This window comes from Oreochromis niloticus, linkage group LG23, assembly GCF_001858045.2.
Source record: "Oreochromis niloticus isolate F11D_XX linkage group LG23, O_niloticus_UMD_NMBU, whole genome shotgun sequence".
Taxonomy (NCBI): Eukaryota; Metazoa; Chordata; class Actinopteri; order Cichliformes; family Cichlidae; genus Oreochromis; species Oreochromis niloticus.
The window spans coordinates 11107623-11335589 of NC_031986.2; the positions used below are offsets into that span (position 1 = coordinate 11107623).

Sequence of the window (227967 nt, forward strand, 5' to 3'; positions counted from 1 at the left end):
ACGAGGGCTAATGCATATTTCTGTGGAATGAGTTAATGTTTTGCGTGTTGCAGCATTGCATTGCTTCCTGTATGGTAAACTGGTTAGTTGGCAGTACCATATAGAGAAGATTATAGTGATGCTTAAGGTGGACTGCTACAGAGCTGGCTATCATGTTCATGGTCCAGGTTAGGTTATATTCAGGTAGCAGAGTTTTATTTAATATGATGATGCTTAATTCTAACTTTAAACTAGCTTTAGACTAGCTTTATAATGTCCAGGGGTTGAAGATCAGCCATATAACTCTCATGAAACTGAAAATCGCATCTCATCTGCTTGTTGAATTCAACTGGCTAAATCCACAAAGAGCAGTGAATATAGAGTAGCAGCCCAGGTCAGCTGTACACAAAGAAAAAATCTACTGGAACTAACAGAACAAATTATTATTTGACTTATTTTTAAGTAATTATTTTCTCCAAGCACTGATGCACCACATCGGTAAGCATGCCTCGGTCCCAGTATTTATGAATCATATTCCTGGCATCAAATTCAAAATGAGCATTTATTTTACAATAAATAATTATATCTCTCAGATTCATTATTTTTTTTGTTTTCTTTCAATACTATTTACTCAATAAAATATAGGATTTTGGTGAATTTGTTTATTTTTTAACTTCTGACATCATTTCAAGCTACATTGTTAACTTTCCTACACTGCATCTGGCTTAAGTGGACAAATGCCCATCTGGATCACCAGTTAATGTTGTCTAAGGTGAAAAATTTCACACCTCACGTTTTTCCTTTGCAGAAAGGAAAAAGGTGAAATCATTTGTCTCTCGTTTCTATTGAACATTTATCATCTCATAAACTTTCTGCGTTGCATAATCAGCACCCTAAAGCACAGACACCATTCTCTACGCAGTACTTTCATATTGGTTTATGTGGGAAGGCTGCCCCCACGCGTTCGGCAGCTCATCCCATTTCTGATGCAAGAGCACCACCTATCGGCCACGGTTATGGTTGCTCTATGGGGTCGTGGAAAATTTCTCCAACTGCCTGGAGACATTCCTAAACAATTACCTGCCATCTACTGGAAGTAGCCGAAGTTACAGTTATTCTTTTTTTCGAACCTGTTGCTTTTAAGGTGGAATTCCACAATCTGTCCATTCACACTCATCACTGATGCTTCTATAAGTCAACAGTAAAAACAAACACAAAAAAATAGATACAGAGAGAGAATAAGCAATGTAGGAGCTATCAAACTTGGTCCAAAAAAATTAATTCAATAATTTCACACGTGTCTTTAAAGTCGTAACATTGCTCTAACCTTAACACATATAAGGGTAATATCAGTATGTTTGCCTTTAAAAACTGCATAATTATTTTGATGATTTCTTTAAAAAAAAAAATGATGTGGGGTATGGGGGGTGTTTTCATTCATTTCTGACGTGTCTTGCAAGCACTGTAGATAACAGGAACCCTGCTTTGCCAGTTACTTTTTAATGAAACTCCAGCGTAAACTCTTCCTGTGTCTAAGAGGAGAACAGCAGTCGGTACGGGCGGGGGAAGGAACCCGAGGGCTGGGGCTGTGCCTGCCGCGGCTGTAGTGCAGAAACAGCCCAGTGGAGGAACCGCTCCACCTTAAGACCTCTGCGGCCCCTCTCTGCTCCCTCTCCCCGGGGAGCAGAGCGGTGGAACCTGGCCACGGCGCACCACAGCCGGCTTGGCACAGAGAAGGTGAGTACGGCTTCTGGAGCCCAGGCCAGCACGATATTGTTCCCATTCCCCAGCTTCCCTTCTTCAGCTGCAGTGACACTTACAATACTGCTCCACATGAACGTTATATATCTCTGAGAAAGTAGAACACCGCCTCTATAACAAAGCTTTATCAGGTATACACTAAAAGGGGCCTTAAGACATTTCCAGTGAAATTCCTCAAAAGTCTCTATTATAAGGTGAATGCTAATATAACCCAAATACAGCAATGATACCGTGAGGGGCTTTAAGAGTAACTGTTGTGACAGATAAGCACGGACCAAAGAAGAAAAGTTCCTCTGCCAAGAGCTCCCTCTCTCCTCCACAATGATTGATTATCATGGCAACGCTCCAGGTCGCTGGTGCGTTTTCGTTGCGCACGGGATTCGGCCCCACTCAGATCAAAGGGCCCTCAGGAAAGGGGTGGTCCCGGGATACATGGATAAATAGGAGGGACCGGCTCAGTTCTGACAGAAGACAGAACAGAGCAGCCTGTCCTGCAGAGCAAAGACTTGCCTCTGACCTGACAGCTAGATTTAGATACGGAGACATCTCAGTTTTGGAGAAAGAGATAGAGATAGAGGCGACCTGTTGGATTTTACTGCTACAACACTTATTGTCGTTTAATGAACGGACTTCTTTGCAACAGTTCAAATCTGCACATAACTTTTAAATGAGTTTTGCACTGGATTTGATTTTTTCTTAGTTATTTGTTTAGATTTATATACGTGTGCGTAATATTGGGTTTGGGTTTTTTTGTGAGTTCAAAGACCTTTTTTTAGTTCATGGTGGATTTTTAAAGGATTTACTTCTTCATTGTAAAGACTTAACTCTCAGTTTATCTTTCCACTTGTTGGATTCCAGAGTTCCATGATGTCGTTTTTATGCATTTCCATCAGTTTAATTGCCGCTCTGTGCGTCGGCGCAGCGCACGGTGCTTGGGAGCAGGGCACCGTTGTGCCGGTCAGGTTAGACCCGACGGCCCGGTCGGAGAGCGAAACCGAAGCGTGGCGGACTCTTTCCGCGGAGGAGAGCGAGAAGGAGGCGGAAATGAGGGTGTACCGGTTGGACGTATTTGGCATGCAGCTGGTTTTGCGTCTAGAGCCTGACCAGACCTTTTTGGCGCCAGGTTTTGTCTTCCACATCGTGGGGACTCCCGTGTCCGAACCGACACCGAAACCCAATAGCGGAGCCGAGCCGGGTTGCTTCTACTCAGGCACGGTGAACGGGGATGAGCGCTCCGCCGCCGCGCTCAACCTGTGCCATGGACTCAGGGGCGGATTCTACTTCAAGGGCGAAGAGTACTTTATTCAGCCCCTTAACTCCACTGACTTCTTGGGCACTGACGAGGATGTGCATACGATTCGCCGGAGAGGCCGGGCAGCTTCGGCTGAGGAGAGCAGTTCCAAGTGCGGGGTCAACGAGGACGAGGAGAGGGTGCCAAAGAATCTGGGAAAAGCGGCCAGTCACGGAGCCCCTAACGCAGACCAGACAGGTAATGCTGAGCGCATTTTACACGCTGTTACTCATTTTTATGACGGACTAAGCTGAAATGCGGAGAGCAGCACCATAAAAAAAGCAAAGGAAACCCAACAACATTATTTATTTATTTAAAAAAACGAAGAGTATTCAGCTTGTCTGCAGCTTTATATATTAAAAAAGAGAGCAAAGATTAGATTTTATGTTAAACGTGTAAATGTAGCAAAAGTTAATGTGTCAGGGTTGCACAGCGTGCGCGATGCACTCGGCTACCTTTTGACAGCTCTGTCAGCGAGGAAGGGAGGGGAGGAAAGGTGGGGGTGGTGGGTGTGCGTGTCGGGGGGGGGGGGGGCGGTTAAACTACTTTAAGAGGAAAGAAGAGGAGGAGTGTGGGTGAAGGGGGTTGGGGCCAGTCAGAGCCCGGTAGCGCTGAGGCGTGTAAACTCGCCTCCTGGTACAACTCTCACCGGCAGACACTCTTCCCCCCACCCCACCCCCAGAAAGGATTTTCTCCCTTCGCTCTTTCTCTCTCTGGCATAATTTTCCACCAGAGAAGGTCAGTTTAAGAATGCGTGGACCCCGAGGAGGAGGAGCTGTTGGTGGTGTGACGCTGAGTCATGGCAGCCAGGCTGCTCCAGGCACATCCGGAGCTCTCCTGGGAGCCTCTATCCCTCTGAGAAGAAAAAAAAAATAACGGGTCTCTGTAGCTGCTATTTAGGACACTGCTGCTGAGTTCTGCAGTGTGCAAGTTGCCCCAGATAAACTGAATGACTTCAATTATAAGAAATGCTAGAGGGCAGTTAAACTTAGGACTAACATAATAAATGCTCATAAAACCTCTGCTCTCAGCTCACCACAGGGCCAGGCGTTTTGTTTCCACCCCTCGTTACCTGGAGATCATGCTGGTGGCTGACCAGTCTATGGTCGAGTTCCACCGCACGGAGCTCAAACCTTACCTCCTGACCATCATGGCAGTGGCGTCCCGCCTTTACCGCCACCCTAGCATCCACAACTCAATCAGCCTGGCGGTGGTGAAGCTGCTCGTGGTGTCCGAGGAGGAGCGAGGTCCTCAGGTGTCATCCAACGCTGCCATGACTCTCCGCAACTTCTGCAAGTGGCAGCGACAGCACAATCCTCCAAGCGACCGCCACCCGGAGCACTACGACACGGCCGTGCTCTTTACCAGGACGGTAAGTCAGAGTGTTTGTTTTGTGGTAGAGCATATAATAGAACACGTGTGGAGAAATGGGGAGTACTCATGATCTTGCTCTCCACTTTCTGCTTTGTTAGGACCTTTGCGGTGCCCACTCGTGTGACACTTTGGGCATGGCAGATGTTGGCACGGCGTGTGACCCGGACAGGAGCTGCTCGATTATTGAGGACGATGGACTCCAAGCAGCATTTACAGTGGCACACGAACTGGGTAAGTAAAAAAAACATGTTTGGCCATGATGTAAAATATTTTTAATCACATGCATCACTTATTAAATAACTTATTTCATCTCCTCCTCCAGGCCACGTGTTTAACATGCCTCATGATGATGCGCAGCTGTGTTCTGGCATCAACGGTCCCCACTGGGGTTCCCACATGATGGCCTCTACCCTGTCTAACCTGGACCAGCAGGTGCCTTGGTCTCCTTGCTCCGCCCTCATGGTCACCACCTTCCTGGACAACGGCCATGGTCAGTGTCTGCTGGATAAGCCTGTTAAGCCCGAGCCACTGCCCCAGCCCCTGCCCGGGGCAAAGTATGATGCTGACCATCAGTGTCGCCTGACCTTTCACGAAGACTCCCAGCACTGCCCTGACCTGAGCACCACTTGTGCAGCTCTGTGGTGCACTGTGACTACATCCAATGGTTTGCTCGTGTGCCAAACCAAGAACTTCCCATGGGCTGATGGGACACCCTGCGGGCATGACAGCTACTGCTTGGCTGGGCTCTGTCTCACTAAGAGCCAGGCCGCTAAACACCAGGTATGACCCAGACCTGATTTAAGCACGTTTTTTTCTACATGCTGTTAGTCTGCTGGACCAATTAAGCTATAATTTTTAAATTGCACTGATTTCAGACTCCTGTTAATGGTGGATGGGGTCCCTGGGGTCCCTGGGGCGACTGCTCTCGAACCTGTGGCGGAGGAGTGCAGTATTCCTTCCGTTCCTGTGATAACCCTGTGCCTAAGAATGGGGGGAAATACTGCGAGGGAAAGAGGATCCAGTACCGCTCATGCAACACAGAAGTGTGCCCAGACACCAATGGTAAGAAATTTTGGCGATTAAATAGAAATAATTCACTTCCCACTCGTTACCTGGGTGTGAATGCTGCCCTGTGGTTATAGACTAGCACTAAAGCTGACTTATCCTTGTCTCTTTGTCAGGCCTGTCTTTCCGTGAGGAGCAGTGCTTGGCCCACAATGACATGTCAGCTCAAGTGTCACTGGGTTCAGGCGAAGGCGTCGAGTGGGTCCCCAAGTACGCTGGAGTTTCACCCAAAGACCGCTGCAAGCTGGTGTGCAGGGCCAAGGGGACCGGATACTTCTTTGTCCTCAAGTCTAAGGTGAGAGTTTCTAAAGGCTACAAAAAACAATATTTATAGTGCACAAGTTTGTTATTACCCTCAACAGTCCTTTTAGTCATCCAGACATCCAAGTGAAAGGACTAGTCATTGCACTTTTTTCCCCACCCTCTGGGTTTCAGTCTCAGCATGGAAAAGTCACCTTTTACCTTTTGAATCTTACAAAGCAAAACTTTAATGTCCCATTTGTGCTTCTCTGCTGACCCCAGGTGGCTGACGGCACACCATGCAGCCCTGATTCCACCTCAGTCTGCGTCCAGGGCCAGTGTGTGAAGGCTGGATGTGATCGTATCATCGGCTCCAACCGGCGCTTCGATAAGTGTGGCGTGTGTGGCGGAGATGGTTCGACCTGCAAGAAGGTGTCAGGCTCTATGGAGCGTGCCAGGTAGACATCTGACCTTAAAATATTCATCACTCTTGTATCAGATTTTTTTTAATATATATGTTGCTAAATTTATCCTCCATCTGTGTCTGTTTCAGGCCTGGTTACCAGGATGTTGTAACTATCCCTGCTGGTGCCACACACCTCGACATCAAGCAGCGTGCTCCACCCAGTAGTCGTCACGATAACAGCTACTTGGCAGTGCGGCGCCAGGATGGAACCTATTTACTTAATGGCGATTACAAGCTGATGACCATGGAGACGGACATTCCCCTCCCAGGGGCACTCTTGCGCTACAGCGGCTCCTCAGCCACTCTGGAGCGCATCAGGAGCTTCGCCCCGCTCCCTGAGGCCCTGACAATCCAGGTGCTTTCCGTAGGGGAATACCCGAGGCCCAGGGTTAAGTACAGCTACTTTGCCCCTCGTCCCAATCACGCTGCTTCATCCTCCAACAACAACAACATTGGAGGCCGTCGGAAGTCTATCAATGCCATCCAAGAGGTGGGAGGAGCCGAGTGGACTCTGAGGGAGTGGGGTCCCTGTTCCCAGACCTGCGGAGGTGTGCAACAGAGAGAGGTCGTGTGTCTGGACTCCCAGGGACGTCCCTCTGGAGACTGCCCAGAGGAGCTTCGCCCTTTGGCGTCACGGTCCTGCGCCCCCCATTCCTGCCCCTCCTGGCTCCTTGGCGAATGGTCACCGTGCTCTAAGACCTGCGGCCAAGGTTATCGTAAACGTGAGTTGCACTGCATCGACCACGACGGGCGTACGCTAACCAAGGACAGCTGTGACCCCAAAGACCGTCCGCGACCCCTGCTGGAGCTGTGCAATCAGAGTGCCTGCTGAGGACTGCATATGCAATCTAACCTTCTGTTACACCAGCACTCGGAAAGACAGCAGATTAAAAACTCTGATCTTTTCTGCCCACAGAGGCTAATGAATGTTTACATCCAGAGTGAGAGTGCTGCAGAATTCAGTGTGTCCACAATTGTCACTGTAACTATCAATATTTAGCCATTCCCTCCATCAATCCGGGGGTTAAATGTTGAACAGTAGGACTGAACATAGCTTGCTGCCTGTCTGTCCTCCTTGTAAAGCAGTGGCACATTTCATTTGCGTCCCATTGACGGGAAGAACGCATGGACATTCCTGATTTCCCTTAAAGAGGATGCTGCTTATCATGCCAATGTCACACCTGTGTGTGTGTGTGTGTGTGTGTTTGTGCGAGACAGTGTGCGTGTGTCATAATTTTAATGCATGTATATAATGTTTGTCCAAGCTGGGCTGGACAGATAAATAATGGTTGGAATAGGGGAGGAGCTTAATCGCACAGTGTATAAAGAGACAAAAGGAAGAGAATAGCTCATAATCTAACTGCTCACCCCATCAGGTATGGAAAATAAGATAGCTCATAGTCATGTCCAAACTTCAGTCTGCATTTATTTATCATAAACCTGAAGCACTTCATCTTCTTTTCTATTCTTTTTTCTTAGCCAGCGGCACATTGTAACACCCAGTTTCTCTGAATGCCTCAGTACAGTGTTTTTTAGCCATATCTTGCCCTCGTCTACACAGACTTCCAAGAGGGAATTCCTCAAAGACCAAAGAGGAGTGTGTGTGTGTGTGTGTGTGTGTGTGTGTGTGTGTGAACATGCGCGTGCGTGGAGACCTAAAGAGGGACATGTCTCCTACTACTACTTCATAAGTAAGTCTCTCCTGCCTTCTGTGAAGGCACCATGTTTTGTTTTTCTTCCTTTGTATAGAATATCCAAACTTTATTTATTTTTGTACAGCCTGTTAAATATAACCATGAGGCTTTTTTAAAAAATATTATTTTTTATTTGTTATTGAGGTCAAAGAAGGAAGTAGAATATATAGAGTATTTATACAGTGTTTTATATATATAAATGGTCCTAGGTTCATGAATAAAACATCGCATTAACTTGTGCAATTTATGTGTCCCGAGTTGTTTGTCTGACTCAAAGTTATGCATTATTAGCAGAGCCCAACGTTTATCAGCCGATATTAGCTATTTGCTGAGATCTCAGTACTGGAATTTATGATGGAGTAAAGAATAAACAAGAGAAACATCCTTTAGCCATTTTGTAAGTGTTGATATTGTTTTAATTTGACAATCGACTATTGTGCTGGCAACTTCCCAACCAGCTCATACAAGTAGAGTCAGGCACAGCATAAGCAAGTAATTCACAACTACATTATTTTTAAACTGCATAGCCGTATTATCTCAATAAGGACTCACAAATAACTAAACTTAACAAATGTTAGGGAAATTCCTCTATGTCTGAAAGAAAAAATATCAGCTAATATATATCAACTGTTTAAATCAATAAATATTGGTTGGTATCAGTATTGGTCTTAAAATCAGGCTCTAACAAATTGTAACAGCAGGCTGTAGCTGCCAGCTGTTTGCCAGGCTTCATCTCCACTAATTTGACAGGACCTCTCAAGTGTTTATGGTGTCTGTGGCCCTATGAGCATTTTTAATGCATTTTGTATGACAAACAACATTCCTCAGTGTGGGAAAGTCTGTCCAAGACATCTATGCAACAGTTGTGGTCAGTGAAAGCATGTTACCTTGGTAATCCTGTCTATTAGGGTCAGCTGATGCACTCCAATACACACACACACCTTAAAAAATATATAACTTTAAAATGAGACTTCACAGAACCGATGTTGCTACATTCATCTGTTCCATACAGCCTATGAGCGCAGTTTGACAACTTCTTCTTCTTTATTATTTATTGATGGTTGGCAAACAGCAAAATGGAGTTTGACGACTTACGCCAAATGTGATTTTTGTGTGTGTGTAATTCAGAGTTCATCCACTAGATGGGACTACATCAATTTTTTTCTCCTTCACTATGACTGCAGTCTGTAAACCGCTATATTCCATAACTAACCATTTAGAGGTCTGGGAAGGGAAGGGCTTTAGTCATTTGGGTGAACTGGCCCCTTTAAATAATGGGGTAACTGGATTGAAGAGAAGACTACAAAACAATCAATTCATTAGCTGTTATCAGCCCAAATCTGTTGTTTGAGCTGCTCACAAAACCTTTTTATATGCTCATCATTATCAGAATCAGGGTACTTTATTATTCTGTGAGGAAATTATATAATCACAGTTGCTTCCCAAGCTTCGAAAAAGCAGGGTGAAATATTTTTTCTCTGAAAAATTTAAATCAATGCCAGAGAAGCTTAAAATAATTATAGGAAAAAGTGAATTCCACAACAACTGCAGGAATGAAATTTTAATAGTAAGACAGCAGGAATAAATAACAAACAGGAGAAATATATACAAAACAAGAAAAAGGCACACGTTAGAACAGGTCACATGACATCATATCATTTTCTCTGCATTTTCTACTTATAGTTTGAACTGAATAACAAAAAACATGTATTTTAAAGTCACAGACAATGAAAACTAACAGAAATCAGGGTGTAAAATGTACTTTTTTTAATTGATGTTAGCTTGAAGTGCTGAATTAGTTATGTTGTAAGTTCAATTCACTTCAATCTGTACAGTGCCAAATAGAATGACATGATGGCTCTCTCAAGGTGCTTCACTCTGTAAGGTAAGGTAACAACTAGAGATGGCACGATACCACTTTTTTATGTCCGATACCAATACCGATATCATAAATTTGGATATCTGCCGATACCGATATGAATCCGATATAGTGTGTTTTTTAATCAATAAAACTGTTTTTTAATATCTTGCTGCATTTTGTAGAAGTTCATACTCAAGTTTAAATAAACAACAACACTAAAGCTATTCTGTTATACCTGTATGTAAAAAAAAACACTGCACCCAAAATATTTCATAGTTCAGCAACACTGATCAATCTAATAAACTTAAACCTACTCCATCCTCCCTATTCTGGTATTTTAAAGAGTACTTAGCAGAAATATTAAGCAACCTAACTAATAGGGTTGCAAACTCCCAGCAAAAAAAAAAAAAAAGGGAACCACCCCCCACCCTCCACCTCATGATGCTTAATCGATGTAATCAACTTTAATTTGATGCAGGGTGGAAAAAAAATGCACAGAAATAAATTATTTTTCAAGAATAATTAAATAGATTCAACATCTTTCTTCAACAGAATTGCAGAATTCGCAGATGGTACCTTCTCAAAAGAAAAAGTACTATAGCTTACTAGGGTATATTAGACTTAACAGTTACTATATACAGTAATGGAATTCTATACATTTTACATCAGATTAAAACTTTGGGTGTAAGATTCAGATAATTATTTATTAAAAGCTAGACATTTTAAATGAGAATAAGAAAGAAAAGTATGTCTTTGTGCCCCCTTTTCCCTGTTCATGCCCTATCGGCCCCCCTGGCTACACTTTGCTAGATCCGCCCCTGCACAGTTACCAGCCGTCAGCTACGTAGAAAAGGATCCTGGTCTAGAAAGTAATATTAAATAAATCCTAACAACAGCTTATCAAGTTTAAACGTGCTGCTGTTGTTCAGCTGCTGGTTTCCTCTTTCTGGTGCAAAGTGGCCAAAAACAAAGAAGAGAGACGGACTCACGACAGAAAAGCCGATCAGCTGATCATTGATCAGTTTCATGATTGAAGTAGCGGCAGGAGAGGGAGAGAGAGAGAAGAGGCACTCGCTCCATATATCGGTTGTTAAGCTTAACATTGGAATGCTTTACAAACATTCAGAGATGAACTTACACACTTGCTTTACTTCTCTCTGGGATAACTTCCTCGGAGATGAAATGCTGGTTTGGCAGCGAGGCTACAAATACACACAACCGCTCTATCACGTGATGCACACTGCTCCGATGTGCTACGGTTATGAGCCGAGTTAAGCCGCGCCGCAAGTTTTGTGAGGTGCTTTTTTGATATTTAATGGATCGGATTACATTTTTTATTTCTCGCCGATATCCGATCCAGGAATTTAGGTCAGTATCGTACCGATACCGATACGTAATATCGGATCGGTCCATCTCTAGTAACAACCTTACAGTATTAAAGAGTAAACCCCAACAGACAAACCCCTTTGAGCCAAGCACTAGGCCACAGTGGGGAGGAAGAAACCTATGTATGTAGAAGGGGCGCTACATATCACATTCTAGCAGCACACAAAGCTTCGCCACAGGTCGTAGGAGAATGTTTTTGCTGGTTTTTACCTTGGCCTGACGAACCCGACCTTCGGCATCCTCAATTGTCTGAATCACTCGACCCATCACCCATGAATTTCTTGGAGCGGAATCATCCACGATGAGGACAATATCACCTTGACTGATATTTTTTTGTGGCTGGGCCCACTTTTGTCTCCTTTGCAAGTCTGGCAGATACTCCTTAATCCACCGTTCTCCAAAACAAATCCGCCAAGTACTGGACTTGACGCCATCTACGTCTCGAGTACATGTCGCTCCTGCTGAATACTCCGGGAGGTAGCGGAGTTTTGGCTTTCATCAGAAGCAAATGGTTTAGCGTCAAGGCCTCCAGGTCATTCGGATCGGTAGAGACTCTTGAGATAGGGCGGCTATTGAGAATTGCCTCTACCTCACACAGCAGCGTGTGCAGACCCTCCTCATCAAGGATCTGTTGCTTCACAACAGAGCTGAGCACTTTGCATATTGACCGTATCTGCCGTTCCCAAACTCCTCTAAACTGCGAGGCAGCTGGGGGGTTGAATATCCATGTGATGCCTTTAACTAACAAGGCTTCTTGAATCTTTGCATTATCAAAAGCACGCACTGCTTCCCGCAGCTCCTAGACTTGTAGTCAAGACCGCCTAATCCGAGACCAAGACAAGACCAAGACCAGAGGGTTTCGAGACCAAGACAAGACCAAGACCAAGACAAAGTTGAGACGAGACCAAGACCAAGACCGAGACAAAAAAAGTCTTTAAACTGCAGCCAGATGCTGCTTCGTTTACGGGTGTCAGGCATATTTATGTGTTTTTGCGATGCACTCGCACAGCCCTCCTCACCGCTGTCTACTGTCTCACTCACTTACTGAGAGGACAGACTCACGCTCCATTGACTGTCGCGTCTCTCACCCTCTCTGTTTTTCACATAATGATATTATCCTATATCCTTGCATGTGATTGGCCACAATATGGAGGGATTGGAGCATAGCTGAGCCACTGTGTGAGAGCTGAGCAGCGAAAGGAAATTAAGTGAGGGTAGAAATGACTGAAAGATTAATAGGCTCTGTTTTGAGTTTTGTTCAATAAAGAATGACTTCATATAGGAAAATAAATATCACATATGCAGGACACCTTAAACTAGTTTTTAATTAAGCAGCAAGGCAGAACAAAGTCTGGGCTGTATCAAGACACCAGTTCAACCAATTCAACCAGACCCAGAACTGATCCGGAATTAAAACAGGACTACAACAGTTCAAAATCAGGACTACTTAGGACTTAACCAAGACAGAACCAGAATCAAAACTACATGATACTAGCACTAAAAATCATCATAGACCTGCATTACACTTATTTTTTAATTCTACCAAAGTACACTATTTAGATTCAGAAAAGTTTATATAATTATTTAGCCTTCATAAGCCTGCATAACTTAATAAATATAGAATTTGAAAAGTAACAAATGGTATCTAAAAAGTTACACTAGGCACTAGATACATGTTCTGATGAGTTTTGGTAAACAACCATTTGACTAACATGTGTGTCTCACCTGCTCTTGTTCCATCTCTGTTCTGTCCTCATTCTCTCTCTCCCTCTCTGTTCCTCTCTCTCCCTCTCTCTCCCTCTCTGTTCCTCTCTCTCCCTCTCTGTTCCTCTCTCTCCCTCTCTCTCCCTCTCTGTTCCTCTTTCTCCCTCTTCGTGCTGACAATCAAGCCAAACACCAACATCATCAAATATACAGTGGAAACCAGATATTTACATACTCTTCAGATAAAAACACAAACACTTTTTTAATTGTAACATCAAATCAGACTAAATGTTTATTTTTTTTAGATTGATAAATATAAAAAACATATTTGTTAACTTTTGTATTTTGTATTCAAAACTGAGCCACACTTATAGAGCTCCACGATTCTTTTCCTGGTGTTTTGGTTGACATCTCTTGATTTTCACATGTCACAGAAACAGGCTCTGTGTTTTGCCTTATATGCATCCACAGGTGTGCCACCAATTTACTCACATGGGGCGTTTATCAATATGCGTACTTGTGCGTACTTGCGTTCTCGTGTACTCGTGATACGTCATCAGTCGGAGACCAAGTACTGTTCCAATTCGAAGTACGCATCACGCCGAGAACGCGAAAAAGTCCCGGATGTGTTCTCGATCCGCCCGTTTTATCGAGCATGCATCGGTGTAGACTTGGGACAGCTATATATCCCAGAATGCATTTCGTCCAAAACTCAACAGCGGACTCCCGGCACATCGTCCCCCCCCTCCCCTCCCCTCCCCGCCCCGCTCGCGGTCTTCTCACTACTCAGGTTAAAGAAACCCCAGCAGCTGTCTATAGTATTGAGTGTCCACTAGAATAGAAATAAAAGCGTTCTAACATCTCACCTGCTTGTTTTTATTAAGGTATGTACACGTATGTACATGTACACTATTTTTATTAATAGAGGTTTCACTACTGAGGTTAAAAATGATATATAAGTCACTTAGATCACTTCTAAATGTTAATGTTTGGTTTATTTCAGTGTTTTATTTGTTCCTGAGTAAACCGGTTTGGCTGTGATTACAGTTAAGCTTCATAACATGTTACTCACAGTTAAATTAGGAGGGGACGGCAGTAAAAACTCCGGACCTGTGACATCATCACGTACGCTGGTACAAATCACGAGTCCGTGCTCGCGTACTTGAGAATTGAGAGACGGCCCACGAGTCCGTGCTCGCGTACTTGGGCATTGATAAACGGCCATGGACTCTACTAACCTATCAGAAGCTTCTTCAGCTCAGAATGGAATCGTCTGGAGTTTTCTTATTAATTAACAATAAACTTAGTGTATATGTACTCCTAAATTTGATGAAAGTGATTAAAATAGACAGCTCTGTCTCTCTTTATTCTGACATTTAACTAATTCAAAAGATATTTCAACATTTATCTAAAACAAAACAAGTTTACTCTAAATTGATGTTTAACAGTAAAAAAAAAAGTTTGTTTTCTCCCTAAAGTGTATGTAAATATCTGGTTTCAGCTGTGAATATACTGCTGTGTATTGAAATTCCTCTTGTTTTGCATAGATATACTGAACAACATACAAAGCATAATATATAAAATAACATCTACCTGAGTTTTTTCTTTAAAAGAAGCTCCTTATGTCCATTGTTGTTTACATCAGTACACAATTGAAACCGATTTAGAGAGTTTGTTTAGCCGTGGAGGGTAAGAACTGAAAATATGAAATGTAGGCTAAGACTCTCTAAAAAATCAGCATTGCCGTTCGGCTTTTTATTTATCCATTTGTTGATTCACTCGAAGAGCAAGTAACGCAACCAAGTGATCAGTTTGATATCAATCTTTTGTGATACACCGCCACATTTACATTATTTGTACAGTACGAATGATTTGTTTTGGTACCTGGTCAAACTTAAGCTCTCCTGCCAGCAGCAAACTCGCAGGGAGCAGCTTCTCCCCCCTCGCTCACATGGGTGCTGTGCTCAGTCGCCTAGTGCCTGAGCTCGGACCATACCGAAATTAGGGGGAATTTACAACGGTGCGCTCTGTGCTTCGTGTGTTGTTTTTGTTTTATACAGTTGTCAGTCAGGCATCTAACTAACAAATTACACTCCAAGGCTACGTCCACACGTACCCGGGTATTTTTGAAAACGCAGATTTTTCTATGCGTTTGCACCTTTCGTCCACACGTAAACGGCGTTTTCGGTCACTGAAAACAGAGATTTTTAAAAACGCCTGCCAGGGTGGATATTTTCGAAAACTCCGTTTTTGCATTTACTTGTGGACGAGGAAAACGGAGAAAACGCAGCGTCAAAGGTGTGCGCCTTTTTTGACGTCACACTGTGCGCCACGTTATTGTTTCGGTGAAATGAATTTCTACAATACTGTTACTGTTAATTGTACTCTCTGCAGTGTTTAAATGCTTACATATACACACACAGTTACTGTCCCTCCACACATACCACTCGGTTCTGCTTCTATGCCCCATCTTTGTTTGCTATTTCCTATTTCCTAGACTTCTGATTGGCCAACATTTCTACACGGTTAGGAATATATCGCCACCTGTTGCTTTGGCATGTTCTTAGCAGCGTTTTCCTTCATTTCTGCGTTTACGTGTGGACGGGATTATTTTTTTTAAACGAAAACGGAAAATCTCCGTTTTCAAAAATGTGTGTGGACGTAGTGCAAAAGACCCCATGCTTCTGAAAAAATGACCCGGGCTTAAGCCCAGTAAGCCACCCCTCGCTCCGCTGATGGTTGACTCCAAATCTCCCGAACACTATGTCGATTTGAGAACGCAAGACCGAGACCAAGACCGAGACCAAAGTCAGTCGAGACCAAGACAAGACCAAGACCACGTAAAAGTGGTCTCGAGACCAAGACCGGTCTTGAGACATCCAACTCTAGCAGCTCCCTCTCTGCACTTACAAAGTTTGTTCCATTGTCAGAACGCATCAACTGAACCTGTCCCCTCCTAGCAATGAACCTCCACAATGCACGAACACAAGAGTCTGTGTCCAATGAATTTGCCAGCTCAATATGCACAGCCCTCACTGTCAAGCAGGTAAAAACTACGCCATACCTTTTGATCATGGACCTACCCCTTCTAACTTTGAGTGGACCGAAATAGTCCACACCGACACTTGTGAACGGTAGCTCATCAGGCGTGAGCCTTTCAGTAGGAAGATCTGCCATGATCTGACTTGCCGCTTTCCCATGATGCCGTCTGCAGGCGACGCACTGGGACAAAATCTTCCGGACAGCAACGTGGGATCTTAGTATCCAGTACTTCTGTGGCAGGAATCATGTCCTATCAAAGGTGCAGCAATGTCCAAGATCCTCGTGAGTAGATCTGAGAATGAGAGTGGCAATATGCTGATCCTTAGCCAAGATTGCAGGGTGTTTTATCTCCTCTTGCATGCTTGATCTGCTCAATCTGCCGCCCACTCTCAGAATGCCATCTTGTACAACTGGCGACAACTGACAAAGAGGGCTATCCTTTGACACTGTCTTTCCTTGTTGCAGCTTGGCAATCTCTTCGCCAAACCGCTGCCCTTGACTGAAGCGCACGATCTCCACTTCCGCCTCAGCCATGTCACTCACAAAAAGGGGCAAGATGGGAAGGTTAGCTTTGAAGTGTCTCATTTGCTTCTCCTGCTCCAGCCTTTGACTTCCTACATCCAACCGTCCATCATTGAGATTTTTTTTTTTTTTTTTTGCCTGTCCCGTTTGGCTCTTTTGCCATCAGAATTATTGTCTAAAGGCGAAGAAAGATGCCCAACGGATTTACTTTACCAAATGGACCATCCCAGCCTTGCCATAATGGTCTATTTGATTCACCTTTTATTGTTTATTTTATTTTCACTTGCTGAATACGGGACAGACTTGACTGGGGGAAAGAAAGGGGAGAAAGAAAGAGGGAAAGAAAAACAGCTGAGAAGAGGGACAGGGATAAAGGGCAAAAAACAAAAACCAACAGAATAAGCAGACAAAAAATACATATATCGATCACCTGGATCACCTGTTGAGAAAGAAAAAAGAAAACAAGCAGAAGAAAACGAGAGTGATAGAATAAACAACATCACGATGATCTATGGGAATATGACAGTAAATACTAAATATTAAACATTATTGTGCAGCACGTAAGATCGACAGCGCACAGTGTGCTTTAAGGTAGGAGCCAAAAAGGGTGTAGTTTGTGTGTGTGATCACCCGTGTGTACACCTGTGAGCATGGACGTGCTTGTTTTTAAAAGGTTCCTTCATGTAATGATCTGCTAGAGGGTGTGGGGGGCCACTGCCCCGTCCTCCAGGGCATGAAGCAGGTATGGAGGAGATCAAAACTCCAGACATCCAGAGGCCCCCAGAACACAAGAGACCAAGGAAGACCAACAGAGGGGCAGCCGCGCCACTATCCCAGAAAGAGCTGAGGAGAGTCCCAGATGAGGGGTCACTCAGCAGCCGCGGAGCAGAAGCCAGGGGGGGTTGCAGTGACGTGCCCGTGAGCTCCGCCGGCAGCCAGCTGTGCCTGAGTGACCGAGCTCCAGGCCGAGAGGCCGAGAGCACCCCACCCCCGAAGTGGCCCGAGCGAGCCCCAGGCTCCAGGCCCCGATAAGCAGCCACCAAGGAGTGAGCCGGTGTGTACCTGGACGCCCATCCCCGGACACAAAGAACCACCAACGCACCGATGTCTGAGGGCGTCTGCCACCGGCAGGGGAAGTGGTGGGGGGAGATAGGCCTCCAAACCTTGGAGGGCCTGAGATGTCCCCAGAGAGGTGGCGTCTGATACCCAACCTGACATATAGACACAGACATACAGGCACACACAGATACAAACATCCATTCCCACCCTCATGCTCTCATATACAATTACTCCACACTCAACCAACGTGGAGACAGACATAAAGAGACACTGTACACACAATCACACTCCCCAAGCGTACTCTAAGAACCGGGTCTAGGTACCCTTGCCCCTGGAGGGGGAAACTGCACCCAGACCCAAGTGGTGTTACCCTTTTCCCTGCGGTGGGGAGAAGCAGACCACCCCGACTCCGCAGCAGCAGGGAGGCCCCACATTCCAGACCCCAGTCGGACGGCCAACTCCTCCTAGCCCCCCCACTCCAGCAGGCCGCAGAGAACGGGGGTGTGAGAAGACTCCAAACCTCCCTCCACCCGCTCATATGTAGTGTTGATGTATGTGTGTTCTAAGGTGCATTTAAAACCCAGGAGGGTTAAAACTGAGAGGTGGGCAACGACACCAGGGGTGAGGTGTACACCCTGATGGTAATTTGGAGTCCGTGTTGCGTGCCCACCCCCAAGGTCCTATATGTATGTGTTATGACAGTGTGAGTAATGTGAATGTGTAAGTTGTGAGATAAAATTGAGGCACAGGCAGCCAGAAGGGGACGGGGGGGGGATGCCTCCTCTGCACCCTGGTGACACACCCTTACCCCAAGGCCCTGCATGTGTGGGTGATTGTGGTGGAGTGGGAAGAGGGAGTCAGCTGGAGATGGGGAGGGAAGGAAGGGAGGTCACTTGCCCCTCCCTTCCTTCCCTCCCCATCTCCAGGCAAGTGATCCCTCCCTGGGGCCAGCTCCCCCGCTGACCCCAGTAGGCACACCCATGCTCTGCAACCCGCCAGGGAAAGGGGGCCCAGGCCCATCCGGACCGGGGCCCAGTGCAGCAGCGCCGCCCGGCCCCACAGAGCCCAGGACAGCCCACCCGACCCCACCACAGAGAAAACTGCACCCACCCCATCATCCACTCATCTTCCAGACTACACAAGACAATAGACGCCCAGGCTGAGATCTTCCTCCACCTCTCCTGTATCTCCCCCTCCTGCAGAGAGAGTTCCTGAAGAGAGGAAAGCTCCTGCAAGATGTGACAACCTCCCCCACCAGTTGAAGAGACCCCCAGGTGGCTCAATGCACAGGCGGCACCCTGCGCCAGGGCTGGGCCCCCATACACCCACCCGCCCACAACCCCGGCAACACACCAACCAGGACCCAAGCCCCTGAGGCCCGGCCAGGGCCCCAGCCCAGAGACGGAGCGCCCCCAGAACCTCACGCCCGTCCCAGACCCACCCAGGGGCAGCCAGGCTACCAGGTCAGTAACCCACGTCCGTCAGCACAGACCCTCCCCTAGCCCCGCTGCACGCAGCCACGAGGAAACCGTCACCTAAGAGCCAACAGAGCCCTTAATTGGCCATGACCGCTACCCCGGGTTGAGCCCCCCCAAGGAAGTTGCTCCTGGGGAACCCCCCGACACCCTAAGCCTGTCCCTACCCCCACACCAATCACAACAGTGAAGGTGGGACCAAACTATGACCCCCCACCCACACTAGGTGATGGAGCTGCTGCTAGTGTGCTGCTTCAATAAAAATTGCAAACAGTGAAGGGGAGAGTGGGCATCCCTGCCTGGTGCCCCTCAGGAGACAGAAGCTGGAGGATGTCTGGTCATTTGTTCTGACACAAGCTGTTGGGGAATTATATAATATTTGTAACCAGTTAATGAAAGAGGATCCAAAACCAAATTTGTGTAAAGTTACAAATAGAAATTTCCAGTTAACTCTGTCAAACGCTTTTTCTGCATCTAAAGAAAATATTGTAGTTTCAAGGTTTTTACTGTATGAGTAGTCTATCAAATTAAGTAATCTACGTGTATTTGTTGATGAGTGCCTACCTTTTATGAAACCAGTTTGGTCAGGATGAATTAAGAGGGGGGTTATTTTCTCTAGTCTCTTCGAGAGAGCTTTGCAGATTATTTTAAGGTCTACATTTATAAGGGATATTGGACGATAGCTTGAGGGATATACAGGGTCTTTGCCTGGTTTTAGCAGGAGATTCATGTTTGCAGAATTCATATTTGATGGAAGTCTGCCATTTTCTTTGATTTCCAACAACGTTCTGTAAAAATTGGTGCTAGAATCGTCCAGAATTCTTTGTAGAATTCTGCAGGAAAGCCGTCTGGACCTGGAGCCTTATTTTTGGGCATACTTATCAGGGCTTCCTGGAGTTCACCTGATGTCAGTGGCGAATCCAGTGCCATTGCTTGAGAGTCTAATAATTTTGGGAGAGTTATGTTGTCTAAAAACTGATCAATTTCCTTTTTAGATGGGTTTATTTGTGGTGAATACAACGTTTTATAGAATCCCTGAAAATGTTGTTTATTTGTTTCAGGTCATATATTGTGTTCCCAGATGAATCTTGAACAGCACATATAGTTGTTTTTTCATAATTTATTTTTAGCTGGTTTGCTAGAAATTGACCGGATTTATTACTATGTTCATAATTTTGTAAGCGTAGTCTTTGTACTAAGAATTTTGTTTTTTTCATCAATTATCTCATTTAATTCTAGTTTTGTTTTGCGTATTTTGTTCAATGTTTCCTGATCTTGGTGGGACGCGTAGGCTTCTTCTAGTGATTTGATGGTTTTTTCTAATTCCTGAATATTTTTGTTTTTTTTCTTTTTATGTGATGAGAAAGAAATTATTTTACATCTCATCACAGCTTTCCTGCTTCCCATAGAACAGAAGCTGATGTTCCGGGAGTGTCATTAAAGTCTAAATATGAAGTCCACTCTTTTTTAAAATATTTAATAAAGTCTTCATCTTTAAGCAGTGATGTATTAAATCTCCAGTTTTTACTTGGCGTAGTATTATTCTTGTGCATTAGTGCTAAAGATACAGGAGCATGATCGCTGACAGCTATAGGGTGAATCTCAGTGTCTGAAATGTCACTCAGCAGTGAGCTGCTGACCAAAAAATAATCCAGACGAGAGTAGGAGTGATGAACATGTGAGAAAAAAGTATATTCCTTACTGGTGGGGTGAAGGGGGAGCGCCATGCATCGCAAAGACCAAAGTCGCTCATATACTGTTTGATTATATTTATGGACTGCCAATTACACTGAGTTCCTGCTGTTTTGAGCCTATCCATTTCTTCATTTAGTCCTAGGTTGACATTGCCTCCAAGAACAAGTGTGCCATCTAAGTGTTCAGAAAGTGCACTGAAAAAACCGTGAAAGAATGAGGGATCATCAACATTTGGACCATATACACTTACAATACATAGCTTTTTATCACGTATAGATAGTTTAATGATTAAGAATCTGCCCTCTGGATCTATAACTGTATTGAGTACTATGAAATTAATATTTTTATGGATTAAAACTGCTACTCCCCTTTGTCTACAGGGAGTGCAGAATTATTAGGCGAGTTGTATTTTTGAGGAATAATTTTATTATTGAACAACAACCATGTTCTCAATGAACCCAAAAAACTCATTAATATCAAAGCTGAATGTTTTTGGAAGTAGTTTTTTAGTTTGTTTTAGTTATTTTAGGGGGATATCTGTGTGTGCAGGTGACTACTACTGTGCATAATTATTAGGCAACTTAACAAAAAAACAAATATATTGTCACGGCGAGTGAGATGAGCCGTGTGGGAATTAAACAAACAACCAAGGAGCAGAAGAGTCCAGAACACAGGAAAACACATCAAGAAATGAAACCAAACTAAAGCTCCACAAGAGTCCACAAACAGTTCAGGGGGGTCGACCCGGAGGTCGGCCATACAGGAGCCAAAACAGGTCAGGGGGCCGGCCATGCACACGGCAACGGCGGCGACGGGCAAACGGTTCTGGAGGCCGACCGTGCACACGGCAGCGGCGGCGACGGGCAAACGGTTCTGGAGGCCGACCGTGCACACGGCAGCGGCGGCGATGCAGACAAAGCCAATCAGGAGGCCAGCCACTTGGAAGGCAGTGGCGGCCACTGAGCAGATCCGGAGGTCGGCTGCAATGCCAACGGTGGCGACGAACTCTATCTGGAGGCCGTCCTCGACGACCATGATGCCAACTTAGAAGCCGTGAAAGCGGCCGGCAGAGGCGAGGCGGAACAGAAGCTGGACCAGGCGGAGGCGGAGCAGAAGCTGGACCTGACGGCAGCGGGACGGCTGCGGAACCTGACGGCAGCGAGACGGCTGCGGAACCTGACGGCAGCGAGACGGCTGCAGGCGTGGATGAAGCTGCGGCTGCAGGCGTGGATGAAGCTGCGGCTGCAGGCGTGGATGAAGCTGCGGCTGCAGGCGTGGATGAAGCTGCAGCTGGCTGGACGGGCTCCTCGGGCCCTCCAGCTGACGAGGCCGGAAACTGGCTAGGTTCTCCTGAACCTCCAGCTGACGAGTCATAGGGCTGGACGGGCTCCTTGGGCCCTCCAGCCGATGACACCTGAGGCTGGCTGGGTTCTCTTGAACCCCCAGCAGACGAAACTTGAGGCCGGACGGGCGACTCGGACCCTCCAGCTGACGTGACTTGAGGCCGGACGGGTGACTCGGGCCCTCCAGCTGACGACACCTGAGGCTGGCTGGGTTCACCTGAACCCCCAGCAGACGACACTTGAGGCTGGCTGGGCTCCTCAGGCCCTCCAGCCGACGAGGCAGGATGCTGTCTGGGTTCACCTGAACCCCCAGCTAACGAAACTTCAGGCTGGACGGGCTCCTCGGGCCCTCCAGCTGACGAAACCTGAGGCTGGACGGGCTCCTCAGGCCCTCCAGCCGACGTGGCTTGAGGCTGGACGGGCGACTCGGGCCCTCCAGCAGACGTGGGTTGAGGCTGGACGGGCGACTCGGGCCCTCCAGCAGACGTGGCTTGAGGCTGGACGGGCTCCTCGGAACCTCCAGCAGACGTGGCTTGAGGCTGGACGGGCGACTCTGGCCCTCCAGCTGACGACACTTGAAGGTGGCTGGGTTCTCCCGAACCCCCAGCTGATGAAACTTCAGGCTGGCTGGGCTCCTCGGGCCCTCCAGCCGACGTGGCTTGAGACTGGACGGGCTCCTCGGGCCCTCCAGTGGAAACAGACACTGAAGCAGCAGGTACGCAGACCTCTGTCAGTGTGGACACTGGCTGGGACTGAGCAGCACAGTGGCTAAACTCAGGCAGCAACAGTGGGATGCAGTCCTCAGAGGGCTGAAAGTGTTCCCCAATACACTCAGCAGAGGACGGAGGCAGACGGGTGAACTCACTTGAATTCTCAGGGGGTGCTGAGAGCCGAGACTGTTCTAGTGAGTTCTCCGGGGGAGCTGCTGGCGCTGGCGTCTTGACCTCTAGGGGTCCAGAGTTGGCTGGTGAGCGACACCCAGCCTCTGGGGAGGCCCTAGAGGGAGTAACTGTCTCTGAGGTGACCAGCTTAAGAGAACCAGCAGGTGTTGTGGTGAAGTGTGTTCCCTGCTCGGAATGAAACAGTGAGGATGGCGGCTGAATGAATGAGTGGGCAGACAGCTGAGCTAGCGGCCACTGGACAGCAGGTAGCGAGGCTAAGGATTGACCTACAGGGGATGGAGATGATCGGAGTGGAGGCGTAACAGGTGATGGAATGGCTAACTGAACTGCGGGCAGCTGGGCTGCTGACTGAACTGCGGGCAGCTGGGCTGCTGACTGAACTGCGGGCAGCTGGGCTGCTGACTGAACTGCGGGCAGTGTTACAGGCCGGGCATTTAACTGGGATGGAAGTGAGGATGGGACAATGGAGCGGACACGGTCATAAACTCGGAACGAGGGTTCAGAACAGGCAGTCTTAGAAACTGCGGCCATAGGTGAGATTGAGGAATCATTGTTATCCTCAGTCGAAACACAAAAATTGCCCCAGAAACAACAGTCACAGTTTTTGTGCACTTTATGTTTAATATATGTATTTTGTTGTGCCTGAAATGAACAAAAAAAAAAGAAAAAAAAAAAAAAGAGTGTGACGCAGCAGAAAAAGTGTCCCTTTTACTCACCACATCCGGCTGTGGGGTGCCGCGCCGCCGGCGTGAACGTCGCTTCCTCTGTGGAGACGGCTCCGACGGGCCGGGTAACTCCTCATCCGGCGGTACGGACGGCACGTCCTCCGTTGAAGCGAGCGGGCGAGCAGTGACGGCGGGGGGGTGAAGGTGTAGTTCGTGGAGAATGAAGTTTTGAACGAGCGGGTGGAGTGAGTCCAATAGCCAGGGGTGACCGGAAATAAGGTGCTGTAGCTTAGCCTCCACAGAGCTGAGAAATCCCTTTCCCTCATGCTCCAGCCATAGGTTAAGTAACCTCGAGGCTGCGTCAATTATTGCCTCCTGGAGCTCCTTGGGAGGGGCGAATGCCGCTGGATCCATTTGTGGCTGGTCCGTACTGTCACGGCGAGTGAGATGAGCCGTGTGGGAATTAAAGGAGGATCCAAACGCAGGCACTTGTAAAGGTGTGAGGGTGGTTTATTAAACACAACAAAAGAGATGGACAAAATGGTAAACGGAGAACTAAACTATACTGGGATAACTAAACTACTGACCCTGAACAAGAACACAAACCTGAACACGAATAGCAGCGAGCAGAAAACAGATGACGGTTGGCAGCAGGGAAACACACGGATGAGACATGGTGGATACACAGACGGACCAGCAACTACAATGACTAAAGATGTGACTTAAATACACAGAGAAACACAGGGAGATTGCACACAGGTGGTGGACACAGTTGGAAGTAATCAATGAGACGAGACAAGAGGTAAAACTGAACACACTTACAAGAGACGAAGACCTTCACAATAAAACAGGAACAAGAAACCAGGAACAAGAAACCACCACACTAAAATGCAGACTCGACACTGAGAGACAGACAGAAAATGACACATGGAACTTGAACTACACCTGCAATAAACATGAGAACACAAACCCTAAATATAAATAAACAGAAACTAGTAATCATCATCATCATCATCATCATCATCATCACCACCACCATAATCAGCACAACAAGAGAATAAGAAAACAATCCATCATTCAAAAAATAAACCGAAACATAATAACCTCAAAATACTGGGTCCGATGGACCCAGAACCGTGACATATATACCCATTTCAATTATTTATTTTTACCAGTGAAACCAATATAACATCTCCACATTCACAAATATACATTTCTGACATTCAAAAACAAAACAAAAACAAATCAGCGACCAATATAGCCACCTTTCTTTGCAAGAACACTCAAAAGCCTGCCATCCATGGATTCTGTCAGTCTTTTGATCTGTTCACCATCAACATTGCATGCAGCAGCAACCACAGCCTCCCAGACACTGTTCAGAGAGGTGTACTGTTTTCCCTCCTTGTAAATCTCACATTTGATGATGGACCACAGGTTCTCAATGGGGTTCAGATCAGGTGAACAAGGAGGCCATGTCATTAGTTTTTCTTCTTTTATACCCTTTCTTGCCAGCCACGCTGTGGAGTACTTGGACGCGTGTGATGGAGCATTGTCCTGCATGAAAATCATGTTTTTCTTGAAGGATGCAGACTTCTTCCTGTACCACTGCTTGAAGAAGGTGTCTTCCAGAAACTGGCAGTAGGACTGGGAGTTGAGCTTGACTCCATCCTCAACCCGAAAAGGCCCCACAAGCTCATCTTTGATGATACCAGCCCAAACCAGTACTCCACCTCCACCTTGCTGGCGTCTGAGTCGGACTGGAGCTCTCTGCCCTTTACCAATCCAGCCACGGGCCCATCCATCTGGCCCATCAAGACTCACTCTCATTTCATCAGTCCATAAAACCTTAGAAAAATCAGTCTTGAGATATTTCTTGGCCCAGTCTTGACGTTTCAGCTTGTGTGTCTTGTTCAGTGGTGGTCGTCTTTCAGCCTTTCTTACCTTGGCCATGTCTCTGAGTATTGCACACCTTGTGCTTTTGGGCACTCCAGTGATGTTGCAGCTCTGAAATATGGCCAAACTGGTGGCAAGTGGCATCTTGGCAGCTGCACGCTTGACTTTTCTCAGTTCATGGGCAGTTATTTTGCGCCTTGGTTTTTCCACACGCTTCTTGCGACCCTGTTGACTATTTTGAATGAAACGCTTGATTGTTCGATGATCACGCTTCAGAAGCTTTGCAATTTTAAGACTGCTGCATCCCTCTGCAAGATATCTCACTATTTTTGACTTTTCTGAGCCTGTCAAGTCCTTCTTTTGACCCATTTTGCCAAAGGAAAGGAAGTTGCCTAATAATTATGCACACCTGATATAGGGTGTTGATGTCATTAGACCACACCCCTTCTCATTACAGAGATGCACATCACCTAATATGCTTAATTGGTAGTAGGCTTTCGAGCCTATACAGCTTGGAGTAAGACAACATGCATGAAGAGGATGATGTGGACAAAATACTCATTTGCCTAATAATTCTGCACTCCCTGTATACTGAATTATGACATGGATGTAAACCACACCTTAACTGTTTGGCTGAGGCAAAACAGCCACAAGGCAGTGATTCTAACTTAAAGGTACTCTGGATATTATTAAATGTGAACATATCGTTAAATATTACATTTTTTGTTAGTCAGGTGTCCTGTTTGAATAAAGCACTTTGGAGCCATTTGAATTAATGTATATAAACACATTTACATGAGGGAAAATTTCAAGGAAATAAAAATGCTCAAATTTGAAAGTTTGTGAGTTATTTTGTTCATGTATTAGCTGTTTAGTCACTTTATGATGAGATGGGTGCTGTCATTATACTTTAGTATAGTTTTTAAGTTGAGGAGAATAAAAGAATATTTAACTTTAATTGTACCAATGTTGTTGTGTTCTAAGCACAGATTAATTTAAAAACTTTTAATTTACGAATTTTTGAGCAACCGGTGTATCAGGTTGCATTTGTATAGAAATGTACGTTTAAGGATATAAAGAAGTACATTTAAAGAGTTACAGTGAAAAGAAGTGCCTGTAAATGGCAATATTAACAGAGCTTTCAATTTTTCTATTAATGTAAAATATTAGTTAATGATACAGGAAATATACTGTGAAGAAATAGAATTTTACGTTTTATAGCTGAAGGAAATGCCTGTAAATAGTACAGAGAATATACTGTAAATCTACAGAATTTTCTGTTCTATCAATTACGGAAAAGTCCGTCAACTTCTGTAATAAAAAACAGAAAATGTACTGGCAGAAAATTACCAGGACATTTTTTTGTTTTTCTATGGAATTCTTTTTTACAGTGTAGCTGTCTAGCTTGTCTTTGACTGGTCGTACTTCTGCCTCGAAGACACAAAACTCAGTCTATGTTGGCGTTCTGTACATGACCACAGTCAACATGGTTGTATGCACTGAGTGACTTGTGTGCCTGTAATTTCTCTCTGGTGTATACACTGGGTTTCCCCACCAAATACGTGTATATATCTGCCCACTGGATATTTTGCCATCTACTAATGTCTTCCACTCAATCTGTAATATCACAAGGATCCAGAAGTCATTTACTGGTCATCAGAGTTTATTTGCTCAGGTAGTTTTCACCATTTTTTTGTGGATAATCGGTTGATTATCTATCTGCCTATTACACTCCACCATACTTCAGTTTCCAAATTACACATGCATCCATACCTACGTCATTAAATGTTAGTAAACCAATTTGCGTGCTTACAGTTGAGGCCAAAATGATCAGCCCTCCATGAATTACGGAACATTTTCCTACACTTCTTCCTAATTTTTGCAGGATTGATGAAACTTGATATAATCAAACATTCACCAGTGCTATTTAGTAGCTTTTGGTACATTTTGTCATATAAAATACACTTTTAGGTTTGCTTTATTTCAAATATAGTAAAAAATGGGGTGTTCAAAAATATTAGCCCCATGTGAATGTTTGCTTTTAAAACACACCTACAGTCATTAACCAATCAGCTTTGAACCACACCTGTGCAGTCATTTGGCCTCCTAACAACACCTGCAGTCAATTGGCTTCCTAACAACATTCATTTAGCATTAAAGACTCCAAGGAACAGGCCACTTGAACACATGAGAGGGACTACTGTTACTTACCATGCCAAAGACAAAGGAAATCAGTCTGGAGCTCAGAAAGAAGATAGTAGAGCCTCATGATAAGGGGCAAGGCTATGCTGCCATTTCCAAGCAATTCACAGTGTCTAGAACTGCTGTACGTTGCATCATTGCCAAGTACAAGAAGACAAATTCTATAAGAAACAAACCTGGCCGTGGTCGTAAGTTCAAGATTTCAAGAACTCTGGAGAGGAAAATGGTCAAGAGATGTCAGCAAGGAACCCCGGACATCTGCCAAGATGATTGTTGCTGACCTGGCCTCTTCTGGAGTTGATATTTCAAGAAACACAGTTGTGAGGGCTTTTAACTGTGGTGGGCTTCAGAGGCATCGTCCCAGAAGAACCCCTTTACTCAAAGAGTGGCACATCGTAGCCCGACTGGGGTTTGCCCATGAACTTTTGAAATGTAAAGATGAGTTTTGGAAGTTTGTACTTTGGTCTGATGAGACTAAACTGGAACTTTTTGGGCACATAGATGTTGGTTATGTTTGGTGAAGAAAGGGAGAGGCCTTCAACCCTAGTAACACTGTTCCTACAGTTAAACATGGTGGTGGGAGCATCATGCTGTGGGGCTGTTTTGCAGCCTCGGGCACAGGGAGCTTTGTTCAGGTGCATGGCATCATCACGTCGCTGAGTCTTCCAACAAGACAATGACCCAAAGCATACATCGAAATTAGTCCAACAGTTCCTCAAGGATACTAAAACCAGGATCCTGGAGTGGCACACACAAGGCGCAGACCTCAATACTATTGAGAATCAAAGTGATCAAAGTGAATGTCCATCTTTGAAAACCATGTAATTTGGACCAGCTAGAACAATTTCCAATGGAGGAATGGGCCAAAATCCCTCAGGAGACCTGTGCCAGCCTAGTAAAGACCTATCCTAAGCAATTGCTGTCAGTTGTGGCTCAGAAAGGGTACAGTATTGACTATTAATGGCCATGGGGTTAATAATTTTGGATGGCCCATTTTTCCCCTTTCTTGTTTCAACTTGGTGCATCAATAAATATCCTAATTAAACTTAGTGGACATTGTTACTTTGGAAACAGATACACTTTAAAAAACAAACACTTGTTGTTAATGGTCATTTTCATATTGAAACAAAGAGTGTTGTCTAATTTCATAAGGAGGGCTAATAATTTTGGCCTCAACTGTATATGAAATATCCTCCTCCCTCCTTTTGCGCCTTGAGAAAGGACCTCCCCAGAATACAACATATGTAACAGTAGTGATGGGAAAATGAAGCTCGTATTGAGAAACGGTTCATTACTCAAAGCTTTTCAACACCATCATCTTTGGTGACATCTGGTTGGCAGTAATATGAAGAGCGGCTTGAATCTACTACTTACAAGGAACTGCTTTATTATGATTGCCCGTTCTACAGAGCTGAATTGACAGCTTCTTTTTGATATCATGTGACAGCTCTGTGTGATATCTGGTTGATATGGGGCTTTGAACATGTTTTTTGGGGGGGATGAAAAAATTCCGTGATGTCTATTTTTTTAATAAATCATTTTGATTAATGAACCTTCCTTGGTTAAACATCTGCCATGGGGTGTTCTCCTTTTGTTTGTGACTTCCTAATGTTTTATATTAATAAAAAAAAATACACTATATGTAACAATGTACAACACGACCATATAATAGGTGGGGAGTATGCTTGTGCTGTGAGGTACCTGCATCCACGTGATTATGTAAGTAACCAGTGGACGGGTACATTTATATATAATATACTATAACTTCTATAATTAAAACTATATGTATAGTGTATTTCTTATGTCCATTTTAGAGTTGGGAGCAGAATTGCTGATGAACTGGTTTTTATTTTGGAATAGGCAGAGCATCCTCTCTTCCTGGCTCCATGTCTCTAATCGTGTCGCACACTGGTTCGCTATCTCTCACACTAAATCACCACCAAAACACAGCACAAATCCTGCCAATGATCCAATTTTTTTTTTTTTTTTAAATTTTAAAACTGCAGCAAAACCACCATAAGTCCTTGGCGAAAAAGGTGAAAAATAGGGCTTTAGGATTAAGGGTGTAACTACTGCACCTATTGTAACTATTAAATATTGTGTACTTGTGCTTTAGATGGAGAAGTTGTACAGCGAGATATCAACAAGCAGGAATGATTTCCTGTGTCATTCAGTGGAGTATTTGGGTAATCTCAGTCTATCGCTGTGCTCCTGGGACTGGCCAGTATGTCATGGAGTGGATGGGGTGTATTCTCCAGCACTGCCATTAACTTGCCGGTTCAGGTTATTGTTTAGTTTCTCATCTCTGTTCGCCTGTGTTTTTGTTTTGTGGTATTTATCAGCCTAAATAAACGGTTCTTTTGTCTCACGTGCGTTCTGCTTATGGGTCCCCTCCTCAAACACACCAGCCATTCCAGCAATGACAACCTCTTAATTTCAAATTAATGAAACCAATTAAACCATATCCATACTTTATTTATTTTGTACAGCCTGTATAATTATTTGACTTTATAAAATGTTATTTTTACATTTTGTTATTAAAGTCAAAGAAGGAAGTGAAACGCAAAGAGTATTTCTGCTGTGTTTTATATCTATTTGACCCTTAGTGACATAAACAATCAGTGGCTTCTAACTGTAACCATCAGATCTAAATGACAGTTGTACAGGGGGTTGGTACAGACTCAGTTATCCATTATTAGTAGAGCCCAGCTTATATCAGTCAGTGTTAGCTATTTGCCAATATATCAGAACTGCCATTTATTATGAAAAGAAAATTTAAGAAGCAAAGGAGAAGCAGCAGAAATACCCCTCAACCATGTTGTGAGTAGAGATGGACCGATCCGATATTACGTATCGGTATCGGTCCGATACTGACCTAAATTACTGGATCGGATATCGGCGAGAAATAAAAAATGTAATCCGATCCATTAAATATCAAAAAAACACCTCACAAAACTTGCGACACGGCGTAACTCGGCTCATAACCGTAGCACGTCGGAGCAGTATGCACCACGTGATTGAGCGGCTGTGTGTATTTGTAGCCTCACTACCAAACCAGCATTTCATCTCGAGGAAGTTATCCCAGAGAGAAGTAAAGCAAGTGTGTAAGTTCATCTCTGAATGTTTGTAAAGCGTACCTGCGTTAAGCTTAACAACCGATATATGGAGCAACTGACTCTCTCTCTCCCTCACCTTCCTGCGGCTACTTCAATCATGAAACTGCTTAATGATCAGCTGATCGGCTTTTCTGTCGTGAGTCCGTCTCTCTTCTTTGTTTTTGGCCCACTTTGCACCAGAAAGAGGAAACCAGCGGCTGAACAACAGCAGCACGTTTAAGCTTGATAAGCTGTTGTTAGAATTTATTTAATATTACTTTCTACACCAGGATCCTTTTCTACGTAGCTGACTGGTAACTGTGCAGGGGCGGATCTAGCAAAGTGTAGCCAGGGGGGCCGATAGGGCATTAACAGGGAAAAGGGGGCACAAAGACATACTTTTCTTTCTTATTCTCATTTAAAATGCCTAGCTTTTAATAAATAATTATCTGAATCTTACACCCAAAGTTTTAATCTGATGTAAAATGTATAGAAGTCCATTACTGTATATAGCAGAGGTGTGGACTCGAGTCACATGACTTGGACTCGAGTCAGACTCGAGTCATTAATTTTATGACTTTAGACTTGACTTGAAAAAAGGTTGTAAGACTTGTGACTTGACTTGGACTTTTACACCAGTGACTTGGGACTTGAATTGGACTTGAACCTGTTTACTTGAAAAGACTTGATATTTTACCCAAATCTAAAATTTAACATACATATTATATAAAAAGTGCGGACCATTAATTCACTTTATTCATTCATTCATTCTTACCACACTCCGTATGTATGTGAGCATGGGCTGTAGCACAGCCAATCAAATTAACCAGATTTGAAAAAAACAAGAACAAAAACGCTCGAGCCAAAAATGCTCCCAAGAGTAATTTCTTTCGGGTACATAAACTACGAAGTAGTCAACAAAAAACGAAATGCAATATGCAAAACATGCAAGAAGAGAATCACAGACGGAGATGGAACAACTTCCAACTTTGTCCGACATTTGAAGTTGCATAAAGAACGGTAGGTGGTGCTTTTTTTTTTTTTTTTTGCTACGATGAGACAGCTGACTTAGCTAACTTCATCTTATTAGCAAATGTTCTTCGGGCTACGTTGATGATACTGTTTGGCTTTAACAGGTATGATATGTTTGTCATGCTATTTTAAATCCGGTCCTGCAAGCGCATCCAAGAATAACATGCAACAGAATTGTCGGTGAATGGTGAGCAGGGTCCGTTTCAGAAAGTGGGTTCTGTAGCTGTACTCAGTCTCTCTCCGTCTCCTCCCCATCATTAACCCCGTAGATTTAACCCAGTTTAGACTGACAAATATTTATTTTACCATCACATCACAATTAAAAATCATTGTGTTTAATTTGCAATTAGTGTATGGTCGTGTTTAACTTTTGCATGTCTGAGCCAGGGAAAATTTTTTTTTTTGGTTAGAAAATCTGGCCCACCTTAGTGTGTAATTGGGTAGTCTTGCTATACATGGCCTTTTTCTTCTGTCATTTATGTCAATACATCAAATAAAATACTTTGATCTTATATTATTAGCTGTTGTTTATTTGCAAAGGTTATTCTCAACAGGGATGCTAGACAAAAACGGCGTTTTCTACAGACAGCCTAGCATACGCTCTCCACTTGCGAGTGAAAAAAGAAAAAGAAAAAACACCCCTTCCCTATTGGTGTTAGAGTTTACCATGTCAGCCAATCAAAAAAATGATAAGGCAACATGTGACATTTGGTTGTTTAGGGAGAAGGGGAAGTTTTTAGGAGTGACACCCGCGACGGAAAGCGGGCGAGCGAAAGAAAGAGAGAGAGAGAGTTTTCATATGTGAGACATTAGTGACGTTTAGCGTGTTTGGAGGCTATAGTTAGTTTGTTGTGTAGTTATTGTTTTGTATTGTGTGTCGGTTAGACTGCTGAATTTCATATTTGATCTAAAAAAGCTGTCAAAGGCAGATTCCAGTGTAAACGCTGTCTCCACATAGAAAACTGGACTGTTGCACCTCCAGTTGTCAGACCTGCAGGGTTTAGGCCTGTGGTGTTCTCCTCTGTCTTAAACTGAACACAAACTACATTTTTTGGACTGGCACAAATAATTTGTGTGCCTTCTTATTTGATGCAGCACACCTGATTGTTCTGTAAATAGATTTAAATGGTTATATAAAAAATGCCTGAGGCCTTGGCTGCATTTTTAGGTAAATAGTACCATATAACTTTGTTGTTTGCAAAACTTGCGCATAATTTTTAGAAATGTACAATTTCTATTTGCATTTCAAGTTATGAAAATGATTCGTTAAACATGTAAAAAAATATAACTTTTTTCTACTCGGATTCTGAATTTTTTGTCTGAATTTAGATCAACTGTGCTAATATAGTATACCAAAATGAAAAAAATAGCTCAAATTTCAGATATTTGAGGTTGTGCTGTAAATAATGATACCAAACAAGGCAAGAAAAACATATTTTAAAAGTGAAATATAGATGTAAAATCAAAAGTAGTCAAGAACGGCCAATTATACCCGGGACCCCAGAGGGTTAAAAAAAAGACTTGAAAGGACTTGAAATTCAAAGTTTCGGACTTGGGACTTGACTTGAAAGTTGTCTGTCTTGACTTGCGACTTGACTCTGACTTGCTTGACTTTACTTGAGACTTGACTTGTGACTTGAGGATAAAGACTTGGGACTTACTTGAGACTTGCAAAACAATGACTTGGTCCCACCTCTGGTATATAGTAACTGTTAAGTCTATATACCCTAGTAAGCTATAGTACTTTTTTCTTTGAGAAGGTACCATCTGTGAATTCTGCAATTCTGTTGAAGAAAGATGTTGAATCTATTTAATTATTCTTGAAAAATAATTTATTTCTGTGCATTTTTTTTTCACCCTGCATCAAATTAAAGTTGATTACATCGATTAAGCATCATGAGGTGGAGGGTGGGGGGTGGTTCCCTATTTTTTTTTGCTGGGAGTTTGCAACCCTATTAGTTAGGTTGCTTAATATTTCTGCTAAGTACTCTTTAAAATACCAGAATAGGGAGGATGGAGCAGGTTTAAGTTTATTAGATTGATCAGTGTTGCTGAACTATGAAATATTTTGGGTGCAGTGTATTTTTTACATACAGGTATAACAGAATAGCTTTAGTGTTGTTGTTTATTTAAACTTGAGTATGAACTTATACAAAATGCAGCAAGATATTAAAAAAACAGTTTTATTGATTAAAAAACACACTATATCGGATTCATATCGGTATCGGCAGATATCCAAATTTATGATATCGGTATCGGACATAAAAAAGTGGTATCGTGCCATCTCTAGTTGTGAGTACTGATTTTGGATCATTCGTCCATCATCTATTGTGTTGGCAACTTGATCCAAGTTGATCCAAGTAGAGTCGGGCAGAGCATAAGTGAGTAATCCACAACCTGATTATATTTAAAACTGCATTTCCATATTATTTTAGTAAGGGCTCACATGTATCTAGACTTAACAAACATTAGGGAAATTGTTTTATGTTTCATGTGTCAGAAAGAAAAAATATTGGTTAATATATTGGATTTTAAAAATAATGAAATATTGGTATCGGTATCTGTCTTGAAAAAATTAGCTTTAGTTATTAGAGTTGCAGGCGCATTTTATAGTTAAAACATTTTGGCAACACCTAGGCCTGGTTGAATTTCTCTCTCTCACACACACACACACACATGCACACACACATCAGTAGGTGAATTATCTAGATTGGAAAAGTAAGTTGCAGTACACGAGTGAAAAGAACTCCTTGTTTGTGAGTAAGGTAAGGATGGGTCTGACATTATTATGTTATTATTCCCATATATATCTGTTCAATTTCATACTTAGATGTAATATAACAAATGTTGTGCTGAGTACATTGACGTCACTCTGAATAAGCCGAGCTGTTGAGCAACTACCTTACTTCCTCCTCTAAAATTGGTCTAATCAAAGCGAGGCGCTACTTCAGATCCGGCTTAAAAGCAGTCATTGTCATGTTGAGCTACAGTGCAGAAAGTGGAAAATACACTGTCCTTACTTTACAGTCCGGCATAACAGGAAATAACTTTTAGGAAGCCACTGACGTCTTTTTTGCCTCAATGAAAATTTTGATTGTCACCTCGTGTCTCCTGAACTAGAAGCTGGAGCACATGTGGCACTTCCTGTTTGGCCCCGAGGAAGATGATTTCCCGCCCTGTCGGCTCCAGTACAGCACAAAGGAAATGATTATCCCCTAATTATAGATGGTTGAGAAGAAGATTGGCTGTCTCTGTAATCTTGATAATAGCATAATGTGTCACCAGCCCAAACAACTGGTCACGGTGATAACACTTTATGCTTTGCCTTTTTTTTTCCCTCTCAAATTACAGCTGATAGAAAATCACACAGTTATGGGGGAGATGTCACCTTCAGTGTGAATGTCTAAAATGAAACCGATGTCTACTTTCTTCTTCTTCTTTTTCTTCTTTTTTTACCTGCTTGTTTTTACATGTCTTACCGTCACATCATTACAGCTTAAAAGAAACATCTGGAAGGCATTATGAATCATCGCTGCTCGATGTGGGTGGCATTTCCGAGAACTAAATTACCTTCATCCTCTTGCCACCCTTGGTTGCTTGTAAAAGTTTGTTTAAATTATGGCAAATTTGATCCAGTTTTCCCAACTGCAGAAGAAACTGCATTCATATTTTGAGGATCTAAACCCATTATGGCCAAAAGAGGACTTCAGTAGGTACGTGCAGTAAGTGCAATATGAGTGTGCAAGCACAGACATGAAAATGTTCATAGTCCTCTAGATAAATTCATGCATTTACCAATAAACTCTACAGTTTAAGTCAAATTGCTACAGTATACTTCTGAAATCAGGACTGGAGTTTGCACATTTTTTCTTTGGCATGTAGTGATATGTTTCCATCCACGTTGTTTTGTTGTGACTTAATATATCAACACTAAAAATGTCTGGAGTCTCTTGAATATATAATATGAAACTATTTTATTTCTACTCTCTACATCCACTAACCAAAAAAAGCATGCTTGGGGGTGGGGGTGTATTAGTGTTCACATCCTGTCACGCCACTGCTAGCATCTGGCCACATCTCTTCGCACTGCTGCAGAGTGATGTGGATGGTGCGTAGTTTGGTGGAAAGGAAAACTGGATCATATGTATTTTTAACACATATGACTAGTGCCATTTAGCTCCATTGTATTCAAGTGTAGGGCAGCACGGTAGACCATCACCTCACACTGGTACGCTGGTTTCTGTGGTAAACTGGTCACCTGGCCAGGGTGTACCCCACCTTTTGTCCTAAGACATCAAAGATAACACTCTACTCCCCAAAGTCTTCGGCCTTGAACTGGATAAGCAAGAGTGGATGGATGGACATGTATGTATGTGCCAATACAGCCAATATCTCCAAAAAATGGGGAACTCCTATCCAAACATTTTAGATCAGGGGTTTCAAATGCAAGATTTGGCCCAGCGCTACAATCTGGCTCACTGAGGAGCTCTGGAAAACTTGATTTGGGACTTCTTTTTTTTTTTTTTCTACTGATAAAGACCTCCCCAATGGCCATTCATACTACATCAAAGTGAGTTCAGGATTTCTTTAGAAAGCTGAGATGTGCAGTTGAAGTTGCACGTCTTTTTCTTATCTTAAGATTTCTGAAGTAGGTTTCACTGGTCCGGCCCACTTAAGATCAAACCGGGCTGTATGCGGCCCACGATTTAAAATGAGTTTGACATCCCTGATCTATATATAGCACTACATATACCAAAGGAAAATGCTCTTTTTTGGGGGGGGGATACTTACCGTCCCTTTAAATAATCAGCTTTGATGTGGTGAAGTCAGCAGAAAAGGACAACTGTTATGTCTGACCAAATTTCCCAGCACAGTGGGGGGTGCATGGGGGTGGCGGCCTTACCCTTTTGGCTGAAGGTGCCATAATGGCCCTCCCCTCCCCTACATATACTGCCTTTATTCTGTCATGTGATCAGATATATATAATCCCCTAAATAATGGTTTCTGCTGTCATGGTCATAATTTTTCCTGCATATATAGATTCGATCAATACCCTCTTATCCATGCTTGGGATCTCATGAGTGAAAATAAGAGCCTCTGCTATTTAAAGCAGATTACTCAGAAGGCAGAGGCCTTGAAACACAGACCAGATTTAATGACTCCCCCTACCCCTGAGTTTGAGGGGCTGTGCAACTTTTTGTGTTCCCCTGTCCCTGACACTGATCTAAGCGTGTGTGATTCGTGTTGTTTCGCTTGCTGGAAAAAAATCCCGAGTGTTGTCAGGCAGGTGTGAAGCGGTGTATCGTGCCGCCGTGGGTCATTATCCTCTTTCATCTCAATAGAAGTCGTGATGTGACGGCAGCACGAGAAGCTGCGGCCTGAGATGAATGGAGGACAAGCGTGTGCGCGAGCACGTCAAAACACGTGCACTTTTCTCTCTCCGCACCAGGCTGACGGTCACAACGAAGATAAAACAGGAACTCAGACAGTGCCTTCAAAGTAAAAGCACCAATGGCTGTAAAATTCATTATATACCAATATCGCTAACTACATCTCATTCCTAATCAACTGTTACCACAGCGTGAACACCTGAGTTGCTATAATTACCAGACATAGCAACCAGACTACCAGACTACTAAAATTCAGTAGTGAGGATTTGTATGGATACGTGCTATAAAGTCAAAACAAGTCTTAAAGTGCGTAGGTTGACAGTATAGGCCTACACTTTATTAGTGGCATGTGACTAGCACAGGGTTGGACCCTGTTTTGTCTTTAGAACTGCCTTAATTGTTCATGAATCAAGTCTCCAGTCTCCAAATCCCAAATGTGCCCGGTTGACTTGATACTTGGTGACTGCGGAGATCATTTGAGTACAGTGAACTCATTGGTCTCTTTTAGACCATTCTCTGTAAACCCTAGAGAGGGTTGCATGGGAAAATCCCACCAGATCAGCAGTTTTTTAAAATATCATACCAAACATGCAAATACCAACAACCCTGTCATGTTCAGAGTCACCTTTCTCAGTTTGAGCTTCAGCAGGTCATCTTTGCAAAGTGAAAATTGCAGAAAATGTTGTTAATTATGACAATATTTTTAATAAAATGCATTGCTATTCCTGGTTTGGTGATGCTAGCCTTAGACAGAATTAACTGAAAACGAAAGTAATTATTAGAGGCATGTGAAATGATCCACTGATAGTATTGATACCAATGCTGGTATTGGTATTGGATCGATATTAGCGTGATAGGATCGATACTTTGTTTCTATCCTCTCAGTTCAGTATGAAGCGCAATGAATTGTGTTAAAATAATAATTTTTTGTTGGAACATCCATCTTTTATTTATAGCCTATAGCACATTTAAATAACAGTGCGGACCCGAAGTGCTTCCGGGACAAGCGCGTTTTAATTCCAGCTCTTCAAAAAACTCAGTTTCAAAATACAAAAAAAAGCTGAAAGTTGTGTTTTATTGTTGTAACTAATTATCGTGGAAAATAATCATCTCATAAATCATGACAAACTGCTCTCCCCTACGTAAGCTGCCTTTATAAGTTAAAACTATGGGTGTCGCTATTCATATCTGGAATACCGGCCTTGTATTGATTTGGTAACTAATTATAGAGCTAGAAAAAAAGCTTGTATCATGAAGACAACTACAAAACTCAAAGGCTTTGAGCCTTTATTCTGAAATCTTAAAAAAAAAAATTTATATGACAGCACACTCAATGCATATGGAAAAACTAAGATATATTTCTTTTTGAAATGTATTTTTCTTAAGACCTCTCGAGCTAATTAATACTTTTGCGTGAAACATTTTTAAATGATAAAAATCGGAATTTAATATTAACTACCACTTTCTGTTGTCTGGCAGAAGTGAGATAAAAGGGTGTCTTCCACTTGGGCTTATGGTTTTAGCTTGATTTTTTATATATATAGTTCGGGTGAAAATAAATAAATAAATAAACAAATAAATAAACAAACAAACAAACAAATAAAAATAAAACCCATCCATTAATTTTATTTTGAAAGTGTCGACCAGAAGCTTTTATATATAGCCCGTATCCCTCTGCGTGTGTGTGTGTGTGTCTCTCTCTCTGGTGTAAACTCAACAGGGTAATTTGAGAGAAGGGGGATGGCAGGGGGAGGGCAGGACAATAAAAAAAAAAAAACCTTGGCGATCAGTCGGAGGTGTGAGAACGAGACCCAGCAGGGCAGGAAAAGACGCTCACACGTGGAGGAGCAAACCGAACGCTTAAACAAGTACCCTACCCAACTAACTGCTGTCTGTTTCGGGGGGAGCGAAGGGATAAGGCAATGCTACTGGGAGAGCCGTATAGGTGAGGAGACCAGGCAGTGTAAATGAGCGCTTTTTGTTATATTCTGTGATTGAGAAAGTAAGAGCAGAGAGGGGGGGAAAGTGGGCACACGGTGAGAGAAGATTATGGAAACCCTCTGGAGGAGGAGGACGCAGGCGGTGAGATGGAAGTGGAACTCGCTGCTACTCTGTTTATTCACCGGTGAGTTTCTACTTTAATCGTTTAAAACACTTTCATCTCCCAGTCACCTTTAAGGTGGCTTTAGTGGCTCTTCCAGCCGTACAAATAAGCCCCTGGACGAGCGCAATGAAACGTTTGGAAAGGAAGGAAACTGTTTAATATATAAGCACATTTGGGGGGAGGATTGTTTTGGGGGGTTTTTTGTTTGTTTTTTGTTGTTGTTGTTTTGGGGTTTTTTGTAGAGATTTTCAAAATCCGAGAACAGTCAAGACCTGAAAACTGCTAGAAACTTTTCATCTTGAGTTAAAGTGTGCCTTACAGGGCTGCTGTGGTTGGGGGCAGGGGAGAGGACTGGCTGGAGGGGTTGGTGTATGTATTTGAGAGAAGGAGCAAGAAAGAAAAGGGGTGGGGGGGTGAAGGACATGGTCCCATTGTCTCCCAGCGTGTGGAGAGACAGGAGCCAGGACCTCAAGAGGGACCACCCAGACTGAGCACACCAGAGGTCTGCAAAAAAAACAAAAATGGGACCGCCTATTGATTTGACATGGAAGTATTTGATTCAGGGAGGTAGTGTGTAATTAAAAGGATGTGTCACCACTGCAAAGACAGCATCTATTAAACTAAGATAAATAAATAAATAAAGGCTTAACTGATTTGGAAATCCACACTTTCGCTGCACACGCCCCTGCCACCCCGCCCTACCCAATTTTCATATTACGTTTTTTTATGACATACCTCCATCTGTAGTAATGTAAAACCATCCCTCTCTCATCTACTTTCTCTGCCTCCGTTTGAACCCATGTGTGGAAATATGTGCGCATATTCCCCTTGGGCAAACACAGTCTGAGTGTGAGTGATTGCTGAGAGAAAGCAGAGCCGGGTGTACACACATGCTTGTTTTTTCTTCCTTTCTTTTCCTTTTTTTTCTGCAGCGTCCTTCATCTGAATCGCGTCCCCGGTGCGCTCTTGGTTGTGAAAGGCTCCCGACCTTCTGCGCGAAAAAGCTGCAAATATCACAGAGAGCCTTCGGGATGAAAAGGGCTGGTGTCGTGGCAGCAGGTTGAGACGAGTACACAGAGAGGCACAGCTGTGTGCACAATGCTTTTTAGCTGAGCCCTGGGGTGGGGAGGTGGGACGGTTAATAAAGCACATTAGTCAAACACACACACTAAAGAGATCCTGCCAATGTCACTCACTCAAATGGGTGTTAAATTCTCGTTGTGGATCATGAATTGCGTCGGTGCAGAAGGAGAAAAGCTCTGAAATCATCTTAATTTGATCCATCACGCATACACAAACACTTGTACTGTATCTTATTCTAATGGTCTCCCACTCAAGGAGTAATTAATTCAGCCGGTGGATTGCTGAGGCTCACGATCGTATGCTAATTAGAGAGCCACAGTTATGAGTGCTCTTAGGAGCTTGGAGAGGAAAAAAAGGGTGACTGGACCTCCCATCCAAGAGGCTTCCTCAGTTCTAAAAACAAAAAGGTGGAGAGACCCGCGTATTTAAACCCTTGTGGAGGTTGTCCCCTTTGGTCACCCACTATTGATCATCACATCACAAGACTGCCATGAGCTGGATGACTGAGAGCCTAAACAGATCTTGAGGACTCTTAAAGTTTGCCTGAACTCCAGCAATGTGGCTTTTCCCAAAGCTGAGGGGCTTGTAGGAAATAGGTACTTCAGGGAATAGCTAAAAAACAAATTTTTGAGGTTGAAACGTCTTCGGTCAACTCCCCAAAACACCGGAGTCTGGTCTTATTATAGGCAGCCTAATCTTTATGCTTCATTTGTACCAAATGCATTTTTCCAGCGATTTGCAGTCTCTGAGTCAGAGCCTGATGGTCCGCAGAGATTTCAGTTTTCTTCTTGCTTTTTCATCAGTTTTGGTAAAGGCTCAGTTTTATCTCCTGGAGTCTGAATACAGTGGAAAAACAGCTGAGTTGGAAAAAAAGGTTTGCGAGGGACTCAAGTGTGTAAAAGATCTACTTCTATCTGGTCGAAGTCATGGCAGCCTTGACAGAAGGGACTGCTAAGCTATGGGCGTGCTATTATTACTGATAAACTGCATTGTTTGGTGCTTATTGTCAAGTCTCTTGTTCAAGTGCAGAGCCAGTTCTGCATGAGTTCCTTTTAAAAACCATCCCACATATGATCACTTCTGAGAACTGAGCCTTGTGTCCCTAGTGGTTGCCTAGTGCCGCGTTGCCTGGGTGTTGCATACCTGTACACAGGCTACACAATGGAACGCAGCATTAGAAGAAGTTTGTGTAATTTTGGTGGGAAGAAACCGAGAGAGGACTGAATATGGATCTGTGAAATCAGCTGTGAGCTCTCAAACAGAAACTCACAACAGCGGTTTCATCTTTTTTTTTTATGTTGCACAATATAGGTGATTAATACAAAATATTGCCTCACACAGTTCTGGGACAACAACTTTGTGGTGGTGCCGGTTGCAGATTAGGCACCAGATTACACCCAGAGTCAGTGGAAAAGAGGTGCTGGTGTCCATCGTGTCCAAATGCCTCACCAAGATTTAATACCAGACACTCTCCATGATGCAGCTCTTCCCATTTATCCAGGCTTGGGACTGGTGATGTACCAAAAAGGATTGCCTGTATTTAAACAGTTGTTAATGACTTGTTGGTTTATAATATGTCAAACATAGCTGTCATGAAGGATATCAAGTCATTTTAAGCTAGTCAAGAGATTCTTGTCATTAGGTAGAAGCTGCAGAAACCACTGGATTGATTTTAATGTAGGTACAGTAACGCAGCGTCATAAAAAAACTTACAAAATAGGTCATTTCTTTATTTCACATGTAGTTTATTAACCAGTGGCTGGGTTATATTCAAGCCCATGGAATAAACTTTAAAAACCTTAACCTTAAGACAAGGAAGGTTCTGGTATCCTAACACGATCTAAATTTAATATTACAGGTACGTCATCATATGAAAAGTGTTATGTTTTTTTGCTGTGTCACAGATTTGTCTGTCATCCTACATCAGCCTACAGTGTTTGATTCAGCCGGTGGGACACGTGGGCTGTTTTGCCACCTCGGTCCAGCCTGCGTGTGGGAAAATAAACCGTGCACATGTAGTTTTCAATGGTGAAACCCTGAACGGCACGTGGCCTTCCTGTTTTATGCCATCAGGAGGTTCTTCTTTCATAGGCAATTGTGATATTTCTCTTTGTAGTCGAAGACTGAATTAAAATGTTTTTTGTCCCTGCTGGCTGATATTAAGAAACATTATTGTGATGGAGGCAAGCAGGGTTGGCTGAGTGCACTGAAACAAAACCCTAATGTGTGTGTTTCTCTTTTTCTTTTTCCCTGAATGCTCCGCAGGTGCATTTAACACAGGCAGTGCCTTTAAATCAGTCTTGAAATATAAATAGAAGCTGCCAGTTGGAGGTTGTGTGCTTAGGGGTTAGTTCATAAGAGGTTTCATTATAGTGTTGAAGTTTTTTTTTGTTTTTTTTTTGTTTTTTCATGATGGGAAAGGATCAAAAAGTGTTGGCAAGACCTGAATGAAGAAGTTTTTGAAGTGTACACTGGCAGCTTAACACCTTGACAATGCTCTGTGAGATTTTGTTTCCACTATTTCATCGAAGGGACTCTCTCTCAGGCTTCATCTTTTTGTCCACTCACACTTCTTTTGCTCCACAAACCTATGACATCCTGCATTAGCAGTCTGTAACCAGTGTGTGGTTGCTTTTGTGTGTGTTACAGGTGGCAGCGAGGCCCAGTGTGAGGGCTGCGTAGAGTACTGCTGCGATGGGTCGCCGCCTTTCTGCTGTTCCTACTACGCCTATGTGGGAGACGTCCTCTCGTAAGTAGAGGTGGGGGATTAATCCAAATATCGATAGTATCGATACCAACGGTGCTAATGGTATTGGTACTGGATCGATACTAGCGCAGCAGGATCGATACTTTGTATTTACTTGGTATCGGGTCGATACCACAATTTACAGTATCAAGTCACCCCACATACACCGGAAGCAATACAAAGATATCAAAGACAGTGTTTTTGTTGGAGTTCTCTCAAGTTTTAAGGTCCTGATTTCTGTAAAGGCAAAAATATCTAGCAGTGGTGTTAAGACTGCCATCACCCTTTCCCTTTTTTGTGTCTAAATATAGCTGATAACAAAATACAGGTGTAGCCGCTGGCAAATCTGTTTTTCAGACACTTTCATCAGGATAAATTAAGGACTGACTCAAGGTCCCGGTGTAGCTGTCCGGCCTTTAACAGCCTTGGTTGCCAGGAAGCCGCAATTATCTCCCATCAGTTCACGGTCACATTACATGTATTGTGTCGGATCCTACTGGAAATAAGAGAACGCATTATCCGATGTCTGTGTTTACTGTTTTGTTGTTTTAGTTTGTTTTTTCTTTTTCTTTTTCTACCACCATAAAACAAAGAGTGGAAGGAAGAGCTTGACGTGCTTAGGTAGTTTGGTGCTAAAAGCGTAGAAAAGAGGTCAATGTTTTAATCTGCTGATTAGCGAGAGAGTCAGTAAATGCTGGCTAAGAAAGCCCCCAGTATTTGAGTCTCTGACTGGAATCTACACCTCCTTCTCAGCCTGCGTTTAAAGTGTGGAGGTTATTTAAAGGAGAGAGAGCTCATTCAGGTGGGTGCTATTCAGAAGACATTCAGTCGATCTGCACAGCACAGCTGCTTTAGCGCATACAAGGGGACCTGGGGGCTTTTCCTATATTTTTATGGCCGGTTTTAAATCATGTCACTGCATGTGCAAATAGTCCCTGCAAGTCAAGGGCTCAGGCTTCAGACTGGTCTAAAAAAAATAATTGGCAGTTTTAAAAAAATATTTGGCTCCATGTAATGTCAGTGAGAGCAGATATCCCTAATATGGTCAGCCCAGTTCAGATCTTTTGTTTATGAGGGGCAGCCGATCAGAAGTACATTGGCTTAAAGTGAGGGTTTAACATGTCCCCTTTAGCCCTGCAATAGACTGGTGGCCTGCTAAGGCTGTACCCAAGCTCTCATTAGGCTCCAGCCCCCCGACAACCAATGGAGGATGGATGTAGGTCTCCTTTAACATATCTTCCAGACCTTTAAAGTCTTAGCATGCTTTTTGTCCTGTCTTTCTCCCCTCACCTCCAACTCGTCACGACAGATGGCTGTCCATCCCTGAGCCTAGCTCTGTTGCAGGTTCCTGTTAAAATGGAGTTTTTCTTTCCTGCTGTCACCAAGTGCTTGCACATAGGGGATTGTCTGATTTTTGTGGTTATTCTAGTTTTTTTTAATCTTACAAGATAAAGTGCCTTGAGGCAACTGTTGTTCTTATTTGGTGCTATATAAATAAAACTGAATTGAAATTAAACTGAATTGATGGTAATTGTAAGAAAGTAACTGTATCCTTATTTTTTTCCCTCCATCTTATGTGTATATTTGTTCTAATTCTATCTGATAACCTTTTAACGCTTGATTATATTCATAATTTGCAAAGCAGCCTTGGCTGACATGTTGACTCATGCTGACCACGAAGATGTAACAAACCTGTCAGCGATGAGTCCTTTTTCTATTTTCCAGTGCCAGTTCACAAGATCTTCCGCAGTCACATGGTCACAGGCACACGCATATCACACACAGCTGAGTTACATCAGATGCTGCAGTTTATCTCCATGGCAGCACCTTAGAAATATTGGGTAGCATGTCTGTTGGAGACAGCTGCCTCCTTTCTCACGTGTGTGTGTTTGTTTTTGTTTTTCCAGGGGCACTGCCATCTCTGGTATTGTTTTTGGTGTGGTGTTTTTGATGGGGGCCGTGGCAGCCTTATTCCTGTGCGTGTGCATGTGCATGAAGAACGGGCGTGGTGCACGGGTCGGCGTGTTCAGCACCTCCTATAACATCAGCACTGTGACCCAGGGCTATCCAGGTGGGACAGTACACACAACCACACAACTTGATGTGTCCTATACTATTATTACTGCATTATATATATTTTAAAATACATCAAGTTAATTGGATTTTAACTGCATACAAGGGGCAAGAGAATTAGATATTTACTCTTTAAGACAGAAAGATTTATCAATAGGTCAATATTGTCATCTATCATCATTTTCATCAAATAGCTAATATGATGAAGCTATCTGATGATCTGTTGGCAGTGAATGAATGAAAAAGTAAAGAAGAGAGGAGAAACACCTTTCAACTATGTCACAAGTGTTGCCCTCAGGAGTGCCCTCCATTTGTGTATACCGGGAAAACAAACAGGCATTCGCTTAGGTAAATTTCAATTTGTGTCTGCACCGTCAGACTTGATATGAAGGATCATAATATTGTTTTATCAACTGAGAAGTAGTCCTCTTCACCAAAGAAGTGAAAACGTAAAGGAAAGGGACATGTTATTAAAATCTCATCTTCTTCCTTCTCGCCTAAAGCCTCAGCTCCAGAACTGAAATCAGTGCTCTAACACACAGAAACGTGCATAAACGTGCTTATTTATTCCAGATATTGTCACAATTACTTACTGTCAGCAGATTAGACATGTGACCCTCCCTTCTCCAGACAGCTGACCACGAGCCAGTGTTGTGCCACTGCGGTACAATTTCTGACAGGGGTAATTACAACACCAGCTAATAACAGCTAAAAGTGCAAGATTTACTGACAAAAAAGTTTAGGATATCCTCAACAACTCACTTAGGTGTCACTGTCATCTTCACAAGTGAGCTTCACTGACTCAGCAACCTGTATTGAACTCCTTTCACAAAGTTTCAAAGCCTCATCCAGAGTAGACGTGGACACTTTACTCTGGCATATCAACAGCTGAGATAAACAATGTACTGATGGTCTACCCACACAGCACGAGACTCCGGGGCAGATCCAGTCTGAGTCAGGCTGAGGCTTTTGTTGTCTTAGTACACCCAATACAGATGAACAGTGATCAGACTTTGAGGTAAAAACGTAAAATACCGCAAAATATTTAATTGATCACATCTGTTTTGAAGTCATTGCTAAGTGTTGATATTATTTAAATAATTTGTACAAACAGTATTAGAAACATGCTGGCTGTCTGTGGCCATTATGGGGGATCTAAATTTAGTGTGTTTGTAGTATAGCGGCCACCATAACTAGTATTATCTGCCTGTATTGGTAGGGGTAAGAAAACAGAACTTAGTTGACTGCAATCTGCACTCTACTGACATCTAGTGGTGAGATTTAACACACTCTAGAATTAAATCATTAAATATTGGTATCGGTCTTAAAAATCCTATATCGATCAGGCTCTACTATTGTTGAACACTGATAGCTGTAACTATTATTTTTTTTAAACTAAAATGTATATTAATGTTAATGATGGGGTCGGGGTTTCAAGCTAGTTAGTTTTGATCCTATTCTGGTACATGTGCTGTAGACAGTGCTGAAAGCATATTGGAGTTGGAGCCTCTCTTCTGGACAAACTATTGCCTTTTTTATACCAAAATGGTCCTGGTACTGGACCAGTTCTGAGTTTGCTCCATATCAGAACTGGTCTGCTTTTCAGTGTGAATGGCACGCAGCATTTGCAGCCAAAATTGGGATATTTCCCATAAGAACAACATTGGGACACACATTTTGTGGGCTGCATCTGCTGGTTCTAGATTGGGCACCAGAACAATACTATATACTGGAGCATATGTGCACTATTACTGTTATAACTGTTAAAGGGCAATATTGAACAGTAATAAAAGTGGTACAACGAAATTAATCAAACATTTTAAGGATATTTATTAGTTAATGCTGCTCAGTTGTTTGTAACAAATCTGTCATATGTGAATATATTATTAGTATTAGAACTTTATTTATACTATAGTTTATCAGGAAGCAGTCTAAGTAATTGATTTGGGTCTACATGATGACTTACACACAAATGAGGCTGCTACACTGATTTCGGTATGGTGAAACCTTATCTACTGGCCTCAGGCGACACCTGAAAATAAAACTGAAAAAGAAAAATGAAGGGGCGTATTATGTTACAAGCTCCACCGGGACCACAAACAAATTTACCATGGCCACTATTCAATCATTATAGACAAATAAGTACTTTTCTTTAAATAGCTTTCATTACCTGCTAGATTCTATGCTTGTTTTTTCTCACTGCTCTCAGAGCTCCACATCTGATACACTCTGTTCCTGCTTAAGAGGGAGAAAATGGCAACAATGTTTCCACCTTGTTCTCACAAGGTACATTGTCTGCGCATCATAGTCTGTGTTCTATGATACTCTCCAGCCTAAGGAATGCTACTGTTTTGTTTGTTTTTTTCCTTCTGGGGCTCATTACTTATTATGTTTCATTCTTCTCTGCGTATCACCTTCATGTTACACTGGCCGAGAGCTCGCCACACTGCCCTGCAGCTCTGATCATGTTTCATGAATACAGCACAGTGCAATGTCAGTACATGTACTGTATGATGAACGTACACTTGTTTCTCCACTGGGTGTGAGGAGTAGTTGCTGCTATTATTTGCTTACTCCAAGCCCATAAGTGAGTCACTTTCGATTGATATTAATTTTTTATTTATTTTCCCTATCAGCGCTAGTCATTTTAAAATAAAGTCCTTACTCACCACTATGTGACTGTTAGCAAGCTCTAACCTCTTAACCCCCTTTCTGTTATATCTGCAGCTTTGTTGTTCTTGTGAATAATGCAAGTTCCCTCAGTGAAATTGATAGACGGGGTCAACTAAAGTGCCTTTTTACAGTATTTCCATTTCTTCCTTCGTTCAGCATGGGCACCAAAGAATGTGGTTTCTCTATGTAACCACTAGAGGGTGCAACTGTCGTGTCAAACCTGCAGTAAAATTGGGGCAGGCATCCTGAGCTTCAGTGGGCCTCATTCATATTGAATATGGAAGAAATGTGAAGCCTGTAATTATTACAGAATAACTGAGTTGATTTTTTGTTGTTGTTGTTTTTTTTTTTTTACCAGCCTGCTTACTGTCAATTTTGTTCTCACACACAGGTCCACCGCCTCCATACACCTACGACTGTGAGATGTACCCTCCATCCCTTCATCCCCCGCCCTACACCCCAACACAGCCTAGGTCAGCTAACTACTCCCCGCCGCCTCCTTACCCTGGATACACCCGAAAGTGAATCCCTGCTGCGCTAAACATGCTGCCACGGCCCAGATTCGCAGAGACGGCTGTGCACCTCCGAACTCCGAAGCAGCGAGCTGGTGTTGCAATTTGGGTGTGACCACCAAAAATTTCCACACTGAAACACAAATCTAACTGGCAGGCCAGAGCACTCGGTTCAGCTTTCCCGTATTTCTGCTGCTCTGTAGTTGAGGACGTGGTGGGGAAGTAATCATTTGACAAATGTGGGTCAAGCTGGCCAAAGAGCCTCAACTCATCTGATGATAGACTTAACAGTTAGCAGCCCTGCTGGCCGGCAGCTGGTACTTTTTTGCCTGCTAATAACCAATATCCCTTATCCGTCCCCCACACCTGTGCACATTAAAGGCAGTGCACCATTCAAATGATCACTTTTGTCAGCACAGAGGGGGAAAAGCTCGTATCACTTGAGGCAAAGAGTCTTTCCTGGACACAGACACAGTGTAGACTTACAGAAAGTTATCAAGCCCTCATGGGTTTTTTTTTTTGTTTTAATCTTGAGTTATGTCAGTGTCTGAAGAGTACATTGATGATTAAGTCTGTTTTTAAATGCAGGTCTGGACCTGTCACATAAAGACTTGAATATAATTCATAATAATGCCCATCTTTATGGCGTGGATGGCTTGTAAGGATTAATGAACGTTTTTTTGTTTTGTTGTTATTGTCTTACTTGAAAAAACATGTTATGAACTGTGGTCACACTGAAACAGAAACATGTCTTTCTGTTGTGTTTTATGAAATTGTTGAACTGCCACAGTAACAGATTCATGGTGGAATTACAGCTGAAGGCTGATTTAAAGATTTTAATCTAGAGTGACCTCAGCCATAGCACAATGAGGTCGCTTTCCCAGGCTGACTGTGAATGATGGAAAGGATTTAAACCATGTAATAAATATAGTGAGGTAAATAAAGTGCTTTGTTACTGTTTCCAATAACTGTTGTAAATAAAATGTTTTTAAAGTGTTAACTCCAGTATTCCTTTACACTATGATTAATAATACAACTTGTTTTATTGAGTTTTTTTGTGTTTAATATGTTTTCCTAATAACAAAAACTCATAACAGGAATACAAATAACATTCACAATATAATCCAGTGACTCATAATAGCAGCATTACAATTGCTCAATACAGTGAAGTAAGCTAGAAAGGCTAACATTAAAATAATAATCATAATGACTAATACTGGGAGATTTATTTTTCTCAGTTAAAAGAAACGGAATTCTTGGGGGCTGTTTTTGCTCTAAAATAAAAAAAAAGGGAACATGCGCACGCAAGTAGGCTATGTGCGCGTGTGAGTTAGCTCAACAAGAGATTTAAACAAACGTGTGCGCGCCGGGAATATAGCGCGTGAGTGTGTGTGTTAATCCCACTCTGCCGTGGTCAGGTGATCCGGCGCTGAGCAGCTGTACAGCCTCGGTATCGCTCACCATCAGACAACGGGAGACACCGGCGCTGAGCACACTCGTTTTCTCGCCTGACGCAAAGCTTTAGAAAACGGTGCGGTGTAACGCTAGCCTGTAGGAGCGTTGTTTTAGCGAAAAGGCATGGGGGACCGAGTAGCTTTACTGCTGCTGGTTGTAGCGGCTTCGGCTCTGGCTGTCGAGGTAAGAGAAAAGCTTCATTTTTTCCCCTATGTGCGAGAATTTGTAGCATTTACCCCCCTCCACCATATTGTTGATGTCGGCTGAGTCAAGTGAGCTAGAGGTAGCTAAAAGGAGACCGGAAGTTGAACTGTTCTTCCTTCAAAAGTAAAGCTTAGACTAGATTTGTTTAATATTTAAAAAAAACGAAGGAATTGAATCGTTGTAGATAAATTTATTGTGTCTACCGATCCATCAACAGCAAGCTGTCATTTCTGTCCTATAAAACTGCTCCTAACACGGTGTGTTTGAATATAAATGCGCAGTTTGTTTTGTGTTGAAGGTTGTAACCGGAAGTTTAATGTAAAACAATCAAGCTAACTTGAATGCTAAACATGAATTCTTTTGGATTCCTAAATCAGAGTCGACGTGAATATTTAGTACAATTTCGCGTATCCACTGGGCTATTTCATTACTATTCTTCACTGTCTGTTGTTAACAAGTACAATTTGAAGCAAATGATGTATTCACATAGTTTAATTTAAATACCCTCGCTTTAAGTGTAATTTAATTTCATTTACTGAGTCTTTGTGACAAAGGAGACAAGCTCCGAATCCTTTGACTTAAACCTGTGGCCGATGTGTTTCCCTTTTTCCCCTCATGTTGCGTTAAAACTGAGAAACTGCTCGTTTTGTTGTGATTTACAACGTTACAAACCGGTCAGGTTTGCCAGCGAACCTTTTCCAGCCAGTGACACTGCGCAGATGGTTACGGAATCTGTTCCTGTCCAGTGGTCATCTGCGCTAATTCAATCTCGTTATGCTAATCACGGTGAATAAACGTAAAAGCGTATTGTCTCATTTTCTATATCCCCGGGCTAATTTATTGGCAGTGGGCGTGTTTTTTTTTGTTTTTTGTTTTTTTTGTTGTTGTTTGGGTGTTTTTTTTTTTGTAAGTGTAAGTAAAAACGTAATTCTCTCTCGTTAATAATAATAAAGGCTTGGGATGACGGGGCTTTAAATACAATAAAAATGTAAAAATAAAATAGCGACTATGCGAGTTTCTGCGGGAAAACAAAACGCCACAAACGCCCTCCACGTATTACATGGGCGAGAATAGAGAAGTAAGATGGCGGCGGTGCACTGCAGCATTTATCGAGGGGAAACTGGGAAGCCAACAGGAGCTTTGACTGGCATTGTTGCCTTTCATTGCTCCTTTTTTTTTTTTTTTTTTTTTTTTTTTTTTTTTAAAGCCATATAGGAGAGTTTAACATGCGAGCAGTAACACTGGTTATGTATTATCACGGAGCTCTACATAATCGCTGCTTATGGATTTTTTTTTTTAAATAGGGTCTTTGCCAGGAACAGCGCTTTGTGACTGTCCACTGCGAAAATGCCTATTTTTACACGCCGTCTACTCAATCCTGTGCTGATGCCTGTCTGATTTCAGACATGTTCAGTGGCCTACGCGTTTATAAAAATAAATAAATAAATAATAAATCATCATTGTCGTCATCATTGTCTATTGTGGCTCTGTCATGACAGAATTACTCATTTCCTTTTCTCAAAAAAAAAAAAAAAAAAAAATCCCTTCCCTAACTGTGAAATATTCAGTTATTTTAATCAGTAATTTTCATGAAAATGTGTTAAAATCTTGCTTTTCATGATTTGCGCTGTGGCTTTGTTGTGAGAGAAATGACACATTCCCTTAGCCACACCACACCACATTGAATGTCCAATTGTGGAAGAGGAGGGATTGTTGGTTTTTAATAATCGGAGCTCTTAAACATGATAAATCGACTAATGGTGCCAGCAAACTGTTAGCCTGGGTCCTTCTGTGCATTAAGGATCAGTGTTTGAGGTGAAATTAGGCAGCTGATCTTTGTTGTTTCATGTAAGCATCCGCTGCAATCAGTGGACTTGGAATGGGGAGTTTGGACTTCTTTTTAAGCAAACCCTTGGCTTTGTTGATAATCCAAAGCTGAGGTCGGTCCAGACAATCCCTGGCCTTTGAGTCCTGTGTTTACATCAGAAACAAAGACACGAGCATGAATAGAGCAAATTTACCCAAGATGAGATAAACGAGATGTTGTAAGTTTTTTGATCTTGTTATGGCTTGCTTTTTCTCGGCCCTTGATGACTGGCACATACAAACGCTGCTAAACACTTAGCCCGAGGAAGCAGCTTTTCCTGACAGACCCGCCCTGTACACGCTGGCCGCGGTGTGGAGCGTGGGAGTTAGATGCCAGCCTTTGTGTATTTCCAAATCCTTGGGAAATGGCTCTTGGATGGGTGCTGGCAGCCTGTTTGTGTGCACACTGCAGTGTTTCAGCCCGGGGGTGGACCAGCCCTCTCCCTTTATTAGCGAACCTTAATGCCATTATGCCTGTTGGCAGTGCCAGTGCTTCGCTCTCTGGCATGCTCTCTGCTGCTCACACTGCAGTTTGAGGTCTTTGAAGGAGAAATCCACTTGACACTAATGTGTCCTCTCTCGTTTTCCATTTTCTTATTTTCCGCTTTCTTGAGCTCAATTTCACCTGCATCGCATCCACTTCTGTTCCAGTTTGAAGTTGATATTTTGCAGAAGGCCTTTTTGACAGCCCTCACAGAAGGGGGGGTCGTTTTGTGTTTAACCCGGTGTCTCCAGAATATTTGTAGACTGAAAAGCAATTGCAAGTGAGTGAGTTTTAACTGTAAGAAATGTGCGTGATTGTCGACTGTTGAATTGGTCTGGGACTGACACCGAAAAACCTGTTGTAGTTGTTTGGTTTTTTTTGTTTGTTTTTTTTTTTTCTTTGTATGTTAATCTAGAGCTGAGACAATTAGTCCATTAATTGATCAGTCATTCCATGGAAAGCATCAACTATTTGTAATTAATTAAAATCCTCTGTATACAGCCTGTTTTACAATGAATTGTATTGATTTCTCATAAAGCTGTTATTTGTATACGAACCGGGATTACTCGATTTAATGAATAACCCTTCAAATTAATTACTCAGTACAGACATGTACTCAAATCAGTGGTTTGGATGTTTTTGGAAACAAATACTTGAACTCTTAAGTGATACATTGGCTCATTGCTAAGTGTAGTGACCAAAATAATCAGTTTTGATTTTTCAATTCTTTTTAATTATCAAAAATTATTTAAGTGAACTGCCAAGCAATGAAAATAATGCTAGGCTGTCGGGCTGTAACTCTTTTCCTGGATATTGTCATATGCCCTTCTTTTATCTGGCTTTAATCCCGCCTCTCCTACCAGCTGTGATAATATTTGGTTATGAAAAATACTGGTGCAAACAGCACATTGTCCATCCTGGTTGTGTCAACAACGACGACGTTGATACCGCAGCACTCCCAGTTAATGCCTCTCCCCTCTCCGTCTGACCAAGAGAAAAGAATTCCTGACCTTTTGTTTCTGTTGTGGTAAACTGGGATGACACCTATCTGGTTGTTGTCTTTTGGAGCTTTGTGTCTGCCTCCACCTAACAAAACCTGAGACAGCTCATAGGGTGTTTTTTTTTTTTTTTTTTTTTTTTTTTTTTTTTTCTCCAAGTAATGAGCTGTCCAAAACAGCAAACTCTTAAGAAAGGATAGTGTTCATTTCCCATTGTATCAGAAATGGGTGCAGTTCACCAATCACTCCCTCAAAACATGGTCCTCATTGAATATAAGTGAATAGAGCTAAATGGCCAAGGCAATTACAGCTGAATGTAGACAAAGAAGCCCAGATTTTAGTAAATTAAGATGTGAAAGGAAAGCCAAACATGCCCAAAAGACACCAGCACAATAAACCTTTAGATGAGTTGACTCAAAGCTGAAAGTTAGACACGCATGCTATCAGGTGGCTTGTGGTGCTGTGAAATACCTAATACTTAAAGAGAAGTCTCTTACTGTGATCAGTTTTGCTACTAATAAAGAAGACGCTGTGAGACACTGTGAAACTGTAAGTTTAAGTATAGGAGCTTCTGTTTAGAAATGGTCTGCCTCAACCTTATTCTAGTGTTTTCCTCTCTAGACTCCCTCCTTTTCAAAGTATGGTAGGAATCCGGTAGTGCAGAGGCCAGTAGCGAGGTCAAAGGCTTGCTTTGTGTACTTCAGCCTGCTCTCTGAATGAAATATTGTGGACAACCACAAGAAGGTTTGAATAAATCCATCAAGTATCTGATGGTTGGGCTTCCTTTGAAGTCTGCAAAGTATATCTCTGCAGGTGCATTTGTACTAGTAGTCTCTGGGTTTTTCCATCTAGTTTTAAGTTTAGGATTGAGTCAAGAACCTGCTACACTGACTGTAATGGAGAGTAGTACCAGGCATAAATTGCCAAGTTGTAGAGGAGAGCTTTCCTTGGTTTACTTTTTAGTTAAAGTGCGGTTGTGTTAACCTGACAGTTTTTGATGACTCTGTTACACCACGGCCCCTTCATTTTCAAGACATTGTGTCTCACTAATGCGATTCTGCAAGTCAGTCCTCCAGAAAAAGCCTTCGCCTCGTCTTCCTCCGCCTCTTTGTGTCTGGCTTATAATTAGCTCTAATAGGTCAACATGTACTTTATTCTCAGGTTGTCTTCAGGGAACATTCTTCCTCCTCCCTTTTTTCTTCCCCCCTTCATTTCAGAGTGAATCTCCCACTACACGGCAGCACCATTCATCACTATTCCACTGTTATTTCCATCTGTAAATATCAACGCGCCATGAAGACAAACTCTTCATTTCTCTGCTGCTGAGTAAGCAGCTGTTTGGTACAAAATCTGAATAATAAGCTGAGAAACAAGTCGCCCTGACCTGCACAATCATTCAGCAGCTGCACAGAGTACATCCAGCACAGTAGTCACGCCACATCTGAAAGTGCGTCCCTGCCATTTCCCATCAATGCGTCAAAGCTCCATCACGAGTGCAGCATCTGTTTGGCTGTGATTTGTTGTATGGAACTGGCTTTCCACTGAGATATGACCTGCAGTGTGATGATCTGACCAATGACAATCAAATTTTAATCATGTTTTTTTGGGGGGGGGCTGGTTTTTTTTGTTTGTTTGTTTTTAACCACACAAATGCAAATTATCAGAGCAGGATGCATGACTCTGCATGATAACTGAGTGTAGAGTTTCACAGTGGTGTAACACATGGTGCTGCAGTCATTATGTTACTATATATGAAGCCCTTCATCATCATCACGACTATCGTGACTCAGACAGGACTCAATGTGTTTGACTTAATTCAACAGACTGCCTTGCTTGGAGGTTTGTAATGAACCAGAGAGGATCTTCTAAGCTAACCTCAATACTCTGAGGTGACGGCGGTCCAGCTCCCATTTTTGTGCTGGCAAGGTCTGACATTTGCTAAAGGGTCTTGACATATATACGGCAGCTCTGTAAACTCAGGTTCATGAAACTAGAGTGCCAGTTTAATAGTACTTGTCTTTTCTACCCCACTATGAAGGATGGTGGGGTAGAAAACATCTGTCGCCAGAGACATTTTAAAAAAGATAATTCTGCAAAAGGAAGGTAGGTGGTGGAATAAAACATACTGCACTATCACAAATTTGACACATCATGATTACATTTCAACTTGAAAAGTAAATGTTCTTTAATTGTGAACTTGCAGGGCACAGTCCAGAAACGGCATTATGCTTGTGATCCTAATAGTTTTCTCCTTGCTGATGCTAACTAGCAGACGTGTGCCAGATGCTGTTGACAAAAAAGGTCAGAAAGCTGTCGAACGCACAAATTAACAATCAAAAATTCAGGTTGCAGTGATTAAATATGTCCTTTGATAATTGTGGATTAAAGATTTGATTTTTGGCATATGAACTGAATTTTAAATCATAGTAAAATATGCGTGCATCTTATTTTAGCTCCTGACAAGGTATGTACAAGCAAACTCTAATAAACAGCAGAGGCTGAATCTTTAAAAGTAACCGTTCAAATGTTTCCCAGAGCCACAGTGCGGCTGGAGATGGAGTTTCCATCATTCTCTTATGCAGCTTCTTTTTTTTTTTTTTTTTCCATTAAATGAATGTAGACTAAGAAAGTGCTTTGCCTCAGTATGTGTCTGATTACTGCAGAGGTTGTAGGCTTTTTCTAAGATGGGTGAATCTTCTAGGGAAAGTTCCTTCCTAATGAAGGGGGGGTTTTTTTCTTTTGTTTTTGTTTTTTTGTTTTTGGTTTCACCATCTCTGTCAACGCATAAAAAGCCACAAGGGTCCTTGTTTTTAAAGCTTATATTTCATCACTTACAGAAATGATCTCATCCTCTCCTGTCTCGCTTCCCCCTTTGTCGTCTTGGGTGTTCATGGTTGCCATAGCAGTATGGCCTTCCCCCAGGTGCCTGGTATAATTAGGCTTTTCCGTGTTATTCCTGCTGTTCTTCTTACCCGCGTCTAGATTTTCATCACAAGAATTTGTCACTTTTGCTTTTATTCTGAAAAACCCGTGCTATCCATGTGTTACTGTGTTACTGGTGTGCTTGTACATGGAATGGGATGGAGATGCACAGATCAGAGGGTTTATGAATCTAGTACCTCTTCAAGTCAGGCGGCACGCCATCAATTGTAGATGACAAGTGCTCTCGGAGTCCAACTGTGAAATTGGAACACTTGTTTCAAATGCCAAGCTTGTGTGTGTGTGTGTGTGTGTGTGTGTGTGTGTGTGTCAGCATGATTTGTGCTGTGTGCAAGCACAGCGGAGATTTGCACCAAAGAGCGGACGGGAATTCTTGACGGCGTTGTGCTATTTCTGGATCCCTTTCCTGTTTGGACTCCATGATAGAAGCGGGCTTCCTGCATTTGTGCAGTAAACCGGACCGATGCAGAACAAGCCAGGTGTGTTTGTGTGTTTTTGTGTGGATGGTGGGAAACCACTCATTACAAAATCCAAATTGTTTGAAATGACAATGACAAACCCTGAATTATTTTAAGCAGTGTCCTCTAAAATTGATGCTAATGAATACATTACGAAATGTTTTTTCAATGGGTGGCACAGTGGTAGCGGCTTTGTCTGCATTGTCGTCTCACATCAGGAAGGTCCTGGTTCAAATCCTGGCTCTACCCTGGCCTCGGCATTTCTATGTGGTGTTTGCTTGTCCTCTAAGTGCTGCCGGCGTCCTCCCACAGTCCAAAGACATGCATGTTAAGTTGATCCATAAATCTAAATTGGCTGTAGGTAGTTCAAGTCCTGAAAGTGTGTACATTGACTCTTTTTGGTTAAAAGTGCACAAGTTTTAGTGTAATGTTCTTTGAGACTAAAAACCCCCAGCAATATTTAAATGCCCGTCTATTTCCATGCCCATCGGTTATAATTGGAAATTCTGTTTTTCCTTTGGTCCATTTGTTACCACAGGGCTATAACTGACTAAGTGTTGTGGGTTGGTTGGTTTTGTAACTCTGGCCACTGACAAAAAAGCTGACATGGTGATAAAAGTCAATAACATTCAGAAATGTTTGCCCACATAATTAAACATTTTAATTACAAGAAGCTGTAAAAAAAAAAAAAAAAATCCCCACCGCAATCCTGCAAAGAAGCGTTTGACAGAAATATTTCAGATATTTGTGCATATTTCTGTTGAAGCAAAAGCGGTTTTGGTAATCTCTGATCTAAGTTTATAAATTAATCACCGTGTTTGCGTGTCTGTGGGCATCAGCGATCAGAGGTCCATCTGTTTATGTTGGCATGTCGCTGCAAAGTGACTCCCGCCTCAGTACCGTTGAGGTCAGGGCCAGTTTACCAGGCCGGTACAATGGCTTAACGTTTAACACACACAAACGCATGCACACGCAGTGATGTGCAAGTTACACATCAACCAACCCACTTCCTTTCAAAGCTAAGTAACCAGATGATGAAATTCCTGCTCCCCGGCGACTTGGATAATGGTGTTGCCTCAGGTTGCCGCAGCCAGAGGGAGGTTATAACAAGCCGTTCCCCGGGGTTGAGACCAGCCTCTGTGTCCATGGTGATTATAACTAAGGAAACCAAAAGTCCTTCCATCACCTCTAGACAAATTAAATGGGCAGAAGTCAGATCTGTGTTTCTTACACACTTCTTAATCAGATTTTAAACAGATTTGTCTGAGATGCTAATTCCAGGGGAACCCCCCGAGACAAAGCTTAATCGCACTGAATATGAATGAAGATAATTCTTCAAACAAACTTAAATTCTCCTCTCAGACTATATGCAAACTTTTTAAGATGAGGACTGTGGGATAAGCAGAGAGTAAGAAAAAAAAAAATATGGCACGCACATGAAGAGAACATATCAAGAACACCAGTTAGGGTGTCGTTGTGAAGGTCATCAACACAGACAGACGCGCTTAAAAGGAATTAGCCGTCAGTCTTGATCTGAGGAAACATTTGATTGTGTCAGTTTGTTCTTTAAGCAGAAATCAGTAAGGAAATCTGTATTTATCCCATTGATTTTTAAGCAATGCCTGAATGAACATGATGCACTGTTGTTGAGGTGCTTGGGTTTCATTAAAACCTGATTTAGCTCCATATGCCCCACCTGAAGCTACTGGAGAATGAGCTAAGCAATCATCCTGCTCCCAGATTTTTTTTTTTTCCTGTTATATATTTAGACCAGAGCTTCTGACCTGAATAACCTAAAAATGTTTGATGACAATGATGTTTATTTAGTTTTTAGATCTACTCTGTAATTGGATTTCTAGTCGACAGGGAGGGTGAGGGTGAGGGGAGGGGAAGCAGGCCTGACTGCCCTGTAATTAGTGAAACACTATCCACTAGATGTGCTTCCCAAACATCAGGCACTGGTAATGTTATATACACACCAGTATGATGGGATGCCATTCTACACACACTTTAGGGCAGGTCGGAGGTGATCTGAGGGTTTGGGTAACATCAGGGCCGGCTCGTCGGGGCGATGCAGACTCGCACATACTGCAGCACTTCCGTTACCTTGCCGGTCTTATTTATTCCAGCCATTGCAAGTAAACGAAATCCCACAGCGATGTATCTTGTAAACAAGCCACAGACAGCCGGGCTTCTGCTCGATTCCACCGCAGCTGATTGATTAATGACTGGAAGGAAAGCCATCTAAGTTTGCAGTGTATCACACGGCATCTAATCTGAATCTCAAATGCTGAAAGCTTCTGAGGTTAACGCAGCAAAGTCATTATTTGCATTGTGTTAAGCTGCCATTTCTCGTGTATCTAAGTAATTGTTAGGCATCTCTAAACACTCACCACTCAGCTGACGTTATCATTTGTCTGTGGAACGTTATGTACCAGCTTGGACAATAATGCCTTGTTTTGTTAGCTGCTAGCCTGGACATACAAAACCAAAGATGCCTGTAAAAGATGCGTCCCAGAGAGAGAGGGTGTATGTGTGTGTGACTCCTGCAACACATTGTGCACTCCAGGGAGTCTACCCCTGGAGGGAGAGCTGATCTAAGACACCCGCTTATCCCCCCTTCCACCATCCCCACCACCACCTTCACCCAACTCCCCATGGCAGGCCTGGGCCACACAGATAAGACTGCACAATTAATAGCGCTTCAGGACCAGCGCCCATGGGGGAACACTTCAAAGATTGCGTTTGTGTGTGTCTTTGGGTGCGATGGAATACATTAAACTATTTCCGTGCTTCTCTGTGACTGAGCCGCGTGCGTGAGAAAATGGATTTATTTGCATTTCGTATACATGTGATGTAATATTTCTTTCTCTGACACCAAAGGGGTAATAAACTTGTCCCTGCTTTTCTCTGCTATTAATGCAGATAATCACATCAGTGAATGCAGCAGTCACAGGCGTGCTCTGAGACGGGAACGGTTAGGCAGTTTACCATAAAGCGGAAGAAGATTTATGTCTTTATGGGTCCCACGTGTGGAGTGGCGTGCAGTGGTATAGATCGTTGGGCATGTTCGGTCCTCTGAGAGTCGAGGAGTAGATAGTAGAGTTTACACCGAATTTGTGTTTTTTCTGTCAAGGTAGAACTAATTATTTCAAAAAGACTTTTTTTTTTTTTTTTTTTTTTAAAGTAGGTTAAAAAAACATTTTTGACAGCATTTATGGTAAATTTGTTGTAGAAAATATTCAGGAAATTTGGGGACATTTTCAAGGCTGTGAATGGTATTTTAAAATGGCTTTATTACCATTTTCTTTTTTTTCTTTTTTCTTTTTTTTTAAGACTTTGAGTAGCCCTTAGGGAAGTGAATACACTTATGCTTTACTGTATAGGTAATATATAAGTGTGTGTTTTCTTATTTTACAGATATCAGCATTTCCCTGTTAATTAAAAATGTCTGTTATGCTTTAATGAATAAAAATCCAATAAATAACCAGGGGCTTTTACCCAGATGTCTATCACATAATTTAAAAACTGTGCCTTTTGTAGGGAAGTAGCGTTATTTTCAAATAAAGTTTAACACTGGATCTTTTTAAAATTCAGATGTTTTACACTCATCATCCAACTAAATTATTTTATGTTACAATAAATCATATATTGATCATTTCAGACAGAATGAGGAAGGAAAATGCTGGAATAAGACAGGGTTATGATGCAGATATTTACAGCATACTTTTTACACGGATACAACAATTAGATAAAGAATGATTCAAAAGCTTTTAAAGTATCACTGACATCTGGAAAGTTATATTCACTGGAGCAAAGAGCAGAATGTAATCTCTGACTGTTTGAGACACGTGATGAGACGTGTGGAGCCAAGATGATAATGAGGAATGAAACTGATAACGGCTGCTTCACGGTTTAACATATTGTGCATTTAAGCCCCCTTTCCATTAGTACCTACTCAGATCAACTTGGCATGGTTTTGAGGGTTTTCCATTAGGTCTCAGTACCTGGTACCAGGTACTAAAATAGTACCTTCTCAGCCGGGGTTCCAAGCGATCTGATCAGGTACTAAAATGTGACGTTGTCAGACTGCATGCCACAGATTGGCTGATCAGTGGCGTCACTTGATGAGTCATGAGAGCGTCTCGTGCAGGAAAAGCAAAACTGCCATTTTTGAAACCCAACAACGAGGGAAATGGCTACAAAAAACAACGTCTTGGTCCCAGCAGGTATATTGTTTCCTCGATGTCCACCTTTGTTGCAGCGTTCATGTTGCATGCTAATTACACGATGGGACGCTCGGTAGCGTTGCTGTGATGACAACCATGAATATCCTGGTCATACTGGATTGTAATGGAAAACCAGTCGAGTCGAGTTGTGGCGAGTCGATCCGAGTAGGTACTAGTGGAAAAGGGGCTTTAGAGATGCTCTTCTGCAGACCTTGGTTGTACCTGTTGCCTTCCCATCGACACCTGTCTAGCCATTCTTCACTTTCTGTGGGTGAAGAGGTCTTGGATATTTTCTCTCTCTTTTAGGGTCATTCATGGTTGTGCATGAAAATCTCAGCAGATCAGCATTGTATGAAGTACTCAGACAACCAAGGCACATTCAAAATGACTTAAATCACCTTCCTTCCCCATTCTGATGCTCAGTTTGAACTTGAGCGAGTCATCTTAACCAAGTCTACATACCTAAAGGCATTGAGTTGCTGTCATGTGATTGGCTATTTAGATATTTGTGTTAATGAGTAGTTGAACAGCTGCACCTATTGTAGTGGTCAGTATCAGGGTTTTAATAGTTTTGCAATTTTCATTAGTTTTTATTTTTATTTCATTTTGACTTCAGATTTTCAATTTTATGTTAGTTTTAATTAGTTTTTACCAATTGTTTGCTAGTTTAGTTTAGTTTTTATTTTTTTGAAAATCCTTAGTTTCAGTTATAGTTTTAGTTGTGTTTGCAATAAAGTGTAACAAAATCCCAGTTTCATCATATCAGTCATTCTCTTCTGCTTATCCTTGGGTATGTTGCTATTCCAGCTACCATACCCTGCACCCTGGACAGGTCGCCTGTCTGTCGCAGGGCTAACACGCAGAGACAGACAACTCACATTCCCACCTATGGGTTCTTTAAATAAATAAAGGCAGATGAACAACCACTGATACCAGGCAACTATAAAATGTATATCTTGGCCCCAATGAGACTATTAACTCTTGCAGCACCGGGTGTTTGTAATTTTCGTTCAAGTGAATTGATAAACCTTTTGAAGGCAATTGACTCACACAGTTATGTAGATATCCCAGTCCTGTTGTCTCGGGATGCATCACGCTGCCTTGCCTGGGGTTAGCTTCTGTTTCTGGGGATGAGGGTTGGGCGTGCTCCCTTACCTTCTCAAGGTAAGCTAGGTTAGCCTTCTTGTGTGAGCTTTTCAAGTGCACTTTAAGGTTTGCGGGATTTTTTTTTTCCCTTTAGAAATGGCCCTCATAATTTGTCTCTTTCCACTACAAGACACTTGCTTTATCCAAAACACAGTCATATTCAAAGTAATCCCAAATTGGACTCTGGCGCTTTCTCCAGACTTTTCCTGACATGATTCTGCGCGTGGACGGAGCAGCAACACAGACGACTCGACTAACGTACTGCCACCTGCTGGCATAATGAGACACAGCAAGAAAAATACCTGGAAACTAAACTTCATTTTCACCCTTGACTATTGTATGACACGCACACATCAACGAAAACTAAACGCATTTTTGCTATAAATTCAGTTAATTTTAGTTAGTTTTGTGAACGCTCATTACAGTTTTAGTTAGTTTTCCTTTTTTTGTTTTTATTTTTATTTCCGTTAACGAAAATGTTTTTTCACTTCTAGTTTTCGTTATTTCGTTAGTTTTCGTTAACGATAATAACCTTGGTCAGTATAGACATACATTTGCGATAGACGTATGTAAGCGTGACAGTTTTGTAGTGAGGTTCTCATTTGTTTTTAGTCTATAAAGAAGGTTTATATTAAGTTTTCATTCTGGTTTTTTTTTTTTTTAATTCTCTTTTTCTAAACTGTGTGTGCTACTTTGAATTTATGTAATAAATGAGGAGAAATAAGCAAGTCTTCCCAACTAAGAACCTGTAACTTTAATGTCTATTTCTGTTGGGGGGGGAAAAGGCTCAATCAGTTTAACAAAAAAAAAAAAAAAAAGAATGTGGCAGGTTTCTGTTGATTTAATAAAATGACTCCTCAGTAAAATTAGTTTTAGCACTAATCTAACTACTGAACTTTAAATCAAAAGTTTAAAGTTCAGTAGTTAGTTAGTTCACCATTTAAATCAAAAGTGGATGAACCAAAAAAAAAGACCAACCAAATCAATTATTCCTTAAAGCAAAACATTTGACAGTCACACGATGACGACGACGATGATGATGATAAAGCAAAGATCACGTTGCGTGAGTCTAAGATTTGTCAGATGTGATGGAAATGCATCCATCTGTGATTTTTTTTTTTTTTTTTTTTTTTTTTTTTTTTTTTTTTTTTTAAATCATACCGTGACAAAAATGTGGGCCACTCTCATCAGAACCCTCCGTGGGGTAGCACACCACTCTAGAAAATTGCAGCAGGAAATAATCTCACTTTAATCGCCAAACTAATATAAACTTGTATGTTATTGCATTACATTATTGGATGTTTTTTTTGTTTTTGAGGATTTCTTTCTACTGGAGGGTTAACGATGTCCTTTTTATACTTAGATTATCATGGTGCTGTGCTTTTTAGGGCTCAATAACGAGCTGTAACAACCCGAACAAAAGACTACACACAACTTAATGTTGCTGCGACCGCACCCGGTAACTCAGCTTTATATTTTCTCTACTCAGTTGCAGTAATTTTGCAGTTTTTTTGCTGAGAAAAGGCACATGAGAAGAATTCGTCTTCTTTTTTTCTGGTATTTGTTTGACCTCCTAAACTGGAGCTCTCGAATTTCTTGCTCTTTTTGATCAAACAATAGGCTCCTTTCATCAGTTAATCTGATTAATAAAAGCAGCCTGAAGCTGAAAGCTGCTTTTTTTTTCTCTTTTTTTTCTTTTCTTTTTTTCTTTTTTGGATCACTGCTTTAGTTGCATCACTTTTCAGGGAGAACTAGCATACCAAGCAGTATGTGACTGGATTTTCTGCTGACTTTAATTGAACTATCTTCACAGGGTCAATCTCATATAGCATCACCCTCCTTTCCCCTAGTTTATTCCCTGTTCTTGCCGTGATGGCTATCATGCCAGATTGAGACCAAAGGGGGATATTTCTCCTGGCCGTGCTGGCGTTCTAATCCTCAGTGCCCAGATTACTGCTCCCTCCCCTCCGTGCCAGTCTGACCAGCTGGCAGACTGGAAGGACTGTGAACCGAAGCCGAGTTGGGATAAAGACAGAGCGAATGAAGGAGATGAGGGAAGCCTGGTGTCTCCTCGTATAATGTGCGACACTTTGTTGCTGACGTGTGTCACCATTTGTCAGACTGCCTTTTATTGAGTCCATCTGTTGCCTGCTCGGGGTAGATTCTAGCTCACAAGGTTGGCTCTGAAACCAGAAGACGACAACAAAATAAAAAAGAATGGCCTTTTTTATTCAGCCCATCTTTCATTTAGAGAGGATTTGTAAACTGGAAAATGTGTGCAGGTCATTATTTATGTAGTTACTAGAAGATTCAGCATGAGAAATTCAGTGGTTATTTCTGAAGAACTGATGTAATCGACTACGAACTTCTTTTCATCTTCTAAGCTTTTTCTGACACCACAGCTTCACATCTTGTCATCTGTCTTCGGCTCTTCATTCTCTCTTCATTCTCACATCCTTTCAGTTTTACTAAGAGCCTGACCTGCTCGAGCCTGAAGGCTTATTGTCCAATTCATCTGCCCTCCCATTTCTCCCTGTCTCTCGGTATTGTGGTTATTGTTCTTTCTTGCACTTGGTTCTCTCTCGATCATCCAGTGATTCTGATTTATAAGCTTGCTGCGAAACCTTGGCCAACAACCCACTTCCCCTCCTCCTCCATCAACAGAAGACGGAGCGGTCGAGATATAGCAGCAGCGAATGAGAAGGAAGAGAGCATGATTAGCTGGGGTACGATTTGCCAACCAAAACAGTTCTACACACAGAATTTAAATGCCAGGAAGCAGTCAGCAGTAATTTCCTTACCTATGCCCCAAAGCAGAGAGGAAGTTGGGTTTTTTTTTCCTTTTCCAGTAAGCGGTAGAGTAAGGCCACAGGGTGGAGAGATACGGTCAAAATTGAATTGGGCACCCAGAGAGTTTTAATTAAAAGATAGTCTATATGAACTACTTTTTAAAGAAAAGTTTCCATTCTTACTTTGCCCTGGGATTTTACTATTAGTGAACAGGGTGGACTGTGATCTGTGTCTGATGGCTCACAGATGGCATTGTGGGAATCGAGCAGCAGACCCTTAAATAACCCTGGGTGGTGCAGATGGCTTAGTGTCAAGACCAATGGCCACCAGTGTTAAGTGTCATTTGTGGGAGCTGAGGAGGGCTGCAGCTAATGGGGGACTTTACACCCTACTTTGTGTGTGGAGATGGGGATTTACTGACTTTGGCGCTACTACATGCTGCCACTTATGTTGATGAGTGGGGGATGTGAACTTTTAAAGGTGTGCATATTTGACCCATGTCAGTGTAACCCGAATCGTGTGTGTGTGTGTGTGTGCTGTGGTTTCATTTCAAACACATTATTACACTGTTTTTATTAATTTGCTTTCTTTTTTATTGTGATGATAAAATGATGTTACTGTTAAGTTAAATGCCTCAAAACAAACGACATTGGACATGAGCCCATTGGTCTAAAATGCTAAAGCTTCAGTGGGTTTGACAACCAGAGGAGGCCATATTTGGACCGTAGACAGTATAAAACATGGATTAAGCCAATCTAGAAGTGCGTTAAAGCTGCATTCTGTCTCAAGGCCACCAGATGGCGATAGTTGTGGTTTCAAAAAGACTTGTGGTCCAATAGACACCTATTTGAAAACCATTAAATTTTAGTAAAGCCCTTGCACCTCGGGTGGAGTTGCTCTCTTTGCGTGCCCTTGTAGTTTTCAATGTTTTTATGTGTAAAAACAGTTGACAAGAATGGTATGCTACAGATAAAATGCATTGGTTAGCCACATCTCACCTCTGTTTGTAAGCAGCAAATAGTAACTTATAAACGCTCATAATTTAAGATTGTTAATCATAAATTACAATGTGTAAGTGTGATGTTGCAGAAATGCTTCGTTTTTGATCACGATTATAAATTTCTACTTAATCCTGCTTTTTTTTTTTTCACAGTAATTGCATTTACTGAAATAAAAGGGCTGCAGATAAATAGGGGTAAAAATCTAATTAGTTTTTCTCAATGAATGCACTCTTTGAATGCCCCTTTAATGGTTTCAAGTCTATAATTGAGAACTACCAAGATATGTGATCGCCCTCATATGAATCTGATTAGTGTAAAGCAAAACACTTGGTTTATACTATTTGACAGATGGATTTACTACTGCTAGCACCTGTGTATATAACAGTTTTCTTTTAATGGTACAATTTTTGTTTTGCTTTTTTAAAAGAGCCAATTGAATACATTTCAGCTCGATGTGTTTCAAATGTTCATTTCCCAGCTTCACAGCAGTAGTCCTCAGCTGCATTAGAGCTTACAGGTTGATTTTTTTTTTTTTTTTTTTTATTGCGTTTGTGTACCTGGCAAGCTTTCTTTTCCGCTTTGCTTGGCTTTTCTGAGCGCCATCAGGTGAAAATAGAAAATGAAGTAACGGGTTCAGAGAGTGCTGCCATCTTCTCCTCCTGCCAAGTGTGTAAATACAATATGTGTGTAAATGGGACATAATGAAAGCTGATATAGTTCATCTCTGTGCCGATAAACCAGATACTCACTCGCTAAATTGATCCAAAGGTTTGAGTTTTCAGCTTTAAATTGAATCCAAATTGATGGGCCCCACCAGCCATTCTCATATTGGAAGAGGACTTTATGCCCCTGGCTGCTTGGAGAGAATCAAGTCTGGAGGGGGGAAAAATATGCTATCCATCTCACAAAACAACATTTGTTTGCCTGCCAGTCCCTTCAAAACCATTAACAAGATTAGGGGAGCACACAATGGCAACAGCCCCCTCTCTCCTCTCTCTCTGTCTCCTTCCCCACCCTCCTGTATTCCCTCCCATTTTGTTCTAGCTCATTTGCCAGTACAATGCAGACATTCAGAGGTTTGTCTGCACCTCCTCTCCTAGGGGAGCTCCAGCACAAAACCTCCTTATGCGGGCAAGGCAGCAGTGGCACACGCATAAGAGGAGGCACGAATCGACACACACCCAGGAGCGTAAATTACCACAAAAATTAATACATTCATGCCAAAGGCAGGCCTTCTCTCTTCCATACACGAACGCACACGGACACACACACTCCCCGTGCCTGCAGCCAGCTTGTTCCCAGAGAAATGAGCCAAAAACAAATCAACAGAGGGTTATATAAACACTATACTGTCCTGGAAAAAAGGCAAAAACATGAGCAGAGATATACCTGTGAATAGGGTATAGCACAGGGCAGTTGAGTGGGTGTATGTGCGCTTGTGGCTGAGCATCATAGACAACAGAGGGTGTATTGGATTGCCCCAGGCCTGTTGTCTGAGGTAATTTATTCTTGTAAAGATATTGATTTTTTTTTTTTTTCCCGCCCCCAAGTCCATCACTTTTGTTTCACTTATTTAGATCTGTTATTTTCATCGTTTCTGTTCAGCAGGATCTTTCTGAACAGTGAGCAATACTGCACCAATAAGTGTTTGATTGCACTGTTAAGGGCTTTATGGCCATAAACCTAAATTTTTGATGAAATCTGACGGGGGTGCGAAAAAAAACTTGCTCCAGCGCTCCCTTCACAAACATCTTATCTTCGGCTTTCCTCATCTTCCCCTCATTTCCCACTTCTCATCTTAAACCAGCTCGTCTCATCTTACTTTTCATCTAACACACTAATCTCCTCTCCTCTCCCGACCCTCCTCTATCTGAGTAATAAAATTTAATTGCATCCGTCTTGCATTTTTCAGCGCGAGTGCTCAAGGAGTTTAACGTGAGTTGTATATCTCATTAAATCTCTCTCTCTCTCCCGCTCTCTGTTTTCCCCCTTCACCCCTGCCCCGCCCACCCGCAGGTGCCTACAGATGTTTCGATGGGCCTGTTGGCAGAGCCCCAGGTGGCCATGTTTTGTGGTAAACTCAACATGCACATCAACGTCCAGAGTGGCAAGTGGGAGCCGGACCCCTCGGGCACAAAGAGCTGCATCGGTACCAAGGAGGGCATCCTGCAATACTGCCAGGAGGTAAAGTGTGTGTTTTTGTGGGGCGGAGGTGTCCTATTAATCAACTGATATAAATCTTTATTGTTTTAATTGTAATAAAAAGGCCCAAAGGGGATACTATAGACAGGGGGATACACACTGTGAATGTCAGGATAGTGTGATAGAGGGGAAAACTTCAACAGCTATGTGGTTATTTTGTTTTGAGTGAGGAATGAGTCTAGATGATAACTTGGGAGGTGGTGACGTGAGCGATTTTTAGTAGATTTTAACCATTAGACTGACCCTCTGAGAGCACTGTGTGTAACCTCTGTAGGGTCCAGATATCACCTCATGCTACCAGTAGTGACGCTGACCCAAGCCAAATGCAAAACTAGTGAACAAACAGTCAGGAAAAGATGAGGAGGGAGAACATGTTAGTAGCCTGCACCAGTAAAACCATTCCCGTTTTAGTGGTTGTCTCATTGTTGCCCCTCTAGTGGACCTGTTAGTTTCATTAACATTAACACCAAAGCAGATGAAACTGATGAACAAACCCCTTCTGCTACTTAACTGACCTGATCAATATCCCACAAGTTTAACTGCCTTGATGCTGTAGAAGTGTAATGTTAAACACTCACACAGAAGGAACAGCAAAATGGACGTTAAGAGGCGAAGATACTTGTCATTGCTGGTGCACAGAGAAGTCTGTCACGAGTGGGCTACACAGTCGGCAAGCAGATTTGTTTTTAGTCACCAAAATCCCCAGTTTGGCAGGATGACATGATGCCAAAACTCTGCTCAGTAAACAAGCTGCTTAAGTCCATGTGACTTGGCTTGTAATTGGGCAGCTTGAAAGTGAACTAACCAAAAGTTTAACGTGAGACGGTGAACTCTTTTTGTTGCCGTTTGACCCAAGAAAACTGAGCACAGCCTTCTGACTGAGGCTGTTACATTTCACTCTGACTTTTCTGCAAACACAAAACAGGAGCTTTTCATCTGGATAATTACAGCAGTCTCACTTATCAGTGTGTAAATAATCTACGATAAAAGCAATTCATCTGATAAGAGGAGGTGAGCAGTCGCTGGGAGGAAAAAATTACAGCAAAGGAAAATAAATTCACCCTCCCATTGTTAACACTGATAACAAATCTAGTGATAAGAAACAAATGCTTGCCAAATCCCAGCTTTTTACGCAGTTTGAACTGCTGATATTAAAAATAAAAAAAGGCAATAGATTGAGGACCTTCCTCTTATAAGCTGAACAGAGGAAAAAAACGACTTGTCTACAGTGACAAGGAACCAAGAAGGTTATGGAAAGACTATTTTTTCCCCATCGCTTTTGTGAGAGGCGTGAAGGCAGAGAAAATAGAAGAGGAGGTGTCATGAAAAAGAACGAAGGGAGAGGGATGACATGCCAACTCAGAATATTGCGTAGAGGCAGATGTCACGCATGGCTGAGAATATAGAGGTAAACACAGCAGTCCTGGTAAGCAGGAACAGCATTGAGGAGCACTGCAGAGCTGTGAAGATTGTATCTCGGGGGATGGAGAAAAAGAAACTATTCTGAAGGAAAGGTGTGGTGGATTCTTTTTTCTTTTTTTAAAGGCAATTAAAAAGGGAAGGATTGATAATCTTTAAAATAGATTAGCAAACGCTTAATGGCTGTAACTATGTGGCTAAGAAGGCATGACTAAAGATGACCTCAGCATCAGTTTGAGCTCACTGTGGCCAAAAGTGTGACAAGCTCATGATTAACAGTCATTCAAGCTAATGTTAGAAAAGCAGGTGACACGTCATCCCCTGCTCAGTAGATATAGTGTCCCATTGTAAGACTTAATGTTGTGTGTACAGGTTTACCCTGAACTCCAGATTACCAACGTGGTGGAGGCCAATCAACCAGTCAGCATCCAGAACTGGTGCAAGAAGGAGCGCAAGCAGTGTCGCAGTCACATGCACATCGTGGTGCCCTACCGCTGCCTAGGTGAGTCCACAAAGCATTCCACTCAGTTTTCACACCATCTGCCAGATTTACTTAACACAAGCAACATGGTGTGGTTAGTTACTTCTAAACCCAAATTCACTGTAATCTTCACCATTTTCCTTGGGTAGGATATAAGATTTGATGCATGCAGATTGCATGGTGATGATGACTACATCAGGAGTCAGCTGCCACGAATCATCTTGATTTTTATATTTTTCCACATAACGTCATTTCTGCTTTCCTATTGGCTGGTCATGGCAGAAGTCGGATTGTGAAATTCTGACACACTCAGAAATTTAGGCTCTATCTTTGGTGCAGTGGCCAACTTTAAACCTCCTACTTTAATGGTTTTGAAGCTATGGCAGAAGAATTCCCCACTTTTTGTTTGATGTTGGTCCTCTATTGTCTTATAGAGGCCAAAAATCCCTCTGTTTATATGAAGCTCTGATTTTACTCAAGAGAGCCTTTTATGAGATGAATCGGTGTTTGTTGAAATTTGTCTGCGGCCAGTCGGACACAAGATTTAGATTATGTGTTAAATCTAAATGTGTGTATGTTTTTTGCTGCAGTGGGAGAATTTGTGAGCGACGCTCTGCTTGTTCCTGATAAGTGCAAGTTCCTGCACCAGGAGCGCATGGATCAGTGTGAGAGCCACCTGCACTGGCACACTGTAGCCAAAGAGGTGAGTACACACTTGCACACACAACACACCCTTAGACTCCTTTAATGACTTACATGAGCATGTACTGATCCGTTTTGTCTCGTCTCAGTCCTGCGGAGACCGCACCATGAACCTCCACGACTATGGGATGCTGCTGCCGTGCGGCATCGACCGCTTCCGTGGAGTGGAGTTCGTGTGCTGCCCCGCTGAGGCGGAGCGTGACGCCGATAGTGCTGAGCAGGATCCTGATGATTCTGATGTCTGGTGGGGCGGAGCGGAGACCGACTACTCTGACAACAGGTACGCACTCGCACAAATAAATGAGGCCAAGGCAGCAAAGAGCAGAGTGATGCGTCAGTGTTCCGGTGATCGGAGGCGATGCCGATTTAATTTGTAGCTTTTCCACATGGGCACAATTTCTCTTCTTGAAGGGAAGCTGCAAAATGGTTATATCATAGTCTCCGTTCTTTTGCCTCCCTCTTCATCCTTCTCATCTACCTCCTCCTTCATTCTTTATCTCCTTTCCCCCACCCCACTTTTTTTTTCCACCATATGTCTCTTGACTCCCTCCTGCTTCACCATTTCCCCTTTTTCTTCTCTCCTTTCCTCCCAGTATGGTGCGTGAGCCAGAGCCAGTGGAGCAGCAAGAGGAAACAAAGCCATCTGTGGTAGACGAGGATGAGGACGAGGAGGAAGAGGTGGCAGAGGAAGAGGAAGAAGAGGAAGAGGATGAAGAAGAGGACGTGCTGGACAATGACCAGGACGGAGACGGAGAGGAAGACGAGGAGCTGGTGGACGACGAGGACGAGGAGGAAGACGACGACAATGACGACGACATCCTCGACTCGCTCATCGACGGCGAGCCGACTACCAACGTTGCCATGACGACAACCACCACCACCACCACCGAGTCCGTGGAGGAAGTTGTCAGGGGTGAGGATCATCAAGTGTTTTTGTTATTCCAGCCTTTTATTTACCAGACTATGTGAAACGTGCTTAATAGAGCCGTCAGGTGACTTGGAGATTTTGTTTTTAGATTAATGTGGAACAGTCGCACAACATGCTAAACATGTTTTTATTTTTTGTTTTTTATTACCCTGTAATTTTTTTATGCTTCGCTAAACACAATTGAACCTCGTGTTCTTCACCTATTAATTTCCTGCTGTCATTTTTCTCAGCGTGTTCATTTGTCATCTCACAGCTTTCATTAGCCACGTTTCACTAGAGTCAGAATTGGTTGTACAGCACTGTTTCTACATTAGCGTTAAATTGGTCTAAAGATTCAATCCCAGGCAGCATCAATAATGCGTAAACTTGACTTTTTTTTTTTTTCCAGATGGTGTATTTATTTCTGTGTGTCCTTAAATTTAAATCTTTTTTTTTTTCCTTTGCAAAGACATCAATCAACGATGACACTCCAGCATGATTAACTACAGAGGTTTTCTGGGAATTTGTGGTTGATAAGTGTGTGTACGTGTGTGTGTGTCCTCCAAGATGTGTGCTGGGCCAGTGCAGAGACAGGTCCATGCCGGGCGATGCTGCCCCGCTGGTACTTTGACCGCGAGGAGGGCCGCTGTGTTCAGTTTATCTACGGCGGCTGTGGAGGCAACAGGAATAACTTTGAGTCAGAGGCGTACTGCCTGTCTGTCTGCAGCAGCGTCAGTAAGTCCAGCCTAAGGCAGCGTCTCGCTGGCTCAATTGCCAGTTGTTTTGTCCACAACTCCTCACTTTTTTTACTCACCCGGTCTATCCCAGCTGTCTACTAGCCGCAAAACAAGTTTCCAAAGTTTCTCGCTCGCTGTGCCTCTCCTCTGCCTAACCTTTTCCTCACACTCTCCCTGTGTGTGTGTTTGTCCGTCAGGTAAATAAATATGTTTGCACCAAAAAGTGACTCTACCTCTCCCGCACTTCTTTTAAAAACACCTGCCTGACTGCCTGCACACTCACTCTTGCCTTTACTTTCACCCCCACCGATGTCAGTGAGCAGGTTGGGTCCTTCTGGCGTGTCATGCCGAGCGTTTTGTGTGGGTGCACCTGTGCTTTAAAGCATTTCTATTTTCCAGTACATTTAACTTTGGAACAGGTTGAACTTAGTTTTGTTTTGAAAGCTGTTAAGAGCTGGACATGCCTTTTTAATTTTTTTATTTTAGCAGACAGCGCTGGAGCAAGGTGCCAACGCCTAAATGCGCCAGTAACTGGTTAGATACACAGGGCCCATTTTCATGGACCGTTTGCTCCATAAACTAAATGGCATGCTTTATATTGCAAGAGCTGCACTGCTCTCCCCCTATGAAGCCTGTAGGATAACCAGTATAATTTCTATAATTACAGCTATTTCATGGCCATCATCTTATATATGACACTGCAGCATGAATACGATGCATAAAATCATCCAGGCACAAATTATTTTTGCAATAATCCTCACTTCGCTGCTTGTTACGCCCTCGCATCCCTGACGTGGTGTGGGCTTGCTTACATTATTTCGTCCTCATCGCTGAGGAAAAAAGTTCAAGTTAATTCAGTCAATTCACTGAAATCAGATGTCAAATTACCCTTGTGCAATTTTCCAGAATGTGACACATTCCCCAGGTAGAGGTAAGGGGAAAAACTCATCAATGCAACATTACACGCTCACAGAGCATACCTGCCTCCCATCTCCACATTGTGATGATTGATTATCAGTGGTATCGCTGAAAATGGGGATGATTGCTCAATTATTAATTCTATATTTTGCTCCCACCTTGATGATACGTCGAATCGTCAGAGGTTTTTAATGGAAACTTGAAACTTGGGGGAGGAAAATTATTTATTTTCTAATTTATTTATTTTTCAGCGCCTCTGTGTTTGGTTAGACGTGATCGCTGAGTCACAAACTGATTGGATTTCAAATGGTAACTCAGCCCTGGATTGCCAAATTACTTCTCCCTTGTTGTTGTTTACAGGTGTGCGTTTGTGTGTGTGACAGCGTGACATTGATTTCACTTTTTCACTGTGTAAGGTTCAATGACCTTGCTCAATATGTGTGTTGGTGGTTGTGTGCATGTGTGCCCTGCAGCATTCTCTCTATCTCCCCATATTGTGACTTAATATAAGCAATCATGCGTGTGTGTGTGAGTTCAGGATTTCTGCTCTGCTGAGCATGGTTTAGGTAAGAAAATGATGCACTGTAACCTTTGCCCTGAAGTCACACACATACACAGGCTCTCCACTTGGATGTTTTCTCAATGAATTCATTCACATGCAGACTCGGTGAGGCTGACATCATGAGTTCTCTGCAGAGGACTGCAGGAAACAATCACACCACCACTACTGCACTGTTAAAATGTGACAGATCAATTTTTAGCGGGGCATATAAATCCTAGCGTGCATGTTCCTGACATCTTTGCTCTATTTTGTCATTTCCTTTGGTACAATGCTTGGGTAACAATGCTTATAGTCCTGTCTACAAAAGAGCCTATTGTATAGTGAGAAGTGGGTATTTTTGAAATAGCTCATATTGAAATTGGTTAGTTTCCCATCTTTTTTTTTCTTCTTCTTCTTATCAGCCCTTTAGTGCAGTGCATTGATTTATTACTTGTCCAGGTAATGGACAAGTAGCTATTGTAAGAGGCTTTATTTGGAAAGCACTTCATATTTTTGTTCAACTATAAGATCAGTTAGCAAGAAAAACAAGGATAGAAATCAGAACTTAGCAGTTGAGTTTATAATGAGCAGTAAATCGATGCCATTATTAACAGTGTTGCGTAACTGTAATTTATACCCCGCAGTAGCCTTTACAGCACAGGAAAAGGCCACACCAATAAAGTGGAGCAAACGAAGACTAATTAAAGGGAAAAGATCACATTGTTATGATTACCGCAAAAAAAACAAAGAATGCTGTAGAATCACTGCAGTCGTGGATTATATCAAAAGAGGGAATTACTGGATCGCCACCCTGAATAACGTCAAGGAACATTGAAGGGACATTTCATCCTGCATTCACACACAAATACATTAAAATGATGATTTAAACTGAATCAGTGGGGAACTCCTTGACAGGGACGTCCCCAAGCCTCTAATCCTGACATTTGGCCATCATAACAAACCCTCACCTCTACTTTAATTTAAAATTCAACCTTAAAACCAAGATTTAATTCTTAAAACAGGTCTTAGAGAAGCTAAAAGCTGGTCAAAAAGTGCAAACCTTCACAACATTACATCACTATGATGCTCCAAAGCTCTTACAAATATAGCTGGATAAGTACAAGGGTATGTGACAAATGACTTCACTCCCTCCCTCGTTTTGAGTAGGCACAATAGCACCCAGGTGCATTCACAGAGTGTCCCTAAAGCTGTTGTCTGTTCAGAGCGGCACGTTTGCTTGTATGTGATGCATTTAGTGGAGATCTGTAGCTGTAATAAAAAATAACCTTGGCTATACTCTCGCTGAATGGACTTCATTCTACTGTGTTTAAAGGCAGGAGAGAAAAATGCTTTTTGTAATTTGGGTGAACCGGTCCTTTAAAGGATTTGCGAGACCAGAGGCTAAGAAAACGCTCTGCTCAGGGTCAGACTGAATAACGTCTCCCTGTTGTGTTTTGCAGTCATGCGCTCGCCTCAGACGTAACCAGTTTCACATGATGCGCGACCTTCACGCGATCACACAGTCTCGTGCACTCAGATTCTCACACAAACCAACAACCGCTCTCGATGGCGCGTTTGTGAGAGATAATCAACTTTCCACTGATTAAATCCAGGTTTCACGCAATAACTGATCCAATTTATTTTCTTGCTGGTAAGACTATCACAATTTAGTGCGCGCCTCTGAGCCCACAGGATAAATTCCAGTGTCTGTGGTTTGGCAGGAGAGCTCCATCACGCTCTGAATGAAGTTATATAAATGAGAGGGGTTTTGTTTCTCTTCTAGAAAGCACTGCGGGTCATCTGAGGGACTCGCTCTTTCCCTTTCGAAGGGGGCTGGCTTCCAGCTACAGCTACTATCTTATATTCTTTCTCTCTCAATCTCTCACTAACCCTATTAACCCATTTTGAACTTGAGTGTTTGTGTGTGCTGAGACAGCTCTGCCAAATGAAAGTGTGCAGCAGCAGCGAGAAGCGTCGATTAAAGTCTTTTTTTCCTTTATCTCAACTTCCACGCAGTTCCCACAGCAACGCCCAGCTCCTCCGATGCAGTGGACCACTACCTGGAGACGCCCGCTGACGAGAATGAACATGCACACTTCCAGAAGGCCAAAGAGAGTCTGGAGGCCAAGCACCGTGAGAGAATGTCCCAGGTACTCTGAGACTGGAATTTATTTATTTTCCTCATTAGACATTCATTTTAGTAAACGTGACGGGAACTGTGCAGGGAAAACAGGACAAAGATTTCACTGAATAGAAAATGGCGAGAGAAGAGAAGGTATGTCAAGTAAAACAAGTAGGTGCGTTTGTTAATCCCTCCTGAGTGAGCCGACTGTGCCATTTCAACTTTGTTTTCTTTAATCAACCGGCGGAGAGCCAGATGGCCCGCCGCGATGCGACAGCTTCCAGAGTTCCAGACGAGAGAGGCATCGTTTCATATATGCTCACACTTTCGTTGGTAAAGGGCTGAACAGGATTGGATAATCCCCCAAATAAGTCGGAGAGGGCAAAACAGATGTAGGATTTGCAATAATCATTCTGGAGGGGATGTAACTGACCAAAAAAGGGGAAACAGAAACTGTTTTTCATCCTCATCACACTGGTCTTTAAGCAAGCATCCACACCCTGTGATTTTTATCAGGGGAACTCCTTCCTGCTGATATTCTGAGCACAGATATCACACGTTTTGTTTTTTGTTTTTTCTTTGACACCTGTCAGAACTAAAACCTCACTTGCATGTCAGCCATGTGAAGGATAAAAAGATAACAGTAGATTGACAGTTTTGTTTTTTTAATTTTGCTTCATCTTTCCCTCCTTTGTTTGCCTTCAGGTGATGAAGGAGTGGGAAGAGGCCGAGCGGGAAGCCAAGACTCTTCCACGTGCTGAAAAGAAGGCCGTGATTCAGGTAAGGCGAGCATATTCTGGCTGTGTGCTGTGTCATTCCCCCCCCCCCCCCCTCCTCTGATGCACACTTGGTAATTTCCTTTTTGTGTTTATAGCGTTTCCAAGAGAAGGTAGAAGCACTGGAGCAAGAGGCAGCCAGCGAGCGCCAGCAGCTGGTGGAGACTCACATGGCCCGGGTGGAGGCTCTGCTGAACGACCGCCGCCGCCTGGCTCTGGAGAGCTACCTGACTGCATTGCAGCAGGATCCACCCCGGGTAAGCGGCACGCACAGCTCAGCAGTGCTCTCCTGCTCGTATTAAAGCCACTTTGTAATAAACGGTGTGTCTTGTGGAAAAATGAACCATCTCCATGTTGCTTTTTAACACTCCCAGCTCTTCATCTCCACATCTCTCATTCTGTTTTCTTTTGAACTACGGCTCCCTTTAATCTGACCTGCTGCATAAATAAATTCCCTCGCATGTTTTCTGTTTTGCTAGACATTGTGTTTTATTACCGTGCAACTGCGCATTGCCAGTTTTTATGGAGGCTTTCAAAATTAGGTTTCTAAAAACAGAATCAAAATGAAATTTTTAAAAGGCGAAGTTTGAAGTGACTGATTTCATTCTGCTTCCTCTGCTCTTAACCAGCTGTCTTGTTTCCGCTGTCTCTTGCAGCCCCGTCATGTTTTCAGCCTGCTGAAGAAGTACGTGCGTGCTGAGCAGAAGGACAGGCAACACACCCTCAAACACTTCGAGCATGTCCGCATGGTGGATCCCAAGAAGGCCGCCCAGATTAGACCTCAGGTAGCATCAAACGCACGCTGAAAAATGATTGGACTTCTTTATTGTTTTTAGTGTAAAGCATGTTGCTTTTGTGCTTCCTGCTCTTTCAGTTGAATGTTTTTCTCTAGAAAACGTAAGCTAGTAGTTTAAAAAAAGCATCCTATTTGATATGTGTAAAAGGTGCTGACCCACCTGCGCGTTATTGAGGAGCGCATGAACCAATCTCTCGGACTCCTCTACAAAGTGCCCGGCGTGGCTGACGATATCCAGGACCAAGTCGGTGAGTTCCTCCACTGAAGACTCACTGAACTTCTACTATCAGCCATTTAAAATCAGCACAAGAAAACACAATGCAGACCAGGCAAATGTGATGGAACTACAGGGAGTGATGCTGAAGTACATTTAACCGAGACTCATTAACAGTGGAGATGACCTCTGGGTGGGAGAAAGGCAGGGGAAGACGCACTGGTCTGATTACATGTAATGGAGATTGAATGCTCTAAATTCCAGCTTGCAAAACGCTTTTATTTTTTTTATTTTTTCCCTCTCTCTGATGAGGGCATTGGAGCCATTTGGCCTAATTCTTCTGTTAGGAGTCAAATGAAACTGTTCGCTGGGAAGATAAATCCCCCTCCTCCCCTCCCCCTCCTCCTCGCCTCTGCATTTGCTAGGTTTCTGTGGGTTTTTGGGTTTATTGGAGTTGTGTGCGTCATGTGGCCATCTGTGTCTCTATCTTGGAGACGCAGTCTGTCACAGTCTGTACTGCCCGGCAAAAAAACACACACACACAAAAAACCGGGAACAAACACACAGAAGAAAAACCCTCACTCAGCTTTTGCTAAGTGTCAGGTCTGTTAAAGGAAGATTTCTCCTTCTGAGGCGGTCTCTCCCTTCTGACACAGAAACATTTGCGTAGGTAGACAGTGTGGGATTTCATATTTAAAGAATCATTTAGCAAACAAATTTGTCTCCTCTTTAATTCTAACTGGCATCGGAAATATTCTCAGCATATTGTGTTGAAACAACAATAGAGTCACATGACAAGTGAATGAATGATACCGCTTCCTTTCTTGTTTCCACTTCCTGTTTCTCTCCCCTCTTGACTCCTGACCTCTATCCTTCCTCCCTCCCTTCCTTCCTTCCTTCCTGTCTGCCTGCCTCCTGGTTGTGTTCACACAGAGCTCCTGCAGAGGGAGCAGGCAGAGATGGCTCAGCAGCTGGCTAACCTGCAGACGGACGTGAGGGTGAGCTATGGAAATGACGCCCTGATGCCCGACCAGGAGCTGGGAGATGTCCAGACTGACCTGTTGCCGCAGGAAGACACTCTGGGACTGGCTGGAGTCGGCTTCATCCACCCTGAGAGCTTCAACCAGCCCAATACCGACAACCAGGGTACTTTCTGAAGCACAGCCTTGTCATAACGAGTGGTAGCTCTAGTAGCTAACAAATTAGCCCCCAAAATGCATCACAATGATATTCTAGCTCCTTTTTTTTAGGTTGGACAACGACTGAAAAGTCAAATCTCTCTCTTCTTTCCCCTTTTAGTTGAGCCAGTAGACTCCCGCCCCAATCTCGACAGAGGCATTCCAACACGACCAGGTTGGTGCTTTTGTTTAACAATGACCAGTAGTGACCAGTAGTGATGTGTTCAGATGACAGATCAAGAGTCATTTTAGGTGGAAGCCGACAGCAACGTGTCAACAGTGTGTTAGGGAAAATCTAGCTATCCTCTGTCCCTTCTAGTGTAAAGGTAGCATAAGGTGTAAACAGCTGATTCAATTACAAATGTGCAGTATGGTCTTTAAAGACCATGGAGGACTAGTAATGTTACCAATTTATAATAACTCATACAGGCTTATTGTAGCTCATCATTTCAACTACTTTGATGCTTTTTTAACTTTCTGAATCAGTGATGCCAAACTCATTTTACATCGTGAGCCACATGCAGCCCACTTTGATCTTCAGTGAGCCGGACCAGCAAAATTCCTCTTTCTGTCAGTGTGAAGGAATTTAGCTGCACAGCAGACAGTCTTCTGCTGCTGACGCCCCAGCTCTAAATGATGTGTTGTAACTAAAATGGTAACCTTTGATAACATTAGTGAATATTTTTAGGTATGACTAATTTACAGTGTGTGTTAGAAAGGGATGTGAGCATGTGTAGTTTGATATTAATGTTATTCAGTACATAATGATTGCCTAGGGCCTGTAAGCCATTTCCAGCTCAGGTATAAATGATAAAGTGCTTTAGGTCATGTGATTTGGTGCATGCGAGTGCTGAGCTGAAGTGGTTTTGAGGCTAGCAGAAAATATTTGCTCAGGCTCAGGTTATACAAGATTCTGAGATTGTTTTGAAGTACACTGTAGAAGTAAAGGCACCACAGCATGATTCCCTCCGTCTCTCCTCCTCAGAGTCAATATTTGCACACAGCCGGCTCCACTTGACCTCCATTAAGGCGCAGGTGTGGTTGTTAAGAGATTGGTGGTGCAGCTGCACGCGGTCTATGCATCCTGCGTATGCCGTGCTCTTTTCTATTCGTACTGATGGTGCAGTCAGCTCTCCGCTATCCAGTGTGCTTCAGTCAGTGCTTTTTATTTCAGCAGGAGAACGAGAGAGTGGCTTAATGTCACCATCTATAATAGATTGTACTTTTTCTTCCCTCGCCAGTGACTGGAATGAAGATGGAAGCTATTCCTGAGATGCGGATGGAGACGGAGGACAGACAGAGCACCGAGTACGAAGTTCGCCACCAGAAACTGGTGAGCAAATGCAGAGCCATGCAGATATGCAGACTCATTTGGAATTCGCTGATCTGAATATTCAGGCTGCTTAATAAGCCCACAGAAATAGACGCAGGCATGCGCACACACATAAAGATGCATATTACTCATACATGCGGGTTTTGCACTCTGCCCCCTTCTCCTCCACGCACATACACACATGCTCCACTTTGTCCTCCTGGTAAACTTCCCAAGGTTGTCACCATGGAGACAGGTGCCCATGGAGACATCCGTGGTAATTCGTGCGTCACACTCAATGTGCTCCTCTCTGAAAAATAAATAAATGAATCCTGTGCCCTCTGATCAGGGAAGTTTGATGCTGTTAATATCGCTAAGTTCTGCACGCAGTCATTAATCTCATCCAGTGTTGTAATCCCAGCACAAAAAAACCCCCTCAATCCATCCTCAGTCAAATCCAAATCCACGTACCTTATTCCTCTCACCTAAAGGCTTCAAATCCCTTAATCCCTACATTTTATTACATATCACATTTCTGGCATTCACAGTGAGCAGTCAGTGTGTCAGGTTGCCTCTTTAACTCGTCTCCTTAATTTGATATTCACAGTAGCCAAATTTTGTGCCAGTTGAGGAGGTTTCTGTCCCGTTATCCCTGCTGAAGATATCAGGAGGTGTTTTTCTTTTTTTTTTCTTTCCCATTCAGAACACAATGGTTCTATTTATCATTGTAAAATGTGAAAAATGAGTCCCACAGAGCACCCGTTATTCTGTGACAGATGTGCTGAAGCTCTCATTTCGTTTGGTTATTTATTTATTTTTTTAAATAGTTTTGTGTTGGAGCTGAGTCATTGTGCATCAGTGATGCTCTCTGCTGTGCTCTGCTTTCAGCCCATTATTACTTTTCTATCCATTTGCTTGCTTTGCTTATAAACAACCAAAGTAATGTGAGTGTTAAAAATCTCAAATTGGAAGTTAATGACCTTAAACCAAAGACTGCTTATAAAAGATGGCACAAGTAACACGATGGGAATCCCTGTTTTGGAGCGACCAGGGTGCAAAATTACCTGCTGTTTTTAATAAGAGGTTTGGTTAGAAATCTGCATCCTTAAACTGTACAGGTCCATCACAAAGGCACAGATATATGCCAGTTTGTGCTGGAGAACTATGAGGGGACTGTTAGTTCAGGTGACTGTACAGAAATTATTTATGTGATAAATCCAAAAGGCACCAACACCACAAATGTGGTCAGAACGTTCTGTTCAGTGACTCGCAAGCAGTTATGCTGCAGCTACTTGTCAAAGTGGACACACCTCTAATAATGGGTGACTTTTAAATCTAGTGCGTTAGGGAAAATCTAGTTGTCCCTGGAGGGCACTCTGTAAATTTCACCACAGGGCACTCTGTAAATTTCTTGATGGCTGCATGTGTTTGAAATGCCAAAAACAACAACAACCAGCTAATCTAAGGAGACCACATATGAGTAATCCATGACCAGTTGTGACAGTAGAATAAGATTATATTTAAAATGGACTGACGTGCTATCTCAGTAAGGAACCATAAATAACTACACATAACACATCATGTTTTTTGTGGCTTAAAGCAAAGAAATATCGGCCAGTATATCAGATTTTTAAATCACCATGCATCAGCATTGGTCCCATAATAGATTGGCTCTATCGCTACTAATCATTTTAACACAGTAGTTTACTGTGATATACTCACTCTTTAGTCAGCCTCGAGTGACCATTCAAAGAATTGCATGTTTCCATAAATCTCCAAATTCTCTGACAGAAGTTACAGCTTTCGTGTGTGTGTGCGCGCGCGCGTCTGTGTGTGTATTTTTAAGTGTGTTCTGTTGTTGCTGCGTCATTGCATTGATGCTTTTTTTATGCTGTGCTATTCTTTCTGTAAATCACTCGACATCTGCAAGAAGAAAATATTTCCATCCAAAAAAAAGCTGCCCTCATCAAGGGCGTGTTATGTGTTATGTCTTTGTTCCCCAGCAGCTATTCTTAAGCTAAATTCGACTCCGTAATGACAAAAATGACAAGAATTGGTAGGAGATGTAATTAAACTCAGCAAGCACAGCAAAAGATGTGAGGAAACGAAGGAGTGCTGACCTCGAGATTGTTGCTTAAATTCACACAATCTGTTGTGTGTTGTGCCACTGACTGATCACCTGACCGCTCGACACCCACAGGTCTTCTTCGCAGAGGATGTGGGCTCCAACAAGGGCGCCATCATCGGCCTGATGGTCGGAGGCGTCGTCATAGCAACCGTGATCGTCATCACCCTGGTGATGCTGAGAAAGAAGCAGTACACCTCCATCCACCACGGAGTCATCGAGGTGAGAAACAGCTGACCCGCGCGTTCGTCGGTGCGCACGCAAGCTGCTCCGTGCAGCAGTCGGTGTGGCGTGCGAGGAGGATGCTGTGCAAGCACCGGCGCTTTTAAGCCGTTTGTGCAGAGCCGCGTAGACACAAAGTATCCGGATATTTGTGTCGCTGAAGTCTGATAAAGGCTTTAAAATGTGCTGCACGGATGCTACGCTGTGCAAAAAAATTAGTTTTAATTATATCTGCTTGGTAAATATAATTGGATTAAAGCCTGTTACCGATTAATTTCCTGCTTTTCTTTTTTTTTAATTATCTGTGTTTATCATTTCAGAACTTTCATTAGATGTTTAATTAAAAAAAATACGATAGCCAGCGCAGCCTGGTTACTCTTAATGTTTTCCCAGAAGCAGTAAAAAGGTCTTAAAATGTAAATTGTGTTTACATTACGCCACAGGACCTATTCTGCTTGTAACCTCCCTCCCCTTCTGTCTCCCCCACCCCTTGGCTCTCCTCCAGGTGGATGCTGCCGTCACCCCTGAGGAGCGCCACCTGTCAAAGATGCAGCAGAACGGTTACGAGAACCCAACCTACAAGTTCTTCGAGCAGATGCAGAACTGAGGAGGATGTCACATGTACACATACATAAATACACACAAAAAAACCAACAAATGCACACAAACCATTCTCATCCCACACATCGTCACCTCCCCTCCCCTTACCTTCCCTCCTCTTCCCTTCCCCAGCCCTCCCTTCAACCAAAAGACGGATCTTTAAGTGACTGAAATAGTCAGTTACGAGCACAAGGAGCGACTGTAGCCAGGGTTTTTCTTTTTTTCTTTTTTTTTCTAACACTGCGGCCAAGCCACTCTGCACCAAGTTTGTTCACTTTACTGGAGCAAGACGCCTTTTTAATTAAAGGAAGGAGTTTTTATACGTTGCTCCGTCAGGGCCTGCTGATGTTTGGAGGGGAAAGAAAAACCTTAAAACAAGCAAAGCCCCTGCCCGGTGCATGGAAACAAACCCGTTCTCTTGGGGAAGACGAGCACGCGCTCGCTCTCTCTCAACACTGATTCAGGGCCAGTGTGTAGTTGGGTTTATTATGTTTATTTTTAGGCTCGGGTCGCTTCTAGGCGTGGACTTTGTGTAAGCAGATCCGACCGCTGATCAGTAGGGTGTTTAGACGCATGCTGGCCTCGGCCTCCGTTATTAAAATAATTAATTTAAAAAATTGTTGCATGCAGAATCATCAGAATCGAGCAGTTTCCTCTGAATCGTTTTCGCTTTTGCGTCTTTATAATGATTATATGATTTTGGAAATATAGCAGCGCCATGATTTTTACGAGGCCCAGTGTTTTCCTCGCCTACTGCACCACTACTGCACACTCTCTACAGTCTACACTGGAGTATAAATGAGCCTCCTCTCCCTCCCTACTCCTTGGATCCTTCCCTTCCTCCCTCCCTTCATCCTCTCCCTTTATTTTTTTTGTTTTGTTTTGTGCATTCATACAACAGCTGGGCTGTGTTAAGTCACACAAGGCTCTTAAGGATATCTGAAGATGCTGATTCTGATGATGATGATGGTGAATATGTTGATGATTATGACGACAGTAGTAATCATGTATTCTGAATGAGCTGTTTTTATTTTAGTTGGGGTTTTTTTTCTCTCTTTATCGTTTTCCAGTTTTGTTTTTCAAAAAAGACCGAAAACGGAGGAAAAAAAAAGATGTAAAGTCCTTTTTTTAAATTACGTGTAATGTTACAGAAGTAATGCTGAAGTCTTAGCTGTTCCTATGTAGTGCATGACAACAATGACAACAGGATTTGGAAGTTTCAAGAAAATAAAAGGGGGGGAAAAAAACAAAACAAAACACCACCACACGGAGATCTTACAGCTGCTCTCTCTCGAGATCATTTCTCACTTATAGATTGTCATTCTAGCAAGATTGTACATTTAGTATGTTCTCGTGATCACGTGACTTTAAAAACAATGATGAAAAATATATATAAATCTAGATGAACGGGCTCTGCTTTGATATCATGTAAAGAAAAAAACACATTTAAAAGATATGTTTTTGTTTTTTTGGGTTTTTTTTTCCTTCTTCTTCTTTTGCTGTTTAAGTGTGATCTTCATATATATATATATATATATTTTTTAATCCTGCTACTTTCCAGAAGCTGCAGGAGAGGGAGCCGGCTTCATCTCTGTATATTATTCTCGTTCACTTAAGTATATTGTGTTAAATCCTTCGGAAATCACTCCTCTTGGTTTCTTGATCATTTCATGTTAGGTTTTTTTTTTTTTTTAAATAAGGGCATCGTATGTGAGTTAGTGTGTGTTGTTTGGGGAAGGTGGGGGCGGGGTGAAGGTGGGGAAAGACAAGTGAGGAGTCTGTTATGGGGGTTAAGATCAGCTCGGTGTGTACGTGTTTTTGTTTTTAGTCTGGTGGTTCATCCAGTTGTAAGCCGACGCCGTCTCTTTTGTTTGGTTTGCTTATTGGTTTTTTGTTTGGTTTTGTTTTTTCTTCTGCGGATAGAACAGGTGGAGTTCTGAGAAGAGGAGGTGGTGGAGGTAGAGAGGAAATGACTTGCAGTTCCAGATGGATAGCCAGCCAGCCAGCCAGGCAGTCTGTGTGTGTGTATATATAATGGATTTTCACCCCCCCCCACCCCGGCACCTCCCTCCTCTTTCGACTTCCTTTTCCTTCAGGCATGCTGCTCACCTCTCTGCCATCATCTCACACTTGACTCCTGAAAGGCAGCGTGTATAATGATGATGATGGGATGGGCGTTCACCATCAAGAGCTGACGGCGAATCCGGGGGCTTGGGGTGGGGTCAAAGCAGCGATCCAATGTTGGTCAGAGGTAGGCAAGAAGCCCCTGTTCAGCGTCATTAGGGTGGTCACCGTGTTAACACTGTGTGGAAGGAGACGCACCGTGGCCTCTCGCTGAGATCCGTGAGGAAATGGCGAGTAGAACATGTAGATATGGGGGCTGCAGAGGGGTGAGTGTGTGTGCTTTTCGGAGGGTGCTCATTAGAAGCCCAACAGAGGGCAGTAGAGTAGAAGAGGAAGCAGGATTATCTTTCTTTTGCTTTTTTTTTCCTGTGGGTTATCTTATTGGTTTTGTTTTCCACTGTGTAATATTGTGCAGGCCATTTGCATTGACTGGGAAAATGCTTTCTACACTGTATTCCATAATAAAGTTTTGAATGTACATATAAATGCTGTGTCTCTGTGCATTAATAGAAACATCACAAAAACAGGCATAAGCATCCAGTTTAATTCTAATAATTCACATTTGTCTGTTTTTAAATATCAAAAAAAGTGTCCCCACTACAAGGACATTTTTTTCTTATCTTGGGTAAGGAGGTCAAAGGTCATTCTCAGACAGAAAACGGCAGAGTGGAGCTGACAGCGCGCTGCTCCGGCATGGGTCTTAACTTCCAGATGCAGCTGAACCCAGGTGATCTTGTTAAAGGTTAACTGGAACACAGGAGGTGTTTGAGCAGGACCTGATCCTGACTGTGAGAAGGCAACAATTAAACTGCATATCTATGAGTTTTATTTTGGCTACTTTGTGACTTTCTGGCAAATGTAACTCTGTAAATGAGCTGAGTCAAAACTAAACACTAAAAAGTCAGGGAAAACAAGTTTTTAAAATAAAATGGCCAACTTGGCAATTCATTTGGCAATGTGACGAGCCAAAATGTCACAGTGAGTGATAGACTATACACAGTACTGGGCCAAAGTCTGGAGTCATCCATCATTTCTTTATATTTTGCTTCCAAGGAGGCAGACCTTCTAATTTTAACTCTTCCATTTAAAAGTCATTCATTATGTTTACTGACCACTTTCACCATTTTTTTTCCCTTTATGTTTAGTGAACACATTCAACTCTTCACTCACTTTTCACTTTCATGCTTTTGTTGAGCTATTTCAAATGTTACTGCGTACTTTGAGCAAAGCATTTAAATTAAAACCAAGGTATGAACCAGTTTTGTGTTGACACATAAAAGACAACTTCGCAAAAAAACAATTTTAAATTGGATCTTGACACACTTTGCCAGCAGCCTTTTACAAAAGCAAATCAACGCTTCCCTTTTCTTTAGTTAAATCCATGAAAAACGTTGATGATAACAGCCTAACAGGCATAAAATTATATTTTTTGACCAACAATGTGATTCCCAAAGAGTTATTAACCAGAAATGTGGGCTATGTCAGCATGGTGTGCAATGTGTCCTTAAAAAAAATCTGAGGAAACTGGACAAGTGGAGGACAAAAGAAGAAGCAGCAGGCCTCAATAAATTATCTACAGCAGGTGAGCTGTATCAGAAATGGGAATAAATATCTGAGGGATGCATTTGGCCTTTCATTTGGTCCACCTAATGTTCACTGAAGCCTTATCAGAATTTTTTTACTGGAACAGTGGCTGCCAGGAAGCTATTCTTAAAAGGCTGAGGTATGCTAAATTAGTGAAGAACTGGACAGTGGCAACAAGTCTGAAGGGGTGACTAATCCAAAATGTGTGTTTTTGGCTCAAATTGTTGTCGGTGTGTACAGTGGAGGTCAGTGTGTCCAACCACCGTGGAGGCTTTGTCATGGTTTGGTGCTGAATTCAATCAGTGCATTGGAGAGCTTGTCAATATTGACAGAACAGATTTTCATCCATTATGCTACCATTTGAAAAGTGTATGATTGACAGCGGCTTCATTTTACAGCAAGACAGTGATCCTAAACACACTGCCAATGCAATGAAAACAGACCTAAAAAGACAAGACGCACAATGAACACTATTAGTCATGGTCAGAGCTCAACATTATTGAAGCATTGTGGGATCATCTTGACCACGAACAGAACAAAGTGCAAGAATATCCAAAGAAAAGCTTTGAATGTCCTCCATGAAGCCTGGAGAACTATTCCTGAAGCCTACTTAAAGACATGAAAAGAAAGATGCCAGAGAGAGCTCAGACTGTGATGAAGAATAAAACCGATTATAACTATTTCCAGTTTTTACAGCAAGATTTGAAGACATTAGACATTAAGACTTTTCCTCCATAAACACGTGCTAATTTACATTCGTGAAGGTGGAATTCGGCGAGAAGTAAACTAACAAGAAAAATGCATTAATGTGATCACGTTAATGCGAGCAGTGAATAAAATCTCAGCTATAAAATGAACATCTTTCCACGGCCCAAACTGCAAATTTAGAAGGCCATAATAGAGATTTTCAATAGAAAGAGTCATTTACAACCAGGTCACTTTAATTTAGCTACAAAAAATGCTTCTGTTAGTCATTTTAAGTCAAACTTCGTTCACCTTTTTCGACTGTAATTTGAGGTCAAACTGAGCGTGCGCAGTCCTGCGCATACAGAGTTAATGCTTGACGTTCGCGAACGTCTCCTGTCAACAACGAACTCCCACAATTCACCGCGGTCCTTCACGTTTGGCTCTGTTGCTCTGGGTGTCAAATCCAAGGTGAGTACGGTGTCTTAAAAAGAAAAGCTATCAAACATTTAACTTCACCTTTTCTGTCACGACGCTCTGCGTACACAGATACGTGCACGGTGGTGTGTTTGGTGAGAGCGGTGGTGTAACACACCGCGGCACATCAAACCGTATAAAAATGTCCGAACGCTCCCTAGTGTCAGCTAAAGCTAGCCTAGCATGTTAGCATAAGCCGCTGTTTTGTCATTTGAATGAAGGAAACGTCCAGTGTTGACCAGCAAGCAGCAACTCAGTAAAGCCGATCTAACGTCTTGTAGTTATAGTAACTATGTTTCTATAGGCTGGGTGTTTGGGTTAGCTGCAAACTGAATGTGCTAGTTAGCTATGCTCTGCCTTTGACTTGAACTAGCTAATGCTAAAGGCAGCTAGTGGTACTGATTGATAGGGAATTGGTAAAAGATGGCAAACATATCCACGAGAAAGAGGAATTAAAGACTTAAACACTTAAATAAAATGCGTTTATGACTTATTGAGGGGTGTAATTTCAAGCCCTCAGAGTACTTTGTACCAGCACATTTCGTCCAAAATTAGTTTAAATGTCACCCAAACTCGACGCTTTGGCTCCTTCAGATGGCCCTGCACCGGTTATTCCAGCTGTCCTCCGTGCTGCGCTCTGCCGTGAGCCTGACCCTGCGCAGGAACATCGGCATCTCTGCTGTCCTCTTCCAGCGGGCCAAGGAGCTCGACCCCGTCCAGAAACTGTTCCTGGACAAGATCCGTGACTACAACAGCAAGGCCAAGTAAGTTGGTGATAACTCCAGACACTGACAGACAAGTTTGAATAAAGTTTACCAAATAGACTTCCAGCTCAGAGGTCAGCCGTTGGCAAAACATTAACTTTAAATGTCCTTTGGGAGCGCTCTGGCATGCGCTTCACGAACATCTGTTCAAACAGCATCTCCTCCTCCTGCCATCATGCTCATAATATTGAACTTTTTTTTTTATGCCTTTGCTCTCCCAGGACTGCTGGTGGTATTGTGGACGCAGGTCCGGCTTATCAGAAGAACCTGGGTGAAGAAGTAACCAAACTGCAGAGACTATATGGAGGAGGAGACCTCAACAAGTTCCCTGAATTCAAATTCACAGGTCAGTTTGGGCTCATTTTCAGCTCAGTGAGTGCAGTTTGCTGGATAGTCTTTAATATTGTAGTTATAGTTTAGTGAGAAATATTTTTACTTAAAGGTTCCCTTGCCACAAGGGGTCGCCACAGTGGGTAGGTCCCACAGCATTTCATTTCAAAGGGGATTTGTGTCTCTGGAGTTGAACCAGCGACCTTTCGCTTGCCACTACAGCACTGGAGGCACTAGGCCTGTAAAAATGTTTTGGTTTTTTTCTTTCCAGTTGTTTAAATTAATCTTTGGGTTACTGACATAAGGCAGTCGTTCTTGTTTTGTGTAATTTAAGCAAATACCTAAAACGTGTTATTTTATGGTCAAAACTGTGCCTTTTGTTACTGATTATCGATAAGGCGCAGGACTACAGTGACAATGGCATGTGCTTATTATGCCACACTTGTTCCCTTCATAAATATTTATTCCTTTGCTACAAAGGAGGCAGTCTGTGATTTGAGTCTTAGGTCTATAAATAGCATAGATGTTGTCATCAAACACAGCCAGATGACTTGAGTTTGAAATTGGGTCAGAAAGCTCTTATTTTTTAACTTCAATGTGTTTTTGATGAAGCTAATAGTAGCCAGTTTTTGTATATTTCTATACCTTTATTTTTGTTTTAGATGTCAGAATAATCACTAATATTGCAGTGCAGGAGGAAATCATTCATATGTTTTTCCATCTTGTCTCTTTTTTTGCAGAGCCGAAGTTTGACGAAGGCGCCAAGTGAATGATCTCCATGTTGTGTATCTCCTACCTGTCACAAAATATGTTGTATTTAATAAAAAAGATAGTGGACTGAACCACGAGATCTTTCTGACTCTATAAATCTGTTGTGATTGAGGCTGTGCAGTAAAATCTGGACCTAAAAATCAGAATGATTAATTTCCAGACACTCACCCTCAAAGCATGAATTTGTGCCAGGAAATGAGGGCTGCTTAAGAACTTGTATAACTAGGCCTGCATATTTTCTGCATATCTATAAATCTGTCCCCGGGCTATTATTAAAAGACTAAAGATGTCAATATTATTTACTTTTTCCTTTGGAGCTGAAAAATGTTTAATAGCAGTTTCCCTCAAATAACCGTTTGTCGGATTGGACAAATGCAAACATGCTCAGAACTCGAAGGAGGTTTGATTAAAAATACTGAAAGACATCCAGCTGCAGTGACACTCCCAGAACATATGGTGAGGCACAGTTAATTTAATTTTTTAATTTATATGTAGATATCCAAAAAGCAGCAAGCCAAATGTTGGCTGACCTAGATGCAAACTGGCTGTCAATCTGCACCGTTCTTGAGCGTTCCCCGTTATGACAAGGTCAGCGATGCATTTAAGCCTCTCCATGATGAATGTTTTGAAACCCCAAAATAGCATCAGAAAGGGCAAGTTTCTGTCTGACCTGGTGCCTAAATTTTTTAGACTGTGCAGCCAGCCTTTAAAGCTGAGCTCAGAAAATGTACCAACGTCTACCGCTGTGATTTCAAGCAGTGTACGGCTGCATTAAACATACGCTGAAAAGAAACAGAAGTGCATGTAGTCATGGCTGTGGGTTAAAAATGTTGCTGTTTATTCTGTTAGAGGGGGAGAAAAGCAACTCTGGAAATATTTAGTTAACCTGTCTGGGAGGGAACAGGTCTGCTGGGAGATTATCACTTGAAAGATTAATGTAAAGTCTTGCCGACCGCTGCACTTCACTGTAGCCATCTATGGGAATACAGCAGAGACTGTGAGCATTATGAGAGATGATGCAATTAGTTTCACGAATAAAGCAATAATGCAACAACCTGAACAACTACCAGTTTTCCACATTGTCTGATAAATCTGCAGTCCACTTAATTAGATTTACACATTCTTGTCACTTTAAGTAGAAGTCATGAATAATTCCTCTTGTCAGGTTGATGCTTGTGCTAACTGCAGCGGTGGGAGAAGTGCTGTTACTCTGAAAACTACTCAAACACATCCATATCTATATTAATGTAACACCTGAGTGTTGCAGCTGGTAAAGGCAGGCAGGGATACTTGTGATAAAAACATAAGCGAATGTAAAGATGGTGAAAAAGCGAGTGACGTTTGGTTCTGATCAAACATGGATATAAAAAGTGGCAGCAAATGCTGAAGGACTTTGAAATGATGCTTTAGTAGGTAGCTGGTTACTGCAGTGTACAAACATGGGGTTTGCATCAGTAACTGGCTTTGGAAGTGCAAGTTAATGGTTGTTTACAGGATTTCATAGGCAGCGCAGAAAATCAATACAGCGTAGCATCACAATATTTTGCCTGATGGTATCGTATCGGTAAAGGAACACCAAATATTGGTCTTTTATTAAGTCAATTAAAATGCAAACAAGAGGGCTCATCTCATGCACCACTATAAAGTTATAACATTAGCTGAGCAAACTGTTAAACCATCCACCACTGGATGCACTTAGCTCGACAAAGCTACCTGCTACTTCTGAGCTAGCTAGCAGCTCAGTCACAGGAATAAAACCAGGACAGCAACCTCCTTACATCTACTAAAAAGAAGAAAAACATGGTTGCTTCTGTTGTTTACTCATGCCCACTTGTGATTGCAAAGTGTGGAGAACGGGACGTGTACTGAGCACAAATGTGAAAGTTAAAGGTGAATTTCTGTCCATGTAGACGCCACCAGATGTGTAATTTCACAGGTAGTTGCTGTACCATCAGAAACAGATTGCATGTAATTGCAAACTTCCCCCCATTCAGTCTCAGACTGATAGCAGACTGCCTTACAGGCAGGTTTTAGTGACAGTGTTATGCTTGAAAATCTCATTTTGTTGCCAAACCCCCAACATGTGAGATAATTTGATGTAATTTGTGGTTTTAAAGAGCGATAAATCGCAGCATGCCACCTCTACTGTATATGCAGCTACTTCTCGTGTTGCATTCTTTCCACCATTGGAAACACAGTAATAACAAACATGGGCTTGAGTAGAAAAAACTTTATTACTGATACACTATTCAAATAAAACTCTGAAGTCATTCACACAGCCTAAAAACAGACACTCCTTTTGATAATCAGTGGCACAGAAATATAAAGACATATAAAGAAAAAAGTAAGGCAAATTCTTTACAAAAAAAGAAGTGTGATCCATAGATAAATATGACAGACAGACAAATTAAAAAGGCACAAGGTATATAGTATATATGTATATTTATAAAAAAGACCATGCAGGCACATCAGGATGGAATGGGGTTGTCCTCAGCGTTATTGGAAAGTGGCTTCTTGTTCTTACTAAGATCACGAGTGGTCCCAGTGTCGAAGACGAAATACTGACTGAGGTAAGCTGTAGTTTTATTGAAAACAACTGAGATGCTTCCCTTATGGCTTTAAGGAGAATTCCCTGTGATGATTCAATTTTTTAAAGACAAGAAATCTCTCAAATTAAACATCAGTCTTTGGTAACAAAAAAAAAAAAAAAAAAAAAAAAAATTGAGTAATTAAAGCAGTTAGCCTTAGAAATTTATACTGAGAAAAAAAAGATCAATTGCAAATTCAACATCTGACCACCAGGGGGGAGCAGAGTACCATGAAACTGTATTTAATCCCATAATAGCAGGAGACATCAATGTAAGAGGCGAATACACAGCAAAGCCAGAGAGTAAAGAAGCCTTGCAGATTTGCTTGACATCAACCATCCGGAAGGATTGGCGGAGGAATAAAGATTGAAATTAGCACGCATCGGAAGATCAAGAGCTCGTTCTGAGTCCGAAACAAAATCAGAATCCAGTGTTGGCACCTTATCACCTTTTTTTTCTCTTTGTTTTGTTTTTGGAGAGGAAGACCAGCTTCTCAGAGCATGAACGACTGTGTGTGTTTAAAATCCTGGGGCTGAGAAGAGGGACACAAAACAAGTATTAATGTTTGCTAAATAAACTTATGATTTAAATTAAAAAGCACACACACACACACATCAAACATCCGGTAAGTGTGAACTGCTACATTTAGGCAAAGTGAGAGGGAAAGAGGCAAACCTGAAAACAAACACTTACTTCTTGGGGTGGAGGGATGTAGTTGACATTGGACCTGGAAGACAGAAACATGGTAAGAACACCTGACAGCTCTAACCTGAGTCATATCTCGCCTGTATTAATAATGCACGTGGCAAACACAGGTAGGAAGGACAGTCAGAGCGAGCTCGTCATTAGGCAGCACTGGAACAAACTGGAGAGTAAAGTGTAAGGAAAGTGCTGCAGTTTGTCGCAGGAGGGCTTGTGGATGCATTTGGAGAATGACAGACCTTTTTAAATCAATCAAGCTGTGCAGACTTTAAGTGTTCTAACAATAATTTGTTAATTATTTAGGAGTTACAGCCATGTTTATAGACTGCTGTGGTATACAGGGGCAGGATTATAAAAACCGTGGTGATGATCGGAGCTTTAAATGTGCCTGTAAGCAGATAAGATTCGGAGAGAGTCGGGCTAATGCTTTTCTCATTTCCGATCTTTACACCAAGCTAACATCTCCTGTTTGAATAAACAGCTATGAGAGTGGTACTGATCTCCTTTCAACATGACACGCAGGATGTTAAAAAACAGCTCCCTGAATTTCTTTCTTTCACATTTACAGTCATTTTAAATAGTGCAAAAGAGCAATTTGCACATTGAAAAGTTGCAATTTAAAAAAAAAAGTTAAAAATATATAATATATGTATAAAAATTAATCCTGTGGAGCTTTAACGGAGTGTTTATCCAAATGTCTGACAATTAAAAAAAATAAACAACTTGCATGTATGAGTTTTAATTATATTGGCTACATCGACATTTAATGCTCAAAATTCTATCGTGCAATTTACTTTACCTTGGAGATCTTAAAAACTCGTGTATCAAATATGACACACTCGGTGTTACAGGGTTAAGCAATCAAGGCTGAATGATGGTCAGAGTGCAGAGTGTTTTCACCATTCAAAACAAAAAAGTTCACATAGTCAACTTTGATTTGTACGGTACATTTGACATACTCATTTTCTTTAACTGTACATAACGTGGAATTGATCAGAGATGCTGTAAAACGCCGTTAATGAACACTGGAATCATTCATCGTGAACTGTTTGTATCTGCAGAGATGTGCAAAGGTCCTTTTGTTCAGCAGCAGTCTTGTGTTGCAGCGGCACGTGGTGTTAAAAGTCTAAGTGATCGTGTTAGCGGAGCTGTGAACTGTTGTGTAATGCATTTGGCTTGCTGAGTGTCTGGCACATCAACCTCTGTGGCTTTAATTATAGTCTCGAAATCACCTCCAAAAATAAGTCCTTTGAAAGTGATCCTCTTCTAAGAAATTAAAACTATTTCATGAGGAAAAAGTAAAGTTTTCATACAACACTGTGTAGTTGGCGCTTTAAAAACCAGCACTGTGGCTCTTACAGGTACATTTAATGACGCTGTCTGCTGAGGTCCTGTGAGGGATCCATTTCTCAAGTGAGCGACTGACAAATGGTCACTTATGGACTAATGTGCACTACCTCTCTTTCTAGTTTGACTGGAGTACTGTGGAGGGAGTAGTGCACACTATTGTACTGCTTATGTGGCCAATTTTTAACCCACAAACACTGATACTCTTTACACTCAACTAGAAACGTGTAAGCAGCAGCACCGGTCCAGCTAAAATGAAGATTTTCCATTACATTTAGTAGCACAGTGCCCCATCAAAACATGCTGAAAACTAATATCTGCACTGTATATATCTACACTGACAACATTTCTGATCAATTAAGTATTAATCCATCTATTAACTTCTATGCATCCAATTCAGGGTCACAGTTGGGCTGCAGTCTATCCCAGCTGTCACTAGGCGAGAGGAGGGGTACACCAGCCTTTCACGGGGATAATCAGTGGGCTAAGTCTTATTTTAAATAAAACAAATGTGCTTTTCTCCCAAAATTCTGCGCAGGACTATAAGTTAGGCGAAAAAGATCAATAACCCATAAATTAGCCAGTAAATTTAAAGTTGCAGCCAGAAAGATGTTCAGCTTTAAATGAAGACAGGAAACAAGTAGCTTGGCTCTCTGTGAGCAAAAGAAATCTTCTTACCGGCACCTCTAAAGCTCAGTAATTAACACGTTATCTCGTTTGTTTAATCCAAACACAAACAGCCAAAACAACATATGGTTTTAATGGTGGGTCAGGTTCTGCGGTTCCTCCAAAGTCTCGCTGTCTGCGAAGCAGTTACGTCTGTATATTTTATTTCCTAATGTGCCACACTCACATGTCCTCAGCTCTGTGCAGGGTTTGGCTGCTGATGTGGGCTGCACCATGACACTGGGAGATCCAAAATGACCTGCGGGGGGGTCAGGGCATGGGCTTTAACAAGAAGCATGTCCTTGTGGACCCGTACTGCACACCATGCTTTGGAGTGTGAGTATTAGTGTGAAGTCATCCGTAAAGATGTGCAGCTTAACTGTTGGTTTGGAAAGCTTGAACATTTGTAACCTAAATCCTAAATCCACATTTGATTTCTATTCCATGCATTTAGCTCTCTGTGCATCTGTGATTGTGCATTCAGATTTATACCTGGAAAGCCAAAAGATATCAATATTAACATGCACAGGCGCCCAACCAATTATGTCTCTGGAACTGCTGGTTGGACAACAATGATATTCACTCATATCCTTAGGTTTAGTCAGGCATGTTGAACAATAGTGAATTCTGTCATTATGCAACAAAACAAGCAAAAAAATGACCCTGACCAGTGTTTTATAGCCATTTGTGTGTAGTTCTTAGCAATGCCAGACCTCTAACTCTCATCTTTGGAATAATATTACTAATAGTAGAAGTCCTAATAGTCCATCTAATATTTGAGCAATGACCTGAATTCCAACAGATGTTGGAAACCCAAATGAAAAAGTAAGAATCAAAATAGGCAGAACTAATATGTTCAAGCCCACTTTTAAATTACATAGAGAAGTAAACCAAGATGTTCAAGCTTATTTGAGCACACTTTATGAATGACATTTCATAAACCAGCAAGCATGCAGCCAATCACATGCAGCAATCCAACACCCCAGTATTAAAAAGTTCAAACTGTGTGACTGCCTTTTGTTTGAGCAATGCATTTAATAACTGGAGTTACCCAAGGCTCCAGTTTAGGCCTCTTTAAAGGTACAGTGTGTAATATCTCACCACTAGATGTCAGTAGAGTGCAGATTACAGGAAACTGATTTCTGTTTTCTTACCCTCCTAGCATTAGCTGGCGTAATGTTAGCAGTCACATATCTAATAAGCTGAGAGCAAGTAATTGTGACAATATCGGGGATAAATAAGCCTGTTTATGAAGTGCCAGTTAACTCTTTCCTTCACGTTTTCATTTCTTTGGTGTGGGAGATGATTAAACATAGGTACGATCATTCGTATTTAAGTCTGAAGTTGCACACATGAATTAAAATTTAAATCAAGTTAAAATTTGAATTGAATTGATTTAATAACAAACTACTGCTAAATGCAGCAATGTTTATTGCAGAAAAAAGCTGGTCTTGCTATAATGGTGGACTAACTAAAAACACAATGAATCAAAAACACAAGCAAAGCTTGCGGCATGTGAATGCCCATGAGTTCTCTTCTCCATCATTAGCGGACTACACATGTGGTCAGGCTCCGGCCGCATATGTAAAACACAGTTTGGTGGAACAGCAATGTCCATTTCAGCCACTGTATTCAGGATGGAGGAGAACATGGTGGCTTCCACAAACTGTGCTCAGTGCTTTCTATCAAACACTAAAACACTGACGACTGCAGCTGAGAGCAACTTGGGGTTCAGTATCATGCCCAAGGATATTTAGGATCGAACCACCAACCTTCCGATCAGTTCCTGCTCTACCTCCTTAACTCCACAAACTAAACACCAAAGAATGATGCATATTTATGTGTACAGCTGACTGTACCTTTAAAGACTTCTACTATATCTACAGTGGCTTGCAAAAGTAAGATCCGAAAACTGCTGTTCAAACGCTGTCCATCTAATCTGACTGAGCTGGAGCTGTTTTGCAAAGAAGAATGAGCAAGGATTTCAGTCTCTAGATGTGCAAAGCTGGTAGAGACATACCCTAAAAGACTGGCAGCTGTAACTGCAGCAAAAGGTGGTTCTACAAAGTATTGACTCAGGGGGCTGAATAATTACACACACCCCACTTTTCAGTTATTTATTTGTAAAAAATGTTTGGAATCATGTATGATTTTCGTTCCACTTCTCACGTGTGCACCACTTTGTATTGGTCTTTCACGTGGAATTCCAATAAAATTGATTTATGTTTGTGGCTGTAATGTGACAAAATGTGGAAAAGTTCAAGGGGGCCGTATAATTTTGCAAGCCACTGTAGTTCCTTACTACAACCTATCATTTCAAGTATTCATCATACACTGTAAAATCACTAGTGCCTCATTTGAAATAAAAGAAATAAACTGTTTCCTTCTTCTTTGGCTAATATTTTCCAACAAGATCTTAAGTGAGCAACTACATGCTAAACAAGCCGGATGCTTTTTAGTATCCTAAAAAAAAGCCAGAACAGTTCGAACTGTGCTTCATTCAACCAACATTCATCTACGACGACTGAAAACACATCCGCTGTCAGTCCTCAGCATGAAATAACATTCATCCATCTAACCAGGTGCCCGAGGGACCATTTTTCTCTTAGATGCCACATCCTAGATCTGCATCGCCGCTCAGTAAATTTGTACCCACTATCGGTGCATCAGAAATCATGTCGCATTGTCTTTGATTCTTTGTGAAGAAGCCTGTTCTATAAATAGGAAGTTGACACTGACAACTCCAGTTAGCTCAGCAGGATAAGCATCAGACTTTAACCCAGACAAAGAGCTTTCGCATCAGCTTTAAGGAGAGCTCAACGCTGACTCCCCATCAAACTCTAAGCAGTAACAAGCCAGTAATCAAATAACATAAAGTCAGGCGAGTCAGACCTGGGATACGAGGCCATGCATTTATGTCTCTGTGTCTTCTGGAACCTCTTTACACCCACTCTGGTGTGTTTGGAGGGCAGTGTCTGTAAGACGGGTGTAAGCGCCTTCAGCTATGCCACACTCTCATTCTTCAATATCCAAATAATCCTTTTCAAATTACCCGTCCAATCAGTTTAATTGCCTATAATTCCTTCTACTGCCAATATTTTCCTTCTTGCTGATTAACAGCCTGTAATTATTCCATAATTATGTTGCACTGATTGTTTCCCCCACAGCCCTGTTTTGAGGAGGGAGGAGGCGGGTGGAGTGGTCATCTGTCTGGCTGTATTTTGACATGAATTCAACATTAGTACATCTGCCTGGAAGTGGAAATCAATTCTAAAAAAAAAAAAAAATCAATCAAAACAATAGCAAAAAAATGTTTTCCCAGGGTTTTACATCTGTTGCCGCCAATCAAATGACCCAGCGAGTTGAAAAGCAGGCACTGCTGCATCTCAAATAAAAAAAACACACAGCCACAGCTGTCACTCCATACAGTCCTGACTCAGCACACAGATGCAGACAGGCCGGCTAAGTGCAACAACAATCCACCCCTCCCCACCGCCTCCCCTCCTCCTTCAGCGTGTAAGATATTAGCTTGTGTTTGTTCACATCAATGTTAATTTAATCACAAAGCTCTTACCTTCCTCTGTGTCCTGCTGATGAATGAGCCGGGACCGTGGAAGAGAAAACAGAGTCAATGTCATTCTTTTTTGGCGGGAATTGAAAACAGTTTCTATATTAATTGGTGCACTGTGGAGTGGTTTTCGGACTGCCAAGACAGCCACACAAACTCACGGCTGAAGAAGCCGTTCCTCTGTAACAGGAAACCGCCGCATCCACAGATGAGCACGGCCAGGAAGACCCCTAACACTGCTGCCACTATCGCTGTGACGTTGACGTCCTCTGGAAGTGCGAATGAAGACTGAGTTATGAGCTGTTTACTCGCTAATTTATTGAAGCAGCGAGACACAAGATAAATCAAGAAGCAGCAAATAAAGCAAAATAATCTCCTAAAGTGGGTAGCTGTACTTCAGCATTCCTATAATTTAATAAAGTCCACTTAATATGCTTTTCTTTTTGTCATATATATACAGTTACAATGATGAATGCTCATCTTAAACATAACCAAATGTATAAGTAATGCCTGTGAGCCACAAGCTCAGGTCACAGACTGCTGTAAATGCTCTGTTTTAGACAGGCTTTTCCCCTCGTGGCTCTGTGTGATGTCACTGAGAGCAGCAACCCCTAATATGGCCATCTGCGATTGCAAAAGCTCCACCCACCTGCTGTTAAAGCGTTAATGAGCCAATGGGAAGGGAGTGGGAGGAGCTAGTTTCAGACAGATGGACTGTACCAGGCTCAGTGTAAAATAAACTACTTTTTAAAATCAAGCACAGCTGCTCCAGCACATTCCAGGAATAAAAAATATGGAGCTGAAAATTAGCATAACAGGTCTACTTTAGGTGCTTAAATGGTAGTGTGCATTAACGTAGAGCACATTACATGATTTATTAACAAGCCCAGCACTTATTTTCATCAACAGCACCATTTTAAATTTTGTAATTTGGCCCACACTGGCTACAGGATCTCTTCAAACTGTAGGCTAGGCTATAAATGTGTCCAGACATTAGAAGCAGGGTGGAATGAACTTAGTGGGCTTTTCCTCTCCACTGCATCCTTGATTTTGTCTGGTGCTGAAAGGTGTGGGGGATGAGGCAGGATTTAGTGTGGAAACGCACACACACACACACACCTATCGTCATATGCTTGGCCTCGCACATCTTGGGTAGTCCCACTCCGTTGGATGCCAGGCAACTGTATCGGCCGGTGTCCTCTTTGGCTACAGATTTAAACTCCTGTGGAAGAGAAAAAACAACCAACAAACCTCTATTATTAGAAAGAGCACGCTTTAAAGTGAAGTGTCTTCTGTCCTGATGGGTCCTTGAGGAAGAATCAGGAATGCTACCTTGTATTAAACCGAAGAGCGACTCAGCAGAAGCATCTTTATGCTGAGGGTGTTAATCACCCACACGATACTACAGTGTGCAACATTTCCCTGTTTTCTTTATCTGCATGCACACACACTTATTTGTCTCACCAGAACTCCTGTGCGCGAGTTGATTAGATAGGTTGCGTTGGCAAGACGGGGCGGGTTCATTGGCTGGTTGTCCTTGTACCATGAGTAAGTGGCAGGTGGGATGCTGTGCTGGTCCCTGCAGCTCAGCTGTACCACTGAGCCAGTCACTGCTGAGCTGGGGATTTCACAGAGTGGGGTTTGAGGCGGCACTAAAAAAAAACGGGCAGAAAAATCACAGCAATGTAAGCAAAAAAACATTCCCATCTTTAATATAGTTTGAATGTTCTTTTTACAGCAGATTCTCATCTCAGTCAGTGGTACCTAGGACTTTAAGCGTTACATTGGTCTCGCCCAGGGTGACAGAGTCTTTAGGAGCACTGATCTCACAGCGGTACTCTCCAGCGTCCTCCTGGGTCACTTTTTTCAGCGTCACTGTCGCTCCTTCAATGGTCGCCCGGCCCTCAAAGGGACCTGAGAGAAAGAATAGAAGGTCAGAAGTGGAAATGTCTTCCATGGCTGTGGGCTACAGCCACTGCATGTTATAATCTACGGTCTGCAATACTGCCACCCAAAATTTAATAACCAGTAGCAACTGAACAACTGCAGTATGAGTAAAATAATCTACAATTAAATGTTTTCTTTTTTTTAACCACTGCTATAATTTGGAGACATTTTGAGTCGCCGTAAACCCAACACTGAGGATTTCTTATACTGTCATGCAGCTACTGGATGTGACACACGTGCACTGAACCCTGGACTTTTGTAGACATCACCCAATGGAGGCGTATGTGAAAACACAAATGTCCAAGTCTGATCAGACAGCCACCTAGTACATGTTTGTGTGTGGGTAATAATCTGGTACAGCTATCGAGTGTACACTCTACTTCATCGTCAGGAGTTTGTGTGTATCACTGGTAAAGGTGGGCGGATCGATCTAAATATTGATACCGACACTACCGATATTTTGGTTGGATGGTCTTAGAGCAGGGGTGTCCGACTCCAGGCCTCGAGGGCCGGTGTCCTGCAGGTTTTAGATGTGTCCTTGATCCAACACAGCTTATTTAAATGGCTAAATGACATCATCAACATGTCTTGAAGTTCTCCAGAGGCCTGGTAATGAACTAATGATTTGATTCAGGTGTGTTGACCCAGGGTGAGATCTAAAACCTGCAGGACACCGGCCCTCGAGGCCTGGAGTTCGACACCCCTGTCTTAGAGACATACTAGCATGATAAGATTGATGCTTTGTTTCTATCTGCTAGGTTCAGTATGTTAAATTTATATATGTATATTTATTTTATGAAAGACAATGTACCTCATACCTTTTTGTGTTTGACTGTCACATCTATTTTATTTATAGCCTGTAGCACATTTAAACAACAGAAGTGGACCCAAAGTGCTTTAGAGACAGACACGGTTACATTTCCGGTCTCCAAAAAAAAAAGGTTTCAAAGTACATGAAAAGCTGAAATTAGCTGGAAAGTAAAAATCACAATGATTTAGTAGTTATTTAAATTTACTGCAAAAAATAACATTAAAATGTATTAAAAGAACTTGCAAATTGATGAGGATTCATCTCATAAATGATCAAACACTGCTCTTCCCTACATAAGCTGCTTTCAAGCATTGGTATCGTAATACTGGTCCTATATTTACTTGGTATTCGCACTGCACTAATAAATGGCTTTAGTTACAGGGATTTCATCAGATTAGGTTTGTAGCCAAGACAAGAAATCATTCTGTATTCACTATGAAACTTACACAAATCAACTTTTAAGAATTTAGAAAACTATTATGCATTTTCTCCAATGATGTAGCGCTGTGCAAGTGTTGAGTAACCCTTCATTTCTTTACATTTTGCTTCCATGGAGCCACATGTTCTTGTAAGCCTTTAAAGTGGTCTTGAACAGTATATCTTCAGGCTTTCTAAAGGTCTTTCAAAGTTTTTATTTGGCTGCTTTTTCACTCATTTTCAGCCCAGTGCTTGCACCTGACCATTCTCAGAAGAAAAGAAGGATTTGTGTGTGTGTGTGTGTGTGTGTGTGTGTGTGTGTGTGTGTGTGTGTGTGTGTGTGTGTGTGTGTGTGTGTGTGAACACACTTAACGCCAACTTATTAAATAGTGAAAAAAGCACCTAACTTGAGGGATGAACGAGTGTTGTGTCTACACATAACAGCAATTTTAGCAATTTTAAATGGTATCTTTGGGTGCTTTGTTACTAGCAGCCTCATTTGTTCCCATTTCTTTAGTTTAATCTATGAAAAATTCTATTTGATTCGATATTTGGTTTAAATCATTGTCAGTATATACAGAGGAGGTCAGGGGAAAGGTATGACAGTGTCTACAGCCATCTGGTTTGTGGCTGCATGTCAGCCAGTGGTGCTCGGGATCTTGTAAAAAATGATTGAATTATGAATGGAGGAAAGCACCATCAGTTTTTGATCCATGATGCAATATCATCTGGAAAGCATCTTATTGGCAACAGCTTCATTTTTCAGCTTGACAATTATCCCAAACATACGTCAATGCAGTAAAAGCGTATCTGGATAGAAAAACACACAGTGGAGCACTATGAGTCATGGACTGGCCTCCCTAGAGCTCAGACCACAACATTATTGAAGCAGTGTGGAAGCATGTTGACAGAGAACAGAACAAAAGGCAGAAACATCCAAAGAAGAGCTTTGGATGTCCTTCAAGAAGCCTGGAGAACTATTCCTGAAGACTACTTAAAGACATGACAAGAACGCTGCCAAAGAGTGTGATGGAGAATAAAAGTGGCCATACCAAATATTGACCAAATATTAGTTTGTTGTCTCCCTAAGAAACTGCTTCCCAACAACCCTTTTGTGACCTTTGGTGTTCAAATGTATCCAGTATTTACTTTTAATATTATTCATACATACCTTTTAGCTACTACACCTAAACATTACCAGTGGTTAGCTAAACATTTCAACTGTTTATCCATACTTTAAGTTACTAGCTTAACAGTTAATCAATACGGTTAGCCAACATTTTAAAAGCTAGGAATACTTTTTAGCTAGCCACTGTTTTACGTGTTTATCTATTATGTTAAGCTAATTTGTTTATTAGTAATATTAGATAATACTTTCATATAGTAGCCATACTTTTAGTAATGTATTTGAACTTCCTCTTGCTTTTTGGACCATTATATATCTATCTATCTATCTATATATATATATATTTATTTATTTATTTTTTTAATCCTTCCTGGGTTCTTTTTGGTGTTTTTTCCCCCAATTTGTTAACTTTACTACCACTTGGTTGTTCAATTGTAACAGTTAAACTGACACTTCCACATATATGTCCCGGCTACATCAAGTACTCCTGGTTGGGGAATCCCCTCTACCTAAGTGGTTGGGGAATTTTTCTTAAAACAGTAAACTATAACATGATATCTCAGCTGAAATTAAAATAATAGATTTTACAATCCGCAGTCATGCAGTTTACATAACTCCATATCAAAAAGCTGTTATCTCAGAGAGATAACAGCTTGAAAGGACGACTTCCATGGCAAGGCTTGTCATGAATTCACAAGATATAGCAGCAATTTCTAAGAAGCAGCCTCACATTATGAACACAGTAACTATTCATAGCACCTTTAAAACTAACTTCAGCCGTAAAGCAGCCAATGAAGAGGCAGCGATGGGTCAAAGGCATTTCAAAGCCTTGACATATTTGAGAAAACTGTCAGGCTAACTGCACCGCCTTTAAAAACGACTGGCCCGGGTGAAAGCTGCTGCAATTCATTATTTATTTCGCCCATTAAATTCAAATCCTAAAACATAAAGATGAGAGATCAAGGACAAGAGACACATAGACTGAAATATCTCACCCGTACCCAAGTGTTTTGTTTTTGGGTTTTTTTTTGTGTGGCACACCCTATCCAGCTGGTACTGCAAGCTGATTACAACAAATGTCCTGTTTGTTCACCGAGAGGATGGAGAGCGACGGGATGCTTTCTCACCTCGAAACTTTCCCTCATAGAACATAAAGGAGACGTCTTTCCCCTTCTTCTTCCATTCGATGCGTGGTTGCTGGTCAGTCTCTGTATAGAATATGCAGGACAGCACTGCATCTAAAGAGGGAGTGTGACCAATGAGATATTTATTCCACAGCAGCGAAGGATCAGTGGCATTTTTAACTGCTTGGTCTATTTATAGCCTTATGATTTATTTTGACAGAGAGAATCAGATAGAAGCTTGGTTAGAAAAAACAAACAAACCAAAAAAAGACCAAAACGTGGAAGCGGCCCACAGAAGGGCTGCTTTATTTTTTTTTCCCGCCTCACCTTTGTGCTCCTCTACCTCCACTTTATGTCTGTTGGTCGTCACTGTGACAGGAACGGAGGGGGAACCTGGTGGAGGTGAAAGAGGAGGAGAGGGGAGGGAGAGAGGGAGATAAAAAGAGAGGTGAGAGCAGTTCAGAATGCAATATCACTCATCATCCATTAGGGGGCAAGGTGAATTGGGTAAAGTGCTCCACATTGCCCGCTAACTGCAAGAGGAGAATACTTAATGGCCGTCTCTGGTGTCTCGCTCCACTGTCCGAGGTAAAGACGTCAGTCGTCTTTCTCCAGGATATCTGGAGTTAAGGACGGGATTACTCCCTCCGTCGATTTAATCCCGCGGGGTTAAGGAGCAGCCTGCTGTATGTTTAGATAGGAAGAGTCATCAGTCATTACATTGAGGGGGGACTGGGTCAGATTAACCTGATGTATGGTAGGCATTAGCTTCCACCTATGTTTGGGTTTCCCTGATATCTGTGTGTCTTTGACACAGGAAGAGGAAGCAGCAGCTGCTGCTGCTTTTCCTGCGTGCTGATTGGTTTAAGGGGAGGATTAACGTCTGGTCGTCCTGTGATTAATTAGAGGTTAAGGATGAGTGAAGGACGTATGACGGAGAAGCAGGTCGGAATCGTGAAGGCAGGAACAGGAAAAGCAGTAAAACACACAGAGAGTCTAACTTCAGCCTGAAAAAGGTTTTCAGACTGAAGGCTGCGCAGCTGGGAAATTACAGAATAAATGTTGAATGGGCCTCTGGGGGTACTGGGGAACATTATGGCCTTCAAAACTTCTAAAAACTTATAATTTGGGTAAAAGAGGATTTCTTCTTCATACGTTCTTGAAAGCTCATTAACTTCCCTCGCCTTTGCAAGCACGCACACACACACACTTTCCTGCTATTGTCCCTGGAAACAGCACAACTCAAATCTCATGGTTGTAACTTTAAACATAAGTATGACAAAATATATTGTCACATCTCCACTTTCCTGTGCAGGGCCCATTGTCACCAGATTACAGTGAGTAAGAGAAGGTTTCGCTGTGGCAGGAGGGGTGAGGTGGAAGGGTGCTGGCCAAGCTGAGACAAAAGACAGGAAGTGTGAACTACAACATGGAGATGGCCAGTCAAACTGACTGTTCAGCTCTATGTGCGCTTAAGGTCTCTCACACAAATTTGCACAATGGCAGCTATTTTTATAAGTAACTTTTTTACATAAGCACCACCCTAATGTCATTTTCCGAATGCAGCATCAAGCACACTCGAGGTTTTTTCTTTTCGTTTTAAAGCTTTCCGTGACGTTTGCATAGTTTACACCAGCTTCACTTGGTCAAACTTTGACCTAGGTGAATTAAAAGTGCACGCTCTGCCTCCAGACGCTCCTCCTCGCTCGCCTTCACGTTGCTGTGTGTTGACTTGCAACAGTGTAACAGGATTATCATCGTAGCTTTGGCTCGTGTATCGCGACGCCCTCAGAGGAGCCATTGTCTCACTTGAGGGTGAACAAGACGAGGGAGGGAGATACAATGAGATTAAAAAAAGGACAAGAATGAACGGAGGAGAGATGAGCGGCCCTAAGAATAGAATACAAATGGAGTGGAGGAGAGTGAGGCGACCGGGGGGAGGTCGGTTAGGGCGGGGGGGGGGACAAGAGACCCGCAGAAGCATGAATAAAAGAGAGAGTGGGATTGAAGGCGAAGGAGATCCTTTCAGACAGTAGGACTGTGAGAGGAAGAAGCTCTTGTCACATAGTGTGAGACCAGGCCTGCCGCCACCTTGAAGGGTGTCTCTTTGAGAAAGAAGAAATGTAACAGGGCTGACAACGTGCCCACACTGAGTGCGCTTTTGTGTGCATGACACATACACATAAAAGCGCACACTTAAAGAAAAGAGCAGAGAGGCTCTGCAAGTGAGGTCCCGCTGCCTCTGTCATGCTTTTCTGTGCTCTGCTGCTACGAACGCTGTCAGCTCCACTGTCCTCAATTAACTACAAAGGCGTCGAGGCAGACAATGAACACATGGCCCGCTCGGATCATTTCAAAACTGCGTGGTGGCTAATGTTAACATGGTGTAGCTTTTACAGGCTGCTGTGTAAGTCAAGTAAATAACAAATGTTATTCAAGCTCACAGACGACTGCCAGCAAGCAAAAGTTGACCCACTGACCCCTGGATGCCACTTTGATGTTGTGTCATCTGTTGCTGCTCGTGTGGGTGAATTTAAAGCAGACCTATTGTGGTTTTTTCCATACATATATATATATATATATATATATATATATATATATTTATATATGGTGAACCACATTGCTCTAAATTCTGTTTAGACAATCAGGAGAAAAAAGCTGTCTTAAGGTAGCGACGTCTTAAAGGTACAGTTAGTTATTTTTTTTGTTTATTTAATATCAAACTGATGCATTCTCATAAACTTTAAGTTAATCAATTAATCAAACACACAGGAGCGCTGGCTTATGGAAACTGCCATCTTGCCTCGCCATCTTGAATACAGTTGGCAAAATGGACATCGCCGACAAGAGCAGGCTAAACAACAACAACAGCTGGCTTTAAGCTGATATTATACCAGCCAATGTTAGGCTCAAGTTTCGAAAAATCACAATTTCCACCTGATAAACTGTTTGATTTCATTGCCACAATGTGTGAGACTTTATTTTCTAAGTGTCAGAGTCAGACAGTGTTAGATCCAGTTCAAAGAAAGTTTCGCTAACAGCAGCTAACAATAGCTAACAGCGGCAAAAACAGCAGCGCTTACTGACAAAAAAGTTCAGGATGTCCTCAACAATTCACTTCGGTATCGCTGTCATCGGACAGAAGTGAGCTTTCTTGGCTCACTGACTCGTATTGAACTTGTTTCACAAAGTTTTGCAGACTCCCTCATAATAAATAGATGTGGACATCTGGCATATTTCTGAGGTAAACAATGGACTGACAGTTTACACTCACTACAGATGAATGGCTGCCAGAGTTCTTTGTCCTGCAGTGGCCATCAAAGCTAGGATTTTGCAGATGAGTCAGGAAAGGTACAAAAACAGAATTGAACCTGCAATCTGCGATCTAGTGACATCTAGTGGTGAGATTTTTTACACTCTACCTTTAATCGGAGAAAAGCTAAAACTCAGCTAGTATTTTGGCTTCCAATATGTTTTATATGGGGGGTTTTCTTGTAGAAATGACCAGGTTTGCAGCAGTGTATGGAGTTATCTGCCAACATTAGCAAACCTGGTTAGGAGGCAGTACACATAAATTCCATAAATAGTGCCAAGAGATGAAGAGCCAAGGACTGCACGAAAACCATATGATTTATCATACAATTCAATTAAATATTCTAAAAGGCAACAACAGCACCAACATGGTGGAGTGGTCCAGTTCCTTAACATATAAAGCCCCATGAGGTGACTGCTCTTCTGAAGTAGTGCTGTATGAATAAAACTGAATAGAGCTGAACTCTAATAAGCAGAGGTGAGGTCTAGCTGGCCTGTCAGCTACAGCTGCCTGTTTTGGGATGTTGGTCAACGTGCCATTGTCCTACTTCCAGTAGGAAGTAGAAAACAAAATACACTTTAAACCCTTCCCTAGAGTTGTTTGATGACGGAGCGTCTGATTAATCTGATCAGCCTCTGAACTCTTAAACAAAACTTAGTACTGCTAGGTTTTATTTAACACTTTATTTTTTATTTTAAATGTTTTGTGGGAGTTTTTAATCATTCGTGTTTTATATACACAACAGCTCTATGGGACAGACTTTTGCTCATCTAGATGTTATGTTAATTTTTGAGTCCTGGCAGCTGCTGTTTGTGCTACAGCAAGGCTAAATAAGGATCATCTTGAATTGTGATCCATGCAAAGCCAGTGCAGTAGAGTCCAAGAATAAAAGTTAAAGAGCTGGGACTTAATTAGGTCTGCTTTAAACAATGACTGGCATTTGCATCCAAACGGACAGCGTAATCTTATAAGACATACAAAACATCTCCAAATTGTTCCGTTAGTCAGCGGAGGTTCTCAGAGTGCACCACATGTTTTCATTTGGCTGATTTTTACACCGCCTTTCCTGACCGAGTCACAAAGAGATTTGTATCGCCTTCCAGGATTGACCTTGATTGTTGGCCAAAAACTGGAACATCCATAGGAGCTAATGCACGCAGCCCTGATAGATGAGTACAAAACAATCATCAGACAGAGCAGACTGATTTGGGTTAACATCATTTCCAGTTAGCAGGACTATTACCGGCACCGAGTGCTGAGTATCCTAACTACTCAGTGTCGTCATACATAGTTACACAGTACATAAGTATGGACCACTAGGGGTTGAAAATCAACTCCATTTTACACTTTTTCCACCAATCCAGGTGGACTTCAACTACTTTGGTCAAGTGAACAGCAAAATGGCCTAATGAGGGGCTGCAGCGTTGCACTAGATTTGCCAGATGAAAAAGATTATTATAATAAGTACCACAGCAGCAGGTCTCTGGTGATTCTCCAATATAGCATCGGATTTGGCCACAGCGGTAATTAAAATGCTGCTTCTGTGGGCCTGTGGTGGTTCTGAAGCACGGGAAAGACTAACAATAGCACCAACACAGGAAGGAAAAAGACTAAAACACACACAGACACACACACGGATGTCGTGCATGGCATTAACATCAATCAAACAGTGCTACTGCTTAAACTCACAGGAGGGACAGCCACCCTCTTCCCTGAGCAAAAAATAGAAGGATGGCACGCTCACTCCTTGGCACTCAGCTTTACTCTCATTACGCGGTCCGTTCTGAGTATTACAGAGACTGAGGCGGGTGTTGCCAGGGCTGTGCCGAGGTCAAAAGCATGGCGCAGTAATAATTAAGGCACTTATTCAAATTAACAGAGAACAAATGAAAGAGGGAGGGAGATGGACCCATAGGAAATATCCTGTCTGCCTGCGTGATGTAGATAACATGAACGTGGAGGGCAAACACATTTCAAGGCTGTGGAGGGGGAGTGCGCAGGAAAACAGGATGACGACTGACTGTGCGGGCATGTGTGTGTGTGTGTGTGTGTGTGTGTGTGTGTTCTCCATTTGAACAAAGCCAGTCTGTGTATGACTGTAAGACTGTGAGCAACAGCTGTCTCAGACAGACACAGCATGAGAGAGTGTGTGTGTCTGAGAGAGAGAGGTTGATATGAGGGAGTTGATGTGTGGATATATGTGTGCGAGAGGGTGAGGTTGGGGGTATTACTTAAACTGTTTGTGAGTGTGTGTGTGTGTGTGTGTGTGAGAGAGAGGGAGATAGAGATAGAGTGAGAGAGAGAAGAGGTGATATGGAAGCTTCGGGATCACTTGCCAGAGACCCACCCAAAACATTTCCTCTTCTACTTCTTTTGTTTCTTTTTTCCTTTTTAAACAATGCACTGTACAAGTAGCAGTGGAGCTGAGGGGGGAGGGGGATCTCAATGGTGCTCTTCTCACCTGCTGACATCCATCAATTGAGCCACATGACGAGTGATTTCTATCACAGCGGGACTGAAAACACACAGCTCTGTGAACTCTGACCCGGTGTCCTGACAGGTGGCGAAATGTGAGTAAAATGTGAGTGACTCACTCTTACTGTCTCATCACATCCATCTCACGCTCAAGCCCCAAACAGCACTCTTCCTTCCTGCGTCTCCGTGCAGGATAATCAGCCCACTTGAGATGTTTTCTTGTTATTTTCGCCTTAAAATACATTTAAAAGTGTAACTTTTTGTGTTCCCAATTTCTTCCCTCCCACCGCCCCTGAAGAAACAAACAAACTCCGTGTCACGGTGAAAACCAGCTTGAAGTTTCTGGTAGAAATCCAAACGCTGACCTCACGCGCAGATCTGTGGCTTATTCTGCCAAAAATGGGTACCCACCCGCCACCAACATAACACCCACACCCTTAAGTGGCACCAGGCCAATACAACTTTGGGGCCAGCTTGTAGGAACCCAGCCTGGCTGCACCGTCACCACGGCCCACTCTATCGGAGGGGGTTCAACTAAACCGGGGGGGCGCTTGCAAATCAACAATTACGTGAATCCAAAAAAGAAAAAACGTGAAATGAAAAATTCCTCCATATATTCATCTTCCAAATCATGTTTATAGAAAACAGACCAACGCTGTATTATGACTTCAGTGAAAATCAGTAGAATTTCCCCACAAGATAAACATCTAGGCTTTCAAGCACCTTTTAAAGAATCGGTTTTCTTAATGATTCGTAATGGTTTCTCCCTCGTCCTGAAAAGTAAATAAAAGGGAACACTGTAAGAGCAACTTCTTCGAATGAACACTTTCCATTTTCCACTTACATTGCATCAGTAAAATCACAACAGGAAGATACAGGGACGTCCACATCATTATCGTCCCCAACTCTGGCTGGAGTCTCGTCTTCGGAGGACGGAGCGAGGAGGCAGATCCCGAGCCTCGGCTTTGTTGTTCACTTGTTCGCAACTCCCGGATAATTCACCCAGCATCCAGGGAATAAACTGATCTCCGGGGAGGGTGTCTGTGCGCGCGTGTGCGTGTGTGTCAAGCAACCGGACCGACCCGGCGCTCAGCTCCTGGCACGAGAAACAGACGAGCGTGAAGTCGCAACTTCTGCGCGGAGCAGTCAGCGAGATCGACGTCCCGGCTGAAAAGTGCGGTGAGCAATGGCGAGCAGCCTCTGTCACTGTCAGAGAGACGCGAATGGATGCTCTCTGTTCTCGCTGGGCGGCTGGTTGAGATTGAGGTGGAGGGAGAGAGGGAGGGAGGGCGGAGTGAGCTCTGATGAGCAGAGCGGCGGAGCGCCGAGAGCGCAGCGCCGTGTCCAAGACGCGCACTGCACTGCCAAGTGGCCACATAGCATAGCGGTGGGGTGGCAGCAAAGGTGTGGCCCCCTTAATACAGAACCCCGAGGGAGACCCGCGAGTTATGCTGAACTTTGAGGCCCACTCCACGTAGAAACACACATATTACAGTTTCTTTCTTCGATGTTGCAGTCAAGTTTGTTAGAAACAGTCAGAATCATTACGGAGTATTTAAACAGTTTTGATGAAAAATCTCTTTGGTTTCAGTAATCATGAAACAGGCGATTTGTTGGAACAGAGGACAAACACTGAGATGCAACACTAAGAATTAAGAGTTAAAAGAACTGTAAAGACCTGAAATCGTTTGCGTTTTTGAGAAAGGGGGGGTGCCGAACATAAGGCCCGGGAGCCAGAATAGGCCCAGCAAAGACTCCAATTTGGCCCACCTGACAAACATTGCGTGTAGATTTTGAACTGTAGACTTTACAGCTAGCTTTTCTTAATGATTATCACCATACTACACCGTATGTCCACAGTACAAAAACAAAAACAAACCCCAATATTTTCTGTAAATTGATTAAAACTTTATATTCTGACCTACAAGAACTTTTTTTTCTCCAATTTTACACATTTATCATGTAGTTTCACTGGTCCGGTCCACTTAAATTCAGAGTGGCATTTATCTTGTAAACATGAGCTCTTAGTATTGTGACTAATTTGGGTTTAAAGAGCAGAAGGGTGGCGTCATTAAAACTGTGCCGGGCACCTTCAAGGTTGAAAAACAGTAAATGTATTTCAGCTTTTCCACCATAACAGAAAACATGTGAGTTGTTGGGCAAAGAATTTTCTTTCAAGTTATTCATTCGTCAACTCTGAAAATCCTCCCTTATGTTTTGTGAGAATGAGCTCATGATTTCACTTGGATTTCATATGAGGTCTCGTTGTAAGCGGTTCTGAAAGTGATCCTGCCCGATTACGCTTTCGCTCAAGATCTTTTTAAGAACAATTTTGTAATTTTGTATAGGATGGATTTAAAGAATAACGAGTGTTTAACAGGGAAAAAAAAGCACTGACATTTAAAGTATGGTGCAATCAAAAGCTTATTTAAGCAAAGTAATTCTCATTAAACCTGAAATGCATGACAATAGTTTTTTTCCTCTATAGAAAGCTGAATGCTGATTATATCCAGAGAAAGACGGGTTATTACTGTTCATCAGCAGAGCATTGATTCCTCAACAATTACTCAAGAGATTCAGCGAGGCACGCAGATTGCATTAGAGACCTTTTGAACAAATGGAGAACAGAAGGACATAAATTCATTTGTCAGAATGCATCATTCCACAGTATTTTTGTAGTTATTCAATTTTAATCATCTGAGCAGCACCAGTTCCTAAACACCTCTAAAGTGCTGCAGGAAAGGGGAATTCAGGGCATCAGGGCACCGAGTCAAACATCTCAACTGGGACTGAGTCTGAGGCATGTGTGTTTGGGTGTGTCTCACACACTGTCAGGGTGTTTTTGGGTGGGGGGGTGGGGGAGAAGCAGCAGGATGCTTGAGATGGGACAACAGCTGCATAGTTTGGAGCTTTTCTGGCCAGAGACTTTGCGCAATCTTACATTGTTTCCTGGATCCAATTTGGGAAAAGTTCAATGTTACTGAGAAACAAACATAATAATTTGACCAGAAATGGGCGTTTTTTCTGTTTTATGGTTCCTGGCATTCACTTTTAATCTCAAATGATCTAAAGACACCCAAAGAAGGGATCAATTTTCCTTGTCACTGGAAGCCATTAAACATAAGACATACTTTATGTATCCCAAATATGGGAACTTTACCAGAACGAATCAATAAACAGATGTTAAACAAGATTGTGTACACTGTAAAAAAACACAAACAAACCAAAACAACCCCCCCACCCTCCAGCCACCTACAGTAATAGTGCAGCATCTGGTGTGCCAGAAAAACACAGTGAAATAACGGAGCTTTACGATCACGGAAAAATAAAGACATTTTAATTAAACATGGAAATTTTCTCGTTTTGGAAACTAGTTCTGTAGCTTTAAGTTTACACAGTATTTTTTTAAAATTGCATTTAAATGTGCAAAAATGATAAACAAATATCTAATAATACGATAAAATACTGCTACAATAAAATCAACCAAGCTTAAAATTGCTACAGTTACCAGTCAGGTTTATTATGTAGTAAGAAGACAATTTTAGAAGGTTGCCACGCCCACAGTGCTTTTCATTTACATCTGGTTCAATCTATAAACCGTCCATTTTCCACCCATTAAAATTTTCCATGTTGCTGGCTATCTGTTTGAACTTTTTCCACACTGTCCCCTTGTAAGTGTCCCTCTGTGTAAAGTCCGTCAAGCATCCTTCAGATTTGACAGTTATTGATCTGCAAGTGCCCGCCCCTTACACCTTGTTTCTAATCAAAACTAAAACAAAAGAATCTGATTGGTTGCATCACTTTCCTGATTTAACCTATTTTTACGTTACAAAAAATGAAATTATTACAAAAATACTGTTTGTTTGGTCTTACATGACTAGACTATTCTGTTTATGGAAGAGTTTAGTAGTTTTGTAAAATTATATTGAATGATCCAAGTCTGTAATTTCACAGCCAATTAACATTTATTGTTCAATCTCATTAAACTTATGCATGCCTTAAGAATAAATCTTTACAGAATTTTTATTATTCCTTCTCCATAACGTCACAGTTTTATGGTTTATTTTAAAATAAACAGCACAATTATAAAATACACAGTCTGTGAAATTACACTAATTATAATTGTTAACTGTGTTTTGACAGCTTACTAATATTTGCAGTTTACGTTATAAACACCAAACTTTCTGTGAAAAATGTCAATTTTGTTTATTCAGTTTTTTTCCCCTATTTTGCAATTTTATTGATAATTTATTTACAGCTATGTGTAGCAAATTTAACAGACAGAATGTTTCATTGCAGATTCTTTTAATTTTAAAGCATATAAAGGAATGTTTTTACTTTAAAGTATCGAAGACCCTAGATTTCAGGCTACAATTGCAACTTCTCAAAAAACGATGATGTAGCTCTTGCATAAATCTCAGTGTTGTTGTCGACCGTGTCAATTTACCACGAATCAAGGAAGAAGAAGAAAAAAAAGGGAAACGATGCTGCCTCATGACTCAAATCCTCAGGCTTGCTCACACATGCCAAACGCACTCAGAGGATTGAGAGCCACCTGTTTGCCAAGTGATAGACGCAACAGATGCACTGTTGCCTGACCTCTGGCCAATTTACACATGTACACATGCACGCACACGGCTTTTGTTGTTAAGCAAAACTCCTGATACAAGAACAAACGCACCCACAATCATGACTGTTAATCACGCCGAATACAAAGGCTGCTGCATTTTGCGCAACAATACTGCCATTTGTTTCAATTTGCAGCAATATTGAATAAGAAAATAAATAGATGCAAGAGATTTCTCACATATTTTTATACATTTATTGAACAAATGATCAAATCAGTTAAAGTGTTTACGTGGAGGGTTACAGAGGTGGTTAGTGGCTGGCTGGAAGTTGAGGTGAGTTGGGAGGAGATGGTGGAGCTGCTACTTCAGGACCCGGCACATCCACCTGTGTAGAAAACAAAAATGTGAAAACAGAGAGAAGAGAAACTAAAATTGATCTACTTCCAAGACCGTTGCATCCCCTCTCCATCCTACTTTCATTAGAAATAGGCTAAAATATCTTTTTGCATATATTTTAAAAAAGAAAGCTTCTGTAGTGGTGGTAGTGGGTTGTGGGGGCATGATGCCCACCGTGGGGGGAAATTTGGAAGAATCTCTTTGCAGTGTGGGCGGTGGTGTTTTGGAGCGCCAGCTGGAGGCAGACAGGGGACAGGCCTCCCTACTGCCTGCAGCCGGCTCACAAAACGCATCCGCCCACGTCTCGCTGTTTTTATAAACCTGTTCCTGGAGAGTCTGTAGGCTGGCACATACTGGGGGTGGACCAAATAACACTAATCTTTCAACTTAATGATGTAACAAATTACGCCCGTCAAAAAGGCCAGACAATTTGACATCAGTGCAAGATTCAGAGGCTTTATGAGCCTTCTGAGGCAATCTTTAGAAGAGCTAGAAGCATGGATGCAACACATAAATAACCAAAAAGTATGTGTTTTAAAAGAAAAACATTCGGGTAATCCCAGCGAATGAACCTCAACAAGTCCATTTAGATAACCGAAGTCTCTCTCTCTCTGTTGTCTAGCTGTACAGCGGGTTTTAGTATTGAACATGTCACCTATTTTCTAAGTAAATATATTTCTAAAGGTGCAATCCACACACACAAAGAAATCAAACCACAGAAGTCCAAAGGCACTGCATGTCACCCCAAAAGCACCACGCCAACAGTGAAGTTTGAAGGTGGGGACATCATGGTGCAGGGCTGCTTTTCAGCATATGGCACTTCCTTCATATAATTAGAGCAAGGATGAATGGACAAATTAAAATCTGCTTCCATCTACCAGGATGATGAAGATGAAACGAGGGTGGACATTACAGGGAGAAGATGCTCCCAAACGCAGCCAAGGAAACTCTCAGAGAAAGAAAATAAAACTGTTAGAAAGGCCGGGCCAATCATCGGACCCGAATCCAGCTGACGAGAAGGGACCCCATGTAAGCCTGTTTGTGTGGAAGAATGGGCCAAAATCACCCCTGAACAATGCATGCAGCAGGTTTCTCCATACAGGAGGCTTCACGAAGCTGTCATCACCAACAAAGGCTGCAGTACTAAGTAATAAATAACTCTCAGAAAGTGTGTTCAATACTATTTCCCTTTGTCACTTAATTTATGGACATCTATCGTTGATTTCTTTGTGTGTGTGGATTGGGCAGGTTGTTGCCGACATCTGGTGAGAATTTCATGTCAACAGCACTCTAGAAATATATTTACTTAGAAAATTGGTGACGTGTTCAATATTTATTTTACCAGCTGCATGTCTATCAATCAGAGAGAGAGAGAATTGTTGCAATTCCAAGTTCCCCCACTTCATACCAGCATTATAATTTGCAAAACGGTGCAGAAGAATCAACTAAAGCAAAAGGACGCCGCGGGTCATTTTAAAGACATACTGCCATGTTGAGCAAACACAACATCTGTAACCCTCAAACGCTGCAATTTAAACTGCACTCGATCATCACAGTAAATGTTGTAATTTAGAAAATTGTTTTGGTAGTATGACATCATCTGATGAAATGCTGCTTTGACTTAAAACAGCTGAACAGTGAACACGAGTCACAAACAGGGTGACTTTCACTGTAAAGACCAATCAACACTTCACAATATGATGTCAGGCAACAGCCATCACCAGAATGGTGACGATGCTAACAAAGTTACTGCTATCCATTCCTTTAACCTACCAGAGTCATAATAATTGATCATTAATAATCACACTTAAAGGCACAGGCTGAAATAAAAACACACGCACCTGGATTTCAAGCATTGTAGTGAATCCAGCCATTGTTTAACTGTTTAATACTGAAGGTTGTTTCTCAGCAGTTTTTCCACATTAAGGAAAGACAGATTTATTTCAAAGAGCTGAGCATGACAAGAACAGCCAGCCAGCCTCGGGCTGCTTAACAAAAGGAATGAAAAACATTCATGTGGTCTTAAAATGACATCTGTTTGCCACTGCAGGCTGCGAAAGAGAAGGAGAGGAGGTGCATTTGGCATGTCTGCCTACATATGCTTTCTTATGATGTAACGTGGTTGTCCTTCAGAGATCTTCTAGACCTCTTTCACTTTATAGCTCTTCCACTGATTAGCGGTAGCGACGTTCTGATAACTCGGGACAAACGGGACAGGGCGGCTGCCCTTCGTACACCTCGTGTGCACGACAAACACGGCATGCATTAGAAGGTTGGCTGATAATATATAACAGTGACCTCCAAGACTATAAAACTGATGTGCAGCCTCTCCTGGAGGAGGTCTGCATGCTAATCCTGCGCTCTTAAAAACTCCACAAATATATGATCCAAATATTTCACAATTTTAATATCAATCCAACTCAGGTCTTCAGACTTTTGTTCTTAAAAGTGCCATTTTCAATTCCCCGAGTATCCAATCTCTGTGTAGAAAATGTAGGCCATGGAGCACAGTATATCATCAGTTGCCAAATTAAGTGCGTCTATTAATGAGTACATCTTTTTTTTTATTATTACGCCATCAGTGATGCGCCGAGGATGCCAGAAAGGCTGCAGCGAAATCTATTTCGCCTAGATGGCTCCATCCAAAATTAACTCATAACCTAGTTTGAATTTGCAGAATTGATGCGTCTATCTTTCAGCGCTCCAGTCAACCTCGGTTATGCAGACGGAGCGGATTCACCTTTCGCATCAATCCAGACGTCTAGAAGTAGAGCCTTGAACATGCAGAGATTTAAAAATATTTTTCCCTCGGATCTTCACTCGGCGTTTGTGTTTTTGATGTCGACTTCAGAAAGCAGCCTTTGTCCTTCATGAGGAGGATGAGACCTGCCTTTTCCTTGAGATTACAGCCCGCGATACTTCTCCTGTCTCGGTTTTTGCCAACATAATAATGCACGGTAATAAAAACAGAGTGCTAAATCCTAACCTCTGGCTACTGGACAAATACTCAACACCGTCCAGACATTAAGAGTTCTCTCTGGGCTGGTTTCAGTTCTTCAGAGCTAAAAAACGGAGACATTTGCTGTTCTTTTCTCAAACATATTTTTATTAGATTGAAGCACATTTGCTGTTCTTACCAGTTTCTCTGCCCGTTGCCTCAGTTTCCTCCAGACTGTGTGGTGAGCCTGCAGAGAGAGGAAAACGTGACTTGGAGGCACATGTAGACACAATAAAGTGCTTTTTATACATCACACACTTCTTGGCAATTGTGCATGACAAACTGTTGTAACAGATGGACAATCAAGTGCCATTTGATTAGCTTTTGTTCCACTGCTGCAACGCTTTTAAGGATATTAAAAGAGAAAAACACGAACAATAAAGCCTTTATTTAATGTGGGCTGGACTGCTTTACATCACTTTTACAGTCCTAACAATCAAAGCACTAAAACGTGCATGAAGTTTACAATCATATGACACTCAACCTGCCAGTATCCTTAGTATGTGCAAAGACACTGGAATAAATTTTGCAATTAAAAGAATAGATAACTGGTTCCTATATATACAGCTTATACTAAACACACTTTCTCACCTGAAGCTGCAGAGGCAGGGAGAGGCCCTGTGCTCGACGATGGAGGCCCCAGGATCCCTGCCCCAGGCTGTGGAGGGCCGTCACCTCATACTGGGAGCACAAGCCTGTTCTGGCCACCAGGGGGCCCCCACTCAGGAGTACATGGTCGCCGCATCTACCAAAACGGGTACATGGTTGGTTGAGTTTAGGCGAGTGCAGGAATAATGAAAGATTCTACTCTGCCTGTCATGCAGTGCAATAAGGAAAGTTTCAGTCTACTGGTGTTTGCTCAGTGTCCAAATACTGTTACACATATTTGTTAAATGCAGAAGCACAGCCTGCAAAGTCAAAGGAGACGCAAATTCATAAACTCTAGCTAAAGTTAGGATACCTGTCTCGAGTTTAGTACCAAGTGACTGCTCTTAAAGAAGGTCCTGCTCTTGATATGTTACTGCGTATGAGATATGACGATATCTGGATGTTGTGTTTTCTTTCTTGCACTGTGCGTCAGTTGTATTTGTTCATTTATTTGAGCATGCATTGGTTGCGGTGTGTGCTGCTCTCTTGGCCAGGTCTCTCTTTTTGTACTCTGTTTATGTAAAAATGCAGTGTCACCTGTAGAGCATCACTGTGCCTTTGGGATTTTGAGATGCTTTCTGTTCCACTTCTTCCTGCTTACACCTGCCAGAGTAGGAGAAAATACAACAAATAAAGCATTTAAAACTAAATGAGTCGTGAAAGGAGGTACATGGAAGTGTGAGCTGTCTACACAGCTGAGGAGCACTCAGATGCCAGTCTACCTGCTGTGTGAGAAAGCCTCCAGTGCTACAGAGGGCGCCACTTCCAGAGGCTCCCAGGCCAGGTCTTGGTGGATGAGCTGCTGGGCCCCTCTGGTCAAAGAGCGTAACGACTCCTGAAAAGAAACGGACGTTTTGCTTGACAAACAGATCACCAGATAGTAAAACATCAACTGACAAACAGCAGGAGTCGTTCCTGCCCTCCAGCTTCTGGGCAGGATCGACTCCATTAGGAATGAGCAGGGATGGCAACATTACAACCAAAATAAGGCCGAATGATGGCTGAGTTTGTGGGATGATGAGGTCTCGTCACTGCGATCTAAGAATCACATAATTTCAAACAGCTGATTTTTGAATGGAAAATCTCATTAAAGAGAAACTTAACATTGGCCAGATGTCACTACTTCTTACAGTAAAAACTACAACCTGCCTAAACAGTTGTAGTTTTTACTAGAGTCGCAGGGCTTTTTCCAGTCGGGCTACGAAAATCTAACTCAGCTCTGCCCATCGGGCTATCATAGGAAGGAAAAATATATGGCAATGCTTTTGCATTCTTTCGCAAATGTAGCTGTGTAATTATGTCATTGGCATCGATGAGCCTCTGTCAATATGTCACATATTGAAATCGAGTTTGAATTTGCGCTTGTTTTTTGCTTTCACTGTGCGATCGCGCGAACTGTGTATAGAGAGCGGCAGCACTGATTGGTAAGTCACAGATTAATTGTGTACCAGTTCCTCTGAGGTCGTCTTATCACTCATTAGCTTCCTATTCAAACATGACAAGTGAAATCTCTCGCAGCAAGCTTGAACATGCGATAGAGGCTGATTGCGCAGAGAATCGCTGACCGTTAAATGCATTATTGCTCAGTCTGCAGTATCTTTCCCAGAACAAACACCAATTGCAAAAACATACTATAAATAAACCAAGCACAACAAGAACTCCTGAAAAATCTGTTTAGAACAGTGTACTATGTTGCAAAGAGTGAACTACCACTGGCAAAATTTAGCCGTCTTTGCAAACTTCAAAAAGCAAATGTCCTAGATGTTGGTTCCACTCACCTCTTACCCCTGACTTCAGTGGAAATTTGAGATTCAGGATCTGACACAGACTGATTCATCTTCTACAAAGTTCTTACAAGTTCATAGAAATTTCTGTCCAATTAGAACCAAGTATTTAAGTTGATGATTGTAATTTTTATACAATTGTTGTAATTTGTGTTTTAACAATTTTTTGATTGACGTTTTGTTTCCTTTGCAATATTATACATTTAAGTATAATATCTCTTTTTTGGGGGGCTTCTTAAATTTATTTTGGGCTACCAAAAACTGAAGAGTGCCTGCCCGAAGGGCTACCAGGGATTTCGAAATTTTGCGAGCCCTGAGTTGTATTTAAGAGGCCATGAGCACCTGCCGCTGCAGTAAAACAGATGGATATTCACCATCTAGGTAAACAGAAATGATGTCGGCAGCGACTGCAGTGGCGTAATAGAGCTTTGGACCATACACGCACCTCAGAGGGAGTCCATGAGTCGAGGTGGGGGTCGAGCACCACGTCACAGCAGAAGGCCCCAGAGAGGACTGCAGGGAAATACAAAGTCAGCACAGCAGAAGCAGAAATGTCAAAGCAACATTTTCACTTAAAAAAATGCTTAAATATCAAACATCAAGACATGTAACATATGTCAGTAACTAAACACAACCTTGGTTTTTTTTAATTATTTAACATCAGTCAACAAAGACCAGATAATACATCAAAACACTCGAGGTCAAACTTCTGAAGACACATACTCAGGGTCAGGGTAAACAGTGGTTTTCTACCTGGCACTTCAGGTGTGCGGAGCAGCTCCACAGTGTAATCATCCTTGAAGGCTGTCTCCAGCACCTGACCCAGCAGGGCAGCGCAGGAACGCCAGTACGCCTGAGCACAAGACAAGAGGACAGGACTAACACTCAAATATTCACTTATTCTACAAACTGGCTTCCACATCTTTACTGGCCTTGCAGCTCTGATGCTCTGATGTCAACAATATTTTCTTTTCCCAAATAAAAGGTGTGATCCTTTAGCAGCAAGCTGAACTTATGAGAGAACGTTTGTCTGTCAAAGTACCTCATTGACCAGTGTGGGGTCGTTGTCTTTAAACGTGAGCAGAGTGAGCGAGCAGGAGTGGGTGAGGGGCTGGTGGAGAGGCCATGGTTCTCCGTCCACAAGAGCCAGAGCTGAGTTTGTCACATGATGCTCCGTCAGATCTGAGAGTGACAGAGCGTTTGTTTGGAGTGAAACATGTAACAACACGTTATTAACACGTGCAACTGAAGCTTACGGTGGAGAATTTATAATCGGTTTGTTCTTTTCACTCACGTCTAGCGCAGCTCAGCGGGGTGGACATTCCTTTGTTCATGACGAGCAGCGCACCGTCCAGCCCGGGGCCCTGCATGGACACCTCGATCTTCTCGATGCGGGGGTACAGAGCTCTCTGCCTGGCCTGCTCTCTGGAGAAGACGGCGTTACGCTGACTGCGTACCTCAGCCAGAGATGGACGCTGAGCTGCCGCAGCGGACGCAAAGCCTGTGGATATATATTTAGTCTGTTAACTGTTTTTTTTTAAAACTATATTTTATAAATATTTTGCTCTTTACTTTTTTTTTTTTAAACTGTATTATACTGGTGAGTGACTGTCTTCTGCTCGTCAAATACATTTCATTGCAATGTTGACCCTGTGCTAACTTCCATATGACAAATAAAACTGAAACTTTTATGCAAATATTTATTGTACAATTATTTAAGGGGAAAAAAGCTAAGAAGTCGACTTTTTTCATCATCATCATTATTATTACTTCGTCTGCTGTACCCAACCGTGACTCTAAAACAGAGTTTTAGAAAGAGCCATGATTTTGTACCGTTATACACCTGCGCACTTACAAGGCGCTTTATTAGGTACGCCTACTGTCACTGAGCTGGACCTCCGTTCACCTGAAAAACTACTATGTATTTAACCTGTGCCTTCCTGTTATTGATTCAATAAGGTGCCGGAAACATTCATCGGAGATTTTGCTCCACATTGACATGACAGCATCATACAGTCGCTGCAGATTTGTCGGCTGCACATCCATGATGGGAATCTCCTGTTCCAACACATCCCAAAGCTGCTCTCACATTTCTTGCGGTGACCCTCCTGTTGCCAGTACTTTCTCTTTACAATATATAACCGTAAAAAATATATCATATTTTATTGTATTATTTATTTCTATGACAATTAAATCCAGCTTTAAAGGAGCATTACTGCAGCTTACAGCTGTCACAAGCCTGACCAGCTACATATGCTAGTGCTACACGGATAACAACTGGTACTCACGTCGCTGGAAAATTCGACACACGGTCCTGCTCGCCATTTTCACGACTGTTCCTACAGCCACGCAAAAAAATACCTCAAACAGATACAACAGAGCAAACAGATAAATGTCTATTACAAACGTCTATGGCTGAAGGACGCCATGCCTGACTCGTGTGCAGCGCATATTTAAGTCCGTAGAGGAACTGATGTTTTCAGAAGCTAAAGTTCCACGTGTAAAACGACACGCTGTTTTAGCTTAAGACAGCAGGTGTCGCTGCTGGCAGTAGTTTCAAAGAAGCTGGTGTAATTTTGTATTAAGCCAGTCAATAAAATATATCGTTTACTTCTGTGATATTTTTACAGGCACTGTTCCTAACATATGGTGTCTAAGATGTATTTCAGCATCACCTCAGCTTCCATACCTTCCTAAGTGCTGAAAGACTTTTCCTCTTATTCTGATTGGAGGGAACCCAAACTTATGATCTTGAATCTGGAGTCTCACACACCCCTCTAGTTCCATCCTTCTAATGGACTCTAATGGCACTCCAAATTTGACAAATGCCCGCTGGATTTTTCAGGACCAGAATCTGCAGTAGGCGTTGGCACTAATGGCAACCGGCAGGGGCAGTAGCACAAGGACGACCAGCCAGGGGAACGCAGACGCAGGACCAAAACATCATAAATCATCTCGACGCAGGCCAAGGCAGTGCCAGATTACTGCTAAAGAGCAAAGCTGAAAGGCGGCTATATTTTCTCAATGAGTGCAAATCTTATGACCTCTGGAGGTTAACATGAAAGGAGAGCGGTAACTTCAAAGACTGGGGAGGAAAAAAAACAAAAAAACACAAAGGCATTTTTTGATGACACAAAAAAGATGATCCAACAAAAAACACACACGACACACTTGTGCATAAAGATTTATTATTTTGTTGAAAATAAGTGTTTCTGACATTGAACCACTAACATATCCGATGTGACTAAAGATAGATGAGCTACACACTGACACTGATGTTCACTTCATACATTGTAACAAGGCATTTGTATCATCTGTAAGGTGTCTGCAGAGTGTTGGTACATTTTATCGACTGACTGACTGATTGATTACCGTCTCTTTGGGTGCGATTGATTGTACTCACTTGCGAGTGTGACAGTACAACTTCGTGCACACGTCATCCACAGTTATTATCTGTGACATGAATGGGACATGAATCCCCCCCTAAAGGTGCGGCCTTTTTTTTGTTTGTTTGTTTGTTTTAAACACATTCGTTCATCCTGTCATTCATTCATTGTTAAGGTGGGCCCTGCTTCCAAATGCCTTCCAGTAACGACTCCTTCACAGTGGTGTTAACTTATCTTTCCGGGTACCCGGTGAATGGCCGTTGCACTGGCAAAAAACAAAAAAAGTGCAAAAAAGAACAACAAGCAGAAGAAAAACAGGACAGATAGAACTGCTGAGCACGCCGAGCCGTCCTCCCATGGACCTATGGCTGCTTTCCCAAAAGCATTTAGCACTGTGGTCCTCTTTGTTGATGGCTTTTAAGATGGTTTTTGGCACCGCACTGCCTTTGGGAAAACCCCGGGAATTCACTCTGGAATAATCAGCAAAAACCATGATAGTAGCAGGAAGGTCGTGTGTTTGTTTTTGTTTTTTGTTTTATTTTAAGAGGGAAAAAAAATCCCCTCTGTGTTGGAGAAGTAGTGAATGTCAAAACTGAATTCCCCTTAACCTGCTTTCTCTGGAACTTCCTACATTTCCCAGAATCCTTTAGGAAGCAGCTAAGAATAGTGACACCAAAAGTGGGGGTTTGCTTCCTTTAACTCTGCCCCGTCTCCAATCTTCAAGTTTGTCTAACATGAATACATTTGGACTCTAATTTCTACTCCTCTCCAATCCATCCACCAATCACTCCTGCTCCACCTCACTTCTGACATTTAGCTACTGTATGCTACAGGCGGGGCAGCAGGCCTCTCTCCGGTCCGGCAGAGGGCAGAAGTCCATCTGCCTGACGATCTCCGCGAAAAGCTCATCCACCATGGTCTTGCTCTTGGCTGACGTCTCCATGAAGGGGCAGCCCCAATCCTCAGCCAGCGCCTGGCCCTCGCTGGGAGACACCTCCCTCTCATCCTCCAGGTCCACCTTGTTGCCCACCAGCACCACCGGTACCTGCTGGTACCTGCAAATTAAGAGAGAAAGTGACATCAGTGAAACTGTGCTGCCTTCACCACCCCGCTGGGTGTCTTTTGGTACCGACTACAGGAACTTCGTGATTCCTAAGGGACAAAGAAAGAGAAGGAAAGAGCCATAAATGCGTCTGCTTGTGTGTCTGTGTGTGCATTGTTGGCCTACATACTGTATTTGCTCAATGCTGAAACAATAAGGGGTTTGAAACAATGCACAATAGAGCGAGAGGAGAGGAATGAACCCAGCTACGCTCAGCTCCAGCTTCCCAGGAGGCTCCTGCTGCTCAGCGGGCGTCCGGTACCAACAGGAGGTCCTTTCAGAAAACCGCCATCATGAAAAAACCCAACTGATGGTCCATTTATTGCTGAATACATTACATATGTGTTTGCATGGTGCGCAAGCTGCATATTTTAATGGATTCCAATTCTTGTTTAAAAATCGTTAGCTCTGCACTTTGCACTTGCACCATTTCCATCGTGCACTGAACACGTCTTAAGGATCAAAAGCCTTCTCCCCCAACGCGCGGGGCTGACAAGCCCAGTCCTCTTCCCCTCTGAGCCATCGATACGAGGAAACCAGGCTGGGGAGAGTAATGGAATAAGTTATTGAATAATTGAATAAAGCTAATGTGCTGCTCTCACATGGGAGAGACATGAACACTGGGGCACTGGAAACAACTATTTTCTACTTCATATTCATCTTTGGCTATATTTGATGCTTGTTACTGCTGTAAAAACTCCAAGGCTTAGCATTAATTTATAAAGAGCCGTGTACATTACTTCTGGTTTTGAGAAGAGGCTGACATCTGTAATTTGGTAAGTAACTCCTTAAAGGTGCACTTTAGTCAAATCACACACACACACTTCTTCAAAACAGCACTGCCTTCATTCAGTGGGGACAGACAGACAGTGGGTCTATAATCAATATTTCATACTTTGTGAAATGGCCCGTGAAGAGGCCGAAGGAGAGCTCAAAGGAGAATGAACATTGGACTAATATTCATCAGCATGAAGCAGAACTGCCAACAAACGCTCATTTTGCTGTGTAACTGTTGCTGGATCTCTAAAAAGCAACTACACTCACTGGCCATTTTATTAGGTATGCCTATTAGCTGCTTTTTAATGCAAATGTCTACACAGACAATCGCATGGCAGAAACTTGATGCGTTTAGGCACATAGACTTCGTCAAGACTACCCGAGCATCAGGATGGCAAAGAAAGGTGATTTAAATGAGACTGGTGGTGACAGACCATCTGGTCAGAGTATTCCAGAAACTGCTGATCTGCTGGGATTTTCCTACAGGATGGTCTGAAAAAAGAGAAAATATCCAGCGAGCAGCAGTTTTCTGGGCGAAAATGTTTTGTTGATGTCAGAGGTCGGAAGAAAATGGCCAGACTGCTTTGAATCGATAGGACGGCGACAGTGACTCAAATAACCAGTCACTGCAACCAAGGTATGCAGAAGAGCATGAGTTACAGCAGCAGAAGGCCACACTAGGTGGTCTTCTGGTGGTCTTGGCACACTTTGGGCCCTTTAGTACCTTGTTTATTCTGTACCACAGAGAATTAAAACAATTCTTTAGGTAAAAGGGAGTCCAACTCAGTAATAGCAGGGTCTACAGAGCATTTGCTAATTGGCTTGCAATAATTAATGGTTGCAGTTCCTCAAATGGCCACTTGAAGATTCCTAGGTGCACTGCCACTTCACTGAATCACACCTCTGTGCTGTTTTCCTGAATGCAATCATATATCATCCCGTCCACAGTGTATGGACGCAGCTTGCTAGAGTTAATACTTCAATACCAGACTTCCCAAACCACTGGGTAATGTCAAAGTGGCCATCTTTTATATACAGTGACTTGTCGCAGTTTTCCAACTGTGGCAAACTGTTAGCACACTAGTTGCTACTTCACAAACAGACACTTATATTATACTTAAATGAAGCGGGACCCCACTTTATTCAAGCAAAAGATATTGCATTTCAGTTAGATGCCCTTCATGTCTCCTGCGATTAAATAACTACACAATATCAATTAAAGCGGGTGTATATTCTCACAACAGGTAATAGCATAGACTACCTAATAGCCTTGGCCATCAGTCATTCCTAAGTGCTCTCCCAGCCTGCCTTATTGATCTGCTGGCGCTATTGAGAAATAGGCTCTTATCTACAAATTGGTGGCCCGCTGCCACGCTGCTCAGCTGGGAGAAGAGCTGAGGCGTGGAAAAGAGCTGGCAAACGTTTCAGCGAGCTAACAGGGGCCAGAGAGCTGCAGGAAATGAATGCAGGCAGCAGGGCGGAGGACACTTATGGACCTGCTCGAGTGTCATTCAGCAAACCGGTGATTTTAAAGGGTTCTGAGCTCGACCTGTATCTGCACCTCGTTTTGGATCTCCAAAGCTTCTCCAAAGAGCATTTCTTTTGTCTTAATTGCCTATAAAGACACTTCAAACTGTCAGGCAGACGAAACTCATTCCACACAGCCGAAGACTTCCTTCCCTGCAGCCTGACATTTTCCCTAACAACAGCTGCACTGTACAACACAAACGCACGCACACACACGCAAAACAACAGCTGACCTCAGCAGGACAACCATCTCGCATGGCCCGTGTGTTTGGAAAGCTGGAATCTAAAGGGTGTGAAGTGTGAACAAGGAGAGTACCGTGGAGACAAACACAATCTGACAGCCTTGCAGGAGAAACTCTATATATATCTACAAAGACACAGGGAGAGCCAGATTCTCCGGGGTGGGGCGGGGAGTTTGCACGGCGACTGTTTATTGCAGCATCGAACTACAAGCCCCTCCTCATCGGATGAGGGGGGAGCAGCTCAGCGCACCGTGGAGAAAAGTTGTCCCACAGGGATCTATAGGCTGCTATCACTCCTTATTGAATAATATCTCAGGAGGTGCTGGAGTGAGAAGCTTAATGTCTTTATCTCAAGCATGACTCTTCACTATAGCTATGTGCTAACTGTGCTTGCTTTACTGAAGTGTTCATTTGCTTTTTTAGTTGATTGATATGACATAAAACAATGAATGTCTCTGTTTCCACGTGATGCAGTGTAACTCGGTCATAGGTCCTTCTACCTTTGGGGAAGACCTGACTTAATTTAATCTACAAGTACTACTAAATCCTTTAGATCAGGATTTGGATGGATTAATAACAGGTAGAACAACTCTCTTTGACGACTGCTAGAGTATAACCCTAATTTCTCTTTTCTGAACTTTGTCATTCTGGCTGCTTACAGAACAAAATGATTGGGTGCGTGTCAGACGTTAGTGAAGGTGATCGGCTTACTGGGGTTATATACCGAGGTTATATACTGATATATACTGAGGTGACAAAAAACAACATTAAGGGTACAGCCGAGGTCGTCAAATGTCGTTTTTATGGGGGGAAAAAGGTTAAATACTGTTTTTAAAATACATATTTTGTGCTTTTATTTTGAAATTTTATTTTGAAATCTTTTGAAAGCAGCTATAAAAACCCGTCCTTTAGCCTTTTTCAGTTCACTGTAATGACCCAAAACCCCCATATAAGTATAAAAGACCAGTTTCCCAGTTAAAGGCAACTGTTCTTTTTTTTTTTAAAGTGGAATTCTTATATGGATTTTTTTTTTAAAAATTCTGTACATATTTGCAAATTTAATTGAAATGTATCTTATTATGTTTACTTGGATGCATAACTTTGCACTAGTTTAAGGTTTAATATGTCGAGAACATCAGTTTGGATTGTTTTGTATAATGCCGTGTGTTTATACACAGCAGCACTTTGAGCTAAAAAGTGAAAGTCCGTCTATATCTCTGACGATCTGCATACTATCAGTTTTGAATCCAGTCCGGGGCCTTTTTGCATGTTCTGCGAGGGTCCTCTCCATGTACAGTGGCTTCCTCCAGCAGTCCAAAGACAAGCACAGTGTGGTTAACTGGTGATTCTAAATTGTCTGTATGTGTGAAAGTGAGTGTGAATGGTCATCTGCCTCCATGTGATAGCCCAGAGACAGACCTGTCCGGGTAGTACCCCGATGGCATTGATAGGGTCCAGCCCCCCCACCACCACCACAACCCCGTATTGGATAAGCAGAAGAACATGGATGCATGGGTCTGTGACAGTTATTCCAGTTATCATGATACAGAATGTCCTCGTGACTATTGGAGCCTTAACGGTATGTTTACCAGTGTTACGTTCTTCCTGAAGTGTTATTTTCCCGGCTGTATAAATATAAATCAGGAGAAACTAACAAACGCTTCTGACTCGTTCCTTTTACAGCACTTGGAAACCACCTAGTATGGGGATTATCTGCACAGTTGGAATGTGTTGGGATTGCTTGGCTGAACCATACAGTTGTATAAATATGCAGATTTTAGATTTAAAAACGGAGCGTGAGAAACAATGCTAGAAATATAAAGTGGCTTAAGATAGCTTAAAAAACTATATCGATTTATTTTTTTTATTTTAAGTCTGTATTGATATCTAAAATATTGCAGCATCCCTATGATGCATGTATAAGCCTGAAATAAAAGTTAGACACAAACGACTTAATGCCATTCACCTCTGCAGGCTGTTATTTCAGCTGCTGGCAAAGAGGCAAACACAAAACCAACCCACCCACCCACACAGAGAATCAGCGTTTATTCCTCACATAAAAAAGATGGCCTCCACATTTTCCATTTAGCCTCGGGGTACAACAGACTTGTTAAGGCTACCTGCTGTGCTAAATAGCTTCAGTGACCTCACTTACCTGTTTTTTTTCTTTTGTTTTGTTTTTTTACAGGGCCCACAGCAAAAAACACTCATACAAATTACAAAAGAACAGTCAGACATCGCCTACATGAAGCCCTCCAACCCTGCAGCCACCTCTTTGCTCTCTGGATCTGCTGTTAATTACCAGTTGTAGCAGCAGCAGCAGCGCTGTGTGACAGCCAGCCATGTATCTGCATGTAGAACTGGATAGAGAAATCACACAGCCTATAGTGCCCACACTATGTGAACTCCCAAAGGGTGTGTTACTGCTGGAGAACAAAGCTTTGGTAGCTAATGTTTCTGTAATGCCTCGGTATCATGGAGGAAAAATCAAGGAAGCGAAATAACAAACCACAAACATTCCCGTGATACACAGGCAAAGAGAGGGGTCTGCACAGCAGATGGAGAAGGTGTTTTTTTAAAGATGAAACCCCAAGCTTCATTTCCACCTTTAATGCTGCAACCCAGCTCCCCTGACAATCTTCTTCTCTGTTCAGATAGAAAGACATTAAAAGAGGATGTGAGTTCACATGGCCAGTGCTGCTTTGAGCTATGATACCTGCTGTTCTGTGCACCTAAATGACAACAAGACTCCCAAAGAGAGATATAAGCTACTGTTAATAAAGCTATTATTAAAATATTCCAGTTTCTTCCTTCATTGTGAGTGTTGAGCCTGAAAGAAGTATCTCAGTCAAGCAGCCAAAAAGAAGCCAACTGGAAAAGACTGATCTGCACTTCCTCTTCTGGTCACATGAGGCTGATCCAAAAATAAGTCCCCAAAGACCTCGATGTTCCTCCACAAACATGGAGCAGTGGACTGAAATGTTTCTGAGTGGAGCTGTGATTAGTAAGAAGTTAATTTAATTGGCAGTTTTATATATAATGCAATAAAGACTCTTTGCAGGTTCTCGGTCATCTAGGTCATGGTAGTTTTAAGAAGGACTTCAACTCAGTTTTGGTTTCTTACCCCTCCCAAGTGCATAACCTGAGGCTGTCTTTCTGCTATTTACCTTAGCAATATGCTGGGTGTCCGTGTCTGTTTACTCTAGAGGAGGCTGTGAAACTTTGTGCAAGGATTCAGAAAGGAGTTGCTGAATCGGTAAAGCTCACTTCTGTCCGATGACAGCTATATCGAGGTGTCGAGTTGTTGAGGGACTTTTCTGCCAGTAAGCATTATTGCTGCAGTAGGCTCTTTGAGCTGCTGTTAGCCCCTGTTAGCTGCTGTTTTGTCACTGTTACCTGTGACCTACCTACTTAGTGAAACTTCTTTGAATTGGATTGAACACTGTTGGACATTTGCAAATAAACTTTCATACAATGTATACGATGTTTATGACTATAATGCCTATCAGAGAGAATGTCTGATTTTTAAGAGACTTGAGCCTAACATTACCTGGCATGATGTTAGCTTAGAACCAGCTGCTGTTGTCGCATGGCTAAAGTAATTGCAACAATATATAAATATTAAATACACATATTTAAGCATGTTTTCATGTGTTAAAGCTCTGACTTCAGTTCAGGATATGAGACAGAATGGCAATAGCATGACCTGTCACCTGATATGTGTATTACAAAAGGCACAAAAAGCAACAAAACAGGCCTCCTCTTATTCACAACCCTGTTCAATAGCACTCCTAGTGGTCTAATAACACTACAGGATGTCTTTAACATTAGCTGTGCTCATGCTATTTGTACAAGTCAATTTAATACATGTTGAATGGCTGCATTAAACCATCAATGCTACAAAGCTCTGACTGTTTTTCCTACTTGGGAAGCTGGCATCAATATGTGCAACATTAGAATGATTTAAAACACTTCAATGACTGCAATATAAGAATGCAAACTGATATAATCCATCCATCCATCCATCCATCCATCCATCCAATTCTATTATCCAGTTGAGTGCCAATGCAAGTTGGACTATCTATAAACAGAGATTTGCTTGAGCTGTAGGTGAGGAACTAGAAGTTTTTGGTACCAGAAGGTTTCTGGATTATATTTACAGCCTGAATAATATTGACCAATCACAAGCTTCATGAACAAAGATTGGTGCACACGACAGGGAGCTTCAGCCTGGATACCAGCTGGCTCCATGGGAAGCCCTGTATCACTGGGTGCTATCCCAAGAGATCGTGTCATCACATGATGCTTTCCTTCAGTGACACCGAAATGCATATGCCTTGCAGACTTTGTTTTTTTCACTCTGTAAACATTCCCTTAGGAAGTAGAATCACCATCACTGTTTATCGGGTTCATAGCTGTGGCTGAAGTGATAGTCATCTAAACATAGGAAGGTCCAGATAAACATCAAGGCAAAGAATCTTTTGTAACCCTGAGGGATTAAAAGATAAACCGGAATGAATGCGAGATGATTCACAAGCAAGGAATTGTAATTGCACAAATGGTGTTCACTTTAGACTTTCCTAATGATGTTTGCTTTTTTTTATTGTACTACACTCACCTCTGGGCAAACTGGGCTTCACTTTAAAGGCTGGGAATGACCATTGTGATTCATATTAAATTGGACTGGATCAAGGTAGAACCATGTGTTTTCAGATCCCCTGAATGAGATAAATGGTGGCACATGATGAAAACACTTAAGCAAGCATAGTGCAGCAAATATGTTAAGTCTATAAGTCCAAGCACTTTACTGGTGGCTATCCTCAGAGAGCTGGCTACTTAAACATTTCTCTCCTCACTTATGGGCGATGCTAAAAGCCTAAGGAAAAAAAGTGGCTTTGTCCCTACACCAAAGTGCCCCCTGGGATACGTAGTTTTGGTCTCTCCACCCTATTCCCACTCAGTGGTGCGTGCTGCTCACCTCCTGCTATTAGACACAGCATCAGTGCAGCGTGAAAACGCAGCTCCAACACTTTGAACGTGCTTCCTCCTCCTGTGCCGATTAAACTATAAACCTTAACGTGCAAGCGAGGAGATCATTAGATTGCGAGGAGGGCTACGCCCAGATGTTGTTATCACAGATAGCGACTTAAACGGGGGTTTGTGTGGTTAGACTAAGACCGTGCTGGAGCGTTCAGGGGGGTAAAGCTTATCTGGCGTAGTGTTTGTTAACCTAAATACGCACAGAAAATTGTCCACATATGTGAAGAAAAGCTGCTATATATCAAGTGTCTTTGTATTTAATGTATTTCCTGCTTCTCTTCACCTCTTCTTTAAGTCAACACTGTAATGTTGATGTATATGTGGCGCCAAAGTCGTGTCAGATGGTGACCACATGTCAACTTCAAATGTGCTCATCTGAACACATTTAAACGGATTTTACCATTTATAGTGTGGTTCACAAACTAAATTAGCTGTTTACCCCTAACTGTTAGCATTTCTGTTCACCGCTTTTAGCTAACCTTACATTTAATAGCAGTTCATCATGTTTAGTGACCACTTTCTTCATTGTGTTTAGCAAACAAACTATTTAGACTGCATACTTTTAGCAAAGCTTTAAAAGTGTAATCCACACTTTAAGCTATAATTTGAGCTTCTAGCTCATGATTTTAGCTAGCTATTTTGATGTGTTAAGCTAACAGTTTCAACTGTTAAGCCATCCATCCATCCATTCGCTTCCGCTTATCCTTTTCAGGGTCGCGGGGGGCGCTGGAGCCTATCCCAGCTGTCATAGGGCGAGAGGCGGGGTACGCCCTGGACAGGTCGCCAGTCTGTTGCAGGGCTAACACACAGGGACAGACAACCATTCGCACTCACATTCACTTGCACATTTACACCTAGTGGCAATTTGGATTATCCAATTAACCTATCCCCACAAGCTGCTAAGTTTGTGGGGATAGGTTAAGCCATCCTTTTAATTTTAATACTTTTGACATTTTACCATAGGTTGTTTCCAGCAGCCAGACGTTCTTATAATATTTTAAAAGCAATATTTCTCCAGTCTTTCTAAAGATATATTTTCTTTGAGCTATGGTAGCTTTTTCACTAGTTTTCAGTCCATCCGTGTACCTGACTGCTTTTGTTAAGCCACTTCACATTGACCTATGAATCATTCATGCATTAAAAAGGCACCTAATTTTTCTCCATTTCTTTAGTGGCATCTACAAAAAATGCTAAATATAACACAGATGGAGAGACAGAAAATAACATTTTTATATCAATACAGTGGAACCCCGGCTTACGAGGACCCCATTTAAAGAAAAATTCAAGTTATGAAGGCACTTAACGGCAATATTTCTGCCCGTGGTACGGCAAAATGCCTGCGTAATGAAATCCGCTGGCTCTGATTGGCTGAGCCCAGAATGCCCACAATGCCTTCCGAATCATGTGATAACATCTTGGCTTTTGTGCTTGTGTTTCGCCGTTCCACGTGAAAGAAGTATTGTTGCTGCAGTTAGCAATTAGCCTATCGTTCATTCATAATGGGGCCGAAAAAACGGCGAGGCAGCGAGTTCCGATCAAAAGGCGGCTGAAGAATACGTATGCTTTTCTTCAGTCTCCACCACCTCCTCCTCCACCAAGAACTTCGTCTTCAGCCAGCATCGCCTCACTCAAAAGGCGATGGAAAAAGGTGCTTCGACTTACGAAAATTTTGACTTACGAAAGACCCTCTGGAACGAATTAATTTCGTAAGTCGGGGTTCCACAGTAAGGTGATTCCCAAAGAGCTATTAACTGAAAATAGTTGGCATATTTCAGTATGCTGTTCAGTGTGCCCTTAAAAAATGTGAGGAAACTGGGTAAGTGGAGAAGAAAAGAAGCAGCAGGCCTAAAAAAAAATTCTCCACTGACGCCTGATCAGAAATGGTTTCAGTGGAAGGATGTATGTCTAGAAGCCATTCTTACGGAGGGGAAACGGGGAGAAAATGCTGATTCATCCTCTTCCGCTTATCCTTGTCAGGGTCGTGGGGGGCTGCAGCCTATCCCAGCTGTCTTAGGGCGAGAGGCAGGGTACACCCTGGACAGGTCACCAGTCTGTCCCAGGGCTAACACACAGAGACAGACAACCATTCGCACTCACATTCACACCTATGGACAATTTAGAGTTACCAATTAACCTAATCCAAATTACACAAGAACTGGAATGAAAATCAGTGGCAGTTTGAAAACTCAAAAAGTTTGCATTCAAATCAGTGTCAACATATACCGTGATTATCAAGAGAGAGATACAACATTGAGTGTGTACAGCTATTTGTAAAACACGGGGGGCTTTGTCATGGTTTGCGTTGCATTCAGCCAGTGGTGTTAGAGATATTGTCTGAACAGAGAAAAGAATAGAGCAAAATGCAGCCAACTTCCAAAGAAAGAGCTTTGAATGTCCTTCAAGAAGCCTGGAGAACTATTCCTGAAGAATTCTAGAGACTCGGTTTTTGCCTGATATACTATGCTTCCATGTATATTAGCATGTTTCAGTAAGTTGCTGCACCTATTTCCTATTTTCTACCAAAATATAGAGAAATGAGGGGTGGCTTAAGACTTTTGCGTAGTACTATATTCAAAATGTTAGTATTTCAACCTCTAGCTAGCCACACTTTTAGCTAATCAAGTTTCACTTAACAGAATTTACAAGTTTTTTTAAATTATACTTTTAGCTAACTATTTCAGAATATTAGGCTAACAGTTTTAGCTGCTTAAGCAGGATTTTGGCAAGAAATTCTGCAACAGAGGTCATAATATTAGCTCACAATTTTAGCTATTAGCCACTTTTTAGTTTAGTGAGATATTTTTTAATGGTTACCCGTGTGTTACCCATTAATTTTAGTAAACTGTTAACTATGACATTACATTCGGGTTTTCTTTAGGTTGGGTAGCTGATCTGTCATACAACGAGCGGACTATGAGACTATGGATTCACGCCTCCTTAACCAAACAGCATATCTCACTTCTTGTCCATGCTTGGCACATGGAAAGCCTTGCATAAGCATTCTGGTTTATATGACTGCCTAATGGAGGCCTGATGTCTTCTTGGCTTTCAACCCAACACAATCCCATTAAGTTCTGGTGAGTGGGCACATACTATATCTCTGTGTGAGGCTCGTTGTTACTGCTGCTGGCTCAGCAACAAGTTTGGGAGGAGGGAGGCTGTTTTTCTAAAGACAGCTAATGGAGAGCAGGAGCCGATTGTGACGGACACCTTAACGAGATCAAGTAACTAACCGAGTAGATCTTGCTAGTACTTCTACTTTTGTCACAGACTGTGACAGACCACCGTTTCTAGCCTCACTGACCACTCAAGTTCACACAGCATCCACACCTAAGACCAGTTTTAAGCAGCTAATTAGAATCATGCATGTCATTAAGAGTGTGAGAGGAAGCCAGGTACAGCGAGTCACAGGGAGAACATGCAAACACTTAATTTCTGTGTAATAATGTCTCTGCACAAACCTCAACAACAATATTATGTTTTCAAGTCTACTTAAGGGTGTTTTACTTATCTGCAGCTTTGCACATACAGTAACAAGCCCCACTTCAAAGCCAGAGCAGTGTGAAATACAAGCATGAAATATTTATAGGTATACACTTGAGGACGGCGATGGCTGCTGCAGTGTGGGCAGCCGCTTTGGGTGCTGGGGCACTTTTTTATCCATCATTACTATTAAATTAATTTTAAAGGAGTCCCCCCGCCCCACCCCCACGCATTCGCCATCACTGTGCATCGTCAGCTGTGACGCTCTCGAGCTTCCACTCGGCCTGTGACGTCCACACCACAAGAGAAGCACCGAGTTCACTCCTGGGAGGCAGATGGAAAGCGCCGCAGCAATACTCTACTGGTGAAATGATAAATGTCACAATACTGTATGAAACGAGCATGCCACCACACTCGTGTTCAACACGCAGAAAATGGGGGCAATATAAGTGTAATCATAAAAAATTAGAGGTGTGCAATCACAAGATTTTTGTCTTTTCTTTTCTGATGATAATGAAGTGCACCCCCCCCCCCTCCCCCTTCCCCAATGATGATGCTCATGTAAGACTACTGCATGAGTCAGAGCTCCTATCTCACTTTATCTTTGGTTTCCTTCTGCATGTCTTCTTCGCTGATTTAAAGTGGGGCACTTTTAGTGGGGATTTTTGTTGCCTTAATATTACCACACCTAACACTCCCCCATCTTCACTGAACAGCCATGAAAAGTAGCATCAATCGCTCATCTATCGGCTGCTGGCATCAAAACAACAACAGCTATAAAAAAAAATTCTATTGAAGAAGTCATAATGATGCGCTTTTGTTGGGAATAAAACAAAGAAAAATACGTTTCACTCCAGTTGCACCCTGGAGTCACAGGCTCACACAATTACACAAGACTCTGAGCCAAAAAAAAAAAAAATTCCAATGTGTCACTACCGAAAAGGATAGACCACAGCCTTTCTCCCACTCTCGCTCACTCCCAGGCTGTGAGATGAGCTCAGGGGATGTGTTGAGTAATGGACTGAGCTGATCAAAGCCGTGCAGAGTTAGTCATGTGTGAGAGACGCAGAGAATATCAAACCCTGGGAGAGTTCAGCGGGTTGATGTGTGACAGGTGAGCCGCAGCTGGGCTCTTATGAAGAACATATGAGCGGGATGCAGCTTCTCACGAAGGACTGGAGGAGAGCGTGGGGGAGAGAGGAAGAGGAAGAGGAGGGAAGACGTGAAGAGGATGGCAATTTTGGGATGTTTCTCAGCCTTAGTTTAAAATGAAAAAAACAAAACAAAACACTGATTTGTATGTGTGTGTGTGGGGGGGTTCATTTCATTTATAGAGGCCCTGGAGGGGCTCCATGGGGTACTCCAAACATGTTTACTGTTATATGTGACTGTTTTATTTATTTGAATCAAGGTGTAAATATTTATTATCATATCCTTAACATTCCTTCACCGACACAGACAACTTCCGGGGTCCTTATTGCCCCAATATGGCTATTTAAGGCCCCTAAGACGTGTTTTGCTCGCCTTTTGTCTGTGGCATCAGAGCATTTATTTAGAATTACAGTGAATTACAGCAAACTGGAAAGCGTCTCACCTTTTCACCCTGATGATCTGATCTCTCATGGGTTTGATGTCCTGAAAACTTTGCTGGTTGACCAGGCTGTAGACCAGGATGAAGCCCTGGCCGTTTCTGATGTAAAGGTCTCTCATTGAGGCGAACTGCTCGGTGCCGGCCGTGTCGAGGATCTCCAGCACCGACGGAGAGGAGTCCACCTCGATCTCCTTCCTGTAGAAATCTTCAATGGTCGGGTCGTACTTTTCTATAAATGTCCCGGTGACAAACTGGACCGTCAGCGCGGACTTCCCCACCCCGCCGCTGCCGAGCACCACCACCTTATACTCCCGCATAGCGCTCCCGTGGAGTTAAATCCGGCATGCAGAGAATAAAGTGATCTGCAGCGGATCAAAGAAACGCATGCCCGTGCACAGCAGCCCAGACTCACGCTACAGGCATGACACAGCCTCCGGTAAACGAGATGCTCTTGCAGTTATAGGCGGCCGAATGGAGATGATGCTGGAGCATTTAGCCCTGAGATGCACAGCCACACTGCCTTCTACTGAAATATTCCCACGCTATCTTGAAGGGACACCATTCCGGAGGCATCCATAATGCAATAAGGCGTCGGTGCGGTTAAAATAAGATCGGCTATTATTAGAAACAACTAGACGGCGCATCTTTTTATGTGCCGACAAAATAAAAGGCTAACACTACATTTCCCCTGCACAGTGGGGTACAGTGGAGTTAAAGGCGAAGAGCACTCTTTGCCTTATAGAAGACAACAGTGCTGGGAATCCACGCCTCTGGTGTGCTTCATCCACTGGATGCTACTATTTCCTGGAAGATATGGAGGGAGATTAGTGCCACATGGCAACAGGGAGCAGAGCACAGATGTGATGGAAAAGAAATAAGAGAGGCTGCTGTGACATAATTGTTTTTGACCTCGTTTTAAACGGAAATATAAGCTAATCTGTGAGGAATGCTGTCAGCAGCCAATGGGAGGCTAGCCTGCACAAGACAAAGCCAGAGGCTTGGACTTGGTTTCCAGCACATTATAATGTCTCAAGACAGTGTCAACATGTGATGCTCGACTCTGAGCTCTACTGAGGGATGTTAACTGAAGCCTCAGTCAAACTACATAAGTCCCACTCTTCAATTACAGTTTAGTTTTATTTCTATTGCACCAAATCACAACAACAGTCGCCTCATGGTGCTTTATATTGTAAGGTAAAGGCACTAACGGAGAGAAAACCCCAACAATCAGGTGACCCCCTGTCAGCAAACACTTGACAACAGTGGGAAAGAAAAACTCCCCATTATGTTTTTAGGAAGAAACCTCCAACAGAACCAGTGTATAAACACATAGTAAGTCTTTTTAAAGGGTTTGCATTTAAACTGCATCTTAGATGGCCAGATGAACCAGAAGTGGACAGTGCTAAGCACAAATGTGTAGGTTCTGCATGATGCACTGTGATTGAGCACTTAAACAATTTTCCTACACATTTAATCCTTTACAGGGTTCTGAACCATGCCAGAAAATCAATTTTCTAAAAAATGTAGTTTCTGCTGAACCTTTTAACAATTAAAAAAGTAATTAGAAATATTAGTTTGCATATATGAGTTTTAATTTGTCTCATACTTGGTACATCTGGCATTTTTTATTTTAATTTATTGTTTAAAATGTATCATACAATTAATTTAGGTTTTTATTGGAAAACTAATAAATCTCAAAAACTCATGTATCAGATATAATACACTCAGAATTAATGGTTTAACCACTTATGGTTAAGTGTGCCCAGGGAAATATGAGTGGTGCAGGGCGTGGAGGCTATTTTTTTGTCTTGTATTGCAGGAAAGCACTTTGGCCTGCCAGTCTCAGGAGCCACAGTAGCCCATATCTGTGTATTACTTTGTGTTTTGGATTTGCTACAACCTGCTGCTGGACTGTCAACCAAGCATCAGATATCAATGGGTGTAATAACTGTGTAAAGACGTGGTGCGAGACAGAAACAAATAATCTGGACAAAGGCCTCGTCACTGGAATTCAAACATAATTTTGGGGGCATTTGCTGATGATTCTTTTTACTTTCTTTACAGTTAATCTTTGTCACCATGTTTCTGCAATAACCTGTGTTTTTTAATTTATTATAGTTTGTGTTAGCCACACCCTCTGTGATTACTTTGTTCTAGTTGTGGTGTAAATATCAAGAGCACTAGAGAAGGGAGGCTGCGTTCACGTCATTTGTTCAACAAGGAGGATTGCAGCTCATCGTAATGAATTTAAGAAGGTTATTATCTAATTAGTGACACATGATAAGTGCAGCTGCTGAGAGGCCCGTCCACTGCTGTCATCAAACGGCGATTTACTACACATTACCATTGTGGTACTAATGACCCCTCATAGCTGCTTTCCCCCCCTCAGAAAAGCACTACTCCACTGCAGTAACGGGAAATGGCAGAAAATAAATAATGGAAAAAGCGCTTACTTGTCCCGCTCTTGGGTCCTTCTCATTATGTTTTATCAACTCTGGCAAAAACTTCATGCTGCAACTCTCAGATCTGTTTTAATGCACGCAGCTTTAAAATCTCTTTTCATGAGAGCTGATGTTTATTTGCTTTTAAGGCAGTGAGCTTTAGGGACCACCAGGGGCCCTTGAGAGGGCCTCTAATAAAAACTCTGGGTAAAGCAGGATGTTCGGCACTGCAGTAGACACAGCTACAGTACTGTTACTACTTAGAGCAAACATCTCTGTGGGTTACTGAAGAGAGAGTTTGTGACACAAATGAGATCCAAAGCAAAAATCATTACTTTGATTTTCTTTATTTCTTTCTTTCAATAGATTTTACACTATCTTGCTGGAACCAAAGAAACATTTGACTATAGAAACATAAAGTAGCACAAAATATATGCAAAAAAAAAAAACACTTAAAAATGATTACACTGAAACTAGAAATCTGACGTGGGTCTTCTTGTCAATTGGTTTTCATGTCTTGACTTTGTTGGTGAGGCACACTGCAACAATGATGACACAGGCAGTCACACTTCTTAACCTGCAGTCTCCGTTGTAGTGTCCTCTGCTGGCTAAAGCTGTGAATTGCATGTTCCATTGTAAGGCAATGGGACCCAAAAGATTTCACTCACAGATTTGGGAGACAGGAAGTAAAGATCGGTGACTGTTTGCTCTGCTGCAGTCTCCTCCCACTTTTGGCCTTGTGACGCATACGTTAGAACCTTAAAAAAAATGATTTTCGATATAAAGATTCATAGTTCAAATGAAACTCTGAAGGGATTTGAGAAGAGAAAGACAGAGACCCACTTAGGTCTCTTTAATAAATTTCATAAGAGCTCTTTAAAACATAAAACCTTAAGTACGATGGACTCAAGATAAGGCAAAGTGTTTGGAAAAGCTGAGTCTGCTCAGTCGGCCAACTGCTCAGAAAGTGCTTTTACCATCAGTCAATCATTGCCAACACATTAAAAAAAACATTTCAAGAGAAAGTCCATACACAGGGGGCACCAAATAAGGACATTTTGTGTACAGACATTTTTTTTTTATTCACTAGAAACATTCAGTACGTTATAATTTAGTAAGAAAAGAAAAGATTGTTTTCTCTCATGCAACGTGTTGAATTGAAGTCATTTACTGGTAATATCTGCCATTCACTGATGAACAGATTTACCCTTGAAGGAAGTGAAAAACAGAACAGATCAATAAACAATATGAAAGTGCAATCCTAAAGACTAGTGATACATAAGCCTCGAATAAAATGTATCCGTGTGGAACCTAAAGGTCCTTTGTCAGGGGGAAAGTTGAACATCTTATTAATTTATAGATTATTTAGTTCTTATATTTATATATATATATATTTTATATATATTTATATGTAATCTATGTAACATTGATGAATTTTATATCTCTAAGTGTTACAGTCACAGCACTATAGAGGCTGTTACTTACTAATGAAAATATTAGGTCATTGTCATAATCTCAGAGAAGAATAACAAATGTTCATATCTTCTTTACAATCTACCTTGTACAGTGTTCTAGCAAAGAAAAAAAAGAAACAAAAACCAACTTAACAATGTCATTTACAAAAATACCCAACTTTAGTAATTGCAACATCTGGTTGCCACTGCAACAACTTATGTTATGAAATACTATTATACTAGAGTGAAAAGTACATCTTTTTTGAATTTTTCTTTGCTTTTTTTGGTAAAATGTCATCTATACAATAAACATTTTTTTTCCCAACAACACAAGCAACTCTATAACTATGCTCATTACTGCAACACCGTGATCGTTTCTATGGATGAGAAGGCAAGAAAGGTCCAGTAGCTTTCCATCGAGGGGGGGGTGAGGGCGGGTCGACATTTAAACCCCTCCCACTCAAGACGTGCGCAACTTCTCATTCGCCGGCCCCCTACGGGTTAGACCTTGAAATGACCAACCGTGCAGAACGTAGCACAGCTCAATAAATTACATTCATTTCAAAATAGAATAGTTTACAACATTGTGTTTTCTTTTTCTGACTAAAATTTTGACCAAGAGTAACATAAGATAAATTACAACAAAATAGAACTTTTTTTTCACCACCTTCCACAAATATTACACACAGATCAGAACGTGTGTGAGGACATTCAAAGTGAATGAAACTCAAAAAAAAGCATGATTGTGGATTGTCGATGTTAATCAAGCACCATGAAATTACATCCGAATTTTGAAGAATGTCAAATAAAATTTAGTATTATGAGTTAAAATACACTGCTAGTCGACAAAATACAAAAAAAAAGAAAACGAAAAAAAGGGTGTAAAATGACAAAATAACATTTTATGCTCTAAAAAAATAAAAACAAACGATTGTTCCAGGAGGTGGAGGGGTTTTTTTAGAGAGGGGGGGAGGTTCAAACATACTTTGATAGTAGACACAACACAAACTCTTAAATAACTTTGAATACATTTCTAGAACCATGAATATAAACTCTCAAAATAAGAGACACTTTACATACATTACACAGTTTACAATACATGTTTGTCTCACTCACGTTCCTCATGTAAACTACTCAGAACCATGGTAAGAAACAATGGTACACTGTGAAAGTCACCAAACATTCTACAAAGCTATTTTTGATTTGTCGTTTCTTACGTTTCTTTTTCAGTAAAGTCACTTGTGATGTTAATGAGCGCTTAGCTGGAAATCTCCTTCCAGGGACGCCAAAAAGTGTGATGTCTTTTCCCCAAAGAGTCTGTGTAGCTCCCAACAGCCCAGTGTGTTGTGTCTGTGACTTTTTAGTGATACACTCTGGATGCACGTGTTGTTGATGAGTAATTTTTTTAGGCACTTCTACAGTTTTCTAAAATGGAACAGGATTATCGGTGATAGTAGGGTTGGACAGAACAACCGACGGTCACAGATAGCCCTCCAGTCGAAGTTCAAGTCATCTGTTTGCTTGACGAGTGTCGTCGAATGCACTGTTTTTTTTTGTTTGTTTTTTTATTTTTAAGTCTTAGCACTTAAATCCTTCACCCTCCTCCAGGTAAAAAGCTCTCCTACCAGGCTTGGTGTCACCATCATGTGCCAGATTCCACTTTAAGTCCCAGTCTGCCGGCAGACCATCAGTATCTAACACTCACACACACATGCACACGCACGCACACACACGCACAAGGCTTGGCATGTCTGGAACAAACCCTCGCGCTTTGCTGAGCCCTTGGCACACACCCCAGCCTTCAGGCTTTTTCGGTAATGGCCACGACTATCTTCCGACTTCTCCTGTCACGACTGCATGCACAATCTATCAAAGATCTGAACCCAGCAACGCAACTAAAAAAGATGGCGAGTAGGTCCTATTTGCAGTGTGGGCAATGGCAAAAGAAAAAAAAAAGTGACCTCTTCCAAGCCTCAACTTTGGCAAGATGTTTCCAGAGATGAAAAGTTGGCAGAGGGAAGGGAGGGACGAGCTTCATCATGGCATCTTAACAGCATCGGGTGGCAGATGAGGGTCGCGGAGGAGCCCTCGCAGGGACAATCACACGAAGAGCTCATGAGCCTGGCTGCCCCGAGGACATTCAACTTTTGCAGAGAGAAAAGCAACGACCGCAAGACGAAAAACCCTCGTGAAAGCATCGCGTGCGTAGGTGTGTTGTGCATGGGGTTTCTGTGACTCTTCCTTGTCTTCAACATTAAACACTATACTTTCATATAGTGCAAATCAAACATCTGTGTTTTTCTTGACTAACCAAAGGGATGAATATTGTGCAGGTTGGTTTTTAGAATAAATATGCAAGAAGAGGAGATCCACGGTATTCTGAGAGAACAGTTGTTAAAATGACCTCTATAGTGTGTTTGCTATGTATGTACTATACATAAGAATATTTTTTTGACGTTTTATTGTTAATAGTTTTTTTCTAGCAATACATACAGTATATATCTTTTTATTTTTTTCCTGTGTGTGTGTGTGTGTGTGTTACACCGGTACTGCAGTTCTTATGGTTAAATTGAAGTGTTACACTCTTAGCATGCAGGTTGCTGGACCTCTATGGGAGAGGTTAGGTAGTATTTACAGAGGGGATGTTTTGGGCTTCCTAGTGCAGCTTCTTGACACTCCGTTCCCTTCCTGACACTTACTTCAGGATAATCTGCAAGACAGAGACAGAGAAAGCAACGACAAAGAAAAAAAGAGAGAGAGCATTTTAGTTTACTTATAAGACAGAAATACAACTTTATCTGCACACACTATTGTGTTTAAAAGTTTTGGAAATTCTTTATAAATCAAAATATTAGCACCACAGCTAAAAAAAATGCGGCCATGTTATTGGAAGAAAATCACCTTTGTTTATTTCTAAGATTACATAAAATTGATCAGAAATATTGTAAAACACAGTCTTCCTCCTCTCACCCCCAACCTGTCAGACAGCTGACCTGCTCTGAGCCTGTTTCTGCCAGAGGTTTCTTCCTGTTAAAATTGAGTTTTTCTTTCCCACTGTCGCCAAGTGTTTGCTTATAGGGGTTGTTTGATTGTTAGGGTTTTCTCCCTATTACTGTATAAATACACAGAGGCCCATATCCAGCTACAAGCAACCCTGTATTCAAGTGGAGCATTTTGCTATCTAATGCAAACTGTGCCGAGAAAAGAAGCAATAAATCTGAGCATCACCCTCTGTGGCTCTCTAGCATTCCTAACAACAAACCTAATAAGACACTTAAATCCCCGTCACCTAGTCAGACATTTTAAAGAAGCTAACAAAGAAAAAGTGGTTACAGCTAAATCTGTTCAGTTACGAGGTCGCCACAAGCCAGCAGCCTCGGTATGAGCAAAGGATCAAAGCAGTTAAGTGGAAAAATATGAAGATGAGTGATAAACAGAAAAGTGTCGATGTCCTGTTACTTAGCAGCTTTTAACACACTGAAAAATGAAGTACCTGACCTTTATTTTGTTCGATAATTCTGCTGCACCTGCTTTTGTTTTCGTATAAATATCGTATATCAGGTAAATGTGCATGTAGAACTCATTTTCAGCGTTTTCTCCCTTCCAGGAGAACAGCACTGCATTTTCATTAGTTTCACACAGAGAAGACTATTTAATTGTAAAGTCTAACAACTACTTTATTATGAAAATAATATTCTGCATTGAAGTGAAGTTGATTTTTGTTTGAATGTGTTGTCATTGACGTTGTTGGAATCAGTAAAAAAACAGCAATTGGTGCATCTCTAATCATTTTATGTTTGTTCTAATAAATGACAGCTGTTCGAGCTGAAGATTTCATACAGCCCCTGGTGCCTGCGGGCTCTGGCTGTTACCACAATAGAAAGAAAAGGTCCTCAACTGGCATCTTTATTAAATGGTACCTGCTACATCCAGATTATTCAGCTTTCTAAAAGGAGATCTACATTCTCTTGCATTAGAATATCAAATTTGTTATTGGCATATCTTTATTGAGCTTCAGAAAAAAAGCTCATTTTTTAAAGGAGATTTGGAGACTATAGACAAAACCTGCAAAGTCTCAGCTGTGCTTGCATGATACAGTAGTATTTTAATATGATAAACGTGGATGATGTCACATTATGGATCTTTGTTATCTCTGCAAAATTCAGACCTACTAGAAATATGATTCCATTACCCATTAAATGCATTTTATATTTTAACATTTCTGATCAACTTAATGTCAGATCAAATATAAATGATATAGAGAAATATAAATGATGTTTGCTGTGTTTGTTGTTCCCTGAAGATCTGCATCAAATCTTTTGTCTGATTAAACAAAGTCCTTGTTAGTCTGACAGTTTCTAAAGCCTCTTTTACAATAATGTAATAATTAAAACAATATATATGTTTTTTAAATTTTAAAAGATAGCCAGGTGTGGAGGTGTTGACGTAGGAACAACTCAAACTTGTCTCAGGGTGTTGTTTGCACTGTTTCAAATCATTAGCTGAGCCGGTTAGTGTTAAATTAGTACAGCTGCTTTACAGCTCCTCATATGTGCTCAAGAGGAGGCTGTGACGAACTATAAAACTTTCCCTTTTAGATTCAGTCCATGTGGCATATTGTGCATAATCATTTCTCTGAAGCAGACTGGCACCAAAGCAAAAAGGTAGGAGGTGTTTACCACAACAACAATGTGTGAGAAAGGTCAGATGAGCACAGATAAGTATTTGCCAGTGAATAATACATATCTGTCTTACTGATGAGCTGTGGCAACACCACCAGCCTGGTGTTTCATGCAGATAAGAACCAAACTTCTAACTATTTGCAAATAGCATTTGACCCTAGTCTGGTAACCTCTGTTTGTATTCTCTCTTTAAGAGATAAAGCCTAATCCGCCACACAACAAAGAGAAAGAGAGACAGTGTGAGATTGTCTATAAGGGGGGGCTGACAGGTAGGAGAGCTGCTGGCTGCCATCGTGTGGGCGCCACTGGCAGCAAGCCAATGCAGAACAAAGCCACACGACGCTTGTTAATAGACAATGGACGGCCAGCAAAGGACAGAAGCCGCTGGTCACACCACACATCACAGGAGGTCACCACAGTGGGAGAGAGCGTGTGATGTGCACAGGTCGAGAGAGAAGTCAGTGCAGTGTGGAAATTAGGGGAAAAATTTGGGCTGCCAGATGGGTGGGATTTAACAGATAGGACGCTACAAACTAATGCCAAGAACTGTTTGCAGGTCCTGTTTGCCTTTGATTTGGTGCAGTGATACCAGCAGCGTGTTTCAGCCCAGAACGAGTCAGAGAGACAGCAGACGAAGATGACGTGCTGCAAAATCACAGCGGACATTTAAACTGCTGTACCTCCTTTTTTACGCCTTAATATCAGCTAATTATAAGAACTGCACCGTATCACAGTGACCTAGTTTGCAAATTTCATAAGATGAAATATTAATTAAGTGATAAGAATTAAAGCAGGTTCCCTCTACAGCAAGGTGAAGGATCCAACTCTTGTGCTCCAGCTGAAGAGCTCCTCGACATAACAATGTGTAATTCTACTTGAGCATAATCTTCCCATCGGTCCAGCAGCCAAAGTGATCCCCTCCAGGCTGCAAGTCTGAATAGATTGCAGCACAGCGACAGCAGAGGGTGCTGCAACTTCACAATCTCCAGTAATATGTAGCACTTCACAACTGGAGACCCCGCCAGCATTAGGACATGCTTAATATGTGCAAGGACATGCAACGATGTGCGTCGCATGAATAGTTCAGAAGGTCATGAATCGACCAGACTCCTGACGCCTTAACGAGTGTCAGCATCCTGGCCTGACATGGGTGTGTAATACCCTTTAGACACAGATTTCCTCGGCTGAACACGACGCCCAATTAATTATCGAGTTCGGCTCAAACTGTCTCGGCCCGGGATTTATGTTAAAGAACCAACATAATAATCGAAGCTAAAAAGCTGACGGCAGGCCGCTAGTATCGGGACAAATGCACCACTGTTTAGGACAGAGTGACGTCGGCAGCCCCGTGCCCTCAGAAAATGCCTGGGTGTGTATTCGGAAAAGCCATATGATTTTTATGACTGCACTGAATGCAGCACAGCTGGTGATTACAAGGGCTAACTGTGTCCGAGGCCCTGCTCATACCTGGCATTTGCTGGAGGGATCTTTATATGGGCTGGAGAGGAGGTGAGAGAAAGAGTCGGGTAGGGGGTGGAGCGGGGGGGGGGACAGACGGAGACAGACAGCAAAGGCTGACGTCAGTGTTTCTCCGGCTCCTTGTCCCACATGCATCTTTAAAGAGCAGCTCTGCTTCCTGCTGCTACTGCTGCTGCATGCCAATTACAGGAAGAGTCAGTGACTCACAGGAAGTGCACACGCTGCTGGCCTATGAGGGGCAATAAAGCGCACAAGTGGTGGGACCAGACCCATGGTTAATGATGGAAGGGGGATCTTGGAGAAAGGATTTATTTTCCTTTTTTTAATTTGAAATGGGAGCAGTCATTTCTTACAATGAGAGCTCTAATCTTGATTTTAGATAGCACTTTTATAGGCAGCATGAAAATGTTTAACTTCAAAGAAATGTAAGGGGTTTTTTTTTACATTGAGGCAGTAAGACAAAAGTAAAAAAAAGAAAAATATGGAGGAGCAGAGTCTGAAAAAAGAGGTGGGGAAGGATTATATTGGTTCTTGCTATAGTAGTAGACACTGCTATTACAATAATTGAGATAATTTTACGCATCTATTTGCGTCTTTCGTCGTGTTGTCATGTTGAATGTTTTCCTCAATTCAATTAAGACACACATGCCGTGTGGTGGAAATATTTTTCATGTGCTCGCCCGTGTGTCCTCAGCGTACCTCGATACAGAACTACCAGTAAATGATTGCCAGCTGCGTGAGGCCGGTGTGCCAGCATTGTGCTGAAATTTCCAGGTTTAAAATGGGGCACACATGCGTCACTCTGGCATTCAAAAACCTGGCCTTGCTTCCCTGGCTCTTGCTTGACACGTGGCAACAGGAGAGCCGCCGATCAGGGGCCATTTTTAGACAGCTTCTGTGATCTTCTTTTTTTATTTTCCTGCGTCTCTCACCCTGACAAGTGTAGCCTAGAACTGTTTCCTCACATGATTTATTCTCTTTTTATCCTGCAACCAGGAAAAGGTAAAAAGGTGAAGCCGAGAGGAGTGGAAAACAGGAATAGATCCAACATAGCTGCTGTTACGAACCGGCTGTTAGGTGCTGCGGAAATTGTCTGTGTGTATTTGCTTGAACGTGTGTGTTTGCAGAGCACACAAGCAGTACAGATGAGGCCCCTACTGCAGATGGAGAGGCTTATTTGACGACAACAACAAGAAAAGTGGAAAATAAAACGAATTTAAAAAAACAAACAAAAAGCAAACAAACAAAAAAGAAACAGAACATGCAAAAAACAAAAATCAGGAAGTAGTGCAACACAACACAACTACTACTTGCAAATGTGGGAGCTCTGAAGAAGTGCTTGTCGGGTTTGCCTAATGGGGGCTGTGTTTTATAAGAGGTACAATGCTCAGGTAGCTCTTTTTGCTTTAAATTGTCTAGAAAACACCCACTCACAGGCTTTCATGCCAGTGTGAGCGTGCTCTGTGCAGGTGCACCGATGGACAGATGGGGATGGGCTAGGTGTGGGTTAAGGTTATCGCAGCCCACTATTAGAAGGGAGTACTTATTCAGAGCTCCGGGGACTGATGAAAGAAAGCTTTAAAAGGAGCAAACCTGATTGGCTGGTGCTGTTGCTGCGTAGGGGACACTTGTGGCAGGAGTTGTTGCTGCAGAGACAGTAGCAGGCGTAGCACTGTACATCATTGGGACTTTGTTTTGAGGGTAGGAAAGGGGAGAGGGGAGGAGGAGGAGGAATGGGGGGAAGAGGGAAGGAGGTGGTAGCAATGGACAGGTAGGTGGAGGATTATGGTAGTTGTGGTAACAGTTGTGGTGCGTGCGTGCGTGCGTGCGTGGGTGGGTGCGTGCGTGCGTGCATGTTGAAGGGGTTGTTGTTTATTTTTTGTTGTTGGTGTTGATGGTGGCGGATGTTACAGAGAGCCAGCAAGCCATCGTTAGGGTTACACCGGCAGATGGCATGCAACCATTCACAATGCAAAGCAAAGGAGGTCAGAAAGAAAGAAAGAAAGGAAAAGAGAGCATGGGAGAAAAAAAAAAACAAGAGGAGAGAAGCTGATTACAATCACAAGTAAGGAAATTTATGTGGAAAATCAGTTTGCTGTTTTTCCCAGAGAAGTTAAAGGGCACAAGACACCAATTATGATGAATCGATGGCATGGGGATGGGAACTTTTCAATTCGCGTGGGCTGACGAGTCAAACAGCAGAGATGAGAGATCTTAAAAACCCAAGTGGCTGTTAGGGCTTCTTTAAAATCGTTATTTCTAGTCATCGGTTTACCTTGTTGCTAATGTTGGACCTGCTGATGTTATCACCTGAATTTTTGGTAATTCCCATCCCCTGTTGTGCAGCGACAAATACTCCGGTTTGTGTGTAATTTCTCTGGGAAACTGATTTAAATTTCCTGATCAACACAGCACAGCAAACAGACAAAACTATCCTACAGCTTAAGAACAGATCAGTCTGCAGCGTCCACGCTAACACTTTAAACATTAGCAAGAGAGTCAGTCAGCGGGGAGACGAGCGCTGAAAAGCCACAGCTCTTCCAGGTGAAACAAAACGGGCAGCTTGATAAAAACTCACAAGTGTTCGAATCATGTCCTTTTGTCTCACCTGCAAGGGGGGCTGCAGATAGTGCCCACTCATACCCCCACCCCCACCCTTCCATCCCCCAAAACTCCCACCTAAATCAGACAGTGTGTGTGAGAGAGAGCAAAGAGAAGGTCAGAACCTACCAAGACTGCTAGCGGGAGTCATGCACAAGACTGACCCTGTTGTGTTCATGCAGAGAAAGATAAAGAGAGAAAGGGGGGAGACAGAGAGGGAGAGAGAGAGAGGGAGAGAGAGAGGAGGAAATAAATGGGTTAATCGAGAGGAAGGAGAACAACAAGGTTAGACAAGACACACAGAAAAAAAAACCCCAAAAGGCTTGAGGACTTCACTCAGCTCAGTTGCTATTGTTACCGGAGCGATGTTGGCTGATTACGAAAGCAAGCAGAGATGTATTAAGTTGTTGAGTTATTTATTAGTTAGAATACTGTTTATATGCAGCTGCAGCAAAGTTTAACATAAAGCAAACTTAGGTACGGAAAAATCTGGACGAGTTTAGCAAAGTGCAAATGTACCTAATGTAAGTCTGGAAAATGCAAGTTTCTCCATTTTTCAGGGAGTTTTTCCTGAGGTCAGAGGATATTCATTTTTGGTCACATATTGTATAAATTTTTAATTTCAGGCTGCACAATATTTAAAAAAAGACTTGAGCCTGCTCGTATCATATGTTAGGCTTTTTACAACAACATGCTGTTCTGCATGTTTCTTGTTTTGTAATTTCTTTGGCATCTGAATGGCTGCACATGATTAAACGATCATATCAAAAAATAAACAGACAAAGAAATCGCACTGTTTGGTCAAAAAAAAAAGAGGCAAGAATAAAACTGAAGAGATGTGCCAGACAGCAGCATCATGCAGTGTCAGTACAATGATGTGCACAGGCTTCTATCTAGATCAGATGATACGTGGGGTTTTTACTGTACTCAGGTAAGCCTCCATCACATACATATTACAGTCAAACACCTCCTGAGACTTTTCTTTTTATCTAAACTTTGAAGAAACCCCACCTATCTGAAATTTAACAGGTTAGTAAAAAAATGCAACTGTGAGCCAGGCTACGCCCCACACACAGATACACACAGAGGAAGGGATGGATGAAGCACCATTAGGAATCCCGTACCAAGCGAAACAAAAAGAGCAGGCAGGTAGTGAGAAGAGCGAGGGATAGGAGTCTTATCCTCATGAGTCATGAGTGTGGCTACAGGCTACCATATTAGCTGCAGTTAACTCATTTAGCAAGTGACTCAAGGGCCCTTCAGGTACTGCTATTTTCTGTGCGAGGAGCAGACAGAGTGTTTATTTGCGGGTAAAAAACACTGAATAAATTTGGTAAAACTGGAACAAAATTATCGCCAAAATAACAATAATCACCATATTTTGTATATTCTAGTATTGCACTTGTGCTGAAACAGTTGGGCTTGTTTTGCTCCCTTGTATGCTTGGGGATTAGACTGGCAGGTGTATCACATTGAGGTGGTAATATATGATAGCTTTCATTGCTCTGATCAAAGCGCGCACTGCCCTTCCACCTGGCAGCAATTATGTGTTTATATTTGCAGGCACTAGATCAAAGTTTTAGGGATGGCGCAGTGAATAGTGAAAACACACCATCACAGCGAAGGCCTTTATGAGCGTCACTCAAATTCATCCGTGCCAAAAGATGAAAATTAGGCTAAACAGATGTAAACGGTCATGTGAGAATCCCCTCTTTTGTGCGTGTGAAGCTCCAAAACAACAACACGTTTGGAGGATAGCTGTGCGTCTGTGTGTGCGTGCGTGCTCCGCATACCTATGAGTGCTTCGCTTCTATCTGCATCTGCGTGCTGCGTGTGTATCTTACCTGTGGGAAAGAAAGCGGGCTGCTGGAGCTGTGCATTGGCCAGCGCCTGCTGGTAGTGCAAAACACTGGGGTTGAACAGGGAGCTCGCTCCATTGCTCTTCTCAAGTGCTGGTCTCTTTGGTAGGGGCTGGAGGACGCCGTGGGGGAACGCCTAGCCACCGACAACACACACACACACACAACAGGAGCACAGCAGATTTGAACTGTATACTCACACAAGTCGACACTAACATTTCCTAAATCTGGTATTTGTCTATGCACAGCACAAGAAGGCAAAAATGGAAACTTGCTGTAACTATCACAAGGACAATGAGAAACTACACCGTAGCAGGGCAATCGTCAACAACACATTAAAGAAAGTGTGATAGCTGGAGTTATTTTAACATTACGTTGTAGTTGTTCAGTTAACAAATGTACAGTACAATCTAGAGTTACCACTGGTGATCATAAATGATACGTATTTATATCATTAAAGTCTTTTACAGGGTTTCACAAAAAACAAAAGAGCCAAATTAAATTTTGTGAGTGGCTACAGTACAATTAAAGAAGCTACATGCAAAGCAAAAGGTGAAAGGTCAAAGTACCAGGTCTACAGTTGCCTCGAGGGGTCGCTTCATTGCTTTGGCAGTCGACTGAGTCTTTAATTAGCAGGCAGCGAGCACATGATGGCAGTGGGCCAATGGGATTCAAGCGTATTAACATACAGGTAACAGCAAGCAGAGGTGCGTCATGGGGGACAGCATTGCATTGTGGATAGGTGAGAAGGAAAAAAACAAAAACAAAAATAATCTGAATGCAAGTATACCACATACAAAACAATAGGCATGCACATAAACAAAAATTTGTTTTGTTTCGTTTACTTTAAAGAAACATTGCTACTTTTGAATTAGTACAAAAGCCAAAAAAAGCATCTACAATTAAACTTTGGTTAAAAAAAGATAAGCAAGATTCTACAATGTACTCCAAAGCTACTGGGAAAGCATTTAGTAACTACTTCTGAACAGCAAGAACAGAAAAGTAGTACGCTAAACACGACTGGCTCAGACTAGGAATATTGATCTGACACTTGATGTGAGATCTGCGCTGAAGTTCTCGGCAGTGTTCAAAGTAAGACACTACAGACCTACGCACATAACCATTAAGGCGCTCCTGGAGAAAGCTAACCTATTTGATGACGTGAGGTGGTTCGAGGCTGACAAACGTTAAAATGTACACAGCAGACTCGAATGTGAGTGAGGTAAAAAACCAGCAGCAAGAACTGGATACCTTTGTGAAGGCAAATTTAAAAAAACAAAACAAAACAAAAAACTACAAATTAGTACAGTTACTAGCAAAGGCTAACAAAAATAGTTTAACAATCACATCCTTCTCTGTAGCGTCAATTCAACTACAGACACATCCTCAAACTAAATCTGCGTTGTGAGGGTGTGTGGCGTTGTTAGGTGTGATCAATGAACTCGGGAAGGTGAGGCAACGTTACAGTTTAATAACATAATGTGGAGCTCTGTTTATTAAAATTCATCTAATCTAACAAAGTAAAAATAAGTCATTTTATATCGTTTTTGTGCTAACTTATTAAAAAATATCCTGGTATTTGATGCCACTGCTGAGAGGAAAAAAAAAGAAAAAAGATGACACGGGTGTGATGAACACAGCACTTAAGGGTCCATGCACAAGCCTATGCTTCATGTATGTGGGTATTTTAATAGTATGTATGTATGTCCAATTAAACAGCAACAATGCATTGCTGATGCACTGCAGAGTTAAACATTGCGGTTAGTTAAAATGAAAGATGCTCTATTAAAGTGACATGAAAAGCAAAGATGACTGCATTCGCCTTTGTAATGAGGAAGAAGATCACAGCATGGCAAGCAACACGTAATGTGGCACAGTAAAACAACATAATCTCAGTGAGAGGACCTTTTTACTGTAACTGCATCAGTTAATGTGTAACCTTATCTACTGTGCGCTTTATCCTATTTGCTTTAGATTTTAAAAAGTGAATTATGGATAATGGTATTACCTATTCACAGCAGTGCAGCAAAACAGGTTTTATGGGTCTCTGCTTCAATAAAAGGACTAAAAGAAAATTGGATTAAAGGTGCTGACTAAACAACTCGTTGTCCTAAGGTTAGCCCTCCTCACCTCTAGTGCAGAATCTGACTGCACAAGGTAATTTGGGAATTGGGTCATAAAGTTGATAAACTGGGGAGGAAGACGGGAGGAGTATGAGCAAAGGATTGTGAAGAGGATGCACCGGCAACATAAACTCGTGGTACCTTTAAGAAAACAGCGCAGTCAGGTCAACATCAGGTTACAGCGCCTTCGGGTCTCAGGGCCTTTTTTCTTATTTATGGATGCTTCAGTTTGTTGTTGCTTGAATGCAGCTGCTAATATGTGCACACGCTAACCTGCCTTATCATCCACACTGTGGATCACTCATGAAGGAAGAAGAAGGAGAGCAAGCAGCAATGGAGCCAGCCAATGAGAGGTGTGTGCGACGCACAAAGCATGCCCATGCCATGGAGGAAAAAAAGTCAGTGAGCACACTGGCGCAGTGCAAAGTGTGCGAGTGCAGTTAGCCACAGGATCATTCAAAAGAAGCCGCTCAGAGGCCGGGGAAAGGCGGGGCACAGCCAAGACATAATGCCAAACTCTTCTCACTGTCTCTCTGCCTGACTTGAATTCTGTCTGCTCCTCACATCGTTGGGGAATTTTTATTTATTTATTTATTTTTGGTCAAAATAAAGGCAGAGGTAGGATGCTACATCCTCATCCATCCCAAATTCAATTTGTACTGATCTGCAGAGAACCGCACTTATCATTGAGAGCAGTGGGGTTGGATGAGGGGGTGAGCCAGGATATTGTCTTTGTACGAAACAAGGGCATTGGAAAATAAAAGAGGACTGCAGAGAGATAATAACAGATTGTTCTTGCGGAGTTACACTGATTTGTTTAGGTCTCGCTAAACCCTTTTTATTCTATACAAAGGCCACTCTTTGGGATGACTATTGTTGGTGAATTGTGCACTGGAGTCCACTAGAATAAACCCGGCAGAGGTGGGTAGGTTTTGTGCAGTAATAAAGCAGTGCTCCACATTTTATGTTACTGTAGGTGACACGGTCAGCAACATGTGCTTAGGTATCGTGTACGTCAAGATGATTTGGATTAATGTTTTGCCTTCAGAGGGCCTATGTGTTATGTTTTCTAACTAATATAAACTTTACTCAGAAGGGTCTCGTGATCTGAAACATTATGTAATTTGTATAGAGGCAGGTAGCACCAGGCACAGCAGTTTTATTACCACCTCCCCTCTGCTATAATAAATTTGATTTCACTGTGATATACTGTATATATTATGTTGCACTTCCTATGTCATAAAACTTCCAATCATCATTTACAAATAATATAAAAAATGCATAAAAGTTTTCCACAGCCTCAACTCTTAGAAAGTTCCAGCTATGCTGTATATAAGAGCTATAAAACAGCCCATCTAAATGTTACAAGCTCTTCCACTATAAACACTAAACAAGCAGAAACCTTGTGAAACTCGTATGTTTGTATCTTTCCTGCTCTACTGCTGTGAAGCCACGAGACACAGAAGGTGGGCTGTGCTCTCACCATGGCTGCAGCTGTGGCAGCAGCTTGCGCAGCCACAGCTGTCTGGTTGGCCTGGTGTTGGGCGGCCTTAATCTTGGCCTGCAGGTGGGCGGGGGGGTGGAAGTACTTGCACTTCTCGCGAGAGCAGCGACTCTTGATGTAGTCCATGCACACGGTGACCGTGTTGTCGCTGGTATCGATCATGGGGCTGTCGCTTGGGTGGGCGAAACGGCAGTCTGTCTCGCCGCGAGCGCAGTTGCCCCGTTGGAACTCGCGGCAAACCTGGAAGCGGGACAGTCACACACACACACGGACACACACGCACACGGACAGACACACAACGACACGTGCACACAGAGGAAACAAACACACGGAGAAGACAAAACAGTGAATGCTTTGGCTTTCAGTACATGTCAGGAAACAAAACAAGGCTGCTCTCATTGCATTAGCTGGCAGCGGCTCCTTTTATTTCTTGTCATCTTGAAGCAAGGTGACTCAAGCAGACATCAAAATCTTGATAAGATTATTAGATTTATCTTTAAGGATTTGAAATTTTGGCATCTGACTGTTTTAACTATGACAAGCCTGAAACATCAGGGATTTTCCAGTCGAGAAAAGCTTCTGACACACCCAAAAGATGTCAAAGGCAAATCACCATCATTTTTTTAACCAGTATGTTAATTCTGGGCATCATTTACTCAAATATTACCTACATTTCTGTTGATCAGATGATCAAAAACAACAGAATGCATGCATTTTTGTTCAATAAGATATTGCTCTTTTTACATTGCTCTCACTGATAATGCTTACAAGCATAATCATCCTGTTTAATACTGCGTAATAGAGCAAAAATACTTTTTTTCACACAACGCCTATATGATAAGAACAATAACAATTACCAACACATAATGAATTATGGCTGCATTGGTTCATGTGAGTGTAAGGAGTGTGAGAAGCAGCACAGCGGGTTAATAAATAATATATCACATATATGGGAGAATATTAAAGCACACTGTGAGATACTGTATAAACATTTGCCATATAGATTTATTCATAGTGATGCGCTTCTCTCCAAAAAGAAGATAACTGCAATAACACTCTTCTCTCAGCGTCTCCCAAAATAAAACATATATGCATATATATGTGATACACATAATATTAAAAAACATAACTTTGTGTTTTTTGTTTAAAAAAAAAAATAAGACTATTAATTAGTTTTGGACACAGTGTGAAAAGGGCTCAACAAAATGTAACAAAACCTAAGTGTGTGTGTTCAACTGTTCAGAGGCTTGGGCGTAATCACAGGAGAGATCTGCTTTTGACTTGCACTCTGGGACTGAAACACACACACATATACAGGCACACAGACATATACACACACGTGTGCACACGCGATGGCTTTGTGGGGGAGTATGTAAGTGTCTCAGAGGGATACTGTTTCATTAGAGGCTGCTTCATTCAGTTGCTAAGTGATAGCACTCTGCAGAAAAACACATACAGGCACACACCTACACATCACCCCTAGGTCTTAGGGAGATTATTGTTTATCTTTATAAATATAGCGGGGTAAAAAAACAAAAAAAAAAACTCCACTGCCTCGCAATCACAGAGCTATTCTCATTCAGCGTTGTTTGCCAGGGGGGCAGATGGAGATGGCTGAAGTTGCTGAAAGCGTCCCAGCCGAACTGCGTCTGTCTAGCAAGTAGCAGTTTATCTTGAAAAAATTCCAATTACAAAATCTTCAATAACACCATCTTATTTATTACTTCTATAAGGCATAAAAAAATCATACCCCTTAAGTTGTGTTCAAGGACATAGCTGATGTAAAGATCTATGAGGAGAGGAGTGTAATACTGATGTTTCCATGAAAAATGATCCCCCCCTGAAAGACAAAGCCTGGATATGTGCTGGTTATAAAACAGCTACCGCAGTTACAAATCTTGCAGGCTCTTTTTTTTAAATAAAAGAAACATGATTTGAGATTTAATTGTTTTGCTCCCACTTGAATTTTCAGAGCCTGAATTGTTTATTTGGGCTCATTCCAAGGCAACTTCAAAGTGTATTTATTCACGTCATTTACAAGTTGCTTATAAAACAGAATGCTAAAAACTTGCTTACCCTTTCAGGTCATTATCTAAGGCAAATTATACTACAAGTAGCCGCATTTAAAAAAACTAATTCAAAGTGGAGAGTTTCTATATGGCTGTATTTTCTTCGCTGCAAACTCTTGTGGTAATTAAAGGAAGTAGTTTGCATTTTTTACCAGTATAAAGAAAATCTTTGGAGAGTGTAGACATGTTTTTGGAACTACTGCATCACAGAGGGTCCTGTAAAAGCTCCTGAACTATAAAGGATACTCATTTATAATCACAGTAAGATGCTACACTAATCACACTTCACAGCCTCAAAGAGTGCATTCACTATGATAAAGTGCCATGCAGGAGAATTCTGATTGGGTGGGTCACCTCCAGCTTGTCAGTACGCAGAAGTTTCTGGTTGGAGGAAGAGCCAGCGGTCACGGAGACGGGCGGGCTGCCGGGGACGATAACCGGAGTGCTGGGCAGGATGTCTGTTGGCACCAGACCCATGCTGTGGGACATGGGAGTCAGGTAGGGTGTGTAGCTTAAACCTGCGCTGGACCCCAGCCCCTGGCTGACTGGAAACGTCTGCTGCAGATGGAGAGAAACGACAAGTTTATGACTGCTCTTTCAGTAGTTATTTTTCGCATCCTTAATTAAAATGGTAGAGATAGATAAAAAAAAAAAGCAGAACTGAAAGATGATGGATGTAGGCAGGGACAGTGGGAAGTGGAGGGTGAAAGGCAGTAAGAGGGTATGGAGATGAGAAAGAAAGAGAGAAGTAAGGGGGAAAGAGACACCAAAGGCAAATGAACAGAGGGTGCAGCTGGGGAGAGAATGTGGCAGGTGGAGAGAGAGAGAGTGGGAAAGGGATCGGCTTGAGAAAAAAAGAGAGCGAGGAGTGTGAGAGTAGAAACAAGAGGAGGTTCAGTTTTTTTTGTTTTTTTTAACCGTTATGTATCCCAGGAAGATTTTGCTGAGCATGCACGTTCTTTTTCGGTTACACCTAGCACTACACTGATGCAGTTAAACAAAGTCACACCTGGCAGCTACCCAGTGCAACCACAGTCTAGGGCTGGCTGCTGAGCAACTCCCTGAGGACAGCTGGGGACTTTTTGTACGTTGCACAAGGGCATTACAAAAGCGAAGAAAAAAATTCTGATCTTCCAAGCCTGGCACGTAATCTAAAAACAGTCAAATCTGAGAGTTTAGATAACAATAAAGTACCTTACCAAAGACTGGATAAAGGTGTGTTGTAAGGCATATTTTTTCAGTAAATCGCATTGCTTGACACCAAACTTTTTAATGCTAATCACGACAATGGAATTCACTGCTAGTTTCTCAGAGAGACAATCAATTCCCACAGTAGCGAGTTCACACTAACCACAGGTTGCATGGTGGTGCCGGGGATCATAAACTGCATTTGTTGAGCCAACATGGCGGCAGCTGTCTTCTGCTGGATCAGGTTATTTCGCCCGTTGATCTCCAGCTGGGTCTTCAGGTGAGCAGGTGGGTGGAGGTATTTGCAGTTCTCTCGTGTGCAGCGACCCTGAGCACAAGTAAACAAATGTGATGGGGGAGAGGAAGGCGAGAGGGCGAGGGAGAAAAAACAAGTCGTTAATGGTCCGAAAACTTCAACTCTCTCATCAACAGCATGAACTGAAAAAGAGCCAGTTTTTTGTTGATAAAGCTGAGTGTGACTAGGCTGTGGGCCTGCCTGAGGATGTGGCAGATACGTGGGCACTGACTCCAAAACATCAGGTGCTTGAAGGCAGCATACATATTCATACAGAATGTGAAACAGAAATTCATGGGGACGGTTTGTGCTTTTGAGTAGAAACAATGTTATGGAAGATGATTACCATTTGATCTACTAGGTTTTTAACTGGCAGGTTAAAAGGTCACGTTTGCAACATGGACACACTGTCTAGCTAGTATTCATGGCAGATGGGGGGGGTTAGGCTTGCAGAGGCCATGGTGGATAAAGGCAATTACACTGTCAACCCAGAGGCTAACGGCAAACACAATAATCCAATATGGATCCAGGCTGCTGTGCTTACTGCAACGAGAGTGGGTGGAAGAGAGAGGGGAGAGGAGAGGTCAGGGGGGAGCGACAAAGTGAATGGTAGCAGGAAAAAGGACTCTGGAGATGTGTGGAAGATGGTACGTAAAGGTGAGGAGAGAAGAGGAAAAGATGTGGGCAGAACAGACTGTCAGGAATTAGCAGAGAGGACAAAGATCAAGGAGACAATAGGAGAGATGACACATCTGGCATGACACGACAAGTCTTGGTGAATGTGATCGAGAGAAGAGGTAACCGAGCTAAGCTTAGCGCAGTCTCGCACAAACGACTCTGCTGCTTTGTCCGAATGTCCCTTTAACTCCATGACACAGATGAGCATCACCACAGTGGCCTGATTAGCATTATCATACTCATCACTCCTCTGATTTCCTCTTATATGAAAGTATGACAGGTCTGCCTAGCTTCCACGCAGTGATCGGTTATGACTGAGTTTAATTACTCAAGCCCTGCTCTCAAACACTACATCCAGTCCATACCCAGACAGACAAAATGACAACAAACCACCAGGCAAAGCTACACACAGGATGTGTCTCATGTACTGTGGCGGTCTGGCGTGTGCAATGATGTGTATTATATTTGACAGGGTAGGGGGACTCCAGCTGAGTAGTGCAGTGAATTGTGAAAATGCCAATGACAGAAAAAAAAGGAAACAGCCAGCTTCAAGTTAAGTGGGGAATGTATTAATATTATATCAGTCTCCTGATATGATTATCATTATAATGATCGTTGTGATTATTAGTACATGATCTATACATATTATATATGCGTGACTGAAACCAATGTGCAAATTGTTGCTGCTAAGCAACTTAAGGGTTCATTGTTATCTTAAAGGAGGCCTATTATGCGGTCTTACGTATACTGTTACAGTAGTAGAGGTGATGTCTGTGTATGTACAAGCAATTGATATAAAGTAGTAACTCAGTTTCAGACTTAAGGTTAAGAAAGTTTTTTCTACTCTTGGATCTGTTTGATATCAAACTGAGTGGAGAACCTTTAAAATGGTCATCTCAGGGAGACTATAACTGTGAGCATCGAAGGGTTTCACCCACCTGCTGCTTAAAATTTTACAAGGGGGTGCCAGTCAGAAGAAAAGTGAGGGGGAAAGGAGCTAAACTACTTTGTTTCAGACTTGTTTTTTGTGTTGGAATATCTGAGGTTTAAATCACCAAATGTATCTGTATCGGTTTTAAAAATCCTATATGCATGATAAAATATACATGGATGATTATTAACTATGATTCATGCAAAGCTGCTCTAGTAGAGTTGAAGAATTAAAAATATGGACCTTTTTAGCATTATGTGCTAATAATAATACATTACATACACAAAATAATACACTATTCTAAAACACATAACTGGAACAGATCCCATGGGGTGTAATGCAAATGCACGAATGCATGGTATGGATTGTTTCTAGCACTTCTGCTTTAAAGCTCAAACTGTCGGAGACTTGTTCGAGTTTATACAACTACAATGAGATGATCTTGTACGTTAGGTGGGCAGGCAAACAGATGAACATTTAATCAAACATGCCTCAAAGTATAAGCCTGGCTCTCAGAGCAAATAAAAAAATAGTCTCCTCAAGTCTCATCAAAGCAAAAACCAACTATAACTATCCCGCTACTCTGTTCTTCGTGGCAGATATTAAAAGGCACTCCCAAACACACTGTTAGTGTTGTTCCAATTACAAGTGATTGGAAGTGCAAGAGAGCAAAGCCACAAAGGATATTAAGACTGTAAACACTATAGGCTCCTTTGCAATCACTTTTTCACATGAGTAATAAGATACATACAAACAAAGCTGATCCCAGGTTCAAAACTTTCAGAGACCTGTGTGCAGAACCATGAGTCAAAAGAGACTGACCTCTAAAACCTGGTGTCAGAGCTGCAGTGAGCCGGCTCTGGTGTCAGAGCTGGCTCACTGCAGCCACTACCTCCCTCCTCCTTCATGGCTCACACGCACAAAATCACACCTGCCCACACATACGCATACTAAATCACTCAATCGCAACAAGCATCACCCACACACACGCATACACACACCGGCATAGGGATGCAGGCTAACGGATATACACACTGTTGTACTCAGTTCCATTCAGGCCTGTCCAGATCAGAGGAATAATGTTAGTGCTGGACCAAAAACCTCAGAGGTGTCCAAACTAATTGAAGCCTTATGCACCGCCACCACAGTCAAAAGTGACAAAAGGTGTGTGTGTGTCGGTGCTCTATCTGTGTTTTGTGTCTCTGTGTCCACGAGAGAGGATGCGTAGGCAGGTGTAACTGTGCATGTGTGTGTGTGTGTGTGTGCGTGCAGGAGAAAACGTGTGGGCGGCTGTAACTCTGTGTGTGTGAGAAAGGGAGCTGGTGCTGAAGCTGAGCTCTGGACAGCATCCCAAACCGAGTCTGCGGGGAAGCGCAGCATCAATATCGCGCCCCGCAGAGATCACAGACACAGACGGACACAAATAAAGAGACACGCAAAAAAACACACACACCACAGACCCTCACTGCACACTATGTCGCTCAGTTCAGTCCAGACTGCACTCTGGAGCCATTACCTCACCTCCTGCTCCATATTCGGTTCATCTACAGCCAGTGAATGACATATGCTTTCTGCAAATGCTCGTCATTAGTCCTCACTTAAAGCAATGAGGTAAATGGTGGCAAAGCTCGTTGTTTTGTGGTTCTTACTCAATGCAGGCCTTGGAATTGTAGAACTTTCTCCTTTTATCTTGTCAAACTTTATTTAAGAGCATTTTCTTACTGATCTATTCACGATCTCTCACAGCATTGTGCTTGGTCTTTGCATAAATTTGTTTTAATTTATCCCAGTTTTCGTCTAGTCTGTAGGTGGAAGAAGAAGCAATAAAAATAAGTAGTTTCACAAGGGCTGCCATGGCAATAGAAGACCGAGTACTATTAAACACAGTGAAAGAATTCAGTGCTCGAATTTATTATATAAACATCCATTATTTGCAGGAGATTGCAGGATACAGTTTGTGTAAGCTTATCGATCTCCGCCTATATTTACAGTGGTGTTTAAAGCAGAATAATCAATGTTCAGTAATTTCCCCGGCAAGAAATTTTTGTTTGTTAGCAGGATTACTCAAAAATGTATCGACGGATCTGCATGATATTTGTTTTTACCAGCGGTGGAGATTGGCCCATCTTAGAAGCGCCTTGTATAATTGATCCAGATCTGGATCTATGAATTTTTGGAATTATTATTTACTATTTCCAGTCAGGACCAAAAATAATTGATAAAAGACATTTGGTGCCACCGTTTTTAAAACAAATCATCCTGATATTCGCAAGAAAATATCACAAACTAATCTGCAGATATTTTGCAGTTTATGCATATCAGACTGTTTTTTCTTCTTTTTGTTGTTAGTTATAGTGTCAAATCTCAAAAGATATTAAAAGTTTATAGTGACACAAAAGTCATACAACTGATGTAGATCAGTGAGAGTGGGACTGAAGTAGTTAAAAACTCAAAGGTTAGCAGATGTTAAAACGTGTTTCAGCATAAGTGTGGGTGTGTTGGGGACTAAGGCCCCTAGGCAGTTAGCTACCTTTAATAGAAGTCAAAGTTTACTTAATAAATCCCGGTTTCTAATGTGAAATGGGATCCATGAAGACCAGTTTGAGTAATAGGGTCTCACATCAGATACTCATACCAATTTGGCTGATATTGATACCAATATTTTTACAGTCTTTTCATTTTGTTTTTGTTCTTATTTATTCACCTTTTTGTTTTACGGTAATAAATTAATCTTAAAATAATTTACTGACCTGTTTAAAAGTCTTCAAGCTCTTCAGCACACAATTTTTTGACCACAGCTTGAATAAAACTGATTTGACAGCCAACAGGACCAATACTGGGTGATACCGACATGAAGCCAATATATTGATGCATCCCAACTGCACATTGGCTTTTATTGCTATGAACCTTGTCTTGATTATTGTGTATGAGTACGCATGAAAGTCTGCAATCTTTTAGATTGATTACCAAAGCTGGTGTGAACACAGCCTTACCTTTAACGTGTCAAAGTGTTTTTCTGTTATTGAGTTAAGAAGCTTAACCTTCTCTTTGGATAATCACAAGGGGAATATGAATTGGCTATAAATATGTTTAACTGAGCCTCAAAACGGCTTGTAAAACATTAGGTTTCACACAGAAGAAGAAATGAGGTCATTTAAAAGAATTTCAGCTGTGTTCAGACTAGATATATAATGTCAGTGAATCTAAGACTATTACAGGCTAAATCTAGACATAGAGACATAATAGTTAATGCTGAAAAGTTCAAAGCAAAGAGAATGTTAATAAAAACGTACACCCCAAGACATAGAATATTCATTACACTCATCCAGGTGGTAATTTCAGGATATTGGACACAGCAGCAAATAGGGATGAAGATCTAACATATGCTTAATTGCAGACATGATAATAATAATTCTTGCTTAAATAAAATATGGCAAGGCAAATTGCAGTTACGATGTAGTGATGGCTACACATATCAATTTGGGAGTGTGATAATGATGATCATGAATGAAGGGTCCAGGCTGCAGTTTGAAATGCCACACTTGATGATTCAAAGCACATAAGATGAGGTAAGCTTTGTGGAAAGGCGCCGCTGCATCGCACATAAAAACGAAGCGTGTTTATGGCTTATGGTTTAAGCAGTGAGCTGGTTCACCAACGCATCGATGACGGTGCTAAAAAGCTGTGGCTGATGACGGTGCTGTGCCATCATCTGGTTTTAAGCCTTCATCCTTTGAGAGGGTGGCAGACACATGCAAATACACACACTCCCACACAGAAAGACACACACACACACACAGGCCAAGTGCACTATGCCTTCTGTCTAAGCCACCCACTCAGAGCGGAGCAGAAATCCATTCATCGTGGGCATTGCCTTCGAGCAGCTGTCTATGAAAAGGATCTTTGAAAGCACCATGGCACCTCTGTGATTCGCACGCCGGCCGCTGGTGTGTAGCCATAGCTACACTGCAAAATTATACCTTTCTCCAGGATCGCTCACATGGCAATTTCTTATTGCAGGCTGCAGGGTTGCCCTTGTATGGATGAATGCTGTGATCCATGCTTTGGGATACACTAATAACTGCTTTGATTCAGATTGGATAATTATTTGCATCGCAGTGAGAAACAAACGACAATGACGGTGAGATCAAAGATAAATTAGTGGTTGCTTTCACCTGACATAAAGCCTCAGTTCGAGAGCTGATAAAACAACATATTACTCGCAGTTATGTCCTTCAAATCCCCACAGCCATTGCCAACAAAACAAAACAGCACTTACTGTTTGCCAAGTTTTCATATACAATTATTGCCCATACAAATGGGTTCCACGTTAGGGCTGTTGCGAGGGGGAAGGGGATAAAGAGACCTAATTTCATAAACAGATTAGGATTACACTCACTTCACCCACTGCGGCTCCTTCAGTTGTTCATGGAAATCAAACAACAATTTTAAAAGCTTTTTTTCTTTGTATTATATTAACTGCTACTATGCCACATTCCCCATATTCTCATTTTACTTAATGAGGACAAGTCTGAAGATCTCAGACATTGTCTGGCATTTGTCTCGAGTGACTAAACAATGTGTGCCTTACTTTAAACATATATCTACAGACTGATCTATAATAAAAAAGTGTGTTATTTGCAGACCTAAACTGTTGTCTTGTTGTCATTCATGGCACTGAAAAAGAAGGATAACTAATTTTTCTCAGCAATCCGCTGATCACGCTCCCAATCTGTCACGGCCACACAGTTGACAAACCTTTAGCAAAAGGCAAAGTGGGAGAGGAAAACACAAGGCAAACATTTACTGCAGCAAACACGCTGGTATGAGAACACAAAACACACACACACACACACACACACACACACACACACACACACACACACACACACACACACACACACAAACCTTTTTACACAGTGACAAAGTGCTGAGGAGGGTACAACAGTGCTTCTACACAAACATGACAGAGCTATCACACTGCAACACTCACAGATACACAGAGGCAGGGCTAAACCTACAGAAAACATCCTCTGACCGTGTGATGCACATTTTAAACTGCCAGTGCTGAACTACTTTGTTGTGATTTTTGTCATTTTGTATTTTTTTTTCAGGGTCAGCTTTGGATGTCTGGATGCAGTTCCACAGTGAAAAGACAAATGTTTAGGTACACCACAGCGAAGTCTAATTATCTTCTGAGTCAGCTGTGGCTGCTAAGCACCTGATTCAGAGCCACACTTAAATTAATTTGCTACTATTGTCACTTAAAGCAATAAAAAAAATCGAACAAAAGGCAAATTAAAACTATTTTTTACAATTTTTTTTACACAGGATAATTACTACTACAATTACAAAGCCATAATTACACTACAGCCACTTCTGGAGGTTGCACACATTAGTGAAGTGTAAAATAAATTCACAGGGAACACTGGCCCAAACGGCCCATGTATAACCGGGACTGGCATCCCATTCACCCTGGCATCTTCATCAGTGGCAGAAACCCCTTCCACGACCCCACCCCGCCTCCTTCATCAGCTCCGGCTGAATGGTCAGAGTGATGACTGTTGTGTGTCTGTGGGTGGCACAGACACAGAGGGCCAGTCTTCCACCCCCTCCACAGAATAGCGCTTCACTTGTGGGCCCCTCCGTTCACCACTGTAACATTTGCATTTTGCCCTCAATGGGCGCTCTATGCTCAGCACTGCTGGAGACAGAGAGGAGCTGCCTATAGGCCGACAGAAGAGCTGAAAATGCCAGTGCAAAGATGTCTGGCAACCCGCCTTTATGCTACACTCCTGTGGTTCCAATCAGCCTTAATGGGTAAACTGGTGCTTATCCCAGATTGATACGCTCAAAATGAAGCATTGCTTTTCTTTCGCACATCAACACTTCAAACCGAGAAAACAAACAAACAATATTGATCAATTAGGTAGTGTTGAATCTTAGGGGTCCTGAGATGTGAGTGTGCATGCATTTCTCCATTAAGCCCCCCCTGTTTTCGCCAGCAGCACAGAGAAGCTGGGTACATATCCAAGCCCTCGTGATGTCTTTCTGATGTGAGAGCAGCTCTCAGTGACATGATCGATGACAGTGTGATTGGCAATATTGGCAGACTGCAATCCTGAAGAAACAATGAGGGAGGAAAATCATGGGAAAAAGAGCTTAAACACATGCATGGTCAGCACAAACCAGGCACTGGCTACATGATGGTTGAAGACTTTAGAGGTGAAAGGTCAGAGAGATGGGACTCTAACTGATAATGTTTAAACTCCAACATACCTAGCTGACTCTGGTGAACCACAGATGTACAACAAAAACGACATTAAAATGCTCACAAAGGCAGCTTCTGCAGACATTGCTTAAAAAAAAGCTTGTGCCTTTTTTCCAACAGGACGTCAATCAGAGAAGCTGTAACAATGTCTTCTTCCCCACATTCATCCGATTGTCCTTCTCAGCGTGAAAGCAGGAGGGCTGCTGTGAGAAACTGACTCAAATTATTCTGACGTGCAGCCTGTGATATGTGTAATCCTTTTACAGCATAGCCAAAGAACCTGTTGTACCCCAACTGACCAGCAAGAAGGGGGTGGAAAGGCACTCGCTCTCTCTTGTCTCTCAGCATTCCCACATATCTCCTTCTTTTCTCTCTCCTTCATTGCCTTGTCTCAGCAGTGTGCCATTTATATCCAGCCTTTTAATGCTAAGTCATTTACATTGTTGAGAAATGACTTGTGGTCTTCCTTTCGTTGGGTGTTTTGTTTACAGGTATTTGCACTTGCGGCTATAAATATCCAAATGAGAACATTTCATGGCTTGCAACACTTACAGTACTGAAAGCTTAGCTTAGTTTGAACCCTCAACGTTCAACACATTTTAAGTTTTTCTAGGGCATCCATGAAAGAAAAAAACAGTTGCTCTTGTTCATAATGTCCTTTCTCTCCTCTCTTAGTTTACTTCAATAGTGTCTTGTTCCAAGGACCCTAACAGCTGGTTATGGGTCAGCCTGTAACAGTTAGAGGAAAGCACTTTGGTGAAAGCCCCCAGCTATGAGACACCAACAGGACAGGCACTCTGGTGCTTGGAAGACTGGAAAAAAAAAAAAGTAGTACCCAGTGATCCCAGCAGCCGGTAAAGTACTGAGGCGCTAGATGCACATGGACAGGGCTTCCCTTTATCCTTGAACCCACAGAATGCTCCCTCTTAAGGATCTTGTTTTGTTTTTAGGCTCTAATGGATCTGTTTGGGCTAATGGGTCTGTTTGAAGCGGTGAGGCCCCGGGACAGCAGGAAACACTGAAAATCCATTATGAAATGATAGCCAGAGGCTTTTTGTTTACATTTAGCCTGGTAATGGAGAACAGGAATCAATGGTGAAAAGTGGGGGAAAACTAGTCATTTAAACTTAAAACCTGTGGCAACTCCAAACTTCTTTTCAGGTCTGATTGTACTCTGTTCAGCTCTATTTAGCATAACATATACAGAAAAGAAAACACCACTGTAGAGCACAGATTTGGTATTTTAGAAGCGTCTGCTTTCTTCACCTTCTCCTAAGACACACATAAGACATGTGTTAGCTCAGCAGTAATTAAGTGCCTTTGTTTCATGAGCTGTAATCCCTCAGATGAACGAGTGGTAGTGTTGCTGACACGCCTGAGATTACCCAAGAAGAGGGAGGGGAAGGACAGAGAGTGGGAGAGTGGGATTAAGGTGATATAAAGTGTGTTGTTTCTTCCTTTTTTGTTTGTCCTGGGATGCCTGGATATCATGAATCTTTCTCCCCCAGGCCATAAATCTAAACACTCCCACCTCCATCTGAGGAGTGTAATAAAGCCTGTCCTTGCTGATCAAGTGTCTTCAGCAACTGGATGTGTTCATTTTTCTTGTTTGGACTAAACGAGAACAAAGAACACATCGAAATTTCATCACACTGTGTCCTTATAAGTCTGTGTGGTAACATCTCTGAACAGTTGCAGCACGTTGTGCATCAGCTAAAAATCACATGCCCATGATCTCACGACACAGAAATGCACTGGGAGTCTTCAGTTAGTTAAATCCATAAAACTCAATAAAATCAAAGTGCCTTTAAAATGCGTTATTTCTAATGACCAGCAGATAACGAGGAAGATATGGCAGAATTTGCTTTACCATGTGACTGACAAGCTGCAAGCACACAAGCATGCAGTGTCCCAGTGATCATTACATCTGGTTTCAAAACAATGAGATGACAACGGCCAAAATGCTCAGCCTTCGAAGAAATTCACTAATCAATGGAAGAAGTCAAGGGTTATAGACAGTCTGACTCACACCCCAGATCAGGCAGCTCAAGAAAATGTTGGAGTTGTTTGTCTAAATTCCTACTTATAATTACAAATAAACGCTACACTAAAGATGTTTCGGTAGTCAATATGTGCCTGACTGCATGAGAGAGAAAAGAAAAACAGTTCTTATTATGCGTATTCTTAATCAATACAGAGGGTCTTCATTAATTTTCTGCGCTACTGTGCCTAAATAGTCTGCAGGGTATAAACAATTTTGCATCAGGAGCTGTGATATATATACTTGTTGCAGGTTGTGAAAACAACCTATAGTTTAACCATCTAGGGTATGGATCGAGGATCATAACAAAGGAGCTTTCGTGCAGTCGTGGAGCAGCAAAAAAAATGAAGCCTATCAGCATTCAGCTGATGGCTATAGTAACTAACTATGCTGGATACAAGTGTGAGTATTGTAACCGTCTTTTGAGGAGGCAATGTTCAAAGTGCGGCTGCAGTGGCACCGTTGCGAGGCGCCTGCAAAGCCCCGGTCCCCGCTGCTAATCCAGCTGGAGGCTGAAGCCTTGCTTCAGTTAATCTGATCATCTGTGACCTGCTGAGACATGAAACCCACCCTGCAGAGCTCATTTACTCTGTACGCACAAAAACGTAAACAAGTATCAATGCAACACATAGAGGGAGATTGGCGAGGAAGCTGACATAGACACTTGCGTACAATCATACAGCGTGTTTGAAGTGAAGCAGCTGTCTCACTTTCCCATACACGTCTAAAACTATATACCCTAAAGAAAGGCTCAGCTATGACATTGCCACCTCTCAGTCTGTTGATAAGTGAGTCACAGCTAAAAGACGGAGGCATTAACCTGCTTTCAACAAGCTGTCATTTCCCTATACTCATCCTGTCAGCTCTGCAATGATATGAGGGCAGTCCTACAGCTAACTTCAACTAGCCATATCGGTGAAAGACATCATAGAAATAGGTTATATGATGTTGATGGCCTAGTTTTAAAAGAACTGTGCCACATCCCCAAGAGGAAATAGCAGAAAGCCGGTAGGCTCTTTTTTAAATTTCCTAATTTTACATTTGTTGACAGATACAATTTCAATCATTCTCTAGCCATCAAAGGCAAAACTACTCCACAGTGGTGCAAAAATAGCACAAATCAGCTACAACTGCTAACGAGATAAATAAAATAATGTGGGAAAGTGAAAAAAAAGGATAGCCTACATCTTCTTTCTCTGCTGACACTATCGACCACATGTCAGAACATGTTGAGGAGTTGTGTAAATCCATAAAACAGATAAAGGAGGATAATGAGATGGAGGGGAGAGAGGAGATCTATTCATCAAAGCCTCTTTCTAACACACTCAGCAGATAGGGGCAGAAACGCTGGATGGCTGCTTACTCTCCTGTTTGGAGATTAAAGCTTTGGTTGCTGACAAAAAAAAGTTGCGAAGTGCAGGTTTATGATTCAACCTACAAAGAAACTAGACAGTTTCTTTTACTCAAGAATGAATTTTACAATCACACTAATAATTCAGTTATTGAGTATAATCTTGTATCTTTGATCAAACTCTATATGTCGAAAAGTTATTTATGTTTAATAAATACATGGTAAGCAAGAAAAAAAACCTCTGTGTTTCGGACTAAATTAAACGCTGCGCGATGATAAATCAAGAGATAACATTATAAAAGGGCGTTAGATAGAAACAGTATCTGTTCATGCAAGCATTTTAATACACTTTCTGGATCCATTTATATGCATAAAAAAACACAACACAATAGTGCTCATGTACACTGGGCGTTTATGTGCTCACGTAAAAGCCATTGCTTTTTAATAATTCTTCAGAAGAAGAACCAGAAGGGCAAATAGTAAAACCAGAGTTTTTTTTGGCTAGGTCGATGATGAAACTGATGCTCTTAATGAAAAGAACACATGGTAAAGGGTGGCGATACCAGCAGAAAACATAGCTTGGGAGTGGCTGCGAAACAAAAAGGCCCGCATATTAGAGCGGCACTGGAAGCATTATCTATTGCCAGAAGTCTCGCCTGCACCGCAGGCAAAAAGTACTCACTACGCACCACTGACTTTGTTTTAAATGAAAATGCCTCCTTGTCAATTCTGTTTTTCAGACAGAATTCAGAAAGCTGTAGTTGTTTGCAAGTGCCTCAGTTAACACAGTACCTTGCTAAAACAGCAAATTAGATCCTGGGCACTAGAGCACTCATTTGATGTAGTAAAGTCTAAGATTTTTAACCAGCTAAATGATTGTTTTTAGTCTTTTTTATGGCTCAGTAGCATATTGTTTTCCACTCCACTGGGAAAAGTTTCTAGTGTATGACATCTTGTACACTATTTCTGTTGCAATGCAATAGAAGTACCCACAGAAAAATGTTGAAATAAATTGTGCAAATAAACAACTAACTTGGATATCTGTGTCATGCTTTCCAAAAGTCTGATTTTATATATTTACTACTGTGGATTCTAGATGTACATGTAGTGATAATTTAATGCTTGAAAATAGAAACATATTAGCATGTAGTTACATCAAATAAACAGGGCAGGGTCTAAAACTGAGACATCAAATGTACAAAAATGTCCACAGTCTTCAAATGCAAGTTGTTTTTGTGTTTTTGTTCTATACGCAACCAAAGGTGAATAAGAGCAACATCACTTGGATCGGCATGTTGTTTGTTGGCCCTGGTGATGAGGCCACTGAGGCCTCTTCTCTCTCCTGTGGTCTGTGGAGGCTCTAATCCCATATGGAGATGATACAAACAGTCCTCATAAGTTTGAGAACGCTGAGGAAGAGAGAGTAGAAGAAGTGCTCATACCTGGTTAAAGTAATAGCTGCCCTTTGGTCAAAGAAATAAGATCAATAAACCACGGTACAGTGACTCAGCCTTTGAGCTGCAGGGCGTGTTTTATCTTAAAATCGTCCGAACGAGGCAAACACATTGATCACGCTATTCACTTATGTCATCACCTTGCCCTTTTCCTGTTTTCTCCAAGGGAAGTCAAAGCTTCCTTTGGAGAAAACAGGTCCAAAAGAAAGTGAAAGCAAACTGAATTCAGTGGGACTATGGAAATGCAAACAGAGCCGGATTAGAGAGCGGCAACATCTGTTTATTTATCAAATGCAAAATGTGCTTTTTTTGGTAAGATGGAAACAGGCATGAATCACAGGCGGTGTGCACCTGAGCCGTGCGGCCGTCAAACCTGACACTCTTCCTACCTTGCGTGTTTCGACAATTTGCGGTGCCAATTTATGCTCACCACTGTCACCACTACTCTTTTGCTCTCACCCTCCTCTGTCCCCACCTTCATTCCCTCACCCACCGTGGGTTGAGCCAACTCTGCGAGGGTGCGCTCTGCCAATTAGTGTCTCCCACCTGTCGCCGTGGGTCACTGGAGCAGGCATCTGCTGGGTGTGAAATTGGCCATCTCACTTTCGTCCATGAACTTTTCAAGCCCCCCCCACAACTCCTTGTTGGCCCAAACACACAACCACCCACCCACAGGAACAGAAATGCTGCTATGACCTAAAGTTGACCTTTATGGTATGGCCACCCTCTGTGGTAGGGGAAAGGAGGCAAAGGAGTGATACAAATACAAATAATACCTCTAGCTTGGGTTTTAAATAGAACAGAAGGATGCGTGCTGCCAAATATGTTTTAGTGCATCAAAGGAAACACAAAAGTTGCCATTCCTATTCTGCGTAGTGATATTGCACCATTCCCACAGGTCAAACTGAACACTCTGTGTGTACTTTGTGCTTTGAGTGCCGTTAGGAATGATATCCAAAACTACATAAATAGGACACAGGTGGAAGTAAACACGGCTTATCCTTTATTAACAAACATCAGTTTATTGTTGCTGTGGGAGTTCATAGCCAAGAAAAGAAGCGTCGACAAAGCATCATTTGAGAACCAGTACTGGATCTGAATAAGCTGAGTATGACAATGTTTCCTTAGCTTTCCTTCTAATTACAAAGCTATAAAGAGGACCTACTGTGCTTTTCCTATTATTCTGCAATATTTTACAATGATGGAGATTCAGGAAATGACTTTTCATATGTACAGGTAACACCTGTGAGCCAAAAGCTCAGGCTTCAGACAGGATCTGTGTGTGAGGGGCAGCCAATCAGAAGAAAGCTGGCTTAAAGGGAGGTTGTTTAGACAGTGACTGAACTAAGGAGCCCGTAAAAGATACATAAGGATGATTATGAACCGTGAACCATGCAAAGCTACTGTATTAGAGCCCAGCAATTAAAAACGTGGAGCGTAACAGGCTCAGCTTAAGCCTTTCATTCACTAATACCGGAGCCATTTACACTGACGCCAAGACTTTCATCTAGACAGGCTCTATCAAATTACTCCAACATAGAGCTGCTTTAGCCTGGCCTATTAAGCTTGATGCTCGAGACAAAAACTAGACTGGCTTTGAATTAATAGTCTGCTCAACCTTGTGCCACTGACTGCAACAGCATACTGGTTTGGGTGATCAGCCATTTCAGACAAAGGCACAACCCCGCATGATCTCATCAGCCTAATTCAGTCCATATGCTAACTCAAAATAGGACAAGTGACTGTCTCTTTATTATGTGTGCCAGTACAAAGCACCAACTTTTTAAGTGCCATTTCTCAAAATGGGGGTCTCCATTTAGCTCATCAGTATCTGCAGTGCAGCAGCGAGCATAGGAAGGCTTCGACAAGTAATTATGGCAGATTCCACTTTTACTGCGCAGTCCGTCACTGCCACTCAATGAGCCTGAATAGGATATGAGTCAGAACACTTCTAAAATGGAGTTCACACAGGGCACACTCCATTGTCACTTCTCTTTTTCATATGCAAGCCGAGCGTCAATCACTGTCAGTGTAGCTTTTGGTGCTTACTTTATTAGCAAAAAGACTTTTTTACAGTGACGTACCGACATGTAGGCTTTTGAAGTTCGCAGCACTGACAAGTCTCCACAAGGGATTGGGATGTCATGGTAGGACTGGTTTACAACTGCCTCTGACACAGCCCAACAGTTATTTAAACCAAAAAAAAAGAAAAAAAGAAGAGGGCCCCTAAAGATTGCCTTTATGTTGCCTCATTAGATGGAGCCAATTAAGAAGATCTTTGTCTCATTATAAAGGCTGGCCCCTAGGAGACAGCTGGGCCTGCCTGTCTAACTGTTTGCAGCTCCCAAGGTGTGTGTGCCTACAAACTGAGGGTGGTTGGGTGGAAACATCTTGAACTCTGTGCCTCCGTAAGCTTGTCCATTTCCTAATCACCAGAGAATTAAAGAACCCCGAGGAAGCAGTCAACACATTCCCTGTGAAACAATTAATTTCAGTGTTTAAAATGGGCTACAGCCAACGCCATATGCTTCAGTACACTGGCAATACAGTGAACATACTGTGGCTACCACTAGGCATCGCTTGCCCTTCCAAAGGGGGGGAAAAAAACACAGAAGGCTGAAGATAATGATTTTTTTTTCAAGCATGATTTACAGTGCATTTTTAATCTAAGGTTAGGTTCCAGTGAATAAAGCAGGTAAATATGTGCTACTCTTAGAAAACCCGAGTCTGTCTCTCAGTGATGATGAAACTACGTATCAATAATTAATGGGGCTGATACTAAAGGTCAACTGCACAGCATGCCTCCTGCCTCACTCTGGCATAGATCTGCCTTCTGCTTTACTGCAGAGGTGCTCACAACAGCAACAACTACTGCAGCAGTAAGGGAGTTTGAGTCCAGCTGGCTTTGAAATCATCAAATGTGAGGACGGCATTGATTCTGCAGCACTGATTTAAGTTACCATTTTTTTTCCACAGGCAGAAAAAAAAATAATGCAGAAAATGGAGTACTTTATCAGCACTGTGGGCAGCCGAGAGAGATGGAAAAAGAGGATGACTCAGAGGTAGTGGGTGGACTGAGACCAGGTGAGACACTGGTACAGCAGATGGGCAGATTTTCAGTGCTCAGTCTTTCCATCATGTTGCAGGCAGCTCATTGGATGAAGAACACCTACTATTCAATCTGACATTAAACAACATTAATGCCATACATCTTTTTTTCCTTTTTTTAAAGAGAAGACATAATAGAGTTCAAGATCAAAACTACAACTCCATTAGGTAAAATAACAAAGGCTGCACATTAGCAGAATGGGAAGCAGACAGTGCTGCATACTGGACATGTTTATCAGGCCTCATTATAGCACTGATTGGAGCGATGTAAAGCAGAACCACCTTGGTGTATTTTTGATAAAATAACACCGTTTTTCCTGACATTTACTTTAACAAAAGTAAATACTGCTTATTCTCATCTGTCTGACGTCTGAAAACCCATAATTTCCACACAAAATTGCATGAAATATTGTCCGATGATTTTCATTTGGCTCCTTGTTTTATTTTTAGGTTGGCTGCCCACATGGAAAGGAAACATTTTCACCAAAAAATCCTGTTGCTACAGCACAAGATTTGCAACCAACAGCACCAACAGTATCCCAGCAATAGAGCTCTGATTTCTCAGAGCAGCAAACGAGAAATGTGGAGCTGATATTGTGGAGTTTTTCAGCTACAAATGAGGAAAAAAATGTGGGGATCATGGTAGACTCACACAAACAACAACGTTAAGGCACACTGACCAACACAAATGTGGGTCAAAGCGGTGGCCCAGTTAAAATATCGGCGTGTACTCTTATGTGTTGACTTTGCTGATCAATAGCAGTAGTGCAAAGTTTTAACCTCAAATTTAATTTCAGCTAAAAAAAACATGAAACATGTCAGAATAACATGAAATTTAAAAGACATGGAAGCATTTTGGCTGCTCCAGATGTTTTTATTGCTATGCCATGCTCCTTTATAATACTAATTATAAAAGCGTCTTGATCAGACTATCTTAGTCAGCACAAACCTTTTGTAACACAACAAGTAGAGATTGGCCACAGATATCAGTACATGTCATGTTGTTATGCTGATATCAGGTAACAACGCCGATAACAACTAATACTGACTGTTTAACATCAATGGATCCCCATGCAACATAATAATATAACACAGAAGACAACATTTGAACTTCTACAGGATGTAAACTATAAACCAAATTATAACACACAGTCTCAATGATCAACATATGACCTATAAATGTGATGAGACTCAAGAAATAAAAATCACCAGATGTAAAACACAATTTTCTACACTGCTCAAGGACTCCTTACAAATCCCACTATAACAGTGATCTATCACTGGGGTTTAATGGTGGGTAATATGCTTTCACATGCATAAACAAATGTTTTTGTGGTTCTTCTTTTAAACATTTCCAGCACACAGAGTGACCAGACTGACTAACTAGACCTGAGTAGGAAATAGTGATCTGATCAGACTTCCCTCTCCCTGACTCTTATTTCTATACCTTTGTAGATGTTTTCAGATAGACTGGGGCTGTGGAGGGGGTGAAATCACATGGATCAAATGAAATTTGGCATGGTTTGCACTGGCAAGACAGTGCGTGTGCATACATTTGTCTGCCTACGAGGAGGCCTGTTTAAGGAACGGTAGCAGTGTGGGGTCTCCTAGGGGCTCATCAAAAGCATGCCGCATCCACTGCAGCCCCACATTAGGCTCAAGTCAGTGCCTCATTGTGTTTGGGTGAATGACCCTGGGGGACACCAACTCCTGCTGCGTGGCGTACATTCCCCTCCACATGTTTGCTCTGCCCAGGGTGTGGCCCAGTTCGGGAGGATTACACTGAGGAATGTAGCCGAGCCCATCTTTTAAAACAAGAGAGGAGAAGCAAGCTGAGGCCACGGGCAGAAAGTTCATGTTCACTGACGCTTCCCACAAAAATTCAAATGTACTGAGCTCAGAGGGGGGAAGCTATGGTTAAGTTACAGATCCATTAAACTTAAAAAGAGGTCTTTGGGATGTATTAGTGTTTTATGTTTCAATGTCTGCCTTCTGTCTTGACAGGTTTATCTGGAGTAAGAAATTAAATCAAGGTAGTAGGCACACTTCTCTTGAATCCTAATAAGAGTTTTTGATAACTGGCTTAAAAGTTTTTGTTCTACTTCCCTACCTGGTGAGATCTGTCGCTTGCAGACAGGAAACAACCTTATAGTCCCACCTTCACAGTTTTACTCTTGTATTTTTATTCTCTTAACCGTTCAAATATGAACACCTTCCCTTCTTCCCATGTTCCCTCGCTTCTTTATTTACTGGTTTCAGCCGTCCCACGCCCTCCGATAACACACTTACAGTGGAGCATGCTCTTTTAAAGCACAGTCCGGATTAAGATGTTCTTACTAAGTGAGGGAAACCAGGGCGCTTCATCCCCATGGGGACTGTGGCGAGCTTGTGATACAAATGAGAAAACACTGCACACCTGAAAGTAGTAGCTCCTATTGTTTGTCCTGCTTCACTGCTTTCTTTTTGACGACTGCAACTTGACGAAACATGATCGCGCTCAGATGCAGCAGGCTACCCCCCCGCCCCCAGCCCCAACTCTCAGACTACGGAAGCTCATTCAGGCGTGGTGGTCACCTGGTAAAATGTTACTGGTGCAAAAAAGTGTGGGGGAGGAAATCTAAACAGACCGTGCTGTCGGGCATTCAGTCTGTTTTGTAAAGGCTTCAAGGTCTGCAAAGACACCAGAGAAACTCTCTAAAATGGCTGTTAATTTTCTGCAGCATTGGAAACATAGCTGATTATTATACATATGTGTCTTATGCTTTAACTGAAAATGAAAAAAAAAAACATCCAGGCATGTCAAATATAACCACTGACGAAAGGCTGATGTCTAATGGTTGCACAGTCAATGTGACATCATCACATGACCGGCATGATTGCATTTACTCCATTAAGGTAGGTATTCTCACTCATTTACTACCCAAGCCCTCTCTTCCACTCATCTCTACCACCACCACCACCACTCTATGATGGTTTCCATGGTCACGGTGCAACAATTATCAAAGAGCTTAAAGGAAATGGCTTCGACCACAACACATCTCTGAAACTACTGGAGACACAGAGCTGCCTCTCTCGGTTTTCTATCACGTTTAGCTCGAATGATGTCAAAGTTACAACGGAAGAAATTATGTAAACAGATTAAGACAAATCAAGGTTCAGCTGACAGGACAGACTTAAAGTTCTTGTTTTGACTTACTGATAGAACTATATCTCCGTATTTATTTAGTTTAAAATAAGCCATCTGTATGGAGGTAATTTGATGCTGACATACAACAATTTGTATTCATATATGACATTTAAATGTCATGTTCTGTCTGGCAGCCACCAAACCTGTCTGAACTTGTTTCATTTGAATGTCATTTTCCTAATTCAGAAGATAAAACACAGACAAGATTGTTAACACCCCTAACGTATAGAATAGCCCTTTATTCTCATTCTACATATACAACGAAATTCTGACTATCACAAAGCAAGAGATTAAACATACTAAAACTATGAATTTGGACAGTTATGGGAGCAGAGCTGGGCTATAATGGGCTCCATAGCCATGTTGGAAATCTGATACATGGTTGAAAAAACAGTTGACATATCTGAAAAGCTCCCACTGCGAGGTCACCACTCCCAAACGTTCCTGTCAGGTCTCAATTGAAACGAATGATACTTTATAACCCCTCTCATGCACCCCGACTAAATGTTAGTTCAGCTTTAGCTGGACAGGGATGAAGAAGCTTCTCCTATTTTGAGAGATGACAAATGTAGCATAGAAGGGCTGTTTCTAAAACCCACAGAGTAAAGCAGGGGACAAAAATAATCCCCTAGAAATTACACCATAGAAATGCTGAGAGCAGCACCGTGTGAGGGTGCTGCAAGCGTTATGATCGAGAAAGCAGGAAGTAAACGAGAAAGGAGTGATCCCTCATCATTATTTAACCCATGCAAAACTCTCTAACAGAAAATGCAAAACCAGATATTTCAGATAAAAGAAACATGCACGAGCGACTGTTTGGCTACACCACGAAAGATCCCCTCTAACTTAGACGTGCATTTGCCGTAAAACCCATGATCTGGTGACTTCACTGCTTGCTGGAGTTTCTTATTATCGGAAATCTAAAAAGCCATGCTGTTCCTCGGGTCTCTTGGGTAAAGACGGATGCCCACACAACAGCAATAACTCAATTATGCTTTCAAATGCAATTTATATCCAGCAGAAATACAACGCCTTTTTTTTTTTGTTCGCCAATTCCTGCGAGGTATAACAGGAGTCTTTCCCCCTTCTTTAAGCAGTCCTGCTACATCATGTTTTAATTGAATTGCACCCTTGAGAAGCTGCATTACGAAAAAAAAAAGACTGAAACAAGTCAGAGATACCTGCAATTTACATATCACCATGCCACAAGTCATTAGATTAAAAAAAATGCTGTGCTGCCCAAAGTAAAATATGAGTAAGAAAATTAGGGCATAAGCATTCATCCAAAATAAGATAAAAAGCAAATGCTTTTATTTTGGCAGAGGGCTTAAAAGTTTAAGCTAAAACTATATGATGGTGCAACAAGGAGCTGCTGTGGTCACAGAAGTGTTTTTAGAAACTGAAAGCAACGACCATTCCTTGGAATGTTTGCCTACTGCTGCTTGACAAGCGCAGCAGCAGTGCTACACCTCCTTCTCTGCTCCTTTCTCAACCACTACCATTTACGTGTTTATGAGAAAGACCGTTCTGATCGTTGGCCAAGTCATGCCTCGCAGCACCCAACCCTGGCATGATAACCCTATCGGATGAGAAGACCCAGGAAGATGATACGGGCGTAATGGGGGTGAAAATCAGCCTGCCATGGACTGAAACACACTTCCTAATGCATAATAAAGCATTCATTCTCTTGTCACGAGGAAAGTCTTTGCAAGAGTGGGGGTGAGTTGGAGTTAAAAAGTACAGAGAATCCTGTATTCTCCTTCTGTCAGTGGGCTGGATGGGGAAATTAGGGTTAGGGGTGAAATTGTGTCTTTGTCTATACATTTAGCTTTTTAGTTGCATTAGGAGTTAAGCTGGGTTAAGGAGGCAGTCTTCAATGACAGTAGAAGATCGTAGATTAACAGGCTGCCAGACAAGTCCGGACAGTAAATGTAAGAAATGCTGCTGTTTTGCTAGAATACTGCAGTATAATGCAAGCCAATTATGGAAGGGAAAAAAGCCCATGTAGGGGAGAGATACCACCAAAAAACTCTTATCCTGTGTCATGACCCTTAAATTTAAAAAAAATAAATAAATTTTAAATTAAGAAACTCCCCAAGCAGTAAACAAGCACTGATATGGATCAGGATGGTGTAATAGCTGGCAACAAATACAACAACATCAACGGTGTGGGAGCAGACTTATCTGTTTGTTATACTACCTGTCTATGGTTGTGAAGCTGTAGGTAGGCGTGCTTTTTCTGATCTAACCATATACAAAACACAAATTTGCATGGCATGAGGTAGAGATGAGCCATTAATGGTGCCACAATGAAGCTGTACACTTGCGTAATAAAGTATACCATGCAGAAAAAAGAAAACATTTCACCTTATCTGGGGCAAATTGACCAAACTTTTCAATTTTTTTTAACCTGATTTTATGCATGCAATCCTTAGGACCCATTCACTACTGACGTAAAAGTAATGGATATCTCCCCATATATTTAGGTAGGAGCTTCAGAAAAAACTGCCCCAGTAACTGTCAGGAGGTTTTGCTGTTAAGGAAAAAAAGGCTTACTTGTAGATGGCCTTTGGTCAGACCACAAAAAAAAAAGAAGAAGAAGTCTGGTCGCTGTGGTCAAGAATCCCTTAAGGAAACAAATGGGAATCAATCGAGGATGCTTGTAGTCCGTACCTGAAAGTGTTCTGGGTAGAAATTACCATCAAGACTGTGTATTATAACATAAGTGATAATATAAAGGCATTTTTAAAGTATGTCAATAATGATAACTGACAACAGGGTTTACAGCATAACTTGAGGCTCTGATATCCAGAAATCCTGAGTGCACATTGTACGCATAGACTTTTCTTTTATTCTACAGATTAAGCCACAGCTGAAGAATGAATTGCCAGATGACTGCCTCAAAGCCAGTGTTTACACAGAAAATGTCACCGAGCACAGTCTAAACTAAACATAGTTTGTAACACTAGTATGAGGTTGACTTCTCGGGTCATTTTAGTTCCCCTTCAGCCAAGAATGCCAACTTGGAGTTATTCAGGAAATCATACCGATTGCAGAGATTCCATATTAGGCTTAACCTTACTTGGTGCAACAACAAATCAGTTCTGATTAGAGTCAGCTGTTTGCTCATTAAACAATCACGGCATAAGAGCTCAGAAGATCTGGCAGCTGGGAAAGAATGTCACTTAGCGGCTGACTGTTAGCAATAACTTAGCCAAGGAAGGAGCTTGTAGCAACATAAAAGCAGCTTGTTTCATTACAGTATCAAATAAATAAAGACCACGAGCAACTTTGGAATGAAACTGACTTTTTACACGTTTTGCAACGTGTTTCATGAAGGTTGCGATCGAGATTCAAAAATGTCCTCTACCATTATTTCACATTTTTAACATTCAGAGAAATGTACCAATCTAGTAGAACCGCTTTTGGCACGGGCCTCATATAAAGCCTTAAAAAATGTGAAACCACACATTGCGCTGTTCTAAATGTGAAATGCAGCTACAGTTTATACCTAAAACAAAGACAAACTCCTTACAGTTCTAGTGTTCTGCTCTAGTTTCTTTGGCTATTTATCATTGTCACATCTGTTTTTCAGTTCTTTTTTCCCCTGCACAGCCTGAAAATAATAAGGGTGCTCTCGGATCTTATTTGCAGCATGAGGGGGGCATGTGTGAATCGACCTTGTTACGACTGGGTTGGCTTTAAAGTGTCTGGTGTTGAGCTAATTTAAGTGATGTTTTACCACTATGAAACTGTGCAATAAAATGTGCTTCAAACGTACAAATTACAACAATTTAACTTTTGATAAGGGGGAGGGAGCAAACAAATAAACTACAAGCCTTATTAAAGGGATAAACACTTCAACGTGGCTTTGAAGCTTCTAGTGGATTTTCCCTGAACAAAACGTGGTACAATGTAATGCCGCACATATTCAATCCATGTATTCAGGCTGACAAAAGCAGATTATCCGCATTTTGAAGATGTAATGCCTCTTCTTGGATCTGTGTGAACCAATATGACAAAACAAGCACTGACTGGTGTTTGTTGGTTGCATGTGACAGCTGACATGCATCCAGGAATAGAAGCCCTGGAGTGACTCAAGGCGATCAGATGTTCACCCACAAGTACTCATGATGGACAAGGCACGGTAATATTAGAAGAGCTTCCCATGAAACGAATTGCACACACATGACAAAAACTCTGTGGCCTTTTCACTTCACAGGTCAGACTGGTCGGCTAACAGCAGCACAGCATGGGGACATGACATGACGCGCTGAGCGCACAACCTACAACACGCTGACCATTTGAGAGCACAAAGCTGTAACATTTTGTGTCAGGTGTTATACTGCTTCTGCAGAGATGTAATCCGAGTACACAAATGTGTTTTACATCACACAGCAGATATAAACTAACAGTAATCACTTCTGTATGCCTGGGATTGAGAGACAACAAATCAAGCAGCTCAAATTCTAGACGTCATGAACAGAAAACTGCAGTCCTTACCTTTAACGAGTCAAAGCAGGCGATCACTCTCCCATTCTCCACCTGGCAGCTTTTGGGTGGGTGGGCAAATTTGCATTCTTCATCGCTGCGTGAACAAGTCCCACGTTGAAACTGCCGGCACACTTCCAGGGTCAGCCATTTTGTGTCCCGTATGGAGGCAATGTTTAGAGCCATGTCAACAGCGCTGGCTGTAGAGCCGGGTTGCAGCAGAGCCGGGTTGCAGCAGAGCCACTAGGTGTAATGTGGAGGTTATCCTCTGAAGAGGAGCACTCCAGTTAAAAAAACCCAAACAAAAACAAAAAAATCCCCAAAAAACAAAAGAACTAAGAAGCGGTAGAACGTGTAGCTATAAATGATCTGCTTTAGGTCAGTGGATCAGGCTTGTCCTTGCAGACAGGAACGTGGAGGTAATGGACTGGCAAAGTCTCTGTGACCTGAGCATGGGACTGCACTATTGCGCTATTGTGGAGTTTCTCAGTCAAACAGCTAGTTGTTTATCAATCAGTAAGTCTCAGGTGCGAACGTCTGGAAAGGCAGAGGGGGCATGCTCAGAGAAAAGCTTTAGTCAATGTACCCGTGTCCCCAAAATGTCCTCTGCGTGAGTGATGATATCTTTGCAAGGGGTGGATATCAGGGTTATTTTGAGGTACAATGGCACAGTTCAGGATAATACAAAGTTTGTGGCTTTTTATTGTTACTCTCTCTGAGCTTTGGCACGTTGGCCAGCTATGCAGCAGCTCCAGCAGCTCTTTACTTTTCCTTCACACAGATCACAGGTAAGGACAAATCAAGGGTCAGCGATCCTCACAGCCAAGCCGTGTGCCGTCACGATCGCAGGGGGGGAAAAAAAAAATCTGGAGCTCTTCGGAAACACTCAGCGATCTTCAAGTAGGGATGCTGTCTCACAAGGCACTTTCTGTCAGTGATCTAAAAGGGAGAAGTGAAAGGAAGAAAAGTAGAGACAAGAGACAAACAGAGTGAGGCTATTTTCACATTGAGAAAATGGCTTGCTAAATATGATGGGAAACAATTTATCTAACAGGCTTCAGCAGGCGTTAACGGTGTTTGTTTTATGCGTGTCAATCTGAATTTGTGTGTGTACTGCCCCAGAGGAGTGCTAGCTCCAAAGGGGACAGGCCTGATAAACCAGAAAAAAAGGCAGTTAAAAGGTTATTCAGAAGCCATTTGAGTCTGTCCCACAGTTGCTGCTGTCCGCCTTTGTACGGGGTGACTACAAGCCCAGTGGCTTTCCAACATATTGCATACAAAGTGGTGAATGGCAAAAGCCTCTGTGCTATGAGACAGTGGACAAGAACGCAGAGTCAGAGCAGAGATAGAAAAAAGCCCCGGGGTCCAACCCGCCCTGTAGAGCCATGCACGGAGGGACGAGTTCAGCCAATAGAAAACCGCGCAGAGCAGCACTATTCCGGGCAGTCGTCCAGCAGCCGGAGAGGGACCGAGACAGATGCATATGCCAGTGCCAGACACGATTATGACGCTGCCCAGTGTCCGGCAATATTCACTGGTCTCCCACCATCCAAATTAGGTACCGGCTCATTGACGGCAGCCTGTCAATTTACATTCATTGGGGGGAGACGTGCGTCTGTGCGTGTGTGCTGCCTGTCTCGTCCTGTAAAGACACTGGTCCCTGTGTTTGGCTGTTGTCTAGGGACTGAGGAGGGACAATTGGTAGAGCAACAATATGAGGAAGCGACCTTTAGTTTGAGCGTATGAAATCCATTACGGAGCTACTGCGCAAGGAGCTCTTTCCTTGGCACATCTGGAAATATTTTTCTGCTAAATGCAGGCGGGAAAGGGGCTGAGGACACAGACTGAGGGAGGAGAAAGAGGACTGTAAAAATATAGAGTTCTGGTTAACAGATTACCCCACTGGAAAACATCTTGACCAATCTCACATGGCATATGAAAGGCTCCACTTGTTAATGAAGGTTTGTCGGGAATTGTACACCCGTGTTTGCACGGTTTACTGAACGAGAAATCCTTAAAAAGTGTCCCTGACAGGGAAGCAGCTGTCATACAGGTGTATGCTACTGACAGATTCAGCACAGTATTTTTGTTCTCTTGTCCACAAGACAGAGGTCTGAAGTAAGATGCGCTTATCCTTTCTGCCGGGAATCTTCTAAATTCTTCATTTTGACATCCAAAATAAAAATAAAATCTAAAAGTCCAAATGGAGAAGCCCATTTTTCTATAAGATAACTGATTTCTTGTTGTTTATTTCAGACATATAGGAAGGCAGATTTTTTTTATGCTTCCCTCGAAATTACCCACCAACCTTTGTCTAGCTAATCTAATTGTCCCACTTCAGAGCTGATCATGTGAAATGAGATCAGAAGCTTCCTCGCCTGATCGTACTGACGCCCAGGCTCCACTCTCCAAGGCTGGATTTAATTTCACATCATCACCCCAGGGAAAGAGCCAATCGCTGCAAAAGAGACAGTCAGGTAAGAATCATGTCAGATCTGACCTTTAACAATTAATCCCTTCTTATTTTTAGGAGCCATAAGAAGTGTGTGATCAAGCTAACCTACTTTGTCAGAGAGTGTAAAGGGATGATAGTGCCATTTCTCTGAGAAATGACTTACTTTGAAAGGTGCAGCAAGTTGTGCTGAAATAGTAGGGGAACACAGCCACCAGTCATTTTTCTATTTTTCTATTTAAAGCAGGGGTTTACAGCAATCAAAGTTTGGATGAAAAGAAACAGCCTAACAGAGTGGATAATGCTTGGCCAGGGTCATCTGAACACTCCAAGGTGTCTCAACAGGCAACATTCAAACAATGTTTGCCAAGAAAGATATTCAAAACAAATGGTGAGGACTAGACATCAAAAGGAGACTTAGGTGGGTGGTAATAAGACTAAAACGAAGGAAAAACAGAACATAAAGAAACACAAAGAAAAATCTGTTCTGATATTGTATAGAACTGTATGTTTATGTAGTATTACTGCTGTCAAAAAAACAAAACAAAAAAACAGAATAGAAAAAGTAAAGTAAATATCTTAATGATATATAGTGACAGGATGCTCAACATCCTGACTAAAGAGCATTTGGTAACGACAAACACATGCAGGTTCCACCCTGCTTCCAAAGAGCCAATGAACAGCCAAACCACAAAAGATATTGTGTTGTTGCATTGACATATGCACAGATTAGACTGTTTACGATAGTTGTGGCAGATATATCTACGTGCTATATTGGTAAAAATTTAGGTAAGAGTACTTGGCTCATCTACAAATAGAAATTTAATCGGGTCTTCCATCAAGATTAAGCTCATAACAAGAGCACTCAGAGAACTCCGTCCTCAACGGTGTGACCTTGACCTTGACCCGATTTTCAAACTAAATTAAATCAGCTCAAGCTGTTATTGGTATATACCATCACACAAAATTAGAACATGATATCTTGAACACTGTGGACACTGAACTGATTACATATTCCCTCCCTTTGGGGGAGGCTTGTGCGAATTAGAGTCAGTGGGGCCAATATATCTGTCGATATCAGTTATTTAACAGTATTATAACGGTATCTGCATTTATAACAGACAATAAATGAAAATTTGAAAAGTAAAGAAGAGATAGCGGAAACACCCTTCAACCATGTTTCAAATTATCAATTTGCATAATTTGTCCACAAGAGGGCAGTCTGCTACATCCCTGATGGCACCACACATAATTACCTACACATAACAAATGTTAGGGAAAAACAGTTTATGTTTCTTGTTTCTGAAAGAAAAAAACACATCAACCATTTAGATTGGATTTTTACATCACCAAATATTAGTATTGCTCTTAAAAATCCTATATTGGTCAGGCTCTAGACAGAAACAGCAAAATAACTGCCTCCTATCTGGAGGGGTTGCTAAGATGGCAGCAAATTGCTGAGTTGCACTTACCGAGGTTTAGTCATTCATTTATATGCCAAAAGTTTAGTAGACAAATAAAAATTAATAATATATAACTTAATAAAGGAAATAATCAATAAAAGTAGCCCTAGTAGTATTTTTAAACAGACGCTACATGTGCTTCGTTAATGTAACCTTTTAAGAGATGGGATATCTAACTGTAAAGTGATGTAGCCATAAATGCTAGCTAGACACTCTTTAGCGGTGGCAACTGAGAACACTCTTATATCCCTAAAACATACCAAAGCCCCTGCTAGGAAGTAAACTGTCATCATGGGGGGTGAACCTCTTATCTGTGTCATATAATTACACCCGATCCTAAGAGCATGAGAAACTCAAGCACAGCAGAAATAAATTGCTTTGGAATAACTACTATTGAAAACTGTAGCCGAAGTCAGAGGCGGTGCACACAGTGTAAATTTAGGCTACTTTGACGATCCTTAACAATGTGACTCTGACATATTTAAAACTGCCTTAGCTTCTGCTCATGCATTACATCAACATGCAGCATGACTTAGTTTACACTGAGCTCAGTAGTCACGCTTTGAGGACAATGCCAATAATATGAAAGGACGGAAGGGCAGATGGTCAGCAGGTAGGAAGAGCCACACAGCATGTTCTGACTACTGCTTTCCTGCATAGGATCACTACTAAACACTAAATCCTTTTAATACCATTTCAAGGTAAAATTTGAATTAGAAATGAGCCTTTCTGCAGACCCTCATGGCTGAACCAGGCATTGCTTCTGCAGATCTGTGGCCTTTCTGGGGCAGAAAATTGCACCACGGCTTTTGTTCTGCAGAAATGAAGCCTCTCTGTGAAGGACTAGTATAATAACGTGGCTCCAACAACACAGAAATATATTCTATTTCAATGTTACTGTAATGAAATCGATTAGCCATTATTTTTACAGCTGATGCTTGGTGGCTAAAGTCCACTGTCCTGTTCCAGAAAGGCAGCATTTTAAATGACATTTAAATGAAACTAATAAACTCATACACATGCACATTAGTGTATATGTTAGGAATTTTTTGTTCTGTAATTTTTTGTTCCGTAATTTTTTTTGCGATGTTGAAAGAAGATTTTGTCTCCTCTTTGTCCTGTACAAACAGTGGTCAGACAGGGTGACCTGATAAAGCAGGATAGAGATGTAAAGAAAAGCACCACAGTACTAGACTTTATGGATTACTGATGCTTACCAAGGCCAGCTGGCTGAGGCATTATCTTGGTCAGTCTGCTTAATTGAACGAGTCAGAGGGACTGGGGTGTCTCGAGTGAAAGTCATGGGCTTGACCTCTGATTACCACGTATGTAACCCATTATTCTGGTATCTGTGCACACTGGCTGTGCTGGGCAATTTATCTTTAACCGCATGTATTTGTTTAGGGGAGATGATAAGCTACCTGGTTCCGACTGGTCATAAGCTTTGTGGAAACGTTTTCCATGGCATCAGCCAGGTGTTGCTACCAAAATAAAGTCAAAATACAAATGGCTGTGACAGATGAGCGCATGAGCAGGGAGCCTGAGTGGCTGAATTTCCATTTATTACCATTTTGTGCTGGCAAACTGCAATTGTATGGCCATTTGCATGGCCAAGAGGAACAAGTGGTCAATGTTTTTCAAGGCTGTGTAGAGAGGGCCTCATTGTAGAGGGGAAATAGGAAAATGTTCAGTTTCCAGTGAGTAATGGAAAACGAGTGAGGCTTTTAGTTAAGGCTTTATCAAAATGTTCTCTATTCCTAAAAAACCAAACCGAGACGTCAAGTATGACATCACCGTCACGTTCCTTTTTGCAAAATCTTCCTTTGCATCTTCCAGTGGGGATCAAGAGCAGGGCTAGACCCTGTAGCCTAATTCGTATTTAATACCCTGGAGGCTCTGATGCTTATGAAATTGTCTTTGGCATAAGCTATGGATCCTTCAGTTCAATATCATCAAATGCCATTAGCAATAAGGATGGGCTCAGCAGAGGCTATACCAGGACTAAGCTACTGTTCGGGGGCAACGCAAGAAGCATTTCACAGAGTCAGCAGATAGGTGTGTCCCATATCATAATAGCCTTAGCTAAACCAGAATGACCCGAATAGCCCTGCTCATGGTATGGGACTGGCCAGTGATCCAGTTATCCGTGATCCCTTTCATAACTGGAAGTATTTTCTATGTTTTTATAACCACTTAATTGAAAACAGACAGGAGAAAGTTTCAGTAGATTTGATTGATCTTGACCCCTGCACTCAGTAAATGGATTTGTTTTCGTGTTGAAGTGAACTTGTCCTCTACCTAGTTAGCTACAGGGACTCAGGCAAGTCAACTAATTATAGTGCAGCTGGCAGCCGGAGATGAATACTGCTGTTGAGATAAATATGATGATTAACAGGACGCCCAGTCCTACTCCATTTAGTGAAACCAACACAAAGTGCACCTACTGCAAATGGAGCCAAGTTAAAATCTTACTTGAGCACTTGAAAACATAAGAGCTCAATGATTCAGCAAACTCGCCCTTGTATCACAGATCAGTTGGAAAAGCTCTGTTATGCAGAGGATGTTTGTAAAATCTACCAAGCACTAAATCCTTTTAATATTAGCTCGAGGTACAATTTACATTAGTGTCAGAGAACGGGGATTTCTAGCTGACAAAGTCTTGCAGTAAGGACATGTCTGAGATTAAGACCCCATTATTTTCTCATCAGGAAGGGCTGGACTGATGTTCCAGTTTAGAAAACACCCACTTCCCCTTGATCTACAGCCAGACGCATGACACCACTCTAGCCTTTTCCATGCAGGCAGTAATGTCCACTGCTTGGCTGCCACCGGCCGAGCGTCTATTGCAAGGCTAAATGTAGACAGACAGCGGTAAGCTGAAGACACGTCAACCGTGCCCCATCTCACTCAGAGGTTAATTATGATCTGTGCCTTATTAGAACTGTGAACTTCCAGCTCATTTGAGCCATCGGCTATTTGTGTCCACAACACCGGCCCGTGCTCTTAACAAACAACCTTTGCCTTGGGAAATTTGCGCAAGAGTCACGAGGAAAAACTTACACAAAGTGAACAGCGACAGGACAGATGCCACACAACAGGAAAGTTTTTCTCAAGGCAGTGAAAAATATGTAGCCCATGTGGCAAAAAAGGAGCTCTTGACATTTGTACTGAGGAAGGGGCAAGTCAACCGCTGTGATAATGCCTCTCCCGCAGGAGCTGAAAAAGAGAAAGTCCATTAACGGGGCTGGAAACTGCAATGAGGACAGTTGCTGCGTGGCTGCAAGCTCCCAGTGCTCCTACGCATTTATCCCACTCTGTCTGCATTTTCTTCCCTTTTCCTTGTTTTTAAGCATTACACTCTTGTCTCTCACACAGATAAAACATTCCCTCTGGTCCCTCCCCACCCAGACTGGTATGCAGCGCACTGCAGCAAAACTCCTGAAAAGAAAAAGGAAAAAAGCCAGCCAATCTGACGGCTCTTTCCCACCTCCTTTCACCGGGGGTCCCGTAGCTCTGTGTCTGTCTGTCTGTCTGCTGTCCCAAACGCAGGACGCTCCCGGTGCTTCTGTGACGCGGAGCTACAGCGCAGCTCTCCCCTCAGCCTCAGCGACAGGAGTTAATGACCATGTGTTCTGCTGTCATTCCTCGCGAGCTCTCGACTGCTTCTGCCGGAGGTCCATGCCTAGACAGGGATTTTTCTATCAGTATCTCTCTCTCTCTCTCTCTCTCTTTTCCAAGCTGCCGAGCAAGCGAGTGAGGCAGGCAGGCAGGCAGGCAAGCAGGCAGGCAGGAAGCAAAGAGTGTCTACTCCAACTATCTGGCTGAAACACTTCCAGCCAACCCCTCCAACACCCCTAAAGCCAGCCCCTTCCTGCCCACCAGCCTGTGGCAAAGACCTGCCCCTTACCATGTTCAGCCAATGAAACAGCAGCTACTGCAAATCTGTGTCTCTCCATTGGAAGAGCGCAGACTAAGTGATGGGGTGAAAACTGCTTTATAGTATAACAACCCCTGAATGCTGATCTTAAAAGGTATTTCCCCAATTTCACGCCCTGCTTAACCAACTATCACATTATTTATTTCTTGTCTATTCTGGTGATAATATTTAAAATCAAATCATTATTAACTGAACTGCATTTAATAGAATATAGATAAATATACATGTTTGATGTATTTGAAATACAAAACAGCAGTAATTAAAGTGTAGCTGCAGATCCATGCTGAATATCACGTCCATCACCATCATCACCCCAGGTAACAGGATCACTACATTTCTTCCCTCTCCCCCTCTCTCCTCTACCTCCCATCAGCATCTGTCCTCTGAACTCATTTGCGACATCAACCAGACAGTCAGACAACTCTCTCCTCCTCTGCTCTTAATCACCTAATTCTATCCGCCACCCCACCTTGTCTCTTTATCCCTACCTGCATGTTTTTCTACATTTCTATAAGCTATCTTTCAAGCTCTATTTCAATCCAATTCCTGAGTTCGCTGGACTGGAAAATTACACAGTAGTGAACATTTCTGTTATTGTTATTGCATCAGAATTAGCTTCGAGAAAAGGGAAAGGGGAAAAATAACATAACGGCGGCTGGTATTGGAAGGTCCCCTCCACCCAGCTGATGACATGCTGGCTGGCATCATATGAGCCGTGAAACTGGAGCGTCACAGAACTGATGAGTCAGAGATCCAGCTTCATGACTTTTCGATCCAGATTCAATAGAACAGCTGTACTGTCTGTCTCTCCCTCTCTCTCTCGCTCTCTCTCTCTCTCGCTTGCCATCCATCCGTCTCTCCCTCTCTCTCTCTCCCTCTCTCTGTCACATACAAAGGTTGTGGATGACGCGGCAGCCTGGGTGTTTCGTTGACATCAATGAGGATAAAAATGCTTTACAGTTCCACAAGAAACAAACCTATTAGCTGTGTGATTAGGCTTTGACAGCTGATGCTCCACAAGCGAAACATTTGTCAAAATGTTGTGAGCAGATAGAGGCTCGGGGTGATTAATCCCATTCGGCATGAAAAAGTGTCTACTTCAGCAAATGATGCCGAACACTGACGTCATCTTAGGGATCAGGGCACCTGTAGGTAAATGACACAGACAAGCGCTCTGCTGCTGCATGAGGCACGGGCTGGGAGGCGGGGCAATATCACCCTTTGTTGAAAGAAAAAGTGCCACCTTACACTATCAGTGAAAGTAGTCTCACTACTACCGTGTACACAATACCCAGCGATCATTTTAATGATCCTAGACAGTGAACATTAGTTATGACCTGAATATTGAATGTAAAAAGCAAAAAGCAACTTCCACTGATGAATGAAGCTTATCAATCTCTAATTTGCCTGCAGCCAACTTCTCAATAACCCTCACTGAATAACTGTCAATAACTGCATAACAAGCCATGCTCACTGCTAATTTCCACTGGCAGACCTCAGATAGCCTACCTCCTAAATAGATTTGTCCGACAGGAAAACAAACAAAAGCCTGGCAGCCAAACAAGCCGAGCTACTTCCTTCCCGCATGGTATCCCCACCCCACTTATTATCCCTGTCCTGTTTGACCCCAAACGGCTTGGCTCACTCACACACAACCAGATTTAGGATTCTGCGGCCCAAAGCAGCTTCATATTCAAATATAAAAGGAGAATAATCTGAAACAATGGCTAATAACAGAAAATGAAAATAGTGATGGGTTAAGGCTGTGTTTGAAATATTCTCCCTCAGCACTGTCTGTGTTTTTTCTGTTAGTTACATGCGACAGAGAGAGAGAGAGAAAAAGGGCTCAGAAATAGGGCAGTGAAGACAGATCAATGAAAAGGCAGCTGTCCTTTTCTATTATTAGCTGTAATCAAATATCAAGCAGGAAAGAGTTGTGCTTCCTTCCATTTGAAGCCCATTCCGATAAGTCTGTCAAATGCAGAGTCTGCATTAAAATATAGAAGAGCTTAATGGATACAAGGGGCAACCAGGGCTTTTTTAAAAATAAAATACACACCAACAAAGCCATTCAAGTATATTTCATTCTCACTGAACTCATACTTTCTGGAAGCTAATCTACCACTTGTTTTATCCTTTTCAACATTATTGAGCAAATGTTACATTCCTTATTATACAAAGCTCATTTTCCACCAATTACACTGTGCTGTTGAATGTCATGTCTTACTTGAGCTTTAATAACCACGACATATTCCATCCAAATGGCAAACCAAGGTCTGGTTTCCATATGAAAATAAAGACACTGGTGCAGTGCTCTTCTGTGCTGCTGCTTTGCATGTTCACAGGGATTAATCATTGTAAATAACCTAATAGCTAGCCTGATCAGAAGGTATTAACCTTAAATGTGTAAAGGCTCTAATTTGAAAAAGCTGCAATGGCTAAAAGTTTGCCTCCACTCATGCCTCATCAGAGGTCCTTTACTTTTCCTTTAAAACCAAGAATCCATTAATCCAAGTAGCAGCTAATTTATCTCAAAATGCAGAAGTTCATTGAATACTGAAAAAAACGCACCGTTAATGACAGCTCAACAAACTCACCTGCAGAATTAATAATAAATGAGTTGTTATTAAATCTATTCACAGTAGGCTTCGTTAGGTCATTTCCCACTTCATAACGCAACATAAAGCACTGGATTGAACACTTTTCGGATATACAGGGAGCACGAAGGTGCAGCATCTGTGGATTTGAGTTATGTCATATTATATTTTACTTACGAGCTTTCAGCTGTTTTTATTAGCTATTTGGGCACAGATTGGCGGCTAGCCCTACAAAACAGCCTTCCGCGAATTATTTTTATGATGGTGGAGTAACATTAGCCACCTCTGCTGTTCCAAGAAGTCACTACATTTACCATAACGCCACACCGTGTGAAGTAGCATTAGAGTCGAGGTGTGCTAACACTACCTGCTAAGCTAACTACCTGACGCTTACCTGATGACGAACCTGTCACATCCAGCTGCACTTCAGCCGCTACCAACGGTTTCTCGAGAGCGCTGTTTCGGTTGGTATGGGACTCACGGTTCGGCACAGGACGGCAGAAACGTTCTTCGACTAACACTTGCCTCTATTTGCGTTCGGCAGCAAACTTTTTCGCTTTCAAAACAGATGTCAGTGAAAGTAAGCTATCAGTCGCTACACGCTAGCTCGCTAACTACTTTTAAGGCTAGGGCAGGAAGCAACAAGCGATTTTGACAGTTCGAGGAAATGTTGAGTGTGCTTCCCTCAGGGGGGGTTACTACTACGGTGTAAACGTTAATAGAGCATTTATTATCAAATGTTTGAGCCACTGTAGATGCTACTGGAAGAAAAACACTTTTCGGTTAGAGTGAAATGTTACATGTAGTCCGTTTTACCATTAAATTCTACTTCTATTCGATAGAGAAGATAGCCCCCTCACCCTAACAGTAAATATGGTACAGTCCAGAGTGAGCAAGGGTAGGGGTGGGGGTGGCTGTTACCTAGGAAACAACAGTGAATCTCCCTCGGGTAAAAAATGTGGCCACTGATTTATGAACCAGTGCCTGTCTGTCTGTCAAAGTAGCCTCCAATCGACAGGATAAAAACATTGAAGGCATTTGATAAAGCATATTACACTTTATCCTTCAAGATGCTCTGGTTAATCCAGGTAAGTTCTAACACTTTTTGACTCCAATAACCAATCATTTCTCAGATAAATATCATTTTTATTAGTAGTATTTTAGGGGGTATTTGTGCAAGAGTGATTTCAGAAACATTAACCTGAATAACCTTTTTTGTCTCAAGTAATATTTAGATTATAGATATATATGCTGTATGGTGGTGTATTAATTTATTATAGGCTAATGTTGTTGACGTTTCGGATCAGCTGAGAGAAATTATCCTGCAAAAATGATCATAAATCAGCCCGTCGTCACCACTTCATGTGCAGCAGAGCCTGCGCATTTTGCAGCGTAATTGCATACAGCTGGCTGGATTTAGCACTTTGTGACACACAGGGACCCGTTGTCAGCAAGGAGCGCAACGAGTCAACAAGAAGCAAGTCACAAATATCCCCGGAATGAGCAGAGAGGCACAAATTTAGCCCCACTGACTGCTGCCCACGCCATGTGCTGCCTATTGAGCACATGAACAATGAACATAGCCAGATCGCAGACTGCCATGTCAGGGCCGAGGCCTGCTTCAGTGGAATGCTACTTTGGATAAAGCCATCACAGTTTGTCAGGAGGCAGCAGCGTGATTAGATGAAGATTTTGTTGGTGGGCTGTGGTTTGATGACAACTGTAATAGTCAGAAACTCAAACAGTTGAGTGTTGAGTGTCTATAATTATGGGATCAAGTTAATATTTGTTATAATAATCTGACCAGGGTCAGACTGGTAACTGCACATACTTTTGGATTGGATTACCTCGTGTCAGATATTGGTCACAACACAGTTCAGCATGTGACATTTAATACCCATCACACTGCTGGCATCTTCATATTTACAAAACATGATCTCAGAAGGGCAGCAGTAAAGGTCTCAAACAACACCAGGAGATTTCTCCCTGCTCCTGTTCTTGTCAGCTTTTTATCAAGAAAATAAACCATCACCATGATCTTGCATGCTCATGTAGCATGTTATAACAAGCAGAAAAGTAAACTACATCAAATCACAGCACCACAATGGCGAGAATCTAATGATTATGAAAAACCGCTCACATAGGTCAAGCTCAACCCCATCACCCCCCCCCCCCCCCCCCCCCCGAAGACCTAGCATATCGATCCCAATGCAGAGGAGGCATTTGTAAAAAGAATTTAAAAAATCCTGCTGCCGGCATACTTTTCTAAAAGTCCCTGAACGCCCACACACTTCAAACACACTCACTGGGGCTCGCACTCATAAAAACGCACGAGTAAATACAGAACAGGCAGCAAAAATATCAGTTTAACAAGATGCTTTCTTTATTTGACATGTTTGAAATGAAGTTGGAGGTTGAAAATGATGGAGGCGTAGCATTGATGCGCTTCTGTCATTTTCTCCTGCGTTATCCAAGACAGAGTCATTTAAAGTCTGCACACTTGTATGAGCGTGAACAGCATTTTGGGTATAATTTGTGAAAAAAGAAAAGAAGAAGAATCTGCTCGGGAAACAGGTGGCTCCTTGTCGCCGGAGACACGGATTCATCAGAATTCAAAATAAATTAATTTCCTATGAGTCACAAATAAAGAGCTGAATGCGCTCATATGTATGCATTCAAGAACATAATGTATTTGAAATATACACGTATACACACACACGCATGCGAGCAAAACAAAAAACAAAACAAAAATGACCCAAAGCAGATGCCTGTGTGTGTGTTTGTGTGTGTGTGTGTGTGTGTGTGTGTGTGTGTGTGTGTGTGTGTGTGTGTGTGTGTGTGTGTGTGCTGGGCTCATTAATGGGTTTTGACTCTACATTTGTTGCAGTAGCAGTCTGTAGAGTGGACCTTGGGATCAACTGAGGAGGCGTCAGGCAGAAAAACAACCGCAGTATCTACAGGACGCCACTGATAGTTTCTCTCACACAGAGAATAAAGAGAACGCTGTAGAAAACAGTTTGCCCCCGCAGACAGGAATCAGTAAACAGACACTCACACGGGGAGAATACATGCAACATACATGCACATCACCGCCAAAGCTCCTAACTCTGAGGCACACATACACCTACACGCGGTGGGCAAAGCTCCACGTCAAGGACAGTATTGATCTCTTTAAATGAGAACGCACCTGATTATGAAAGCTTTTAACCCAAATGCCTAATGCAGCGCAGGTTTAATGGAAAGAGCTTAAAGCTGATACAATACTCAGGAGAGAGGGCGCGTGCGTGCACTCTTGCGTGCCTGGCGAGCGTGCGCGTGCACTCTCCACTGAGGTGCAGTCAATTTGATTGATTGTTGAGAGATCACCTGGGCATTTTACTCCCGCCATGACGAGGATTTTACTGATCAAAGAGGCTTAAGTAATGATGGATTGAAGATGGTCCCGCTGTCATTAAAAAAACAACAACAACAACAAAATAAAAAACCCTGATCCAAAAAGTAGTGCACAGCACACCAGGCAAGACTATTCAAAATGCTGAGAGGGAACCATTTCGAGGCAGGCTCATTTGTTCACTGAGAAATGACCACTTATGCATCATCATAAATCATCTGCTGCAGCTGTTTGTTCATATTGCTTCATCCATTCCTCCAGGATCCCTTTCAGCATAAAGGCAGATGCTGCATAATCCATAATGAATCAGATTTTATGAAATTCACGAGGAATTGAAATGTTTGACTCATCAGTTTATTATGCACCAGATATTTAACAATTAACTGTTTACGTCAGATTATGAAATGTATTTCCAGTAAACAGTGAAAGCTAACAAGTGCATTGTTTGTTGAGGTTTTGTTGAACTTGAAAGTCAATATTTGGTATGACCACCTTTATTCTTCATCCTAGTTTGAATTCCCTGAGGCAGCTTTCTTGTCATTTTTTTATTAAGTAGTCTTCAGGAATAGTTCTCCAGGCTTCTTAAAGGACATTCAAAGCTCTTCTTTGGATGTTTCTGCTTTTTCTACTGTTCCCTGTCAAGACGATCCCACACTGCTTCAATAATGTTGATGTCCAGGCTCTAGGGAGGCTAATCCATCGATTGTGTGTTTTTCTATCCAGGTATGCTTTTGCTGCATTGGCAATGTGTATGGACTCATAGTCATACTGAAAAATGAAGCAGTTGCTGACCAGATGCTTTCCCAAGGGTATTTCATGGTGGATCAAAATACTTGGTGGATCTTACCATACTTTTCTGATTTCATAATTCCTTGAATTTTGACAAGATCCTCAGCTACACTGGCTGAAATGCAGCCAGTACAGCTAAAAACAGGGAGGAAAGCTAACAAATGCATTGTTTGTTGGGGTTTTGTTGAACTTGAAAGCCAATATTTGCTTCCAGTGATGCTTCCAAACAGGAAGTCCAAGGTTTGGCAGAGTGACAGAGACTCCACCAAGTTTTACACATGGCTGTTATGCATCCTGGCCTCCTCCACTCATTTTTTAATCCAGTTCTTGTGTCATTTTTAATGCCTCAGCCTTTTCTCCTGTTTCCCTTCCTTAAGAATGTCTTTATCACAGGGATCCTTGGACTGAGACCATTTCTGATGAGGCTTCAGTTGAACAGCAGTAGATGATCAACTAAAGGGCCAGATGCATCTCTCAGCTCCTGTGTCAGGTTTTCTGACATTTTTCCTATTTCTTAAGGACATACATTTTTGATACTGCTGTAGATAGCTTTTTAGTCCACTTGTCTAGTTTCCTCAGATTTTGTAAAGGACACACTGCACACCATGCAGACATGTTTTCGACTGATAGCTCTTTGGGAATCACCTTGTTGGTGCAAAAATACTTTTTTGAGCCTGACAAACTGTTATCTTTGCAATTGTTTGTAGAATCAATTCTATAGAAATGGGATAAATTGAGTTCTTCTGACAGGCTGCCACTAACAAAGTGCCAAAAGATATCATTTAAAACTTATTCTTTGTTGAAAACCTATGAAAATGGTCAGGTACAAGGACTGGACTGATGAGTGAAAATGCAGGCAGTTTATGGAGAAAGACTGTGAAAGCAGTCAGAATGCTGCAGGACTGTTGCTCGATAAAGCCTGGCTCCTTGGAAGTAAAGTATAAAGAAATAAAAGGGTGGCTCAAGAAATAGACAGAGAGGGTTTGGAAGCGTTAATGTAGCACAGAAGGCGCCATTCTTACAAAAACAAACCCTAAAATTTAAATGCTAAAACTGATGCTTCCAAACAGAAAGTCCAAGAACAAATGGGGGATGTCATGGTGGCTACTTCCATCTTTTATATACAGACCATTGTTGTTGTTGTTTTTCTGCTAGGCATTTTATCTTAGCACAGCCGATATCTTGGTTCCACTAAGTGTGCCACTAAGCAATGTTATATTTTCACAGAAGAAGGACCTGTCTTAAATTAAGTTCAGCCATCATTAACACACCCGCGCTTTCCTATTGTCACAAATCTGCAGTGAAAAGGACTGTTGATTGAAAGAGTGGCCCATATTTAAAACAGACGATTGGTGATCTGTTTGAATAAATTGAATGAATTTTCGAATTTTTTAAAGAGACACCTCACAGCCACAAAATCACACGAATAATGGGAGAAATTTAAGGTTGTATCCAACGGCTTCATCATTATTGAACCCAAAAGCATCACAATTTGCAGTAACTTTCCACCATAGCTGCCTTATATTTGAGGTGTTTTACAGTTGTAGGATCTCATCTCAGGAGAGAGTAAATCCAATAACGAAGGGTGGCCTTTCAGAAAAGAAAACATACTGGCAAGAGTAATTGTGAGAGATGAAAATCTTGGAAATGTCAGGAGAAATGGCATATTACCATGACAACCCAGCTATTGTCTCATCAAGGTTGCAGTGCGTGGAGTGTGGCAACAAAAACGAGACCGTGACTGTTGTTCACCATCAGGAGTGATTGCAATAAATCGGCTGTTTTCTACGAGCCATTGTTCAACACTAAAATTGAATTGACTCATTCCCTGAAATTGCTCAGCCGAAAATCAATCTGGTATCATCAGCCTCCCCCCACTAGAGTCCAAAGTGCTTCCAAATACAGTAAAGGAATTTATATTATTCATGAGCTCAAGGTTCACACAAGGCCACCAGCGAGGCCCAGACTCCTTAATGGCTTAACCGCCCTTCATCACAGCCAAGCTGGCCCTGTCATCCTGATTTGGAAGTCACTTAGCCCAAAGGACTAAGGCTCCTCTGAAAAACACTGTTGAAAAAATCAACTAATCTTTTACATAAAATGTAAAAAAACGTAAAAATACGGTTGTAAAACTACTAAGTGTTTATAATTACAACCCACAATTTACTGTTCATTTTTAATTATATCAGTGTAATGGGGTTTTATGTGTAACGTGCATGTTTAATAGATCTTTATTGTTAAAAAGGCTTAAGCACTATAAATTTAATCGATTTAAAAAAAGGTCCAGAAAATGTAATTGATAATATTGTTAACCACGACTGTCATATGTGTTTAACATTTATTGTTCCAACTTCTTACATTTCTGAATACTATTATTTTTCTGTAATTTTTCTAATTTCAGTCAATAAATTTAAAAGATACATAACTACTCTAAAATTACAGTCTGTGAAACTGCAGTAATTGTAGCCAGTTTTAATTACAATATTTTGTAGATTTATATATGTGATTTATGTTATGATATATATCCTATTTTTTTTTAAAAACTATTAACAAAAAACAAACAATTAATTAACAATTAAAAACAGTTAACAAACAATTAAAAGTACAGATAATGTACTTCTTTTCACTCATTGCGTCAACTTTTTAGGCATGTATTTACAGTATTACAGTAGATCTTAACATTTTTTATGCTTAACAAAATCGCTCATTTTTTTAAAAAAAAGATTAAATGTTATGTTTATTCTTGGTTAAAGTTTTTTTTAAATGTTATTTTTACACTATAAATGTTAATTCACAGTCTGGTTTTTGTAAATTTATTGACATTTCATGTATTTAACAATAACAGGGAAATTCTGTAAAAAAATTCTCTTAAATCCCAGTATTTTTTACAGTGTATTTAAGAATAAATTAAAGATCACAGACAGAAGTCAGCTAATTATGTTCACACTGTGTTTCTCCCTTACGCAAGCACTCATAAACACCAAAGCAAATTGTGGAGGTAGTAATTAAGTATTTTGCTCTCTGATAAGCTGTAATGATGTAGGAAGTTTTGTGAATGAAAAATGAATGGGTGCGTGGGGATGACCTGTTATTCCGTCTTCCAGTGTCTGTGTCAAGACTGGTTGATGTGACAGCAGGAAAAAATGTTTGCGTATATGTGTTCCCCTCAGTGTAAGAGACAATAATAACCTATCTCAAGGCGACCCATCAAGTTGAAATATTGATGCGTCTGCTGCAAAGCTGCTGCAGGAGGTTACAGGGCCACCTCCATTGCCTCACTCTCAAAGAGATGCTGACCTCCAAGATCGTGTAATAAACAGTGGATATCCCCACATGGCTTATGCTGGTTCTATCGCTCGGACTGTGTAATAGGAATTTTCTATTTTTGCACTACAATTTTTATCAGTTTAAATATTCCGCTATGATTTTCCGAATTATAGCGTGTTTGGGTGTTCTTCATTTATACTGTGAACAACATACAACTATCACTTGGCTTCATGATGCTGCTGCTGTAAAGTTCAACCTCCTTGACATAAGAAAAAAATTGCATTGAACTGTTTAGCCGTCAGCAACTGATTGCAAGTAATTACAGCAACCAACTGGGTACTTAAAGGCTGAGCGGGCGACACCCTTAACCTCTGGCCAACCACTTTTGATCATAAGACAATAGTACAGGTTGCCGCGTACAGTGGGAAGCAACTTGTCTCCAAATAATTCTGATTTGACTTTCTGGTTATATTCCTACATAAAGCAGGGTTGCTGGGAGCCTATTTCGTGGAAGAACTGAATTTATGTTCTGGTTGGACTCTGAATGTAAATAGTTTTTGTAAATGTCTGTTTTAATAGGAATTTAAGTGCATGTAGATGGCAACTGATTTGAAACACACATCAACGGATTTTGATTTATATTAATATAAAAGTGTTAATCACAAACAGATTGACTCTATTTAATTACAAACTATTAGCAGACTGACTTCACTTTAATGCTGTTAACTCCCATCTCGATGTATCAAGGACCTGGTCCCCATGTTATAAACAGCTATTTCAAAGGCAACCACACAAAGCCAACTAGAAAGACTGGGAAAACATATTTAGATAACTAGACTGGACAACAGTTTGTTTGTTTTTTGCCAAATCAGTCAAGTCTGAAAGAAAACCCTTTACCAGGATGGAAACAGCACTGATTATGCTTTGTTTGTGTGTTTGTCATACTGTGACCAAAACCTCTGGCCTGTATTCCAATCCCACATTTCCAGAAAGGAAAACCAGACAGGTTAAATGTAAGGATGATGTTGTTTGTAACACATTTAAACCACACATAAAATTCATAGATCTTTTCGACTGGTTTTTTACTGCTATTTCTTCTCATTTTTTTAAATTTCCTCTCTATTTTTAAGCACTATTTCTCAGGAGCACCTCTGCAGGCGGCGTTTGCTCCTGAGGACACCTGACCTGCAAAAGGCTTGCAGCGTCCTCTAGGCCTGTGGGCAGCCTAAGGCAAGAGAGTGGAGGAAAGAAGGCATAAAAGTAAAATTAAGGACTAAATATGCCGTATAACCTTCGCCTTCCTTTTCCCTGGGGCCCTGTCTCATTTTTTCCTCCCCTCTCTCTCCCTCCCTGTTACCTTTTTCCTCATTTCGATCAGGCGCCCCACATCCCAACACACAATTCCCAAACCACCCAAACAGACAGTAGCACAGATAAAGCCATGCAAATCCACAACACGTCCTTTTACTGTAACAAGCGATAACGTCTATGAAACAGAGCTTCGTCTGAGTGACATAAAAGTCCTGTGACTGCTCATGCAGAGCTCGCATTACAAGTGAATGAATGAATAAACAAACAAACAAACAAAGAAATATGAGACCTGATTTAGGGCTCCGTACGGCACGGACAAAAACAGATGAGTCATATATAAGATAAAGAAAAATCAGCTTGGGTCACTCTGAATGTCAGCTTCTTTCTGCTGTCCCTAACTAACTTAAAAGCTCTGCAGGTTCAAGTTAACCTTTCTCGTGTCCTTAACATTGGACAGGCCAAAGTTAAACAGAGATCACTGTAAGATTTATCCATTATATAACAAAAGATATGACAATCAGGACCTCACTGCTCTATATGTGATTCTGTTAAATGGTCATAATGCAGGTATGGCTTTAATCCACCAGCCATTTACATTTACAGCGTGCTTTTGTATTGTGCACAAAACCTAAATTACCACAAACTAATCACCACGTTAATGGTAAACTCGGGGCCTTAAAGCCTGCCCGAGGGCTTGAATTACCCAGCTATTAGTCCAGATATGGAAAGAGTTTTACACTGAACCCAAATAAGATCCTGAACTGAAGAATTCAGAAATATTCAGTGATATGATATTAAATTTTAGTCAAGCTTTCGACCAGGTCTATCCTAAAAAGTCATGATACACAGACACAGAGCAAACAGAAATGTCCACTATCCAATGGTCACAATGTATCCTTAATCTTCTCACTCCGTTTTCTGCACCACATCCTGCTCAGTGGGTCAAACAGACGTTCAAACATCCACTTTGCCGCTAAATGAATCCAGCATTGCAATACTTTCACTGTAATTATCGATTTCTAAGTGGCCTTACAAGCAGCATCAGTCAAAATCTCCTTCAAATACAACAATTATTATATTACAGTAACCATGGTGATTTATTTGCTGTATGATTTGCAGTGGAAATGTATTTATGGATGGGAGTAGGCGGAGGATCAGCCAGTGTGTATGTGTGAGTGCGTTTGTGCCAAGGGCTAAATCAATTAAATACCTTGCCAACACACACTCTCGGTCTCTCTCTCTCTCACACACACACACACACACACACACACACACACACACACACACACACACACACACACACACACACACAACCCCTTTGACCTCTGAGCTATAAGCACAGATTTATATGAGAACAAGATGCTTAAAAAGTCTTCCGCATTTATTAGTAATAATAATAATATTGTTGCTATTTGCAGACATTTAATTGGAAATAAAGGTTAAGTTGATTCGCTGCTAATAAAACAATAAAATATTCATATAGATGAGCAGGCAGATATTAAAAATGCTCTCACTTAATTATTCTTCATGCACGTCTGTTTATTTTGAAACATTTTTCATCAGTGGTACAAAAGCTGTTAACCACTGAAGTTCTTCAACCGCAACAATGGGTGAATTGCTCCATCTAGTGGACATAAATGGCATAAAAAGATTGAAAGCTGTTCTATAATGCACAGGCTAAAAGCCCCATGCACTGCATAGATCCAGCGCGTTCAGATTGAATATACTGAGTGGACTGGTGCTTTTAGACTGAAAGGTACACTTCCTGCCATGATTTCCCTCTGTGTCCCCATCCATAAATAAATAAATCAATGAATAAAATAAAAATCTTTTCAACTGATAACCACATTTCACTTGTTTATTCTTATACAGAGTCATTTTTTCTTGTCTTGTATATACTATACACTATATTTATTCTATTTATTTATTTATTTTATCTTAAATTGCGCTCTCTTTACTTGCACTGAACAGGTTTGCACACAATTTTGTTGTTCTTAAAAGCACAATGACAATAAAGATTCTGATTCTGATCTGAAAAAGTGTTGGTTAAGAAAACCTCCCATCGAACAATGTTATATCTATCCATTCTCACAGCGGGTTATATTTACATTATAAACATTAGCTTATTATCGAGACACCATATGCAATAAAGAATCACATACACATGTCATAGCAAAAACAACAATGGACTAGAAGCCCAATAATCAACAACATTCTTATGACATGACTACCAGCTGCTTTGGTATACCTTCTCCAGTCACCCCTTACCTAACATGTGGATTACAAACAACCCTGTAAGCTAAACAAAAATGACACTGGTTAGACCCAGATACACAAATCTGCAAAATACTACAATTTTACTACAAAATACTTTAATGACGTTTAAGCTGCTGGATGACTTTCTCTCTATATATACTTAACTAGTAATTAAACCTTTAAAATAAATGACATGGAGTACAAAGTTCTGAGTAAAAATACTCAGAGGTTCTTTCAGATTGTTCTTTACCAAAGTAATGTACCCGTTAGTGTTAATATTCCTCTATGGTCCAGCACTGAAGGCTTTCCAGGGAGTTTTTTTTTTAAAACAACCTGATAATAATAAAATACAAAAGTCCAGCCTAGAAGTAATAAATGCATGAACTAGTTTTTCACCATCACTCTGAGACAGCCTGTAATAGTAATTTCCCCCCAGCAGCTCTTTATCCCAGTGGGTCATATATCAAGATGGAGGTAGCCATCATGATGTTTACTTTGTGAATTCTGGATTTAGAAGCGTCATCATTGTGTGATGGAGCAGCCGTGCTCCTGCACGAAACGATCGATGCTAACCTGACCGTGATTCACAAGCCAGAAGTTACAGGTCGCGATTCTGTAAAACATTTTGCAGAGGCAAGTCATTTATTGACTCTGTGCACTTAAAGTCCAAAAGCCTGCCATGCTGTTCATCTCTGTAAATGGACCAGGAGGTGGATCCAGGATGTGGGTAAAAAGAGGGCCAGTTTCTGGCACTTCTGCACTGGCTTTAATTTTCAGCTCTGGAGGTTGATTCACCGAGTTTTGGCAAGATCTATTCTAGTTAAATATTGCTACAACACCTAGCTGCATCTATCTTCATTGTAAACTGTAACCATGTTTCAGATCAGTTAGCCAGTGTGACCCTTGGCTTACTACATCCAAGCCAGCACGGCTCTGTCCTACATGAGTGCAAATATCCTCTGGAAAACAGGCAGCCACCAATCAGAACCATTTAACCAGGATCTGCTGACATTTTTTGAGTTAATGCGCAACTAATGATATTTGCCTCGACAACCTTCTGCTTATGAGTTTTTCAGCTGTGAATACTCGGCATTACAAAGTGTTATAGTGGATCTACAACCAGATCCACTATAACATTTCAGATGTTTCAAAAGCAAATCAAACATACTTGACAGATGTAGTATTTCCAGCCCTCACTAACATGTCTCACAAACTACCAAAGGCTTCATTTTTATTCTACCCAATACTTCCAATCATTTTCCCTGATCATGATCTGTGCTGAACACTATTCTGTTGGAAACCCCCCCAAAAGAACAGCTTCAGCTTAAATTGTATTGTGCAAATTATAGATCTTTAGGGATAATAGCCTGAATTTGCTGTAATTTTGTTCAGTAGTGCCAACTACCCTGAGCCTAGCTCTGCCAAAGCTTTATTCATGTCTGGTCTTTACCTTACAAAGTGCCTTGATATAGCTGTTGTTGTGAACTGACCACTGAACTGGTCATTAAAAGGCCGGCCTCTATACAAAACGGCACAAATCGTGCACTTCTCCCTTCTTGTTCTGACCTTGTCAACACTGCCAACATAAACACACAACATTTATGTCATAATTTTAAAGGATTTAAAATGAAACTACCATAAAAAGAAACTGCACAATGTCAACACTGGTTATCCTATAATGTGCCACTACCCTGGTCTGCCACTGGAGTGCAGCACATCAAAAAAAATGTCACAGAAAAAGCAACAAATAGGTTTAACTATATGTTACATATTGAAGTATTTATTCGGATGGTCTTAGAAGATAATCTTTGAGCACAAATAGCACAGTTTTGAAAACAGCAAAGTAACTGGCAAGTGAAAATGTTCAACTAGGGGCACTGACAGTCTTACTCTGTTCATTTATTACTGTGATAGAGTCACTATGTGACCTGTAAAACTGCAGAACTGACATTAAAATATGACCATCTAACAGAGCATTCATGTATTTGAAATCTGCTCTAAGCAAGTAACATTTAAAAAAAATCAAATATCTGTATCTGTGTTTGATTGATCACGTCTGATGTTGAGGCAGGCTGGTTGCTTCAGCTGCAGGTGGCAATGTTGCTCTGTGATAGAGGGCCCTGTTTTTTTGAGCTCCTCTGCCTTTTTTGTTATTGTTCTGATGAATGGGTAAAAAATTCTGTGTGGAATAGAGACTTCACGGAGGCACACATCATTAAAGGTAGAACAGATTATTCTTGACAAATTGGATTCGGCCTGCGCAGACAACAAATCATAGCAAGAGCGGCAAGCGGAGATGCAGGAATTTCTTATTTTGCATTATTTTAAAGTGATGCATCCGGAGTTTTGGTAATCAATGAAACGTTGATTTTAAAGGCTCTGGAAGAACATGAAAAACAAAAAAACAATATAGATCAAGCAGGTTTTTGAGTCTGGACTGCAGATTAATCTGTGGTCCCCTATCCTCAGCAGCCACAGGTGTCAAAACAGGAAAAAACTGTACATGGGTGTGATATAGGAAGCTAGTGGTGGAGAAGCAAGTAATGGCTAATATATCTTACAAACAGGTTTAAAGGCTGACAATGTGGAAAATCCTGTTTTCTTTGTTCCTAACCTGGAAATTGTGCTGCCGATTTATCAGCCGTTGAAAGATATAGGCCCAGTGCAGCAGATAAGCAGGAAAGAGGGATCATATATGGATGGTGTGGCGGGATACATACGTCTCACGCACATGGAGGGAAATGACTCTCCGGGGAATGAAAACCAGGAGGATGGGTTGGAGAGAAAAACAGGATTCTGCCTCTGTATGAGGCAAAACCAAAACAGAGGTGCTGACGGCTTCCTCCATCCAGACCCGGTGGGAGCGCTTATCCAGTTTTGCGTTGTGAGATAAGAAGGGGATTTATTTATTCAGGTTGATAGCTCTGGCACACTTTGAATGATAAAGGGTGTGTGTGCGTATGTGTGTGTTTGGGTGCTGTGTGTTCATCCACTTTCAGCGTGCCAGTCAGGATTAAAGGTCATGGTCTATAGGACAAATGTGTGTATATTAGAATCCATAAATGAGGGGTGTGAGTTTCTTCATTTTCTTATCCCTTTGTCTGGAGACTTGTTCCTGTTTCGTGCACCTGAGAGCAGCGATCAAACATAGTTCGGCACATTTCCATTTAAGCACATGAAAAACACGAGAACAGGGGGAGTGGGTGGGTGGGTGGGGGAGCTCAGATCAAACGCGAAGGCCAGAATATTTTCATCCATTGTCTTCCAAAGAAAACCACATCTAAAGTGGGAATAAACGGAAAGGGAGCCCTTTGTTGTGGTTATCCTCCTGGTGGTTAAAAGGAAGGTGTTGGGTTCACTGTGCAATGGATCTGATGTTATTTCAGTCAGAAAAGACATCTGTTCAACTGTAAGTCACGTCCGTGCTAACTTCCCTGGTGCAGATGCTTCCCCGCGCGGTGATTTATTTGTCTCACATGGCGGGTGTTTTGGGCCGGAGAGGTTCTGAGCGGTTCTGTTGGCGCAGCTGACGCGGAGCCACGGGGAGAGCTGGCCTTCGGGAAATACTTTCTTTTGGTTTTAGGAGATGTTGCGTTTGGCTCGTGCACCACATCTACATACGGTTAAGAGGAGAGCTGCTTTTGAACCACAGAACTGCAAGCCTGAGAAAAGTTTTCAGTGAGTTAATTCTTCCTCTGCGCTCCCTCTTTCGCAATCTTTAGTTCTGAATTGGCTGTCCAGATGTGGAGCTTTACTCAACACTGACATCCCAAAATTTGCAGTTGGCTGAGATTTGTTCCACTACCGCATGCAGACACAGGCTGTCCCTATTTTTATTCTGAACATTACTTCACATGGTCCCCCCCCCGCACCTGCAGTATATGAAGAATTGGAGTAAACGGCCAAGATCTGGGTAAAAGCCACGAGTGTTTTCCGGATAATAATCGTCCTTGGTTGTTTATAACTTGCCCAACAATAGGCCAGATCTCAAGGTCTTCATTAGATATTTGACTTCAATGATTTTAAAAGCAATCAAATGGACCTTCAGGCAATACTTTTGGGTCAGGATACTATTTGTGAGACTGATCGCAAATTGGGCAACATCACGGGAAACATAGACAAGCGCAAGTCTAAACAAGGGGCTTTATTTTTAATCTAACACTGGTAGATGCTTGGTATCCAAATCCTGCATGCTCTCCCGGTACTCCGGCTTCCTCCCACAGTCCAAAGACATGCAATGTTGGGCTAATTGGTGATGCTGAATTGGCTGTAGGCGTCAATATGAGTGATGTCTCTCCTTCTCTGTAAGCTTTGCAAAAGACAAGTAACCTATCCAGGGTGTACCCAGCCTCTTGTACTATAACAGCTGAGAAGGGCTCCAGCACAATCCTTAACTGGGTAAGCAGAAAATGATGGATGGATGGATTTGCAAGAATAATTTGAATGTGAATTTTTCTAAATTAATTCAATGAGAAATGTAATTCATTTGGCCCAACAACAAAAAATCAAGCCATTTAAGAAGATGCTGCAGTTCCTCAAATGACCACTTGAGGCTGGCTCCAAAAATTAGTCAAATAATGAACGCTCCGGTGTTTTCTCCCTTTATGACAAATGCAACTGGTGGGTCAATGTTTAGATAAATTACCTGCTTAGGTCTAAAAGCCTTTGCAAGAAAAAAAAAAGACATGTAATCAAATGAAATGAAAACATTTGCAAAACTTTTTAAGCATCCGGTGAGTAAAGTTAGGTATAATTACAGGTTTGGCTGTTTTAAGTGACAGCCCAGCAAACATGGTTGAGACCCAGACATTATATCTCTGGTCAAACTGGTTGAAAAATTGAACCGATCTGGACAGATGTAAACGTTTGTATGTAGACTAGATGTCTAGTAGGATCGTCTCTTACCAAGTGACAAGGTACTGCAAGGGATTTAAATGCATCTGTCATTGATTTCTTTTAACAACGACTAATCTGGTTACTACACGGCTGTGAACAGCTGTGAATAGAGACAGACTCGTATTTCCAGATTTGCATCTAGAATTATGCCTCATTTGTTTGAATGGTGAACTTGACATGTGAGACTGCTACAAATTTGACTCCTCTGTCCGCAGTGTCAGCATCATAACCACAGGGAATGGACTGGTTAAGTTTGAAGTCAATTAGTTCAGTAGGCTGAAAAAGAACAGGGCTTGAAAGTGTGAGATCTCAAGTTAGTGTCGCCATCGAGCACAAACAATTCTTTAGGACAAATCTTCTCTCGCAGTAAAGTCTAACAAGGACATCTAGGCAATACCAAGATGTACCTCGAATTGACATCTTGGTATGTCCTCAGCGTTTATGGGCAGAGGTAGGAAACTCCAGGCTGGGAACCACATAAAGGTCTGTCTGCCAGCGCCATAGGTGGCCCCACGAGACCCTTAGAGCCTGAATGACAAAACAAATCTCACAATAGCATCAAGTGGAAAAAAAGAGATCAGAGAGAGCGTGGCAGCCTCCATCAGGGATGTCTGGGGATACACTATGGGGGGGGGGGAGTAAAGGTGTGGCACTGCAGGTCAAGCCACTACTTCCCTCTTTCCTCCTCTGGGAGAGACCCCAGTGTCTCTTACAACAGGAAGAGACTGAAGGTCAAAGCACAGACCCATTGTCTTCCTGCCTGTGGGACAGACGTCTGTCTATTTTGCTTTATTATCTCTGCCTCAAACACGCTTAAACAGACACCTTTGCATATGAGGTAACAAAGAACCATGTATTTTATACATGAAGAACATGAAAACCTCTAAGTGCTCAGCAACTATGAGCTTTAATGGCAACAAGTGGCTGCAGTTACGTAGAGTACATTCAAAGGGTTTTTTTAAATTTCAACTTTTTATGTTTAACTTCCTGTGAGCTGAAAAGCCTTATCAGCTTTGTTGCAATTTTAAATACAGGCTGTGATGCCCAATATTAATCTGTACTTGTGCTAATATATCAAACATTTGATGAGATATGTGTGGCTGTGTGGACATAAGAAATATGCTAGGCACCCACTCTAGGAGGATGTCCTGCTGGGGATGTAAAATCTGCCCTGTATAGCACAATTCTGACAGCTGATAAGCCTCCAATGTATTGATAAATGGACTGGTTCTTATATAGCACTTTTATACTCTAATAGAGTGCTCAAAACACTTTATTCAACATGCCTCATTCACCCATTCATAGAAGTACTTTTTAACCACAAACACATACTCGGGGTTCAGTATCCTGCCCAGTGCTAGCATGCAGATTGGAGTAGCCGGGGACTAAACCACCAACCTTTCGATTAGTAGATGTCCTGCTGCAGTACGTCTTGAACCACAGCTTCTCCAGTGGACATATTACTCAGACTGTTCCTGTGGTTCATGTTCTGTTTACTTACCCATCCAAAGCTAGCTATGGTGGCTGCTGAAGGACAAACCACTTTAGCATTGCTCATCTGTTGTGTGTGTTCTGTTACTCTGCTGTTTTTCACAGAAATATGCCAGGTTTCCACGTCTATTTATTCAGGAGGAATCTGTAAACTGTGTCAGTTCAATACAAGTCAATGTTTTTTGCCGCCATAGGTTGCAGTTAGCCTCTGTCAGCTGGTATTAGCCTCTGTTAGCTGGTATTAGCTTTTGCTAACTGCTCTTAGCTAGCGTTAGTGAAACTTTCTTTAAAAAGGATCTAACACTGTTGCACTTGGTGAATAAACTATTATAATGAGAGAATATAATCAAAATGTTTATCACAGCTGTTTTTTTTTTTTTTAGCCGACTCATTGTCAGCTGTCTGGAGACAGGAGGTTGCATATCTGTCTGTCATGTCTGCTGACGGTAAATAATTGCTACAGTATTGGGACTGGTTAGGCATATCTATCTATCTATCTACATGCCACACATATATATGTGTGTGTGTGTGTGTGTGTGTGTGTGTGTGTGTGTACAATAAAATAAAAATCAGATAAAATGGACAAACTGCAGACAATGACAGACCAGCAGTTTTACAGGCAGGCAGGAACTTATTGGACTGAAAGGCAGCAGGGGCTGGTGGCATGCAGTCTGACAAGTAGACAGATCTACACCCCTCCAGCCACCATCACTCCTCAGTCTATTATCTTGCCTCCATAATGCCCTCAGCTAACTTCATAGGCATTTCCTCAGTGTGAAAGACACACGTGGCCTCTTTGATAAGATAAACGGCAGAAAATAAAGACACGGCAAACCGAAAACCCTTTTTGCTTCTCCAGCCAAACAATCCAAATGTCTATTTCAGCAGATAAGGTCACGCAGACAGACCGCCACACCCCTGAAACCTCAGAGACACACACTTGTCCCTTTGTGCCCCGATAAAGGAGTCCGGTGGATGCATGTAATCAGCATATTATTGATAGTCTTAATAAGAAAGGCTCTGAGTCACTGAAGCCATTAGCCTGGATAAAAGAGGCTTAATTGTTTTGTGTGTGTGCACGCCGGTGCTTGTGTATGTGTGTCTTAGGGTGTGCACATGTTCCTGGGCTAAGATCAGGCTAATTAAATCCATTTCCTTCGTTTGGAAGTTTTTTTCACTCTTAATTAAGAGGGTTAATCATGGGTCTGGACAGAGGTGGCGTGCATGTTTGTGTGCACGCGCGCTCTCCACACCATGGCTGGCTGTAAACGGTGCAATCTGTATGAGAGGCATATAATAACACAATGAGTATTCATGGATTAAATTAAACAGCCTTTGATATTTATCTGCATTCAAAAAAAGGAGCGAATATTTTAGGTCAGATAGGATCTAGTAAATGATAGAGTCGTCTGCCTTGAATTTCAAAAGCTCAGTGTAATAACACATCACAATCTCTTTGATAATGGTCCCCTGTGTCTGTCTTTGTTAAATGAAAAAAAAAAGGGAAAAAAACAACACCATCACAGCTCCAGTTGAAAATAACAGCAGTTTTCTTGTCTCAAGGAGGAATCAGCACGCTGTGGTTTCTTGTCAAAAACATCAACCAACAGGTCTGGTGTTAATACCAACTTCTGTCATCACCACCAATGTGTGCTATGAGAGGACGTCTGCAGCATACCAATGGTGTGGAACAATATTCCCCAGCACGCTCCATCTACAGCAATAATATCGTTATGGCTGCCAGACATGAGAGGACTCTCCCTGCCTGCCACTGGACACACACCATTACTTTTGATGGCCCGCGTGTATGTGTGTGTACATGAGAGTAAAAGTGGCCGTGTGCTCCGAGTGTGTGTGTGAGTGGGTGTGTGTGCACTTGTGCCCTTAGGGTCACACATCCTGTTGGGGAAAAAACGGCTGATTCAGGACTCTCAACCATTGTGCTTGTCAACTTGAGTCCGTGCCTCTATAACCGTTAGACATCTGTGGGTGGGCAACCATCTTCAGTATGATGATGATGATGATGATGATCTGCTGTGGCCATAACAACACATTAACACGTTTTACACTCTGTTGACTCCTCCAAAAGCTGCAGGCTTGTTTTTCTGGGGTGGGTTTGTAAAAAACACACTTGTCTTTTCAGCCTGCATGTGGAATTTAGATTGTAATGGAGAAAAGAGTCCCATGCCGGCTAAATGAAACGTGGTAGATGTGCACGATTTACCAGAATGAAATAAAGCATCAAATAACTTCAGTTTATATTAGAAGCGTGGACGTAGCTAGAGTTCAGTTTTATTTGCCACCTGCGAACGTGAAGCTCGGCTCCACCTGTTACTCTGCAGTCCCGTTTCCAAAAAAGTTGGCATGGTGTGTTGACTTTAACTTTATTTTAACTTTAGATTAAATTAAAAATAGTACAAAGATAACATTAAAATCACAATCCAGCGTCTGTGAAGCTGCACACACTCGTTCACACACACGTTAGGCACTAACTAACCATTAATATGTGATCAGCCAATCACACGGCACCAGCTCAATGCATTTAGGTATGCAGACATAGTCATGGCGATCTTCTGAAGTTTGAACTGAACATCAAATTGGGGAAGAAAGAGGAAAGAAATAATTTCCTGGTCTGATGAGTCTGGAGTTCTGCTTCTGGTAGAGACAGAATTTGGCATAAACACCCTGAATCCATCCTGCCTCGTATAAATGGATCAGGCTGGTGGTGGTATAATGGTGTGGGGGATACATTTAATCACCACAGCCTACCTGAGAACTGTTGCTGACCATGTCCATTCCCTTTATGACCACAGAGTGCCCATCTAATGATAGCAACAGGCTAACACACCATGTCACAAAGGTCACATCATCTCAAACTGGTTTCTTGAGCATGACAATGAGTTGGCTGTACTTAACTGGCCTCCACAGTCACCAGATCTCAATCCAATAGAGCACCTCTGGGCTGTGGTGGAACGAGAGATTCTCATCATCGATATGAAGCCAACCAATCTGTAGCAGCTGTGTGATGCTATCTTGGTGATGTGGACCCAAATCTCTGAAAAATGTTTCCATCACCTTGCTCAGTCTATACCACAAATGAATTAAGACAATTCTGATTTGCATTCTCTGACTAATAAGGTGTACCTAATAAGGTGGCTGGTGATTGCAATGCCTTGCTTTTTGAGACCATTCCACATGTATCACACCAGTAAGGCTCGATACAGGCTTTGATTACATTTCACATACATCCCAAATCTATGCCTGTACCTGAGACTTTAAGTAGAGACAAACCCAACTCTACAAAGTGTTTTAGCTTATTTCAGCTCCCGTGGTTTACCTAAGTTTAGTCTAGCTCTAAATGGACTAAACAACAGAATGCAATCAGCATTTATGAGTTAAAGAAGAGTATTTTTCTCTCACGCTGGCAGAGACCAAAAAGTAGAGTGAATATTAAAATAAAGCTAATGTGTCTTCTGGATGCGAGCTGCTAATAAAATGTCAATCTCACTTTTCACATTCCTTCCAAATGGGAAAAAGTATTATTTGTTGTTCCCATTATAAAACAGGGAAATGTGTTTACCAGTGAATGCAAAGCCAATTGTGCGTCCTCAGACTGCAAAAGTAAGCCATTCTGTCAGCACATGTGGCCACTGGTTTCCTGTTCTCGCCTCTTTGTTCTCTACCTTTTTGCAGAAAGAGGTTCGTGTCTAGTGGGTTAGTGTCCATCACTGTGCCTCAGAGTGTGCATGCTTGTCGCTGTCATGCGCCCTGCTGGTGCATCATTAGGTATGGCTTTTTATTAGCCTCTGGTGTGGTGGAGATGGGGAGGGTGGGAGGGTGGGGGCGGTCAGCATCGCTCTGGCAGTAAACTAGCACAGCCGTCAGCCCTGCACACAGGAACAAACACCCCATTAAACCAAGGCCTTCACATATTACTGTAATAAAAGCCCCTGCTCTCGCCTTTATGGGCTTTTTAATTATGTCTATTCGTCTTCCCGGGCTTGTGAGCAACAGTTCATGATGAGCCCCATTTCATGAATACTCCACCACTGGCAGAAAGCTGGAGGGGGGTGAATTAAAGGGGAGAAAAAACACACAAAACAAAAAACATGAAAATGGCCCGAGTCTGAAAAAATGACTATTGTTCCTGGAATGGTACTTTATATTTTACCTCGCAGTGTGTTGTCAGTGCGGCTACTTTTACCATTTTTTCCCCCTCCAGAGTTATCTTTGTTTTAGATGTGGATTATTACAAAGATGGAAAAATCTCATGCAGCTCAAGTGAATTGCATGGCAGCTTGGTAGTAATGGCGTGTATTAAATTAGCTCCCAGAGAACAGGGCAGAGGCTGGACAAGCTGGGAAAAAAAAAAAAAAAAAAAAAAAAAAAAAAAAAAAAAAAAAAAAAATATGAACCAAGCAAATCATCCATGCATGAATTTAGCAAAAAGAGTCTGCACCCAGGCTCATTTTATACCTCGAGTACTTTTCCTTTGGTGCGTTTTTACATTCTAGTTTGTTCAAAATTATATTGGATTTACAATAAAGGTCAGGCAGTGGCCACACCCGCCCTGCACCATATGAAAAATCTGGATCATATACAGTAATGTATTCACACCTTGAAGCAGGCTCAATGTAAGACCCTGCCTGGTATTAAAGGATACTGATTGATAGAGCAATATAAAACACGTTGTGTTAACAGTGTACATTTTATGGCCAAGTCATTTTCTCGCAAGGCTGGCCACTCCGGCTCAACCCCTTAACCCCAAGAGTACCTAAGCATGCAAGCATCACTGTGGATGCCACCAAGCAGAAGCGAAAGCAGAAAAGGTTTAGCTGTGAAGAACCTTGATTACCCCCCATGTTCGAATTTGGAATTTATGTCCATTGCATAATGAACTTTGGTTAAATAGACTTCTGGTCCTTGATCTATACTCAAAGGGAGGAAAACAGAAGAAATAAAGGTCGAGGCATGGGTATGAATGCTTTATTTTCTTCTTACTCAGGTGCAAATAGAGTATCCGGTGGGTTTGCGAAGTCTGCTGCAAATCACAGTGCTGGTGAAAACTAACACCACAGCAAGCACCATCCAGACTCCACACAGCAGGGCTACTGCTGAAAACAAGGCTGAAAAAGGGAGGATGAGGACACAGAAGACAAATATTACCACTTCTATTAGCAGTTGAGAGAAAACTCAAGGGAGTGGGAAGAAAGTCAAGTCAGAGAGGTTTTTTTTTTTTTTTTTTTTTTTTTAACCCCCTTGAGTTGCTTTGTGGGTGTCTTACCAGCTCGAGTGACTTCTTGTGTCTGCTGCAGAGAAACTGGTTCTGGAGGAAGCTCAAGCGGCTCAGTCGACCCCTCTTCCAGAACGTTCTCCTCCAGCAGGATGGGGCCCAGAGCAACCGTCCCCTCCCACCGCAGAGCTGCATAAAAATAAGCAAATCCAATATGGGTTGGAAGGGAAACAACAATCTTCTTAGTGCATTTAGCCAGCTGAGTAAACCATTCCCGACACGACTGATTGGTTGGACAATTAAAGGGATTAACTCAAAATCAATCCACCACATAAATGGCATGTGTGCCAAATGAGCGCAAGCAAGCTCGTCTAAACACGGGTGGAGCCTCTGCTTGTGTAGGTTTGTGGCTGATTGTATTATACTCCAAATGAATGCATTTAAACTAAATTTAAAAAAGAAAAAGTATTTCTAAAATATGCATGTTTGCTACTTTTATGACATTTTAGACAGCCTCGTATCAGCTAGGCACAGCCCCTTAAAAAACACCTTTTTAAAATAATGTTTGCAGAAATTAAATCAACAGATTCTGCATATGCAAATGCTTTTCATAATGAAAGTGGTTAGAATAGCATAATTTCCCCCCCACTGGGCCGGCATCACATGTTCAGGACCTATCCCAGGTTGTCATGTAGAGTCGCTTCTGCAAACTGTACCATCATTTGCTGCAAGGCTTCTTTTCCATCTCTGCGTGCTGCAGCTGGTCTCACAGCAGCTACACACCTTATTGTCTCCACCTGATGCCACCCATCTGTCCAGAGCCGAAAACGCATTGTTAGGAGGAAGCGCAGCAAAGCTTTGCATTAGCATTAGAGCCATGGCAACGAATCTGAAGGCAAACACCTGTACAGTAGAGCCATCTTTGTGTAAACTGACCTCTTAGCTTCAGACAGGAATGAGCAGGCTTTGTGCTCCGAGTCGACGGGTGCAGAGACTGGCGTTGCTTTCAGGTGACATGTGATGTAGAGCTATGAGAAAGTTAAACGACATGGAAATGTATTAATGTTCAGAATGGATGTGCTATATGATAAACTGCATCAGGAGTCCTGACAGGTATGGAGAGCCAAAACTGCCATAATTTAAAAAACTATTTGACTCAAAACAAATATGCCATTAAATGGACAAAAAAAACCCCAAAAAACCCCAAAAAACCAAAAACTCGTTATTACACAATTTGTGATTTATTTGCTTCAGTATTCGTGGGCAATATACATTCCTACCTTCACTTATGATAACGGGATCTGGGTATAACCAAAAGAAGGAGACTATGGATACAAATTGCAGAAATACACTTGTTCTAAAAGGTGGTCAGGTCTCTCCTTTAGAGATTTGATGAGGAGCTTTGTCATTCAGGAGGAGATTAGGGTAGAGTTCATACTCCTCCATATCAAAAAGGACCTAGTTCAAAAAAAGTTCAGGCATCTGGAAACCTCCCAGATGAGGTGTTTTGAGTTTGTAACCCTGGGATCAGGCCCCGTGGCAGACCCAGGACCTGCTGGACAGATTATATCTCTAGACTTACTTGGGAATACCTCATCGTTCCCCCAGAACAGCTGGAGGAGTTTGCCCAGAAGAGCAAGTTTGGGCCCGTGTATACAGAAGCACAGGAGAAATGTAGAAGGAAGAAATGTAGGAAACGAGAATTCTAAAATAAACCTTCAAAACAATTAAATATAATATAATTATAATTAGTTCTTATTGCATTTCCTGTCAAACAAAATAAAACAGTAATTATTTAAATATAAATGGAAAATTCTAAAGAAAATAAAATGAAAAGTACATTTAAAAATGCATAAAATTAAAGCAAATACACATAAATATGAAACTTAATTCATATAAGCTTTCCTAAAATTCCTTTGGACGTCACTGTGGCGCATTTCATGCCGAATAATTTTTTTATAACCTTTTAATTTTGGCACTCTTTGTCCTCCACAGCCCGGTGTTCTCACAAACAACGTTAGCCCATTTCACATTAGCACATCAATAGCAAAGTTTTTAGGCTCTTATGGATTCAAAGTGGCTTGCTGCATTTGGGAGGTAACGGTTTCTAAATGGCAAACTGATCAAAGTTAATGTAATGTTACGATCCAACGCTGACGTAAAAGGCACACAAGAAAAGGTTTTGTGGAGTTGATACTGGTTCATATTTATGGCAGGGATCCTAAACCTATAAAATGGTTATCAATGGTTACCACAAAGGGCATTCATTTCCTCCATTTCCACACAAAGCTTCTGAGGATACTGTAGCCCCGAAACAACACTTTCAAACACATATATTAGGTGTCGGCTTGCTATATATAAAAACTAACAGAAGGCAAGAAGAAAAAAGTAAAGTGGTTAAACTAACACCTCAGGTGCTGCAAATCGCACCTCTCTATAGTAGCTTTAGGATACGTGATCAGTAGTTTCAAAACTGCATAAACACATCTTTATACTACTTACAGCCTTCCTGTCATCTCGGTGGAACCTGAAGGCCTTCAGCTGGAAGTGAAGTTTATCCTCGTGGCTCCTCGGCATGAAGTAAGACTTGGATCCCGTCAGCTTAGTGTCAGTTAAACATCTCATGATTGAAGAAAAAGAAAAAGAAAAAAAAAAAAAAAAAAAAAAAAAAAAAAAAACGGGCGTGAGTTTTACATGCAAAAATCTGCTGATTATATGCACCATTTGTTACACAACTGTGACCCAAACAGTAAATCTTGATTATTATGTCTAGCTGACCCTTTGAAACAAATACAGCCAGTGACTGTTCGTATTTAGTGTCACTTTAAGGTACAGTATTCCACAGACGATCCACAGCTTCTCACCCGTGGTTGTTAATGAGGCTGTATCTGGGTTGAGAGTATGGATCTGGGTTCGCAGTGGCCACGCAGCCGTCCACGTAGACCCTCAGAGGTATGTGGTTACCCCTGAGGACCGCCGCCTCAATGTGCATCACGTCATTCAGGAAATAAACGCTGGAAGGCCTCTGCGACTGCCAGTCCTCTAATCAAATACAGAGGAAAAAGGTATGAGTGTAATGCTGGGGCCATCAATCCGATTAGATGAAACTAAAATGATGCCCGTGGGAGAGAGTGTGGCACTGTTTCAGCAGACAGTAGGATATCGGTACTGGAACAGTAAGAGAAAAATACTTTAAAGAGGACAATAAATGAATCATTAACCTGAGTAGGAAACGCAAATGAGGTCTGTGCCTTTAAAAACTAGTTTAAAACTTTCATAATTTCCTTCATAACTGCATCCAGTCCAGACAGGTTTATAGTAAGTAAATCAGAGCTGGAGGACGGTTCTGCTCATATGATGACGATGATGAACACCAGTCTGGTGCGGTGCCTGTCTGCAGCGCATAGCTTAGAATTAATTAGAAAACACACAATCAGCAGTATATTGATCACTCCATTGTGCGAGTGACCCTGTCGGGTCAGCTGCAGCCTACGAGGCATGTAATTTCAGCTCATCACCATGCAAAAGTTTCACTCCTGTTTATCAAGTCGGTGTTTAGCATCTTTAACAGTCGCGACGAAGCCCGCGAGGCCTCGAGTGATTGCAATTACGCCTGTCGCCGGGGAAATTAGCCAGACCGGCTGGTGCACATCAAAAGTTTTTCCTTCCCCTCAGAACATAAGCGCCAAGTTTGTCATTTTTGACCTGCCCCCACCTGTCATGAGATGCAGGGAGAAGTGCAGCCACTGTTCCACTTGCATGAGGGAGGCCAACGGCTTCGAGGTGGGTCTCAAGGCATCGCTGTTTACGTAATGCCTCCTGTGAAGACAATTACAGGAAGGAGGGGCGTTTCACTCGAGAGAGCCCCATCAAGGATGAAGAATATTCACGCCACTGACAGAAAGATACAAGAGTTAAACATCTACAGGTAAACATAACTATAAAAGGGTTTGTGCATGGCTCACCAAGGTAAGTTCAGGACTTTGGGGGCATTTTTAGTACTATATACTGTAGGATGCACTTTAAACCAGTTTAAGCTACAGTTCTCTGTTACTGGTGTGAGACATCATGCATTCTGACTGCTATAGATAGTAATACCGACAGGGTGCTACAGATTCATAAGCCCTGCAGATAACTCTGTATAACCTGTGCTATCAGCTAGATTTGTATACTCTAGGAAATTTGGACGACCATCAGACTCAGGGAAGTGAAAGTAATAAGAAAAGAGGGTGAATTCCTTTTGGTACGAAAAGTCAAATGATTGTATAAATATATCATTTTTTTCCACTAACATCATGTGGAAATATAATATGATTCCTGCCTCTTTCCCCTCACCCCGAACTGGTTGCAACAGATGGCTGCCCTTCCTTAAAGCTAGTACTTCTGGAGGTTACTTCCTGGTAAAAGGGAGTTTTTCCTTCCCACTGTAGCCAAGTGCTTGCTCATAGAGGGTTGCCTAATTGTTGAGGTTTTCTCTCCATTACTGTAGGGTCTTTATCTGACAATATAAAGCATCTTGGTGTTGTCATTTGCTGCTATATAAATAAAAATGAATTAAACTGAATATTTAGAGGGAAAAAAAAAGGCACTTGGGCATAGCTGCCTTACGTTTGGTCTCTCCTATCCATACATCCCCTCCAGCAACAGAGAGAAGGCAAAACGCTAAACTCATAGCTTCAAAGACTCATAGCTTCTGACATCACAGTGATTACATTTATCCTTTTACAGACATTTAGAATGAATCTCTAACGAACATGGGGGGTAAACCACAAGGCGTTACCTTTTATAGTGGCACTGAATTACCGCTTCAACAGGGTTGGTCTTTAAAATGAAGGTGTTGCTAATCGGAGTCGGAGAGTACATCAGAGTAAATGTGTAGATGATGGCTTCTTCAGTCATCTGAAGAAAGTATTAAACAGTTAAGAGTGAAGTGAAATGCACGACAGTAAATAGGCCTGAGAAAACAGAGCCACACACCGTCACTGTGCTGCCGCAGCCCTCCGGCTCCGTTTGAAACCCCAGGACGAGTCCCTCAGTGTCTACCGCAGCGCAGTCTCCTAAGGTCAGATCACTCGGACGGATCAACTGACCGTTTCCTAAGAACAAAGCGGAGAAGGCGCTGCTTAAATCGAGACCATTACCTGAGGCCATTTTATCCTTCTCCAGTCAATAACACTCACGAGGAGTGGAGGTTCAGCCACAGGACAAACAGAAAAGTTTCTTAATGCACTGCTGTAAAGTCAGCATTCGAGCACCCGACAGACAAGCCGAATGCCCCTTCACAGAGTGAAGAAATAAGAGGAAACGTAATATTGATCACCGAGACCATTGTCTGTGCCATTTGCAGTAATCAGCACTGAGTCTCCCATCTTCACTGTTCCATTCAATTTTCCAATTTGGGCCTCTAATCTAAACCTTTCCTTTTTAGACATCAGAGCAGAAGGTATGTTAAGTGGACCTGTGCCGGTGCCACTGCAGATAAAAAACCCCTGCAAATTCGATCAATTTAAACAAATAATGGGCAGCCATTACCTAGGAAGTTCCGCTTGACCTCGACGGTGACCTTTACTTCGCCACAGTCCACCACCACACTGTCAGCTGGCACAGGAACCCGCTCCTCAAACTTCACTGGCACCTGGAATAACATCCGAATGGATTATATAGTGCAGAGAATTCAATAAATGCTGTGCAGCTGTCTAAAAATAATAATAATAATTTTTCTATACTACCTTTGATTTCTGCTTGACTGCTAGGTTTAGATCTGGATCTTGTTCCTGCAGTTGTGCCAACTCTTGAGTTTGGACGGTCTCCCCCTGCTCCAGCTGGGAAGGTTTCTGCTTCCTGAGCTGGTGGCTCCTGACCCGGTAGCTGACAGGAAAGCCGGCCGGATCCTTTTGTTCCATCTGGTGACGTCCGGCTGTCTGCAGTGATCTTGGCAGCTGCGAGCTTGTTGTCACTTCTTCTTTTGGGATTTGGCTAAAAGTGTCATTGGTGCTGACGTTTAACCAATTTTGTGTAGTGAAGCAGAAGTTTCCAGCTAAGAAGAAAAGCACAAAGCCGAACACAAACCCCAGCTCCATTAGAAGTTTTCACAAAACAAGACAGCACTGCTGTGTTTGTCTCTTCACCAGAAATCAGGTATAGGAACTTGGCACTGGCTCCACCTACTCCTAATGACTTGATTGGATTCCAGCCTGGAGTATTTCAGTATTGATTGCTGCGCTCCCCATTATACAGCACCAAATCACAACAGCAGCACCTCAAGGCGCTTTACTGTAAGAAAAAGATCCTACAGTAAAACAAAGAACACTCCAACAATCAGATAACTCTCTATAAACAAGCAGTTGGTGAAAGTGGGAAGGAAAAACTCCCTATTAACAGGAAGTAACGTCTGGCAGAACCATCTGCCATGACAGGTTGGGGTGGGGGGGGATGGACAGCACAATAATCTCAAAAACTGCTTCTTTAAAACTAATTATGCGTATATTTGTATTGTGGGAAAAAAGGCGGGGTTTGTGTTCATCTTTTTGCTTTTCTACTTCTGCTGCGCTACACAAAATTGTTTAAACGTCAGCACCAGTGACACTTTTAGCCAAATCCCAAAAGGGCAAATGCTGCCATCTGCTAAATGTCCAGCAATCATGTTGGTAATGAACAAAGACTTTTATAAACAGAAACAAGCCTGACCCCCGAACAGTAAGTGGCTTTCACGGCCCTCGTGAGGCAAATCAATCTACGCTCTCAGGGAGTTGCCCCCCCTGCCCTCCCTTGAGTTTTGATGCTGCGTGATCTTGAATGTCAAGGCGATGCGGTCAGCAGTTAGCAGAGTTCAGCAGAGACGCTCATAAAACTGAGATTTATGATCATCCACTGAGAGATTTCACAAATGTCACCACCGCCGCTACCAAATGTGTGAGTGTGTGTGCTGGTCAGCGGTGTGTATGACGCGTAACAGGAAGCAGGGGGTGTGTCTTGAGGCTGCGCCAGCAGGCATGTCAGTCTTGCAGATGGTCTATGGTCTGTTTAAGATCTAAAGTATGGTTGATAGATAGATAGATAGGCAAGTGGGTGCCTCACATCACTCACAATATTATTTGCCTTGCTCCATATATGGTGTCTTAAAATCTTTCTAAACTTGGTAATGCAATGCAATCCCAACAACTTGTTACTCTTTCTAATTGCCTTTTCTGTGCCTCAGAGGCATTTCCAAACCAACAAATAATATAAAGTCAAAACATTTTCAATAACAACACAACAGAAAATTTGGAATACACCTTGAAGGATAAAAGTTTCCTCAGAAAAATATGTTTTTTGCTGTGCCTTGGTGCCCAGGCAGTCAGTCCATGAGTGTATTTCAGTCTATGCACACCTCCAAGATGCTTGTATTTGTTCACAGAGTGGATCAGTTCTCTGGTAATGAAAGTGGGCTGGGCTGATGGTTTCCTCCTAAAATCATCTGACATTTCCTTTGTCTTTGCGGTGTTGAGGATGAGATTTGCACTCTCACACCATTTAATAAAATGTTCAGTGGCGCATGTCCTTCCTCTCCATCATATAAGAGGCTTGCTAAAGCTGGATCATCTGCATGCTTAATAAATGTCTGTTAGGAAAAGTACTTTTACAAGAGTTGGTATACAAAATAAACAAAAACGGAGATAAAACACAATCCTGAGGGCAATCAGCAGCAGCTCCATGGAGTAGTGGTTTCAACATTCGCCTTACGTATGTGAGATCTCTGGGTCAAGAGTGGGCAGAGACACGAACCCAGCCTCAGGGAGTCACAAGCTAGTGTACTGCTAGTGCTGATCCCACGCACTGGGCAGTACACTATCACCTGGTGTGAAAAAACTGTGCCAAATCAAGCATGTGGATCTGCTGTGGTGACTACCTTTAGTGGGGTTACACAGTGGTGCAGTGGTTGGCACTATCAAGAAAGTTCTGGGCTCTTTCTGGGTGGAGTCTGGATGTGTGTTTCCAACTGTCCAAGTGAATGGGAGTTTGACAGTTGGTCTTAGGCTCCAGTCGCTTCAGGAAGAATTTGTTTTGTGAGAAGAAGGGATAAAATTGGACATTTTGTATGACATCAACACAAATATATATCTGACTGAATTAAGGAAAACTAGGAGCTATCACCTTGATGTTCTAGCATAGCCTATTCCAGATTGGGATGTTGGGAATTTTCTGCCTTTGAGTAAATGGATGGATGGAATTTAATGCTACTAAAGTTCCAATACCATCCCATATGTTGGACAGATAATGTGAATGCATACAGTACATATTAAATGTACTGTATGTACTACTAAATCTTTATTTTACTTCAGAAAATGTTGGCTAACTTCATTTATTGGGTATTAATGTTAGTGGTAGATTAACATGTACATGTAATATATCCTGGCCCGCAAACTTGCACAGGGTATCTACCACAGTGCTAAAAGTGAGCTAGGTGCTCTTTTCATCCAAGGTGTTCCTTTTTCAGTCCAAATACAATTTCACTTGTTTCCAAAAACAGGTCTGCTTTAACCAGATGTTTTTTGCCCACTAAACCTTTCCGCAGCTTTTCTGCCGTCGTCTGGGTTTTTTTGCTTTGCCCTTCTGGCCAGCAGATGTGCAGCTCTTTCAGATCTTGTTTTGAGTTCCAGAGTTCTCCATAACTGACCTTTCCTAATGTAGTTTCAGACAGAAGCAAGCTGAAGACAGTGTAATATGTTGCTCTGTTGGCACGGATTTCATTTTCAGATCCTCACTCGGTTTGAGGAAGGGGTTGGGATCGTCGCCGTTTGACCAAAACACTAATATTTAACCTTTCGAATTATTTCAGGCTAAAGAAGTCAGTAAACGTCTTCTACAGAGTGCTGTAGGAGAGAGTGCACATGTCACATTAGTTGTTTTGGGTTTTTTTGGCTTTTTAAAGCGTATGGCATAAAAAGCAACCACCGACACCTGTAATTTCAATATATCTGAGGAAATAAACTCTATTTATGCAAAACTATAACATTACCTCAAACAAAAACCATAATAAGATCTTCTTGGGGGGAAAAATCCTGTTTTAAAAGCTAAATGAGCTTAAATAGCTCCCCCTTGATACAGACACACTAATCCTTGCTGACCTACAGGAATACATTATAGCTCTTTTTCTCTCTCAGGATCTCCCTGCAGACTACCCAACAGAGAGGCTGCTATTGTCAGGAACTGGCTTTTATCTTTTGCTGATCACTGGCAAAACAAAGAGAGGTGTGTGTATGTGTGTGCTAGTTTGGGGGGGGGAGTGAAATCAGTCCATCCCTGCCAGTCAGACCCCCTCTGCCGCCGATCTCTAACTTGGTTAGCTCCCTCTAATTTGGCCCCCGGAGGGCCCTAATGTGGTTCCCTGTGGGGGTTTGTGAAAGGGCCTGGCAGCTTCTACCCCTAAACACACACACACACATCCACAGCTGCCACTCCCATCAGCTTCTGTTTCCAATATTCCTGATGCATTTTTGAAACAACAAGGACAGGATGATGCAGGTAAAACAGGCCGATCCTCTACTAAGACAATAAACATACACACACACGCGCGTTCTCCCACTCACTTCTACCAGATGGAAAATCGTCAAACGTGATGGCACACCGACAACACAGATGCTCAGAGAGAGCAACGCGCGCACACACACACGCACACACACGCAGGAAAACACACGTGTCCCCTGTCACATTTTGCTGACAGCACAAAGTCATGGAAACAGCTCGATTTGGCCCTCGCTGCACTGCGCCATACGGATTACGGTTATGGAGGCTCATTAAAAACATGTAGTGGGAGATGGATTAGTTATAGCCTGCTGTTGTGGTGGGCGAACAGCGCTTCAAGATCAGCGGATTTCTGCGCGTTTTGTCAGCGCTCATGTGGCGGTGAATAGGTTTTGCGTGGGATAGGGGAGATATTTCTGAGGGATATTTTGCCTTCCAACACGTACTGCCATGTGCTTTTAAGGCGCTGGCATTATTTATGGGGCCACTGCTTCAAACTATCTTGGTAGATTGTCAGACTTTTTTATTTATATATATATATATATGTATATATATATATATATATATATATATATATATGTATATATGTATATATATATATATATATATATATATATATATATATATATATATATATATATATATATATATATTTAGAAGGAAGCAAATTTGTGGATTCCTTGATAGGTTGAAAAGGTTGAAACTGAAGCACGCGAGGGGAAAAGAGCCAAGGAAGTAAGTGTGAGAGTAAGAAGAGAAAGTGAGAAAGGCCTGGGAGTAGAAAGACCGGGGGGAAGGGAGGGAGAAAGTCAAAACAAAAGGAGGGAGAGGAGAAAAATGTGGCTGGGGTCAGTGAACCTTGGGGTTAGGGATAACAGACAAGCAGCTCTGTGGGTCCCGGTGGGCGCAACATGAAATAACAGCACGCCAGGCTCTGATTCACGGCCCATCAGCGGCCATATCCAACACATCTCCACACAAGGACGCACATTCTGCTTTCACACAGTCTTGGATACAAACATGCACATAGGGTTTGTGCACAGGCACACACACACGCATGCAGGGAGCTAATGGACTGTTATTAAAGACATGCATCACACTGCGTCACCTACTGACCACACGCAAAGCCCTCCACACATCTGCACATTGCTGCCACGCACACACACACACCAGTGGGATAACAATCTCCTAGCACAGCAATAACAGCTGATGTATCATTCAGCAGAGAGCTGGAAGTGACACGGCGAGGTGACAGTGACACAGACACACTCCACACAACCTAACCTCGTATTTTAAACACAACATCCGTGACATTTCTCATGAAGCCGCCAGCGTCTCCCTCAATGGCCTGCGAGCGGCCTTTGTCACGCTGTAAAGGTCTTCGGCGCTGGCTGATTGACAGGTGTCATCACCCCCATGCAGAGGAACAATGCGCTGACCTTAAGCCTCCACTCGGTCCTACATCACGAGTGCTGGAGTAACTCTCAGAAACTTTCCTGTTTTACCATCTGATTTGTGCACAAATGCCTTCATTAACTTTGTCCAGTCTCTAATTTCACACTTTCTAATTTCACAGTTCACACTTTGAGGTGGAACACTAACCCTAATCCTGTCTACAGAAACTAGAGGAATATGAAAACTATATATATAAGAAAAGCCATTGTTTATGTTATCAAAATGTAGTGGTTTTGAAGTGTTGTGGAACAGAACACACACACATACAAACACCCACACACCATTTTCTTATGATTTTTCGGCATTCAACATTTTTTTTCTCTTTATTAAATGTTTAAAATTTAAAATGTTTTCTTTATTTTCTTCCTTTATTTCTTTATTTTTTATAATTAAAAACCAAATCACTACAAGCAGTTGCTTTGCGTTGTAGGGTCTTTACCCTGCAATAAAAAAGAGAATGCTCCAACAATCAAACAGCTCCCTGTGAGCAAGCACTTGGAGACAGTGGGAAGGAAAAACTCCCTTTTAACAGGAAGAAACCTCCAACAGAACCAGGCTCAGGGCAGGGTGAGCAATCTGCGGTGACTAGCTGTGTTTGAGTGGATGGAGACAGGAGAAAAGACTGTGGAAGAGAGCCAGAGATTAATAATAACTAATGATTAAATGCAATCAAAGTGCATCATGGGAAGTCCCTGCCACCCTAGGGTTTTTGCAGCATAACTAAAGGAGGGTTCAGGGTCACCTGATCTAACCCCAACTATAAGATTTCTTAAATATTCACGATAGACGAAGATTACCCGTCTACATGACCTGTAAGGTTTCCACCCTTTTAAAAACAGGAGACAACAGGAAACAAATGATCTGAACATATTAACAAAACACATGAGAAGGCTTTTAACCAAAGTGCCGTAAGAACGTGGGTGGCCCCACTGGGAATCAAATGCCGAAAGTGTTAAGAGCCCGCGGACCGTGCCGCACTCATGACCTCACCGACACTGTTTTTATTCCAGTGTTTACGCTCGCAGGACCGCTCGCAACGATCGCCGCGGCTTCTGTTGTGGAAAGGGACTTAAATGGTGCGTTTTTGAGAGAAGAAAAGGAACCTAAAAACCTGCCTTCCTTACATGGGCATATTATACATGGGCACGCTCACATAAAAGTCTGCAGCCCCCCGCCCCCACCCCTAGCTCCACTACTGTCTCCTGAAT

The 227967-nt window shown here is 42.1% G+C and overlaps 9 protein-coding genes and 2 long non-coding RNA genes across 28 annotated transcripts; 5 read left to right on the forward strand and 6 right to left on the reverse strand.

Moving 5' to 3' along the window:
* Nucleotides 1-2195: 2195 nt before the first annotated feature.
* Nucleotides 2196-8117, forward strand: adamts1 (ADAM metallopeptidase with thrombospondin type 1 motif, 1). The gene is made up of 8 exons (XM_005450038.4): nucleotides 2196-3229; nucleotides 4063-4403; nucleotides 4504-4636; nucleotides 4728-5185; nucleotides 5281-5467; nucleotides 5587-5765; nucleotides 5993-6168; nucleotides 6264-8117. The coding sequence occupies exons 1-8, from the start codon at nucleotides 2605-2607 to the stop codon at nucleotides 7006-7008; spliced, it is 2844 nt and encodes a 947-aa protein (XP_005450095.1). The 5' UTR covers nucleotides 2196-2604; the 3' UTR covers nucleotides 7009-8117.
* Nucleotides 8118-38817: 30700 nt separating this feature from the next.
* Nucleotides 38818-48737, forward strand: cyyr1 (cysteine/tyrosine-rich 1). 2 transcript variants are annotated; one of them, XM_019351140.2, is made up of 4 exons: nucleotides 38818-39081; nucleotides 42973-43072; nucleotides 44977-45140; nucleotides 48207-48737. In XM_019351140.2, the coding sequence occupies exons 1-4, from the start codon at nucleotides 38877-38879 to the stop codon at nucleotides 48338-48340; spliced, it is 603 nt and encodes a 200-aa protein (XP_019206685.1). In that variant the 5' UTR covers nucleotides 38818-38876; the 3' UTR covers nucleotides 48341-48737. The 2 variants fall into 2 exon arrangements, with proteins under 2 accessions (XP_019206685.1, XP_013124348.1); XM_013268894.3 differs by having other exon boundaries at nucleotides 38941-39261.
* Nucleotides 48738-49792: 1055 nt separating this feature from the next.
* Nucleotides 49793-85760, forward strand: appa (amyloid beta (A4) precursor protein a). Of its 2 annotated transcripts, XM_003440864.5 has the most exons (17): nucleotides 49793-49965; nucleotides 67915-68082; nucleotides 69892-70021; nucleotides 70591-70703; nucleotides 70792-70982; nucleotides 71296-71615; nucleotides 72177-72344; nucleotides 75822-75955; nucleotides 76633-76707; nucleotides 76802-76960; nucleotides 77360-77488; nucleotides 77648-77747; nucleotides 78647-78859; nucleotides 79013-79066; nucleotides 80133-80224; nucleotides 82404-82550; nucleotides 83056-85760. In XM_003440864.5, exons 1-17 carry the CDS (start codon nucleotides 49906-49908, stop codon nucleotides 83155-83157), a joined length of 2355 nt encoding a protein of 784 aa, XP_003440912.1. In that variant the 5' UTR covers nucleotides 49793-49905; the 3' UTR covers nucleotides 83158-85760. The 2 variants fall into 2 exon arrangements, with proteins under 2 accessions (XP_003440912.1, XP_005450097.1); XM_005450040.3 differs by lacking the exon at nucleotides 72177-72344 and having other exon boundaries at nucleotides 83056-83200.
* Nucleotides 85761-87857: 2097 nt separating this feature from the next.
* On the forward strand, nucleotides 87858-89966 carry atp5pf (ATP synthase peripheral stalk subunit F6). Its single transcript, XM_003440865.5, has 4 exons — nucleotides 87858-88013; nucleotides 88614-88783; nucleotides 89005-89129; nucleotides 89854-89966. Exons 1-4 carry the CDS (start codon nucleotides 87915-87917, stop codon nucleotides 89880-89882), a joined length of 423 nt encoding a protein of 140 aa, XP_003440913.2. The 5' UTR covers nucleotides 87858-87914; the 3' UTR covers nucleotides 89883-89966.
* Nucleotides 89967-92929: 2963 nt separating this feature from the next.
* On the reverse strand, nucleotides 92930-111249 carry jam2a (junctional adhesion molecule 2a). 2 transcript variants are annotated; one of them, XM_005450042.4, is made up of 10 exons: nucleotides 110813-111249; nucleotides 104508-104573; nucleotides 104184-104294; nucleotides 100520-100669; nucleotides 100220-100407; nucleotides 99875-99977; nucleotides 98917-99024; nucleotides 98762-98777; nucleotides 93166-93199; nucleotides 92930-93004 (listed from the first exon to the last, which is right to left on the reverse strand). In XM_005450042.4, exons 1-10 carry the CDS (start codon nucleotides 110859-110861, stop codon nucleotides 92966-92968), a joined length of 864 nt encoding a protein of 287 aa, XP_005450099.1. In that variant the 5' UTR covers nucleotides 110862-111249; the 3' UTR covers nucleotides 92930-92965. The 2 variants fall into 2 exon arrangements, with proteins under 2 accessions (XP_005450099.1, XP_005450100.1); XM_005450043.4 differs by having other exon boundaries at nucleotides 98762-98774; nucleotides 110813-111248.
* Nucleotides 111250-114767: 3518 nt separating this feature from the next.
* Nucleotides 114768-122837, reverse strand: mrpl39 (mitochondrial ribosomal protein L39). The gene is made up of 10 exons (XM_003440951.5): nucleotides 122651-122837; nucleotides 121657-121863; nucleotides 121405-121544; nucleotides 121116-121215; nucleotides 120808-120875; nucleotides 119301-119413; nucleotides 119116-119181; nucleotides 118522-118675; nucleotides 118070-118117; nucleotides 114768-114921 (listed from the first exon to the last, which is right to left on the reverse strand). The coding sequence occupies exons 1-10, from the start codon at nucleotides 122685-122687 to the stop codon at nucleotides 114847-114849; spliced, it is 1008 nt and encodes a 335-aa protein (XP_003440999.1). The 5' UTR covers nucleotides 122688-122837; the 3' UTR covers nucleotides 114768-114846.
* Nucleotides 122838-123533: 696 nt separating this feature from the next.
* On the reverse strand, nucleotides 123534-138296 carry LOC100694930 (ras-related protein Rap-2a). The gene is made up of 2 exons (XM_003440867.5): nucleotides 137514-138296; nucleotides 123534-124803 (listed from the first exon to the last, which is right to left on the reverse strand). The coding sequence occupies exons 1-2, from the start codon at nucleotides 137825-137827 to the stop codon at nucleotides 124566-124568; spliced, it is 552 nt and encodes a 183-aa protein (XP_003440915.1). The 5' UTR covers nucleotides 137828-138296; the 3' UTR covers nucleotides 123534-124565.
* A 1986-nt stretch (nucleotides 138297-140282) lies between these two features.
* LOC100695201 (muscleblind-like protein 2a) lies at nucleotides 140283-193844 on the reverse strand. 15 transcript variants are annotated; one of them, XM_003440868.5, is made up of 11 exons: nucleotides 193561-193842; nucleotides 190120-190314; nucleotides 182730-183656; nucleotides 159074-159238; nucleotides 158077-158280; nucleotides 155633-155893; nucleotides 152596-152649; nucleotides 152012-152162; nucleotides 150297-150332; nucleotides 149160-149212; nucleotides 140283-144115 (listed from the first exon to the last, which is right to left on the reverse strand). In XM_003440868.5, exons 3-11 carry the CDS (start codon nucleotides 182901-182903, stop codon nucleotides 144101-144103), a joined length of 1113 nt encoding a protein of 370 aa, XP_003440916.1. In that variant the 5' UTR covers nucleotides 182904-183656; nucleotides 190120-190314; nucleotides 193561-193842; the 3' UTR covers nucleotides 140283-144100. The 15 variants fall into 15 exon arrangements, with proteins under 15 accessions (XP_003440916.1, XP_005450106.1, XP_025758440.1 ...); XM_005450049.4 differs by having other exon boundaries at nucleotides 149160-149254; XM_025902655.1 differs by lacking the exon at nucleotides 149160-149212 and having other exon boundaries at nucleotides 158077-158277; nucleotides 193561-193844.
* LOC112843716 (uncharacterized) lies at nucleotides 144628-149153 on the reverse strand. The gene is made up of 2 exons (XR_003216183.1): nucleotides 148634-149153; nucleotides 144628-148552 (listed from the first exon to the last, which is right to left on the reverse strand). It is a non-coding gene; the product is annotated as an uncharacterized LOC112843716 (long non-coding RNA).
* On the forward strand, nucleotides 171529-176264 carry LOC109196959 (uncharacterized). The gene is made up of 3 exons (XR_002058300.2): nucleotides 171529-174810; nucleotides 174908-175015; nucleotides 175490-176264. It is a non-coding gene; the product is annotated as an uncharacterized LOC109196959 (long non-coding RNA).
* A 21693-nt stretch (nucleotides 193845-215537) lies between the features above and the next one.
* LOC100696162 (zona pellucida sperm-binding protein 3) lies at nucleotides 215538-221975 on the reverse strand. The gene is made up of 11 exons (XM_005450060.4): nucleotides 221530-221975; nucleotides 221333-221435; nucleotides 220778-220896; nucleotides 220581-220699; nucleotides 219516-219619; nucleotides 218665-218842; nucleotides 218303-218420; nucleotides 216737-216828; nucleotides 216517-216611; nucleotides 215852-215989; nucleotides 215538-215693 (listed from the first exon to the last, which is right to left on the reverse strand). The coding sequence occupies exons 1-11, from the start codon at nucleotides 221878-221880 to the stop codon at nucleotides 215569-215571; spliced, it is 1542 nt and encodes a 513-aa protein (XP_005450117.1). The 5' UTR covers nucleotides 221881-221975; the 3' UTR covers nucleotides 215538-215568.
* Between the last annotated feature and the right edge of the window lie 5992 nt (nucleotides 221976-227967).

Excerpts from the sequence above, each read along its gene's own strand:
- adamts1 (XM_005450038.4), top strand. The coding sequence starts at position 2,605 with ATGATGTCGTTTTTATGCATTTCCATCAGTTTAATTGCCGCTCTGTGC. Across the intron at positions 4,637-4,727 it reads TACAGTGGCACACGAACTGG|GCCACGTGTTTAACATGCCT; the intron begins GTAAGTAAAAAA and ends CTCCTCCTCCAG. Across the intron at positions 5,766-5,992 it reads TCTTTGTCCTCAAGTCTAAG|GTGGCTGACGGCACACCATG; the intron begins GTGAGAGTTTCT and ends TGCTGACCCCAG.
- LOC100695201 (XM_025902654.1), bottom strand. The coding sequence starts at position 182,903 with ATGGCTCTAAACATTGCCTCCATACGGGACACAAAATGGCTGACCCTG. Across the intron at positions 158,281-159,073 it reads GCACCACCATGCAACCTGTG|CAGACGTTTCCAGTCAGCCA; the intron begins GTTAGTGTGAAC and ends CTCCATCTGCAG. Across the intron at positions 152,163-152,595 it reads TCGAGGCAACTGTAGACCTG|GCGTTCCCCCACGGCGTCCT; the intron begins GTACTTTGACCT and ends GTCGGTGGCTAG.
- atp5pf (XM_003440865.5), top strand. The coding sequence starts at position 87,915 with ATGCTTGACGTTCGCGAACGTCTCCTGTCAACAACGAACTCCCACAAT. Across the intron at positions 88,014-88,613 it reads CTCTGGGTGTCAAATCCAAG|ATGGCCCTGCACCGGTTATT; the intron begins GTGAGTACGGTG and ends TGGCTCCTTCAG. Across the intron at positions 88,784-89,004 it reads GACTACAACAGCAAGGCCAA|GACTGCTGGTGGTATTGTGG; the intron begins GTAAGTTGGTGA and ends TTGCTCTCCCAG.
- appa (XM_003440864.5), top strand. The coding sequence starts at position 49,906 with ATGGGGGACCGAGTAGCTTTACTGCTGCTGGTTGTAGCGGCTTCGGCT. Across the intron at positions 76,708-76,801 it reads AAAAGAAGGCCGTGATTCAG|CGTTTCCAAGAGAAGGTAGA; the intron begins GTAAGGCGAGCA and ends TTGTGTTTATAG. Across the intron at positions 76,961-77,359 it reads TGCAGCAGGATCCACCCCGG|CCCCGTCATGTTTTCAGCCT; the intron begins GTAAGCGGCACG and ends TGTCTCTTGCAG.
- LOC100694930 (XM_003440867.5), bottom strand. The coding sequence starts at position 137,827 with ATGCGGGAGTATAAGGTGGTGGTGCTCGGCAGCGGCGGGGTGGGGAAG. Across the intron at positions 124,804-137,513 it reads CAGATCATCAGGGTGAAAAG|GTACCAGCAGGTACCGGTGG; the intron begins GTGAGACGCTTT and ends CTTAATTTGCAG.
- LOC100696162 (XM_005450060.4), bottom strand. The coding sequence starts at position 221,880 with ATGGAGCTGGGGTTTGTGTTCGGCTTTGTGCTTTTCTTCTTAGCTGGA. Across the intron at positions 220,897-221,332 it reads GGTCAAGCGGAACTTCCTAG|GAAACGGTCAGTTGATCCGT; the intron begins GTAATGGCTGCC and ends CTTTGTTCTTAG. Across the intron at positions 216,612-216,736 it reads TTCCTGTCTGAAGCTAAGAG|ATGGGTGGCATCAGGTGGAG; the intron begins GTCAGTTTACAC and ends GGCTCTGGACAG.
- jam2a (XM_005450042.4), bottom strand. The coding sequence starts at position 110,861 with ATGATGTGGACGTCCCTGTATCTTCCTGTTGTGATTTTACTGATGCAA. Across the intron at positions 104,574-110,812 it reads TGTGATTTTACTGATGCAAT|GTTCCCCCTCCGTTCCTGTC; the intron begins GTAAGTGGAAAA and ends CACCTCCACCAG. Across the intron at positions 100,408-100,519 it reads TGTAACGCTTAAAGTCCTAG|TGCCGCCTCAAACCCCACTC; the intron begins GTACCACTGACT and ends GTTTTTTTTTAG.
- mrpl39 (XM_003440951.5), bottom strand. The coding sequence starts at position 122,687 with ATGGCGAGCAGGACCGTGTGTCGAATTTTCCAGCGAC. Across the intron at positions 121,545-121,656 it reads CCCGCTGAGCTGCGCTAGAC|ATCTGACGGAGCATCATGTG; the intron begins GTGAGTGAAAAG and ends TGTCACTCTCAG. Across the intron at positions 121,216-121,404 it reads ACCCCACACTGGTCAATGAG|GCGTACTGGCGTTCCTGCGC; the intron begins GTACTTTGACAG and ends TCTTGTGCTCAG.
- cyyr1 (XM_019351140.2), top strand. The coding sequence starts at position 38,877 with ATGGCAGGGGGAGGGCAGGACAATAAAAAAAAAAAAACCTTGGCGATC. Across the intron at positions 43,073-44,976 it reads TATGTGGGAGACGTCCTCTC|GGGCACTGCCATCTCTGGTA; the intron begins GTAAGTAGAGGT and ends TTGTTTTTCCAG. Across the intron at positions 45,141-48,206 it reads TGTGACCCAGGGCTATCCAG|GTCCACCGCCTCCATACACC; the intron begins GTGGGACAGTAC and ends TCTCACACACAG.